Consider the following 288,358-nt stretch of genomic DNA (forward strand, 5'->3'; position numbering starts at 1 on the left):
GTCAATCTTTTTTGATATATAAATACCTCCACTTGAGGTATTTATGTTACAGCAGCACTAGATAACTAAGACAGTGCCTCTTTCCTAGCTTCCGGTGGTTGACAACAACCCTTGGCATTCCACAGCTTGTAGACACATCACCCCGATCTCTGCCTCTATCTTCATGCAGTGTTCTTCTCTGGGTTTCTTTCTGTGTGTTTAAACTTTGCTCCCCTTCCTCTTATAAAGACATCAGTCATTGGATTTAAGGACCCCCCTAAATCTTAGATGATCTCATCTCAAGATCCTTTAGCTAATTAAATCTGCAAAGACCTCATTTCAGAATAAAGTCACATCCTAATTTAAGGTTCCAGTCAGGCATGGCTTTTCAGGAACCACTACTAAACTCACTAAAACAGATCAAAAACAAAATGAGGTTTATATTCCACCAATGATTTATTAGGTGATTTTGACAGAGAAATCTGTAAATTAGATTCATTTTAGATTTAATGGATAAAAGCAAATGTTTATGTGTGTGTATAATGTTTGCATGTCAATATCCCTAGTTTGGAAGGATATACATAAAAGTCGAAATTTTATATCGTTAGTGCTATTTTTTGCAGTTAGCTGTTTAGGACATAAGCATATGCTTATAAAAATATGTGAGTCATTTTCTCCGATTGAGGAGTTTCTCTGTTTAGTGAGAAATCTAGTTATTTAAAAATTGTGGACAAAAACGGACACAAAAGAGAGAGTGGAGGGAGAGAGCGCGGGAGATAATTGGGCGTGTGTAGCAAGGTGTATATGGGTTTTTGTGTGAGACACTGACTTGATTTGTAAACTTTCACTTAAAGCACAATAAAAATTATTACCAAAAATTGTGGACAAATTCTGAATAGTGTATGCCTATAAATTTTTTATTATAACTAGGTCTGTGAAAGTGCATTTATTTCATGAAATATCTTAAGCATTGTTATCAATATAATCAATGTGGCTACTAGGTGAGATCCATGATTGGAAAAATCACACACACGTACAAATGTGCATTCATAATATACAGCTAAATACAAATTTAGTATTAATAAGTAAATATTTTTACTTAAAGTACTATCTCAATGTAACAATGCATTCCTTTTATTTATCGCAAACATTCTAGAGTGATGCACTTAGACTAATTACAGATGCCAGAGGGTTTGAAGGACATTAGGGAGCTGATATGGCTTTAATTCCTATGTGAGGATTTCTTTTATTTAGTATTGTGCTGCTTTTCCATGCTTTATATTATATTTTAGCTTTACGAGTTCAAAAGTTATGTAATTTGCATATCTGCAGTGGTATCAGGAAATCAGTGCTTGAATCTTCAAATTAATCAGAAAAAAATGTCAGTGTTCTTCTTTGAAATTAATAAACATTAACATGCATTGCCTAATAGTACAAATAAATCTTGATTACTCAGGTGTTGATTAACAAGGCTGTGGAGTTTTTCAATTCCTTTATTCCCCTTATGCCTATTGTTTTCATTTGTTTATCTGTTTCTCATTTCCCCGCTGCTTCTAAGCTCATCGCAAGGTGGGACTGTATAAGTGGAAATAGTGTATGTCTATATTTGTGCATTTCAATACATAAGAATGGAGCAATTATTGATGCTCACTGAATGCCTGTTCAGGTTGAATTGTCATGGCTACTTCTCATAAATTATACCTATTATTTTATTGCAAATGATTCATTCCCATCAGAGCCAGTATTATGCCTAAAATGAAAGACTCATCTTTTCAAATTAAGAACTTTAAGATTTCTCTGGCATGTGGTCCTCCGAGGCACTGTACTCAATTACAGGTTCTTTCTAAAGATAAAGGCATGCTTATGATTTTTCTCAGCCAGAGATGTGATAGTTATTCTCAGTGAATCCCAATTTTCATTTTATGGAAAAATATGAAGGGACTAATGATAATCTTAGGAAAACAAAAACAAACCATTTACCATTAGCAACTCTTAACTTCACCTGCCTAAACCTACTAATACTTGGAAGAAAAAAAGATCAAGTGATGATTACCTTCTTACCTTTATGGTAGAGAATACTGAAGAATATCAATAAATATGTCTCCAAATAAGAATACCCATGTTATCTTTCAGCCTCATGCTGTGAGTTTCTATCAACAGTGGCAATTAAGTATCAGAAATAATACATGTAAATTACTTTGATGTTTATGAACAGAGATATTGAAATAATTTAGTATCTCATCTTTCATATGGTAATTATCATCAGATTGTATTTTTGTAAGCATCTCCTTTTATACTTTCTACAGTGAACTTAGAAGCAGAATAAAGAATTACATATTTCCTGCTTAAGAGCATGGCCTTCTGTGTAGGTAGAAAAACATAAAAGTTCTTAGCACCCTATCGGAAATAGCATAGACATGTTTATTATAGGAAATTTGAGCAAAGGTGATCTGAATATGTTAAATCAGAGCTTGGTTTTAATCTAACTGCATAGGCTGAAAATGTTTTGCCCTGGGGTTAAGAGGATACTGATGGTGTTTTACACCTGCAACTGAATAAGGGCGCATTACAAATAGGCTTTTACCGGAACCACTTGTGGCCCAGGTCTCTGGAAAATAAAGGTATAGTGTTTTTTTGAGAAAATGAACAAAATATCTGTGGGTGAAGAATTTTGGGTCCCAGTAGCGGTCTTCCAGAATATGTAAATAATGACTGACCAGCAGACATAGGTAAATTTCTTTGTTTTGTTTTCACAGATGAAGAAGACGGTAATTGTATAAAGGAAAAAAATGTTTATTATTTTCTCTCTATTCTTAAGCACATCTTCTCTGAATTTGGTCGTGAGATGGATTATAGAAAAAAAAAAAAAAGAAACTCATTGCCATCAAGTCGATTCTGACTCATAGCGATCTTATAGTACAGAGCAGAACTGCCTCATAGGGTTTTCAAGGCTGCAATCTGTACGGCAGCAGATGCCACATCTTTCTCCAGAAGAGCAGCTGGTGGGTGTGAACTATAGACATTTTGGTTAGCAGCTGAGTGCTTAACAGTTGTGCCACTGTGCTCCTCTGAAATGTGTTATGCACAGCACTAAATGTAAGAATGAGCAAAGCATTCATTTTTTCTAGCAAAAGCCCTAAGCAGAAACCAACAAATCATGGAGAAGGAATTTTTCAGCTAAGTAAGAGGCGAGGCAGTTCACGTTATGTTTGTTTGAAGTCTTAGCTTCTTATTCCCCCCAGTGAACTGAGTACTTGCATTGGAATTACAGAAACAGATATGCTGCCATTTCTTTTCAAGATGAATGCTAATGTATTCTGCCTGCTAGAGCAATATTCAAAACAACTCATAAGATAAGCTTTCTGTCCATTTCAAAAACAATTTGGAATCTACTTTGAATTTTTCTCTATGAAATATAAATTCAAAATCGTACAGGAGCCAGGAAATTCCAAAGGTCATCTAACTTCACAGCTTTCATATTTTCTGAACATTTTTCATTAGGTTTTTCAATAGTCTTTCCAAATATCTGCTATGTGCTGGGCACTGTGTTAGGTGTTCGGTATAACGATGAATAAAATTCCTTTTGGCTATAACGTTATTTAGTCTAGTGAGTCAGGCAGAATGACAAAATTGATTATTCATTTGAATTTTTTTTTTTATTTAATGTGATAAGATAAATTCAAACTTTGAAATCACTACAAAGTACAATGAGACCAGTTTGGAAGGGACTCTGATTCTACCTGGGAATTGGAAGAAGTGTTATGAACATTTTCACTGGATCTTGGCAAGTTTGGTATTTATTTGAAGAGGGGAACTTGCAAAAAGGAGAAATAACTTAATTAAAGACTCTGAAACAGTAAATCATGTTCCAAGTAGAATTACAAGAGTAGAATTATAAGAATTATAAAATTTCAGTGTTGTTGGAGTGAGTAGAGGATTTCAGTCATAAATAATCATAGTTATTTAAATGCTATTCTTTAAACTTCTTTGAACAACTCTTTAAGATCTAACACTTTTCGTGGTGGTAAGGTTATACCTATATAACTCTATATCTCTATGTATAAGGAAATAGATATAATTTTGTTATTTCTTTCTCTTTGGACAGAAATACCTCAGAGGGGTGCCAAGGCACTCTCTAAAATACGGTATTTCAGTATTAAAGTAAGTGTTTTATAAGTGTTCTGATACTCGGTCTAGTTACACTCATGTAGTTGAGCATTACATCCTAGCATCCGCTAATCCACTATTTCCTCAGTTCACCCGGAGGACTAGGCAATTACTTCATATTTAGACCTCTCTATTTTTTGTCTCCCTTCCAACACTTTCTCCACAATTCAAATTCACAATTTCATTTTCTATTTTGTAGAGAAAAGATCAGCACTTAGAGGATAATGTAGATTTGCTTGTACCACTATATCTACCCACCTCCCCACATCTGTTTTTATATGTTCTACATTTTCTCCTACTCCAGATATATTACCAGTCCATGTTCCTAGCTAAGGCCACTCTTTCCTTGTTCACAAGGTCACATTCTTGCTAATTCTTCAAGGACATTTATCCAAGAGCTCTCTTATATAACTATTTTTCCCTTTCTACTCAATCATTCTCTTTAAAATACAAAGATTATATAGCCATCTTATAAATGCTTTTATTTTTCTCCCTTAAAGATGAATGAACCTCATGATTTCACTTATTCATGTACCATTCAATTTCCCTCCCCTTTACAATAAAAAGACCTAGAAAAAGTTGTCTCTAATAACCTTCTCCAGTTTCTTTCTTCCCTGTTTCTCTTGAACCCACTCTGATTAGAATTTCACACCTACTACGGCATTAAAACGGCATTTCTCAATGTCATTAATAATCCCATTGGACATTTCTCTTCCTTACCTAACTGGTTTTAGCAGCATTTAACCCAGTTAATTCCTCTCTCCTTTTTGAACCACTTTCTTCTGTTGAATTGAAAACACTGCCTTTAGCTGATTTTCCCACCTTTCTAGCAACTCTCTCTCAGATTCTTTTGGTGGGTCATTGTCATCTACATTCTGGAGTACCTATGTAAGGAGCCCTGGTGGATCAATGGTTAAGTGCCTGGCTGCAAACAGAAAGGTCAGTTGTTTGGACGCACCAGTTTCCCTGCCTGAAAAAGATTTGGTAGTCTATTTCTGAAAAGATTTACAGCCTTGGAAACCATATGGGGCTGTTCTACCCTGTCCTATAGGGTCACTATGAGCCAGAATTGACTCAACAGCAAAGAGTTTGATTTTTTTTTTTTTTGAACATAGGGTTGAGAATATGGTGACATGAGGCAATCAACTCGAGTACAAAATTTAAGAGATACCAAAAATTTCAGTGTTCAAGATAAATAAAATTATTTAAATATTTTAGAAAATAAAATTCCATGGGGGGAAGAAACTCCATAATGAACAAAATATCAAATCACAAATACAGACTTTTTTTTATATATATATGCTAGGTAAAGCACTAGTGTTTGACCTAGTCTTTGACCTCTACTATTTTCTAAATATATACACACTCCATAAGTAATGTCACCTATTGTGATGATTTTAAAAATCATCTATCTTAGTGACTTTCAAGAGTATATCACCAGCCTGAATTTTCTCACTGTATGCTGAAATATCTAATTTCATACTCAACATCTCAACTTGGATGTTTAATGCATGTTTCAAATTCAGTATGTCCAGCATACTGAAAGTCTGATATTCTGCCCCAATCACAAAACTAATGATTTTCTCTATATCAGCAAAAAACAACACCGTTCTTCCAGTTGCTCAGGGAAAACCCTGTGATGTCATCCTTGATTTCTTATTTCTCCTATATCGGAGCCTGGTCCATCAGCAAATTTTTGTAGGCTATACTTTAAATCAGCAACCACCAGACTATCAATGGTGCATTTCTTGTTTCTATGATGCTGATGATATTTCAACTGAGTTTCCAGACTCAGACAGATTAGGAAGAAAGGCCTGATAATCTACTTTAGAAAAAATTAAAAACCTATGGAGCACAGTTCTACTCTGATACACAAGGGATTGCCATGAGTCAGAATCAATATTAGTTTTTAACTTCAGTATCTTTCACGTTACCATATTCTCTTTTTTTTTTAATTGTTTTTTTCTTTTTGGTTTTAATTATATAATCATATAATCCTGAAATACAGTTTTATATTTTTCTTTCATATTAAACTATCAATTAATTTGTATTATGATAAATTTTCTTAATAAGACTAAAGGTGCAGTTTTGTCAAATGCCTTTCCTGAATCAATTGAGATGATCCTATGAATTTTGTTCTTCATTCTATTAATATAATTTTATTCTCCATTTTATTTAACAGGAATAAATTTATTAACATAATAAATTATATTAATACATTTATTCTTATTAATCACTCTTACAAGTCCGAAATAAACCCTGCTAAGTAACAACGATTTTTTTTTTTATTTAAATGTGGCATTGGAATGTTTGCTAATATTTGATTTAAGGATTTTGCATTGATATTCCAATGTGAAATTCCTCTGTGGATTTCTTTTTTGGTATAATCTTTTTAAGTTTTGAATTCAATATTACACTTATTTCATTGGGAGAGTGTGTAAGTTTTTCTTCTTTTCAATGCTCTGGAAGCACTTAAGTAGCGTATTGACTATCTGATCTTAAAAGGATCCGTAGAACTCTCCTTTTGGTGTTGGCAAAGAATATAGAATACATGATGGACTGCCAAAGGAGCGAGCAAACCTATCTTGGAAGAAGTACAGCCAGAATGCTCCTTAGAAGCAAGGATATTATAAGAAGGGATCAGTCCCTAGAGAAGGGCATCATGCTTGGTAGAGGATCAGCAAAAAGGAAGAAGACCCTCAAGGGGTTGGATTAGTACAGCAGCTGCGACAACGGGCTCAAGCATAACAAGGATCGTGAGGATGGCACAGGACCAGGAAGTGTTTCATTCTGTTGTACATAGGATCACTATGAGTCAGAATCAACTGGACAGCACCTACAACTACAACATAGAACTGCCCTATGAAATGATCTGAGTCTGGAGCTTTTTCAGAGGGAATACTTTCCTTCTACGCTAATTACTTTGTTATGTTTTTTGTTGTTCTTTTAAAACTTCTGTAAGTTTCATAATTTCTTTAGTTCTATTAAAAGATTATATTGAACTTTTATCTCATTTCTGGGCATGTCTTTCTTCAATACTTTCATTATTTGTAGAACTAAAATCGTTTTCTATCATTTTTTAATCTTCTAAAAACTTTGAATGGAATTTGATTGCAGTCATTTTCTGTTGCTTATTTTTGAAGAGCAATGAGTTGTTCTGTACTTTTAGGAGAATGTAAAGGCAAGGAAAGTTTTCTAGAATGATACCTCTAGAACTGTCTACTGTTGTGTTCGCAAAGTAATTGGAAAAAAAAAAATAATGCTTTTTGACACTGCCTTCTATTAGTCTTTCCTTTTTTGTTGTTGTTTTCTTTTTTTCTAAGGGTATTCTTTTCTCATTCTCTCTCTATACTTGTCCCAGTCCATTTGAATTTACTCCAAAAAGATTCTCTTGGGTAGGACAGCACTGACTTAAAAGAAAACACAAGTTTGTTAATTCATGGAGTTTGTGTCTGGAGTGCTCCAATACCCCGAGGCCTTAACTGATCATGATCCCCTTACGCAGGCTTAAAAATTTGGTCCCAACAGAATAAGTGCTGTTTCCAGGTTGGTCCAATGCAGTTTTCAGTTAATAACACTTCTCAATTTAGAGGCTTAGTGTTAGCAGGGACATTGCAACCATCTTTCCCTTCCTTCTGCTTCAGCCCACATTGTTGCTGATACTACACTGTTTGAGTAGGTCATCAGTGGCTTTAAGTTCATAAGCATAATTTTCTATTTAGCTTTGCTGTAGAGATATGTGTGGATTTTTGGTTATCCATTCTAGTTTTTTTTTTTTTTTTTTCTGTAGGGGGAATTCTCTGAGATTCATAAAGAGGATCATGGCAAATTATTTCATGACCAGCTGTGTTATGAGCAAGTTGGGTTTATCTGAGCTAAGGCAAGAGTGATATAACATGATTAAAATGTAAAAATGGTGTGGGAGCAGTGTCTGCCCTCTTCTAACTTCACAAGGGAGAAGGAGAATCAAGATCAACAGCCCCAGGCTGATTCCCATGAAGTGGAGGTCAGACGTGCCTACTCTCTCCACCATCTTTAACAATTCTGACACCAACCATCCCTCCCACAGCACTCTCTACTTTGCTGCTGAGTTCAATAAGCCATTGCAATGGTCACACAGAACTCACAGACAATGTTCAATGATTATGATGTTTATTAGGGAAGTAACAGTTATAATTCAGGTTCAGGAACACTCAAGTATACAGTTCTTCCATCAGGACTGCCTCTTCCAAGCTGTGCCACTGGCACACCTGTCCCTGGCCCTTTAGTGTCTGTCCTGCTCAGGCAAGTGTTACAAAGCTCTTTTAGTTCTGCCAATAAGTGCCCAGAGGCACCCTACTCTTCCAGCAAGCCTCCCGCTCAAAGGCATCAAGCTTTCTCACTCCATGGGCTGGGAAGCCCACCACGCTGTCTCATGCCATTTCCTGCCATTGTTCCTCTGTCATGGTTTCTTGAGAGCCCTCTCCTTCTCTGTCTCCTGATTCCAGGAGCTTCTTAGTGTGAGGATCCAAGGTCCAAAGGATGCATTCTCCATTCCTGCCTGTTCTTCCTTAGTGGTGGTGGATTTTCCTTTTCCCAGCTCTGGGTGGTTCATTTCAAGCCCAGTGGGATGGTAAAATGACCAATCCCCTGTTTGCACAGTCCTACCTAATCACTTGGGTGGGGGTTACAAGACCATGGTGAGAAAGGCCACACAAAAGCAATCCATCATAGTGCAAATGTGCATGTGTGATATATCAGTTATGGAGATAAACAAGGATTAATTATATGGTAAAATTTAGCATAGTTTACTTGATTAAAACTCTTAGAAAATGAAGAGCAACAGGAAAATTCTTTAATTTGATAAATGGTACCAATAATACATTATCACCATATGTAATGTTAAAACATTTAAAGTTTTTCTTTTAAAGAAAAGACTAGAATGACAACTATCACCTCTGAATCAACACTGTATTACAGATCCTAGGTGGTACAATCAGATAAGAAGAATAATTACTAAACAATCCAATCTAAATTGAAATAGGTGTTATTTTTCTAACTTGTTATTTGAATACTTTCTAAAATTGGTATGAATATTGAAAGAGCCTTTAACAGTGAAGGCAAATTGAGGAAGAATTAGGTGGAGTGGGATGGACTTTGCCGGGGGCCAGCCTCAGCAATGAACAGGGTTACCAGAGGAGGGGTAGAGTTCGGCGAAAAAAGAATGAGAGGTAGTGTGTCTTATATTTTCATTCTGCAGAAAAAGAAGCCTCTCTTTATTTTTTTACATGGTCTTTTATATCATAAGCTTACAAAAGCATAACATCGCATGATCAACAAAGGGGCAGTATAACATCATTTCCCAGAGACATAATTTTCCAAGTGACACATAGTACAGTTCTGCATACGCACACAAAGACAATGAGTTTTTGTTTAGTTGATTTAAAGTAACAATTGACTTCATACTGCTTTACACTTATGCTTAATCTTGCAATACCTTCCACAATTTTTATAACAATTAATCTTTTTGCAAAACCATTGCCACATAGGCTTTGTCCATCTTGTCCAGGGTGGTCAAGTTCTTGAAGTTCAGCCACTTTGGGTTACGTCATATTGTCCACGATTATGCCAAGGACAATTAGCCCAATCTCTATACCCAAAGACCAGTCAAGCGCAGCAGTGAGTGAGGTAAACGAGAAGGTTGAGCTGTAATTGGCTGAGAAATTGGCTGAGAGAACTCACTGCCTTTTGTTTTTCCACTTTTATGGGGTCATGTGTGGGTGGTGGTTTAATCACAAAAAGGGCCTTGGTAAATACCAGGATTTCACCATCCTATTCTTATTTTCCATAGTCGAGCTATTTGTTTTTCCCCTAAGACAACTTCATGTTGATCCCCAAGTAACACACGGGCTGTCCCTACCCGGGATTTCACCAGGGGATTATGAGTAGGACGCCCCCCGTCCAAAGGTCTCTAAATCTATAATGGAATTTTATGCTTATACATTCTGCTATACACAGGCTGAAAATGAAATAGAAACATAACACAGATGACAGAGATATTCCTGACTTTTCAGGAATTCTTCGATGTTTATGCTGGGGGCAGTGGGTGCAGAGAGGCTGCCCTTGCAGCCTGGCTCTTCCTGACTTTTCAGGAATTCTTCAATGTTTATGCTGGGGGCAGTGGGTGCAGAGAGGCTGCCCTTGCAGCCTGGCTCCTCCTGACTTTTCAGGAATTCTTCAATGTTTATGCTGGGGGCAGTGGGTGCAGAGGGGCCGCCCTTGCAGCCTGGCTCCCAGCAGGACTTGCCCAATCCATAGAGGAGAAAAAAAAATGCTACTTATTTTAAAGTGATAGTAATTAACAGATTAGTTATTCACAGAGGATGAGATTAATGAATCCACGAAAGAAAATAGACAGCCCAGATATAAGTAAATGGACATTCAGCTTCTTTCAGAGCAGACATTTCAAATTATTGGGGAAAGAAGGAATCAGTAAATAAGCTGTGTAATTCAATGGTGAAATGTTTTCATTACTGACTCTCACATATCCAAAAATCAATTCCAAAAATCAGGTGTGTTAAAGATTTAATTATGAAATGAAAAACTATGAAAAATGTAGATGAATATTTGAAAAAACATTTTTCTATACTTTTTGTAGGGAAGACTTCCTCAATCAAGACACAAAAACATAAAAAGGAAGAAATTTTTATTAACTGTATTAAGAATAAGAATATCTGTTCATCAAAGACTAAAAAAAAAAAAAAAAAAGGCCATAAATTTGGAGAAAGCATTTGCAATGAATATTTCTGGCAAACAGTTAACTTAAAATACAAAAAGAAGTCCTAAAAATCAATTAAAAAATAAAATAAAATAATGAGGCAGAGATGAGACATTTAAGATGCCAAGAAATAGATAACTAGAAAGCTTAAACAGTAGTTTATTAAACTTTATGGTAAATGTATAATTAATGGCATAATTGATTAACTTTTTCAAAGGTATCAAAGTTTCCATTCCAAATTTTATATCACATTTATTTCATAAAAAATATTAGAAGTCCTTACAGTTAATAATTTTTTAGAAATGGAACAATATTATCTTTGCATTCTGTGATTCAGTGAAGCAATATTGTAATAAGAACTGTGAAAATTCTCTATCCAAAATAAATGTTCACTGTGAATAACACATAAGGCGTTGCCAGGCAATAACTCTAAATTTTGTACATAACTAATTACTCAGGATGGAAGTTGTGTAAACCAACCAAAAAACAAAAACAAATCCAGTGCCATCGAGTCTATTCTGACTCATAGTGACCCTACAGGACAGAGTAGAACTGCCCCGTAGAATTTTCAAGTGGCCCCTGGCGGATTCAAACTGCCGACCTGTTGGTTAGCAGCCATAGCACTTAACCATTACACCAGCAGGGTTTACGGAAGTTGTGTAATGTAGTATAAAATTAGTTGATGATATCCATAACATAGAAAAGAGCTGCGTATTCACTTTCATTAATTGTTTCTTCTTTTTCCTACCAGAAGGTAAGAAAAAGTGAGCTGAAATTGACTTTTTTTTTTTTTGAACTTACTGTATTTTATAAGGAAACCCCAGGGGCATAGTGGTTAAGAGCTACAGCTGCTAACCAAAAAGTTGGCAGTTCAAATCCACCAGGTGCTCCTTGTAAACACCATGGGGCAGTTCTACTATGTCTTTTAGGGTAGCTATTTTTTTTTATGGGTCGGAATCAACTCAAAGGCAACAGGTTTGGTTTGTTTTTTTGGTATTTCATAAATTTTGTGAAAAATTTGGAATTTGAAAACTATCTGCACTGCACTGAGGACACTCTAAGTAACTCACTTCAGATAAATATGAATACGGATATAGATCTAGAAGTGAACAATCTATTCACTAATTTTTGCCATATGGTTACAATTATGTTGGTACACTGTAATTATTTTTAAATTAGTAATGAGCCTAAAACCACACTAAATAGTAGCTGGACCCATACACTTGTATTTTTAACAGATACAATAGAATGTTATTTTGGATCACAAATTTGGCTTCATTTGTGTCAATAGTGTATATTACAAAATATCTCAGTAAAATGTAAGAAGGAGAATGCTTGGCCAGCTGCCAAATGAAAGCAAGAGATCTCCCTGATAGAGAGGAGTGACCTTTAGGTATAGGAATAATTAACATCTCCAGAATAGCTATAAGCACATGTGAAAGTTTAAGATGAGAATAAATGATTCCACATTCCATCCATTTGATGCTACTCTGTCTTCTTTTAAAAACTCTTCTAAACACGTTATGCTAAATATATGACTCTTCTCCAAACTTTGGCCTACCAAAGACAATGAATATATCTTACTATCCTTTACACTTGTTCTACCACCTTTATGTTGAACCACAATGAGTATGTATGTAAGTATGTGTGTATGTATGTATTGAAATTATGAATTGTGGCATGTCTGCTGCCTCTCTTGAAGCTTGAGACATCATTTTCTCTGGAAAATACACCAAAAAGTGTCAATTTTTGTATTAATTTTACATAATTGCTTTGGTTCTCAAGGTGTTTTACAACTTATGCTTACGAGATCATTTCTTTCCTTTGACTGTATTTTGTCTCTCCATGGCTTGCTAAAACCCTTGTTTTCCTGTACCTTTGGCTTCACTTAGTTGCCTAAGGACGTACATGTGCAGAAGAGGGAGTTATGAATTAAATTTACATATTTTTATTTTAGTCATTCCGTATTTTAAAGATTTTACTTTTTGCTCAATCTTGCAGTAGGTTTTAGTGAATTAAAGGGTTAAAAAAAAAGTCCAGCTAGTATTTTCATTGAACTTGGTAAAATAAATAAATAAATAAATAATTTCAGCACTGCTAATTAATTTCTTTTTTAATATTTAGTATTTAATATGATTTAGCCTTGATTTTTCACCTTTGTCACTTCATAACTTGAAAAGATGATAGATTAAAAATAATGATGCCCTATTTCATGTACTTTAAGTTACTTTATATTTGAATATAATTGCTTTTGTGAACTGCCTCCTTTTGATTTGCATAATTGCCCAAGTACTTAAAACTACAGTTTAACACTTATCTTCAGGTTTTATCAGTAGTCAATTTTAACCCTCATTTTCTTTATTATTATTTTTTTTTTCTTCTCAGTGAACTTCCTATAAATACCATCTCTGCAGGATTCTTGGGTGGTGCAAACAGTTAAGCACTGGACTAGGGTCGAAATGTTGACAGTTTGAAGCCACCCACAGGCACTTGGAAGGAAGATTTGACATCTGCTTCAGAAAGGTCAGGCACTCCTTGGAAACTCTGTGGTGCAGTTCTACTCTGTCCTATAGGGTCGCTATGAGTCAGAATCGACTCAGCAGCAGTGGGTTTGGTTTTAGTTTTCAGAGAGGTCATAGCCTTAAAAACCCCATGGAGCATTATTCTACTCTGCACACATGCAGTTGCCATGAGTCAGATCAACTTGACAGCAACTGATATTATTGTTAATTAAATCTAGTCAATATGAAGGAAAACCATTTTCCCCATGTGTGCATGGAGAAATAGCCAGTTAAAATGTGATATGGTCAGAATATCGTATGCCAAGTAGGTTATCACTTTGAAGTTATTTAGGTCTTTCTTTGCCAAGATCATGTTCCTTCATTTATGTTGAGTGTAAACAAAAAGCATGTTGATGATGTTAAATATATGTTGATTCTCTTCATCTTATTTCTCCCTAGCAAATCAAGTCCACTATCATATCTGAATCTTTATTGCAGTTGGATGGAAAAACCCTGGAGTGTTATGACTGAAAATTACGCTGCCTTCCCTCTCAAAAACTCTCAGTAACTCACCAAACCCAAGCATTCAAATTGTCACCAAGTCTTGTTGTCTTCCTAAGGATCATCCAGTTTTAAACAATATAACTAATAACACCCACTGCTTCTTGCCTGTTATTTTTCAATAGCCTCTTAAACATTTTCACTGATTTCAGATTTGATCTATTCTCCATTACCCATTGCCTTCGAGTCAATTCTGACTCATAGCGACCCTATAGGACAGAGCAGAACTGCTCCATAGGATTTCCAAGGAGCATTATCTTCCTTATAAACTCAGTTATATTAGAGAATTGCATGTAATACTAAAATTCAGCCCTTGTGGCTAAATATACAGGCTGGCCTCATTGGTAAAACATTGGTGATAGATTATTCAACCACTTTTCTCTATTTTCATTGTCTACTATCACACTAATCCAAATGATATTCATCTCTTCCCTAGACTTCTACATTAGCTTCATGATTTGTTGACCACTGTCAGCCTTGTCTCTCTGCAATACTTGTCATTCAGCAACCACAACATTCTACAGAAATGTAAATCTGATCTTATTAGATGCTTGTTTGAAAATAGCTTCTACTAGTCCTCATAGAATGTCATATTTTTTCTTCACAAATTTCTTGCACATACTTACCAGAATACTCAATCTGATTTATGTGTCTCCAGGACTAAACTATAAGCTCTACTAGGGCAAGGATTTTATCTATCATTTTGACTGATGTGTACCCAAGAACATAGCAGGTATTCAATAATGAAAAATTTGAGTGAATTTACTGAAAAACTGACTCTTAACCCCAAATATGAACAGAGTTTTAGCACACTGTCCTCTACAACATTGGGTAACTAAAATAAATCCACTTTTTTGAACACATTTATCAACAGTTCTCAGAAGCCCAATGTTTGACAGTTCTCCAGTCCATGACCACTTCACCTATGGTCAGGTTCTAGGAGGCTGCATTCAAAATTGATGCTCATCACCTAAAATTGTAGCATTGGGTGTACAGGCAGGCCTTTCTGCAACCCGTAGCCTGAATGCCTGAGTTCCTGGTCCAGGCCTAATCTAATAAAAGGGTTCGATGTCTGTTGTCAAAGTAGAAGACTATTTCTCATTCAATCATCTATTTTTGACCACCTCACCAAAAGATTGTATAGCAACATAGAGATAAATATACATATTTGCAGTTACCAATTGCTAACAATTATGGTGTTGATAAAGAATATTGAATATACCATGGACCTTTTAAAAGAACAAAGAGATCTATCTTTGAGGAAGTACAGCTGGAATGTTCCTTGGAAGCCAGGATGGATAGACTTCATCGCACATGCTTTGGACATGTTACCGGAAGGGGCCAATCCCTGGAGAAGGACGTCATGCTTGGGAAAGTAGAGGTCTGCGTAAAAGATGAAGACCCTCAATGAATGGATTGACACAGTGACTGCAATAATAGGCTTAAGCATAACAGTGATTATGAGGATGGTGCAGGACTGCACAGTGTTTCATTCTGTTGTACATAGGGTCGCTACGAGTTGGAACCAACTCAGCAGTACCTAAGAATAAGAACGATAGCTAACAAACACTGGTTTACCTTACTTTTCACAAAAGAGCAATAATTGTACTTAAGAATAATGTTTAATTTGCTACTCACACCTTTTTTCAACTTAATATCATCAACTTAATATCATCAGTTACTATATGTTATACTTAAGGTTGTGTGTTAAATTGGCTGGGCCATGATTCTCAGTGGTTTGGCAGTTACGTAATGATGCAGTTTGGCAGTTATGTAATGATGTAGTTATCCTCCCTTTTGTGATAGAATATGATCAACTCCATGATGTGATCTGATGTGATCAACCAATCAGCTGTAAGGTGAATTTCCTCAGGGGTGTGGCTTGCATCCAATATATGTGGATATGTGGCAAAGCTTGCTGGCTTTTGCTTGCTCTGAATCTTGTATCCAGTTCTTCATCCCCTGACCTCTCGTTCTTGGGATTTGAGACATCGATCTACCACATTGCCTACTGACCTTAGGATTTATCAGTCTTCACAGCTTGTGAGCCAGTAGCCTGCCATCTTACCAGCCACATACAGATTCATCAGCCTCCACAGGCTGTGAGCCAGCAGCCTATTGTATGACTTGTTGATATTGGATTCTTCAGCCCCTGCAGCTACATGAGTCAGAAAAAGCCGGCAGACTGGTACCTGATCCACAGACTAGGGACTTGCCAGCCACTAGAACCACGTGAGCTCTATCCTTGCAATAAATCTCTCTCTCTCTATATATATATACTTCGCTTCTCATTTTGCATCATGCCACATAAGCAAATGAAGGTCCCAAAAGTGTTACTCCATCCACATCATTAAGGTTGACTCTACTTTGAGGAGGCAGCTCTTCCCCAGTCATTTTTGGCTGCCTTCCAACCCGGGGGGCTCATCTTTCAGCACTATATCAGACAATGTTCTGCTGCTATTCATAAGGTTTTCACTGGCTAATGCTTTTCAGAAGTAGACTGCTGGGTCCTCCTTCCTAGTCTATCTTAGCCTGGAAGCTCAGCTGAAACCTGTCCCCATGGGTGACCATACTGGTATTTGAATACTGGTGGCATTGCTTCCAACATCACAGCAACACACAAGCCCCCATAGTACAACAGACTGAAAGAAAGAATTAGTCGATGTTCAGCCATTTCAAGAGGTGTCATATGATCAGGAACCGATGGTATTGAAGGAAGAAATCCAAGCTGCTCTGAAGGTATTGGCAAAAAACAAGGCTCCAGGAATTGATGGAATACCAATTGAGATGTTTCAACAAACAGATGCAGCACTGGAGGTGCTCACTCGTCTATGCCAAGAAATATGGAAGACAGCTTCCTGGCCAACTGACTGGAAAAGATCCATATTTATGCCTATTCCCAAGAAAGATGATCCAACCAAATGTGGAAATTATAGAACAGTATCATTAATATCACATGCAAGCAAAATATTGCTGAAGATCATTCAAAAATGGCTGCAGCCTTATGAATATCGACAGGGAACTGCCAGAAATTCAGGCCAGTTTCAGAAGAGATTGTGGAACCAGGGATATCATTGCTGATGTCAGATGGATCCTGGCTGAAAGCAGAGACTACCGGAAGGATGTTTACCTGTGTTTTATTGATTATGCAAAAGTATTCCACTGTGTGGATCATAACAAATTATGGATAACATTGTGAAGAATGGGAATTCCAGAACACTTAGTTGTGCTCATGAGGAAACTTTACATAGATTAAGAGGCAGTTGTTCGGACAGAACAAGTGGACACGGATTGGTTTAAAGTCAGGAAAGGTGTGCGTCAGGGTTGTATTCTTGCACCATACCTATTCAATCTGTATGCTCAACAAATAATATGAGAAACTGGACTATATGAAGAAGAACGGGGCATCAGGATTGGAGGAAGACTCATTACCAACCTGTGTTATGCAGATGACACAACCTTGCTTGCTGAAAGTGAAGAGTTGAAGCCTTTACCAATGAAGATCAAAGACCACAGCCTTTAGTATGGAACATAAAGAAAACAAAAATCCTCACAACAGGACCAATGAGCAACATCATGATAAACAGAGAAAAGATTGAAGTTGTCAAGGATTTTGTTTCACTTGGATCCACAATCAACAGCCATGGAAGTAGCAGTCAAGAAATCAAAAGACGCATTGCATTGGGTAAATCTGCTGCAAAGGACCTCTTTAAAGTTTTGAAGAGCAAAGACATCACCTTGAAGACTAAGGTGTGCCTGACCCAAGCCATGGTATTTTCAATCACATCATATGCATGTGAAAGCTGGACAATGAATAAGAAAGATCGAAGAAGAATTGATGCCTTTGAACTGTGGCGTTGGCGAAGGATATTGAATATACCATGGGCTGCCATAAGAACGAACAGATCTGTCTTAGAAAAGTACAACCAGAACGCTCCTTAGAAACAAGGGTGGCGAGACTGTGTCTTACATATTTTGGACATGTTGTCAGGAGGGATCAGTCCCTGGAGAAGGGCATCATGCTTGGCAGAGTACAGGATCAGCGGAAAAGAGGAAGGCCCTCAATGAGGTGGATTGACGCAGCGGCTGCAACAATGAGCTCAAGCATAACAACGACTGTAAGGATGGCTCGGGACCAGGCAGTGTTTCATTCTGTTGTGCATAGGGTCACTATGAGTTGGAACCGACTCGATGGCACGTAACAACAACAACAACAACATACACTTCACTAGTTTTGGTGCTAGGGAGCTCAGCCTAAGGCACAATATATTTAGAAGAAAAACTTAATGATGTTAATATATTAAATATCAATCATCCTTACTTAAAAGGTAAAAGAAAATAAGTAAGTTAAACAGATATTATCTCTTTTAAATTATGGCACAATTAAAAAAAAAAGAAAGATAAACTATATACAGTGCTTAACACAGTCACTGAGCCAAAATAAGTACTAGGAAAAAAATTTTAAAACTATTAAGTGCACATCATTTTCTTTGATTTAGAACGAAAAACTAGAGGGAGAAAGATAAATTAGGAAACAGAGCACAGCATTGTTAGAAAAAAAAAAAGATTAAGACAAAATTATACTCCACATATTAGAAATAATTGAGGAGCTGACTAAACAACTGAAAAAAAAAAGATTAAAAAGAAAAAAAAAAAAACCTTATATATTTAGCTTTTAAAATCATCTATGCTTTTAAATGATTGTATTAAATAATTTCTCATTGATAGAAACTCTCTACTTGGTTTCAGGGGGCATAAATTTGATGATAATCTAGGTTATTCCCAAATGCATTGTAAAAGGTTTCTGAATATATTTGGACCATCAGATTTCTCTTTTGTTATTATTAGTTGATGAAGTATATTTTGTCTTTAGTATATTACAGTCTATTGCAGAATTTAGGTAGGGATGTTGAAAGATGTGCAATTACTTCTGCCCAAAGAATTTGGTCTTTGTGCTTGGTTCCAGGGAGATATGTTTTAAACTCTTGGACTTTCCTGAGTGATTGGAATGTCTTCTTTATACTAACAGGGTGACTTCAGGATGTGGGGCTCATAAGACCCACCACATGATATCAACCTGACTTCTGTGAAGAGAAGGGTGGTTGGAGATTGAGTTCAATCATGTGAACAATGAGTCAATTAACCACGTCTACCTAACAAAGCCATAATAAAACTCTGGAAACTGAAGATTGAGTGAACTTCCAATTGATAATAGACATCACAGAAGGACAATGCTTCCATTGGGTCATAAAAACTTCCAATTTGGGATCCTCCCAAACCTCAAACTATGTATCCTTTTTTCATGTTGATTCCAATTTGTATCTTTATAATAACCATAAATATTGCACTTTTCTGAGTTCTGGAAGTCATTCTAGTGAATTCTTGAACCCAAGAGGAAACTCTGAATTTGTAGCCAACAGGTCAGAAGTAAGGGTGGCAGGGGCCCCCAAGCTTGCAGCTGATGCCCTGAGAAGGTAGGGGGAATTGTAGCCAGAAGATCAGAAGTGAAGATGTCATGGGGACCCCTGAACATATGACTAGTGTCCGAAGTCTTGGACAGACTTGGAAATCAGGATAATTGAACCCCTAATTCAGGAGGCTAAGGCCAAAAGAACTGCATTTCCAGGTGGTGTCAGAGAAGATATGTAGACTTGGCATCAGAAGACGCAGAGGCACCTTAAATATGGGGCTACTCATTTGTTCTCTACTCCAAAGTTCTATTACTCATCCCTATTTCTTTTCTCACTGGTACCAGCCAGCAATTGTTGAAACAAAGCACACCCTGTATTCTACATTTCCAGCCCTACAATCTCTCTTTCCCCAATCTACATAACTTTGTGCAAAGAAATCAGGATTTGTAGTCAAACAACACTAAACAGCCATGTTTCAAACCAGGCCCTGGCATGTTCAGAGTTACCTTGAAAAATTGTCTTAGTTAACTAGTGCTGATGTAATAGAAATACAAGTAGATGGTTTTATGAAAAAGAAATTTATTCACAGTTTAGGAGGCTGTTGTTTTTGGTAGTGCCATCGAGTTGGTTCCAACTCATAGAGACCCTATGAAAAACAGAATGAAAGACTGCCCAATCCTGAGCCATCCTCACAATTGTTGCTATACTTGAGACCATTTTTACAGACTCTGTGTTAATCCATATTGTTGAGGGCCATCCTCTTTTTCACTGACTCTCTTCAGAGCATGATGTTCTTCTCCAGGAACTGATCTCTCCTGACATTTCCAAAGTATGTGAGATGCCATCCTTGCTTCCAAGGAGCATTCTGGTTTTACTTCTTCTAAGACAGATACATTCATTCTTTTGGCAGTCCATAGCATGTTCAGTAATCCTCACCAACACCACAATTCAAAAGTGTCGATTCTTCAGTCTTCCTTGTTCATTGTCCAGCTTTCACATGCATATGAGGTGATCGAGGACACCATGGCTTAGGTCAGATGCACCTCAGTCCTTAAGGTGACATCTTTGCTTTTCCACACTTCACAGAGGCCTTTTGCAGCAGATTTGTGCAATGCAGTGCATCTTTTGGTTTCTTGACTATTGGTTCCACGTGTACTGATTGTGGATCCAAGGAAAACGAAATCCTTGACGGCCTCAATTTTTTCTGCGTTTATCATGATGTTGTTCATTGGTCCAGTTGTGAAGATTTTTGTTTTCTCTGGGGTGAGGTGTAACCCATACTGAAGGCTGTGCCCTTTGATCTTCATTAGTAAGAGCTTCAAGTCCTCTTCACTCTAGCAAGAAGGCTGTGTCATCTGCATAATGCAGGTTGTTAATAAATCTTCCTCCAATCCTGATGCCCCATTCTTCATAGAGTCCAACTTCTTGGATTATTTGTTCAGCATACAGATTGAATAGGTATGGTGAAAGGATACAACCCTGACACACACCTTTCCTTACTTTAAACTATGCAGTATCCTCTTGTTCTGTCCAAACAACTGCCTCTTGATTTATGTACAGGTCCCTCATGAGCACAATGAAGTGTTCTGGAATTCCCATTTTTTGCAACGCTACCCATAATTTGTTATGATGCACACAGTTGAATGCCTTAGCATAGTAGATAAAACACAGATAAATATCTTGCTGGTATTCTCTGCTTTCAGCCAGGATACATCTGACATTATACAACTGCCAAAACACTGAAAATCATCATCCAGCCAAGTTGACACATAATCTTATCCATCAAGGATTCCTCATGAGCACAATTCAGTGTTCTGGAATTCCCATTCTTCACAATGTTATGCAATGTTATGCATAATTTGTTATGATCTTCCTCCAATCCTGATGCCCCATTCTTCATAGAGTCCAACTTCTTGGATTATTTGTTCAGCATTATTTGTTTAGCATTCTCCACTTTCAGCCAGGATTCATTTGATATCAGCAATGATATCCCTGGTTCCATGTCCTCTTCTAAATCCAGCTTCAATTTCTGGCAGTTTCCTGTCAATATACTGCTGCAGCCACTTTTGAATGATCTTCAGCAAAATTTTTCTTGCATGTGATATTAACGATATTGTTCAATAATTTCTGCATTTGCTTGGATCACTGTTCTTAGAAATAGGCATATGGATCTCTTCCAGTCGGTGGGCCAGGTGGCAGTTTTCCAAATTTCTTGGCATAGACAAGCGAGCACTTCCAGTGTTGCATCCGTTTGTTGAAACATCTCAGTTCGTATTCCATCAGTTCCCATCTTGGGCTTCCCTTTGAAATCTTTTGTTCGGCTCTTTTACTTCATCATTTTTTCCTTTTGCTTTAGTTACTTGACATTCAAGAGCAAGTTTTAGAGTTTCTTCTGACATCCTTTTAGTTCTTTTGTTTCTCTCATTTTTTTAATGACCTCTTGCTTTCTTGGTGTATAATGTTCTTGATGTCATTCCACAATTTGTCTGGTCTTCTGTCATTAGTGTTCAACACATCAAATCTATTCGTGAGATGGTCTCTAAATTCAGGTGGGATATACTCAGGGTTGTACTTTGGCTCCCATGGTCTTGTTCTAATTTCCTTCAGTTTTAACTTGAACCTGCATATGAGTAATTTATGGTTTAACCTGCAGTCAGCCCCTGGCCTCGTTCTGACTGAAGATATTGAGCTTTTCCATCTCTTTCCACAGATGTAGTTGGTTTGATTCCTATACATTCCATCTGGCAAGGTCTATGTGTATCGTTGCCATTTATGTTGGTGAAAAAAGGTATTTGCAATGAAGAAGGCATTGGTCTTGTAAAATTCAATCATGCAATCTTTGGCATCGTTTCTATCACCAACTCCATATTTTCCAACTGCTGATCCTTCTTTGTTTCCAACTTTCCCATCCCAATCACCAGTAGTTATTAGCACATCCTGATTGCATGTTTGATGAATTTCAGACTGCAGAAGTTGGCAAAAATCTTCAATTTCTTCATATTTGGCCTTAGTGGTTGGTGCATAAATTTGAAAAATAGTCGAATTAACTGGCCTTCCTTGTAGGCATATGAATATTATCCTATCACTGACAGCTTTGTACTTCAGGATGAATCTTGAAATGTTCTTTTTGATGAAGAATGCAATGCCATTCCTCTTCAAGTTGTCACTCCCGGCATAGTTGAACATATGATTATCTGATTCAAAATGGCCAATACCAGTCCATTTCAGCTCACTAATGCCTAGCATATCAGTATTTATGTGCTCCATTTCATTTTTAACGAGTTTCAATTTTTCTAGATTCATACTTCGTACATTCCAGGTTCTGATTATTAATGGATGTTTGCAGCCGTTTCTTTTCATTTTGAGTCATGCCATATCAGCAAATGAAGGTTCTGAAAGCTTGCCTCCATCCACATCATTAAAGTCAACTTTACTTTGAGGAGACAGCCCTTCTCAGTCATATTTTGAGTGCCTTCCAGACTGAGGGGCTCATCTTCTGGCACTGTATCAGACAATGTTCTGCTGCTATTCATAAGGTTTTCACTGGCTAATTCTTCCCAGAAGTATACCTCCAGGTCCTTCTTCCTAGTTGGTCTTAGTCTGGAAGCTCAGCTGAAATCTGTCCGCCATGGGTGACCCTGCTGGTATTTGGATACTGGTGGCATAACAGCATCACAGCAACACACAAGCCCCCATGGTTTGACAACCTGACAGACCTGTGGGGGTTAGGGGGCTAGAAATATGAATTCTGGATGCCAGATCCAGGGGAAGTCTTTCTCTCTGTGTCAGTTCTGGGTGAAGGTTCTTGTCATCAATCTTCCCCTGGGTCTAGGAGATTCTCAGCTCAAGAAATCCAAGTTCAAAAGATGCACTCTGCTCATAGCTCTGTTTTCCTGGTGGTAGGAGGTCCATCTGTCTCTCTGTTTGCCTCCCTCTTTTATATCTCAAAGGAGATTGACACATGATGCAACCTAATTATGTAGATTTTGTCCTGCGTTATTAACATTGTAGAGATCAGGTTTACAACACATAGGAAAATCATATCAGATGGCAAAATATTGGACAACCATACAATACTAGAAATCATGGCCTAGTCAAGTTGACACACATTTTTGAGGGACACAATTCAATCCATAAAAACTGTATTATAGGTACATCTGTGTTCTCTTTCTAAGTAGGAATAATGATATTTACCTGTCATGGATTGAATTATGTCCCCCAAAAAATGTGTATCAATTTAGCTGGACCTTGATTCCCAGTATTATGTGATTTTTCTATATGTTGTAAATGCCTCTATGATGTTAATGGGGAGTACAGGTGGCAGCTGTATTAGTGAGGCAGGACTCAGTCTGTAAGATTGGATTGTGTCTTGAGACATAAAAGAAAGAAACAAGCAGAGAGACAGGGGGACCTCGTACCACCAAGAAAGCAGTGCCAGGAGCAGAGTGCATCCTTTGGACCCAGGGCCCCTGTGCAGAGAAGCTCTTAGCCTCTGGGAAGATTGATGAGAAAGCCAACAGAAATAGAAAGCCTTCCCCTGGAGCTGACATCCTGAGTTTGGACTTTTAGTCTACTTTACTATGAGAAAATAAACTTCTCTTTGTTAAAGCCGTCTGCTTGTGGTATTTCTGTTATAGCAGCACTAGATGACTACGACACTACCCAATAGGATTTTTGTCAGTTTTAAATGATACCAAAACATACCTGTTGGTCTCAAGTCAATTCCACCTCATAGTGACCATATAGGACAGAGTAGAGCTGCCCCATAGGTTTCCAAGGAACAGATGGTGGATTCAAACTGCCAGCCTTTTGGTTAGCAGCAGAACACTTAACCAGTGTACCACCAGGGCTCCCTTTAAGTGATAGTAGATGTAAATCTACAAATAAAAAAACTACCACATATATCACATACTACTATTAGTGCTACTGTCAGTGCTGTTGAGGTGATCCTGGCTCATGGTGATCTCATGTGTGTCAGAGTAGAGTTGTGCTACACAGGATTGTCATCGGCTGATTTTTCGGAAGTAGATCACTATGCCTTTCTTTAATGGTGCGCATGAGTGACTTGAACCTCCAGCCTTTTGGTCAGCAACCAAGTACATTAAGAGTTCGCACAACCCAGGGACTCCATATGCCGCATACCAGTCGCTATGGAGTCAATTCTAACTTACAGGAGCCCCATGTTTTGTAGAATACAACTGTGCTTCATGGAGTTTTCAAGGTCTGTGACCTCTCAGAAGAAGATCACCAGGAATTCTTCTTAGGTACCCCAGGGAGAGTTGGAACTGCCAGCCTTTTGGTTAACAGTCAACTGCTTAGCCATTCGTGACATTTGGAAATCCATATATCATATAGTAGGTGCTTGAAAAATAGCAACCTTTTGATTACTTACTTTTTTAATGTAAAAAAAAATTGAGAGTATTGTATAAAGTTTACATAATCTCAGTATTAAATCTACTCTGAGGCCTTAACTAATTTTTCACCATTACTCCTTGTTGGGTCTTCCAAAACAGCCTCCGGCAAGGCCATTTAAGTTCAAATGGATTGTTTGCTCTAGAATCTGATACTCCATCCAGTAAGTTAACTCCATCTCTAAGACACTAGCTTTTTTTTTCTCTTCTTTTTAATTATTGATGTCCTCATCATTCTATTTTACAACTCACACACACCATCTTTTATCTTGTAATATCATTTAACATAATTCCAGGTATTTGCTTTTTACATTTTTACATAAACACTTTGAATTACACATTTGAAAATCAAAGACAAGCAAGAAGACCTACTAATTACCACAAAAGAAAACTGAAGTTTTATTCACGGTGCTATTTTGTTTCTTTTCTATGCAGCAGAAAGTGTGAAATAAAAGAAATTGTTCATAAAATTAAAAAAAAAATTAGTTATAATAGTGTTTGGCTTTTAAATCTAGGGGAATAGCAATGAAGAATCACAGTAATCAAATCTGGCCTGAATAGAGCTCTGTGTAATTAGCACATTACACACAATGATAATGTTCTTGTATTTTATTTAATTTTATCTATTTATTTATAAATGCCTGCCATATTGTACCTGGATACTTTGCAATAATTAAAATAATTTAAAAAAATACAAAATGAGACTTAAATTAAAAAGACTCACCAATTTCCCAGCCTGATAAAATAAACACGACTAATTAAAAGCCAGAGCTCTTATTTTCAGCTTGTACTGTGTTAGGAATCTTGGCATATCTATTTATTTGTAAGTTAGAGTGCTGTCCAAATACATAGGGATTTCACCAGTAATTCTATCTAAAGAGCCAAAATTCTAAGTGGTAGCAAATTTTAGCTATGAGGATGTGATTACAGGAAAAATAAATATAAAGTAATGTAAGCCTAAGGGGTTGTTTTCTATAACTTAGTTAATCAAATATGTATCAAGAACTGTTATATATAACACCATGTTCTCTGGAATAGTGAAGTGTTTATACATCAGACATATTTTTCCTGTCCTCATTGTACTTTTTGTACTCTTTTAAGCAAGATATGTAAAAATAAAAAAAAATAAGAAAATCTGATGTGTTACATGTCAGAATAGCACAAGTAGCATTAACATGCTATCAGAGTCACAAAATGACAACATATTTAAAATTTAAAAAGTTATTACATTTGGTTGGGCATAAGAGATTAAAAGTTTTAATTTCTTAATAAAAATGAAGTAAATCTTAGTGTCTAGGATTCCAAAAGTCATATATACAAGAAAATGTGTGTTGGTTACAGGCAAAAACGGGGAGACTGCAATTCAGGAGAGATAAACACGTACAAACCGGGATGATGTTTACGTTAATAAGATACATTTATGCCAGTACTCATTTTCTTACTCAAATCGTCTTATAATAATAATTCAAAATTTTTATTCTAGGTGAATGTGATTTCACATTTGTAATGTGTGACAGAAAGATAGACTAAATGAGATAAAGTGACCTAAAAAATACATTTCCAAAGACTTTGGAGTCCACACTCCCATCGTCACAATAAGAAAAAAAGATAAAAACCAGAACATCCTAGAGGCATCAGAGAACTGAGGTCACAGGACAAACTACCAGAAAATATCCCTCTCCAGCACCCTTAATTTTCCGTTTCGTCTTGTTCTTGTTATTGTTGTTATCTGATACGGAACCTGCCTATGTCTTATGACTACCCCATGCACAAGAGAACAAAATTTTGCCCAGTCCTGTGCTGTCTCTGCAATAGATTACAAATCAAACCATTTTGATCCATTGGTTTTTGTTGGCTGATTTTTGGAAGTAACTCACCAAGTGTTTCTTCCTAGTCCAAAGGACATCCCAAACTTATGGCCATAGATTTGGAGCTGGTTTCCCATTGTGCCTTTAAGATGCCAGCTACAGTCTTGGGAGTTCGCATGACACTTCTACTTTTGGACCCGCTGGTTCCTATGGTCCTTTGGGTTTGATAATTCCCCAGACTAACTCACAGACAGTATACCATACTTACAACTATGGCTTTATTGTGGCCAAAAGGGCACAAAAGAAGAGAAGCATAGCAAGAGGTCTCGGATGTCTCCAAATGTTAAACTTCTATGTCCTCAGGGGACACGCTACCGTACAGAAAAAAGTTCACAACAACCGGGAACGCTCCACCAACCAGGAAGCTCTTTAAGCCTCCATTTTCAGGCTTCACCACGTGGTCATGGAAAATTACATCATGCCTCTTGAAACAGTCAACTTTAGGCCACCTGGCAGTCTCTCTTGGTCTGGTCAGCCTCCCACTCACTAGCCTGAGGTATGGTTCAGGTTGAAAGAACTGAGAATAAAGGCCAAACTGCTCTCTGTAAGGTGATTTCACACCTCACAGTCACAATAGCCAGGAACTTTAAGAATATGTTTGTGGTTCATGTTCTTGTTTTCCTCTGCTTCTGTGAACAGCAATTTCAGATGGGGAGGATCTCTAAGACTGGGCTTTGGTATGGGGATGGTGTGGAGGAAAGCCACAGAGGATCCACAGTACACATTTAGCAGGAGTGGGGAATAAATCTTTGTTATTGTAAGCCACGGAGAGTGTTGGATTACTTCAGTCAGATAACTGTCAAGAGATAGAAACCACATGGTGATTTGGACAGGAATTTTTTTTTTTTTTTTTGTGTGCATGGAGTGAGGTATGGGTCTTGTTTCATTTTTTTGCAGATGGATATCCAGTTATGCCAGCGGCGTTTGTTAAAAAGACTGTCTTTTCCCCAGTTAACTGTTTGGGGGCCTTTGTCAAATATCAACTGCTCATATGTGGATGGATTTATGTCTGGATTATCAATTCTGTTCCATTGGTCCATGTATCTTTTGTCGTACCAGTACCAGGCTGTTTTGACTACTGTGGCGGTATAATAGTTTCTAAAATCAGGTAAAGTAAGGCCTCCCACTTTCTTCTCCTTTTTCAGTAATGCCTTATTTATCTGGGGCCTTTTTCCCTTCCATATGAAGTTGGTGATTTGTTTCTCCATCTCATTAAAGAATGTCGTTGGGATTTGGATTGGAATTGCACTAAATGTATAGATCACTTCTGGTAGAAGGTATGTTCTTCCACTTATGTAAGTCTCTTTTGGTTTCTTGCAGAAGTGTACAGTAGTTTTCTTTGTATAAGTCTTATATATCTCTGGTAAGATTTATTCCTAAGTATTTTATCTTCTTGGAGGCTACTGTAAGTGGCATTGATTTGGTGATTTCCTCTTCGATGTTCTTTTTGTTGGTGTAGAGGAATCCAACTGATTTTTGTATGTTTATCTTGTATCCCGATACACTGCTGAACTCTTCTATTAGTTTCAGTAGTTTTCTGGAAAACTCCTTAGGGTTTTCTGTGTATAAGATCATGTCATCTGCAAATAGAGATACTTTTACTTCTTCCTTGCAAATCTGGATGCCTTATATCTGTATCTAGCCTAATTGCTCTGGCTAGAACTTCCAGCACAATACTGAATAAGAGCAGTGATAATGGGCATCCTTGTCTGGTTCCCGATCTCAATGGGAATGTTTTCAGGCTCTCTCCATTTAGGGTGATGTTGGCTCTTGGCTTTTTATAAATGCCCTTTATTAAGTTGAGGAATTTTCCTTCTATTCCTATTTTGCTGAGAGTTTTTATCATGAATGAGTGTTGAACTTTGTCAAATGCCTTTTCTGCATCAATTGATAAAATCATGTGATTCTTGTCTTTTGTTTTATTTATGTGGTGGATTACATTAATTGTTTTTCTAATGTTGAACCATCCCTGTATACCTGGTATGAATCCCACTTGGTCATGCTGAATTATTATTATTTTTTTTTTTTTGATATGTTGTTGAATTCTATTGGCTAGAATTTTGTTGAGGATTTTTGCATCTACATTCATGCTTGTGATGTCTTTAGCTGGTTTTGATATCACGGATATGCTGGCTTCATAGAATGAGTTTGGTAGTATTCCGTCTATTTCTATGCTCTGAAATACCTTTATTAGTAGTGGTGTTAACACTTCTCTGAAAGTTTGGTAGAACTCTGCAGTGAAGCTGTCTAGACTAGGGCTTTTTTTTTTGTTGGGAGTTTTGTGAATACCTTTTCAATCTCGTCTTTTGTTATGGGTCTATTTAGTTGTTCTACCTCTGTTTGTTAGTTTAGGTAGGTAGTGTGTTTCTAGGAATTCATCCATTTTTCTAGGTTTTCAAATTTGTTTGAGTATAGTTTTTCATAGTAATCTGATATGATTCTTTTAATTTCAGCTGGGTGTGTTGTGATATCTCCCCTCTCATTTCTTATTTGGGTTATTTGCTTCCTCTCCTGTTTTTCTTTTGTCAGTTTGGCCAGTAGTTTATCAGTTTTGTTGATTTTGTCAAAAAACCAACTTTTGGTCTTGTTAATTCTTTCAATTGTTTTTCTGTTTTGTATTTCATTTAGTTCGGCTCTAACTTTTATTATTTGTTTTCTTCTGTGCCTGTGGGTTTCTTTTGTTGCTCTCTTTCTATTTGTTCAAGTTGTAGGGATAATTCTTTGATTTGGGCTCTTTCTTCTTTTTAGATGTGTGCATTTATTGACATAAATTTGGCCTCTGAGCACCACTTTTTCTGTGTCCCAAAGATTCTGGTAGGAAGTGTTTTCATTCTCATTGGATTCTCTGAATTTCTTTATTCCATCCTTAATGTCTTCTCTAATGTCCAGTCTTTTCTGAGCAGGGTATTGTTCAGTTTCCAAGTGTTTGATTTGTTTTCCCTGCTTTTCCTGTTATTGATTTCCACTTCTATGGCTTTATGGTCAGAGAAGATGCTTTGTAATATTTCAATGTTTTGGATTCTATTAAGGCTTGCTTTATGACTAATATGTGGTCAATTCTAGAGAATGTTCCATGTGCACTAGAAAAGAAAGTGTTTTTGGTTGCTGTTGCGTGGAGTGTTCTGTATATGTCTTTGAGGTCAAGTTGGTTGATTGTGGCATTTAGATCTTCCGTGTCTTTATTGAGCTTCTTTCTGGATGTCCTGTCCTTCATCGAAAGTGGTGTGTTGAAGTCTCCTACTATTATTGTGGAGCTGTCTATGTCACATTCCAATGCTGATAAAGTATGTTTTATGTACCTTGCAGCCCTGTCATTGGGTGCATAAATACTTAATATGGTTATATCTTCTTGGTGCATTGTCCCTTTCATCATTATATAGTGTCCTTCCTTATCCTTTCTGAGGGATTTAACTTTAAGGCCTATTTTGTCAGAAATTAATATTGCCACCCCTGCTCTTTTTTTATTGTTTGCTTGATATTTTTTTTCCATGCTTTGAGTTTTAGTTTGTTTGTGTATCTAAGTGTAAAGTGTGTTTCTTGTAGGCAGCGTATACACGGATCTTGTTTTCTAACCCATTCTGCAACTCTCTGTCTCTTTATTGGTGCATTTAGTCCATTTACATTCAGGGTAATTAAGGGTAGGTAAAAGTTTTTTTTTATGAATTTAGTGTTATCATTTTGATGTCTTTTTTTGCATGTTGACAGTTTCTTTTTCCCACTTGATTGTATGTACTGAGTAGATTTTCTTTATATATTGTTTTTTCCTCATATTTGTTCTTGTTGGTTTTGTTTCTGCTGAGTCTGTATTTTTCCCTTGTATTTTATTTTGATGAATAGGATAGTTTGTCTCCTTTGTGGTTACCTTATTATTTACCCCTATTTTTCTAAACTTAAACTTGTTTCTAAACTTAAACTCTTTCTAAACTTGTATCGTCATATCTTCCTGTCCACATGGAAGGTGTATGATTACATTTCTTAGTCCCTATTTATTATTTTAATGTTGTCTTCTTTTATATAATAACATTGCTTTTACCTTGTTTTGGGCTTTTTTTTTATAATCTTGCTTTTTGTTTTTTATTTCCCTGTCTGGGTTGACTTCTGGTTGCTCTGCCCAGTGGTCTAGTCTTGGGTTGTTACCTGAAATTATTGATTTTATAACCAAAGAACTCCTTTTAGTATTTCTTGTAGGTTTGGTTTGGTTTTTACAAAATCCCTCAACTTGTGTTTACCTGGAAATGTCTTAATTTCACCTTCATATTTAAGAGACAGTTTTGATGGATATATGATTCTTGCCAGGCATTTTTTTTTCCTTCAATTTTTTAAATATGTTATCCCATTGCCTTCTTACCTTCATGGTTTCTGCCGAGTAGTCCGAGCTTATTCTTATTGGCTCTCCTTTGTAGGTGACTTTTCATTTATCCCTCACTGTTCTTATAATTCTTTGGTTTTGGCAAGTTTGATTATAACATGTCTTGGTGACTTTCTTTTAACATCTACCTTATGTGGAGTTTGATGAGCATCTTGGATAGATATCTTCTCATCGTTCATAATATCACGGAAGTTTTCTGCCAACAAATCTTCAACAATTTTCTCTGTATTTTCTGTTACCCCTCGCTGTTCTGGTAATCCAATCACTCATACATTATTTCTCTTGATAGAGTCCCACATGATTCTTAAGGTTTCTCCATTTTTTTTAATTCTTTTATTTGATTTTTCTTCAAATATATTAGTGCCAAGTGATTTATCCTTGAGTTCAGAAATTCTAGCTTCTACTTGCTCAGTTCTGCTCCTCTGACCTTCTTTTGAGTTTTCTAATTCTGTAATTTTATTGTTAACCTTCTGAATTTCTGATTGCTGTCTGACTATGGATTTTTCGAGTTTATTAAACTTTTCATTATGTTCCTGAATAATCTTTCTAATTTCTTTAGTTGCTTTATCTGTGTGTTCTTTGGCTTGTTCTGTGTATTGCCTCATTCCCTCCCTGATGTCTTGAAGGGTTCTGTATATTAAACTTTTGTATTCTGCATCTGTTAATTCCAGGAATGCCCTTTCATCTAAAAGATCCCTGGATTCTTTGTTTTGGGAGCCTGTTAAGGTTATCATGGTCTGTTTCTTTATGTGACTTGATATTGACTGTTGTCTCTGAGCCATCTATAAGTTATTATATTTGTTTATGCTTGCTTACTGTGTCATAGCTGCTTGTTTTTTTTTTGTTTTGTTTTGGTATACCCCTATGGGTTGTTTGAGTGAGCTAACTTGATTATTTTCACCTTTGGAGCTCTGGTGTCCTGTCCCCAGCTGGCTAGAGCTATTATCAGGTATATCAGTCTAGGAGTCCATTCAGTTTTCTTGTATGAATTCAGCTCAGGTTTCCATGTAGCTGATCATCAAGTCTGTGGTACATGCTCTGTCCTACATTCTTAGAGGGGCAGGGGTGATTGGCATATATACCAGTATCTGATTGCAGCAGGAGACCTCAATCTGAACAAGGCAGGCGGCTGAGAACTGACCTCCAAGTGTCTCTGAGGAAAACACGTCTCTGTTCCCTACAGCATGCTGGTGGGTGGGTTCTGTAGAGGGACCATGGGCACCCAAAGCTTTTGGTTGTAAGGACTGGGAGGTACCAGTTTTTTTTGGACCCCTGTCGAGGGTGGCTGGATGACCTGAGTGGAGCTACCAGTCCTTAGGTCCCTGACGTGGGTAGGTGAGGACCTTGTTTAATAGGCAAAGCAATGTCAGACATCAAACGCCCACCTCTCCACTGCACAGCTAAAATGGTTAGAGTTTACCAGCACAGGACGTATTCTTCCAAAATAGGCCCACACACGGCCATGCGGAAAGGAAAGGTGCTCAAGGTCCATGGATGGTTTATGCCTGTACAGGAGCCGTTTCTGTCCTGAGCTCCCCTAGTTAATGAAGCTAGCAAATTATCTTTTTCTCCCAATTACAAATTTTTTTCCTTCCCCAAGGCCAGGAGGATGGCTCTGAGTTGCTCCCCAGGGTCTATCTCAGACCCAGGGATTCAGCCTCTGAAGCCAGCTTGGGGTTGGGGGGATGCACAGTAAAATATACACAAGTACTTAGCTTTTGCCTAGATCGCCATTCTCGTCAGGTTCCAGAGGTGTGAGTAGGCTGTGTGGCTGGCTGCTTCTCCCCGAGGAAACTGTGGCTGAATGCTAGTACCAGCCCGCTGCCACCGCCGTCACTGCTCCAGGAATGGTGCCTGAGGGCTCTCTGCGATTCAGGTCTGGTAACTCTTCTCCAGTTCTGAACAGGCTCTTCCTCCCCCTGCCCCTCAGTTAGTTGTTTAAGCTTACCTTTGATGCTCAGGGCTCCCAGCTTTGGACAGAAACATTTTAATATGAACGATTTAATATGAAAGAGTTAAATATAATTGTAATTATTTGTGCTCAATCAATCACATAAATTCACACACTATTCTCAGAAGGATACATTTCGCTTCTTTTTTATTTTTCAGAAATGAAGGAACTGCAACATGTAATGTGACATGTCATTGTTGTTGTTAGGTGCCATGAAGTCAGTCCTGACTCATAAGCACCCTATAGGACACAGTAGAACTGCCCCATAGGGTTTCATATAATGGCTACAATTCTTGTTCTATGTTGTTATTGTGTTGTTGTTAGGCATCATCCAGTCAGTTCTGACTCATAGTGACTCTATGAACAACAGAAAGAAAAGCTGCACCGTCAGGGGCCATCCTTACAATTCCATGATTTTTTTTTTTTTTAACATTTTATTGTCATTTAGGTGAAAGTTTAGAGAGCAAATTAGTTTCTCATTCAAAAATTTACATAAAAATTGTTTCAAGGTGTTGGTTGCAATCCCCACACTTCATCAGTGCTCCTGCCTTTTCCACCCTGGGTTCCTCGTGTCCATTCTTCCTTGTTTTCCTGCTTCTTCTTGCCTTCTCATCTTTGCTTTTGAGCATCTTTGCCCAAATGGTCTTGTGCATGTATTTTTTATTGTATTTTAGTTGAAGGCTTACAGAACAAACTATTTTCTCATCAAACAGCACACACATTGTTCTATGACATTGGTTAACAACCCCATGACATGTCAACACTCTCCCTTCTCAAGTTCCCAAATACCAGCTTCCTTTTCCCTCCTGTTCCTATCCCTGCCACAGGGCTGGTGCACTCCTTTAGTCTTGTTTTGAAGACTGAGCTGAAAGGGTGTTCAGGGGCCATACTCTCAGGGTTTCTCCAGCCTCTGTCAGGCCGGCAAGTCTAGTCTTTCCTTTTGAGTCATAATTTTGTTCTACAATTTTCTCTAGCTCTGTCTAGGACCCTCTATTGTGATCTTTGTCAGAGCAGTCGGTGGTGGTAGTTGTACTGGACTCAGCCTGGTGGAGGCCATGATAGATGTGGTCCATTAATCCTTTGGACTAACCTTTCCCTTGTGTCTTTAGTTTTCTTCACTCTTCCTTGCTCCTGAAGAAGTGAGACCAGTGGAGTATCATAAATGGCTGCTCACAGACTTTTGAAGCCCCAAGTTCTACTTATCAAAGTAGAATGTAGAACATTTTCTTTATAAACTATGTTATGCCAAATGAGCTAGACGTTACCCACCACCATGGTCCCCACAGCCCTCAGCCCAGCAATTCAGTTTCTCAGGGGGTTTGGATGTGTCTATGGAGCTACACTGACCTTGCCTTGTATAGGTTCTGCTGGCTTCCCCAGTATTGTGTACTGTCTTGCCCTTCACCAAAACTACCACTTATCTACTGTCTATTGTTTTTCCATCCCCATCCCTCCCCTCTCTCCTAACCATCAAAGATTATTTCTTTTTGTTTGTAAACATTTTCATGAGTTTTTACAGTACAGTCTCATACAATATATGTTCTTTCATGATTTATTAATTTCACTCAGCATAATGTCCTCCAGATTCATCCATGTTATGAGATGCTTTACAGATTCATCATCGTTCTTTATCATTGTGTGCATGTATCATAGTTTGTTTATCCATTCATCTGTTGAAGGGAATCTAGATCATTTCCAACTTTTTGCTATTGTGAAGAATGCTGCAAAGAACATGGGTGTGCATATGTATATTTGAATGATGACTCATTTCTCTAGTCTAAATTCCTAGAAGTGGGTTTGCTGGATCATATGGTATTTCTACTTCTAGCTTTCCAAGGAAGCGCCATACCATTTTCCAAAATGGTTGTATCATTTTACATTCCCACCAGCTGTGCATAAGAGTTCCGATCTCCCCACAGCCTCTCCAACATTTGTTATTTTCTGTTTTATTCATTCTTGCCAGTAATGCCTGGGTGAGATTGTATCTCATTGTGGTTTTGATTTGCATTTATCTGGTGGCTACAGATCGTGAGCATTTCGTCATGTGTCTGTTAGCCAGTGGAATATCTTCCTTGGTGAAGTGTCTGTTCATTTCTTTTGCCCATTTTTTAATTTGATTATTTGTCTTTTTGTTATACATGTGTTAGATTTTCTTGTAGATTTTAGGGATTAGACCTTTGTCTGATTTGTAATAGACAAAAATTTTTTTCTCAGTCTGTAGTTTCTCTTTTTACTCTTTTGGTGAAATCTTTTGATGAGCATTAAGTGTTTAATTTTTGGAAGATCCCAGTTATCTAGCTTATCCTCTGAAGCTTGTGTGTTGTTGGTTATCATTTGCATCTTGTTAATGCCATGTATTAGGACCTCTAGCATTGATCCTATTTTTTCTTCTATGAACCTCATGATTTTTGGCTTTATATTTAGGTCTTTGATCCATTTTGAGTTAGTTTTTGTATATGATGTGAGGTATGGGTCCTGTTTCATTTTTTTTGCATATGGACGTCCAGTTTTGCCAGCACCATTTGTTAAAAAGACTGTCTTTTCCCTATTTGATGGACTTTGGGCCCTTGTCAAAGATCAGGTGCCCACAGGTGGATGGATTTACATCTGGGTTCTCAATTCTGTTCCATTTTTCAGTGTGTCTGTTGTACCAGTACCAGGCCGTTCTAACTATAGTAGCTATATAGTAGGTTCAGCAGTCAGGTAGTGTGAGCCCTCCTACTTTATTCTTCTTCTTCAATAGTGCTTTACTTATCCGAGGCGTCTTCTCTTTTCATATAAAGTTAATGATAAGTTAGTGCATCTCTTTAAAGAAAGGTATTGGTATTTGGATCAGAATTGCATTGTATTTGTAAATCGCTTTGAGTAGAATTGCCATTTTAACAAAGTTGAGTCTACCTATCCATGAGCATGGTATTTTTTTTCATTTTTTGTAGATCTCTTTTGGTTTCTTGCAGTAGTGTTTCATAGTTTTCTTTGTTTAGGTCTTTTACATCCCTGGTTAAATTTGTTCTCAAGTATTTTATTTTTTTTAGGGGCTATTATAAATGGTATTGTTTTCCAGATTTCCTTTTCATTTTTCTTTTTATTGGTATATAGGAAGCCAAGTGATTTTTTTGTGTTTATATTGTATCCTGCTACTCTGCTGAATCTATTATTTCCAGTAGTTTTCTCATGGAGTCTTTCAGGTTTTCTATGTATAGTACCATATCATCTGCAAATAGGGACAGTTTAACTTCTTCATTACCAATTTGGGTGCCCTTTATTTCTTTTTCTTGCCTTATTACTCTAGCTATGAATTTCAACACAATGTTAAATAGGAGTGGTGATAAAGGGCATCTTTGTCCTGCTTCCATATTGTTATTTAATAGCACTTCTAAAAACAAGGACAAAATATTGATGTCTCCAATAATGACACAATATTGTTTTCTGATTGTAGTATTACAATTCATTTATGCCAAGTGAATAAAAATAGGATAAGAGTACCTTATTTTTTCTTTTTTCTGGTTGTAAGAAAATCCATCTCTACCCATTAACACAAAATATGGGATGGTCAAATGCAAACATTTGAAGGAATTTATCCTATTACCAGCAGGCAGAAATGACAAAAAGAGAGAATGGAGGCCAATTTGGTAATAGCTACATAGCAATAGCAAACACATTTATTAAGTCTCTTTGTGCCTTGAAACTCCTTCCAAATGATTATTTTAAAATTTATAGCTAACCTAGATAAGGAAGTCAATCATCTCAATTTTGACAATTGTTTCTCTTTAGGCATAAAGGACCATGATAATAAAAAGTAGAAAACAGGTCCTTTACATCTACAATTTTTGTTTTTTGTTCTGTAGGGAGCTATAGATATAACTGTTATAATCTGGCAGAAAAAAATTCTGATCTTGGAATAACTAATAGAATTCTGTTCTAATCCTAGCTGTAGCATTTGCTACCTATGAAAGTTTGGAACATGAAGTAACTTCTGTAAGGTTTCATTTCCTTCTCATAAAATAGGGAATTATAGCATATTCTATAAAAAGGAGTAATACATGTAAATAATAAGTACTTCTAATTATTATTTTTTTAAAATCGGAGCACTCTAAAATAAAATGTGGTTTATTTTATAATAATTTTATTTGAAGGCAGGGCCAAGATGGTGGATTAGCCTGACACTTCCAGTGGTCCCTCTTACAACAAATGTCTGAAAAAAACAAGTGAATTGATTATATATATGACAAGCTAGGAAACCTGAGCCTCAAAAGCAAAGTTAAGAAATCAAACTGAGTGATGGGGGAGGGAAGGATGGTACAGTGTGGTGTTGCCTAGTCGATGGTAACACCTCAGCCCCAATGCCTTGGCATGACTGCAGCAGGGCTGATGGTAGTTTTCAGGGAAGCAGCTGCATCAACAAAAGAAGTGCCACACTCCTGACCCCCTGGTGTTATTGCGGCTGGGCTGGGGGTGGAGTTTAGGATGTGACTGCTTCAGAGAAAGATGGCAAGCCTGGGGGATGCAGCCCTGATCCCCTGGGGCTGTCAAGGTGGGGACCCAGCCGGTACACAAGATCTACACAGGCCTCTGGAATCTGAGATAAAACAGTGCTCTAGGCACAAGATAAGTGATTTTACTGCCTGGATCTAATAGCTCCTCGTTTTGAAAGAACTCACTTCTCTCTACCTGATTCCTCCTCACTCTGCCCCAGCTGGCTTCATTAACAGTTGATTTCCGTGAGCCTGAGATAGGTCCTGCTGCACTCCTTGAGTCATCCTCCTGGCTTTGGAGAAGGAACAAACTAACAAATAGGGGAAAAATTCTCTGCCAACTCCCCTAATCTGGAAACTCAGAGTAGAAATGCTTCAATCCAGGCATAAGTGATCCACAGACATTGCCCTGCATGGATCCAGATGGCTCCATTACACCAGATAGGATCTGGTTTTTATATTGCAAGGGCAAATCTGTTTGACGTCTGACTAACTGTTTCAGTGGTGCGATGGAGAGGCAGGTTTTTGATGTTTGATACTGTCCTGCCTATTAAACAGGGCCCTCACCTACCCACAGAAGGGGCCTGAGAACTGGAGGCTCCAACCATGCCACCTAGCTACCTGTGACAGGGGTCCAAGGATAAGGGGTGCCTACCAGGCCTTACAATTAAAAGTGTTGGGTGCCTATGGTACAACTTGAGGCCACCAACCAGAGCGCTCTAGAGAACATGGATGCACCTTCCTCACAGACACTCGGGGAAAGGTTGTCAGCCCCCTGGCTTCCTCAGAGTGTGACTCTCTGCTTCTACCAGAAATCTGTGCATACACCAGTCACCACTGTTCCTCTAAGATCATAGGTGAGAGCCTGCACCACACACTAGATGACCAACTATTGGGATACCTGAGCTGAATCTACAAAGAATTGTGAGTGAAATCTTAGGTTCATATACTCCTCGTACTCCTGGTTAAAGCTCTAGTGATCTGGTAAAAGGATATTAGTGCTTCAAAAGCTAATAATCATTTTAGCTCACTCTAGTATTTTTTTTTTTTTTAGTAGCCTATTTGGGTATATCAAAACAAAACAAAGCAAGAATATAGGACACAGTGAACAAACATTAAAAAAATACAATAACTTATATATGGCTCAGAGTCAACAGTCAATATCAAATCACATGAAGAAGCAGACTGTGATTACCTCAATAAACTGCCAAAACAAAGAATCAAGGACTCCCCCAGATGAGTATGTATTCCTGGAATTACCAGATGCAGAATACAAAAGATTAATATACAAAACTTTTCAAGACATCAGGAAGGAGATCAAGCAAAATGTAAAAGAAGCCAAGGAGCACACAGATAAAGCAGTCGAGGAAATTAAGAAGATTATTCAAGAACATAATGAAAAATTTAATAGACTGCAAGAATCCATAGAGAGACAGCATTTAGAAATTCAAAAGATTAACAATAACATTACAGAATTAGACAATTCAGTAGAAAGTCAGTGGAGCACATTCAAGGAAATGGAAGTCAGAATTACAGAGATTGAAGATAAAACACATGACAACAATATATTCAAAGAAAAAGCAGATAAAAGAATTAAAAAAAAAATGAAGAAACTGGAAGAATCATGTGGGGCTCTGTGAAGAATAACTTAAGAGTGATTGGAGTACCAGATTGGGGAGGGATAACAGAAAATACAGAGAAAATTGTTGAAGATTTGTTGGCAGAAAACTTCCCTGACATCGTGAAAGATGAGAGGGTATCTATCCAAAATGCTCATCGAAACCCATACAAGATAGATCCCAAAAGAAAGTCATCAAGACATATTATAATCAAACTTGCCAAAACAAAGATAAAGAGAAAATTTTAAGAGCAGCTAGGAATAAGAGAAAAGTCACCTACAAAGGAGAATCAATAAAAATAAGTTTGGACTACTCAGCAGAAACCATGTAGGCAAGAGGCAATGGGATGACATATATAAAGCATTGAAGGAGAAAAATTGACAGCCAAGAATCATATATCCAGCAAAACTGTCTCTCAAATATGAAGGCAAAATTAGGACATTTCCAGATAAATGGAAACTTAGGGAATTTGCAAAAACCAAACAAAAACTGCAGGAAATACTGAAGCGATATCTCTGGATAGAAAATCAATACTATGAGATATCAACCCAACACTAGAACAAAGGACAGAGCAACCAGATATCAACCCAGACAGGGAAATCACAAAAATAAATCAAGATAAAAAAGATGCTCAAAACAGTGAGTCAGTGATGTCATTATGTAAAAGATGACAACATTAAATCAATAAAAAGGAGCGAAATAAAGTAGTCGTAGATCTTCCATATGGAGAGGAAATCAAGGTGATATACGGAGATAACAGTTAAGTTTTAAACTTTGAAAAATAGGGGCAAATATTAAGGTAACAACAAAGAAGACTAACAATTCAGCACATCAAAAAAAAAAAAAAAAGAAAGAAAGAAAGCCTCAGTAAAAGCAAAATCAACTACAATGAAAAAGAGGAACACACAATTTACAAAAACAACTACTCAGCACAAAAAATAAGTGGAAAAATGAAACTGTCAACAACACACAAAAAAAGATGACAAAATGGCAGCATTAAACTCATACAGAAGAGCTAAATGCCACAATTAACCAACTTGATCTCATAGACATATACAGAATACTCCACCCAACAGCATCCAAGTATGCTTTCTTTTTCCAATGCACATGGAACATTCTCTGGAATAGACCACACATTAGGCCATAAAGAAAGCCTTAGCAGAACCCAAAACATCAAATATTACAAAGTGTCTCCTGTGACCATAAAGCCATAAAACTAGAAGTCAATAACAGAAAAATCAAGAAAAAAAATCAAACGTATGGAAACTGAATAACACTTTGCTCAAAAAAGATTGGATTATAGAAGAAACTAAGGACAGAATAAAGAGATTCATAGAATCCAAAGAGAATAAAAACACTTCCTATTAGAACATTTGGGACACTGCTAAAGCAGTGCTCAGATGTCAATTTGTATCAATAAGTGCACACATACAAAAAATAAGAATTGGCCAAAATCAAAAGAATTATCTCTACAACTTGAACAAATAGAAAGAGAGCAACAAAAGGAATCTCCAGTCACCAGAAGAAATTGAATAATAAAAATCAGAGCAGAATTAAATGAAACAAAGAACAGAAAAACAACTGAAAGAGTTAATGAGACCAAGGGCTGGTTCTTTGAAAAAATTAACAAAATTGATAAACCACTGGCCAAACTGACAAAAGAAAAACAGGAGAGGCAGCAAATAACCCAAATAAAGATTGAGATGAGAGATATCAGAACAAACCCAACTGAAATTAAAAGAATCATAACAGAGTATTGTGAAAAATTGTACTCTAACAAATTTGAAAATCTAGTGGAAACGGGCAAATTTCTAGAAGCACACTACCCACCTAAACTAACACAGAGGTAGAACAACTAAATAACCCATAGTAAAAGAAAAGACTGAAAAAGTTATTAAAAAAAAAAAAAACTTCCTACAAAGAAAAGCCCCGGCCCTGATGGCTTCACTGGAAAACTCTACCAAACTTTCAGAGAAGTGTTACCACCACTACTAAAGATCTTTCAGAACATAGAAAAGGATGGCATACTCCCAAACTCACTCTATGAAGCCAGCGTAACCCAGATACCAAAATCAGGAAAGACTCCACAAAAAAAGAAAATTATAGACCAATATCCCTCATGAGTGTAGATGCAAAAATCTTCAACAAAACTCTGGCCAATAGAATTCAACAACATATCCATAAATAGTTCACCACAACCAAGTGGGATTCATACCAGGGGTTCAACATTACAAAAATAATCAATGTAATCCATCACATAAATAAAACAAAAGAAAGAACCACACGATCAATTGATGCAGAAAAGGCATTTGACAAAGTTCAACACATATTCATGATAAAAACTTTCAGCAAAATAGGAATAGAAGGAAAAGCCCTAAACATGTCAGGAGCATTTATACACAGCCAACAGACAACATCATTCTAAACAGAGAGAGGCTGAAAGCATTCCTCTTGAGAATGGGAACCAGGCAAGGATGCCCTTTATCATCACCACTCTTATTCAGCATTGTGCTGGAGGTCCTAGCCAGACCTATTAGGCTAGATAAAGAAAGGGCATCTAAATTGGCAAAAAGAAGAAGTAAAATTGTCTCTTTTTGCAGAAGACGTGATCTTATACACAGAAAAACCTAAAGAATCCTCAAGAAAACTACTGAAACTAATAGAAGAGTTTAGCAGAGTATCAGGATACAAGATAAACACACATAAATCAGTTGGATTCCTCTACACCAACAAAGAGAACTTCAAAGAGGAAATCTCCAAATCAATATCATTTACAATAGCCCCCAAGAAGACAAAATACTTAGGAATAAATCTTACCAGAGATGTAAAATACCTATACAAACAAAACTGTAAGACAGTACTGCAAGAAACCAAAAGAGACCTACATAAGTGGAAAAACATACCTTGCTTGTGGATAGGAAGACCCAATATGGTAAAAATGTCTATTCTGCCCAAAGTGATCTATAGATACAATGCAATCCTGATCCAAATACCAGTGACATTTTTTAATGAAATGTAGAAACAAATCACCAATTTCATACAGAAGGGAAAGAGGCCCCAGATAAGTAAAGCATTACTGAAAGAAAAAAAGTACAAAGTGAGAGGCCTCACACTACCTGATTTTAGAATGTATTATACTGCCACAGTAATCAAAACAGCCTGATACTGGTACAACACAGATACATAGACCAATGGAATGGAATTGAGAATCCAGACATAAATCCATCCAAATATGAACAGCTGGTATTTGACGAAGGCCCAAATCTGTTAAATGAGGAAAAGACAGTCTCTTTGTTAAATGGTGCTGGCATAACTGGATATCAACCTGCAAAAAAATGAAACAAGACCCATACCTCACACCATGCACAAATACTAACTCAAAATTGATCAAAGACCTAAATATAAAACCAAAAATGATAAAGATCATGGAAAAAAAATAGGGACTGTGCTAGAAGCCCTAATACATGGCATAAATAATATACGAAACATTACTAACAACACACAAGCACCAGAAGAGACCCTAGATAACTAGGAGCTTCTAAAATCTAACACCTATACTCATCCAAAGACATCGCCAAAAGGGTAAAAACATTACCTACAGACTGGGAAAAAGTTTTTGGCTCTAACAATTCCAATCAGCGTCTGATCTCTAAAATCTACATGATACTGCAAACGCTCAACAACAAAAAGACAAATAGCCCAATTAAAAAATGGGCAAAGATATGAGCAGGCACTTCACCAAAAAGATATTTAGTCAGCAAAGAGATACATGAGGAAATGCTCACAATCACTAGCCATTAGAGAAATGCAAACCAAAACTGCAATAAGATACCATCTCACACCAACAAGACTAGCATTAATCCAAAAAACACAAAATAATAAATTTTGGAGAGGTTGTGGAGAGACCGGAACATTTATACACTGCTGGTGGGAATGTAAAATGGTACAACTACTTTGGAAACCGATTTCCTGCTTCCTTAAAAAGCTAGAAATAAAACTACCATAGCATCCTGCAATTCCACTCCTTGAAATATATCCTAAAGAAATAAGAGCCTCCACACAAACAGATATATGCACACCCATGTTCACTGCAGCACTGTTTATGATAATAAAAAGATGGGAGCAGCCAAGGTGCCCATCAATGGATGAATGGATAAGTAAATTATGGTATATTCACACAATGGAATACTATGCAACGATTAAGAACAACTATGAATCTGTGAAACATTTCATAACATGGAGGAATCTGGAAGGCATTATGCTGAGTGAAATTAGTCAGTTGCAAAAGGACAAATATTGTATAAGACCACTATTATAAGAAATCTAGATAAAGTTTAAACACAGATGAAAATATTCTTTGATGGTTATGAGGGTGGGGAGGGAGGGAGATGGATATTCACTAACTAGATAGTAGACTATATATATATATATATATTTTTTATGTGAAGGGAAGGGCAACACATAACACAGGGATAGTTAGTACCACTGGATAAACCAAAAGCAAAGATGTTTCCTGAATACAACCAAAAGCTTCAAAGGCCAGAGTAGCAGGGACGGGGTTCTGGGGACCATGGTTTCATGCTATTAAGAAAACGTTCTGCATTCCACTATGGTGAGAGGCGTCTAGGGTCTTAAACGCTAGCAAGGAGCCATCTAAAATGCATCAGTTCGTCTCAGCCCACCTGGCGCAAAGGAGAATGAAGAACACCAAAGACACAAGGTAAATACGAGCTCAGGAGACAGAAAGGGCCACATAAACCAAAGACTCCATCAGCCTGAGACCGGAAGACCTAGATGGTGCACAGCTACCACTGATCCTTGCCCCAACAGAGAACACAACAGAGAATCCCTGATGCAGCAGGAGAATAGTGGGATGCAGATCTTAAATTCTTATAAAAAGACCAGGCTTAATGGTCTGAGACTGGAGGGATGCCAACAGTCATGGTCCCCAGACCCTTTGATAACCCAAGGTTGGAATCATGCCCCAAACCAACTCTAGAGACAGGTATTGGCCTGACTATAACATAGACAGTGATGGTGATCAGGAGTGAACTTCATGGCTCAAGTAGACACATGGGTCTATGTGGGCGACTCCTGCCAGGCGGTGAGATGAGGAGGAAAAGGGGGACAGGAGCTGGTTGAATGGACAAAGGGAATACAGGGTGGAGAGGAGGAATGTGCTGTCTCATTAAGGGGAGAGCAGCTGAGAGTGCATGGTGGGGTGTGTATGGCTTTTTGTATGAAAGACTGACTTTATTTGTAAACTTTCACCCAAAGCACAATAAGTGAAAAAAAAAGAGAGAGAATTTTATTCTATAGAATAAAAGATGTTTGGTGACAGGGTCATATTTATGTCATTTATCTTCTGTATTTCCATTCTACCTCATTGATAGTTAGCAAATGAGCAATTATTCAAACGTGACACAAACTATTTTAAATGGATGTCATCATTTTACTTTGATCCAAATAAGTTAGGAATTAACTACTTTCTTGATCTGCATAATATGAATGGCATTACAACAGCAAGAAACACTACTCTCTCACTCTTAACATTGAGAACATAGTTGATATCAACTATCACAGTAGCTGGCTTGGATGTGTACAGCCCAAACAGAAAAAAAAAAACAGTGAGAATGTAATTCTTCAACCACATTCATTTATGTAGCATGCCCGTTAAAAGTCACTAACAACTGTACAGTGTTTTTTATTACTTTAAAAAATGCTTCTGGTAATATTTTTATTTATCCATTTCTTAAGTAGGTCTTATGATCATTAGACAGATGAGGAAATTGAGACTGAGAAGTTTCAATTGTTTCATTTCCCAAAATTAACAAATGGCTAGAACTGGAATTCAAACCCAAACCTTCTAAACCTTTATTCTTTAAAAAACAAAACAGAACAAAAACTTGTCCCTTTTACAAAACTGTTCAATTCACTTATTTTTAAGTATTAATAAAAAATATTAGTTTAATGTAATTTTTTTAAAAAAGATAAAATCTCTACTTGTGAATTAGCAGGCAGCAAAAACTACATTGTTCAGACAGATTAAAGCTCTTGAACAAATGACCTCTAAATACGTACTAGTTCTAATTTTCTAAATCCGTCTTAAATGCCAAAATCTTAATTTCATAGTTATGTCCCATCTTTGAAGGATTAATAAGCATTTGAGGAATGAAAAATGTGCAAGCAACGCCTTTTCCCTCCCAAGATTAGGAAACACAGGCCTGTACTTCTTAAAGATTTGTCTGATTTAGAAATCAGGTCAGGCCTCTGCACCTATATAATCTCTTTTAACTTGCAATATGAATGAAGCTCTATATGACTTGAAATTTACCAACCAAATGGATAACAGTGGACTGGTGTTTGGTCAGGGAGAAGCATTAAGGAGTGGACATCAAAACTATCTCAAGTGCCCCTGACTCACTCCCTACTGGAGATCCTGGAGCACTCACATATACATCAGAAAAATGAAAGTTGTTACCTTAGGGAAGGAGCATTTGGAACACATTTCTTAGGATGAGCCTCGAATCTTCATCTCACGTCATCCCCCTTCCTATGTACAGCCTTTGAGAGCAATTGGAATATAAAGAATAGAATGGAACATGATCCTACTTCTGGGATCTATTCTATAAACTTGTGTCTCAATCCCATCTCCAGCACCAATCACACACGGAACAGCTGGTTGAATACAAAATATATTTTAAGGGGATGAGTGAGTTTTAACTGTGAGAAGAAACAGCTCTTTATTTTTCCTCTTTGTTTTGAGAAAGGGATCTGAGAGAAATTATGTAGGGAAGTAACCAATTGATGCATATATTAACTCTATATTATTTTTTAATTCACATATAATGGTTTTTTTTTTTTATGGATTGACCAATAAAAGTTGAAGTGGACTATTTAGAAATAGTGGCAATACAATTATTGGCCAATGTCTTAATTACCTGGTGCTGCCACAACCCAAAATGCCACAGGTGGATGGTTTTGAAGAACAGAAATTTATTTTCTCACACCCCAGCAGGCAAAAGTCCACATTGAGGTTATGGCTCTAGGAGGAGATCCGTCTTTGTCTATTCCAGCTTCTAGTCGGTGATGATTGGAGTTCCTGTGCTTGCAGGTATGTCTGCCCTGTATGTCTGTCTGCCCTGTATGTCTGTCTACAGATGGTGTCTTCCCCTGTGTCTGTTCTGCTCTCTGTGCCTATTTTGCTCTCTTTATAACTCAAATATGATTAGATTTATGACCCAAGCTGCCTAGTATTACCTCATTAACATAACAAAAGAACTCCTATTTCCAAATAGTGTCACATTTGCAGGTATAGGGGTTAGGATTTCAACACATATTTTTGGGGAACTAAATTCAATCCCCAACAGCCAAATATAAATAAAAGACATTTGAAGTTAGACCTACATATGGGGAGAAGCAGATGTTTTGCTTTGTTTTCAAGTTCGTATTTCTAGAACATTTGGTTGTGTGTTAGTTGTGCATACTTAATGGAAGTGGTATTTCTAAAGAAAAAAATATAAAAGATTACAAATCAAAAATATGAAAATCCAGGAGCTATACAAAAAACTAGAGAGTAGTATAAGTCATAAATGCAAATGACAGAAAATGCCTCTCTGGCGATGGGAGGATAAGCTAGTCTAATTGAGAGCCAAAAATTATAGAAAAAATCAGTGTCAATTTGTGTGGAAATCAGAAGCCATTATTCAGATGGGTTAATGGTTTCTTCATATGATTTTTTCCAAATGATTTTTGTCAGTTGACAATAGGATAAAAAAAACTATATATTCCTGAGAAGATCTACTCTTCTTCTCCCTCCTTCCCACTCTTCCGCATATTCCTTTCTAGATAATGTAGTAGAAGCCCTTGAGAACAGTCCGATGGGGAGGATGTGTAGTAAATGGCTTAATTATAATACAGGATAAATGCTTTTATAATTCACAGAGGGAGTGTAACAAGCTCTTCCTGAAGAAGTCATGAAATGCTTCATCTAGGTGGTGATCATGTTTACCCACTGGCAGAATTTACGTAAATCACACTGAGAATATTTTACACTCTCATACTCCATTGCCCTTTTCCAACGTCTATTTGTATATACTGTGTATGAGATCCTTACAGAACCAAATAAGGAAATTGAGGCCCAGACAAATTTAAGTCCAAGGCCATGTGAATGGTGTGTAAAGGCACTAAAGCCAGACATCATCCCTCAGTTTTAGTTCACCAGCTATATATCACAGCATAAATGACAGCTTATCACAGGGACAAAAGAGTGATTGTATGCACCTTCAACATAACTTATACCGAAGGTTTTCAATTAGGAGCAATTAGCAATGATTATGTGATATGCATTTTTAAGCACAAAGCAAGTATGTGGAAAAGGTTGATGTTAATCCAAGTTTATTGCATTTTCCATTTAACAGTGTGTTTTCCTTGTATGTAGGTGATATTTGTTTATTAGTAGGAGCTGCACTTCTGTTGAGCAAGATGTCAGAAAGTCATTATCATAGCAGCTGGAAATTCACTTGAATTGGAGTTTATTCAGAGTAAATAGTATATTAAATAACCACCTAATCTTTTCCACACAAACGTAGTATAATAGGATAGTGAAATGATTATTTCCAACATGATGATGAAGGGAAAACTTGAATTTTATAAATGCAGTGAATGAATTAATCTAGTGCAGTGTTTTGTTTTTCAACTTTTTTTTTTTTTTTTAAGAGATGGAAGAAGAGTAGAGTTAGATAGATAGATATTGGTCATGTAATTTGCTTTTTTATTAGTAGAAAATAGTATTCCTAATCCATAAGTGATATTCACTTATATTCAAACTAAAACGAGTTTCAGAAAGATTATATAATAATTGCTTTATAACAGTAAAGGTGATGTTACTTCAAAACGTGTCGTATATTTACTTATTCACAACAGCTAATGTTGTAAGGGAGCCCTGATGGTGCAGCACATTAACAGTGGTAACTACTCATCGTTCCCCTTAGCGCTATCCAATAGTATAAAATCATGGCAAGTTTCTGACTACAGTAGACAAAAAATATTTCAACACATTTGTTAGGATTAATACCTACCATGTGACAATCTTGATTTTAAAAATGTGTAAAAACACATTCTGATGAATTTAAAGCTTGTTGTACAGTATTTCATGAGAAAAAAAAAGTGAAAGTAAAGAAGCCCAGAAATCTCAATTTTCTTATTGTCTTACTATAGAATTCAATAGAACCAGGAGTGTATGTATGTTGTGATTTGTGTTATGATTTCAATTTGGAGGAAGATATTTCCCGGCTCCACAAAAACCTATTCAATTTCACTTCTATTCCTTTCTCAATTTCCTTACATCTGTATTGTATTGTTACTTTGGCTTAAGCCAGATATTCCGAGAGTTGTAGCTATGTTATCCACTCCCTTCTTCCTCACTTCTAGGTGCACTGATAGTCTTAGCTCATCTCTGATTATCATTGCATGAGGTCTTCAGTCCCGGAAACACATAGCTGTCATGGGGCCTGGTTTGCAGTGTCTTCGGAAATAATGGAGCTGCAAAATACTCATCGCAGAGTGGTATAACAGTCCTAAATAAACTGAAAACTAACTATACTATCATGGTAATTTTTTAAAGCATTTCCTTTATTAGTCTCCACGAAGATCCATGTCCTTGGCCATGATCAGCGAAGAAGATTGGGTCTTCATGAGTTATAAATTGGAGCTTCAGCCACAATCGCTTCTTTCTTTTTTGGGAAATTTCAATAAATAAAGTTGACGGAAAAAGATAGGTGTCAAAATTATCAATGTGATGCAATTTATCAACCCCCCCACAGCTAAATATTAAATTGGACACATAAATCTGCAATAAAATTAATAAATGCATAGGCAGAGTACACACCAACTAGAAGAAGAGTGCTCATTCTCTTAGACAATGAAGGGAGAGTTATCTCACAGAGTGTATCCCAAAGATGATTTCAACACACCTATAATGTAGTTTGAAGAGCTGAAATAAATGTAACAACATAGGAATATTTTTTGAAGTAGAATCTTGGACATCAGGAGCACTATATTAACATATATATTTTTCTTTACGTCTGAAATATAATAAAATTATCAAAGAAAAATAAATTTTAGACTTTCAACACATCTGAAATCTGGGCCTTTTTTTTCAGTGTCTTGACACTGCATGTTTCCTGAGCTTCTGGAAGAGTTTTGGCTTTTTTGAATCAAAAAAAGTAATTTCAAATATTCAGCTTACATTAGTCCAAATTTCAAATTTCAAGTTCACATTAGCATGCTGTAGTTCATGCCTGTTCTTTCACCATGGGATTTCCTATTCCAATGTTTCCGCTGGTAAAATTATTTTTGACTTATTTGATCAACTTCTACTCTAAACTCTACCTTAGTACAAAAATAATCATCTTACCCTGTCTCAGGTTTGTGATTTTTGCCTTAGTTTATTATATTTGTGAAACTTGTTTCTGTATTTGAAATTTTACCTCTTTCCATTACTATATTAACAAACAATTGTAAACTAGAAGCAAGAAGAGTATTTTTCCTTTTTTAATACAGAGAGTACCTTGCTGAAGAAGAATATAAAAAAAAAAAAAAAGATGATTTGCAACACTGAATTAAAGAGATTAGGGATCACTGTGATACAATTTACTTGACACAAAAATACCTTGTCAGGGTATTTAGACAAACTTTGGAAGAAGCAATTACATTTCAACGCTTCATACATCTACATGGTCGTGAGCACAAATGTACATGGAAGCCGAGATGGATTAATTTTAGGGGCATGCTTAAATCCTATTAGAACATTTACTGCAAATTCTATTAAAATTTTTACTGTAATCTAATTTTTGATCAAACTTAGGTTTATATTTAAATTCTATTGAAATGCTTGGTTGCAATAAAATGCAGATTTTTTTCAGAATGATTACCATATTTATTGAATATAAGACATACATTATTTCACATTTTAACAGTTCTGATATTAGAATATGTTTTAACATCAATGGCATATCATAATTTAATTCACGCTGTTTTTTTTTTTCTTTTTTATTGTAATTCAGATAAAGGTTTACAGAGCAAACAACTTTCTCATGAAACAATTAATACACTTATTGTTTTGTGACATTGGTTGCTAACCCCACTACATGTCAACACACTAACCTTCTCGACCTTGGGTTCCCAATTACCAGCTTTCCTCTTTCCTCCTGCCTTCTCGTCCTTGCCCCTGGGCTAATGTACCCATTTAGTCTCCTTTTTTTTTATGGAACTGTCTAATCTTTGGCTGAGGGGTGACCTTTAGGAGTGACTTCATTACTGCTTTGAAAGGGTGTTCGGGGGCTATATTCTTGGTGTTTCCCCAGTCACCGTCAGGCCAGTAAGTCTGGCATTTTTTGGTGAGTTAGAATTTTGTTCAACATTTTTCTCCAGCTCTGTCTAGGACCCTCTGTTGTGATCCCTGTCAGAGCAGTCAGTGATGGTAGCCAGGTACCATCTAGTTGTGCTGGACTCAGTCTGGTGGAGCTGTAATACTGTGGTCCATTAGTCCTTTAGACTAATCTTTCCCTTGTGTCTTTGATTTTCTTCATTCTCCCTTGCTCCAGATGGGGTAAGACCATTAGAGTATCTTAGATGGGCACTCACAGGCTTTTAAGACCCCAGATGCTACTCACCAAAGTAGAATGTAGAACATTTTCCTTATAAACTATGTTATACCAATGGAGCTAGATGTTCCCCAAGACCATGGTCCCCACAGCCCTCACCCCAGTACTTTGATCCTTCAGGGAGTTTGGATGTGTTTATGGAGCTTCCATAACCTTGCTTTGGACAAGGTGTGCTGGCTTCCCCAGTGTTGCGTATTGTTTTACCCTTCACCAAAGTTACCACTATCTGCTGTCTATTTAGTGTTTTTTCATGCCCACCCATCACCTCCCTCATAACCATCAAAGATTATTTATTTTTGTATATAAATCTTTTCATGAGTTTTTATAATAGAGGTCTCATACAATATTTTGTGAATGTCTTATTTCACTCATCATAATGCTCTTCAGATTCACCTGTGTTGTGAGATGCTTTGCAGATTCATCATTATTCTTTATGGTTTTGTACTATTCAGTTGAGTATATGTACCATAGTTTGTTCCTCCATTCATCTGTTGATGGGCAAGTAAGGTGGTTCCATCTTTTTGCTATCATAAACAATGCTGCAACGAACATGGGTGTGCATACGTCCATTCATGTGATGACTCACATTTCTCTAAAAAAAAAACACATTTCTCTAGGATATATATATTCCTAGGAGCGGGATTGCTGGATCATATGGTATTTCTATTTCTAGCTTTTTAAGGAAGCACCATATTGTTTTTTAAAATGGTTGCATACCATTTTGCATTCCCACCAGCAATGCGTAAGAGTTCTGATCTCCCCACAGCCTCTCTAACATTTGTTATTTTCTGTTTTTTTTTTTTTTTTTTTTAAATTGGTGTCAGTAACATCAGGGTGAGATGATATCTCATAATAGTTTTGATTTTCATTTCTCTAATGGCTATTGTTTGTGAGCATTTCCTCATGTGTCTTTTACACAATCTATTTCTTCCGTTACACGTTTCTTCTAAACCTAGCAGCTTCTCTTGTAGGCATCCAAAGGCCATCATTGCAAACATTTTGCATTAATATTGAAACACCTCTTCTATCCTCGTATGCATGTCTACAGTAAATTCATCAAAATGGATTATCACAAGACTGTTTCAGAGTAAAGCGTCTTCAATGCCTTACATTTGGTTTCTCACTTGAAGAGACCCAGATAACTCTATATTTACTATATTACAGTATGATTTTTAAAAATCTATTGTGTATCCTGGCACAGATAAAAAACATAGTTTTTTTTTTTTTCATTTATTTCTAAATGTGATTGAGATTTTTAAGTAGTAACTTGAGGTTTGAAATAGAAGATGAGAATAAAAAACAGGAGAAAAATGAAACTATTTATTTTTCTAACTCAATGTTGTCTAGGACCAGTCCTGGGGTTGTCAGGTTAATTCTGACTCATAGCAACCCTATATTACAGAGTAGACCTGCCTCATAAGGTTTCCAAGGCTGTGAATTTTTAAGGGAGCAGAATTCACTTCTTTCTCCCGTGGAGCAGCTGGTGGGTTCGAAACGCTGACTTTACAGTTAGCAGCCAAGGGCTTTAACCACTGTACAACCAACACTCCTTCTAAAACATATAGGTTTTTTATTAAGGACTTTGAAGACAAATTCTCCTTCATTTTTTTATGTGTTTATCCAATAAAAATTATAGAACTTTTTTATGTGTCAGTTACTATATTCCATGCTACTGATTCAAAGACATGAAATCCTTGTTTTTGTTCTGAAAGGAGTCATGATAACTGTAATGGGTTGTATTCATTGAATATTTAATATTCTTAAGGGAATATTTATTAACTCATAATTCTCAGAAAAACATTATACCTTACAGATGAGGAAACTGAACCATTGGAGTAGAATAATTTGTCTTGATCACATAAAAGGCCCAGAACGAGAATCCCAACCCATGTAGCCTGTTCCAGAGCCTTGCAGTTAACTATTACGTGACACTAGTGTACACGATTGTTGTGGTGTACAGTAGGGTGTGGTTTAGATAGAAGGAGCACCTAAGCAAAATGAAGGAGTATTGGAAAACATTTCCCATAATCAGGGCATACTGACTTAACTGAGATTTGAAGGTTGAAATAAATTAATCCAACAATCTAATGAGAGACATAGACATAATTTATGTGACTCTTGAGATGGCTTATTATTCTGGTGACATGGGATATAGAAAAAGAACTACCATGTAGACTTTGTTGGGTTTTGTTGTTGTTCTGTTTGTTTTGTTTCATCGGTTTTTTAAACCAGAAAAACTATTGCCATCGAGTTGATTACTACTCATCCAGACCCTGTAGTGCGGAAAAGCTATCTAAAATCCAGAAAGGTTTTCTATGAGATTGTTATGTTTAGTTTAGTCTGTGGCAAACATTAACACTGTTCACATTAAATAACATACATTTCCTTTCTACTTTGGGATCACAGGAAGATGAATTTACCACCACCTACTTGAGAGTAAGCATGACAATATGAATTGCTTTGGCCAACAAAATATATTCTGGAATGATGTGTGTCTTTCCCAGGTGGAAGCATATAATTACCAGTGCCCAACTTTCCCTTGTTTCAGCAATGGTCAAGTAACATTTTGATGTAGAGGTTCACTGCTGCATCATGATGTGTAGGACTTTTGAACCCTCTGTGGGCTTTGTGTGAATAAGACATAAACTTTATTTATTTTTACCCACCAAGATCATACAATTGTTTGAGCAAGAATTTGCCTCTTCTTACTGCCATCATTCTATTTAAAATCAACTGCCAACATTGGACTTTCCTCAGAGTACTGACTTGTAGTTTGGGTCAGAGTCCCCATGACTGTAGCTTCCCCAAAGCATCTAAGCATAAATTCTACACAGATCATTACAAATATTGGTAATAGTTTACATGTGTTCCATTGATAAGAACAGCTTATCTTGTCCTTCATAACCTACACTATGGATTATTTTAATTAACTATTATTAAGTCTGAAGTCCCCTTGTAGTGCAAACATTTAAGTGCTTGCTACTAACTGAAAGTTTGGTGGCTCAAATACATTCAGAGAAACCTCAGAAGAAAGGATTGGGAGTCCTTGTATAAAAAATTAGCTATTGAAAACCTTATGTAACAGTTCTGCTCTGACACAGGGAGTCAACCATGAGACTTGACCATAACTTTTTTTTAACGTTTTATTTTGAAAGCTATTGAAGAAGAATCAAGAATCTAATTTATTTGAGGTGCAGAGCTCAAAAAGGAGGAAGCATAGCATATAATTTTCAACCCATTATACTATCTCTCTCTCTTTAATGTGGACACTATTTTATAGTCCAGACATCTACAGTAATGCAAAAATACATGGAATGCTTAAAAAAAATGATCTTTTTATCAGGTAGATTGTAACCACCTGCCCATGCTGAATCAAAGAGAAACTGTGAAAAATAGTGTTTTGTCTCAATTATGCCTCCAGAATGGTAGAAACAGTACAGAATTTCAACCCCAAAAGACAGACCTGGAACGAGAGCTTTTGTATTTTGAGTTGTCCTATAGAATTGTCCTATAATAATAAAAAAAAAACCAGTGCCTATAATAGGCCTGTCCTATTCTAGTTTGCTACTTGCCCAGTTTATATCAAGATGTGGTGATGGTCTCAGATTTTTCAGCCTTTTCAAAATTTATTATCTATTTGTTTTTCTTTTTTGTCTTATAAATCTTATGTCATATTAAATGTTTTCCAAGATAAATTAATACCTTTTAATTATTTTCTCATGTGCATTTGATCCTAAAAGTTGTTTTTAAGGCCTAACTATTCAATAATGTTCAAACTCAATATAACTTCCAAAACATATCTCCATTTAAAATATATTTAATACTAATAGCAGATTTCCATAAAAATAGAAGTGAAGTATAATTGAAAGGTGAGTAAGTTCTAATAATGATAAAAATAATAAAATGTTAGCAGCATTTACCAAGGCCTCTTTTGTAAGATGCACATTTTATTATGCCTTTTACATCCATTCTCTCATTTCTACCTCACAGTAACTCCATGAGTTTGCCACTCTTATTATTTAGACTGTAAAATACAGAAAAGTGGTGCTAAAGGGTATTAAGTATTGTGCTGGCAGTTACACAGCTAATACGTTTGTGTATGATATGCAACACTCATTTCTAACCCTCACTAATTATAAATCCCATGCTTTTATCCCATTACATCAGGCAGAGAGATAAAGTTCCTAGGAGGGGGTATGGCAGCTGTCCCTTCTAAGTCTTTTGGATGGTTATTTCCCCAGTCTGAAGTAGTTTCTTCATACATATGAGCTGGTCAATCCTGAATATTCAAAGGGAGCCATCTTTCAAATCTCTGAGATTTCGACTGGGCAGCTCTTATCTCTTCAGTACTCTGTCCTGAGAACTCTGTCTTCCCTGGTTCCCCTAGACTCTCTGCTCCATGTTTTCAATGTAAGGAGTGCAACCTTCAGTGTAAGGAGTCTTGACCTTGACTTCCCTTTCTGCACTCTAGCCTAGAAACCCTCTCAAAATAGTAAAGTGGAGCACTCATAGGGCACACATTGTATTTTTCCAGTTTCTCAGAATTGCTGTCTTCTATCATCTGAAGTCCAGTATGTTGAAAACCATTGTTACATACATTTTTTTTGGGGGGGGGTCATCTCTGACAAGTAGGTCTAGTCCTTGTTGCTCTATTTCCACCATAAACAAGCAACTGAACCACATAATAAAATAACTTTATCACTTTACAATTTTAAGTAAATATGTTTATTCTTTACTTTCTTATTTTGTTTGTTTTATGTAATTCAAATATAATTGGAAAATATTTAAGAATTTCAATAATCTGAAAATTCCCCACTACTATCTCCATTAATGTATTTTTGGCCATCAATGTATACGTTAAGTGTGTGCGTGTATGTATGTGAGAGTGCATGTGTGTGCAAGTACACATTACATAAGTGAGGTTTCCATTAATTTTTTATTTATAGAAATGAAATTAATCTTCTATACTTTTCTGAACTGTGTTTCTCTCTTACAAAATGCACATGAAGACCCTCAGAGATACAGTTCCAAATCATTTTGAATGGCTACATGAAGCATAATTATACAAAACAATTATTCACTCATTTTTCTTACTGATGGACATTCATTTTTTAAAATCTTTGGTTCAAACTAAAGATCAAGAAATAATCATCATTTTAAGCACACTCTTTCCAAAGGAAAATTTTTAAAAGATGAGGTCAGAGAAGTAGCCATGGGCCAGACTATTTATCAAGCTGTTTTAAAGATTTTGCTTTTATTCTGATTCTAATGAAACACTACTGGCAGAAAATCTATGAGCTTGGAGTAAAAGGTTTTTGCTCTGTGGATGGGTTGTTTAAAAGGAAATATTCACTCAAAGGAGTGACTAGATCCTATACTTAATAAATAATTCTGAAAAAATTATCCCATCTAAAACCAGTTATTTATAACAAAATTATACAAACAAAATGTATTAAGGTGCAAATAATTAACGACATTCAGGTAGGACCTAGAGGTGCTTTAACTCCATGATTTTGGTGGCACAAAAGCAATTCTGAATAAATAATGTAGCTGTAGATTATAATGCATCTTCTTGAGCTGAAAGATGCACTGATCAGGGTTATGAACTCTTTGGAAATGCTGGTGTATTAAGCCATCCAACTCTGTTGTGGGAAAGGGATATTAGAAAGTATGACAGGTGACATTTAGATTGCTAGGTTGCCCTAAGGAACTCAGTTTGAAACTGTCAGCTGACAAGTACAAGTTTTACAGCACTTCAGCATATTACCAAAACTACAATAAACCAAAAAAAAAAAAAAAAAAAGAGAGAGAGAGAGAGAAAAAACTAAACTCTTTGCTATCATGTTGATTCTGACTCATATTGACCCTACAGGACAGAGTAGAAGTACCCCATAGGGTTTCCAAGGAATGGCTGATGGATTGTAACTGCCGAACTTTTTGTTAGCAACCAAGCTCTTAACTACTATGCCACCAGGGCTCCAATATGGGACAGTGATTTTCCAGCAGAAGTTGAGTTTCCTGCCTTTTTCTACTTGCTCTACCCTACAAACTTCAGGGAATTAAATATATTTGGTGTCTTAGGACATATTGTAAGCAGTTTTTCAATGACTCATCCAGTACTGTCAAGACTCTCTGCAATTTTACTAAAACCTTCCACCAGCAATATCATGACCACATCCTACAGTGCCGAAAATGACTCAAGGACCATGACTTACTCGTTTGCTCAAGAATGGTGATATGGATCCTATATGTAAACTTGAAGAGTATTGATGGTCTTCCAACTCAATATTACTCTTTTTTAAATTTTTCCCTGATTTAATTTTATCTTCCAAAATAAGGCAGAAAATATAACTAAATGTATTATGTTAGTTAGTGTTATACTTGAGAAACTTCCTAGAAAAAAAAATCTAGTAATTCACTATGCCATGGCTATCTGACAGTGAGGCTGCTCTCGTTACTATTGATGTATAAAAAATTACTCCAAAAACTTAGTGCTTAAAACGATCATTTTATATTACTCATAATGTTGTAGGTCAGGAATTTGGAAAGGACTCAGCAGAGTTTCTAGCCATTTAGAAGCTCTACTGTACTGGATATCCATGATGGCTCTCATGGTTGACAGTTGAAAATGGCTGCTGACTGTTCTACGTGGCATATCAATCATTGTGATCTCAGGGGAGTGAAACTTTCTACATGGCAGCTAGATGCCCCCAGTGAAATCATCCTAAAAGAACCAGATGGAAGTAGCAGTGGCCTTCTCTGAGGTAATGTTGGTAGTCTCATAGCATCACTCCTGCCATCTTGTAATTTGAAGAAGTCACAAGGCCTGTCAAATTAAAAGAATAATTTGGTATTAACTTTTGATGGAGGAAAGGAAACACAATATTACAGAACAGCATGTGAGATGGGGCATAGCATTGTAGCTATCTTTGTGGCTGAAGTGAGCTAGATTTGGAATTGTAGCAAAAATGTCAGAAATTATCATTCAAAGTACCAAAAGTGCACTGACAATGAATCAGCTTCAACTCACAGCTACCCTACAGTGTCCCATAAAGAGCTTGTACATCAGATAGCAATGTTTTAAGAATGCCAACACATAGCTCCCTATATAGTGTTTGATAAATATGGCATAGAAAAAAAAAATGTTAGAACTGATAAGGGTATAATTTTTCTGGTTCAAGTTATTACTATATAGTCAAAGAAAATAAAACCTGATACTTGTGTCTAAAGCATACAGTAGCAAATATTACACCCATAACCAAAAAATAGCTTAGATTTATTTATTTATTCATAGTCTCTAGGTTTAGAATAACAGGATCTTTGAAACATACTGATGGTTTCAGACCATTTGACTTGGTGAATATAGGCATATCTCAATTGAAATACAAGTTCTCCATTGTAGAAAAGGTGACACGGGGAATGTTACAGTCTATTTTTGGATTGCCTTTCAGGAACTGTTCCTATTAAGGGAACATTTTTGAGATTTCCTTAATGAGGGAAATATGTTAAGAATTTAAAGTGCCTTGAGCCACTCCCTTTCATCTGCAAAGGGGTTCCACCTTTACTAATTGAAAAGAAATTTTAAGCATAATGGAAATTCTTTGTCAGAAGTAGAAAAGTCAGAAAAGTGAGTACTGGGTTTACTAACACGTGCATAAACACTTCCAAGGACAGATTGGTCTATCTCCTTGGTAGTCTCCTACCAACTGGATCAATAAGCAACTTCATGATAAATGAAGAAAATTTTGAAGTTGTCAAGGATTTCATTTTACTTGGATCCACAATCGACACCCATGGAAGCAGCAATCAAGAAACCAAAGCATCATTTCTTTTTTGCTCTCCCTTATTCATAACCCAGCTTTCATATCATATAAGGCAATTGAAATTCCCACTGTTTGGGTCAGGCACACCTTAGTCCTCAAAGTGACATCCTTGCTTTCTAACACTTAAAAAAAAATCTTTTGCAGCAGATTTGTCCAAGGCAATATGTCATTTGATTTCTTGACTGTTGTTTCCATGGGCATTGACTGTGGATCCAAGTAAAACGAAATCCTTGAAAACTTCCATATTTTCTCCATTTATCATGAAGTTGTTTATTAGTCCAGTTGGGAGGATTTTTGTTTTCTTTATGTTGAGGTGTAATTCGTATTGAAGACTGTAGTCTTTGATCTTCATCAGTAAGTGCTTCAAGTCCTTTGCTTTCAGCAAGCAAGGTTGTGTCATCTGTATGTCACAGGGTCGTTAATGAGTCTTCTTCCAATCCTGATGCCACATTCTCCTTCATACAGCTCAGCTTCTTGGATTATTTTCCTGCATACAAATTGTACTTTACCTCTTTTTATAAAGTTAGCCACCAGTTTCTCAGTTTCTAATTCACTGAATCATAGTGATACAGGAAAAAAAATATTTATGTTTGGGAACATATTACAGCAAAGGAATTTGCCTTGCACTGTGTAGGCACATGTGAAAACTCTATATTTTATTGTAGTTCTTAATGTAAAATATACTGCAAAATATTATAAATGATTATAATTTAGATGTAATATTTGGACTTATGGGATGTGTAATCTAAGAAAGACATATTTCCGTATTATTTTACCCTATATTTATCCTGGAGACTTATTCTGGGTACATACTCCAATGACTTGATTGATAAAAGAACATACAGAATACATTGGAGTAGATGTAAGAAGACTTTATATATTTATTAGCAGGTCTCTGGATACTAGGATTAACCACCAAATGGAGGGGCAATAAAACTGCCTTTTCATAATTGGGGACTGTCACATGTTGGATTCAATTGTAAGCAGTTCCTGAAACAGTAACATATAAGATGTTTATTAGAGAGTGCTCTTGGGATCAATATCTGTGACAAAATGAAGCAGAATTGGGCAGAGGAAAAGTTAAGTTGTGCTGCTGTATCAATGAAAGCTGCAAGTGACCCAGCCTGGAGCTCTGAAGCTGGAATAACCCTTAAAGCTCCCAGAGTTGAGGCAGGGGTGGAAGCCTTTATAACCATGCTCACTCCTAATCTCCTGAAGTCCCTCAGTCATTGAATTGGGCTCAATTGTCTTTGGTTTTAGGGAGTGTGATTATGATATGCCTTGGTGATTTTCTTTTGAGATCTATCTTATATGGGGTTTGTCAAGCTTTTTGGATGGTCAGCTTTTCATCTTGCATGATATTAGGGAAGTTTTCTTTCAGCAATTATTCAGTGGTCCTCTCCATGTTTTCTCCCCCTGTTGTGGAGTTCCTATCTCTTCCAAATTTTTGCTTTTGATTGCATCTCACATAATTCTCAGGGCTTCTTCATTCTTTTTCTTTCCTTTTTTCTGATTTTTTTCTCAGAGTTGTACAGAAGTGTTTGTCTTCCACTTCGCTGATCCTGTCTTTCATTGTTTCAAACCTGATCCTCAGATATGACCCTGTCCATAACTGAAATCTTGTTGTTTATCTTTTGTATCTCTAAATGTTGTTTTGTATGATTTCTAGCTGTGAATTTATTTTGGCATTTTGTTCCTGTATTATTTTCTTGAATTATTCCATTTTTTTTGTCTGTATTTTCTATGAATTTGTCTGTATTTTCTATGAATTTGTCTGCCTTTTCCATTGATTTGCCTATTTTTTTCTCATTTTTGTCAGCTTTTTGCTTCAACTCTTGGATAGCTCTGATTTTAGAGATTTGAATTCTCTGTCAGGTAGTTCCAGTGCTTTTTTTCTACCTGAAAGTCATCTGGTGTTATTTTGGATGCCTACTGGAACCATCCTGTTCTGTTTTCTTATATGTTTTGATATTGTCTTCTGTCTTTGGGACATTCAGTAATTATTTTCTTCATCTATTGCTTGTAAATTTGTTTGTTTCATCTTGCTTTTTTGTTTTATTTTGTTATGTCTCAGCAGGTGGATTGTGCATTCCTTGTTGTCTGTGGGCTAGTCTTTTCACCTCCTTGTCCAACAGGCAGTGCAAGTTGCTCAGCAATGGTGCAGCAGGGCAAGTCCAGCTGAAGGGGGGGGGCTGGGGTGGGTTGTTTGTGGCATGTACTAGGACCAACAGGGCAGGCCAGGAATCAGTGCAGGGTAGGTTACAATAGGCTGTGCTATGCTGCTTGGGGTTGTGATGTTCAGACACAGTGCAGGTGTGCAGAAAGCAGAAGGGTGGTATTGATGTGTGAAGCTAAGATAGGTATGGGAAAGAGGAGAGAGAAGACAGAGAGAAACAGAAGCCAAAAGCAAGCAAACAAAAAAAAAAAGTGCCAAGGGAGCTTGCTGTTGGAGTGGAAAGATGAGAAACTGAGATATGGAGAGAAACAAAAAAGAAAAAAATAACAAATAAATAAAAATTAGAAAAAAAACATGAAAAAAGAAAGAAAAAGTTCCAGGGATCCCACCAGTGTGGCTGTGCAGACTGGAGAAGTAACTCCCAAGACATGCAGGACAGCCCACCTAGAACAGACTCCCAAGCCATGAAAAGAAAAAGGAAACGAACAAAATAAAACAAAGCAAAAAAATAAAAATTAAAAAGCCCTGGGATCCCACCAACATGGTGGTGCAGGCCTGGGAGACAGTTCCCCAGTTAAGTGGTGCTTCACAGCTTTCCAAGAAGAAGCAAAGATTGAACACAGAACCAGGTATTCCAGAGAAAGGAAGGAGAGGTGGTTAGTGGCACGAAAGAATCCAAGCGAAGCATAAAAAAGAAACACCAGCAACAAAAAAAGGGTACTCTGGGTTTGGGCAGGGCAAATCCAAGCAGCAAGAGGGTAAAGCAAGTGCATCCCAGCCAAGAGACTGTGGCCGGTGGGAAGCTTAGGAAGCTGAGCAGCAGGGGGGGAAGGATGGGGGATGGGAAAGTGTATATCACTGGTTACCGGGTGCTCTGTCTCCTGCTGGGAGCCCTTTTAAACTGCTTTCCCATACCCCCTCTCTGCTGATCTCCAATGTGGGTGGGACAAATCCAAGTGACACGGACCCTGCATTTTATGGCTAGCTGAGCAACAGCAGCCAGCTATGAAGCTGGGGAGGTTGAGCAGGGAAGAGAAGGATAGGATGTGGAAAAGTGTATATGGCTGGTTTCCAAGTGTTCTGTCTCCTGCTGGGAAATCCCTGAAGCTGCTTTTCTGTACTCCCTGTCTGCCAATCTCCGACAGGAGTCCAAGATGGCAAATCTGTGCTCTGTTAGCTGATAGGGTACCTCCACACATAACTCTCCTCACTGTCTGTTCTCTGTCAGTTTCTTATTCCATTCAGTGCTGGCTGAGTTCTTTATCTCTTCATTTGATGTTCAGAGTTCCAGTATTGATGTTTGTCTCTGTTTTACTTAGTTTTTGGGTCTTTGCTGTGGAGGGACAGCATGTTGCTTCCATTTATAGTGACATGTTGGCTGGAAGTCCCTTATCTCTATCATTAAACCAAAAAAAAATTTTCCCTCAAGCCAATTCTGACTCATAGCAACCCTAAAGGACAGAGTAGAGCTGCTCCACAGAATTTCCAAAGAGCAACTGGTAGATTCAAACTGCCGACCTTTTGGTTAGCAGCCATAGCACTTAACCACTATGCCATCAGCGTTTCCATTTCTATATTTAAAGATTAAAAAAAAAAGTTCAAAAAATGAAAAATTCTAGATGAATGTCTCCTGACTCCAGGCCAATGGCCCACATTGTAGCATTTCTCTGCATATTTAATTATAGTACATAACAATGAAAAACGTTATTCATCATAATTTAAATAAATGTGTCAATTTTATAAAACAGACATTTTAAATTTAACTTTATAATAATAGCTATTCTTGGTATGTTTCTAGGGTAACCAATCAACCAGCTGATGTTGTGTCCATTTTGACTTACAAAGATTCCAGGTATACAGAGTAGAACTGAGTTCCATACAGTTTTCAAGGCTGTGACCTTTCAAAAGCAGATTGCCAGACCTTTATTCCCCACTACTTCTGAGTGATTTCGAACCACCAACTTTTTGGTTATTAGTTAGTTGAGGACTCAACCATTTTCACCACCTAGGGACTGCTTATCTAAAGTAATGGCACTAGTTAACTGCATAATTCATAAGGTAAAAAAGTCCTGAGAGTTCTAAAAGCATTGCAGTTTGGCCATTGTCTTCTTTCTCTTATTGCTATATTTGTCATAAACTTTTGTAAGACAATGTAAAAGTCTGAAAGAGAAGAAGGGTCTTAGGCCTCTAAAAGATTGAGTCATTCAAACTTAAAATACTTGACATATGTTCTGACCTCTCACTGGTTTCATTTTAAGGATATTTACCTGCATTTTTGTAGTGTTGCATTTTTCTAGAAAAACCCTATGTAGTACATTGATCCTATTTAAAGTTTATAATACCCAGAGGTATATACATCTATACCTTCTATATATATTTATTTTTGAAAGATTCTGTTAGGTGTCATAAATATGGTCTTGTAGGAAAATCAGATGTTGTGACTTTGTGGGGAGGCAAGCAGAACTTCCCAAAAAGGACTCTGAATATATTCTGGATTGCCTACTTACTCATTGAATTAGAGATTCATTTCTTCTACTTATGAAGAGATTACAATTGAACTTTCATGGAACTTAAGGCTTCACTCCCACCCCTGTCTAGTGGAAATACCGCTATCTATGGACCCAATATTCCCAAATGATGAGCACATGATTTCCAATACAGCTTCTATATACAGTTAGTATTTATACCCCAAATTCCTGGTACCCAAGAAGTCTTTGTTTCTCCTACTGACCAGATTGCATTCATGTCTGCCCTCTAAGAAAAGAGAGTTACAAGAAGAGGGCATCCATCCACGGGAATGGAAATTTCAACCACAACTCGAAGAATATATGCCTAGTACATTGCTCACAGGTTGCCATACCACTTGATGGGATAATAAAAGAGCTGAATAGCATATACTTCTTTTCTTCATGTTGATTTGTCAATGCTAAGTGCATTCCTTAATTCGTATTCATTGACATGGTTGAATTCACCCGAAAATTTGTTCTCAGGCAATTGCCTATACAAAGGAATAATTCTTATTGGAGAGGTATGTTTACCTTTCTTGTTCTTTAATACAAGATTCCAAATGGAAACTCTCTTTCCTCTTGAATTCATTTGTCAACTCCCCATCTTTTCCAATGCAGCAAGTTATTTTAAACTCTACAATCAGATTTTCTTTTTTATTTGGCCTTTACGAAATGCAGTACTTTTCCATCAGAAAAATTTAATTCATATTAATATGCTAAAAAAATTACAGCAATTCAGATTTAAATCAGACACCAAGGATGCTTCTCCTCTGCCAAGACTATGTTGACTCAGAATGGGAGTGGGGTTAGGACTGGTCCTTCAGATCTGTGAGTGGGGAAGAAGTCTACTGCTCTTTGTCTGGCAGTGAGAAAAGCAGTTTCATTAATTCGTGACTTCCTTATAATAATTTCTTAAGAATGAAGGGCACCTTACACCACTGATCATCAAATTTTCACCAAAGATTATAAAAGCATCCTTTTTTTCCCCTGAATTAATTCTGTTGACTTTGAATTCTGTGCTATCAATGCTTAATTTTCATTGTAAATTCCCAATATTGCAAATAAATTCTACTGCCTATTCTTTAAACAAGTTGGATAGCTGGACTTTTTGAGGCAGTAATAAACAAGTGGTAGATGACAATTGTTTTAACTCTTGTGAGTCTGCAGTGAATAACTTTGCAAACTCTGGCCTTAATCATCTCTATTTCCATTAGCTTCACTGGACACAAGCCAAAAAAAAACAATTTTCTTTCATATTTATAAACGAGGAACAATTCAGTATATCAATTAAGTCCCACTCAGGTCTTCAGAAATAATCAAAATCAGGGGGCTTTCCAAGGTCCACACACCTATATATGGGGTGGCCCTTCTTAGAGGGTTTTTTTTGTGAATCTCCTTGACATCCAAGACCAAGAAGTTCTGTCTCAGTTCTATGATTCAAATTGACAGAAATCTTCTTGTTGATCTCTTTGAATACCACAGAAAACAGAATTCTGATTGTCCTTATCCTCTCCAGGAATTTGGGTGACTTAACAACCTCCATTGCATCCTCTAAAATTCAGAAGTTATACAATATTTATATCATTTTACTGTTTCAAATAATTTAAGCCATATAATATTGTTAGAATTAGAACATTTGTTTGCAATCATGGTATCTTAGCCACTGATTACACATGTTACCTCTGTGAAATCACCGAGTACCTCCGACATCTGTAAAATGAGAGAATTGACATTATCATGTCATGGAGCTCTGGGGTCACAGTGGTTAAGGCAATAGCTGCTAACCAAAAGGTCAGGGGTTCAAACCCACCAGCTGCTCTGTGGGAAAAAGATGTGGCAGTCTTCTTCTGCAACAATTTACAGCCTTGGAAACCCTATGGGGCAGTTCTATTCTGTCCTGTTGGGTTTTTATGAGTTGGAATCAACTCATTAGCAGTAGGGTCTTTTTTTTAGGGGGAAGTTTAATCATGTCATTTGTCTTTTAAATACTGTAAACTTTATTGCTATACATTTCAATCTCCAGGTGTAATAAAATACAATCCTTTCTTGACTTAACTCCTGATTACACAACCCGCTATAGTTTTTTTTTTAATTACTTCCGAAATCACACACAAATACTGAATTGCAACACATTGCTTCAATTTTGTCCCTTTTGCCCATAGTCTTTGAAGAGGCTGCTGATTATGTTCAGAAACTCTTTGTCTTTCACACATTGTTTGCTCAGCTTTTTCACTTTCTTCTGGATTCTGGTCAATGATTATCGTTTGTCAAGAGAACCAGACTTCTCTAACCCCCTCCACCCAAGTTGGAGCTTGATTATTTTGTTATGTGATCATATAGTACTTTAAACTTACCTCAGTTGAAACATTTATCAATATTGTACTTTTTCAATTACTTTCTACTTCAACTACAAAAACGATTTTTTAAGATTAGGTATTGTATCTTATTTATCTTTAATCTCAGTAGTTTAGTACTAATACCTGACTCAGAAGACCCACACATAAACGTTTCTTGAATAAACACTCAATTAATGTGTGGATAATGTTTAAGTATTTCTCAAATAATATAATTTGCATAATAAGTATCCTATATTATTACCAGTTACTATTTTTTAGGGGACCAGAAATGTTGGTAAGTAATTTATATATAAATTCTTGTTTAATTACATCAAAAATTCTTTGAGGACTGTTTTATAATTATACTTATTTTATAAATGAAAAATATATGTATAGGCATTAAGAGATCATGTAAATTGCCAAGATCATATAATTCAGAAATAGTCGATCTCATTTTCTGAATTCAAGAAGCAACTTAAAAGTGTATGCTGTCATGTATGTTGACCTGTAATCCGGTTTGCTTAGTCAAATCAAACATAAAAAGCTAATAAGTAATAATAATTTTGAGATGCACCAAAATTAGATTCACAGTATTATTTAAAAAAAAAAAAAATGCCTTCAAGAACTTCTTCAGTAGAACTTACACAATTACCTATAAAATAACAGATCCAGATATGAAAAAACTTTACCTTACCAAGGGCCAAATGTTCATTGTAACTTCATCTCTCTGATTCAAAATAATTTCAGGATAAGTAGTTCAATGTTGCCTGGTATTAATTACAGTTCCAAATATGGTCTACACTGATTCTCAGCATTAACTCTATAATAGTTCATCCAACATGACAACAAGAAGCAAACACATTTTAAAGAATTCCGTCATTTGGAGAAGAGGTCAAATCCAGTTACAGGTAAACTCACGTTCATTCTTAAAATAATTCTTAAAGTTATTCTAAAAGTAGTTAAATCACATAGTAGAAATTGAGATTTAAAAAACAAAAAATGTTAACTGTCATCAGTAATCAGCTGCTCCACATGAAGTATAAGGAGAATCATCTATTACACCAATAAGTAACATATTGAAGGGTGACGTTCTAATAATACTCACTTATACATATCATTGAAATCCATAGATCATGATTTGACAAATTAGGCCATTTGTAAGGTTAGAAAATGTTAAGACAATTCTTATTTTTTGATAAAGTGTGGTAATTTGTACTATATGCAGACTTTCTTTGAAGATTTTCTAAATAATGTTTCTACCTTGAAAAAAAATTTATTTTTAGGCAATGGTTTCTAATTCATTCCAATACAAGCAACAGTGATTTCCATCATCTAGGTCAAACATTAAAAGTAGACACTATGTGGAAAATATTCCCATTTAACTTATTTTTAATCAAAGGAAGTTTTGCTAGAAGGTGATGGGATGCCATTCTACTATACTTTAACCACTGCTAAGGTTCATGAAAACGTTTACACACAAAAAGAAACAATTTTTCATGGTTACATGGGAGGGGAGAGGTGTTAAGGAAAAAACACTAAATAGACAATAGATAAGTGGTAACTTTGGCGAAGGGTAAGACAGTACACAATATTGGGAAAGGTAGCACAACTTGACCAAGGCAAGGTCATGGAAGCTCCGTAGACACATCCAAACTCTCTGAGGGACCAAATTAATAGGCTAGGAGCTGTGGGGACCATGGTCCTAGGGAACATCTAGCTCAACTGGCATAACATAGTTTATAAAGAATACGTTCTACATTCTACTTTGGTGAGTAGCATCTGGTGTCTTAAAAGCCTGAGCGCCATCTAGGATACTCAACTCGTGTCACCCCTTCGGGAGCTAGGAATAATGAAGAAAACCGAAGGCACAAGAGAAAGGTTAGTTCAAAGGACTAATGGACCACAAGTACCACAGCCTCTAACAGACTGAGTCCAGCACAACTAGATGGTACCTGGCTACCACCACCGACTGCTCTGACAGGAATCACAGTAGAGAGCCCCAGACAGAGCTGGAGAAAAATGTAGAACAAAATTCTCACTCTCAAAAGAAGGACCAGACTTGCTGGTCTGACAGAGACTGGAGAAACCCCAAGAGTATGGCTCGCGGACATCCTTTTAACTCAGTACTGAAGTCACTCCTGCGGTTCACCCTTCAGCCAAAGATTAGTCAGGCGCATAAAACAAAACGAGATTAAATGGGCACACAAACCCAGGGGCTAGGATAAGAAGGCAGGAAGGGACAGGAAAGCTGTTTTTTTTTTTTTTTTTTTTTTTTTTTTAAGGTTCAGTGGCATAGTGGTTAAGAGCTACGGCTGCTAACCAAAAAGTGGGCAGTTTGAATCCACCAGGTGCTCCTTGGAAGCCCTATGGTCAGTTTTACTTTGTCCTATAAGGTCGCTATGAGTCAGAATCGACTCAATGGCAACAGGTTTGGTTTTGGTTTGAAAGGTTCAGTTAAAAGTGTGAAGACTGTAAGGTCAAATAGTCATGGCTTTGATTATTTCTAGTACTTACTCTCCATATGAATTTAGGCAAATTGATTCTTTTCTCTAAGCGTCCATCTCATCCTTTCAAAAAAGTAAGAGGCTTAACAATGCAATTGAGATTATTAAGGTATATAATGTATGAATAGACCTAGCATTTAGTAGCAGCTCTTCAAATGTTAGCTTATTATCAGTATGTTCATACTGGATGACCCTGTGGAGGATTTTCTTTTAAAATCAGTTAAGAAATACTCAGGTTTGTCATGCTTAAACTCATTTCGTTTATTTCAAGGTAGTAATGGCAAGGCACACAAATAAGACCTCACGGCATTCTTTGTAAAGCCAGAGATTCAGAATTAACAATTACAATGTTTGTTAAATGGTTAGAGTCCAAATGTTTAGACTTGATGCATTTGTCTTTACTAGAGGTCTTGAAAGGAAGGCATGGCCACAACTCAGGCTCAGTGGAAATCCTTTGTAGATAGGGTTCTAGGTTGCCAGTTGTGCACAGGGTATCACCCTACACTTCTCTTCAGAGAGAGTCAGAATCTAGAGTGAGGTTCCGTCTATGCCTTCTTTTAGTGACTGAAAAGAAATTCCGGGTTTATATGTGAATTTTTTACCTTGGCCAGTGGAACATCAGACTAGTATGCTATGACTTCTGTCTAGGTTTATAGATTAGCTGAATGTCACATCTTTTCAACAAGATTAGACATTAGGGAGGTGGTTTAGACTTTTATGTCTCAAGGCTAGTTTACAAAGATTAACTATGTTATGTTTTCTTTTGTGACACCATGCAGGGACAAGGTCAGCTTAAATGTTGTTTGCCACATTCTTCACTTAAGTCACATACTTCTATTTTTCTTTGTCTGAATTCAGACATTTTCTTCTAAGTCACATTTTAAGTAATTTACGCATCTGTGGTTTAAGGTCATTACATAAGCAACATTAGAGAGTCATACATTATTTAAGAGCATTACAGAATCATGTGATTTGAGACCATTACAAAAAGGTTATGAAACTGGTGAGGATTTTTAGCCACTCTGCTCCTGTTTCTGACTGCTCAGAAGAGATTTCTGAGAATTTGAGTAGCTAAATAGTACTTTTGATAGGATCATGGGGTAAGGAAAAACATATTAGATAAGTAAATATATATTGTCTCTGGAGTGAAACTTCCTTTTAAGACTCAATTTATACACTTTTATTTTTATTTTTTTGCATTTAGTATCATAGCTCATTAAAATCTAACTAGCTAAAAATGAAAATAAAAACAATTTAAAAATAAGAAACAAGAGACAAAACTGGATAGATAAAATTAAAAAAATAAATGTATTCTCTTCTATTTTCAGATCAATTAACTTCAGATCCATGAGCTCTTCAGACAGTGATAAATCACAGTAAAACACAAAATATGATAGTAAAATATGAAAGTTTGGGAATTATTCCCTTTGGGAAGATGATTAAGTGGAAGTCAGAGGATATCGATTTACAAATTGTCAATTTTTTGGTGGTAAAAGAATTCAACATGGCTTTGTCTTTTTGGTTCTCAGCTCCCTCAACTATATGGAGTTGCAATAATAATGTTCATAAGATTAATATGATAATCTAATATATGCTAATGTGATTGGACAGGTAAATAGATACGAGTGAGCATTAAACATATCAATTTTTATTTAAAGACTCATTTAGGTTTAATTAAGGGATACAAAAGTGATAAAAAAAAACACTTGTTTCAATGAGTACTCTCATTCGTATCTTACATTTCACTTAAAAGCACTTAATCCATTGTCACTGAGTCAATTTTGACTCATAGCAACCTTATAGGACAGAGTAGAAGTGTCCCATAGGGTTTCTAAGGAGTGGTTAGTGGATTTGAACTGCTGCCTTTTTGGTTAGCAGCTGAGCTCTTAACCACTGTGCCAACTGGTTCCTAAATCCTGGACTTTCTTTTCAGTTGAAAAAATTTAGAACTGAATTTATTTCTAGGCTGGAATCTCATTTTACCTCTACCCTTCAATATTGGCATATTTTTTGCCTTGTTATAAAGGTCAATAGATTCCACAAAGTAAAAAAGAAATTAACGGATTTTGATTCAGGGGGAAAAAAAAACCAAAAACTGAACTTTACGCAGAATTCTATAGTGGCCCTCTTCAGTGTAGTGTTTCAGAGAAAAACTTGCCAGTGAAATTTGCCGAAGAACTTATGTAAACAGGGTGAAGTACTTTTATGAAGTGGGTTTCAAACATTAGCTTTCTCTTCTCTCTGGCATATCGAGATAATAATCGAGATAATAGCTATTAGCATACACTCTCTCTCTGTCTCTCTCTCACAAAACATGCATTCATATGCAAACAGGTATAAAAAAACACACACATATATAATTTATGTATGATATTATACATATATATGTATATATACCTATGTATATGAATACATATTTTTTAGTCTATTATTTACTACATTTAGGAAAAAGGTGACTTTTCTCAGTTATATTTCTCAGTGAAATAAGTGCTTAGGTTGTGTTGCTAGGTGCCTTCTAGTTGTTTCTGACTCACAATTATCCCATATACGACAGAATGAAACATTGTCTTACTTGAGTCCATTGTTACAGTCACCTTGCCAATCCATCTCTTTGAGGGTCTTCCTCTTTTTCACTGACCTTCTACTTTACCAAGTATAATGTACCTTCTCCAGGGACTGGTCCCTCCTAACATTTCCAAAGTACCTGAGATGAAGTCTCACCATTCTTGCCTCTAAGGAGCATTCTGACTGTCCTTCCAAAAGAGATTTTGTTTGTTCTTCTGACAGTCCACGGGATATTCGATATTCTTCCCTAACACTGTAATTCAAACCATCAAATCTTCTTCGACATCTCTCATTCATTTTCCAGCTTTCACATGCATAACAGGTGATTGAAAATAACATGGCTTGGTTTCAGCGTGCCTTAGTCCTCAAAGTGACGTCTTTGCTTTTTAACACTTAAAAGAGGTCTTTTGCAGCAGATTTTCCTGATGCAATACGTCCTTTGACTTTTTGATTGCTACCTCCATGGGCATTGACTGTAGATCCAAGTAAAACAGAATCTTCAATATTTTCTTTGTTTATCATGATGTTGCTTGTTGGTTGAGTTGTGAAGATTTTTGTTTTCTCTATGTTGATGTGGAATCTATACTGATGGCTGTGGTCTTTGATCTTCATCAGTAAGTGCTTCAACTCCTTTTCACTTTCAACAAGCAAAATTGTTTAATCTGCATATCACAGGTTGTTAGTGAGTCTTCCTTCAATCCTGATGCTGCATTCTTTTTCATATAGCCCAGCTTTGGATTATTTGCTAAGCATACAGATTGAATAAGTATTGTGAAAGGATACAACCCTAACACATACCTTTCCTGAGTTTAAACCATGCAATATCCCTTCATTCTGTTCAAATGACTGCCTCTTTGTCTATATACAGGTTCCACATGAGAACAATCAAGTGCTCTGGAATTCCAATTCTTCACAATGTTATCCATAATTTATTATGATCCACACAGTCAAATGTCTTTGCATTGACAATAAAACACTGGTAAGTAACTTTATGATATTCTCTGCTTTCAACCAAGATCCATCTGACATCAACAATGGTATTCCTCATTCTACATCCTCTTCTGAATCTGGCTTCAACTTCTGGCAATCCCGTCTATGTACTACTGCAACTACTTTTGAATGATCTTCAGCAAAATTTTACTTGTGTGTGATATTAATGATATTATTCAACAATTTCCACATTCTTTTGGATCACCTTCAGCATTGCAACTGTCTGCTTGAATTTTTCTTCAGCTCTTTCAGCTTGAGAAATGCCAAGCGTGTTCTTCCCTTTTGATTTTCTAACTACAGCTTTTTGCTCATCTCATCATAACACATTACTTTGTCTTCTCAGGCTGCTGCTCTTTGAAACCTTCTGTTCAGCTCTTTTACTTCATTTTTCTCTTCTCTTTATCTACTCAACATTCAAGAGCAAGGCTCAGAGTCTCTTCTAACATCCATTTCAGTCCTTTCTTTTCCTGTCTTTTTAATGACATTTTGTTTTCTTCATGTGCTTCCTTTATTTGGCTGCATTCACAGGGGTGGGTGGGATCAGGAGGGGACTGCTGTCCTTCCAGCAGGAGTGGGAAGCAGGATGGTGGTGAGGAGGAGAGACCTGTGATGGAAATATCACATTGATGAAGGATAGAATAGCACAGTCGATTATTATACTTGCTGTCAGTAAGTTGCACACTTGTAAAATTGAACTGGCAAAAGTTGTGTGATACATATATTTACATCAATAACAAAATAGCTGCTGAGGCTGCTTATGTCAACCAAAAACCTCATTGGATTTGGAGTTTTAGGGTCTTGGTTTCATGGGACATCCCAGTTAACTAGCCTATTAACATGTTTACTGGTTCTTCTCTACCTCCCAGTTTGTTACGTGATGCCTAGGCTCTTAAAACTTGCAAGTGGCCATTGAAGGCACAATAATTCGTCTGTATTCACCTGGAACAACAGAGGAAGAAGGAGCATCAGGAATAGAAGGAGAATATGGGATTTGTTGGTATTTGCCTCCATGAACAACTGCTTCCTTTGCCATGAGACCAGAAGAACTAAATGGTGCCTGGCTACCTTTACTGAACACTTTGATCAAAGATCTTATAGAAGTATCCTGATCAAAAGAGGGAAAATACAGCACAGAATTTCAAGTTCTCATGAACTTCAGACTTCCTGGAGCCATGAAGGTTGGATAAGTTCCTGAAACTATTACTCTGAGATAATCTTTAAATCTTAAACCAAATCTTTTTAAAAAATGAATACAGTTTAGCTCAGCTAGTAAAGACTGTCTGCCTTGAGCATTGTGGTCTTTCAAGATGTAACTATATGGGATCGAACTGACAACAGCAACTTGAAAGATTAGATAGGAATCTTAAAAAAATCTTAGGTGGCAGTAAATTTATGTTAATGGGGAGGAACAACCCATAAAGGGAGGGTGATAATGATTGCACGACTCGAAGAATGTAATAAATGTCCCTATATGGTACATGCAGAAACTGTTGAATTGTTGCATGTTATACTGTGTGTATTCTCAGCAACACCAACAAAATAAATAAAATTAATAAGGAAATAAAGTACATTTTCAGTCATTATTTCAACTGTTTTGAAAAGAATATAGGTTAATTATGTAATGCTGATTGACTCTGATCTTTTTCTTATCTTCCCAGTTTGAATCTCTTTTAATATTATGAGCTGTTTTATACCATGTGCTCCTCTTTGGAAAACCCTGGTGGCGTAGTGGTTAAGTGCTATGCCTGCTAACCAAAAGGTTGACAGTTCGAATCTGCCAACTGCTCCTTGGAAACTCTATGGGGCGGTTCTACTCTGTCCTATAGGGTTGTTATGAGTTGGAATCGACTCGATGGCAGTGCGTTTGGTTTTTGAGTTTGGCTCCTCTTTGTTCAATCTTTCTCTTTTCATATTAATACATTTGTGAAGTCCTCTAATATTTTCATAATGGCTCATTAATACTGACTTCCTCTACTCCTTTCTTCTGTATGGTAGTCACATTTCTACAAAAGGGAAATTCATAGAAAAATGCAACTCAAAGGTACGTGTACCTATTGTTTATCTTCTAAAAATATGACATGTTTAATGTACCAGAAAGAAGTATAGACTATCTTACTAAATATAGATTTGCCATTTTTTCTCTAAAACAAATACAGAATTGCAAATATTCTATTGTTGTGAACTGTAAAGCTTATATAGTGTAAATTTGAAAACGATTTTATGTTTAAAACTCCTACACATATTTTGAAAAGGAATATTTTTGTCCAATATAAATATATAATAAAGCATGTTAAAAAAAATACCTGGAATTATTGCTCAAGAAGTGGACCTCAGGTGGAGCCAATGTGGTGGCTTAGTCACATGCAACATAACAACCCCTTGCACCAAAGACCCAGAAAAACAAGCACAACAGAAGCAGATTACAATCCCAGAAGCTTCACCATCAAAAAAGAAAGTCTAAGAACTGAATCAAACAGTAATTGGAAGTAAAAAGGAAAGCAGCAAAAGAGGAGTAACTCAGACCACCACAGCTAACTTAGGGCAAAGCCAGTAGTGAGCTTGAGAGAAGAAAACTGCAAGGCAACTTCAAGATTTTCCAAAATTGGATAGAGAGCCTCTACAGATGCACATGGAAAGAAGAAGAGACAGGGAGGGTGCCAGATCCAGAACTGGAGATACTCAGGAGTGGCAGCTCTTGACCTCAGGAGTTAGTGCATGCACAAGGCAGTGGACTCACAGAGCATCGGAGGAAGCTTGCCCATCAACTGGTCCCAGTTGCCTCCCTGTTACTTGACTCAAGAGAGGACAGGTCCCACTTTCTGGCTGCAGTGGACACAAGGAGCCCTACCACCCATGTATTCTAGCTGGAGGAAGACACTCCTTCATACTCCATCCTCCTGATCAGAGGAGGCAGAGGGCCCCATACCCCGATTGTCTGGTCTTACTGGGGGACAATAACACCAGCCTATATATCCTTTTCCCCTGAGCACATTCAAACCCATCCACTTCTATTCCTTGCCCACCCAACAAACAAGGTAGGCTCCCATGCTTGTGCCCATTTGGCACCACTCCTCCCTCCAAGGGCCTGATGGAGGGCAGCAGAAGTGGGACACTGAGAGAGCTCACCCACCACTGCTTTTCTCCCCCGCATCTGATGCAAGGCAGCACTTCTGTGTGTGCATCCTCCAGGCATGACTCTCTGCCTTAACCCACCCAGAAAGGGGCAGAAGAAATGTGACTACTTGCACATCCCGCAGCGGTTCCTTTCCTCCCTCCCCTTTTCTGAGATGAGGAAGCACCTCTGTATGTATACTCACCAGACATGACTCCATTTCTTAACCCAGGCAGCAAGGAGCAAAGAGCTGTGATTGTGCACACATCTTCCCATAGTCCCTTTCTCCCTCCCCACACCTGATATGAAGTGTTACTACTGTGCACACATTTTCCAGGAGTGACTCCATCCCTTAATCCTCTCAGTGAGGGGCAGAGGAGATGAGACTATGCACACATATCACTTGCAGTCCCTTCCTTCCTCCCTTCACCTATCCTGAGCCAACACCACTGGATGTGTATCCACCAGGCTCAAAAACATCCCTTATCCTGGCCAGCAAGGGCCAGAGGGTCTATGTCTACATGCACTTCTACTCTGAGGCCCTTTTCTCCTTCCCTTCATCCAGAACACAGAGGGAAAACAGTGAGTTCACAGATACCCACTGGCTGCGCCTTCCTCCCTCTTTCTACCACTGACAGATGCAGCAAGATTGAAGGAACATCTGCCTGCTGTTCCTTCCTTCCTCCCCCTGCACAGGAAGAGGTGGAGGTAGAACAACTTTGTGTACATCCCCCCCCACCTTCTCTCTACCACCTAAACTTCTTCCCCCACAACCAGAGAGAACAGACAAGCATGTCCTCACTTGCCCACCACACCCGCTGCAACAAAAACTCCACATGCATGGAAAGCATCATTCCCCACTCCTGAGCCACCAAACTGAAGATAAAAGGAGGCCAAAGCCAAACCAACCCACCCTCAGCTGCCCCACAAGTCCAATAAACAGAGACTTGAAAAAAAAAAATTTTTTTTTTGAGTTCCCACACCTACCTGCCACTTGACTTTCCCAAAGTAAGGAGGGATCACTCCACCATGGCCAGTCCAGCGACCAGAGCACCACCGGAGCCACATCTGCCAGGAATCACCAAAAGAAAACAAGAAAAATGGGACCCAACAAATGATTGTACAAATAAAAATAAATACAATGGTCCCTTATGTCCCAGAGACAAAAAGACAAAATCAAATCACCTAAAGAAGCAGGGCAAGATGTCCCCAGTAGGTGACCATAACAAAGAAACAGAAAACTGCCCTGAGGAAAGAAAGGTAATGCAGCTTCCTGATAAGGAATTCAATAGGCTTATGTATAGGGTCCTCAAAGAATCAAGAAAAATACAGATACAACTGTGGAGAACACAGACAAACCAAGAAAAGCATAGACAAAACAAAGAAGAATCCAGGAAAACATTACAAGAACAAAATGACAAAATAAATAGACAATTGTGAACAATACAGAAGCAGCAACCAGAAATCTCAAAGCTTAACAATAAAATTGCAGAAATTGACAAATCAGTGGAAAGTCATAGGAGTAGCATTGAAACAATGGAAGACAAAATCAGCAGAATAGAAGGAGTAGCATTGAAACAATGGAAGACAAAATCAGCAGAATAGAAGACAATCCCTTGACACTAATCTGTTTGAGGAACAAAAAAAAAAAAAAAAGAGGAAAAATGAAGAAAGCCTAAGAGTTATGTGGGACACCATTAAGAATAATTATTTCCTGTGTTTGGAATACCAAAAGGGAGGAGTCAACAAAAAGCACAGAGAGAATTGTTGAAGGTATGCTGACAGAAAACCTTCTGAAAAGTATGAAAGATGAGAAAATAACCATATAAGAAGCATAACGAACCCCATACAGGCTATATCCCAATAGAACACTGAGACATATCATAATCAAACTTTTCAAAACAAAAGACAAAGAAAGAATCCCGAAAGCAGCTCAGGAAAAAAAACAAAATCTTGTCTACAAAGGGGTATCAATAAGACTAAGTACAGATTACTTTGCAAAAACCATGCAGGCGAGAAAACAATGGGATAATATATATAAAACCTTGACAGAAGAAGGGAACCAGTGATGTCAATCTGTAATTGACAAACATTTCAAAACATAAAGGGGGAGTAAGAGTATAGGTTTAGAACTTCCATATGGAGAGGAATTCAAGGTGGTATCAAGAAATAAATTACTGATTTAGACTTAGGAAGATAAAGGTAAATTTCACAATAACCACAAAGAAATTCAACAAACCTACTCATCAAAATGTAAAAGAACATCATAAAGATTCAGCAATTAAAAAAAAAAACAGGAAATTAAGTGGAATGAAGAAACAGTCAACAACATTCACACACACACACATAAAAGCATAAGAAAATGACATCAATAAATTCATACTTACTGATAATCACTATAAAATGTAAATGGCCTAAAAGTACCAGTAAAGAGACAGAGAGTGATAAAATGGATTTAAAAAAAATGACCCATCAATATGCTGTCTGCAACAGACACACCTTAGACACAAAGATATAAATAAACTAAAACTATGGAAAAAGATATAACAAGCAAACAACCAAAAAAGAGCAGAAGTGGCAATATTAATCTCTGATAAAATAAATTTTAAAGCAAAATCTACTATATAAATGATTAAAGGGTCAATCCACCAAGAGAACATAACAATAATAGACACATATGCACCCAATGATTGAGCTCCAAAATACATAAAACAAACTTTAATAACACTGAGAAAAGAAATAAACACTTCCACAATACTACTAGGAGATTTTAACACACCACTCAGTGAAGGACAGAACAACTACAACAAAACTCAACAAAGAAACAGAAGATCTAAACACCACAATCAACCAACTTGACCTCATAGATATATACAGAGCACATCACCCAGTAGTGGCAAAGTACACATTCTTCTCCAATGCTACTGGATCATTCTCCAGAGTAGACCATATTTTAGGCAACAAAGCAAGCCTCAACAAATTTAAAAACACAGGAAAACAATACAAAGCATCTTCCCTGACCACAATCCTATAAAAACGGAAATCAATAATAGGAAGAGCAAGAAAAAAAAAATCTAATAACTGGAAACTAAAGAACATTCTGCTTAAAGACTACTGAATGGAACAAATCAAAGATGAAATTAAAAAATTCCTAGAATCAAATGAGAATGGAAATACAATACACTAAAACCTTTGGGACACAGAAAAAAGTAAACCTCAGAGGTCAGTTTATAGCAATAAATGCACACTCTAAAAGAAAAAAAATCAAAGCATTAACCTTACAACTTGAACAATGGAATAATAGATACAAAACTTTGATAGAAAAAACAAACAAACAAACAAACAAAAAAAACTGCCAACCAAGAATTATATATCCATTTTATTTTTTGAGAGTTCTTTATCTGGGTTGATATCTGTCTAATATTGTCATATATTTTAATCTCAAGCTGCTGCCTGGTTATCAGTTTTCTTTCCAAAGGACTTCCTGTAATATTTCTTGTAGAGTTAATCCGGCTTTTACAAATTCCTTTAATTGCTGTTTTTCTGGAAATGTCCAAATTTCACATCAGATTTGAGGGATAATTTTGTTGGACATATAATTCTTGGTTGGGATTTTTTTTTTTCCTGAACAATTAAAAAGAGAGCATCAAAAAAAGCCCATGGTCACTAGAAGAAATGAAATAATAAAATTAGAGCAGAAATAAATAAGAGGACAGAAAAACAATAGAAAGAATCAATAAGATCAAAAGCTGTTTATTTGAAAGGATTAATAAAATTAACAAACCACTGGCCAAACTGACAAAAGAAAAACAGGAGAAGATGTAAAAAACTCAAATAAGATATGAGATGGGTGACATTACAAAAGAACCAACTGAAATAAAAAAGGATCATAACAGAATGCTACAAAAATTTGTATTCCAACAGATTTGAAAACCTAGAGGAAATTGCCAGATTCCTAAAAACACAACACCTGCCTAAACTAACACAAACTGAGATACAAAAGTTGAACAGACTGATAACAAAGAAGAAATCAAAGGGGCCATAAAAAACTTTCCTCCTCCTCCTCAAAAAAAAAAAAAGCCCTAGTCCAGACAGCTTCAGTGGAGAACTATACCAAACATTCAGAGAAGAGTTGACACCAATTCTGCTGAAATTATTCTAGCACATAGAAAAGGAAGGAATACTCCCAAACTCATTCTGTGAAGCCATAACAACCCTAATACCAAAGCCAGGCAATACCAAAGCCAGGCAAGGACACCACTAAAAAAGAAAACTACAGACAAATATCCCTCATGAATATAGATGGAAACTTCTTAACAAAATCCTAGCCAAAAGAATAAAACAGCACATGAAAAAAAAATATGACTATCTTAGTTTGGGTTCTCTATAGAAGCAAAACCAGTAAAGCACATAAATATATATAGTGAGAGATTTGTATTAAGGAAATGGCTCACACATTTTAAGAGGCTGTAGAGTCCGAAGTCCATGGGTCAGGCAGGAGGCTTCTCCTCATTCACATAGCTGGAATGGCTGGTGAACCTAAGATTAGCAAGTCCGACAGCAGGGCTCACAGGTTGCAAAGAACAATGAATCCCAAGATCAGTGGGCAAGATAGCAGGTAAGCTACTAGCTCAAGTCCCAAGAACTGAAGGTCAGACCAACAGGAGCCAGCTGCAGGATCTAGACCGAGCAAAACCCATGAAACTTGCCAGAAAGTCCACCTATCCTGAATGCAAGCCACACCCCCAGGGAAACTCTCTTTCAACTGATTGGCTACTCACAGCAGATTCCATCAAGCAGGTGATCACATTATATCAAATCTCATCATGGAAGTGATCGCATCATTATCCAACGGCCAAACTACATCATACCTGCCAAACCACTGAGAATCATGGCCCAGACAAGTCGACACACAACCTTAATGATAACAGTGATGAAATGGGATTCATACCAGGTGTGCAAGTTTGGTTCAACATTAGAAAAAGAATCAATGTTATCTACCACATAAATCAAACAAAGGAAAAGAATCACATGATCATATCCATTGATGCAGAGAAAAAAAAAGAGAAGGCATTTAATAAAGCCGAACACCCATTCTTTGTAAAAAAAAAAAAAAAAAGGAACAGAAGGGAAATTCCTCAACAGAATAAAGGGAATATACAAAACCAACAGCCAACATTATCTTCTACAGGGAGAAACTCAAAGCATTCCCTCTGAGAATGGAAACCAGGCAAGGATGCCCATTATCACCACTCTTACTCAATATTGAATTGGAAGTCTCAGTGAAAGCAATAAGGCAAGAAAAGGAAATAAAGGGCTGCCACATTGGTAAGGAAGAAATAAAACTATCCCTCTTCGTAGATGATATAATTCTAGACATAGAAAATCCTAAGAACTCCACAAGAAAACTATTGGAACTAATAGAAGTATTCAGAAAAATGACAGGATACAGGATTAAGATTCAAAAATCAGTTGGATTCCTCTACATCAACAAAGAGAACTGTGAAAAGGAAATCAGGAAAACAATACCATTTACAATACAGAAAAAAAAAAATTTTTTTTTCCTTTTTTTTTTCTGTATTGTAGCTCCCAAAAAGATAACATACTTAAGAATAAAACTAACCAGGGACGTAAAAGGCTTATACAAAGAAAACTACAAAACATTACTGCAGGAAACCAAAAAAGACCTACATAAATGGAAAAACATACCAAGCTGTTTTATAGGAAGACTTAACATTGTAAAAATGTCAATACTACCCCCCAAAATATATAGATATAATGCAATCCTGATCCAAATCCCAGCAGAATTCTTCATTGAGATGGAAAAACTAGTCACTAATTTATATGGAAGGGGGAGAGGCCCCAAAATAAGTAAAGCCTTGTTAAAAAAAAAAAAGAACAAATTCGGAAGTCTCACATTACCTCTTCTCAGAACCTACTATACAGCTATAGCAGTCAAAACAGCCTGGTACTGGTGTAACAGACACATAGACCAATGGAACGGACCTGAGAACCCAGACGTAAATCCGTTGACCTGTGGACAGCTGATCTTCGACAAAGGACCAAAGGGTTTTGAATAAGGAGGAGACAGTCACTGCAGCAAACTGTGCTTGCAAAATTGGATATGTATCTCTGGAAAAATGAAATAGGATCCATACCTCATACCCCACACAAAAACTATCTCAAAATGAATCAAAGACCTGAATATAAAACCTAAAACTCTAAAGATAATGGAGGAAAAATTAGGAACAATGGTAGGGGCCCTAATATACGGCTTAAATAGATAACCAAACATAACTAAAAATACACAGACAGAAGAAAACAAAGTAGATGAATGAGACCTCCTAAAAAATAAACACTTATATTCGAGAAAAGAATTCTCCAAAAGAGTAAAAAGAGAACCTAAATACTGAGAAAAAAATTTGGCTACTGAGTACCTGACAAAGTTCTAATCTCTAAATTTTTTAAAATTATAATTTAGATGAAGCTTTACAGAACAAACTAGCTTCTCATAAAACAATTAGTACACATATTGTTTTGTGATTTTGGTTACCAACCCCAGGACATGTCAACACTCTCCCTTCTCAGCCCTGGGTTCCCTATTACCAGCTTTCCTGTCTGCTCCTGCTATCTAGTCCTTGTCCCTGGGCTGGTGTACCCACTTGGTTTCCTTTGTTTTATGGGCCTGTCTAATCTTTGGCTTAAGAATGAACTCCAGGAGTGACTTCACTACTGAGCTAAAAGTTCATCCAGGTGCCACTCTTGGAGTTTCTCCAGCTTCTGTCAAGCCAGTAAGTCTGTTTTTTTTTTTTTTTTTTGTGAGTTAGAATTTTGTTCTACATTTTTCTCCACCTCTGTCCGGGACCTTCTATTATGATACCTGTCGAAGTAGGTAGTGGTGGTAGCCAGGCACCACCTAGTTATGCTGAACTCAGTCTGGTGGAGGCTGTGGTAGACGTGGTCCATTAGTCCTTTGGACTAATCTTTCCCTTGTGTCTTTAGTTTTCTTCATTCTGCCTTGCTCCAGATGGGATGAAACCAGGGGAGTATTTTAGATGGCCACTCACAAGCTTTTAAGACCTCAGACAGTATTCACCAAAGTAGAATATAGAACATTTTCTTTATAAATAATATTATGCCAATTGAGCTAGATGTTCCTCAGGACCATGGTTCCCACAGCCCTCAGCCCAGTAATTTGGTCCCTCAGGGAGTTCAGATGTGTCAGTGGAGCTTTCATGACCTTGCCTTGGGAAAGTAGTGCTGACTTCCCTAGTATTGTGCACTGTCTTACCTTTCATCAAAGTTACCGCTTTTATCTCCACCCCTCCACTCCCTGGTAGCCATCAAAGATTGTTTCTTTTTGTGTATAAACCTTTTCATGAGTTTTTATAATAGTGGTCTCATACGGTATTTGTCCTTTTGTGATTGACTTATTTCACTCACCGTAATTCACCCATGTTGTGAGATGCTTTGAAGATTCATCATTGTTCTTTATCTTTGTATATTAACTCCACTGTGTGTATGTACCATAATTTATCCATTCATCTGTTGATAGGCATCTAGGTAGTTTCCATCTTTATGGTATTGTTAACTATGTTGCAATCAACATGGTTATGCATATGTCTATTTGTGTGACAGCTCTTATTTCTCTAGGATATATTCTTAGGAGTGGGACTGCTGGATCATATGGTATTTCTATTTCCAGCTATCTAAGGAAGCTCAATATCGATTTCCAAAATGTCTGTACCATTTTGCATGCCCACCAGCAGTGCATAAGAGTTCCACGGCCTCTCCAATATTTGTTATTGTCTTTTTTTTTTTTTTTTCGATTCATGCCAGTAATGCTGGGGTGAGATAGTATCTCATTGTAGTTTTGTTTGCATTTCTCTAACGGCTAGTGATAGCGAGCAATTCCTCATGTTTCTGTTAGCCACTTGAATATCTTCTTTGGTAAAGTGTCTTTTCATTTCCTTTGCCCATTTTTAATTAGATTACTTGTCTTTTTGTTGCAGCAGTGTTGGATTTTCCTGTAGACTTTAGAGATTAGAGCTTTGTCTGATTTGTCATAGCCAAAATTTTTTTTTCCAGTCTGTAGTTTCTCTTTTTACTCTTGGTGAACTCTTTTGATGAGCATAAGTGTTTAATTTTTGGAAGATCCCAGTTATCTAGCTTATCTTCTGGAGTTTGTGTATTGTTAGTTATGGTTTTTATCTTGTTAATGACTTGTATTAGTGTCTCTAGTGTTCATCCTATTTTTTCTTCTATGGTCTTTATAATGTTTGGCTTTATATTTAGGTCTTTGATCTATTTTGAATTAGTTTATTTATTCATTCATTCATTCATTCATTTATTGCAGATGGACAACCAGTTCTGACAGCACCATTCTTTGAAAAGACTGTCTTTTCCCCATTTGATGGACTTTGGGGCCTTGTTGAAGATCAGGTGACCATAAGTGAATGGGTTTACATCTGGGTTCTCAATTCTGTTCCATTGGTCAATGTATCTCTCCTTGTACCAGTACCAGGCTGTTCTGACTACTGTAGCTATGTAGTAGGTTCTCAGATCAGGTAATGCGAGTCCTCCTACTTTATTCTTCTTCAGTAGTGCTTTACTTATTTGGGGGTTTCTTCCCTTTCCATATAAAGTTAATGATTAGTTTTTCCATCTCTTTAAAGAATGCTATTGGTGTTTGGATCTGGATTGCATTGTACTTGTAGATTGCTTTGGGTAGAAATTTCCCAGTGTTGATCCTCTCCATAAGAATGGTATGTTTTTCCATTTATGTAGATCTGTTTTGTTTTCTTGCAGTAGTGTTTCTTAGTTTTCTTTGCATAGGTATCTTATATCTCTGGTTAGATTTATTCCTGTGTATTTTTTTTTTTAGGGGCTGTTATAAATGGTATTGTTTTCCTAATTTCCTTTTCATTGTTCTTTTTATTGTTATAGGCCTCCAAGTGAGTTTTGTTTATCTTATATCCTGCTTCTCTGCTGAATCTATTAGTTCTAGTAGTTTGCTTTTGGAGTCTTTTCGGTTTTCAAGTATACTATCATATCCACAACTAGATACAGTTTTTCTTCTTCATTACCAATTTGGACGCTCTTTATTTCTTTTTCTTGCCTTATTGCCCTAGCTAGGACTTCCAGCACTATGTTAAATAGGAATGGTGATAAAGGGCTTCACCATCTCGTTACTGTTCTCCAGGGGAATGTTTTCAACCTCTCTCCGTTAAGAATGATGTCGGCTGTTGGTTTTGTATAGATGCACTTTATTATGTTGAGGAATTTTCCTTCTATACCTATTTTATTGACAGTTTTTGTCAGATATGGATTTTCAACTTTGTTGAATGCCTTTTCTGCATCAGTAGAGATGATCATGTGATTCTTTTATTTATGTGGTGGATTACATTGATTGATTTTCTAATGTTGAACCATTCTTGCATACCTGGTAAGAATCCCACTTGGTTTTGGCATATTATTATTATTATTATTTTGACCTGATACTTAATTCTATTGGCTAGAATTTTGTTGAGAATTTTTGCATCTATATTCATGAGAGATAGTGTTCTGTAATTTTCTTTTTTTGTGGTGTCTCTGCCTGGTTTTGGTATCAGGATTATGCTCTTTCAAAGAATGAACTTGGAAGTATCCCTTCTTTTTCTATGTTCTGAAATAGTTTGAGTATTACTGGTGTAAGCGCTTCTCTGAAATGTTTGGTGGAATTGTTCAGTGAAGCCATTTGGGCCAGGGCTTTTTTTAGCTTGGAGTTTTTTTGTTTTTTTTTTTACTTTTTCAATCTCTTGTTATGAGCCTGTTCATGTTTTCAACATCATTTTGTATTAATTTGGGCAGGTAGTGTGTTTCTAGAAATTTGTCCATTTTTTCTAGGTTTTCAAGTTTGTTGGAGTATAGTTTTTTATAATCCTGTGTTATGATCCTTTTTATTTCAGTTGGGTCTGTTGTAATGCTCCCTGTTTCATTTCTCCTTTGGGTTATTTGTGTCTCTCCTGGTTTTCTTTTTGTCAGTTTGGCCAGTTGTTTGCCAGTTTGGTTGATCCTTTCAAAGAACCGACTTTTGGTTTTGTTGATTCTTTCTATCGTTTTTCTATTCTCTGTTTCATTTGTTTTTGCTCTGATCTTCGTTAATTCCTTTCTTCTGGTGGCTGTGGTTTTCTTTTTCTGTTCTTTTTCTATTTGTTGCAGTTGTATGGCTAATGTTTTGATTTTATCCCTTTCTTCTTTTTTGATGTGTACATCTACTGCTATAAATTGACCTCTGACCACTGCCTTTGCTGTGTCCCAAAGGTTTTGGTATGGTGTGTTTTCATTCTCGTTTGATTCTTGGAATTTTTTTATTCCATTTCTGATTTCTTCTATTACTTAGTGATTTTTAAGCAGGGTTTTATTCAGTTTCCACGTAATTGATTTTTTTTTTTTTTTCCTTGCTCTTCCTGTTGTTTCTACCTTGATGGTGTTGTGGTCAGAGAAGGGACTTTGTATCATCTCATTGTTTTGGATTTTGTTAAGGGTGGCTCTGTGGCCTAAGATGGGTCTATTAAAGGGAATGCTTGATGTTCATTGGAAAAGAATGTGTACTTTGCAGCTGTTGGGTGGAGTATTCTATGTATATGAGGTCAAGTTGGCTGATTGTTCCCCTTAGATCTTCTGTATCTTTGTTGAGTTTCCTTCTAGATGTTCTGTCCTTTACTGAGAGTGATGAGTTGAAGTCTCTTACTATTACTGTGGAACTGTCAATTTCTCTTTTTAGTTCCGTTAGAGCTTGTTTTATATATTTTGAAGTCCAGTCATTAGGTTCATAGATATTTATTATGCTTATGTCTTCATGATGGATCATCCCTTTAATCATTATATAGTTCCTTTCTTTTATGGTCTTTTGTGGTGGAGTTTGTTTTAAAGTCTATTTTAACTGAGATCAGTATGGCCACACCTGTTCTTTTCCTTTGATTTTTCATAAATTTATGCCTTTCTTTCTAAGGTGTGTCTCTTGTAGACAGCTTACTGATGGATCTAATTTTTTAACCCTTTTGTCACTCTCTGTCTCTTTATAAGTGCATTTAGGCCATTTATGTTCAGTGTAATTATTGATAGGTGTGAGTTTATTGCTGTCATTTTGTTGTGATTTTTTTTGTGGTACTGAAATTTTCTTTGTTCCTCTTACTCTTCTATGCTGAATTCCATTTTTTTTTTTTCGTCTCTTGTTTTTAGTGAGACTTTATGTTTTTCTTGTCTATTTTGATGGGTAGGTTTGATAACTTTCTTTGTGATTACCTTGAAATTTATCTTCCTAGGTTTGAACCAATCCATTATTACTTCGTATCACCTTGCCTTCCTCTCCATTAGAAAGATCTATAACAAACCATTTATTTCTTCTTTTATTGTTGTGACATTGTTGTCATTTACAGATTAACCTCTCTGGTTCCCTGTCATAAATCTTTTGGTTTTGAATACTTTTCAAGAGTTCATTTCCTAGGCTGGTTTCTAGTTGGTGCAATACTGTGCCCTAGATTCAAGCTGATGTTTTTTGTTGTCAAACTGAAGGACTCTTTTTAATAATTCTTGTCAGTTTGTTTTTTGTACATTCCCTTAATTTCTATTTATCTGGAAATGTCCTAACTTCACCATTATGTTTGATGGAGAGTTTCATAAGATATATTATTCTCAGCTGGCTATTTTTTTTTCTTTTTCTTTCAAGGTTTTATATGTGTCTTCCCACTGCCTTTTTTTCTGCATGGTTTCTGCCAAGTAATCAGAGGTTAGTCTTATTGTTCCCTCTCTGTATGTGACTCTTTGTTTTTCTCAAGCTGCTCTCAGGATTCTTTCTTTGTGATTGTGATATGCCTTGGTGATTTTCTTATGGGGCCTATCCCGTATGGTGTTCATTGAGCTTCTCGGGTGGTCAGAGTTTCATCTTTCATGGTATTATGAAAATTCTCTGTCAGCAATTCTTCAATGATCCTGTCTGTGTTTTCCGTTTTCTCCCCCTGTTCCAGAACTCCTGTCACTCACAAATATTTGCTTTTGATTGTATTCCACATAATGCTCAGGGTTCTTTCATTCTTTTTTCTGGTTTTTCCTCAAACAAAATTGTATCCAAGTGTTTGTCTTCCATTTCTCTGATCCTGTCTTCCATTGTCTCATACCTGCTCCTCAGATGTTCTATGATACCTTCCATTTCTGAGATTTGGTTGTTTATCTTTTGTATTTCTAATTATTGTTTTGTATGGTTTCTAGCTGTGAATTTATTTTGGCATTTTGTTCCTGTATTATTTTGCTGAATTCTTCCTCTTTTTTGTTTGTAATTTCCGTGAATTTATCCTCTTTTTCCATGAGTTTGTCTATTTTTCTTCATTTTTGTCAGCTTTTTGCTTCAACTCTTGGATAGCTCTGAATATTAGAGGTTTGAATTCCCCATCAGGTAGTTCTAGTGCCTTTTCTTCTACTGGAAAGTCATTTGGTGTCTTATTTTGGATGCCTACAGGAACCATTCTGTCCTGTTTTTTTTTTTTTTTTTTTTAATATGTTTTAATATTGTCCACTCTCTTTGGGACATTCAGTAGTTATTTTCTTTGTTTGTTGATTATAGATTTGTTTGTTTCTTACTGCTTTTTTCTTATTACGTATGACAGGCAAGCTGTGTATTGTTTATTGTTTGCTGTTCTGTGCACATGATACTTTTCACCTACTTGTTCAATGGGCAGGGCCATCACTCAGCTATGGTTCAGCAAGGAAATTTCAGGTGAAGGGAAGGCGCTGGGATGGGTTGTTTGTGGTGCATACTGGGGTCAAGAAGGAAGGCCTGGGGTCCGTGCAGGATAGGTTCTGTTAGGTAGTGCCTGTGCTGCTAAAGGGTATGATGTTCAATGCATAGTGCAGGTAGGCAGAAGGGAGGGGGGATGTTGTGATGTGTGGAGCTAAGAAGGGTATGGGAAAGGAGGAAGAATGGAGAAACAGGAGCCAAAAAAAGAAACAAACAAGAAGTGCTCAGGGTGCTTACCTTTGGAGTGGAGAGATGAGAAAATGAGAAATGGAGAAAAGCAAAAGGGAAAAAAGCAAAAGGGAAACAAATAAATATTAAGAAAAGAAAAAAATAAATACCCCATGGATCCCACCAGCAAGTGTCCCCCAGGCCTCAGGGCACAGACTGTCTAGAAGAGACTGACATGGCACACAGCACCAGGTACTCAGGAGACAGGAAGGGAAAGAAAGAAGAGAAAGATAAGAAACTGAGAAATGAAGAAAAGCAAAAAGGAAAAGAGAAAAGGAGAAAGAAAGAAGGAAACAACAACAAAAAAGAAAGCCTCCAGGTATCCCACTGGCACAGTTGCACAGAATTTGGAAGTGGCTCCTAAGCTGTGCAGTACAGCCCAGGTAGAAGAGGCAGAGATGGCACACGGTGACGGTTATTCAGGAAAAGAAGGTAAACACAATGAGATGAGAAGCAGAGAAATGAGGAAAGACAAAAAGGAAAAAAGAAAAAAAAGAAATGCCCCTAGGGATCCCATTGACTTGACTGTGAGGATTGAGTAAGTGGCTCCCAAGCCATGCAGTACAGCCCAGCTAGGAGGGGCTCCCATGCCTTGAAACGAAAACAAACAAACAAAGCAAAACAAAAGTCCCCTGGGTTATTTTTACCAGCTTGGCAGTGTGGACTGGGGAAGCAGTTCCCCAGCAGAGTGGTGCTCCACAGCCTGTCGAGAAGAAGCTAAGTTGGCAAGCTGAGCCAGGTGTTCGAGAGAAAGGAGAGTGAGGAGGTGAGAGGCAGGGAAGAAACCAAAAGAAGCAAAAATAAAGCAACACCAGCAACAAAGAAATTGCACTGAAGGAGCCAGCCAGTGCAGATGGGGCAAATCCAAGTGGCACAGAGCTGATGCCTTCCTTCCATTGTGCAACCACGGACAGCTAAGAAGCAGCAGAAGCTGAGCAGGGGGAGAAGAGTGGGGGTGGGAAAGTGTATATTGCTGGTTACCAGGTGTTCTGTCTCTTGCTGGGAGCTCCGTGAAGCTGCTTTCCCATACTCCCTGTCCACTGATCTCTGACAGGAGATCAAGATGGCAAATCCATGCTGTGTTAGCTGATAGAGGCCCTCTGCTCCTATCTCTGTTCTCTGTCAGTTTCTTTTTCCATTAGGTGCTTAGCTGAGTTCTTTATCTCTTCATTTGATGCTTAGGGTTCTAGGATTGACATTTATCTCTGTTTTACTTAGTTTTGTGAATCTTTGCTATGGTGCCCTGTTGACTGTGTCTCTAAAGGCAATCTTTAAAAAAAGAAAGGAAGAAAAAAAAAAAGAAGTGGGCCTCAGATAGTTATCTACTTTTTTTTAAAATAATTTCAAAAATTGTTCACATCCATCAATATATAAAGGTCTGAATGCTGATCTCATACTAAATTTTCAATTAAAATAAAATTTATTGTCAGTTAAGCATTACTTGACCCTTCAGACTTATTTTAAATAAATGCACACATATAAAATCACCTATACCCTTTGTGTAGATCATTACTTCTAAAGTAGATACCCAAAGGGGCACTAAATTTCCTAAGGGCCTAAGCTTAGCTTCATTTGCTAATTATTTCTTGTTTATTTTTTAAACAGTTAAATATGAATTCCATGGATATAATTAAAAGAAAATGTAAATTTTCTTCCATAGATGTTTTATATTATTTCTATGCTTTCACTAATGCAAAGTGTGTATTGCAATACCAATTTCTCCATCATTGGCACAATATAGCTGTATGTACTCAAAATATTTATCTGTGGCATAGATGAAAAATATGTCTTTAAATGTGTGCTTGGTTTATGTTATGAGATTTACTAACTTTAGTGACACACATAGACAGAGTGAGGCCTCCCACTTTCTTCTTCTTTTTCAGTAATGCTTTACTTATCTGAGGCTTCTTTCCCTTCCGTATGAAGTTGGTGATTTGTTTCTCCATCACATTAAAAAATGTCATTGGAATTTGGATCGGAAGTGCGTTGTATGGTATTGATTTGGTGATTTCCTCTTCGGTGTTCTTTTTGTTGGTGTAGATGAATCCAAGTGATTTTTGTATGTTTATCTTGTAACCTGAGACTCTGCCGAACTCTTCTATTAGTTTCAGTAGTTTTCTTGAGTATTCCTTAGGGTTTTCTGTGTATAAGGTCATGTCATCTGCAAATAGAGATAATTTTACTTCTTCCTTGCCAATCCGAATGCCTTTTATTTCTTTGTCTAGCCTAATTGCTCTGGCTAGAGCCTCTAGAACAATGTTGAATAAGAGCAGTGATAAAGGGTACTTGTCTGGTTCCCGTTCTCAAGAGAAATGCTTTCAGGCTCTCTCCATTTAACATGATGTTGGCTGTTGGCTTTGTATAAATGCCTTTTATTATGTTGAGGAATTTTCCTTCTATTCCTATTTTGGTGAGAGTTTTTATCATGAATGCGCATTGGACTTTGTCAAATGCCTTTTTTGCATCAATTGATAAGATCATGTGGTTTTTGTCTTTTGTTTTATTTATATGGTGCATTACATTAATTGTTTTTCTAATATTGAACCAACCTTGCATATCTGGTATAAATCCCACTTGGTCGTGGTAGATTAATTTTTTCGATATGTTATTGAATCGAATTGGCTAGAATTTTGCTGCGGATTTTTACGTATATGTTCATGAGGGATATAGATCTGTAATTTTCTTTTTTTTGTGTGCTGTCTTTACCTGGTTTTGGTATCAGGGATATGCTGACTTCATAGAATGAGTTAGGGAGTATTCCGTCCTTTTCTATGCTTTGAAATACTTTTAGCAGTAGTGGTGTTAACTCTTCTCTGAAAGTTTGGTAGGACTCTGCGGTGAAGCCATCTCGGCCAGGGCTTTTTTTTGTTGTTGTTGGGAATTTTTCGATTACCTTTTCAATCTGTTTTTTTTTGTTATGGGTCTATTTAGTTTTTCTACTTCTGATTGTGTTACTTTAGGTAGGTAGTGTGTTTCTAGGAATTCATCCATTTCTTCTAGGTTTGCAAATTTATTAGAGTATAATTTTTCATAGTAACCTGATATGATTCTTTTAATTTCACTTGGGTCTGTTGTGATATGGCCCATCTCATCTCTTATTTGGGTTATTTGTTTCCTTTCCTGTATTTCTTTTGTCAATGGTTTATCAATTTTGTTAATTTTTTCAAAGAACCAGCTTTTGGCTTTGTTAATTCTATCAATTGTTTTTCTGTTCTCTAATTCTTTTAATTCTGCTCTAATTTTTATTATTTGTTTTCTTCTGGTGCCTGATGGATTCTTTTTTTGCTCATTTTCTATTTGTTCAAGCTGTAGGGATAGTTCTGCTTTTGGCTCTTTCTTCCTTATGTACATGTGCATTTATCAATATAAATTGATCTCTGAGCACTGCTTTGGCTGGGCCCAGAGGTTTTGATAGGAAGAGTTTTCAGTCTCGTTGCATTCTATGAATTTCTTTATTCCCTGTTTAATGTCTTCTCTAACCCAGTCTTTTTAGAGCAGGGTATTGTTCAGTTTCCAAGTATTTGATTTCTTTTCCCTGATTTTTCTGTTATTGATTTCTACTTTTATGGCCTTATGATCTGAGAAGACGCTTTGTAATATTTCAATGTTTTGGATTCTGCAAAGGTTTGTTTTATGACCTAATATGTGATCTATTCTAGATAGCATTCCCTGTGCACTAGAAAAAAAAGTAAAGTTTGCAGCTGTTGGGTGGAGTGTTCTGTATAAGTCTGTGAGGTCAAGTTGGTTGATTGTAGCAATTAAATCTTCTGTGTCTCTATTGAGCTTCTTACTGGAAGTCCTATCCTTCTCCGAAAGTAGTGTGTTGAAGTCTCCTACTATAATTGTGGATGAGTCTATCTCACTTTTCAGTTCTGTTAAAGTTTGTTTTATGTATCTTACAGCCCTGTCATTGGGTGCATAAATATTTAATATGGTTATGTCTTCCTGGTAAGTTGTTCCTTTAATCATTATGTAGTGTCCTTCTTTATCCTTTGTGGTGAATTTAATTTTAAAGCCTATTTTGTCAGAAATTAATATTGCCACTCCTGTTCTTTTTTGATTCTTGTTTGCTTGATATATTTTTTTTCCATCCTTTGAGTTTAGTGTGTTTGTGTCTCTAAGTCTAAGGTGTGTCTCTTGTAGGCAGTATATAGATGGATCGTGTTTCTTTGTCCAGTCTGAGACTCTCTGTCTCTTTATTGGTGCATTTAGTCCATTTACATTCAGAGTAATTATAGATAAGTTTAGTGCTGTCATTTTGATGCCTTTTTGTGTGTGTTTTTGACAATTTCATTTTTCCACTTACTTTTTTGTGCTGAGTTTTTCTTTGTAAATTGTGTGTTCCTCATTTTCATAGTAGTTGAATTTATTTTTGCTGAGTCATTATGTTTTTTTTTTTATTATGTTAGACCTATTTGTGGTTACCTTAATATTTACCCCTATTTTTCTAAGTAAAAACCTAACTTTGATCGCCCTATATTGCCTTGTTTTCCTCTCCATATGGAAGATCTATGCCTCGTGTATTTACTCCCTCTTTTTTTTGGTTATTTTAATCTTTTACGTAATGACTTCAATGATTCCCTGTTTTGAGGATTTTTTTCTTTTTTCAATTAATCTTATATTTTTTTTGTGATTTCCCTATTTGGGTTGATATCAGGATGTTCTGTTCTGTGACTTTGTGTTGTGCTGGTATCTGATATTATTGATTTTCTGATCAAAGAATTTTCTTTAGTAATTCTTGTAGCTTAGGTTTGGTTTTTGCAAATTCTCTAAGCTTGTGTTTATCCGTAAATGTTTTAATATCACCTTCATATTTGAGAGAGAGTTTTTCTGGATATATGATTCTTGGCTGGCAGTTTTTCTCCTTCACTGCTCTATATATGTCATCCCATTGCCTTCTTGCCTGCATGGTTTCTGCTAAGTAGTCTGAACTTATTCTTATTGATTCTCCTTTTTTTTTTTTTTTTGTAGGTGACTTTTCTTTTATCCCTGGCTGCTTTTAAAATTTTCTCTTTATCTTTGGTTTGGCAAGTTTGATGCTAATATGTCTTGGTGATTTTCTTTTTGGATCAATCTTAAATGGGGTTTGATGAGCATCTTGGATAGATATCCTTTCATCTTTCACGATGCCAGGGAAGTTTTCTGCCACAGATCTTCAACTATTCTCTCTGTATTTTCTGTTATCCCTCCCTGTTCTAGAACTCCAATCACATGCAAGTTATTCTTCTTGATAGAGTCCCACATGATTCTTAGAGTTTCTTAATCTTTTTAATTCTTTTACCTGATTTCTCTTCAACTATATTGGTGTCAATTGCCTTATCCTCCCCCTCCCCCTCTCTGCATTCCAATTGCTCAATTCTGCTCCTCTGACTTCCTACTGAGGTGTCTAATTCTGTAATTTTACTGTTAATCTTTCGGATTTCTGAATGCTGTCTCTCTATGGATTCTCACAGCTTGTAATTTTTCCACTATGTTCTTGAATAATCTTTTTGATATCTTCAACTGCTTCATTAGTGGGTTCCTTGGCTTTTTCGGTTGATTGTCTTATTTGATTTCTCAGGTCATCCCCAATGTCTTGAAGCATTCTGTATATTAGTTTTTTATATTCTGCATCTGAAAATTCCAGGATTGTATCTTCATTTGGGAAAGATTTTGATTCTTTAATTTGGAGATTTGTGGAAGCAATCATGGTCTTTTTGTGTCTTTAGGTGATTTGGTATCGATTGCTGTGTCCGAGCCATCTATAACACATTGTAATGATTTATTTTATATTTGCTTACTGAGTCTTATCTTCTTGTTTTGTTTTGTTTCAATATACCCAGATGGGCTACTAGATTGCACTGTCTTGATTGTTGTAGCCTTTGAATCGCTTATGTCCTATTACCAGCTGGTTTGAGCTGTTACCAGATATATAAGCCTAAGCGTCCATTCACTATTGTTGAATAGAATCAGGTTATGTGTTCTGATTTTGGGTCACCAAGTGTGTGGTGTAGGCTGTCAGCTATTAACTTGGAGGAGTAGTGGTGATAGTTGTATGCACGAGATTCTAGTAGCGGCAGGGGGTCACACTCCAAGAAGGGCAGGATGCTGACAGCCTTTCCCCATATGCCAGTGAGGTAGGTGTGTCTCTATTCCTAGAGCACTTTGGTGGGTGGGCTCTGCAGCTGTACCTTAGACACCCAATGCTTGTACCTCTAAAGATTGGTAGGCATCACTATCCTTAGACCCCTTTAGCAGGTGGCTAGGTGGTTTGGGTGGAGCTTTAGCCCTCAGTTCCTTGCTGTGGATCAGTGAGGGGTCTGTTTAACATGTTAGAGAGGTATCAGACCTCCAAAACTTGTCTTTCCACTGCTCCACTAAAACAATTACAGTCAGATCTCTATCAGAATTTCCCTTGTATTATAATAGCCACCTTGTTCCCTGTAGGGATGAAAGCCAAAGTCTGTGGATCTCATATGCTTGGCTGGAGCTGGTTCTGTATTTTTATTTCAGTTTACGGCAGTCAGGGAAGGATTTTCCGCCTTGGGTTGTTAGTTATTGCTTCTCTCAGGCCAGAAGAATGGGTTAGGAAAAAAAAAAGGCGCGGAGCAGTTCACTCCCTGATCCAGGAAATTCGAGTGTTAATGAAGCCTCCTGGGGCAGGGAGGGGAGGGATCAGATAGATAGGAAAGAGTAGCTCGAGCAGCAATATAGACAAAGTGCTTATCTTGCGTGGTGGTGACTGTTTTATCTGAGATTCCAGAGGGGCGTGTAGTCTGTGTGTTCTGGCTGGGTTGAGATTGCCCCCAAGGGTCAGGCCTGCATTCTGTGCTTGCGCCGTCTCAGGAAGCCGTGATCAGCTCTTCCATTCCTAGTCCAAAGCCCAGCACCAAGGTTTTCTGACTGGGATGCTTGGTTCAGGCTCCAAAAACAGTCGCTGCTTCCCCATGGTTGCTCGTTGTCTTGTCAGCCGCGACAGTGTGCAGCCTGCTTGCACTGGCTGAGTCTCTACCGAGGTTACTCCAGGGGGCTAGGGGTTAATGCTGTGTCCTGTGCTTGCCTTGTCTCAGTAAGCCACAATCAGCCCCACCACTCTGGCACCAGGGAACACCAAGGGCTCAAGGCTGTGTCACGGGATGCCAGTTCCAGAAGCAGTTGCTGCTTCAGGGCTCAGCTTTTCAGTCCCCTGTCACTCAGGTCAACTCTTTAGTTCTGTGTTTGATGGTCAGGGTTCATAGATTGTCATGTATGTAACTGATTCACTTGTTTTTCTGAGTCTTTGTTGCAAGAGGCATCGCGGTAGCTTCTACCTAGTCAGCCATCTTGGCCCTGCCTCCCCAGATCATATTTTGGCTCTTGTGGACTTGCTCTACTTTTCATCAGCTTCAATTTGAACTTGCTCATAAGCAGTGGATGATCTGTTTCACATTCGGTCTCTGGCCTTGTTCTGGCTGATGATGTTAAGCTACTCCATCCTCTCTTTCCACGTATGTCATCTGTTTGATTCCTATGTATTCCATCTGGCAAGGCCCACTTGTATATAAAAAAAAAAGTCAGTGTTAATGTTGAAAAAACATATCTGCAATGAAATAGTCCTTGATATTGCAAAATTCTGTCACAAGATCCCCTGCTTTTTTTCTATCATCGAGGCCATACTTTTTAACCACTGATTTTTTTTCTCTGTTTGCTATTTTCCCATTCTAATCACTAAAAAAAAAAAAAAAAAAAAAAAAACACTAGTAGCTATCAATGTATTTAGACTGCATGGTGATCAATTTCAGACTGCAGAAGGTGGTAAAAATCTTCAGTTTCTTCATCTTTAGGTTTAGTGGTTGGTGAGTAAATCTGAATAAGAGTTGTATTAACTGGTCTTCCTTCTAAGCATATGAATGTTATTCTAGCACTGACAGTGTTGTTCAGGATAGATCTTGAAATGTTCTTTTTGATGATGGATGTGACACCATTCCTCTTCAATTTGTCATTCCTGGCATAGTAGATCACATGATTGTTCAATTCAGTATGGCCAATACCAGTCCATATCAGCTCACTACTCCCTAGGATATCAATCTTCATGTGGTCCGTTTAATTTTTGATGACTTCCAATTTTCCTAGATTCATACTTCATATATTCCATGTTCTGATTATTAATAGATTCATTTTGAATCCCAAAAGCTTGACTCCATCCACGTCATTAAGGTCAACTCTACTTTGAGGAAGCAGCTCTTTGCCAGGGGTATTTTGGGTGCCTTCCATCCTGAGGGACTCATTTTCCAGCACTACATCAAGCAATACCCTACTACTATTTATAAGGTTTGCACTGGCCTTTTTTTTTCAGAATTAGACCACCAGATCCTTCTTCCTAGTCTTTTTGAGTCTGAAAGCTCCGCTGAAACCTGTTCACCATGGGTGACCCTGATGGTATTTGACATACCAGCTGCATAGTTTCCAACATCATAGCAACATGCAAGCCACCATTGTATGAAAAACTGACAGATGTGTGGTGAGAAAAATTTGTACAAATTATGAAACTCATCTGCCTGGAGAAACTGGATTTCCAAGTGCTATCTTTGAAAAATGGAGTCCCCAGTTGGTGCAAACCTAACTCCGACTTGGGTTGTAGTGCACCAAGAGGCATCTTAGAAGGAAGGCCTGGCAATCTACTTCTGATATATCAGCCACTGGAAACACTATGTAACACACTTCTTCTCTGACACACAGTGTTTAACCATGAGTTGGAATCAATTCAAAATCAACTGCATTTTTTATCTTTAAAATATAATGTGGGTCTGTATAGATTTGCCTTTTTTTATGTAAGTGAAGTCATGGAATATTTTTCCTTTGTCATTGATTTATTTCACTCAGCATAATGTCTTCCAGCTGCATCAAGATTATACCATGTATCAAGACTTCATTTCTCCTACCAGTTATGTAGTATCCCGTTGTACATATGTACAACATTTTGTTTATCCATTAATCTCTTGATGTGCATTTAGATTGTTCACATTTTGGCTAGGCGAATAGTGCTGCTATGAATATACAAGTACAAGTCTCTGTTTGAATTTGTGCTTTCAAGTTTTTGGGACTATGCCTAGGAGTGGAATTGCTGGGTCATGGGCAGGAAGGAGGGGGAAAGGGGATCTTAATGGTGATAAAAATTGCATTGATTAAGGCTAGGGTTGCAAGTCAATTATTGCAATTCCTATCAATAAGTTGTACACCTGTAAAAAGTTGATTTGGCAAAAGTTATATGAAAGATATACCTAAACAATGACAAAAATACACAACAACAACAGCAAAAAAAAAAAAAAAGAACAAAAAAACTAGCTGGTGAAGGTACTTATGTACAACCCAAAACCCTATGGGATTCGGTTCCTTGGTTTGGAGGTTTACAGTCATGGTTTTGAGGAACTTCCCAATTAATTAGCCTAATAACATGTTTAGTGCTTCTGTTCTACCACCTCTTTTGTTGCATAGTGCCTGGGGTATTAAAAGATTGCAAGTGGACATCCAAGGCACAACAAGTGGTTTCTAGTCATCTGCAGCAACAGGAAGAAGAAGAGTAAAAAAATAGGATGAATGTATGCAATTTGTGGTTAACTGCCTCCTCGAACAACTGCCTCCTTTGCCAGGAGACACAAAGAACTGGATGGTGTCCTGCTACCTTTACTGAGTATTTTGATCTAAGATTCTAAAGAAGAACTGTGATCAAAAGGGGTAAAATATTGAAAGAATTTCAAATTCTCTAAGACTCCAGACTTTCTGGAGCCATGGAGGCTAGACAAATTCCTGAAACTATTGCCCTGAGCTGAGATAATCTTTAAAGCTTATATCAGCATTATCCTCTTAAATCTTCTTAAAACCAAACGATAGTTTAGCTTAACTAGTAAAGAATGGCTGTCTTGAACATTGTGCTCTTTGAAGGTCTATCTATATAGGATCAAACTGACAATAGCAACTAGAACATTTGGATGTGAAAGAAGGGGGCAATATGTTTATGTTTATGAGGGAGAAGCAACTGACAAAAGGAAGGTGAGAATTTTTGCACAACTCTAAGAAAGTAAATGATGTCACTTAATTTACAATCATGTGGTCTACTGTGCCAGGAATGATAAATTGAAGAGGAATGGTATAGTATTCATGGTCAAAAAGAACATTTCAAGGTCTATCCTGAAGTACAATGCCGCCAGTGATAGGATACTAACCATATGCCTTCAAGGAACACGAGTAAATACGACAATTATTCAAAGTTGAGCACCAATCACTAAGGCCAAAGATAAAGAAATTGAAAACTTTTACCAACTTCTGCAGTCTGAAATTGATCAAACATTGATCAGGATGTTCTGGTAATTACTGGTGGTTGGAATCTGCAAGTTGAAAACAAAGAAAAGGAAACAAAGAAGGATTGGTAGTTAGAAAATACGGCCTTGGTGATAGAAGCTATGCCAGAGATTGCACAATTGAATTTTCCAAGACCAACGACTTCTTCACTGAATTTACTTTTTTTCACCAACATAAACGACTATTCGTGTAGACCTCACCAGACAGAATGCACAGGAACCAAATCGACTACATCTGTGAAAAGAGACAATGGAAAAGCTCAATAGCATCAGTCATACCAAGGCCTGGGTAGACTGCAGATAAGACCATCAATTAGTCATATGCAAGTTCAAGTTGAAAGTGAAAAAAATTAGAAAAAGTCGACAAAAGCCAAAGCATGACCTTGAGTATATCCCACCTGAATTTAGGGACTATGTCAAAAATAGATTTGACGCATTGAACACTAATGACCAAAGACCAGATGAGTCATGGAGTAACATAAAGGACATCATACATGAAGAAAGCAAGAGGTCATGAAAAAGGAGAGAAAGAAAAGACCTGTATGGATCTCTGAAGAGACTCTGAATCTTGCTCTTGAATGTCGGGTAACTAAAGCAAAAGGAAAAAATGGTGAAGTAAAAGAGCTGAACAGAAGACTTCGAAGGGCAGCTTGAGAAGACAAAGTATTATGATGACATGTGCAAAGAGCTGGAGATAGAAAACCAAAGGGGAAGAACATGCTCAGCATTTCTCAAGCTGAAAGAACTGAAAAAAAAAAATTCAAGCCTTGAGGTGCAATACTAAAAGATTCTACAGGGAGAATATTAAACGATGCAGGAAGCATCAAAAGAAGATGAAAGGAATACACAGAGTCCCTGTGCCAAAAAGAAGCGGTTGACGTTCAACTGTTTCAGAAGGAAAAGGAAACAATAGTACTGAAGGACAAAGTCCAAGCTACACTAAAGGCACTGGTGAAAAACGAAGTGCTGGGAATTGATGGAATACCAATTGAGTTGTTTCAACAATCAGATGCAGCATTGGAAGTGCTCACTAGCCTATTTCAAGTAAAATGGAAGACAGTTACCCAGCCAACCAACTAGAAGAGATCCATATTTATTTCTATTCCCAAGGAAGGTAATCCAACTGAATGAGAAAATTATCGAACAATATCATTAACATCAATGGCACTGGGTTGTGTTATCATTAATATCACATAAAAGCAAAATTTTGCTGAAGATCATTCAAAAGCTGCTGCAGCAGTATATCTGTTACCGCTGAGGGCACTGAGGCCCTCTGGACTCATCAGGTCCTTGCCTGTCTCTTGTAAGAATACACAGATGAGACAATTTTGGATTTAACTCTGACAGGTTTATTTTACTTGTGACAAGTAAAAGGAGTCAGAGAGGGCTCATAGGCTGCTCCAAAAGTCTGACTCAGAAAGGTGGGGCAAAGCTAGGGCTTATATGGGTTCAGTGAAAACAATAGAGTAATGAATATTTAGTTTGTTTCTTTGCATACTAATTAGGTTGCGGGAGTATCTGGAACCCCGCTGATACTCAAGGTGGAGTACTCTTTGCACTACATTGTCCTGTCCTCTTTTGTGGGCAAAAGAAGGTCAAACAGTGGTCACACTTTGTTCCTCTGTTATGTGGAGCCTGTAAAAATGGAGAAGGGACTAGAAGAACATTAAGGAGGGGGTAGTATTTCAAGGGTTGTTTTAACCTTATTTCATGTTGGTAAGGTATGACTCCTGTTTATTCAACTTCTAGACAATCTTTTAACAGCTCTTCTGTTCTGCCAGCACAGTTAACACTATCTGTTTCATATTAACAGGGAACTGCCAGAAATTAATGCTGGATTCAGAAGAGGACTTGAAACCAGGGATATCATTGCTGATGTCAGATGGATCCTGGCTGAAATCAGAGAATACCAGAAAGATGTTTACCTGTGTTTTATTGACTATACTAAGGCATTCGACTGTGTGAACCATAACAAATTGTGGATAACATTGTGGAGAATGGGACTTCCTGAATACTTAATTGTGTTCATGAGAAATCTTTATGTGGATTGAGAGGCAGTCATTCAAAGAGAACAAGGTGATACTACATGGTTTAAAGTCAGGAAAGGTGTGGGTCAGGGTTGTATTGTTTCACCATACCTATGCAAACTGTATGCTGAGCAAGTAATTCAAGAAGCTGGACTATATGAAGAAGAATAGGACATCAGGATTCGGGGAAAACTCTTTAACACCTGCATTATGCTGATGGCACAACCTTGCTTGCTGAAAGTGAAGACTGAATTGAAGCACTTACTGATGAAGATCAAAGATCACAGCCTTCAGTATGGATTACACCTCAACATAAAGAAAACAAAAATCCTCACAACTGGACCAAAAAGCCACTTCATGATAAATGGAGAAAAAATTGAGGTTGTCAAGGATTTCATCTTACTTGGATACTTGGATCCACAATTAGCACCCATGGAAAAGAAATCAAAAGACTCATTCTATTGGGCAAATTGGCTGCAAAAGACCTTTTTAAGTTGTTGAAAAGCAAAGATGTCATCTTGAGGACTAAGGTGCACCTGACCCAAGCCACGGTGTTTTCAATTGCCTGATATGCACGTGAAAAGCTGGACAATGGATATTGAAGACTGAAGAATTGACGCCTTTGAATTGTGGTGTTAGTGAAGAATATTGAATATACCATGGACTGCCAAAAGAGTGAACAAACCTGCCTTGGAAGAAGTACAACCAGAATGCTCTTGAGTAGCAAGGATGGCGAGACTGTGTCTTACATACTTTGGTTACTTTGTCAAGAAGGATTAGTCACGAGAGAAGGATATCATGCTTGGCAAAGTAAAGGGTCAGCAAAAAAGAGGAAGACTCTCAATGAGATGGATTGACACAGTGGCTGCAACAATGGGCACAAGCATAACAACGATTGTGAGGATGGTGCAGGACTGGGCAGTGTTTCGTTCTATTGTGCACAGTGTCACTATGAGTAGGAATTGACTCAATGGCACCTAACAATAACAACGATTTACATATTGAAACTGTTGAATCCCTTACATGGGGTCAGAGCTGTGACCACCGTAAGGGTGTTGCATCCTACCCTAATCCTCATCAACATGACCCACTCCTGCATCATTAGCATAACAGACAACTCACTTGCAAATGGGACCATAATCACAGCCACAGAGGCTAGGATTTACAAGACATCACAAAATGAAAGATAATCAGATCACAAAATGGAGCATGATCACACAACACTGGGAATTGTGGCCTAGTCAAGTTGACACATATTTTTTTGAGACACAATTCCATCCATAACAGGGATTTTGCATAGGTAAGCTGCAAAATGCACAGTGTGATAGCAAGGGATATCAAACCGTAAACCAAACCCATTGCTATCAAATCGATTCTGACTCACAGTGACCCTATAGCAACCCTATAACCAGGGTGTAAATAATTTGGAAAAAAAAAAAAAGAACGTTGGCTAATGATATGAACATATAACTTTTTACTAGTCCTATGTTGTCTTCTATTGCGCTATATTTTAAATTTAAACTATGTTGAATCTATTTCAAATTTAGGATTCATTCTATGAAAAGAACACTTGCTATTGCACTATATTTTAAATTTAAACTATGTTGAATCTGTTTCAAATTTAGGATTCATTCTATGAAAAGAACACTCATTGCATAACATTTAAATTAATTTTATAAATATGGATTTGTATTTTTGGAATTCATTAAATTAAGATTGGAAATATATATATATATATGAAATTGATTGTTATTCTAGCACAAGGATGCGTTTTCAAGAGTAGAGTGACCAAAAGGATCCAAAATACTAAATAAAGCCTAAAATGTGAGTGATACACTACACAGCAAAAGGTTAGAATACCTTATTTTGAATGAAAGTAAAATAAGGACTTCAAATTATATTGAAAACAATTCTAAGAAGATTGTCAAAGGAAACTCAGGCTGCTCTTAATGAACTGTCAGCATCATTTTCTTCATATTGGTTAATTAAGGACAGGTTAATTAAAAAATGCAAATCAGTTTTATAAGTTATATAAAGAAAATGATACTTTAGATATATGATAAAAGCATTTCCAAGATAATAGTATTTAGATTTGCTATCTCTGAAAGGGAAACATTTGTTCCAAGGACTCTGAAAACAAATGCATTTGCAGTCAACAAGATAATCAAAGAAGAGTTGGTGTTGTCTGTATTGATCAATTCTGTCCTTCACAGCTTATCAATTCAGTTGTGAAAAGGGAAATAGTATGAAGATATACTCTTATCTCAACATGTATCATTAAAGTGTAAAGGAGAGGCTGAATGCAGAATGAAACCTATGGAACAAAATCATCAATCTTATGGACCTACAGGTTAGTGTAGATGGTACTTTATCTCATCAGGAAAAAGAGAGCTTCAGGTGGCTGTCGGAGAGCAGAAGAAAAATTCAGATTTCAGACTAAGGATCTGAGTGAATTAAAAAGAAAGGGAAGAAAAAACCTTACAGGAAGACTGTCAGTTATCTGAGATTTTCTATTTCCATTCTGCGAAACTAAAAAAGATAGAAATTTGAACCCATATGTATTGAATGCTAAGTAAATAAGATGTTGCATTAGTAATATTTCTTATTGATGATTTACATAAATAAATAATTTGTTGCTATTTTACAACAATTCACCACAAATCTAATATAATTTGATATATCATGTTAATATAAATTAATGTTTTTTTCTAAAAAGACAACATATATTATTTCCATTTTACACCAAGTAGTGTTGTGTTTTACTTGTTTCAGCATGAAATTGCCCATCCAAATTTAGTTATCACTACAATCTACTTTAAAATCTAAGGAAGTCAGTAGTTAAATGTATAAAAACTCTTGTGCATCTTTATCAGGAATAAATATACCATCTACTGTAATTTAATTCTGAATATCTTTCACTTAACATCTTTTCTTGGTGTCTTAGTTATCTAATGCTGCTATAACAGAAATACCACAAATGGATTAGTTTAACAAGAAGAAATTTATTTTCTTGCAATTTAGGAGGCTAGAAGTCTGAATTCAGGGTGCTGGTTCTTGGGGAAGACTTTTTCTTTTTGTTGGTTCTGGAGGAAGGACCTTATCTCTTCAGCTTCTGCCTCCCGGCTCTTTGGAGATCTCCATGTGTCTTTGGCATCTATCTTACTCCATCTTTCTCTCTTCTCCTTTGTTTAATCTTTTATATCTCAAAAGAAATAGCCCTACACTAATACTGCCTCGTTAACATAACGAAGACTACCATTCCCAAATGAGATTATAACCACGGGCATAGAGGTTAGTATTTACAATAAGTATTTGGGGGAAATATATTTCAATTCAAAACACTTGACTATGTGCCAAATCTAGTAATATATGTTATCTTGGATCATGAAGAAAAATGACTGTAGATTTAATTGAAAACATCTTCTTCTCCCAGTGCTATAGAATATGATGTGTATTTTATGGATTGAACTGTGACCTACAAAAATATATCTTGAAGTCCTAACCCCCATCCATGTTTTAGTCATCCAGTGCTGCTATAACAGAAATACCACAAGTGGATGGCTTTAACAAAGAAAAATTATTCACTCACAGTCTAGAAGCTAGAAGCTCAAATTCAGAGTGCCAGCTCCAGGGGAAGGTTTTTTTTCTCTCTGTGAGCTCTGGGTGAAGGTCCTTGTCATCAATCTTCCTGGTCAAGAAGCCAGCTTTTCAGCTCAGGGACCCCAGCTCCAAAAGACACGTTATTCTCCTGGCTCTGGTTTCTTTGTGGTTAAGAGGTCCCATATCTCTCTGCTCACTTCTTTCTTTTATACCTCAAAAGAGATTGACTTAAAACATAACACAATCTTGTGGACTGAGTTCTGCCTCATTAAATAACTGCCTTTAACCCTGCCTTATTAATGTCATAGAGGTAGGATTCAAAACGCATAGGAAAATCACATCAGATGACAAAATGGTGGACAATCACACAATCCTCGGAATCATGGCCTAAGCAAGTTGACACACATTTGGGGGGACATAATTCAATCCATAATATCCCAGAACCTATAAATGTGACCTTCTCTTCAAATAGGGTCCTCAAAGATGTTATCAATTAAATTAACATGGGGCCAAGGTGAAGTAGAATGGATTCTAATCTGATATGGCTCATGCCCTCATAGAAACGGAAAAGGGACACAGAGAGAGAGGGAAGAATGCATGTGATTATAGAGGCCAAGGAATGTCTGGCAGTACCGGAAGCTGGGAGGGACAAGAGATGGCCTTCCCCCTATAACCTTGTGTGAGAGCATGGCTCTGCCAAAACCCTGAATTAGAACTTCTAGCTTCCAGAGCAGTCAGATAATAATTTTTTGTTTGTTTGTTTTAAGCAACCTGCTGTGCGATACTTTGTTGTCACAGTCCTAGAAAACAAATGCAATGCAATATAAAAGTCTTATCATGAATATTTTATTTATGTTGTTTTACTCAAGGTATAATTAATGGACTTCTTCTTATAGCTTCTGTCTCACTGTTGCCATGGTATTAGAAACCCGGGAGATACCATATTATTTCTCCCTTATCTCTATATCAATTGCATATTAATGATTGCCTCCATACATACTCGATCTACTATTAGGGACTCGAAGATGCAAATATGGGAGCTGCCCTTTTTGGTCACCATTTACTTGTGAAGAATTGTGAAACCTATTTCACACATCAGTATTTTTCCCTAGCTACAAAACTGATTAGAGACACAGACTTCATTAGAGAAAACTTGAGGAAAGCATCCTAAAGCATTGCCTCTAATATTAAGACTGCACAAGTACCTGTTTTGTTAAACATGCACACACGTGTATTGAGGAAAAACATCATCAGAAAAGAAAAAGTTTACACAAATTCACAGGGAAATTCTTTTTCATAATATAGCTAATTAAGTAAACCAAATTGTCAAAATTATCTGCTAATTGCAATCAAGTAAATGTGTTTCTCTTCATCAAGAAAAAAGGCAAAATAAGCAAAGAAAAGCTAGAAATAAAAAACAGAGCAATGGAATTTGATAATCAATTATAACATTCCCATTGCTATTGAGTCAGTTCTGACTCATAGTGACCCTGTAGGACAGAGTAGAACTCCATCATGGAGCTTCCAAAGAGCCCCTGGTGGATTCAAACTGCACCCTTTTCATAGCAGCTGTAGCACTTAACCACTGCATCACCAGGGTTTCCAACTATAACACTAACCTGTTGCCATAGAATCAATTCTGCCTCAAAACGACCCTATAAGACAGAGTAGAACTGCCCCACAGGGTTTCTGAGGAGTGCCTCGTGGATTTGAAGTGCCGACCTTTACGGTTAACAGCCATAGCTCTTAACCACTACCCCACCAGGGTTTCCAACTATAACACGAGAGGTACTAAAATCCTCTTTGGTATTTCAGAATAGATGAAAACACTTAAACTTGAAGGCAAAACATAATGATAATACTGAAACCTAAAATTTGTGATTATTGCATGCCAGGCAATATACTAATACACTTCCTATGTGTATATTAACCCATTTAATATTTAAAACAATCATGTGGCATTATTATTATTACCCTCTTCAATTCCCAAGTGAGGACAAAGAACAATACTTTGAGATTTACAAGTTTACACAAAAGATTGTCCAACTCCAGATGAACAGTACCTCTTCCTCAGTCATCTAAGTTCAAATTGTAAAGATGGCTCTTCTAAATTTCTGAATTTTAATAATTTTATCCTCTTACCTTTCCTTCTTTAGCCCTAGGAATGGTGGGTTTTAAATGCCACAGTCATAATTTCCTACTTAGTTAAAAATGCATTACAATAAATCCTGTCCATTCTAATTGTTGGTCTGACTTCTTTCTCCTTTTGATTGATATAGGTGTTTTCTAGGAAATCATATTGATAAATGACCTTTTTTTCCCTCTTCACATTCTTAAATTCTATGAACACATCTCAATTGCTGTTCTTGTACCTGTTGGCCAGTCTTTACTGTACTTTTCACAATGAGAGATGACTTCACCAATCCCTAATTAACTGCTTATTCTTAATCTCCATTTCTTTAACCATGCTTTGAAAGGTATTTAAAATGACAGTAAGATTTGCATATTATCATGAAGACTTATAATTTTCCTTTGTCCTTTTTTGAGTGTCAGCATTGTCACTATAATGTCTTTCACTATTATAAGTGAAAACTCTTTGTCGAAACACTCAAAATAAGTTGGAGGAAAAAAGACAGCAGTGAAGTAAGCAGGCTAAAGTACAGAATACCCTCAACTCAGAAGGGAATAGCACTTATATAACCACTATGCCACCAGGGTTTCCATGTATAAACAAATAAAATTATTTCAGACGATGATGAAATCAATTTAATGGGCAGCAGAGTCAAGCTTAAGTAAAAGTAGGAGCAGAAAGGGATTGGGGAGTCATGGATAAAAATCAGCATAAATCAGATCCGTGGAATGTGAGGAATAATCAATTATTCCTCGTTACTGACACCATCTGCCCACACAAGACACTTTCTCTCTCTGACCATAGCCACCTGGCATAAGGGCAGACCTCAAAAGTTTCAAAGACACTGTTCTTCAGACTACCATATAGGCAGACATCAGCTGCAAGTTTGGGGCATCCATATGACACCCTTACTTCTGACCTACTGGCCACAGTTTTGGTTTTCCCACTACCTCTTCAGAATGCCAGTTGCAAGCTTAAGGACCTCCCCTGGTTTCCATAACTTTTACCTGCTGGCTCCCCCTACTCCTTTGGGTTTGAGAATTCTTTGGAACTACTCATGGAACTCACAGAAAGTACTATACTTAGGACTGTAAATTTATTATAGCAACAGGATATAAATCAGGATTGTCACATTAAAGAGACAGATGAGTGAGGTTTGGGAAGATTTCCAATGCAAATCTCCCATAAACCAAAAAGAAGGTATGTACCACACACTCTTCACCAACTAGGAACCTCTCTGAGCCTCCCTGTACAGAGCTCTTCTCAACAAATCATGATTGAGCTCTCATTGAATAAGCATGATAGGCTAAATCACGCCTCCTGAGGCTAGTTTACATAGGTCTACTATTTTTTTTTTTTTACTAGCTGTACCTTCCTTGGTCTGGTCAGCCCTCACTTATTAACACAAATCCTCAGGTGTGGTCTGGAGGTTTCAGATAAAGACTTCTCAAATACTTTCATGGTTACGTCACTAGAACCAAAGACAAAGACCAAAATTGTTTTCCATTACCACACATGGAGGAGATTTGTCATTATATACACCTAGTATGACATTGTTACCTGGGTTTTAGCTGCAGTAAAAGCAGGGTTTTATAACCAAGAAAATGACCAAGAATTCTGCTTGAAATAGTTATGTGTGAGACACATACTGAGCATTCAAATAGAGATGCTAGTTTTACATTTAAGCAATGGTTTCCAGAGCAAAAGTCAGGGGTCAAGATTTTAAATAAATATAGGTATACGTTTCATCAAGTACTTGACTAAGCACAGTAATACAAAATCACTATAGATAATATATAGTGTGTTTCTAGTATTGATTTCCAATGTCTTGCCAAAAAGGAACTGTTAGATTGGATCTGCTGTGGTGCAGTCTGAACTTGTCTTTCATTGCTTACACTTGACTGCTTTCCTCCTAGGTATCCCACAGTGTTTGCAACTAAATCAGTCTGATGTGGATTGTTGTTTCCTTGAAGCTGAACCCCTTCCATCTAAAAAAAGAAAAAAAAAGAAGTAGTTTCAATTTTTGGATCATTGTTAATAGTATTACCAAAGAGGCATTTCTTTCCTCCAATACTCTATGATTTAAGTGTTCATTACTAGGATTTTAGATTCCTTTTTTTTTGTAGGATAAACTTGGCTATGTAACTGTTTCCATTATGCTTCTAGGTTTTCCTTATGCTGAAATACTGAGTAAGATTTTGAGCATCTCCTGTGTGTGAGAAAGTTAACTTCCAGGCTGAATTCTGACTGAACACAGATTTCTGTTATTTTACCAGAAACATGAAGTCATGGCACTTATCTTTTTTTTTTTTAATTGAAATGCCTTTAGTGAAGCAAGAAAGCACTTTGCTATGTGATCACATCACGTAATACTGTGTGAGTGCTATTCTTCACAAGTCCAGGGCCAATGAGGATAGTAGTAGTTAGATAAATTTACACAGCGATGGTAATGTCTGTGGAACACATCAATCATTAAAACTGACAATAGTTTATAAATTCTCATAAAATCTCATAGCCTGTTTTAATTAAAAGTACTGGAAGAGAAAATAAAGAAAAAAAAAATGTGAAAATGTAGGTGAAAGTGATAGGTTGAAAAATGGCCTCCTAAAGATATTGTTGTTAGGTACTGACGAGTCGGTTCTGTCTCACAGCTACGTTATGTATAACGTAATGAAACACTGCCTGGTCCCACACCATCCTCACAATTGTTGTTGTGTTTGAGCCAATTGTAGCAGCCTCTGTGTCAATCCATCTCACTGAGGGTCTCTCTCATTTTTTTGCCGAGCCTCTACCAAGTATCATGTCCTTCTCCAGGGACTGGTCCCTCCCAGTAACATGTCCAAATTCCTGCTATCCTCACTTCTAAAAAACATTGTAGTTGTACTTCTTCCAAGTACAGATTTGTTTGTTCTTCTGACAGTCCATGATATATTCAATATTCTTCTTCACCACCATAATTCAAAGGCAACAGTTCTTCTTTGGTCTTCTTTTATTCATTGTCCAGGTTTCCCATGCATATGAAGCGATGGAAAATACCATGGCTTGGGTCAGACTCACCTTAGTCCTCAAAGTGACATCTTTGCTCTTTAATATTATGATGGGGTCTTTTTCAGTAGATTTTCCCAATCCAACATGTCATTTGATTTCTTGACAGCCACTTCTATGGCATTGATTGTGGATGCAATTAAAATGAAATCCTTAACAACTTCAATATTTTCTCCACTTATCATGATGTTGCTTAACCTGGAACCTGTGAATATCACTGTATATGGCAAAAGAGTGACTAATACCTTATATGAACAAAGATGTGATCATGTTAAGAATCCAAAGAGGAGGAGTTTATCCTGGATTATCTGAGTAGGCCTTAACTACATGTACCCTTTCAAAACAGAGTCAAAGGGAATTTTCATACAAAAGAGAAGGTGATGTCAAGATGAAGGCAGAGCGAGATGCAGCCAAATGCCTCGGAGTGTTGGTGGCTACCAGAAGCTGGAAGAGGTAAGGAATGGATTCTCCCTTAGAGCCTCCAGACTGAGGGCAGAGCCAACAACAGCTTGATTTTAGACTTCTGGCCTCCAGAACTATAAGAGAATAATTCTGTGCTGCTTTAAGCTACCAAGTTTTTAGTGATTTGTTTACAGCAGTCACAGAAAATTAACACAGAGAGTTAATAGTCTCTGAGGTAGAAAAAGTGATTATATCTTTATAACAGTTTTCTGAAAAGGGTCAATAGTTTTCTTTTATCTACTCCTTAAAAAAAAAAATTTTTTTTCAGTTGAAATTTCTCTTAATTACAAATTAAATATCTTAGTTATACCTAAGAAGAGCGCACGCGCGCACACACACACACACACACACACACACAAACACTTTTGGAGATATCTATTCAATGACCTGTTATAGATTAAATTGTGTCTCCCTAAAAGATATGTTGAGACGCTAACCCCATGTACCTGTGAATACGAACTCTTTGGGAAATAGGGTCTTTGAAGATGTTATCATTTTGGGTATCATACCATATAATAAGAGGTGATACTGGAGTAGAGTGAGTCCTAATCCAACCTGAGTGTTGTCCTTATGAAAGAGCAGAGACACAGAGAGAAAGAGGAAGAAGGGCCATGTGAAGATGAATCTAAAGCAAGGAATGCTTGTTCCTCCCAGAAGCTGGATGAGACAGGAAATAACGTTCCCCTAAAGAGCTACTAACCAAAAGGCCAGCAGTTCAAATCCACCAGGTACTTCTTGGAAACTGTATAGAGCAGTTCTACTGTGTCCTGTGGGGTCACTATGACTGGAATTGACTCGACGGCAAAAGGTTGTTCTTTTTAGAGACTTTGGAAGGAGCACGGCCAGGCCAACATGTTGATTTGGACTTCTAGCCTCCCTAACTGTGACACAATATATTTCCTTTGTTTTAAGTCAACCAGTTTGTGTGTGTTTTTTTTTTTTTTTTAATGGCATCCCTAGAAAACTAGTACATTACCATGAGATAGTAAAAAAAGAAAAAAAAAACTTTCTACCTTTGGATTTTTATTGATAAGGGCAGGAAAAATAAGATTAGACCATAATGTTTATTATTTCTAATATAATACTCCTTGCAAAGTAAGATAGTCTGTATCCAGGAGATGCTACATTCAAAAGATTGATCTGCAGCTGCAAATATGTTTGGAGTTTTTTAAAGAGGTCTTTGTATTTGTTGATAGGAAAGAAGGAAAATCATATGTACTCTGCTTGCATTTATTATTATAGTTCATGACAAGAAATAAAAATGTAAGGACTGTGAATTAGGTTATATCATTTTCATTTTAAAATCAAATAAATATAAATCAAGTAAACTATTAACAAAGTACACTTAATTTGCATGCAGTAACAGATGTTACAGTAGGACAAGAATAATCTTTAATGAGACACTATTCATGTATGTGTGTGTAAGTATATGTGACTCAAATAAAAATCTTTTCATGATTTCAGTATAAAGGATGTTAAAGCTCCAATGTGTATATATCCCTGGATAAAATAGATAGAGCACATTTATATTTTTCAGCTTTTTTTTTCCACTCTCAAATCTAAATTATCTTGCAATATCTTCAGTTATTTGATTTCTTTCAGATTTTGAATGACTACTCATTGCAAAATTCTGTTGAAAACAATGAGAGGCTTTTAAATCTCCAGACTATCCTTATGACAGGAAGGATAACCTTTCTTTCCTCTTAAATTATTATTCTCTCTTATTTGATATAATTTATATGCTCTGTCCAGTGTTCTGACAAGTCTGGCATTCTGCCACATTCATTTTACTTTTGAACAAGGGTAAAAAAAAAGAGTAACATTTTCCTAGCTTTGTTTAATAAAATATATATGTATAATTTTTCAGAATATATTTTTAATTCTGAGGTATATACCTAGAATGAGAAGCTAAAAAATTAACTTAGTGTCAAGAACTAAAAAGCATGTTTTTAAAATAGTGTATAAACTTAAGGGAGCCCTGGTGGTGCAGTGGTTAAGAGTTCAGCTGCTAACCAAAAGGTCAGTAGTTTGAGTCCACCAACCACTCCTTGGAAACCCTATAGGGCAGTTCTACTCTGTCCAATAGGGTCACTATGAGTCAGAATTGACTCAACAGCAAAGGGTTTCATTTTTTGGTTTTATAAGCTTATAATTTCTTTGGAAATCATTTAAAGAAAAAATATTACATTTAAATAGCTTCTTCTTTTTTTTTTTTATGAGACCAACACAGACATTCATTTTTATTTTAATTATAAGATATTGGTTATAGAAACTTTGCTTAATGTAAAGATGATGCATTAGAATATTATACTCTATCTTGTCTTCACACAATGTAAAAATATTTTAAGTTATTGTTTAAATTTGATTTTTATAATTAAATGATAAAATGAGCAAATAAACTCTTTTATTTCCTAACTCTCCAATAATCACTTTCCTGTGCTTTGCCTTTGTAAATTATTATAGCTACTTCTAAAATTATTTTTAACTGATTTAAGCTAAAATATCAATAATCTCCTGGTTTATAGAAGCCAGCTACAGTCCAGAATGCTCAATTTTGAAGTTTTCAGTTGAAAGACTAAGGCAAAGATGAATCCCACTGGGTAAATTTCAAGGTAACTGAAAAGAAAGATAACAAACCTACTCATCAAAATAAAGAAGGAAAACATAAAGTCTCAGTAAACACAAAAATGAAAGAAATGAAAAAAAATACACAAACAAAAGGAATTCAGCACATAAGAGTAAGAGGAATGAAGAAAACATCAACGCCATTAAAAAAAAAAAGCGCTAAATAAAGGCAGCAATAAACTCACACTGGTCAATAATCATACTGAATGTAAGTGGCTTAAATGCACCCATAAAGAGACAGAGAGTGACAGAATGGATAAAAAAACAGGACCCATCAATATGCTGTCTAGAGACACACCTTAGAAACAAAAACATAAACTTATTAAAAATCAAAGGATGGAAAAAATATATATCAAGCAAATAGCTACCAAAAAAGATCAGGATTGGCAAAACTAATCTCAGATAAAATAGACTTTAAAACAAAATCCAAAATAAAAGAAAAAGAAAGGCATTACATAATGATTACAGGGACAATCCACCATGAAAAATAATAATTAATATCTGCACACCCAATGATAGGGCTCCAAAAAAACATAAAATAAACTCTAACAGCACCGAAAAGAGGAACTGATAGTTCTACAATAATAGTAGGATACTTCAACACACCACTCTCTGTAAAGGACAGAACATCTAGAAAGAAACTCAACAAAGATGCAGAAGATCTAAAGGCCACATTCAACCAACTTGAACTCATAGATATATATAAAACATTCCACCCATAGAAGTAGAGTATACATTCTTTCTAAAATACTTGGAACTTTCTTGGACTAGACCACATCTTAGGCCACAAAGCAACACTCAGCAAAATCGAAAACACTGAGATAATACAAAGTGTCTTCTCTGATCACAATACCATCAAAGTAGAAATTAACAACAGGAACAACAATGAAAAATTCAAATACATGGAAACTAAATAACACCCTGCTTTTTTTAAAAAAAAAAAACCACTGGGTAATAGAAGAAATCAAAGATGAAAAAAAAAATTCCTAGAATCAAACAAGAATGAAAAGACATAGTACCAAAAACTTTGGGAAACAGCAAAGGCGGTGCTCAGAGGTCAATTTATAGCAATAGATGCACACATCAAAAAAGAAAGGGACAAAATCAGAACATTAGCCAAACAACCGGAACAAATAGAAAGAGAACAGCAAAAGAACCCCATAGACACCAGAAAAAAGGGAATAATAAAAATCAGAGCAGAAGTAAATGAAATTGAGAATGGAAAAACAATAGAAAGGATCAACAAGACAAAAAGTTGGCTTTTTGAACAGATCAACAAGATTGACAAACTATTGTCCAAACTGACAAAAGAAAAACATGAGAGGACTCAATCCAAATAAGAAATGAAATTGGTTACACTACAACAGACCCATCTGAAATAAAAAGGATCATAACAGAGTATGATGAAAACTATACTCCAGCATATTTGAAAACCTAGAGGAAATGGGCAGATTTCTAGAAACACACTACCCACCCAAACTAACACAATGATGTTGAAAATCAGAACAAACTCGTAATAAGAGAAGAGATTGAAAGGTAATAATAAAAAAAAAAACTCCCAAAAACAACAACAAAAAAGCCCTGGTGCAGATGGCTTCACTGGAGAATCCTGCAAAACTCAGAGAAGAGCTAACACCAGTACTAACCAAACTATTTCAGAACACAGAAAAATAAGGATAGTGCCAAGTTCATTCTACGATGCCAGCATAACCACAATACCAAAACCAGAGAAAGACTCCACAAAAAAAACAGAATTACAGACCAATATCTCTTATGAATATATATGTAAAAATTCCCCACAAACTTCTAGCTAATAGAATTCAGCACCATATAAGAAAAATAACACACCATGACTAAGTAGAATTATACCAAGTATTCAAGGATGTTTCAACATTAGAAAATCAATCAAAGTTATCCACCACATAAGTAATAGAATCACATGATCTTCTCAATCAACACAGAAAAGGCATTTGACAAAGTCCAACACCCATTCCCAATAAAAACTCTGAATAAAATATATATAGAAGGGAAATTGCTCAGCTTAATAAAGGGCATCTATACAAAACCAATAGCCAACATCATTCTTAATGGAGAGAGGCTAAAATCATTCCGCTTGAAAACAGGAACAAGACTAGTATGCCGTTCATCACCACTCCAATTTAACTTTGTGCTGGAAGTCCTAGCTAGAGCAATAAGGCAAGAAAAATAAATAAAGGGAATCCAAATTGGCAATGAAGAAGTAAAACTGTCCCTATTTGTTGATATGAACTGTACGTAGAAAACCCAAAGGCTCCACAAGAATACTACTGGAACTGATAGAAAGATTCAGCAGACTAGCAGGATATAAGATAAACATACAAAATCTGTTGGATTCCTATACACCGATAAAGAGAAGAACAAAAAGAAAATCAGGAAAACAATATCATTTATACTAAAATGAAAACTAAACCCATTACTGTCAAGTCGATTTCAACTCATAACGACCATAGAGGACAGAATACAAATGCCCCACAAGGTTTCCGAGGAGTGTCCAGTGGATTCAAACTACTGACCTTTTGGTTAGCAGCTATAGCTCTTAACCACTACACCACCAGCGTTTCCATACCATTTATAATAACTTCTAAAACAAACAAAAAACCAAAAAAACTCAGAAATAAATCTAACCAGGGATGTAAAAGACCTATACAAAGAAAACCACAAAACACTGATGCAAGAAACCAAAAGAGAGCTACATAAATGGAAAAACATACCATGCTCATGGATAGGTAGACTCAACATTGTGAAAATATTAATTGTACCCCCCAAAAAACCCAGACATTGTGAAATATTAATTATACCCCACAAAAACCGAAACCTGTTGTCATCAATTCTGACTCGTAGAGACCCTAAACAATCTACAAATATAATGCAATCCCAATCCAAATATCAATACCATTCTTTAAAGAGATGGAAAAAATAATTATTAACTTTATATGGAAGGGCAAGGGACCCCAGATAAATAAAGCCTATTGAAGAAGAATAAAGTAGCAGGACTCACACTACCTTACCTAAGAACCTACTATATAGCCACGGTAATCAAAACAGCCTGGTACTGGTACAATAACGGACACACTGAACAATGGAACAGAACTTAGAACCCAGATGTAAATCCATCCGTCTGTGGTCACTTGATCTTCAACAAAGCCCCAAAGCCCATCAGATGGGGAAAGGAGAGTCTCATGGTGCTGGTGAAACTGGATGTCCATCAAAAAAAAAAAAAGAAAGAAACAGGACCCATAACTCATGCCATACATGAAAACTAATTCAAAATGGATCAAAGATCTAAATATAAAACAAAAGAAAAACTATAAAGATCACAGAATTAAAAAATAGGATCAATGCTAAGAGACCCTAATACACAGTCTTAACAGGATACAAACCGCAATTAACAATACACAAACACCAGGAAATAAGCTTGATAACCAGTATCTTCTAAATATTAAACACTTATATTCATCAAAAGACTTCACCAAAGGAGTAAAAAGAGAAACTACAGACTGGGAAAAAATTTTTGGCTATGTCTAATCTGACAAAGGCCTAATCAGTAAAATATACAGGAAAATGCAACACCTCTACAACAAAAAGACAATTAATCCTATTAAAAAAATGTACAAAGGGTATGAACAGATACCTCACCAAAGAAAATGTTCAAATGGCTAACAGACACATGAGGAAATGCTCATGATCACTAGCCAGAAATGCAAATCAAAACCACAATGAGATACCATCCCACCCTGATACTACTAGCAAGAAGACTGGAGATTGGTAGTCTTATGCATTGCTGGTGGGAATGCAACCATTTTGAAAAACGATATGGTGCTTTCTTAAAAAACTGAAAATGGAAATACCATATGATCCAGCAATCTCACGCCTAGGAATATATCCTAGAGAAATAAGAGCTGTTACACGAATAGACATATACACACCCATGTTCATTGCAGCATCTTTACAATAGCCAAAAGATGGAAACAGCCTAGGTGCCCATCAAGAGATGAATTGATAAACAAACTATGCTACATACACACAATGGAGTACTATGCAAGGATAAAGAACAACGATGAACTTGGGAAGCATCTCACAATACGGACAGACCTGGAGTGAATTAAGCTGAGGGAAATAAGTCAATCACAAAAGGACAAATATTGATTGAGATCCTTACTGTAAAAACTCATGAAAAGGTTTACACACAAATAGAAACAACCTTTGATGGTTATGAGGGAGGGGAAGGGTGGATGGGATAAACACTAAATAGACAATAGATAAGTGGTAACTTTGGTAAAGGATGACAGTACACAACACTGGGAGAGCCAACACAACTTGTACAAGGCAAGATCATGGAAGCTCCACAGACACATCTAAGCTCCCTGAGGGACAAAATTATTGGGCTGAGGACTGTGGGGATCATGGTCTCTGGGTACACCTACCTCCATTGGCATAACATAGTTTATGAAGAAAATGTTACTACATTCTACTTTGGTAAGTAGTGTCTGGGGTCTTAAAAGCTAGTGAATGGTCATCTAAGATACTGCAATGGTGTCACTCCATCTAGAGCAAGGGAGAAAGAAGAAAACCAAAGATGCAAGGGAAAGATTAATCCAAAGGTCTAATGGAGCACAACTACCACAGCCTCCACCAGCCTAAGTCCAGCGCAAATAGATGGCGCCTGGCTACCATCACTGATTGCTCTGACAGAGATCACAAAAGAGTATCCCAGACAGAGGCAGAGAAAAATATAGAAAAAAATTCTAACTCTTACACACACACAAAGAGCAGACTTACTGGGCTGACAGAGACTGGAGAAAATCTGAGACTATGGCCTCTGGACACCCTTATAGCTCAGTAATGAAGTGACTCCTGGGATTCATCATCCAGCCAAAGATTAGACAGGTTCCTAAAACAAAACAAAACTAAATGGGCACACCAGCTCAGGGGTAAGGACTAGAAGCAGGAGGAGACAGGAAAGCTGGTAACCGGGAGCCAAAGGTGAGAAGGGGAGAGTGTTGACACATTGTGTGGATGGCAACCAATGTCACAAAACGTTTAATTGTTTAATGAGAAACTTGTCTGCTCTGTAAACAAATTAAAGAAAAAAAAAAAGATGAGCCCTATCGTCTGAGTTTGCTGATAGTTTAATCAGGGGAGCACATATGGGTCACACGATTATAGGAAACTGGCATATTGAAAAAAGTTTGGAAAAGCTGGAATTAAATATTTTAATGATTATTATAAAAGCGACTTAAACATATTTTCGAAATTTGAAAAATAAAAAGGTAGAAATACAGGAAAAAACAATATACTCATGACAGCAATAATCATTTGTTGATATGTTTAAAGATCAATTATATTGATATAATTGTGTTGGAAAAATGTTAACGTGTTATTCTCTGCATGGCTTTATCCAATCCATTACGTTACTTTGCTGTGGTAGAACAGGCACAGATAGAGAACAGACTTATTTGACACAAAGCCTGTTTATCAATGCTTGAATTATCGGCATTGTAAATTATCTACAGATATTGAGAGTTCTTCTCCAGTAGCCAGACACTCAGTTACACACATCATATATTTTTATAAGATTTAATTATAGGAGACTGTGGTAGGCAGAATTCTAAAATGACCCCCAGTGAGTCACAGCCTTGTATAATCTCCTTCACTTTGAGTATGGATGGAGCCTGGAATTATGATGAGATACCACTCCTGTGATTATGTTAAATTCTACTACATGGTTGATTTAAGAAAAGGAGATTAAATGAGTAGACCTAACGTAATAACGCAAGTCCTCTAGGAGCACAGCGTTTTCTCCAACAGGTGACAAAAGAGGAAGTCAGATTTGAAGCAGGAGAGGAGTTTTATATGTTACTGCTGGTCTAAAGATGGAGGGAGGCCATGTGGAAAGTCCTTGATAGTGGCCTCTGTTGTTGTTGCTTGCTGTTCAGTCAGTCTCGACTTATGGAGACTCCATGAGTCCAAAGTAGAACTGCTCTGCTGGGTTTTCAAGGCTGTGACTTTCTGGAAGCAAATTGCCAGCTCCTCTCGATAGTGTCTTCTAGGAGCTGAAAATAACCTCCAGTCTGCAGTCAGCAAGGGAACAAGACATCTGTCCTAGAAACTACAAGCTGAATGAGCTTGGAAGCAGATTCTATCCCAGAACCTTCCGAAAAGTGCCTAGTTTAACTGGAACCTTGATTCTGAATTTTATAACCTTAAGTAAGAAACTCTCCCAAGACTTCAAATTGCAGAAATGTAAGATAAGAAATGAATGCTGTTTTATGACACTATGTTTATGGTAATTTGTTATGCATCAATAGAAAACTAATGCAGACTATTCATATGTATATATATATGTCTCTAAATAATCACTCTCTGGCTAATAATAACACTATAATTTGTGGATAATAATTCGAACATTACAAAATTAAGTAGAAAAAGTTTTAAAGTGTTTTTTGTTAACTGGAAACCCTGGTGGCGTAGTGGTTAAGTGCTATGGCTGCTAATCAAAGGGTCGGCAGTTCAAATCCACCAGGCGCTCCTTGGAAACTCTATGGGGGCAGTTCTCTTCTGTCCTATAGAGTCGCTATGAGTCGGAATCGACTCTACGGGACTGGGTTCTGGTCTTTTATTAATTATTATCTTGTGGAAAAGATGATATTTTGAAGTTATTTGATTTATTTTACCTCGTTTAACTATTACAGCTCAGGTTAACTGCACAGGGGATTCTGTCATGTATAGTATACAGCTATAGTATCATAGCTCATGTTTATAATACCTAATTTGTATTCCCCAGAGACCTAGTAAAAAATCTACGAAAGTAACTGCTTATAAAGTATTTACATCAAGTTTTTATGAGATGCCACAGATCTTAATTTCAAATGTGAAAAGTCATAGATAATATGGATGTAAGCACTTACAGAATATTCATGATAATTTTTAAAAAATTAAGATTAGCTTAAAATAATTAATATTACATGCAAGATAAGATAAACACATTATATATATGTATATATATGGGTTTGTGTGTGTGTGTGAAAGTATTTAGACTTAAAAAAAAATTTATACTTATATATGTCTAATTTACAGATTTTTTTTCCTACCTAGTGCCATCGAGTCGATTCCGACTCAGCGACACTATAGGACGGAGTATAATGTCACCTAAATGTGCTCACTTCGAAACAATTGAGCCAACTCCTACTCCCAACAAATTCTTCATCACAATCATCTTCGCTTGCTGCACATGCAGTCTGAAATCATTGAAAAGTCCGTGAGCCTTTTCTTGGACTAAAAAAATAAAACAATTGCAGTTGAATTAATTCCAACTCAGAGCAACCCTCCAGGGCAGGGTAGAACTGCCCACAGGGCTTCCAAGGAGCAGCTGGTGGATATGAGCTGCCAACCTTTCGATTAGCAGCCAAACTCTCAACCACTGCGCCACCAGGGCTCCTTGCGCTAAGATAAGGCTAAACGGTAACCATATGAGCCTGTTGCTACTTATCTACAAATTCTTAAAACAGGAAGTGATTGCATTCTTACGCTGGGAACTGCCTGTATCTATATCTCTATTTCTATCTTCTTTAATTAACTTTACCAACTTATCTGCCCACAATTTCCTGTTAGAAATTTATGTTCCTGTCCCTCACTAAATACTGGTAGTTTGACAGCCAGCTGCTTTGCTGCCTTTCTTTCAATATGATATACAGTGACATTCACTAGCTTATATTACCACAAGATTGATGACACTGTTATTCAGAATTTTCTGGAAACTTTTAGGATAAAGATAGATGAGAAGGACAAATCTACCCAGTCTATTACCTTAGTACATGTTTTTGTAACTATAAAAAGTTATCTTGCTGTCCAAAAGCACATGTTTTTATGGAGGTTGATTTGTCAAGCCGCGGAGAATTTTCTTTCAAGCATGGATAAAACCAATCTAATTCTAAACAGTTTTGATTTTATGATGCTACTCCACAGCGAATATTTCTTTAATAGGGCAGATTCTTAGTATTTTTCTATGTATATATATGTTTAGTATAACGGTTTATAACAATTATACTTGTGTTACTTTCTCTGTCTGATAAACTTTGCCTTAATATATCGATACTGATAGAAGACTTGAGATTCCCTGAGATCACCTGTGTCTCCTCCTACATTCAAAAAGATGTTTAATATACTGAAATATTTGATGAACAATTGTACTGTTAAAAATATTGTTCTATACATCTGTTGGAAACCCTGGTGGTGTAGTAGCTAGGTGCTATGGCTGCTAACCAAAAGGTCAGCAATTCAAATCCACCTGGCGCTCCTTGGAAACTCTATGGGGCAGTTCTATGCTGTCCTATAGGGTTGTTAGGAGTTGGAATCCACATTATGGCAACGGGTTTTCTTTTTTTTTATACATATGCTGATTATAATTTATATTTGTAAATAAACATAATGCTTTTTTTTTTTTTTAATTTCCTTCTATATTTCTTCCAGGAACTGTCTTTCTTCTTAGAGTTCCAATTTATTTTCAGTAAACCATTTTAACCTTTTCTATCATTTTTTTAAGTCTCATTTACTGGTTCATTTACTGTTTTAGATCCTACTTTTTTCTCCTGCTTTCACTGTCCAGTGTCAACAATGACCCAAATCATCTTTATATCTGGATTAGCTTAATCATACTGATATTTAAACTTCTTGACTGTCATTTCTCTTATTAATCATACACGTTTTAGGAATTGGTTCAAAAATCTTTTCCTTACATGGTATCAAAGCAGAACAAAGGCCAAATTTATTATTATTACTGTTACTATTTTTAACATCCAGAGTTCTCTACAATTAACCTGTCTTATTTATCTAACAGAAACCGTGGTGGAGTAGTGGTTAAGTGCTATGGCTGCTATCCAAGAGGTCGGCAATTCGATCTGCCAGGCCCTCCTTGGAAACTCTATGGGGCAGTTCTACTCTGTCCCATAGTGTCCCTATGAGTCGGAATCGACTCTGTGGCAGTGGGTTTGGTTTTTTTTCTTTTTTTTTTTTTAATTTATCTAATGGAGCCCTGATGGTAGAGTGGTTAAGAGCTCAGCTCCTAACCAAAGGGTTGGCTGTTCAAATCCACCAACTGCTCCTTGGAAATCCTATGGAGTAATTCCATCCTGTCCTATAGGATCACTGTAAGTTGGAATAAGCTCAAGGACAATAGGGTTTTTTTTTTTTTTTAATCTTGTCCAATTTCCTTTTTTAATTCTCCAGCAAGAAAGCTCTCTTCTAGTTTTGTTACCTACCTCCTAAACAAATGCAAATTATTTATTTGTTGTTGCCTTGATTCATACTATTTCTAGCCCTATTCCTTGAATGCTCTCTCCCCTTTTGTACACTTTATCCATCCGGCTACCCAACTAGTCAGCAACCTAGCATCATAATTTAAATAGTATCTCACCTCTTCTGGAATTGTTCCTGCACCAAAATTTATTAAATATTCCATTTTAATACTTGAAATCATACTTGGCCTTGATGCATTACATAGTATTATGGATTGAATTGCATTCCCACAAAATATGTGGTAGAATCCTAATACCCATATTTGTGGATGTAGTCCCATTTGATAATAGGGTTTCCTTTGTTATTTTAATGAGACTATATCAGTGCAGGATGTGTCCTAAATCTAATCACTTCTGTGTTATTAAAAGAGCAGGTTAGACTCGGGAGCGAGCATAAACAGAGGAAGACAGATATCACCTAAAGATCACCAAGAAACCCATAGGGCTACAGAAGCTGAGACAAGGATATTCCCACATGCAGACAGAGAGCCTTCTCCTATAGTCAGTGCTCTGAATTCAGATCTCTAACTTCAAAAACTGTAAGAAAATAAGTTTATGTTCCTTAAAGCCACCCACTTGTGGTATTTCTATTACAGCAGCATTAAGAAACTAAGATAGTAGTTATTCCATTTAATAGATTTTATCCCTTGCTTCTGCTGTTCCCTCCCCTGAGCTCATGAAAATCTTGTATTTTTTTTTTTTTTTTTATCCCTTGCTTCTGCTGTTCCCTCCCCTGAGCTCATGAAAATCTTGTATACTTTATGTGTGTGTGTGTGTGTTTGTGCGTGTATCTGTCCCCAGGACAAAGCAAAGGGAAAATCCATTCATTCTGAAACAAATATAAAATATATTAATGCCTGAATAGAGTTGCTTCTTTAATAATAATATATCGATCTTTCCATCTAAAATTTGTCAGCTGAGACCATTTCTGATTTTTCAGTTGAAATTAGGCTAAAATCTTGTAGCAAGTCGAAGGTCTTTCACTCTATATTAGAAACTTTGCTAACACTAGAAGCTAATGTAAAGAGCTTAATTATTAAGATAAAAACAGTTATTACTAATGAATCTGTCATTTGGGTATTAGAACTCACATGTATCATGGAGCAAGATTAATCATACTTTAGAAAGAAACTAATATTTATTATATAAAGGTATAGTGATGTTTAGTGAAAAAGTGAAATCAATCACTTTTAAAACTCTTTTAAATATTTGTATGTATATATTTGAATGTCTATAAAGTCTATACTGTGCTGGCATTTTTAAAAAGTTTATTAGAAATTAAAATATAAGTAAATCAAACTGGCCCTTGATGTTTATCCAAATAAATGCAAATGTTGACATTAAAAAAATCGCCAATTTGTTTTTTTATGTTGACATAGTTAGAAGCATTTTTGAAAAATTATTTTGTTTGAAAACAAATTAAAGTAATATGTCAAAATCATTTTTAAAATCTTTTTTTTTCAGAAACAATCATGAAAACTATAAGTTGGAAAATAAGATATAACAGGTTCTCAAGCTTAAAAGTAACACATCTTTTATAAATACTATCACAAATAATATATGAAGTGGGTTGGAACATCGTAATTTTTTTTTTCCTATTTCACTTTGTCATTATTCCAGCTATCTGTGTAAATTCTTTGAGTTTTTTTTTAACAAAAGGATATTATTTTCCTTTAGAACATGAATAAATATTTTAAGTTGTATCATAAAAACAATAATTTATTTTTTAATACCTCCTTTTTTTTTTTTTTTTTTAAAGTTACTAAGAATCATCCGATAAGGAGGATAATGGTTTAGCTTAGTCTGGTGGGTAATTGCTGTGTCCTAAATCTTATTGCAACCACTTGTCTATCGGTTTGTCATACTGTGGTGGCTTGTATATTGCTGTGATGTTGGAAGCTATCACACCATATTTCAAATACCAGCAAGGTCACCCATTGCAGACAGGTTTCATTGGAACTTCCAGACTAAGATAGGCTAGGAAGAAGGGCCTGGCAGTCTACTTCCAAAAAGATAGGCCAGTGAAAAACTTGTGAATAGCAGCAGAACAATGTGTGATACAGTGCCAGAAGATGAGCATTGAATGCTAATGACTGAAGACCAGATGAGTTGTGCAATGACATCATACATGAAGAAAGCGAAAGTTCATTAAAGAGGTAGCAAAGAAAGAAAAGACCAAAAAGGACGTCAGAAGAGACTATGAAAATTGCTACTGAACAGAGTAGCTAAAGCCAATGAAGAAACGATGAAGTAAAAGAGCTGAACAGAAGATTTCAAAGGGTGTCTCAAGAAGACAAAGTAAAGTATTATAATGAAATGTGCAAAACCTGGAGTTAGAAAACCGAAAGGGAAGAACACACTTGGCATTCAACAAGATGAAAGAACTGATGAAAAACTTTAAGCCTTGATTTGCATTCTGTGGGCAAAATATTGAATGATGCAGGAAGAATCAAAGGAAGGTGGAGGAAACACACTGAGTCTGTGTACCAAAAAAAAATTGGTTGATGTTCAGCCATTTAAGGTGGTAGTATGCAACCAAGAATCTATGATACTAAAGGAAGAAGTACAAGTTGCATTGAAGGCACTGGTGAAAAACAAGGCTCCAGGAATTGACAGAATAACTGTAAATTTGAGATGTTTCAACAAATGGATGGAATATAATATGGAAATTATCAAACAATATCATTACTATCACACGCAAGTAAAATTTTGCTCAAAATAATTCAAGAGTGGTTACAATGGTACATTGATAGGAAACTGCCAGAAATTCAAGCTGGATTCAGAGGAGGATCTGGAATGAGGGTTATCTTTGCTGATGTCAGATGGATCTTGGCTGAAAACAGAGAATACCAGAAAGGTTACTTGTGTTTTATTGATTATGCAAAGGAATTCAACTGTGTGGATCATAACAAATTAAGAATAGCATTGTGAATAATGGGAATTCCAGAACACTTAATTGTGCTCATGTGGAACCTGTACATAGGCCAAGAGGCAGTTGTTCAAACAGAACGAGGGGATAGTGCAGGGTTTAAAATCAGGGAAGATGAGGGTCTAGATCGTATCCTTTGACCATACTTATTCAATCTTTATGTTGAGCAAATAATCCAAGAAACCGGATTATATGACAGCGAAAGTGCCATCAGGATAGGAGGAAGACTCATAAACAATCTCGATATACAGATGACACAGCCTTGCTTGTTGAAAGTGAAGAAGACTTGCAGCACTTACTGGTGAAGATCAAATAATACAGCCTTCAGTGTGGATTTTGCCTCTATGTAATGAAAATAAAGTTCCTCACAACTGGACCAATAAGCAACATTGTGATAAACAGAAAATATGGAAGTTGTCAAGAATTTCATTTTACTGGGATCCACAATCAATACCCATGGAAGCAGCAGTCAAGAAATCAAAAAGACTTATTGTATTGGAGAAATCTGCTGTAAAAGACCTCTTTAAAGCGTTATAGAGCAAAGATGTCACTTTAAGGACTAAGGTGCCCCTGACCCAAACCATGGTGTTTTCAATTGCTTCATTTGCATGTGAAAGCAGGACAATGAATAAGGAAGACTGAAGAAGAATTGATGCCTTTGAATTGTGGTGTTGGCAGAGAGTATAGATGAAGGAACAAATCTGTCTTGGAAGAAGTACAGCAAGAATGCTCCTTAGAAGTGAGGATGGCAAGACTTCATCTCACATACTTTGGACACGTTATCAGGAGGGACCAGTCCCTGGAGAAGGACATCATTCTTGGTAATGTAGAGGATCAGAGAAAAAGAGGGAGACCCATGTTGAGATGGATTGACACAGTGGCTGCAACAATGGGTTCAAACATAGCAACAATTTTGTGGCTGGTGTAGGACTGGGCAGTGTTTCCTCCTGTTGAGCTAGGGTTGCTATGAGTTGGAAACAACTCAACACATTTACCAATAACAACACCAACAAAAAATCTTAATGAAAAACTGCGTGTGGCTCCACACAAAAATGCAATATTTCAGTTTATGAGCACTAATTTAATTTGTGATTTAAAGTACAAAGACCAAAGTTATTAAGAAAACAAAAGGTATTAAGAAAGGTGTAGTTAACTTGGTCACAGCATGTAAGTAGCTCTACCTTAGAAGGGATAATGTAAGATATTCAGTTCCACTAACTTTCAGAATATTAATTGCTCATAAATGTTCATGAATTTATGTGTCACATAATGGACTTGTTTGAACATACACAAATTATTCATAATTCAACTGCCAGTAATTATGCTGCAGATTTTTCATTCTATACTTTTACACATTATATAAACTAAACAATTTGTGGTCTTGTCATTGATTCAGAATTCAGTATTTAAATATCAGGAAATTAGTTACTATAGTAATTGCAATTCATCATTCCTTTTTTTTGAAAGACAGGAAGAATGCAAAATATATTAGAAAATTTGCATACAAACAGTGAAATATGAATATACAGGCAGTCCCCGTGTTACGAGGGGGATCTGTTCCCAAGTCTGTCTTTAAGTCAAATTTGTCGGTAAGTCAGAACAGGTGCATAAGGTTCTTATTTAGCGACAGTTAATCAAATGTTTATATTGGTGTATAGTACGTATTTTACCTTCATGTATATAGAACACAAGAAACACTTCCAAATGGCAAAGTGTTTTCATGAGCTTCACAAAGTAGTGTGTGAGTTCATTATTATGAACAATAGCATTTACCTCAAATTTTTACTATAATAGGCTTTATGACAACCTGTTCTTAAGTACCGGTTGTCTCTAAGTCAGGCATTTGTAACCTGGGGACTATCTGTATCTCAAAGTTTTCCTATGAATATAAAAATTGTTTAAGACTTGTATTGTGTCCTCTCCAATAAAGTTTACATGACTACTATGAATGTTTAAAGGAAAATTTTTGGGGGGAAAAAAAGCATATTAATTTAAACTTTCTTCCTGAACCAATTACATGTCAGATATCTGTGCTATGTTTTTAAACTTGTTTGGGAAGCAGCAAAAGATGAATATGCAGTCTCTCTGTATACACGGTAGATCAACAATTGTGGTCTTTGTCTCCTACCATTGAATCCTCTTACAATACTGGGTCCTGGAACCCAGTCACCACACTGTTAGGAAGCCCACTCAACACTGTGGAGAGATACAGATAGAGAAGGACAGAGGCCCATGGCTAGCTATCCAGTCTAAGCTTCTTCCTGACCACCAACACCAATTGCTAGCCATCTTGCAAGTGGCTATTTTAGTCTCAGCTGAGTTATCTCAGCTGATGTTGCATAAAGCAGAGACAAGACACCATTCAGGGCCCTGCCCAAACTGAAGATTTGTGAACAAAATAAATGTTGTTGTTTTAAGCCACCACGCTTTGGACTTACACAGCAATAGATTCCATTTTCTTCAGTGCTGTCACCTGATAAATGGCTGCAGGTACTTTGGAGGAAGACTTGGGAGTCTGAGTATAGACTGTGGCAGAATTGTAGGAGAACCCATCTTTTCCTTTAACTGATAGGGCAGTTCTACTCTGCCCTATAAAGTTGCTGTGAGCCAGAATTGGCTCAATGGCAAAGGGTTTGATTTTTGGTTTGGGGATGTAAACAGGTTTTGATTTGGAACAGATTAAGAAGTCATAAATACCTTCTATGTCAATTCGTGTTTAGTATCTGTTCATCAAGCCTAGAATTTATCCAAACCATTCTATGTCAAATTTCTTAGAAGGCTGCTCACCCATTTATTCCTGGAGTTCTGATTACTAATTAACCTGTACATCTAAACGTTCTATTGGGTCTCTTTTCCTTGGTTTGCTTTGGTAGTGAACCTACCACTGGCCACAATTATATTTGAATCCTATTAATCATATCAAGGCAAGAAAACCATCTCCACATCAGCAACTGCTGCCATAATCTCCTGCCTACAAAAGCCGGATGTCACAGAACATTCTAAGGATGGTTGTGACCCCTAATCTACACATTTATTAATGCTCTGATAAAGAAGTATACTTCTAGATGTCTCAGAGTATAGTTAAGAAATGGCTGAGCAGTCAGAAAATTCTGTATTCATCTTCTGAATCATTGGACATTATCTAAAGGAGCCTTAACATTTCAATCTTATAGACTGTAGGTGACCATTGAGTCCAGGCTTTATAGCAAAATAGGCAAAACATTAATGCCACTCCAAAATGCTCAAGCCAATACACTAATATTAATCTTGTATGGACAATCCATATTGTACTAGTTTTCAGTGTTGTAAAACAAATTGCCAAAAACTCAGTGGCTTAAAATCATACATTTATTGTCTCAATGTTTCAAGAGTTCAGGTATGGCTTAATTAGGTCCCCTGCTCAGTGTTTCTGAAGACTGTAATCAAGGTGTCCATCCACTGGGTTGTATTTACATCTTGAGGCTCTCCTTCTAAACTTATAGAGAATGTTGGCAAAATTAATTTCCTTTCAGCTGTTTGACTGAGGGACCCAAGTTGTTACATGCTATGGGTGGAGGCTACTCTCAGATCTAGAGGCAGACTGCAGTCCAATGTTGCATGGCCCTCATTACCCTCTCCTTAGCACATTCATAAAATGGCACTTTGCTTCTTCAGGGTCAGCAAGGAGACTTTCTTGTGCTCCAGGATGCTAAAATGGAGTTTCACGTAACACAACTTAACCAAAGGAGTGACATCCCATCATCTTTGTCATGTTCTTCATCCTAATGTAGGTAGCGACTTCCTACTAACTCTATGATATTCTACTGATTGGAAAGAAGTCAGAGACTTCCTACCTCCCCACTACCAACAACAACAACATTCAAGGAGAGGGATTTTACTAAGGCATGATTCACTGGGGTGAGTGCCATAGATACTAATCAGTTAAAGTCTTTCTTCATAACAAGAGTATAAACCACATGGAAGAAGGGAACTGATTTGTTGAATTAATGAAGCCAATAAATAAAATATATATATATATATATATATATATATACACATATACATATATTTGGCCAGGATGCTTCTAAGGAGCTGGAATACTCCCAAGAAACAAAGATGGTGAGATTTTTGTCTCACTTACTTTGGATGTATTTTCACGAGGGATCAATAGCTCGAGATGGACATCATTCTTGGTAATGCAGAGGGTCAGAAAAAAAGGGAAAGACACTCAACAAAATGGATTGACACAGTATCTGTAACAATGGGTTCAAACATAGTAACAATTGTAAGGGTGATCCAGGACTGGGCAGCGTTTCGTTCTGTTATATATATGGTCACTATGAGTCAAAACTGACTAGATGGGACCTAACAACAGCAACAACAATCTATACATACACACATATATATATACATACACACACACACATGTGTGAGTGCCTATGCTTTCTATATATTTGAACACTAAAAATTTTAATTGTATCCTCACATTTTAGGAAAATAAAAGTCTGTGACTTTCTATGAGATAATCTTATGGAGTTTTAATTGTTTTTTATTTGTATCAATCTATATCCATGATAAAACATGAGAACAAAAAAGAAAATCTGATTCAATCAGCAGTTACTGCTTCTGTCATATTGTCTTGGCGTGTACCCCAACAGTGTATTTCTTTCTGGCTGCTGATATATACTTTCTTTCTTTCGTAAGACATCACATATTTTAGTAGAAGTTTAAAATAGTAATCCTCCAGTTAAGATGCAGGTGGTGATGGATGCCAGTTGTTTCCCGGGGGACCTTGTTAGAGAAAATCACTCATATGTTCAGTGAGCATTTGAACAAATGGACCTGCTGTTCTACCTAATGCTAGTGTAATTCCTTGATATATGGTCATTGTGGGTGACAACTGATACTGTCACTTAGCTCATAAGCATAGCATTTCTAAACTCAAGTCATAAAAGCTAGCTATTAATACTTCTCAAAGAGATTATCTTAAACTAGACAAAAAATTAAAAATTCCTGTTCAGGCAGTTACTCAAAAGTATATGTCTTGTGTTGTTTTGTTTTATATGTCTGTACTTGAAAAAACTGAGGCCATAATATCCCATTTATTCATATATGTATGTACATATGAATGGAATATTATGGTCTTAATTATATATATATGTGTGTGTATATATATATACACATACATACACATATATATACGTACATATGTGTGTATACATATACATATGCTTATTGCCAATGAGTTGATTCCAACTCATAATGACCCCATAGGATGGAGTATAACTGCCCCATAGGGTTTCCAATGCTGTAATTTATGGAAGCTGATTTCCACATCTTTCACCTGTGTAGCAGCTGGTAGATTCGAACCGCTGACCTTTCAATTAGCAGCTGAGTGCTTAACCACTATGTTACCGGTGCTCCTTTTCATATACATATATGTATATGTATGCACGTGCATATACATATGTTGTTGCTGTTATTGGGTACCATGTGACAGATAAAAACTACCTTATATGGTTTTCTTGGCTGTAATATTTACAAAAGTAGATGGGTAGGTCTTTCTCCCCTTGAGATGCTGGGTGGGTTTGAACTGCCAACCTTTTGGTTAGCAGCTAAGCACCAGAGATACAAATACACGTACATATATGTAAACATATGAGTACATATATATGAAGGAGACTTGGTAGTGTAAGAAGTTTTAGATCAGCTGCTAATCAAAATGTTGGCAGTTCAAATCCACTCAACTGATTCTCAGAAGAAAGGCGTAGTACTCTTCTTCTGAAAGTTTATAACCAATAAAAATGCTGTGGGGAAGTTCTATTCTGTAACACATGAGGATACCATGAGTTGGAATTGACTCAGAGGCAACTGCTGCAACAACAATACACATATTAATATATTAGGTCATTGATGAAATCCTAGTCGAGCATGCTTCCTGGATATATTTTATTTTCCAGTGTTTCATTAGAGGCTTTCCTGCTGAAGTTAAAATTGCCTGAACACAGAGGAGAATGAAATCTATTTATGATTTGGATAAAACTGCCAAAGATAACCTTAATCTGGCCTTCATTACCTAAAATAAAATATTTAGATTGATTTCCATAAAGAAAATGATACTAAAGATTCCAGAAGACACCTTTGTGGTTTAAGTTAATATGATTTCAAGAAAGCAATGTTTTTCTAAAACATATTTTGAAGACATTATCTGGCTATTTAATGCTACATTCAATATTCAACTAAGGGATCATAAAATAATCTAATTTTATCCACACTAATAAAAGGGAATAATAATAAAAAAAAGGAATAGCAACTGAATAAGCCAGAAATTTAAATAATCCAAAAAACAATGGTTTTTGATATTGAAGCTTGATTTATTCACTTAATTTAAATGTGTTGCTTGAATTCTAGGAATGGACTTATATTACCATAGGTTGAAGTTAAAGTCTAATGAAGAACTTGTCTCTCTATTAACTGATTAGCTGTTTTCCCCTTTACAATAAGCACATTATAGTTTTTATTCACAAACGGACTCTCCAGTGCCTTCACCCTGATTTTAAAAATCTCCTCTTCTAAATGTTGGGGAATTAAATGCATTCACCCTAAAAATTTCAGTAATCTGTAGTAATAAATGCATAATTATCTGTATAATAAAATTAATAAGTAAGTTATAAAATAATTATGAGGCAAAAATAAACATATAACTAATATAATTTAGAATATGTTGAGCAGAAACCATGCAGGCAAGAAGGCAATGGGATGACATATATAAAGCCTTGAAGGAAAAAAAAAAATTGCTGGCCAAGAATCATATATCCAGCAAAACTGTCTCTCAAATATGAAGGCAAAACTCAGACCTTTCCAGATAAAGAGAAGTTTAGGGAATTTGCAGAAACCAAATCCAAACTGCAAGAAATACTAAAGCGAGTCCTCTGGTTAGAAAATCAATAACATCAAATAACAACTCAAGACTAGAATACAGGACAGAGCAAACTGATTATCAACCCAGGTAGGGAAATCACGAAAATAAATCAAGATAGAATATGTTGAATAGTAAATGTACTTTTAAACCCTAATTTCTTTAGATTCCTTATTTAATAAACAAGTAAAGTTGTGGAATGGTAAAACTAAAAAAGTTTTATTCAAATATTTCAACAGTCTGTGTGTGTTGCTAATTGTTGTTAGTTGCCTTTAAGTCGATTCCTACTCATGGTAACCCCATCTGTGTAGAGTGGAACTGCTCAACATGGTTTTCAAGGCTGTAACCTTTCAGAGGCAGATCACCAGGCCCACCTTCCAAGGTACCTCTGGATGGGTTCAAACTACCAACCTTTTGAATAGTAGTTGAGCACTTAACCATTTGCACCACCCTTGGACTGTATGTGTATGTATATACATTATATATATTTAAAATAGTATGAATAGAGTTCTTTCAGCTCCAGTTGCCTTTTGTTTATATTATTGTCATTATTATGTTGTTTCTAATACTAACTTGGAAACCCTGGTGGCGTAGTGATTAAGTGCTACGGCTGCTAACGAAAAGGTCCTCAGTTCAAAACCACCAGGCACTCCTTGGAAACTCTATGGGGCTGATCTACTCTGCCTTATAGGGTTACTGTGAGTCAGAATAGACTCGATGGCAACGGGTAATAGTAGTAGTAATACTAACTTCCATTACAATTTAAAACTTTTAACCTGCAATGAGGTTAGAGGCATGCTTCTCACGTTTATTCATATTCCCTCTTTCTTCCTTATTCAATGTATATACACATATATTCAGAATAAATAATTTTTACTGTGACAGCTTCATGCAGTTATAACAAATATTCCAGGAGAGGTAGACCAGAAGTCATATTTATGGTCCATTTTCATAGGAAAGGCATGGCCCTTTAGGTATAATATAGATACACAGGGCTTAAGTTTAAGAAAAAATTAAATAATGTTTCATTAAAAAAAAAATTAGTAAAAATTCTAAAATGATCAATTGTCAGCTCTTGAAGACAAGTTCAGAGGACCAGTTTCTGGTGAAGGTGTAGCAGACTCAGCAGGATAGTGGATGGCTCAGACTGGACAGAGAGGGAACCCGTGAGAATTTACTGATAGAAGAAGAGCAAGTCAAAATTTGCAAGAATGGCACAAGTTTGAGGTTGAGATTTAATGGAGCATTTATGGCCCACAGAAGCAAAGATTGTGCTCATTTAAGTCAAATGTTTAGAATGAAAAATGGTTATCACATAAATTACTTTTTTAAAACATTGAAGTTATAGAATATATGTAAGTGTTATAACTAATGAAATAACGCAAGATGTATAAATTAGGATGTAAAACTCTAACCCCATCTACTACCCTACTACTTTCCTGAAGTAAGCAATGTTAACAAAATGGTATATACCCTTTTATGTTATTCTCAGTTTTTGCATATGTAAGACAGGAACAGTGGTGGTTCAATGGTAGAATTCTTGCCATCCATGCAAGGGACTCAGGTTCAATTATCACGCAATACACCTCACGCACAGTCATCTTCCATCTTTCAGAAGAGGCTTTCTTGTTGCTAAGATGCTGAGGAACTTCCAGACTAAGAAGAAAGACCTGACAATATACTTCCAAAAATATGAGACAGTGAGAATTCTGTGAATCACAATGGTCTGAACCCTTTGTGCATGAGGTCTTCACGAAAGAGGGAATGAGTGGAGGGCAGCTACCATACCACGACATGTATAAGATATTTGAAAGTACATACTTTTTCAATTGGTGTTTGTTTTGTTTTATGAAAATGGAATCATGTTTCTGGTCCAGATGCACATATCTGAGAACCTTGCTTCTGGAGCTGTTAAAAGACTAAGATTTTTTTTTTTTTTTTTTTAGATTTAAGAAGGGTGATGTGGTAGAATTACCCTGGCAAGGTTCGGGAAGTGTCTCTTAATCAAACACATTAAGATGTCTCCAGTGAAGCATATGAAAACTCATACTAAGTAATTTTTTATCAGTTTAGGTTAGGTTTTATTACCTAAAATAAATATACGACAAGTTACATGATTGGAAAAAGATCTTTTAGGTTTTAGATCTTCATGGGTTAGAAGTTCTGAAGTCTAAGAAAAGCATTGTGGGTCTCAAGATACATTATTCTACATCTTTCTTTTCTCGTTTAACAATGCATTAGGAAACTTTTATCAGTCTATTGAGTGTAGATAAAATTGGTGTTAAACATTATTTGGGTAGCATTACAGAGGTTATTTAAAACATAGTTTATTTAACAGTTTCTCCATTGAAGGGCATTTAGGGCATTGGTTGTTCTTTTGCCATTATTGACAAGGATGCAATATTAGTTTTAATTTAAAAATAATATTTATTTTGAAAATATTCTTCCAACTTTACATCACTAAACAAGTACTTTGGACAATTCTTTATTTTAAGTAACTAAAATGATTAATGAAAAATCATTTGTATAATTTTATCCCTGTTCTGGAATTGCCATTCTTTGAAAGCATCCTTTAGTCTCTACGGAATGCCCATTTACACTTCACCTTTAATCTCATGGTGAGGACCTTTGGGCTTCCAACCCCGTGTGTAGAGATTACCTGGAATTCCCTCCTGGAAGGCCGAGGTTCTGACTTTGGCCACCAAGCCCCGGTCAGTGTGGTATGCGTGGAGTTTCTGTGGTGCCTGCACTCTTCTGGTTTTTAACATTTTGGGTGGTTATATGGGTGTTCACTTTTTAATAACTGATTTTTTGTGTATTTGTTTTTAAAGCTTTTTCTTTTTTTTTTTTTCCCTCTGAGTGGGCAGAATTTGTGAACTTAAAAAAAAAAACACTGAAAAACATATACCTATGTGAGTTTTTAACTCTAATTATATATGAGAGGTTTAAGGTGTATTTTTTTTCTTTTTCTAATTTAGCTCTAATTAAATTTGTGCAGTAAAATTTTAGAGTATTTAAACATCTTAATGAAGACATTAGATTTGGTATAAATTCCCTATCATTTACAGTTTTTAAAATGAATCATATTAAATAAGCAAAGGTGATAGAACCTCTACTTAGAATTATTCTATATTAAAATTAATACATCAAGCTAATATGATAATCCAAAAATTAATAGCTACAAATTTTTATGCTGTTGTTAAAAAAAAAAAAAAAAAAAACCTGTTGCCGTCAAGTCAATTCCGACTCATAGCGACCCTATAGGACAGGGTAGAACTGCCCCATACTGTTTCCAAGGAATGCCTGGTGGATTCAAACCGCTGACCTTTTAGTTAGCAGCTCTAGCTCTTAACCACTATGCTATCAGGGTTTCCATTAAAAAAAATTAGGTACCCACAAATAGGTTCTGACTCACAGCAACCTTAAGTACAACCCCATGTCCTGCTCCATCCTCACAATTGTTCCTGTGCTTGAGTCCGTCATTGCAGCCTCTACGTCAATCCATCTCATTGAGTGTTTCCTCTCTTCCGATGACCCTCTCCTTTACCAAGCACGATATCCTTCTCCAGGCTCTGGTCCCTCCTAATAACATGTCCAAATTATGTGAGGCAAAGTCTCGCCATACTTGTTTCTAAGGAGCAGTCTGGCTGTACTTCTTCCAAGACAGGTCCTTGTGTTACCTTAATATAAACAATAATAAAATAGAAAATACTTCTATTTGTGAATCCATTTTATAAACCAAGAGACAATATTAATGTACTAATTATCTTTAGAGAAACTGTGGCTAGGAAATATGATTGAAGCTTTCTGGTTATTATGCCAGGGCTTTGCTGAGAGAGAGAAAAGAAATATACAAACTTCTTTAAAGAATATGTTAGGCATTTTAAGGGGAACTTGCTTTGCTAAACCAAGGTCACTTGAGTATCAAGGTTACTACTACTGAATAGTTTATTTGAAAAACACTGTATTTTCTCTCCAATTTTGTTGCTCTAAATACTTTATTAAACAATACCAGGTAACAATAACTATATTTTTAATATGTTGAAAGACAATGAGTATGTAGTCATGTTTTTTCTAGTTAAGTTTCATATGGTGCTTTAGAAGGAGTGTGAGCAGCGAAGCTGCAACTATACTGAAAAGCAAATCGGATTTCTTAAATATTTTTTTTTCCCAAGTGAAGTACAGGCAGCACATTTCACCTTATGACCAAATGAGATTTTAAACCATCATAAGTGTCTCAATTCAAGTAAGTTTCAAAAATGACTAAGAGATCATTCCTTTTCTTTCTTTCTGTTTTTTAAGATGTTTTTGCCCCAAATCTCAACAAAACAAAGCTAAATTTATATAAGAACATGAGTTGTTTTAAGTTAATTGTTGGATTACATTATACAACTATCCTCCAGTATTTCCACTAGAGTATTAATCAAAGGAGATCCTGCTGACTATAATAAGCAAGACAATTTATTTGATATTTAATGGCAAAAATATAAACCCTTATAATGACAGAATAATACCCTCAATGTTCACTATTTCTAGTGAATCACCTGGTACAGTGCATTGGGATTTCAGTAAGATCCATTAAAATATATTGTGCTAAATTCAGTATATTAGCCTTCTTAACGAGGTGATGGCAATTATAAAAATTTAATAGCAACTTTTTAAAATTGGGAATGTGTATCATTTTTAATAATTCTTAATAACAATATTAATTAAATAGTTACTATATAACAAAGACATTTCATGGAACTTTAATAACTTTCTTCCATGTCCAAGGATTTGTAAGTTCTCAAGTGAGTGGTTAATATTTTTTTAGAAGATTCAACTCTAAACCACAAGATAAAGCAAATCATCTTCTTGTCTGTGCTATTATTCTCTTATGTAATGTAAGTTTATGTGAAAAGCAAAGATATGATTTACAAAAGAAATCACTGTTGCTATGTCTCAGATGATATGATAAATTAACACAAAATTAAATGCCATTAATAAAACTTGGAATAATTTAAAATTGCTTTTCTACTATCTGGAGACCCAGTTGCTCAATTTCATTTAACAAAATGGCATTAATCTTCAAGCATAGAATATAAACTTTTTTTTTTTTATAGCAGTGAAATTCTTAAAGACATTTCAACCTCAAAGTTGATTTTTCTGAGTTCCTAGAGAGTCAACAGTCTTGATATCCAGGCTTACTTAGATTTCGAATTTTTTTTTTTAACTTTTCCACAGTCAGCAAAAGTCGAAGGTTTGGGCCAAGAGTTTAACATAACCAAGATGTCGGTAAATGGAAGAAGGAGTGCAGGAAACATTCTTATCAGCCTAAAAGGGAATTTACAGCCTACAGGGTTGACTGTGGAGTAGAGAAGGGAGAGTCATCTATTCCCCCATCTCTGTGTTTATTGGATTTGAAACATGGTTAGGAAGGGGAATAAAAGATTCCAGATGATACGATTTTAAAGTTAAAGAGAAAAGAAAAACTGTGCCTGTTTGCCCTCTTATAATTCTGGGATATCAGTTTACAGCGACCTCCTTAATCTAGAAGAAGCAGAGCAAAATTGGTGACTTCTTCAGTTAAAAGACTTGAGCCAGCACACCAAGTCTCAGTTGCATCCATTGCAACAAAAAACCGAAGGACCCAGAATTTCCCAGGTGTTCCCCAGTACTAGGGTACAGAATATGACTGATATATACATGTCAATCTGTCTGCCGTGGGGTTTCTGGAATAAGGAGAAAGGTGGTCACACAATGCGGATTATGAGATATAAAATCTAGAGCAGACATCAAAAGGAGGATCGGACTTAAATTGAGATCGTAGTGAATATATTCATTTCAGCTGAGTATTACATTGGGACATAATAGATGAGAGGGACAATCAGGGCTTTATAGTGCTATAAAGACTGGATGTAAATTAGACTAGCCTTAGAACTTCAGAAAAAGTAAGTGAGAACAGAGGTTGCCACCTAGTAAGGAAGTGAGATGAGTTAGGCACAATTGGAAGACGTTATGTGATATGAACACTAAAAAAAAAAAAAAGAAAAAGCCAACCTGTTTTCCTGGAGTCAATTCCAACTCATGACAACCGCATATGTTACATAGTAGAACTATTCCGGAGGGTTTTCCTGACTGTAATCTTTATGGAACAGATTTTCAGGCCTTTTTTTTTTTTTTTTTGTGATAACAGCTAGTTGGGTTTGAGCCTCCAAACTTTAGGTTAGCAGCCAATCACAAAGTGCTTTCACTACCCCCAAATACTTACATATACATAATGCTTACTAACATCCACTTGGAGCCCTACTGGCATAGTGGGTAAGAGTTAGCTGTTAACCAGGCTGTTAACCAAAAGCTTAGCAGTGTGAATCTACCACCTGCTTCTTGGAAACCCTATGGGGCAATTCCACACTGTTCTATAGGGTTGCTATGAGTTGGAATTGACTCAATGGCAATGCATTTCTTTTTTTTTTTTTTTTTTGGTTTAGCATCCAAATGAGCACAGATCACCCAAATACATTGTAAGCATTTATCTATTTTTTTCTATTAAATTATTTTTTATTATTTTTTATGCATGTCATTTATAATTCATTCATGTACTTTCAGTAAACAGTAATTATTTAATTGCTTATTAAAAAGTACACTCCATATATAATTTTTCACATATGGATGTAGCATTGATTTCACAGCTTGTGTCTAATTGCAAGAAAAAGAATTATGTAGCATGTTTATATCATTGATGAAGATGAAGTAATGTTAGACAGTTCTACTCTAAGAAATCCTTCCTATAACATGTCCAAAGAATATAGAAATTATGCTAACTTTCAGATATACGAAGTACCAACTGCTTCTTTGAAATTGAATACAATATATATGTAGGGATTCTTGAAATATTCTAAACTGCACAGAGATGCATTTAAATCAATTCTTATACATGTCATTGAATATAACCAATGTGATCAATTCAATTATTTAAGTCTTCATTTATAACCATGGGTGAAGATATGGTGTTGGAAGAAAAATCTCTATGGGTCTACAGAATTTCTGAACATCTTGTGATCAGATGCAATAACAACTTTATGCGCTGGACTACTTTTTCAAGGATGCTTGTAGAGGAAACATCCTTGGGATACAGTGTCTCCCTGAACAACAGGGAACAAGTTTGTTTGCTGTGCTATGAAGCAAAGATTACATCTCTCTTCAGGGCAAAGTTTGGGAATATATGGTTGAAGTCAATTATGAAAAAACTATTGTCCCTAAGCTTGTAATTTCTCAGCCGGGACTCAAAATCTTTGTATGAACAACATCATTCTAGGTCTCCTATCATCCCCAGTGGGAATGAGGGGGCATGTGGATCAGAGTGGACAAGAATCTCTTGCAGCCTGCTGTGCTACCTGCAATGAAGGTCTTGGTCTCTGATCCAATTTTTTCTCATGTATTCTACCTGCATCAGTGAAATTATGGCAAGCTATCTTGTTAGCATGCAAACACAGTAATGTCACAGCCCTTCAATTTCCTGACCAGGCAGTGTTCTTGGAACTGGATAAACAGAATTTGAAACAGAAGTGCATGATCATAGAGATCCATAAGTTTACCATGAAATTAGGAAAAAAAAAAAAAAAGACAAATATATATGTTGTATGGATCGGATCATGCAAGAGACACACATCTACAAAACTGCATGAGAAATGTGGCATGTCTGGTGAACTACGCTGTATTTTACATAAACTCATTTCTAAGGGGACCCTGAAATGTGGGCTGACAATGGTGATATGAGCAGAAAATCAATAGTCATATTCTCAGACATAAAAGAGAATAAAGATCATTAGGTATCCAGGACATATTTGAATGTATACAGGATTGGTTTTAATGTAAGGAGATTTGCTGGATTTACCTTCTGTATAGAAGGCACTGGTTAGTTGTTGCCAGGTGAATAATGTGAGTTTTGGTATACTACGTTACTTGCCAAGGGTCCCAGGTATCCTAGGCCTCAGTGAGCTGATATGGACTAGTATTGGCTATTTGGAATCAGACAATCATACGGTCTGCTACACCGGAAATAACAAATTGAAGAGAATGGTGTCACATTCATTGTCAAAAAGAACATTTCATGATCCGTTCTGAAGTATAATGCTCTCAGTAATAGGATAATATCCATATGACTATAAGGAAGACCAGTTAATATGACTATTATTCAAATTTACCCACCAACCATTAAAGCCAAAGATGAAGAAATTGAACATTTTTTACCAATTTCTGCAGTCTGAATTGATCTAACATGCAATCAAGATGCATTGATAATTATTGGTAATTGGAATGTGAAAATTGGAAACAAGGAAGGATCAGTAGTTGGAAAATATGGCCTCGATGAGAGAAATGATGCCCGAGATTGCATGACAGGATTTTGCAAGACCAACTACCTATTCATTGGAAATAACCTTTTCTCAAGAACATACATGGTGAAAATCTATGTGAACCTCACCAGATGGAATACACAGGAATCCAGGTGATTACATCCGTGGAAAGATGGAGAAAGTCAGTATCATCAGCCAGAACAAGTCCAGGAACCTATTATGGAAAAGACCATAAACCACTCATATGCAAGTTCAATTTGATCATAAGAACATTAACTCAAGTCCAAAAGAGTCAAAAATATTACCTTGAGTATATTCCACCTGAATTTAGGGACCATGTCTAGAAAAGATTTGATGCATTTAACAACCAGACGAGTTGTGAGATAACATCAAAACATCACACGGGAAAAAAGAAAAAGTCATTAATTAAAACCACAGGAAAGAAAGAAAATACCAAAATGGGTGTCAGAAAAGAGACAAATTTGCTTTGAACGTAGAGTAGCTAAAGTGAAAGGAAGAAATAATGAAGTAAGAAAGCTGAACAGAAATTTCAAAGGGCAGCTCCAGAAGAGAAAGTAAAATATTATAATGAATTGTGCAAAGACCTAGAGTTAGAAAACCAGATGGGAAGAATATGCTCAGCATTTCTCATGCTCAAACAACTGAAAAAAATATTCAAGCCCCAAGTTGCAATTTTGAAGGATTCTATGGGCAAATTACTGAACAATGCTGGAAACATTCAAAGCAGATGGAAGGAATACAGAGAATCATTGTACCAAAAATAAATGGTCAATATTCTATCATCTCAGGAGGTAGCATATGATAAGAATCGATGGTACTGAAAGAAGAAGTCCAAGTTGCTCTGTAGGTTTTGGTGAGAAGCAAGAATCCAGGAATTGACAGAATATCAATTGAGATGTTTCAACAAATGAATGCAATGCTGGAAGCTATACTTGTCTATGGCAAGAAATTTGGAAGACAGCTATCTGGCCAAACAACTGGAAGAGATTCATATTTGGGCCCATTCCAAAGAAAGGTGATCCAACAGAATGGGAAAACTATTGAACAATATCATTAATATTACCCATTACCCATTGCCTTCAAGTCAATTCCCACTCATAGCAACCCTTTAGGACACATTAGAACTGCCCCATAGGTATTCCAAAGCTGTAATCTTTATGGAAGCAACTGCCTCATCTATATTCCATGGAGCCACTGCTGGGCTCTAATCACTGACGTTTAAGTTTGCAGCCAAGAGCTTAACTAACCACTGCAGCACTAGTATACCACAAAAATAAAACACAAAACCCATTGTCAACAAATCAATTTCTACTTTTAGAGACCCTGTAGGACAGAGCATAACTGCCCCATAGTATTTCCAAGAAGTGGCTGGTGGATTCAAACTGCCAATCTTTTGGTTAACAGCCTGAGCTCTTAGCCAATGCACCACCAGAGCTCCCGTTAGTATCACACACAAGTAAAATATTTTCTGAAGATAACTCAGAAGAGTTTTCAGCAGTACATTTATAGGTAACTATTCAGGCCTGGTAAAGTAAAACAATGTGGAATGAGGGATATCATCGCTGTTGTCCGATAGATCTTGGCTGAAAGCAAAGAATACCAGAAAGACATTTAACTATGCGAAGGTATTCAGTTTCATGGATCATAGCAAATTACAGATAACATTAAGAAGAGTGGGAATTCCAGAACACTTAACTGTGTTCATGCAGAACCTGTACACAGATGAAGAGGCAGTCATTCAAACAGAATGAGGGGATACTGTCTGGTTTACAATCAGGTAAGGTGTGCATCAGGATTATATCCTTTTGAAATACTTATTCCATATGAATGCCGAGAAAATAATTCTAGAAGCTGGACTATATGAAAAAAAATGGGGCATCAGGATTGGAGGACGACTCATTAATAATCTGCGATATGCAGATGACACAACATCACTTGCTGAAAGTGAAGGGGATTTGAAACATTTAGTGATGAAAACCAAGGACTATAGCCTTCAGTATGGATTACACCTCAACGTAAAGAAAACAAGAATCCTCACAACTGGACCAATAAGCAACATCATTGTAAGTGGAGAAAAGATTGAAGTTGTCAAGAATTTCATTTTACTTGGATCCACAATGACACCCATAGAAGCAGCAGTCAAGAAATCAAAAGAAGTATTCCATTGGGAAAATCTGTTGCAAAAGACTTCTTTAACGTGTGTTTAAAAAGCAAAGATGCCATTTTCAGGACTAAGGCATGCCTGACCCAAGCCATCATATTTTCAATCACCTCATATACATGCAAAATCTGGACAATGAATAAGAGAAGACTGAAAAAGAATTATGCCTTTGAATTATGGTGTTGGTGAAAAATATCGAACATACTTTGGACTTGCAGAAGAACAAAAAAATCTGGGTTGTAAGAAGTGTAGCCAGAATGCTCCTTAGAAGTGAGGAACGCAAGACTTTGGACACGTTATCAGGAGGGATCAAAACCTGGAGAAAGACACCATGCTTTAGTAAAGTACAGGATTAACAAAAAAGAAGTCTCTCAACAAGATGGCTTGACAGTGGCTGCAACAATGGGTTTAAACTTCATGAAGATTGTGAAAATATAACTTTATATTTAATAAAAGATAAAATAACTACATTTAAGTTTAAAATTATTTACTCCTATTTTTGAATCTACTATAATTACTCTTTTCCACTATGTGCTATTCAAGAGTCTTAATATTCTTGCAAAATAAAAGGCATATATCCATTTTAGAGCATATATGAAAAAATTCACAAAAGCATATGAAGAAATAAAATAAAAATTCCTTTACCAGAAAAAAATATGTACAATATGTTAAATATCTGACCATTACTTTTCTCAATTTTCACATAATTGAGATGATAAAGTATATAATAGAGATTGATATAATTTTACATGAAAAAACAAATATTTTTCAACCTCATTTAAAACAAGACATGCTATTATTTTTAATGGCCAGATAGTATTACCTTAATAGGGCATTAAATAATTTGTTTAACTTGGTATTTATAGTTTTGTTATTACAGCAATGTTACAATTAATGCCTGTATAACGTCTTTTTAAAATGCTATTATATATACTACAAGTGCTATAATTGCTGGATTAAAAGATGAGAAGTATAATACACTCCTAATGCACATTGCATGGTTTTTTCAAAGAAGCTTTAACAATTTACAATGCTCCAAACATTTTATATAATGCGTGCTTATTTAAATATATAATCTCTAACATTGTATATTATTTTATTAAAAATGATCTTTCAAGTATTTAAATAAAGTATATCTCTTCTTAAATTTTATTCATCTGATTATCTGTTAGCTTTTAGTATTAAAATATGTGTTGGAGATTCATGTATTTTATATATTTTTAGCTTACTGTAGTGCTTGAGGGGGCTTAACAGGAAAATTGTAAGTTGCCAAAAATGAAATGGAATACCTGAAGATAGATATCCTAGGCGTTAGTGAGCTGAAATGGACTGATACTGGCCATTTTGAATAGGACAATTATATGGTCTTTGATGTGGGGAATGACACATTAAAGAGGAACAGCATCACGTTCACGGTCAAAAAGAACATTTCGAGATCTATCCTGAAGTACAACACTGTAAACGATAGGATAATATCCATATCCCTACAAGAAAGGCCAGTTAATAAGACTATTATTCAAGTATACACACAAAGTTGAAGAAATAGACCATTTTTAGCAACCTCTGCATTCTGAAATTGATCAAACAGGCAATCAAGATGTATTGATAATTACTGGTAATTGGAATGTGAAACTTGACAACAAAGAAGAAGGATCAGTACTTGGAAACTATGGCCTTGGTAATAGAAATAATGTTGGAAATTGCGTGATAGAATTTTGCCAGTTCAATGACCTGTTCAATGCAAGTACATTTTTCACCAACATAAATGGCGACTATACCCATGGGCCTCACCAGATGGCATAGACAAGAATCAAATTGACTACATCTGTGGAAAGAGAAGACGGAGAAGCTCAAAAATATCAGTCAGAACCAGTTCAGGGGTCAACTGTGGAAAAGACCATATGCTCATATGCAAGTTCAAGTAGAAGCTGATGAACATTAAAATGAGACTCTGAGAGCCAAAGAACAAATTTGAGTATATCCCACTTGACTTTAGAGACCGTCTCTAGAATAGATTTGAGTAGACCAGAGGAGTTTGTGGGATGACATCAAAGATGTCATATATGAAACAAAGCAAAATGTCATTAAAAAGACAGGAGGAATGAAACGAGAAAAAATGAATGTCAGAAAAGACTCTGAATGTTGCTCTTGAATGTAGAATTGCTAAAGCAAATGGAAGAAATGAGGACTTAAAAGAGCTGAGCAGAAGATTACAAAGGGTCTCTACAGAAGACAAAGTTAAGAATCATGATGAAATATGCAAAGACCTGGAGTTAGCAAACAAAAGGGAAGAACTGAAGAAAAAAATCCAAGCCTCGAGTTGCAATTTTGAAGGATTCTGTGGCCAAAACGTTGAACAACACAGAAAGAATCAGAAGATGGAAGAAATACACAGTCACTGAACCAAAAAGATTTAGTCAAAATTCAGCCATTTCAGGAGGGAGTATATGATCAAGAACTTATAGTACTGAAGGAAGAAGTCCAAACTGCACAGAAGGCATCGGCAAAAAACAAGGCTAGAGGGATTGACAGAATACCAATGGCAATATTTCACCAAAGGGATGCAATGCTGTAAGCACTCACCTGTCTGTGCCAATAAATTTGGAAGGCAGCTACTTGGCCAACCCACTGGAAGAGGACCATATTTGTGCCCATTCAAATGAAAGTGATCCAACAGAGTCTGGAAATTATAAAACAATATCATTAATACCTCACATTGGTAAAATTTTACTGAAGATAATTCAAAAACCTTTGCAGCCTTATATCAACAGAGAACTGCCAGAAAATCAAGAGGGATTCAGAAGAGTATGTGGAAGGGTAGACGTCAGATAGATCTTGGCCGGAAGCAGAGAATACCAGAAAGATGTTTGCTATAATTATTAACCATGCACATGTATTCAACTCCGTGGATAATTACAAATTATAGATAACATTGCTGAGAATGAGAATTCCAGAGTACTTTATGGTGGTTATGAGGAACCCGTACATAGACCATGAGGCAGTCATTTGAACAGAACAAGACGAAACTGTGTGGTTCAAAATCAGGAAAGGTGTGCGTAACTGTTGTATCTTTTCATTGTACTTATTCAATCTGTATGCTGAGCAAATAATCTGAAAAGCTGGACTATATGAAGCAGAAGGGGCATCAGAATTGGAGGAAGCCTCTTTAACAACCTGTGTTATAGAGATGACATAACCTTGCTTGCTGAAAGTGGAGAGAACTTGAAGCTCTTACTGATGAAGTTCAAAGACCACAGCCTTCAGTATGGATTACACCTCAACATAAAGAAAACAAAAATCCCCACAACTGAACCAACAAACAACATCATGATAAGTGGGAGAAGACTGAAGTTGTCAAGGATTTCATTTAACTTGGATCCACAATCAGCACCCATGGAAGCAGCAGTCAAGAAATCAAACAATGCATTTCATTGGGCAAATCTGCTGCCAAAGACCTTGTTAAAGTGTTAAAAAGCAAAGGTGTCACTTTGAAGACTAAGGTGCCCCTGACCCAAGCCATGGTGTTTTTAATTGTCTCATATGCATGTGAAAGCTGAATAATGAATAAGGAAGACAGAAGAAGAATTGATAGCCTTTTAATTAAGGTGTTGGTGAAGAACATTGGATGTACATACCATGGCCTGCCAGAATAAGGAACAGGTCTGCCTGGGAAGAAGTATGTTACATCCAGAATGTTCCTTAGATGCAAGGATGGCAAGGCTTCATCTCACATACTTTCATTTTTCAGGAGGGACCAGTCCCTGGAGAAGGACATCGTGATGGTAAAGTAGAATGTTAGCAAAAAAGAGGAAGACTCTCAAAGAGATGGATTGACACAGTGGCTGCAACAATGGGCTTAAACATTGCAAAGATTGTGAGAATGGCGCAGGACTGGGCAATGTTTTGTTCTGTTGTACATAAAATCGCTGAGAGTCATAACCAACTTGAAGGCACCTAACAACAAACAACAAGAACATAAAGGTTTTGAGTTTGCTTTTGTAGTCAAATAGTTGTAGGTGCTATGCAAGTACTCACTAACTGTGTCACCTTAGGCAACTTACTTAGCTTTTATAAATCTCATCTACGTAATTAGAGGTGGTGCAATAGGGTGGTTTGTAATTTCAGAGTTAGAGTTTTTTGTGACAATTATTTCATGCAACGAATGTATAACTGAATCTTGCATTAAAGTTTCTATATTGTTCTAGGATGGGTCCAAGGCCTATAACTAAAGTCACCAGGCGGGAATTTAAAACAGATACCAAGCATTGTAATGAGGACCCTTCCAACCTCATGGAATAACAAAATGGAGGGCAAACCTGTAATGCTTGCTGGCAAAACCCCTTTTCTTCACAATGCTCATAGTCAATGCCACATGGGGATTGTGAGAAAGGATGAAAATCATGGGGGAAATGCTTTTCTGTCCTGCCTTCACTCTCATTGCATGGATGGTAGTTCCTTATTACCACCCTTACTGCTATCTTAGGGGACTCTAAGCAAACATTTCTGTAGATTGACAACGACTTTACTTTAAATTCCAACTGGAATCTTTCTGAAACTAATCAACCAAATAGTCTCAACCTTTTGCCACCTGAGATCAGAGTTCAGGAAGACAACTATCAGGGGAATCTGGGGTTTTGTCCCTGGAAACGTGTGGCATATGAGAAAGAGACAATAGCATCTGTGTCTTATATGATTCCTGAATGCCAGGGAGGCCTCTACACATCAGGGAGGTGTTATGGGGCATGTGTGTAGATTGCCAAGGAGACAGCTGATGGAACCATATCTCAATTCCTTGCTGATTCAAAGGGCACAGAGGATGGCCTCAGTGGTGACTGCCACACCTCATGAGGAGGTAACTATCATCGGACAATTAGGTTAGCTGCAGGGTTAAGTGAGACTTCTATCCACTTAGGAGAGATATTAAAGCACAGAGTATTCTTAGTGATGGAAAAGACTGGGGTAAGTAAGGAACTAAGGCAACCACGCTTATGAGGTTGCAGACAGACTATGAAAACAGAGTCAGAGCTAGATTAAAAATGCTTCATTAGTTTATAACACTGGAACAGTTACATCACCCTCCTCTCTGCTGATGGCCCACTTTCAGCCTCCTGACACCAGAAGAGTTAGACATAGGAAGTGGAAAGGCAAAGAGATACTCTAAACCAAGCCTCTCCCTCCCACTCTATTTCATGTTGGAAATGAAGTGTGAAGAGGAGTCCAGGTTACTCTTTACACTTCAAGTCCCTGGGGACAGAAGTTTGGCCTAATCTTGGAGATGGGAGGAAATATGACTCAAATCATCAAGTGAAATAAATTATATGAAAGTTGAAAGCATAAAACCCAAAAAACATCTAGAACCAATGTGTGAACTTACAAGGTACTGGAGTAGAATGGACAATGACTATCACTTTAATGCCTTTTTTCAAAAAATTTTTGGCTTCAGGTAATATCACTAGACATATGACATGTTCCTTATGCCTATTTAATTGTTACATGTCACATATCTTGCTTATTAAGATTTTTACAGTTTTTGGTGTCAGCAGAATATGAAAATAGTTATGCATCGATGCACTACTAAATGTTATGTGCCAGAAACATTGAAAAGATGGTTAGAATATACCCTTATCATGATATTTGTTTAAAGAAGAAATGTTCTGGAATCAACCACAATAAGGGACATGTCACAGTTTGATGTCATTAATATTCAGAAAAATCTAAGCAAGAATGTTCTTGAAACTGAGTAAAGATGCTTACTCTACACAGATGGCATAGCTTACTTCAGCATTTGGGCACTTCAATGATAATGTTGCTTTTTTTTTCCCTAATAAAATGAATTTTGAAGTGTACCTCAAGGTACACGCTAGAATCAGAACTAGCCTGTGTGTGATTATTATTGTCTCTCTAACACACATACCACACACACACAAACTTAAATTGGTTGCACTGGTTTCAGACAAGATAGTTTTACCCCATCTTTTGGCTCTACTAGATGGTCAATTCCAACTTACTACGACCCCTGGAAAAAGAAAGTATTTAAAAATGCAAGAAATTACAAACCATGACTGACAGCAGTGCTATCAATAGAAATATAAGAGATAATTTAAAACGATCAGAACTCTCTGAGATGAAACTACAATTATTAGTAATAAAATAAAGTTTAAATTTTTGCTGTGTTGCAGTTCCAACTCATAGTGATCCTATGTACAACAGAACAAGCCACCGCTCAGTCCTGTGCCATCCTTGCACTTGAGCCCATTGTTACAGCCACTGTGCCATTCCACCTGGTTGAAGGTCTTCTTATTTTTTATTGACTCTCTACCTTACCAAGCATGATGTCCTTCTCCAGGCACTGGTTCCTTCTGATAACAAGTCCAAAGTACATGAAACGAAGTCTCACCATCCTCGCCTTCTAAGGAGTATTCTGGCTATACTTCTTCCAAGACAGGTTTGTTCTTTCTTTTGGCTCTCCATTCAACATTCTTCACCAACACCGTAATAGAAAGGTGTCAATTCTTCTTTGGCCTTCCTTATTTATTGCTCAGCTTTTGCATGCATATGAGGTGATTGAAAACACCATGGCTCAGGTCAGGCTCACCTTAGCCTTTAAAGTGACATCTATGCTTTTACAGATTTAAAGAAGTCTTAGCAACAGATTTGTCCCAACTGCAAAGAATCTTTTGATTTCTTGACTGCTGCTTCCATGGACATTGTGTATCCATGTAAAATGAAATTCTTGACAAGGTCAATCTGTTCTTCATTTATCATGATGTTGCTTAATGGTCCAGTTGTGAGAATTTTTTGTTTTCTTTATGTTATGGTATAATCCATACTGAAGGCTGTAGTCTTTGATCTTTGTCAGTAAGTGCTTCAAGTTCTCTTCACTTTCAGCAAGCAAGATTGTGCCATCTGCATATTGCAGGTTGTTAGTGAGTCTTCCTCCAGTCCTGATTTTCTTCAGCTTCAACTTGAACTTGCATATGAACAATTAAGTGTCTGTTCAGCAGTCATTCCCTCGCCTTGTTCTGACTGATGATACTGAGCTTTTCCAGTGTGTTTCCACAGACTGTCGTCAATTTTATTCCTATGTATTCCATCTGTCAAGGTCCAAGTGTACAGTCTCTGTTTATGTGATTGAAAAAAGATATATCCAATGAAGAAGTTTTTGGTCTTGCAAAATTTTATCATGTGATCTCTGGCATCGTTTCTATCACCAAGGCCATGTTTTCCAACTATTGATCATTCTTACTTGTTTCCAACTTTTGAGTTTGAATCACCGATAATTATCAATGCATCCTGATTCCAGGTTCGATCAATTTCAGACAGCAGAAGCTGGCAAAAATCTTTGATTTCTTCCTCTTTGGCCTTAGTAGTTGGTGCATAAATTTGAATAATACTTGTATCAACTGGTCTTCATTGTAGGATAGGATATTATTTTATATCTAACAGCATTTTACTTCAGAGTAGGTCTTGAAATGTTCTTTTCAATGACGAATGCAATGCCATTCCCTCAAGTTGTCTTTCTCGGCATAGTAGGCCATAAGATTGTCGGATTCAAAATGGCCAATTAGTGCATTTCAGCTCACATATTGATGTTTTTTGCATTTCATCTATGTTATATTTCTATGTATATGAAATTTATTAGTTGAATTATGTAAATTTTTTTGTTAATCAGTGCAAATACTAGATGACCTGTTATATTTATATATTTTCTTTTTATTTTGAATTTAAAAAATTACATTCAACTCACTGTATCATAATTTAATGGGGAAGTGTGTTGACTGTCAAATAAGGCTTCCTGGGATTGATTTAACTCTTATCTGATGGATATCCTTAAATTTATTACCCAAACTCTCAACACCTCAGTTCTTTCAATATAAAATTAGAGATAATGGTACATATATCTCATAGGAATGTCAAGAGGATTGAATAAGCTAATATATGTAAAGTGCTTAGAACTGTTCCTGGTACAGTGTATACATATTAGCTGTAATTATGGGTCTTGCTTTGCTTGCTGTGTGCTGTCCAGTCGATTTTGAGTCTCAGTGACACCACAGGACAGAGTAGAACTGCACATAGGATTGTCATGTTTGTAATCTTTACGGAAGCAGACTGCCACATTTTCTTCTGATGAGCTGCTGGTGGGTTTGAATTTCTAACTTTCAGTTAGTAGCTGAGGACTTAATTAACCACTGTGCCATCAGGACTCCTTATTGCATCACCAGGGTTCATTTATTGGGTCTAGAGAAGGCATTTCATGTTCTTTCTAGGGAATATAACGCCTAAACAGCATTATTCAAACTATGATCATGTGAATATTTTTATAACATGTTTATGGATTAATTGTTGCTGCTGTTATTTGCCTTCCAGTCAATTATGACTCATGGAGACCCCACATGTGCAGAGCATAACTATTCCATACAATTTTCAAGGCTGTGGCCTTTTGAAAGTAGATCCCCAGGCCTGTGTTCCGAGGTCCCTCAGGGTTGGTTCCAACTCCAATTTGTTACCTAGCAGTCAAGTGCTTCACTATTTGCACACTCAGGGGTTCACATGTGGATTCATAATCAAGACCTTTAGTAACATACTATATGAAAGAGCCATGGTGGCACAATGGTTAAGTGCTTGGCTGCTACCCGAAAAGTTAGAAGTTCCAATCACCAGCTGCCCCTTGGGAGAGAGATGTGGCAGTCTCTTTCCTTAAATATTACAGCCTTGGAAACCCTATGGGATAGTTTCACTCTGTCCTATATGGTTGCTATGATTCGGAATTGACGTGATGGCAATGGGTTTGATTTGGTTTTGGTAGCCAGGTTCAGATTAGAACAGTGGATAAATTTATCAACTCTATTAATGCATTTGGACCCATGAATCATAATTTCCCTAAATCTATTCAAGATTAATTATGTAAAGCTTCATTTCAGAGTAATGGTTCAATAACATTTGGTGGGTATTTTAACTGCTCATATTCACTTTTTTTTTTTTTTTAGCTGTTAAGCATATGCTATTCAAACTCAATTGAAACAAAGAACTTGCCAAATGTAATAAAACATTAAATATGGAAACATATAAAGTTTTAAAAGAATAGGTACTGGCCAGTATTAATAAAACTAAATTAATAAACCACTCAATTTTGAACAATTCTGCCTTGCTTAAGGACAGTTTTATAGTTAAGTTTTTATTTGCGGCATGTCTAAAACCTATCTTTGAACTGGTATTTAGCATTAATAAGATTCTGTACATTTTTAAAAATTTACACTCAAAAGTCTGAGTGGCAACAGTAAGAACTGGAGAAGAAATGCAGTCATTAATAGATTGAAATAATTTGAGTTCTAACTAGATAATTTTAAAAATTACTCAATATATACAAATTTTTTTGGAAGGGATGTTCTCATACAAAATGGAGTGATCTGCTATTAATAAAAAATCAATCATCTGCTAATGTGTGCATACACAACTCATTTTTAATATCTTCTTCCTCAAAATGTTGAATTGCATGGTTTAATGTAGTTTTTGTTTTGTTTTGCTTTCTTGCTTATTATATTTTGCTGTCTATTATGTTTTCATAATGGTATTATCAAGAAAAATAATTTTAATATAATACTAAGTGTTTAGGGTAGTTTTGAGAATGGTTTGTTACAGCTGTTGAACAATTTTTGTTTGTGTTGATATTGTCTTGTTTGCTATTTATGACAACACATTTTGAAATCTGATGTCATTTGGGATATAGGTAGATGTTGTATTTGCATTAAGAGTATGTACTCTTTCTAAAGGAAAAACTTATTTATTATAGAAATATTCTCTTAGCCATCAATAACATCAATACATCAATACTAAACAGCAATGCATCCAAGAATCAATACCTCCAAGAAAACCTGATCTTCCCTGCTCAGTGGGTTCACATTTCTTTAAATCCATTTCTTGTGAGGAACAACAGCCCCTTTCATACTTATTATAAGAAGTATGGACTGACATTACCTTGGGATCCAGGAGTAAGACTTATGACTTAGCTTGGCCAATCGGAACACCATATGCCCCAGCCACCGGCTTGTTTGTGACTAAACAGGATACAAAAGACTTGCTAAATATACAAAGCCCTACCCAGGGCTTTTATTGAAAGTATTTGAAGAGAGAAAATGTTCTCTTGTGGCACAGCAGAGCTGGAGCTCTTGGTGGTCACTACATGAGGAGAGCTTGTTTGAGACAAAAGCCAGTTCAGAGAAAAGTAAGGCTAGAAGTTGAAGAGGGTATAAGTATTTTGATGTCACCCTTGATCTGGATCTATCAGTGTCAAATTTTGGAGCACACCTTTTCAACTCTGTTACCTTTTCAGTTATGTAAACCAATTAATTCGCCGTGGGCTTTATCCAATTTCAGCAAGACTTTTAAAATGTAAAATCAAATTAATCTTAATAAATTATCTATTTGCATGCTTTAAAAATTATTTGTAATTAAATATTAAATAATTCCAGAGAACATTAAAATCTCTTGTAAGGATATTCAGAGTGCATATCAAATACATGGACAAATTAACATAATCCTTTTCTCCTCTCTATATAAAAGTCTATCTTAATTTAAATCATAAAATACAGTTGAACCACTACTACTAAAGGTATTTCAGAGCATAGAAAAGGATGGAATACTACCAAACTCATTCTAAGAAGCCACCATATCCTTAATACCAAAACCAGGTAAAGATACCACAAAAAAAAAAGAAAATTATAGACCTATATCCCTCAGGAATGTAGATGCAAAAATCCTCAACAAAATTCAGGCAATAGAATTCAACAACATATCAAAAAAATAATTCACCATGGCCAAGTGGGATTCATACCAGGTATGCAGGGATGGTTCAACATTAGAAAAACAATTAAAGTAATCCACCACATAAATAACAAAAGACAAGAATCCCATGATTTTATCAATTGATGCAGAAAAGGCATTTGACAAAGTTCAATGCTCATTCATGATAAAAACTCTGAGCAAAACAAGAATAGAAGGGAAATTCCTCAACTTAATAAAGGGTATTCACACAAAGCCAACAACCAACATCACCCTAAATGGAGAGAGCCTGAAATCATTCCCACTGAGATCAGGAAACCAGACAAGGATGCTCTTTATCACCGCTCTTATTCACCATTGTGTTGAAGGTCGTAGCCAGAGCAATTCTGCTAAGATAAAGAAATAAAGTGCATCCAGATTGGCAAGGAAGGAGTAAAATTACCTCTATTTGCAGATGACATGATCTTATACACAGAAAACCCTAAGGAATCCTCCAGAAAACTACTCAAACTAATAGGAGAGTTCAGCATTGTATTGGGATACAAGATAAACATACAAAAATCAGTTGGATTCCTCTGGACCAACAAAAAGAACATCGAACAAGAAATTACCAAATCAATGCCATTTACAGTAGCCTCCACAAAGATAAAACACTTCGGAATAAATCTTACCAGAGATGTAAAAGACTTATACAAAGAAAACTACAATACACTTCTGCAAGAAACCAAAAAGGATTTACATAAGTGAAAAAACATACCTTGCTCATGGATAGGAAGACTTAACACTATAAAAATGTCTATTCTACCAAAAGCGATCAATACACTTAATGCAATTCTGATCCAAATCCCAATGACATTCTTTAATGAGTTGGAGAAACAAATCACCAACTTCATATGGAAGGGAAAGAGGCCCCGGAAAGTAAGGCATTACTGAAAAAGAAGAACAAAGTGTGAGGCATTACTTTACCTGATTTTAGAACCTATTATACCGCCACAGTAGTCAAAACAGCCTGGTACTGATACAACAACAGATAGATGGACCAATGGAACAGAATTGAGAATCCAGACATAAATCCTTCCACATAAGAGCAGTTGATATTTGACAAATGCCCCAAAACAGTTAAATGGGGTTGGACTTGTCAAATTGCTTTTCTGCATCAATTGATAAAATCGTACGATTCTTGTCTTTTGTTTTATTTTGTGATGGATTACATTAATTGGTTTTCTAATGTTGAACCAACCCTGCATGCCTGGTATGAATCCCACTTGGTCATGATGAATTATTTTTTTGATATGTTGTTGAATTCTATTGGCTAGAATTTTGTTGAAGATTTTTGCATCTAAGTTCACGAGGGATATAGGTCTGTGATTTTCTTTTTTTATGGTGTCTTAAAAAAAAATTTTTTTTTTTTTTTTACCTGGTTTTGGTATCAGGGATATGCTGGCTTCATCGAATGAGTTTGGGAGTATTCTGTCCTTTGTTCTGAAATACCTTTAGTAGTAGTGGTGTTAACTCTTCTCTGAAACTTTGGTAGAACTCGGAAGTGAAGCCATCTGGGCCAGGGCTTTTTTTGTTGGGAGTTTTTTGATTTTACAATCTCTTGTTGTGGGTTTATTTGGTTGTTCTACCTCTGTGTTAGTTTATGTAGATAGTGTGCTTCTAGGAATTCATCCATTTCTTCTAGGTTTTCAAATTTTTAGAGTACAATTTTTCATAGTAATCTGATACGATTCTTTTAACTTCATTTAGGTCTGTTGTAATATCGTCCATCTCATTTCTTATTTGTGTTAATTGCTTCCTCTCCTGTTTTTATTTTGTCAGTTTGGCCAATGGTTCATCAATTTTATTGATTTTTTCAAAGAACCAGCTTTTGGTCTTGTTATTTCTTTCAATTGTTTTTCTGTTTCATTTAGTTCAGCTCTGATTTTTATTATTTGTTTTCTTCTGGTGCCCGAGGGTTTCTTTTGTTGCTTTCTTTCTATTTGTTCAAGTTGTAGGGATAAATCTTTGATTTTGGCCCTTTCTTCTTTTTGTATGTGTGCTTTTATTGATACAAATTGACCTCTGAGCACTGCTTTCTCTGTGTCCCAAAGTTCTGAAAGGAAATGTTTTCATTCTCATTTCATTCTATGAATTTCTTTATTCCATCCTTAATGTCTTCTATAATCCAATCTTTTTTGAGCAGGGTATTGCTCAGTTTCCAAGTGTTTGATTTCTTTTACTGTTTTTTCTGTTATTGATTTCCACTTTTATGGCCTTATGGTCAGAGAAGATGTTTTGTAATATTTCAGTGTTTTACATTCTGCTAAGGCTCCTCCCTATTACTGTGGACCCATCTACCTCACTTTTCTATGCTGACAGAGTTTGTTTTATGTATCTTGCAGCCCTGTCATTGGGTGCATAAGTGTTTAATATGGTTATATCTTCTTGGTATATTGTCCATTTAATCATTATATAGTGTTCTTCTTTATCCTTTATGATGGATTTAACTTTAAATCTATTTTTTCAGAAACTCATATTACCCCTTCTGCTCTTTTTTGATTGTTGTTTGCTTGATTTTTTTTTTTCCATCCTTTGAGTGTTACTTTGTTTGTGTCTCTCAGTCTAAGGTATGTCTCTTGTTGATTTTCTAACCAAAGAACTCACTTTAGTATTTCTTGTAATTTTGGTTTGGCTTTTACGAATTCCCTCAACTTGTGTTTATCTGGAAATGTCTTAACTTCACCTTCATGCTCAAGAGACAGTTTTGATGGATATATGATTCTTGGCTGGCAATTTTTTTTCCTCCAATTTTTTAAATAAGTCATCCCATTGCCTTCTTGCCTGCATGGTTTCTGCCAAGTAGTCTGAGCTTATTATTATTGACTCTTCTTTGTAGGTGTCTTTTCGTTTATCCCTAGCTGCTCTTAAAATTCTCTCCTTATCTTTGGTTTTGGCAAGTTTGATTATAATATGTCTTGGTGACTTTCTTTTAACATCTACCTTAAGCGGAGTTCGATGAGCATCTTGGATAGATATCTTCTCATCTTTCACAATATCAGGGAAGTTTTCTGCCAACAAATCTTGAACAATTCTCTCTGCATTTTCTGTTATCAGTCCCTGCTCTGGTACTCCAGTCACTTGTAGGTTATCTCTCTTGACAGAGTTCCACATGATTCTTAAGGTTTCTTCAGTTTTTAAAATTCTTTTATCTGATTTTTCTTCAAATATATTAGTGCCAAATGATTTATCTTCAAGTTCAGATTCTGGCTTCTACTTGCTCAATTCTTCTACTCTGACTTTCTATTGAGTTGCCTACTTCTGTAATTTTACTGTTAATCTTCCAAATTTCTGATTTCTATCTATGGATTTTTCCAGGCGATTAAATTTTTCATTATGTTCCTGAATAATCTTTCTAATTTTTTCAATTGCTTTATCTTTGTGTTCCTTGGCTTGCTCTGCGTACTCCCTCATTTCCTTCCTAATGTCTTGAAGGGCTCTGTATGTTAATCTTTTGTATTCTGCTTCTGGTAATTCCAGGAATGCACTTTCATCTAGAGGATCCCTGGATTCTTTGTTTTGAGAGCTTGTTGAGGTGATCATGGTCTGTTTCTTTATGTGACTTGATGTTGACTGCTGTCTCCGAGCCATCTATAAGTTATTGTACTAGTTTATGCTTGATTACTGCATCATTGCTTCTTGCTTTGTTTTGTTTTGATATGCCCAAATTGGTTGCTTGAGTGAGTTAGCTTGATTAATTCTGTCTTTGGACCTCTGATGTCCTGTCCCCAGCTGGCTAGAGCCGTTATCAGGTGTATCAGTCTAGGAGTCCATTCACTTTTCTAGTACGAAGTCAGCTCAGGTTTCCAGGTAGCTGATCATGAAGTGTGTGGTACAGGCTCTGTCCTACAGTCTTAGAGGGGCAAGGGTGATTGGTGTATATACCAGTATCTGTTTGTGGCATGGGGTCACATTCTGAACAAGGTAGAGGGCTGAGAACTGACCCCCAAGTGTCTCTGAGGAAAGCGTGTCCCTGTTCCCTAGAGTGTGCAGGTGGGTGGGTTCTGCAGATTGACCATGGGCACCCAGTGTTTTTGTTTGCAAGGACTGGGAGGTACCAGTTATCCTTGGACCCCTATTGCTGTTGGCTAGGTGATCTGAGTGTAGCCACCAGTCCTTAGGCCCCTGATGTGGGTAGGTGAGGACCCTGTTTAATGGGTAAAGCAATGTCAAACATCAGACACCCACCTCTCCACCGCACAGCTGAAATGATTGGAATCTGCCAACAAAGGCTTATTCTCCTGAAATAGGTCCACACATGTCTATGCAGAGGGGAAAGGTGCTCAAAGTCCATGGATGGTTTATGCCTGGACTGGAGCTGCTTCTGTCCTGTGCTCCCCTGGTTAGTGGAGCTGGCAAATTATCTTTTCCCCCAACTGCAAATTTTTTCCTTCTGCAAGACCAGAAAGATGGCTCTAGGCCCTCAACAGTGCCTGTCTCAGGCCCAGGGAATTCAACCGCTGAAGCTGGCTTGGGGGTGGGGAGGCATGGTAAAATATACACAAGTGCTTAGCTTTTGCCGATAGCGCCGGTCTTGTCTGGTTCCAGAGGTGTGAGGAGGCTGTGTGTCTGGCCGCTTCTCCTTGAGGAAACTATGGCCAAACACTAGTACCAGTCCACCACTGCAGCTCCGGGAATGGTTCCTGAGAGCCCCCTGTAATTCAGGTCTGGTAAATCCTCTCCACTTCTGAAGTGTGTCTTCCTCCTCCTGCCCCTCTATGCATTTTCTCAGCTTGCCTTTGATGCTCAGGGCTCCTAGCTTTTCATAAAGATACTAGTTTCATTTGTTTTTATGGGTCTTTGTTATTAAGAGGGCTCACCGGAAGCATCTGCCTATTCTGCCATCTTGACTCCATCTCGGCTTCCAGCTTTCTTAAAGGGACTTTTCACTTTATTATTCTTAAAGACATCTTTTTGAGAATTTGCAGACCCATCCATGAAATAAGATGCTCCAAAGTTCTCAGGTAAACTATTATGTTTACAAATCAATCTATGTAATCCAACATAGAAATAAAAGAAAAGAATCACGTGATCATCTGAATCGATTCACAGAAGCCCAACACTGATTCCTGATCAAAATCCTCAATAAAACAGATATAGAAGGGAATTTCTACAACATAATAAAGGGCATCTATACAAAACCAACAGCCAACATCATTCTTAATGGAGAGAGGCTGCAAATATTCCCCTTGAGAACAGGAATAAGACAAGGATGCTGTTTATCACCACTCCTACTTAGCATTTCCTGGAAATCCTAACTAGAGCAATAAGGAAGAAAAAGAAATAAAGGGCATCTAAACTGGTAAGGAAGAAGTAAAACTGTCCCTATTTGATGATATGATACTCTCAAAAGATTCCACAAGAAAACTACTGGAACCAATAGAAAGATTCATCACAGTAAAAAAAAAAAAAAAATTACAGTAGCACTATGTATATATATTAAAAATATATATATACAGTGCAAAATGTCATGGCTGCCGTGGAAAACAGATTGGTGGCTCCTCAAGAAGTTAAACATAGAACTACCATATGACCCAGCAATTCCTCTCCTAGTTACAAAAAAAATATATCCCCCAAAATTAAAAGCAAGGCCTTAAACAGATACTTGTATATCAGCGTTCATTGAAGCATTATTCATAGTAGTCTAAATGTGGAAACAATATGCGTCCATCAACAGATGAATGGATAAACAAAACGTGGTGTATGCAAAAAATGAAATATTACTCAGTCATGAAAATATATACAATCCTAATACATGTGATGACACGGATGAACCTTAAAAACTATGCTAAGTGAAATGAAGTCAAAAAGGACAAATATTTTATGATTCTCTTACATGAAATATCTATAATATGTCAATTCATAAAAGCAGTATGTAGACTAAAGATTAACAATGGTTGAGGGGAGGGGGAAAAGGAAAGGGAAAGGGTATAGAGTTTCTGTTTGGGGTGATAAAAAGTTTTAGAAGTAGATGGTGATGATAGTTGCACAACACTGTGAATGTAATTAATGCCACTGAATTACACTTCATATATATGGATGTATTGTCCACAATAAAATAAAATAAATTAAAAAGAAGACTACTTGTATTGGAGTTGGAATTTTTTTTTTAAGACTAACAAATGTACATGACAGTATTGGGTTATTTTATACTATTATAGTATTGCTAAAAAGCTAAAATTTGTTTTTTTGTATTTTGCCAAACATAATTTTAACTATCATACAATTTATCCCTTTTTCTAAATTCAGTGTTTTAGTAATCAATAAAAACAGTTAATAATAACTGACTGATAGATGAAATAACCATCATATGTTTCCTAAGATTAACTATTTTCTCATAGGTTTTGGCCACAAATCTAGTCATTAAAGAATCTTGGCACATAAAACCCGTTGCTATCGAGTTGATTCTGACTCTTAGTAACCCCATAGGACCAAGTAGAACTTCCCATAGGGTTTTCAAGGAGTTCTTGGTAAATTCAAACTGCTGATTTCTTGGTTAGCAGCTGAGTTCCTAACCACTGCACCACCAGGGCTCTTAGCACATTTACACTAAAAAAGTACTATAAGCATAAATTTATCTACATACCAGAGTATACTTAGTTATTGCTACCCTTTCCCAGGACACTGAGTAATTAACACTTCACATAAATCTTAAATTTAATGTTTGGGGTTTATCTTCAAGTAGTTAATAGGTCTTCAGTTTTTCTCCAAAAGATCCCAGATATATTTTCCCCCTCTTTTTTTTTTTTTTTTACCTTTTGTAGAAGTAGATTGTGAACATGCAATAAGAATGCACTCTTTGTATGGCAAAGCCACACATCAAAGTTTTTAACCAGTAATTAATCAAATCCAATCCAACAGAATGCTGGCAGTAAATAAATACATAAATGAATACACACATACCTACATAAATAAGAAACAATAAATAAATACATAATGGAATGAGTAAATACTGGTAAATAATGGTCTTCTCTTTCTTAAAAGTTATACTTCTTTAATATGCCTCTAAAAGGTCAGATTAAGTGGAGGCTTAAACTTAATAATATTATATAAATTAATTTGTAATGGTGCATTTTTGTATGTAAACAGAAAATCTTAGGTATAACAGGAAACTTCAATTAATCAATTTAAATATTTACCTTTAAAAACATATGGATAAAATATATGTTTATTATACTAACTTATAAAAGGTACACATATAATATACACACTTATTAATTTAAGATGGTATTCTCAGTTACTTGTTTGGATGTTGGAGTATCAAGCAGTGTCAAAGGGCTTGTGGGCAGCGCAAGATGAAGTTTGTACCAGTGTTACTATTAGGAATAAACTTGTATAGAATTCCTGCCAGAAATTCCTAAAAGGAAATATCTTGGAAGGAAGGTCAGTGCAGTAAAATAGTCACATGTTTTATTCTAGCATTCCACCAAGTGTGGAGATGTACACATTACAAATGTTTTTTCTCTCTACCTCTGCATGGACACCACTCATCTGTCGCTTTGACATTCCATGGTGGCTTGCATGTTGCTGTGATGCTAGAAGCTATGCCACCAGTATTTCAAATACCAACAGTGCCACCCATGGTGGACAGGTGTCAGTGAGGGTTCCAGACTAAGACAGACTAGGAAGAGGGACCTGGCTGTCTACTTAAAAAAAAAAAAAATTGGCCAATGAAAACCTTATGAACAGCAGTAAAACACTATATGTTATAGTGCTAGAAGTTGAGCTCCTGAGGTTGGAAAACACTGAAAATATGACTGGGGAAGAGCTGCTTCCTCAAAGTAGAATCAACCTCAGTGATGTGGATGGGGAAAAGCTTTCGGGACCTTTATTTGGTAGTGATGTGACATGACTCTAAATGAGAAGAAACAGCTACAAACAACCATTAGGAACGTGGCATCAGTATTGGAGGAAGACTCATTAACAACAGATGATACAACCTTGCTTGCTGAAAGCTAAGAGGACTTGAAGTCCTCACTGATGAAGATAAAAGTCTACAGTCTTCCGTATGAATTGTACCTCAACATAAAGAAAACAAAAATCCTCACAACTGAATCAATGAGAAACATCACGAAAAATAGAGAAAATATTAAAGTAGTCAAGGATTTCATTTTACTTGGATCCACAATCAATGTCCATGAAAGGATCAGTCAACAAATCAAAGGACTTATTGAATTGGGCAAATCTGCTGCAAAAGACCTCTTTAAAGTGTTAAAAAGCAATGATGTCACCTTGAACACTAAGGTGACCCAAACCATGGTGTTTTCCATCTCCTCATATGCATGTGAAAGGTGGACATTGAATAAGGAAGACGGAGGAAGAATTGATGCCTTTGAATTGTGGTGTTGGTGAAGAATACTGACTATAGCAGAGACTGCTAGAAGAACAAACAAACCTGCCTTGAAAGAAGTATAGCCATAATGCTCCTTGGAAGTGAGGATGGTGGGACTTTGTCTCAAGTACTTTGGAATGTTATCAGGAGGGTAAAGTAGAGGGTCAGCAGACAAGATAAAGACACTCAATGAGATGGATTGACACAGTGGCTGCAACAAGGGGTTCAAACATAGCAACTATTGTGAGGATGGCACAGGATCAGGCAGTGTTTTGGTCTGTTGTACATACGGTCACTATAAGTCGGAACTGACTTCAGGGCCCCAGCAACAACAACAACCGCTATTTACTGTCTTCATATAGAAACAAAAATATTCTATATGTGGAAAATAAGAAAAAATTTATAGAGTGAGTGTTTATATAAAAAGGGTTTAATTATTACTACATGTGTGATCTTCATTTCAGAGAAGAGACCCAAATTTGTATGTGAAAACTAGTATAATGATATCTTGAAGCAAAGAGCTATTTTCATAGCACATTACATAATAGACTAGGTGTGAAATTAGTTTTATGGTGAATGGATACCCTGGAGGCTGTTAGCTTTTTATTATGTACAGCTTTTTGTAGACCAATGTACTAGCATTTCTTTTACAGATACCAAAATTAATCTATTTAAATGAATGAATAACTCTTAAAGTGCACTCAGCATTCCCTGTGTACCTACATACTTATTCCATTTTATCTTGTGAAAATAGCTTAAAGCGAATTTTGCTTTAGGTTTCAGCCACATACTTACTTTGCTTAATTTAATGTATAAGGAGAAAATAAGAAAGGCTACATTTTTTCCAAGTGAATTATTTTGAGAAAAGCAAATTATCATATGCAAAATTATATAAATATTTTGTGGCTTGATTCTAGTTAACTTTTTGAAGACTCTTAAGTTATGGATCGAATCCTGTATGATCATCTCTAAACTGCAATGGCATAAAATTTACCAAGTGTTTTATTCTATAGCAGCAAACAACTCAGGGCCACATGTGTTTCTTCTTCAAACTGAGTTGTTAATATAGTATATGGCAAAAAGGATTAACAAGAAGGAATAATATGGTAGAAAAACTATGCATTTCTTTTACTCATGGATCTTTATGTTTTTCTAACAGTACCTACATAACAAAGAAGTAATAAATTATTTAAAATTATAATTATGACCAATCCAATATTTCCTATTTGTGGATTTTAATATTTACCACACATGTGTAAAATTTAAACAATTTAAATTTTATAATTACCTACATTATTTTACTGTGGAATGTGATTATATTACCACATTTTATTTTTATTTATTTTTTAAATAATATTTTATTGTGTTTTCAATGAAAGTTCACACAACAAATTAAGTTCTCACTTAACAATTTCTACAGAAATTCTTCAGTGACATTGGTTGCATTTTTCCCAATGTGTCAACATCCTCATTAATTCCTTTCTGGTTGTTTTGTGTCCAGTCATCAAGTTTCCCTGCTCCCTTACCTTCTTATCTTTGCTTTAGAGAAATTGTTGAACATTTAGTCTTATATAGATGACTTTTTAAAGGAGTGTAGTATTCAAAGTTGATATTCTTTATTTTATGAGACAATCTGTTGTTTGGCTAAAAGGCGAACTCACAGGAGAGTTTCGGTTCAAGTTTTAAAGAGTATCTCAGGGCCATAGTCTCAGGGAGTCGTCTAGTCTCAAATGGTCTGGGAAGTCTTGATTTTTTAAGAATTTGAGTTCTATCCTACATTCTTTCCCCTTCTGTCAAGATCCATCTATTTTGTCCCTGGTCAGAATGGTTGGTAGTACTGGCTGGGCACCATCTAGTTTAGTTTTAGTGTAGATGAGGCCATGTCTATGTAGATTATTAGTGCTATAAAGACTAGTTTTTTTTTCTATGAGTCTTTGATTTCCTTCATTATCTTTTGTTCTCAATGAGTAGAGACCAGTAGTTGTATCTTAGATGACCACTTGTAAGCTTTTAAGACCCCAGACACTACTCTCTAAAATAAGATGTCAAACAAACTTTATGAACTATAGTATGACAGTTGAGTGAGTTGTACCATGAGACTATTCCTAAGCCCTCAAACCCAGAAAACCAATCCTGCAATTGGTTATGTCTAAGAAATATTCATAACTGTGCCTTTTATTTTTTTAATACATATGAATATACATGCAGGAATACACATACATGTTTATACACATACACATATGTGCACACATATATGCCCACACACAAAGGTAGTCCCTGAATTATGACATATTTGAGTTATGACAAATTACACTTACGACAATACTTTTTTTTTTTTTTGGAACATATGTCTTCCCAGGAGGAAGTTATGGGAACATGTATGCAGGGGATATGGAAAAATTTGGTGAGTTATATGAACACACTCCAGGATAATGTGATGGAAGAGATCATTGAAAAAATTGTCCATGTCACAAGAATACTGAATTTGAACTTGATATCACTGATGTGGAACAGCTCATTCCCTTCAACAAATCATGAAGAATGGGAATTGACACATCAAGACTTAACTGATTTTGAAAAGGAAAGGAATGCTCAAGAAGAAAGAAACAACAAGAAAGAGGAAGGAGAGAAGATGACGAAAATTTAACAGAGAAAGAATTAGCTGAAGTTTTTCCTAAGCTAAACCAGGGGCTTCAGTTTCTTGAAAACATGGCCCCAAGTGTTGATTGCTTTGCTAAAGTCAATAGGCAGATTCAGGAAGCAATGAGCTGTTACCGCAAAATATATGAAGAAAATAAATGAAGTGAAAAAAAAAAAAGGACCAAACAGACAACTCTTGCTAATTTTCTAACTAGAAATGCCATCCCCATTCCCAGGGATAATCAAGATGATTCAGAACTTTCCACAAGTGGACTTATTACCGCAACTGACAACATCAAAAAGTCAACATCTTCCAACTCTTCTTCATTGTTGGAGTAAATTTTATGCTTTTTTTTTTAGTATGTATGTGTTAAAATATATCTGTAACTTTTTATGCAATGTTTCCAACCCCAAAAAACAAATAAATATTGGATTTATAAAAATAAAATAAAGTAAACTGGTAATAAAAGGTAATAATAATGAAAACAACAAAAAATGAAGTATTCGACTTATGTCTGAATGATTTACGACAGAGTGGTTGGAACGGAACCCTGTTGTTAAGTCAGGGACTACATGTACATACCCATACACATAGATGCATACATATGTAACTACACACACAGTTTTTGGTCTTTGTTGATGTTGTTGCAAAATTATATTAGTAATATCCTTTAAGAAAAAAAGTCCTTTTCTCTTGTGCACATCTTAGTGACATCATTTACCTTGGCCAAGTGCACTTTTCTCACTTTTGGTTCTACCTTTCCTATTGCCAAAATAATAAGTGTCTATTATCTAGAGAGTGAGTCCCCTTCTTCCCCATCCATCCCTGGTGACTACCTAGTCTTGTCTTTTTATGAATGTGAGATCATACAATATTTGTCTTTTTGTGATTGACTTATTTCACTCAGCATAATGGCTTCTAGATTCATCCACAATATAATATGTTTCAAGAACTCATCATTACTCTTTATGGCTACATAATATTCCATTGTATGTATGTATCACCTTTTGTTTATTCATTCATTTGCTCATGGGCAATTAGGTTGTTTCCATCTTTTTGTTATTGTGAATAATGCTGCAAGGAACATAGGTGTACATATGTTTCTTCGGTGAATTTTATTTTTTAAAACAGTCCATTTAGAAAGAAAAAAATATTCAAACTTTCATTGGAAAGAAAGGGATCAGTAAAGAGATTACTTAGATGTGTTATATCATGAATATACATATACATGCTATTGCAAAATGTGGCATTAAATTAGATTCAGTTCTCGGTTTTCCTGAAGATCATACATATAAAATTTTCAATAAACATGTCACAAATATGGTTAGGAAAAATACTTTCTTAAGAAGTTTTTTTCCAATGTAATATGTAACCTTTCCTATCTTTTCAATTACCTTACTGGGAGATTTAAAAAAATTCTGAGTACTCAAAGTATGTTCTATCCCAACCTGGATAACCAGAAAATTAATCCACTCCCCGATAACACTGTTTCCATTCATTTAAAACCATTGCTTAGTAGAGTTAATATCATCCCAAAACTCCACAGAAGAGGAATAACTAAGGTTTACTGAATTCTTAATTAGTATCATTCGGTTTATGTAAATCGTTTAATTTTGCCATCAGAATTAGAAACAAGCACTGTAAGCATTTACATATTACAAGTCAGTCAACTGAGGCTTACTAAGCTTTAGTAAATTGCCAAAAATCACATGACAAGTATGTGATAGAGCAAAGATAGTAAAGCTCTTAAAGACTGTTTTAAACTGATATGCGTACAAACCCACAGTGAAGAATTGCAAAAGTCAGAGAATAGTAAAAGAACAAATAGGAAAATTTTTAGAAAGGTAAAAGGAAAACTCATTGTACTTCTTGGAAATGAACTTTCTTTCTGCTTGAAAGAATTCACTTTCATAAAAATATGATAAAATAGAAAAACAATTTTACTATTTAAAATTTAGTAAAAGATTTAATAGTGTTAAACACTGCATATGCAACCAATCTTGTACAATTTGAGAACTATGTTAATAACCTCAAAAAAGCATAAATTTAATTAATTATCATATTTTTATGCAGATAATGCACACCTTTTACGATTGTTTGCCAAGCACATCCTGCCCCCTGCAAGATACTTTCATAAGTGCTGTATGTTTTTTTGCAACAACATGCAAAAATAATTTCCATAGCAGCACTTACGAAAATATCTTGTGGAGGGAGGGTGCAGTTGGTAGACAAACGTAGAAGGTGTGCGTCATTTGCATAAAAAATACGGCATTTGTATTGGTCTAAAATGTATTTTGTATACACAGTTTTCACCAGTAATATGTCAGGATTATCATTAAGTGCTGTAAAGTATAATCATATGAGCAATTCATCTCTATTTGAAAAGTTTGAAAAAATAACAGTGAAATCAATATAGAATATGATACATTTTTAACGCACTTTGACTTTCAAGTGTGCCTATCAACAGAAATAAACTGCCATATGAATTTTATGAGGATCATACTTTTTCCCCTCAATCATTTTTTCTAAATTTTCAATTGTGTCAATTTTGTTTGCAAGCCACATAACCAGATTTGGCTAATTGAAGCCAAATGAGATTCACTGGAAAGATATGGGAAACACGTTAATTAAGAAAACGGCAGGCTCTAATGCAGAATTATGCATATTAGCAACAAGAGCTCGGAGAGTTCCTGCCCTGGGTGTTTCTGATGGAATTGACACTCTCCAGTGGGGGAGAAATGGTAAGGCTATTGGTTAAAGTTTCAAAAACAGTAAGCACCACAAAGAAGAGGTGTTCCTCAAAGAAAATCAAGATAATATTAAAAAAAAAAAAGAAAACTTAGTATATGTAATGACCACGTATAAGCTAGTCAATACACCTTTCATCAAATAATAGTTAATTATTTTCAGAATAGTTTCCTACTTAAAACTAGCACAGTGTATGTAGCTACGAAGTATGTAAAAATATGTCTTTGTTAAATATGTTGGGAACTAACTGAATATGTGTATAGATATCTTTCTCTATATGTAATATATTACATATGATATATAGTATACACATATGAAAAAATTTACATATTTTTGCTGCTAAAATAATATATGTATATGCTATAACCCATTGTGTTGAGTCAATTCTGACTCACAGTGACCCAGTAGGACATAGTAGAACTGCCCCATAGAGTTTCCAAGGCTGTAATGCTTACAGAAGCAGACTGTCACATCTTTCTCCTGTCCAGTGGCTGATAAGTTCAAACTATCGTCTTTTCAGTTAGCAGCCGAGCTCTTAACCACTGTACCACCGGTATAGCTATATCACATACCAGTACATATTCAATCGATTCACCTATAAAAGGTGAATCAAATTGCATGGCACATTGATTAATAAATATACCAATATAAATAGCTTTTTCTTTGTAGTAAACTGAAATTGCAAAACATATACTTTTTTTTTTCTTTACACAGTTCCTATAAATTATATTTAACTTTTAGAGACTAAAAAAAGACCAGTTGTTAGAAATATTTTATGATTTAACAAATTTCTGTGTCTATCTGTGAGAAGAAAAACTAAACTTGAAATTTTGTATTGTTCCTAGCCAAATTCTTAAGATTAACAAGCAGTGTTCAGGGTGCAGTATATTTCAGGACTGTAAAGATAATAAACTTGTATTTGGAATTTCTATATCTGTAATGAAATATTTTAAATAATGCAAAGTTTCATCTTTATTTACTCATAAATCACTTAAGGCAACAAGCTCCATATTGCTACTGTATTTCAGCTTCCATTTTTATGAGAGAAACAGAGTGAATAAAGAAAGAAACTTTTGATGCTGAAACAGAAGAAAAAAAAACTATTATAAATTTTCATCTACTAAGTTGGGAATATTTATCTGAAATTAATACAATAATTCTACTTCATTTACCTGGCATCATTGAAGAATGAACAATTTCACAAACACAAATTATCTAAATAAATGAAATTCTCCCATTAACTAACTGAAACTTGCATTATAACTGCTCTGTTAGAAATATTTTAATAACTTAGGACATACTTTTCTGACTCATTTTATAGTAGAGTGAATGTAATTGAGCCTTTTCTTGTTGATTCAATTGATCATCTTAAATGTTACTCATTTATTCATCAAATATTTACTGAATGACCACTAAATTCAATATCCGGAAAGTACTGAGGATATAATGATGAGTCTCAAGCATTAACCACCTGTTGATATCCATTGGGTTAGTACCTAGCTTTTATCCTTCTTTCATAAGTGACCCAGTTACAAGGAGAGGTTTAAATACCTCCTGCTTCCTTCAAAGACCTTGCTCCAAAATCTTACCAGTAACAAAAGTACCGCCTTATCATATCTGTGCTGCAGCACCGTTTTCATGAGAGCTGAAACTCCATGTTGACCCCAAACCTCAGATTCCTTTGCAATTTACATATCCTTCTTGATTATGGAAATCCACTTTGTAAATGCTGCTATGAATTGAAAATGTTAAGAGGTACAAGTTTCCCTAACCTTAGATTTTCCATTTACTTTTAATCTGGGGATGTTGTGTTTCTAGGGAAACTCTCACATGACTTAACAAGTTATTATTGTTAATGTTCCCAAAACTGTATGATTAATCCTCATTTTATATACCGTGTAGGATGTAGTTGTTAGGCATTTGGCAGGTGACAGTATCACCTTCTCATTTGCCTCTTTATTTTGGAGAGAAAAGAAAGCTAAACATTTCCAACACTCCCTCGCATCTAGCATCCAGTGCTGTGCATAAAGATCGGGTTCAAATATTTGCATGCGTCAGAGAAAGCTGTGGAGACCCTGCTGTTTCCTTTGTTTTTGTGTTTTACCCTGAGGTCCAAATCCAGTGTCTGATCTCTGATTTCTCTGTTGTCAACAGAGGTAGTTGTGGCAGTGATGACAGCTTGATTTTATACAGTTACAATTAGCCATTTTCCTGACTCCAGCTTTCTGAATAGGATAAAATAGTCCGTGTTTAATATCCCTATTTTACATGCTGCCCATGATTCCTCACAGCCTGACTTTTGCAGAGCTGGGCGGGTTCAGCAACACGCTGGGAGTCACTCAGGAATGTCCAGATTAGAGGCTGTTTCCTTCAGCCCCTGCAATGGTTTTGCTAGCAATCAATTCACTTTCTGCTTCAAATTATCCTATGTTTAAATTTTCTGTACTGAGCCCTGATTAACTTTCATAAAGTAGCAGGCCTCTTAGTATGGGTGCATAAGATTTTCGACAAACTACTTTTCTCCTAAGCCTAGTATGCTTATTTTTATTTATGTATGGATTTATGTATGTCTTTATTCTGTTATGGATGACTCTTTACTAGATAGAAAAATTAACTGGAATGCAACTTTAACTCAAAACCGGTAGATAGTAAAGAGTAAAATTGAAAAAAAAAGAGGGGGGATTAGGGAACAAATCCCAGGAAAAAGGTAGCTTTTTTGGTGCTGATTGATACAAGGGGTAAAAACTAAAGCTTTGAAATTCATAATGGAAAATTTCAGGATAAATATCAATTCATCATGTCATTTACAATTCCGTAGAGTTCCAACCTGTGTTTTCTGTAAAACTGGAAGCTCTATCCTAGTAGAAGAGAAAAATAAAATCCAGAAACATTGAGCCAATGACCATGACAACACTCCAGAACTGTAGAAAATGAGAAACAAAACAACCCAACTAAAAAACTATATTTGAAGTGCATTTGGAGACATGCTGAAATGGTGACATAAGTTTTGTTATCTCCATTGTTAAAAAAAGAAAAAGAAGAAAGAAGAGTTAATTCATCTCCAGTTGAAACTTGACCAGAATTGATAATATCACATCAATTCTGTGTGTCCCTTAATATAACTGGCAGCAGAGATTAAATTCTTGGTTCTATAAAAAGACCAAGTTCACTATAAGAATCAATTACAACCATAATGGACTCATCAAAACCTGTAATAAAAATCCATGAAAACAAACCAGTTTGAAATTAAAAGAAAAAAAAAAAAAAAAGCTTGCAAATTCATCAGAGATAAGGACCTTAATGGAACCTGAGGGAGAATGGAGACCACTGAGAAATGTAATATTTGGGACAGCCCTCAGGCTTCCTGGGAACTGTTCCTTTTCAACTTTTAAGGTTAAACCACTAAAGTAATAGAAATACTTAGAGGAGGGTTTTGTTTTGTTTCTGTCCAGTTTAAGTTTCTCCTTAGTACTTTAATGAAATGAGCTAAATAGCCTAAACTCTTTTTTTTTTTTTAATGTTTTTATGGGAAACCCTGGTGACATAGTGGTTAAAAGCAATAGCTGCTAACCAAAAGGTCAGCCAGTTTGAATTCATCAGGCGCTCCGTGGAAACCCTAGGGTGCAGTTCCACTCTGTCCTTCAGGGTCACGGTAAGTTGGAACTGACTCGATGGCATTAGGTTTATTTTTTTTTTTTAATACAATTAACAATAAAACACCTAGGCAAATGTGATATGTGGTGGAAATGTAAATATACTACAAAAAAAAAATACTACAGAGATGGTTAAATTTAAATCTGCTCAAATTTTGAATTTCAGTCAAATAATCCTCTTCGTTTAAATCATTTAGCTTTTAGCCTTAAATCGGACAATGTATTGGGTTCATTAGGACCTTTGAGCAACCTCAACTTCAATGAAATACAGTCTTCAGACCTAAACCATAATTTAATTCAAGTTTAGACTAAAATATTTTGGCTTTAGTCACACAAGAATACAGGCTTTAGCATATAGACTTTCGGTTAAGAAATTTGTATTTTGATATTCTTTTCAAAGATCCTCCTCTTGCCAATTTTTCTTCCATAATTGTTTCAATTAAATGGCATAATTGAGGAAATGATCTATACAATTCTTTCTTGGGGAATAATATCTAATAAGAGACTCTGAACTCTGTACTCCAGCGTTTGCACTGATTCATTGCTTTTGCTTATAATTCTACTCTCATTTGACTGGAGTAAAGCCTCAGTGTGAATTCAGGAAGATTGCATTGAAAATGTATGACTGGAAATAAAAGCACAGAGTTTAATTAAACTCATAGATTAGGGATGAGAACCAGGTTATTAAACAAATGTGAATGTGTTACCGAATGTCTCTTTGAATTTGGCTCAATCAGTGAGCTTATTTTCAAAGATGTTTTACTGTAATTGGTGATAGAGACTTGGAAAAAGCTGTGTTAAAGTCGGAAAATAAATACAAAACAATCTAAAAAAGATCCAAAAGCGAATACTCAATATGGTAGTTCAGGATAAGTGAAAAAATAAAAGGACCTGTTGAAAATTTAATTTCAGAAAGTGCTACTTTTTCTGTGTAGGGAAAAGAACATTTCCATTTTGCTCAAAGTAGTGTATTAGTATGCAAAGAAGCTTAGGGGTGAAGTCTCATCTCAGTGTCCTGGGATTTATGCCACAGATGAGGTGTAGATATTTGAAGACGTGCCAGCAATTTAAGTAGTATGAAAGGATAGACATAAAAACCATATATTCAAGTATAGATTTTTACTGACATTTAATTCAGAGGGCAAGAGAAAATAGAAGATATAGGTTATAAATAAAGTGATACTCTATTACCCTACACAAATATTTTTGTGTGTTTTACTAAACAGTTTATATATCTACGTCTTATTTGGGAAAAGATTTTTAAAAATCTTTCATAGACGTTTGAAAATTCATCAGAATTAAGAGGATAAAATGTTTTTTACAAATTAATTCTAAAAGTTTTATGGTTTATAAAACATATTTAGGAAAGGCACTACCTACTGACTTTGTAGAAGTACCACAGTCTTATACTATCAAAATGTTTTCTTATCAATATGATTAACTTTACAAATTATATTTCGTCTGGGATCAAGAGCACTCCTTTTTAAAACAACCAACAACTAGCTTTTGAAAACTACATTAATTATATTCCACGTATGTCCTAGAGTTGCAAATATTTTGGATTCCTTTACAACTCATATTCTGAATCTGTCTACTCTGCAGTACAGGCTTGGAAAATGAGTAAATTACAATCCAAATCTAGAGGTATATACACAAAGATGTGTGGCCTGATTCTGAGGCTCACGAGAGCCTTAAATCGGACAATGTATTGGGTTCATTAGGACCTTTGAGCAACCTCAACTTCAATGAAATACAGTCTTCAGACCTAAACCATAATTTAATTCAATTTTAGGCTAAAATATTTTGGCTTTAATCACACAAGAATACTAAAGATTGTTCTATATATATATATTTCATTTATTGCGTTAGAATTTTCCAAACTGAGTTAGGTTGTCTAAGCAATCTTTTGCTTCTACATTAAGAAAAAAAAAGGTGGATTCCCTGGTACCCATCATCATTCAGTGGACTGGTATCTCACCCTGTCACTGGATTGGAAGGATAAAATTTATTCACCCATTAAAACACATCAGACAAATATGTATTGACCTGAAGTTGTAAAGAAATAAATTAACCACTTAAGCCAAGCTTTTGTTTTTATGCATCTCTGATAATTGAAAGGATGGAAAATGCTGTCAACTCATAACTGCATTGCTAGATTTTACATGTATCCAGATATACTTTAGATTGTATCATACTCTCTAAAAGAATAACACTGTAAAGTAGACAAGTGATGTAGTTGACAAACATTTATTCTTTGTCATCAAAAAAAAAAAAAAATTTTTTTCTTTTTATCAACTAAGACATGTATATGTGTGTGTGACAGATGGAGAGATCATGTGTGTATGTGTATCCCTCCAACATATATGACTCTCATGACTCTTCACATGCTAAGCAGTCTTTTCCATTGAGCAGCTTGTATTTTAATACAGAAGAAAGACAAATAGATAATTGTATAAAGATGAGATCAAAGCTATGATGCAGGAAAGCAGAGGGTATGGATTTTTGACAGGTGTGGATAGGGAAACTTAACTGAAGCAGTTATAATTGTATCGAGCACTCAAAGATAAGTAGCTAGATGAAGGCTGGGAGAGAAAAAGGGTAATTTGAGATGTAATGGCTTTTTGAAAACCTTTCAAATTACATGTTTTGATGGACACAAACATGATAGTAGCTTTGTTACATGAAAATAAAAGGTATAAAGCACATGTTTAATATGTCAGTACAGAAAGTTTTGCAGTTCGAATTCACCCAGAAGCTCCACAGAGGTCAAGTCCTGGAGATCTGCTTCTGTAAAGCTTCGTTGTTAGCTGCCTGTGATTTGGCTCCGACTCATGGCAACCTCAAGAGTGCAGGGTAGAACTGCACTCCATAGGGCTTTCAAGGCTGTAACCTTTTGGAAGTAGGTGAAAGTAGATTTTATTTTTCCTTTTTTAAAAGTTCTCTGAAGTCAGAAAGAGAGATTTGTATAAATAGTGAAACATAATCCCTATTGTCTATCAGTATGAAGTTGTGCAAACAACAGCTACTGGGTTTTTTTTGGACTTGTAGAGAATATGTTTCCTAGACAAACTGGTATTCAGACCTCAGGTTCACCACTGTTCAGCAGTGTGCCTTTGAGAAAGTGCTTAAATACTATGATGTTAAATGTCTTTATTTGGAAGCATTTCCTCATGTGTCTCTTAGCTGCCTGAATTTCTTCTTTGGTGGTATCTGTTCATATCCTTTGCCAATTTTTTAACTGGGTTATTCGTCTTTTTGTTTTTAAGGTTTTGAGGTATTCTATAGATTTTAGATATGAGACCCTTGTTGGGTACGTCCTAGACCAATTTTTTTTTTTTTTTTTTTCCTGGTCTGTAGGTTCTCTTTTTTACTCTTCTGGCGAAGTCTTTTGATGAGCATTAAGTGTTTAATTTTTAGGAGCACCCAGTTATCTACTCTATCTTCTAGTGTTTGTGTATTGTTAGTTATGGTTTATATTCACTTTATGCCATGTATTAGGGCCCCTAGTGTTGTCCTTATTTTTTTTCCCATGATCTTTATCTTTATAGGTTTTTTTATTTAGGTCTTTGATCTATTTTGGTTTAGTGTTTTTTTTTTTTTTTTGTACTGTGTGAGGTATATGTCCTATTTCATTTTTTTTACAGATGGGCATCCAGTTTTGCTGGCACAATTTGTTAAAAAGACTGTCTTTTCCCCCCATTTAATGAACTGTGTTCCTTTGTCAAAGATCAGCTGACCATAGGTAGATGAATTTTCATCTGGGTTCTTGATTCTGTTCTATTGGTCTATATGTCTGTTGCTGTACCTGTACCAGGATGTTTTGACTACAGTGGCTGTATAGTAGGTTCTGAAATCAGGTAGTGTGAGCTCTCCTACTTTGTTCTTTTTTCTTCAATAATGCTTTGCTTATCTGGGGCCTCTTTCCTTTCCATATAAAGTTGGTGATCTGTTTTTCCACCTCATTAAAGAATGCTGTTGGTATTTGGATCAGTATTTCGTTACATCTGTATATAGCTTCGGGTAGAATTGACATTTTCACAATGTTGAGTATTCCTATTCATGGGCAAGGTATGTTTTTCCATTTATGTAGGTCTCTTTTGGTTTCTTGCAACACCATTTTGTAGTATTTTTTGTATAGGTCCTTTGTGTCCCTGGTTAGATTTATTCCTAAGTATTTCATTTTTTTAGGGACCATATCCTTTATTTAATTATGATACTTCCCTGTATTAGCAAACCTCACAAGTGAAAATGATGACGCAGATGGAAAGAAGAAGGTAGACTACCCAAAAACAAAGACAAACTACAAAACAAACAAACCTATTACCTTGATGTCTATTCCAACTCATGATAAGCCAGGTGCTACAGAGTAGAACTGCTCAATAATGTTTGCTTGGCTGTGATCTTTATGAAAGCAGATAGTGAGGCTCTTCTGCAGCAGAGCCACTGGGTGGGTTAGAACCTCCATCCTTCAGGTTGAGCCCAAACTGTTTGTGCCATCCAGGGACCTAGACTACTGATACATAATTCCTTTTATTTTTAGTCATTCCTTCCTCTTTAGTGGCTGGATATAGACAGTTTAGGTAGAAAGTTCATGTTTCAAGAAACAAAATATAAACAGCTTAGTTTTGTACAGTGTTTCTTCTGTCCTCTTAAGAAAAAAAAAATTCATTTGCATGTACTGGCTATGAAACCTTAATTGTGTAATTTCAACAGCTCCACACACAAGTTAAATGCTGCTATATTTGTATTTATAATTGGCAATTCCCTATATAAAGATGAATGATAAAATTCAGGCTGATAATTTCAATTTTTCATTTATCTTTTCTTAGATCTTTAAACAGCAAATAAAAAAGACCAAGAACAAGTCAAGGGAGAAAAAGTGGGGAAAAGAAGAAACACTTCATATTTTAGTACATCAGCAGTACTTTTTCCTGGATTTTGAACAAGAGGTTTCACGTTTTTGTTTGCATTGGATCCCATTCATTTTGTTGCTGGACCTGCCTGGACCATGCACATGTCGTAATTACCACTGTCGACTAAACCTCAGGGGCCCTTTCTACACAAGTCCCTGAGATCCAACACAAGGCATTAGACTGGGAGGGGATTAACACTATTTGCTGAAATTTAATTTCCTTCTAAGTATGACTGGATTTCAAGCCAAGTTTTATTTAAAGTTGAGGAGAAATGTACTTTTTTTTTTCTTCTTTAAATGTTTGTATGTAGTTTTCCCAGTAGTCTTAAAGCTCCTTAAATGCTGAAGCCATATTTCACTCATCTTAAGGTACATATGAAACCATGTTGGTGCTCCAAGTATATGCCCTTGGATCTCTTTACCTTTTGTTTTTCACAACAGCTTCCAGTGGGTTTTCATTCCTGACACTCAGCTAAGGCATGCTTTGTGTGTGCTTGCGAAAAAGTGGAATACTTGGAAATATACATCTCCTTCAAGGATAGAACTTAACCAATGACTGATACTTTAAAAAAAAAAAAAAAATTACGGGACTATTTACTCTTCACTCCCTTTTCACCTGATTGAGATAATTCCCAAGAATTACTCAGATTATTTTCAGAGATTTCCTGTGGAATTGTAGCAAAGTTATTTTCTTTGTGATGCTTCTTGATTTCGCACACTTGCTTAGCTGTGTTTCCTGCCCAGTCTCACTTTCTCACATCTCTACTGGTTGTTCCTGGAAAATATTCTCTTGTTACACATTTAATTGTGTCCCTTCAAAATACATATCAACTTGACTATGCCGTGATTCTCAGTATTGTGTGTTTGTCCTCTATTTTGTGATCTGATGTAATTATCCTCCATTTTGTGATGTGTTGTAAATCCTAGACCTTGTGCCTGTGGTTATGGTCCCATTTGGATGTGAGTTGTCCATTACGTTAATGAGGCAGGACTGGGGTGGGATTTATCTTGAGTCACTGCCTTACTAGAGGGTGTGACTCAAGTTACCACCCTTACCCAATCACCATCCTTACCACCCTTATTCATGTCATGTCCTTACTTGAATCACACTTTATATCTTACGAGAGATAAAACAATAGAGAAGCAAGCAGAGAGAGAAACCTCACTACCACCAAGAAAGAAGAAGAGCTAGGAGTAGATCGTGCCTTTGTACCTGGGGTCCTTGCTCTGAGAACCTCCTAGAACAAGGAGACACAGAGAAAGAACTGTAACACCAGAGATGGTGCAAGATGGTGAGAAGCAGCAACAGAGAAACTGCGGCAGCAAAACCAGGAGACGGATGTGAGATGGCACCGGAGCTGACCGACCAACTAAGAAAGAGCTGAATATCTTCAGGCAGGAGGCTCTCTGGTGGAGTGGGATGTCTCAGGGCACTTATAGGTAGATCCAAAGAGCTTTATTACACTTCCCCAAGCAGAGCAGAGGCTGGACCTCAGGGCCAAAGGCCAGAGAAAGACCTGCCTCTGGACACGGCTGAGAAGAGGCTGTCCTGACTGACAAGGACCTTCCTCCACAATCAACAGAGAAAGAAAATCTTCCCTGTGAGCTGGCACTCTGTCTTCGAACTTCTAGCTTCCTAAACTGTGAGACAATAAATTTCTGTTTGTTAAAGCCATTCATTTATGTTAGTTCTGTTATAGCAGCACTAGATAACTAAGACACCTGTCAAATTCCTGTCACATAAATTCGTACTTCCCTCTGCTTAAGGAAAATCCCAACCTAAGACACTCAAAGAAATTAAAGTATTTCTGATTAATCATAACTGATAAAAATTTATTGAATTCAACTTAACGTAGTGTGAATACATACACTGATAGAAATTTCTATACATTTAAATACCCTAGTATTATAAGTTTTCTTATGAACACACATGAATAGCATGGAATTTAAGCATTTAAGGAGTTCATTATATGTCAGGGTTCATTGACAACGACTATCTGAATTAACAGAAAAAATAGAGAAGTCTCAGTTCTAGTCATCCCACATACAATAGATATAGCCTTACTTTTTTTTTTTTAATGTTACCAATGTGAGTGAGTCCTTTGTGTAATTCTGAATAAAATGTCAGCCTTTATTGATTCAAAGGCTTCATACATTTATTCCTATTTAGCCATGAGGAGCACAGTTTTACATTCTACTGCCATCTTTAACAGTTTTTCACTTTACATACCATAGTTTTGCCATATCTTTGAAGAAATAAATCAGGTGTTAAGACTAGCAAGTTTGTGAATACATAATGTGAGAAAATAAGTATCCTCATAAATAAGGAATGAAAATGAAGGCAATCAATCAAACTTATTTTAAAAATTAATAGTAAAAATATTTGACTCTGGGGATTTAGTAGAGTGGAGCAAACCAATAATTTTAGACAGTACTATTTTTGAGAAATTCTACCACTTAGCAAATGAATATCAGTAAAATTATCAAGATTTTTCTCAGAAACCCAAGTTACGAATGCTTAAGTAATACGTATTCAAATTTTAGATATATTTTGCTGTCATCCTATATCATCTTAGGGGATTAAAAGTGAGATCCTCCACATATCTGTCGGTTTATTGTACTGTGGTGGATTGCATGTTAATGTGTGAACAACTACTAGCCTGTTCGCCCATGGCGGACAAGTTTCAGTAGAGCTTCTGGACTAAGAAAGACTAGGAAGAAAGACCTGGCAGTCTACTTCTGAAAAAGTAGGCCAGTGGAAACCTTCCAAATATCAACAAAATATTGTCTAATATAGTGCCAGAAGATGAGCCCCTCAGGTTGGAAGGCTCTCAAATCCAACTCAGGAAGAGCTGCTTCTTCAAAGTAGAGTTGACCTAAATGATGCGGATAGAGTACAGCTTTTGGAACCTCCATATGCTGATGTGGCACACCTCAAGATGAGAAGAAACAGCTGCAAATATCCATTAATAATCAGAGTATGGTAAGAATTATGAAACTCAGAAAATTAGAAGTTGTCAAAAATGAAGTAGAATGCATAAAGATCCATATCCCAGGCATTAGTGAGCTGAAATGGACTAGTATTGGCCACTATAAATTGGATAATCCTATGGCCTACTATGCAAAGAATAGAAATTGAAGAGGAATGGTATCTTACTGACCTTCAAAAAGAACATTTCGAGATCAGTCCTGAAGTATAACGTTGTCAGTGATAGGATAATATGTATACACCTACAAGGAAGACCAGTTAACATGACTTTTGTTCAAATTTATGCGTCAAACACTAAGGCCAAAGATGAGTAAATTAAAGATTTTTACCAACTTTTGAAGTTTGAAACTGATCAAACATGCAATCAGGATGAATTGATAATTATTGGTGATTAGAATGTGAAAGATGGAAACAAAGAAGAAGGATTGGTAGTTGGAAAATATGGCCTTGGTGATAGAAACTACACTGTAGATTGTATGATAGAATTTTGAAAGACCAATGACTTATTGCAAATACCTTTATACCAACAACATCAATGGCAACTATACACATGGACTTGCTGGATGGAATACACAGGAATCAAATCAACTACATCTGTGGAAGGAGACAATGGAGAAGCTCAACATCATCAGCCAGAACAAGGCCACGGGCCAACTGCAGAACAGAACATCAATTGCTTATATACAAGTTCAAGTTGAAGCTGAAGAAAATTAGTGACCGTCCCAAGAATAGATTTGACACACTGAACACTAATGACCGAAGACCAGACAAGTTGTGCGATGACATCAAGGACATCGAATACGAAAAAAGCAAAAGATCATTAAAAAGATAGGAAAGGAAAAAAGACCAAAATGAACTTCAGAAGAGTTTCTGAAACTTGCTCTTTAGAGTAGCTAAAGCAAATGAAAGAAATGATGAATTAAAAAAGCCAAACAGGAGATTTCAAAGGGTGATTTGAGAAGACAAAGCATTATATATCGTGTGCAAAGACCTGGAGTTAGCAAACCAAAAGGGGAGAACACGGTCAGCATTTCTCAAGCTGAGAAACCTGAAGAAAAAAATTCAAGCCTCGAGTTGCAATGTTGAAGAATTCTATAGGCAAAATATTGAATGACTCAGGAAGCATCAAAAAAAGACAAAAATAATACACAGGGTCAATGTACCAAAAAAAAATTGGTCTATGTTCAACCATTTCAGGATGTAGCAAGAACCACAGATATTGATGGAAGAAGTCTAAGCAGGACTGAAAGCATTGTCAAAAAACAAGGAATTGACATAATACCAATCGAGATGTTTCAACAAATGAATGCAACACTGGAGCCCTCAAGAAATTTTGAAGACAGCTACCTGGCTAACTGACTGGAAGACATCTGTATTTGTGTCCAATTTAAAGAAAGGTGGTTCAATAGAATGTAGAAATTATCAAAGAATATCACTAATTTAATAGGCAAGTGAAGTTTTGCTGAAGATCATTCAAGAGCAGTTGCGGCAGTACATCAGTAGGGCACTGCCAGAAATTCAAGCCAGATTCAGAAGAGGGTGTGGAACAAGGGATATCACTGCTGATGTCAGATGAATCTTGGCTGAAAGAAGAGAATACCAGAAAAATATTTACCTGTGTCTTATTGACTATGCTAAGGCATCTGACTGTGTGGATCAGGAAGAATTACAGGTACCATTGCAAAGAATGGGAATTCCAGAACACTTAATTGTGCATATGTAGAACCTGTAAATAGACCAAGAGCCAGTTGTTTGAACAGAACAAGGGGATGCTGCATGGTTTAAAAGCAGGAAAGGTATTCATGAAGGTTGTATCCTTTCACCGTACTTACTCAACCTGTATGCTGAGCAAATAATTTTAGAAGCTGGACTATGTAAAGAAGAATGAGGCATCAGGATTGGAGGAAGATTCATTAACAACCTGCAATACGCATATGACACAACCTTCCTTGGTGAAAGCAAAGAGGACTTGGAGCACTTACGGATGAAGTGCTTGCAGTATGGATTTTACTTCATCATACAGAAAACAAAAAAGCTCACAACTGGACCAATAAGCAACACAATGATAAACCAAGAAAATATTGATGTCGAGTATTTCATTTTATTTGCATGCATAATCAACACCGATGGAAGAAACATTGAGAATTCAAATGACACATTGCATTGGGAAAATCTACTGCAAAAGACCTCTTTAAACTGTTAAAAAGCAAAGACATCACTTTGAGGACTAAGACACACCTGACCCAAAACATGGTATTTTCAATTGCCTCATTTACATGTGAAAGTTGGACAATGTTCAAGAAGAATTGATGTATTTGAATTACGGTGTTGGTGAAGAATATTGAATATACCATGAACTCCCATATAATGAACAAATTTGTCTTGCAATTGTAGCCAGAATACTCCTTAATAGGAAGGATGCAGAAACTTTGTCTCACATACTGTTATGGATTGAATTCTGTCACCTGAAAATGTGTGTCAACTTGGCTAGGCCATGATTCCCTGTGTTGTGAGATTATCCACCATTTTGTGATCTCCTGTGATTATACCCTGTGTTGTAAACCCTAATTCAATGATGTTAGTGGAAACCCTGGTGGCGTAGTGGCTAAGAACTATGGCTGCTAACTAAAATGTCAGCAGTTTGAATCCACCAAGTGCTCCTTGGAAACCCTATGGGGCAGTTCTACTATGTCGTATAGGGTCGCTATGAGTCAGAATCTACTTGAAGGGCGATTAGTTTTTTTTTTTTTTTTAAAGGAAGTTAATGAGACAGGATTGGAGTAAATTATGTTAATGAGGCAGGACTCAATCTACAGGATTAGTTTGTATCTTGAGTAGGACTCTTTTGAGATATGAAAGAGAGAAGAGAGCGGAGAGGATAGAGACCTCATACCACCAAGAAAGAAGAGCTGAGAGCATAGTGTGTCCTTCAGACCTGGGGTCCCTTCCCTGAGAAGTTCCTAGACCAGGGGGCGATTGATGACAAGAACCTTCTTCCAGAGCCAACAGAAAGAGAAAGCCTTCCCCTGGAGCTGGAGCTCTGAATTTGGACCTCTAGCCTCCTGGACTGTGAGAGAATAAATGTCTCTTTGTTAAAAGCATCTACTTGTAGTATTTCTGTTACAGCAGTACTAGATAACTAAGATAAGTCCTTTGGACATATTATCAGGAGGAACCAGTTCCTAGAATATGATATCATGCTCGGTAAAATAGAGGGTCAGTAAAAGAGAGGAAGACTCTCAAAGAAATGAACTGAAACAATGGCTGCAATGATGGATTCAAGCATAGCCACAATTGTGAGGATGGTGCTGTACCGGGCAGTATTTCATTCTTTTGTACATAGGGTTGCTGAGATTGAACCAAGTCAATTGCATTTAACAATAACGACAACAAAATCGAGATGCGTTGCCAACTTTTGCATTCTTATTATTTTTACCTGCTCAGATAACAGCTACTGTTGAGTACTCTTCTTGAGTACATATACACTTGTGGAAAAAGAAGAATCGAGACAACACCTACAGGGAAAGTTTCAAAAAAGCCTCCGAGAATCTCTACTTTCTATGTAAGTCTCTCCATATTTTCCTAACTCAAAAGAGACAAAAAATGTAATGTGGTCACATAAACACTTTCATAAAGCATTTTCATTTGCTTTGCTTGGATTATCTCTCTCTCTCTCGTTTCCTACTTTGATCATAAAGTTTATGCAATGGCCTATCGATATAGGTTTAATTATTGAATTAAGAGCTATTTGAGGTCTTAAGTGTCTTGCTTACTATTTGGAGTCATATCAGCGATATGTGAGGCACATATCAATATTCAGACTCAATGCCTAGAGTAGTTCCAGGAAAATACTGGGCTAATATTTCCATTCATTCATTTATTAGACAAATTTTTATGGGACACTCAGTATGTTTCAGGGGCTATTGTAGGCATTAAATCTGAATACTGAAACATTTTTGGAAAAGGTATTTCACAGATGGTATGATTGGTGTGGGATCATATAATTCTCACTAATCCCCAAAGGATTCTCTTTAATCTATAATGGAAACTAATTAAGTTTTTGTCCTTTGGCTCTAAATCTTCCCAGTTTTTAAAGAGCTGTTGCTTAAAATACTATAAATTCTTTGAAAGATAAAATGTAAAGTGTCTATCAGTTAATAAAGTGCACCACTCATTTAGCACTAAAAACCAAAACCCCTTTGCCATCAAGTCAATTCTGACTCATCGTGACTGCATAGGACAGAGTAGAACTGCCCACAGGGTTTCCTATGAGTGGCTGGTGGATTCAGAGTGCCAGCCTTTGGTTTGGCAGATAAGCTCTTAACCTCTAGCCAGCAGGTCTCCCCACTAAAGACTGCGAGGTGAAAAAGGTTACTAGGAGCTAAGTGGAATTAAAAGGTGGGTAGTAGATACCAAAGGTAAACTTTGTCCAATTGACATTTGGCCTGTGAGTAGTCCTTTCTCTGTCATAGTGGAAAAGTGTGAGTGTGTGTGTGTGTGTGTGTGTGTGTGTAGGAGGTGGGACCTTTATTCAACCCTGACTTAAAATATATACTTGATAAATGTAATTTTTTGAAGCAAGTTCTCCTTATTTGATCATTTACCAATATAAATATCAGAAATTAAGAATATTAAATAATGACCTTAATATTAGGTAACAAGTTATCTTTTCAATATCCATCTTAACGTTTTACCTATCTGTGAAGCATATTTTATATTGCACTGATAAGTAATATGGTTAGTAAACAAGTAAAATCCTATGAAAAGATGACCTTTAAGATCTTTCAACAGCTTTGATTCAGTGGCAGTACAATTTATTTAACCTTTTAAAAAGTATTCATTTCTGACAGTAACTTTACTTTTCCAAAGTTATACAACATGTATGTTTGAAAATGTTCTTTATTTTTATGCATAAGTTTGTCAGTATAGTGCAAGTTTGTGGTAGTATACGTTATTTAAAATTCCAGAATCAATTATAGGGAATTATTTAGAAATTATTTATTATTAGTTAATAATGAATTAATATTGCAGAAACACAGAAGTTATCTATATTTATATTATATTCTTTATATATATATATAGTTCATGGTACACATGCACACATACATACTCCTTCACCAGACTTCAAAGTCCCCAAGGTCAGGGACTCTATCTTATTTTTATATTCATTTCTAGAACCTAGCAGAGTAGCCAGCCTAATTTAGGAATTAAGTAAATGCTCATAAAACCCAAAGAAAACCTAAACCCATTGCTGTCGAGCTGATTCTGACTCATAGCAACCCTATAGGACAGAGTAGAACTGCCCCACAGAGTTTCCAAGGAGCATCTGGTGGATTTGAAGGGTCAACCTTTTGGTTAGCAGCTGTAGGTCTTAACCACTAGGCAACCAGGCTTTCCATAGAACGAGTAAAACTGAGACAGGTCACATCAAATGTCTTCTATGTTCCTGTAAAAGAGAAAGGGGAGCAGAGATTTAATGTGGCTAGATTGAAAATGACAAAGTTTGAAATTCCATAGTGAAAAACCTAAGGGAGATGAACAGCAGGTTTTAAAAATAATGACAAAGTTGCCACACTGCTATGTTTAGAAAATATTTTCAAAAGAATGATTTTTATTAAATATATGCATATATAAAAATAAACATAAATACATATATATAGTTATAGCTATACATATAAATAGTTATAGCTATACATATAAAAATAATTATATATTATATGTATAGCTGTAATATATATACACAAGCATTTATGTTTATTTATATATAGTGTGGAAAGATATAGGTATAGGTACAGGTACGGGTATAGATATAAAGCCCATTGCCATCCAGTAGATTCTGACTCACAGCCACCCTACAGAACAGGGTACATCTGTCCCCATACGGTTTCTAAGGAGTGGCTGGTGGATTCTAACTGCCGACCTTTGGTTTAGCAGCTGCCACCAGGGCTCATATACATATGTATGTATCTGAGTATGCACATAGGAAACCCTGGTGGCATAGTGGTTAAGTGCTATGGCTGCTAACCAAAGGGACGGCGGTTCGAATCTGCCAGGCGCTCCTTGGAAACTATGGGGCAGTTCTACTCTGTCTTATAGGGTTGCTATGAGTCGGAATCGACTCCACGGCACTGGGTTTGGTTTTGTTTTTGGATATGTACATGTACTTGTATATGTATATGTAACCCATTGCTGTTGAGTCAATTCTGACTCATAGCGACCCTATAGGACAGAATAGAACTGCCCCACAGAGTTTCCAACGAGCGCCTGGTGGTTTCGAACTGCCCATCTTTTGGTTAGCACCCGTAGCACTTAACCGCACCTGGGTTTCCATATATATACGTATACACAATTTTCTGTTTATATGGCCCAAGAATTTTCTCATATATAGACAAGATATTATTCATCTACATGCATGACACTATGATAGACATTTAAAATATTTTTTTAAGTTATGTAATATAATGGTTTTAATATTACCCGTATTAAAATATTTCATTTTTGTTATTTAAAAATATTTACCTTTAAATATTTTATAATATAAATAATATTTAAAAACAGAATTTTATATAAATTCCTGTGGAAACTTAATAGTTACTTGTGCCATTTCTATACTTCTAGTATACCATTTTTATTTTTCAAAATTGAATGCAATTTGTGAACAAACAGATATCAGAATGATTGTAAATGTGGCAGGAAGTATCTTCTCTTTGACCACCTTTATAATGATTATATTTACCATAATTTACAATTTTACATTACAATAAATATTCTACTTAAGTAGTGGCATTTCACTCGATGTTTTGTTCTGTACTCTAGAACTGCTGCACACTCTAAAGATGATTGAAACTGATTCCTTGAATGACTTTTATTGCTATTATTCTTAAACTGTACTTTCAGCTTATCATTAATTGTGTTTGAACATCTTCACTGTTTGTAAAAATTATTGATTTTTTTTTTTAATGTAGAAAATGGATGTTTTGTTCATGGGGAGAGAAAAGGATGGATCTATAACGTGCAGACTCTAACCAAAAATTTCCTCAATTGATTCTAAATACTACAGGATGATTAACATTAATCCTTTAGAACAATATGCCATTCTCTTTCTTTATTATCCTAATGGAAATAATTATTAAAATAAAATATAGAAAGTTTTAACTTTTTAAATTACTATATGATATATGGAAAACTACTATTTCAAATAGCAATCTAGCTATCAATGGGACACTGATTTTATGACATTTGCTGCTTTTTAAAAAATAAAAGTAATTTTTAAACAGTCATATTGGAAAATATTGGAGAATGAATGCCTTACTAGAAAAAATGAAATATTTTTAAAATCAAGAAAGTATTTTCTCATCATATATCACTTGCTTCACCAGCTCACCCTTTTCTCCTTTATTACTGTGGGATGTGGATTGGACTACTCTAACTTAAACTTTCCTCATCTGGTGTTTGAGGTATTAATTAGACTCAATCAGAATTAGTCATTCCTTTGCCTAGAATCCAGGTGGTTAAAAACAAAAACAAACCATCTCTGAGTTTAGATGTTATAGCTAGACAATATGGTGTGCAAGATTTTGATTAACTCATACTAAGCATCATTTCCCAAATGTTCATTGATTTAAACACTGTCACCACTATTTTTTCCCCACTGAATTAACTTTTATCTCTAAAAATCATATTGTCTTTATTATTGTAGGATTTACAAGGGGCTCCATGAATCCTGCAGAAAAAAGTCAAGTCAAATTTTAACCACGGCCAACAAAACTTTTTAATCCCTGTAGCCTCTTCTTATAAGTTCTTGTTATTTATCTTCCTTGTAATTCAGTCTACAACTTTAAAGACCCCAGAAGTGAGGTAGGTCTGACTGACTATACAGTGAGAGACTAAGTACTAAAGAGGGCCAAATATATGAAAGAGTTAAATCCATTCGCATTCACACACACATACTTACCTAACAAATTCAAAGCATGGGTGTACATAAAGATATGGTTTCAAGAGGACTTCTGACAGAGATATAGATGTAGGTGCATTTGTATTCCAAACCTCATTATATGTTTTAGTTCTTCTCCTGGCTTATTTAAGACAATGGACCAAGTGGGGAGAAACATTGTACTAGAGAGCATTCAGGAAATTCCCAGGGATTTTTTTCTTGCTAAAAAACCCATTGTGGTTCTAGCAACCCTATCGGACAGAGTAGCACTGCTCCACAGGGTTTCCAAGGCTGTAATCTTCAAGGAAGCAGACTGCCATGTCCTTCTCCCACGGAGCTGCTGGTGAGTTCAAACCACAAACTTTTCAGTAGCAGCCAAGTGCTTACCCACTGTGGCACCAGGGCTTCTTTGGTCTTGCTAGGGAAAGCAATATGACATGAGGCTGCAATGTCAGGTAGCAGTGAGATGCTAAAAATTTTCAGATCTGAACCTCCTTAGGGATCTTGAATATCACCCTAGTGGGGACCTGATAAATATGCTTTAGTTGAAATTAACAATACAAAATTTATATTTGAAAAAGATAATTTGAACCCCAATAGAGACACTGAATTTTAGTTAAGAGAGAGCCAAAGCAAGTAGGAGAACCTCACAATAGTTAAATGATTTTCAAGTGCTAAATGATTTTCATTTTGTTTTTATTTAAGTATTTTAACAATTGATATGACCAGTCAGTTTTATTACATAAACACTCTTCCAATTATGTGGAAGGATGATTTAGGTATATTAATAAAATTTCTTTCTCTTTAACAAATAACAATAGGTTTTAAATGTTTACCAATTATTTCTTCTTTTTTTTTTAAGTTTAATATGCTAATGAGCAGAATACTCAGGTGATTTGGTTCCACCCTTGATTATATAGTTATAAAACTTCAAGAAATTGGCTCCAGTTCTCAACTTGAATTCACTAACAACTACAATATGGATAATTTTACAGTATTTCAGATCAATAACATCCCATTTTCTTCTCTTAACATCTCTGGGAAGTTGATAAAACAGCTATTCTAAGTATTTTATATTGCACAGGAGAAAATTGACCATCACAGAGGTAAAGCTCTCTCGATTATTTCGTAACACAAAGGAAAGAACAAGGCTTATTTTATTACAAGGTACCTACCACTGTGTCTGGAATATCATAGTGACTGCTGCTTGTCTTTTGAGTGGAAGAAAAATAAGACACCAAGTTAATAAGTAAGAGGTACAGTTTTATCACAACTTTGGTGTCCTCTTTTCAGATCATTTCTTAAAGTGCATAGGAAAGCACCTGGTACATAACAAGCAATCTGTAAATGTTATTGATATTACTCATTCTAATAACACATATGTGCAGTTTTTGATAGTTTTTTGAGTATTATATGTATTATTTCACTTGCTCCTCTCACGTGAGTACACTGAGATCCCAAATAACTAACTACACATCTCTACAATCAGAAAAACACCTATTTTTTATCACAGCTTTATAGATGAATCAACTTAAAACAGTGACAATAGTTTTCTAACTTATTTTCGTATATCCCATCTCACAAGTTTGTTTTCTAAAATACAAATTTGAACACATCACTTCTCACCAAAGGCCTTCGATAGCTCCCAGTTGCCTGCCTGATAAAGCAAAAACTACTTAGCTTGACATTACTGATCCCCTATAATCCAGGTTATGCCTCTTTCTCTGTCTTTGGTCTCCCCAGAATTCTCCACAATTGTCAAGACTTATCCTGCCCCCATGCCTATTATCATATGCTCCCTCTGTTTGTAACATTCTCTCTATTCCCTTCTGTTTAGCCTAAATCTACCTATCTTTTAAGATTCAACTCAGGCATGACCTTCTCTAATAAGCCCTAAATGGATTGTACTTGACGTGAATTGACTACTACCTCATTATATCCTCTGGTATCCAATATTGTTATCTTAAAAACTGACAGAGTCTTTGAACTCATTTCTTCATCTATCTGACACACCTAACTAAACTCTGAGCTCCTTGAGGACTGGGGTCAAGCCTTCTTCTACATCTTTGATTCCTATGTCCCTAAGAGTGTCTATATAATAAGAGGCAAAAACATAAATGATTATCCATGTGAACTAAGGTTATTTAGATTGCAGATACTCGGGGAGATTGTAATTAAAAAAAACAAGGACGTAACACTTGGAGTGTTTTATTTTCAACCCTACAATAATGTTTATCAACAAAACTAAACTATACTTATATTCTGAACATAGACTGATCCTTTTTAAAAAATCTGTTTTGTTAATCGTATATGTTTACACTCGCAATAAAGATTTGACCAGAAATACTGAAATCATTGTAAAAGTAATTTATGTAGTGATCATTAAACCATATAAGAATCAACAGTTATTTCTGTTTCCATTTTGTCTTCATTTCATTGATATTTATTCATTCATAAATTTTAATGTTTAACACTTATCGATTGAAAGCCTATTATTGCCAATGCATGTATATTAAGTGCTAAAAGATATAATCTCACTTAGTCACCTGGGCACTACACACACACATGAAGACACGTGTATGTCAAACAAAACACACAGCACATGCATAAATACACTTAAGTGTGTATACACAAATACGTTTACACGAAATATGCTTTGGAACTCAAAAAAGGTAGCTGTGAAGAAATGATATTTCAGTGAGATTCAAAGAATGAGTCACACTCTGCCAGACACAGAGTCAGAAGTTTGGGAGTGAACTAGTCTACTTGTCATCTTAAGGAAACTGTGAAATTATAATACAAGTTTCAAGTGTTGGAAACCATTTCAAGAAACTATACCAATCTCTTTCCAAATGAATGAAGGCATTATTATACAAAATCGTTCTCATAAATGCTGTCAGAATAATATTAGAAACTTCAGCTTTATGTCAAGTATAAATCAATCCTTTCAACATTTTTATCTCCCAAAAATCTCCAAGGCAACAAAAACCCATCAAAAGTAATAGTGCCAGTGAATGCCTGGAGGGCAGCCATCTTATTTTGCAGTTCCAAAGAGGAAACTTCAAGTGTGCAAGAGAAGTCTGACTTATTCAGCACTGGCCAAATGAGACCAGTAAAAGTTGTGCATCTTCATGCTCTATTTCAGATGGCTAAGTTTCCCTAGCTTTAAGCTCTTAGTAGGTTTAACCAGATCTGTCACTGCTCTCATAGCCTGCTGTTTCTGGCAGACATTTTATTGCTGCTGCAGGCGTTCAATTTTGCTGGCTGTGTCCATCGCACTCACCATGTGTCTCAAAAGTCTGCATTATTTCATACTAATAACTGAGATTTGTTTGTTCGTTTGAATCCAAGGCTGTTAATTTATTTCTGCTTAAATAGAGTCTAAACATTATTCAATAACAAAAAGGAGATTTGAGAGATGAAAGTATAGAAAATTACAATTACATTGGAAGAAATGACTATTATTTCACAATCATAAGATATTAATGGTGGATGAAAATATAGAGACATTCTAACAGAAATATCCTAATTAAACATAAAGGTCTTCTGCCAGATTCGTCAAGGCGTCATATAGTAGAGGTAAGATTAAACCAAGGTTTCTTAAGTGCCAGTTTTGGGGAATTTGAAACATACTGCCACAATTGTCTGACTCTTGGGTTGGAAATCTAAGACTGGTTAAAAAAATCCAAGTTTTGCTTGTTTTAGTAATACGGTTTTAATAGAAAATATTTATGTTGGTTTGTAACTGTTCTTTTACCTCTTTACCTTTCCTTTACAGAAAAAGTTTGCTAACTCTTGCTCTAAACTAACAGTTATATAAATAATTGTGTTCATTTATGCAAAGGCAGTTTGAAATATGTTGTGTTCATAGTAATTATTTTGTATTTTGATGATTGTCATAAAAATATAAATGGTTTTGGTTGGAAAGGTCCATATAGGACATTTAGTTCAACTCCCACTCAATGAAAAATGTCCTTTATTCCATTTCTGACAGATGTTCATTTAGGTTGTGCTTGAATAACTCTACTGAAGTGAATTACAGTACTTCCTGGAGCAGTGTATTGCATGGATAGACAACACTATTAGTCAGAAAAACAAAATAAAACAAAACAAGAACTTTCATGTTTTGAATCAGGTCTGATATTAGTAAATATTTTGATCCTAGCCTAATCTCCACAGGCATCAGAGAAGAGATACACAGCCCCTCCATGCCAGACCTTCAAATGATTTAATTTTCAAACATGGAAAATCACACTCATCTTTCTATTCCCCAGGTAAACATAGTCTACTCATTCTCACTATTCACCACCTAATATTCAGGTCACTGTTCCCAGAATGCAATCTTTTTTTTTTTTTTTTTTAATAATTTTTATTGTGCTTTAAGTGAAAGTTTACAAATCAAGTCAGCCTCTCACACAAAAGCCCATATACACCTTGCTACACACTCCCAATTACTCTCCCCCTAATGAGACAGCCTGCTCTCTCCCTCCACTCTCTCTTTTCGTGTCCATTTCCCCAGCTTCTAACTCCCTCCACTCTCTCTTCTCCCCTCTAGGCAGGAGATGCCAACATAATCTCAAGTGTCCACCTGATCTAAGAAGCTCACTCCTCACCAGCATCCCTCTCCAACCCATTGTCCAGTCCAATCCATGTCTGAAGAGTTGGCTTCAGGAGTGGTTCCTGTCCTGGGCCAACAGAAGGTCTGGGGGCCATGACCACCAGGGTCCTTCTCGTCTCAGTCAGACCATTAAGCCTGGTCTTATGGGAATTTGGGGTCTGCATCCTACTGCTCTCCTGCTCCCTCAGGAGTTCTCTGTTGTGTTCCCTGTCAGGGCAGTCATGGGTTGTAGCCAGGCACCATCTAGTTCTTCTGGTCTCAGGATGATGCAGTCTCTGGTTCATGTGGCCCTTTCTCTCTCTTGGGTTCGTAATCACCTTGTGTCCTTGGTGTTCTTCACCCAGAATGCAATCTTAATATGTGAGATTTGTACTTTAAATGTGGCACCCTAGATTGGAAAAGTCACATTATTACTAATGCGCTTAAAAAAAAAAAATGAGCATACATTAGTAATATTGGACAAATGATTTAATATCTCTGTGTAATAACACATGTCACATGGTAGTAGTATAAAAATAACGTGAGTTAGTATCTAATGTGCTCCATACACTGGCAGAGACATAGTAAATACTCAGCAAATGCTAGCTCTAGCTCTAGCCTTTCTTCCTCTTTTTAGAAATTGGTTTGCATTAAAAAAAAAAAAAAATTAGCACAGTCAAGAGCCTTGTGCCAAAGAATCTTATGTTCTAATAGGGAAGATTTTTAGCTTTTATGGATTGGAATGTGTGCCAAAATGATATGTTGAAGTCTTAACCCTTAGTACCTGTGAATATGAACTTGCTTGGAAACAGGTCCTTTGAAAACATCAGTAAAGTTAACATGAGGTCATACTGAAGTGGGCTGGGTCCTAATCTGACTGATGTCCTTATGAAAGAGGTGAAGAGACACACAGAGAGAAGATGACCGTGTGATGACAGAGGCAGAGAGTGTAATAAGCAGACTTGTAAACCAAGGAACACCCAGGATTGCCAGGAGCCAATCGAAGCCAGGAAATAAGCATGGAACAGACAGGGCTCTATTCTTAGAGCCCTCAGAAGGCATCATTACAACCAATACCCTGATTTTGGGTGCTTAGCCTCCAGAACTAAGAATATAAATTTCTGTTCTTCTGAGTCCCCCAATGTGTAGTACTTTTTTATTGCAGCCACAGGAAAAAAATACAGTACATAACAAACAATTGTAATGCAACACAATAACTTCTCTATTATAAAGCCCTAGAGAACATAGCAAATAAATTTTGAATATATGAAGAATCCTGCTGAGTTTTAGGCAATGGTTTAGCTTTAACAGTTTACGGTTAAGTTTTCTTCAGTTTCTCCAAACAAGGCTGGTTAAAGATTAATTTTGTAAAATATTTCAGAGATAAAAAAAATCTGATTTTTATGTCTCACTTGATAAATATTTTGTAGCCTGTGGGGTCTGTTGAAGATTGTATGTTTTAATCATTTGTTTGATGACAGTGTGAGCACAGCCTAAGATGTAGAATGGCTTTTTGATGTAGCTTCCAGCAGTTTGTAAACTCACTTTTGCAATAATTAAATACCTTTTAATGTCAATAATAGCTCTTTCAGATTATATTCTTCAGATAAGTAGAATTATTTGCTAAGTATCCAGTACCTTCAAAAGCTAATGAGTTTTTCAAATATATTGAACATATTCCAAGACTTACGTTCTGCAGTGAACGAGGTTGTCTCAATGACAAATCACTTTCTTATTAACAACATTTCTTCCATTCAGTTTCTTTCTTTTTTTCCTAACACTTTGCATCATTATAAAAATAAACTAAAGATTACATTTGAATGTAACATCTAGTCTATTTTCAAAGACATGGCTTATGATGTTTACTGAGTGTTTTTACTAATATTTGCAACTATTGTATTTGAGCTAATGGGAGATAGTGTTTAGGAGGAAAAGAGGCAATGATTCACAGTAAAATTGGAAATGTCCAATTTTACTCCAAAATATTGTTGATTGTTTTGTATTGGTTAATAATATCTCATCAAATCACTAAGATTTGATGTCTCTCAATTTTTTGACAATGATCAATATTGTATAGATATTTCTTGAATCACTATAATAGTATATCTGTGTGTAAAATAATTTTAAAATGATATAGCACTGTAAATTATTATATCGTCAGGAACAACTTATGCTCAGATATCAACTACATAATCTTTTGTGTTTTAATGCTAAAATACCTATTTTGTTTCAGGAATTATATCATTTTATCTGAGTCTAAGAGAACAAAATGAAAAGCTCAAAAGAATTTTAGTCATTATTGTGCTAACCAAGGCACAATAGGATTAAGGCTATGGATATCTCCCACCAGACTCAAAAAGTACATTATGCTAAGTATGTATTTAAAAGAGAGACAACTTAGATTTTTAAATATTTTAACTTTTAAGAAAATGCTTCCAGTTTTATTTTATTTTATCATTAAAAAATCAATCATTATTCGTTAAGAGCCAACATTTTTCTTTGCCTGCCGTGTATACCTGCTTGTCCATGAAGTCCTACTCTTGACACCTGTGACATTCCACTTGAAAAGTTAGTTTCAATTGAATCACAAAGTTTCTCTATTATGCCCAGCACTGATATATTAGAAGCATATTCAAAGTGAATGGTGCCTATATATAAACATCAGATTCTACTAAACATCATTTTCTCTCTTCCTGGAAAAAAAGAAAAGTATGTACAAGTGTTTTTATCCCTACAGACTCCCTATTCAGCTAAGGTAACCTGCCTATGAGCAGAAGTGATAATCAGTAGATTAAACAATCTCTAAAGAATGGGAATTCAATAATTAGATTAAATGTGATTTTCCTTTCAATCGATATAAATGGATGCTGTCATAAACACCTGGTACAACCAAATTGGCTAAATACAATCACTACCTCTAGGTCTAGGAATATTTTTAAAGAATTTTGGATTAGAAGAGAGATGAAAGCCATGTGCCTTTGGCTGGGTTCTCTAAAAAAAAAAGGAAAATCAGTAAAGCATATATCACCAAGAGCCAAACCAAACTCATTGCTGTCAAGTCAATTCCAGCTCAAATGAACCCTGTCAAACAGAGTAGAACTGCCCCATAGAGCTTTCAGATATCAGCTGGGGTATTCAAACTGTCAACCTTTTGGTTAGCAGCTAACCTCTTAATCACTGCACCACCAGGGCTGCAAAATCTGCTATCGAGAGAAAGAGAAAGATTCATCTCAAATAAATGGCTCTTGTGATTGTAGAGACTGGCAATTCCCAAGTCCATGAGTCAGACATCAGGCTGCAGGCTTCTCCTGGCTCACTTAGCTGCATGTGTTGACTAAGTCAAGATCAGCACATAAGACGGCAGGCTGCTGGCTAACAGGTTAAAAAAAAAAAGAGAGAGAGGCTGACAAATCCTAAAATTGGCAGGCAGGATGGTAGGCTGCTGCTCAGCTCCAAGAACTGGAGGTCACATGATGACAAACCAGATCAGGATCGACAGCAACCAAGCTAGTTTTGCCAGAAGTCCATATGTATATTGGTTACAGTCCACACCACCGAGGAAGAAACTCCTCTTACAACTGATTGACTGATCGCATCAGATCTCATCATGGAGGATGACTAAAATGTTACATAACTGCCAGGCTACATCATTACATAACTGCCAAAATACCAAGAAGCATGGCCCAGGCAAGTTGACACACAACCTTAAGTAACCATCCAGTCCACTCCTTGTCAACTTGGCACTTGTACACATCTCCTTAAACAATACATAATCTTTATATAAAGACAAAGTCATACTTGAGCCTAAAATGAAAGAACTAACATGTATACAACTGAAAATGCATTTGCCTCATTTACATCATTTATTTTACAAGTGAACAAAAAAAAATATTTGATGCAAACATACAATGAAGAAATACTCATAACAATTACAGTCTTCATTTCTGCAGCTGGTCATGTGATTGTAATCGGTATTTAAAACTACACCACTCTTCTTCCACCTACTCTGTATTCCCTTTACTCTCAGCAATCACCTCAGCTGGTCATGGTTCTTTGCCTGATGGGATGATCAAAACCATCGTTTCTGAAGGGTCTGGGCCATTAGCAGTCATGTCGAATTTGGGTTGCTGCAGTTTTCCATCAATGCCCAAGGAAGCAGCAGTCAAGAGATCAAACAATATATTGCATTGGGAAAATCTGCTGCAAAAGACCTTTTTAAAGTGTTAAAAAACAAAGATGTTACCTTGAGGACTAAGATTCACCAGGCCCAAGCCATTGTACTTTCAATCTCCTCATATGGATGCAAGAGCTGGACAATGAATAAGGAAGACCAAAGTAGAATTGATGCCTTTGAATTATGGCGTTGTCAAAGAATAGTGCCAGAAAAATAAAGAAATCTGTCTTGGAAGGACTATAGTCAGAATGCTTTTTAAAAATGAGGATGGTGAGACTTTGTCTCACATACTTTGGACATGTCGTCAGGAGGAGCCAGTCTCTGAGAAGAACATCATTCTTGGTAAGGCAGAGCAACAACAGAAGAGAGGAAGACCTTCAATAAGATGGGTTGACAGTGGCTACAACAATGCGCTCACATATAGCAACAATTGTAAGGATGGTGCAGAACCAGGCAGTATTTCATTCTGTTGTATATAGGGTCACTATGAGTCAGCATTGACTCGACAGCGCCTAACAACAATAGCAGTTTTCTATTGACTTTAATCACAGGGGATGGTAGTACTAAGAGATGCCCTAAGGGATCTCCTCTATTCCAGTCATGCTCTTCTTTACCTCCCTTATGCAACATCCATCTGATTTCCACTTGGTAGTTAGGGTCAATCACAACAGCCAATATCGTAATTCCCTTCTTTATCTGTTGATCCAGAGGCATAACGAGCCCAAAGTGGACAGGTGGCATGCATAACTTCCAGTTCAATGACATCTGTGTTGTGTCTCCAGATGGGAGAATTCCTCCTTTTGGAAATAAGACAACTGGACTCAAAGAGCATAAGGTTGTTGGGACAGTAAACAAAAATTTTGCAAGTGTGTTACTAGGGGTAATAGTGAATGGTGCCATTCCCATTTCCAGCCCTTGATTCCTGGAATCATAAATGCTCAATATGGAAGAAACAGCACCATATATTGGATGATGGTTTATAGCATATGCAACCTCCCGGAGAACATTTCCCCAACCCTGCAAAGTATTGCCACCTGGCTGGTGCTGTAGTTGTATCTTTAGAAGGCCATTCCATCATTCTATTAAGCCAGCTGCCTCAGGATGATAGAGAATGTGGTACGACAAGTGTGTTCCATGAACAAGTACAGCTTACTGAAATAATTCATTTTCTGTGAAGTGAGTCCCTTGATCCGAGATGATACGGTTGGGATAACATCACAGTGGTGGATAAGGCATTCTGTGAGTTCACAAGCGGCAGTTTTGGCAGGAATATTGCATGCAGGTAGGGTAGATTACCCAATAAGCAATATATGCATAGGCCCAGTTGTGTCTTCCCATCACCTGTCACCCACCACATCAAAGACGTGGTAGAACCCATGGGAAATTTCTCATCACTGTTGTTGTTGCTGTTGGGTGTCGTCGAGTCGGCTCCTACTCATAGCGACCCTATGCACAACAGAACAAAACACTGCCTGGTGTTGAGCCATCCTTACAATCATGGTTATGCCCGAGCTCATTGCTGCAGCCACTGTGTCTATCTACCTCGTTGAGGGTTTTCCTCTTTTCCACTGACCCTGTACTCTGCCAAGCATGATGTCCTTCTCCAGGGACTGATCCCTCCTGACAACATGTCCAAAGTATGTAAGAAGTAGTCTTGCCATCCTTGCTTCTAAGGAGCAACTGGTTCTACTTCTTTGTTCTTTGTACTTCTTTGTTAGTTCTTTTGGGAGTCCATGGTATATTTAATATTCTTTGCCACACCACAATTCAAAGGCGTCAATTCATCTTCAGTCTTCCTTATTCATTGTCCAGCTTTCACATGCATATGATGCAACTGAAAATACCATAGCTTGGGTCAGGTGCACGTTAGTCTTCAGGGTGACATCTTTGCTCTTCAACACTTTGAACAGGTCCTTTGCAGCAGATTTGCCCAGTGCAATGCGTCTTTTGATTTCTTGACTGCTGTTTCCATGGCTGTTAATTGTGGATCCAAGTAAAATGAAATCCTTAACAACTTCAGTCTTTTCTCCATTTATCATGATGTTGCTCATTGGTCTAGTTGTGAGGATTTTTCTTTTCTTTATGTTGAGGTGTAACCCATACTGAAGGCTGTGGTCTTTGATCTTCATCAGTAATTGCTTCAAGTCCTCTTCAATATCAGCAAGCAAGGTTGTGTCATTTGCATAATGAAGGTTGTCACTGAGTCTTCCACCAATCCTGGTGCCCCATTCTTCTTCATATAGGCCAGCTTCTCATATTATTTGCTCACCATACAGATTGACTAGGTATGATGAAAGAATACAACCCTGACGCACACTGTTCCTAACTTTAAACCAATCAGTATCCCCTTGTTCTGTCTGAACAACTGCCTCTTGATCTATGTAAAGGTTTTTCATGAGCACAATTAAGTGTTCTGGAATTCTCATTCCTCAAAATGTTATCCATAGTTTGTTATGATCCACACAGTCAAATGCCTTTGCATAGTCAATAAAACACAGGTAAACAGCCTTATGGTATTCTCTGCTTTCAGTCGGGATCCAACTGACATCAGCAATGATATACCTGGTTCCATGTCCCCTTCTGAAACCGGCCTAAATTTCTGGCAGTTCCTTGTTAATATACTGCTGCAGTTTTTTTTTTTTTTTGGGTGATCTTCAGCAAAATTTTGCTTGCATGTGATATTAATGATACTGTTCTATAATTTCCACATTCAGTTGGATCACCTTTCTTGGGAATAGGCATAAGTATGGATCTCTTCCAGTCAGTTGGCCAGGAAGCTGTCTTCCATATTTCTTGGCATAGACGAGTGAGCACCTTCAGCGCTGCATCTGTTTGTTGAAACATCACAACTGATATTCCATCAATTCCTGGAGCCTTGTTTTTCACCAATGCCTTTAGAGCAGCTTAGACTTCTTCCTTCAGTACCACCGGTTCCTGATCATATGCCACCTCTTGAAATGGTTGAACATCAACTAATTCTTTTTGGTATAATGACTCTTTGTATTCCTTCCATCTTCTTTTGATGCTTCCTGCGTCATTTAATATTTTCCCCATGGAATCCTTCAGTATTGCAACTCGAGGCTTGAATTTTTTCTTCAGTTCTTTCAGCTTGAGAAACACTGAGCATGTTCTTCCCTTTTGGTTTTCCATATCCAGCTCTTTGCACACGTCATTATACTGCTTTACTTTGTCTTCTCGAGACGCCCTTTGAAATCTTCTGTTCAGTTCTTTTACGTCATCAGTTCTTCCTTTTGCTTTAGCTGCTCGACATTCGAGAGCAAGTCTCAGAGTCTCCTCTGACATCCATCTTGGTCTTTTCTTTCTTTCTGTGTTTTCAATGACCTTTTGCTTTCTTCATGGATGATGTCCTCGATGTCATTCCACAACTCATCTGGTCTTCAGTCACTAGTGTTCTATGGGTCAAATCTACTCTTCAGATGGTCTCTAAATTCAGGTGGGATGTACTCCAGGTCATATTTTGGCTCTCATGGACTTGCTCTGATTTTCTTCACTTTCAGCTTGAACTTGCATATGAGCAATTGATGGTCTGTTCCACAGTCAGCCTCTGGCCTTGTTCTGACTGATGATATTGAGCTTTTCCACCTTCTCTTTCCACAGATGTAGTCAATCTGATTTCTGTTGTTGCATCTGGCGAGGTCCATGTGTATAGTCACCGTTTACGTTGGTGAAAGAAAGTATTTGCAATGAAGAAGTCGTTAGTCTTGCAAAATTCTGTCATTCAATCTCAGGCATTGTTTCTACCACCAAGGCCATATTTTCCAACTACTGATCCTTCTTCTTTGTTTTCAACTTTTGCATTCCAATCCCCAATAATTACCAATGCATCTTGATTGCATGTTCAATCAAGTTCAGACTGCAGCAGCTGATAAAAATCTTCTATTTCTTCATCTTTGGCTCTAGTGGTTGGTGTGTAAATTTGAATAATGTTTGTATTAACTGGTCTTCCTTGTAAGCATACGGATATTATCCTATCACTGACAGCATTGTACTTCAAAATAGATCTTGAAACGTTCTTTTTGACAATGAATGCTACACCATTCCTCTTCAAGTTGTCATTTCCAGCATAGTAGACTATAGGATTGTCCAATTCAAAATGGCCAATACCAGTCCATTTCAGCTCACTAATGCCTAGGATATTGATGTTTATGTGTTCCATTTCATTTTTGACGATTTCCAATTTTCCTAGATTCATACTTCGTACATTCCAGGTTCCGATTATTAATGGATGTTTGCAGCTGTCTCTTCTCATTTTGAGTCATGCCACATTAGCAAATGAAGGTCCTGAAAGCTTTGCTCCATCCACATCATTAAGGTCGACTCTACTTTGAGGAGGCAGCTCTTCCCCAGTCATCTTTTGAGAGCCTTCCAACCTGGGTTGCTTATCTTCCAGCACTATATCAGACAGTGTTCTGCTGCTATTCATAAAGTTTTCACTGGCTAATTCTTTTCAGAAACAGACTGCCCGGTCCTTTTTCCTAGTGTGTCTTAGTTGGAACCTCAGCTGAAACCTGTCCTCCACGGGTGACCCTGCTGGTATCTGATACCTTCAAATGCCAGCAGGCCATCACCAATTAGCAAGTAAATAGAATTAAACCTATGCATACCTTGTTTATTTCAAGCTAGTGCATACTGTTCTTACAGGTTAATCCATATCTGCATGCAGGGACAGCAAATCCATTTCTAGAGTAAGTGTCTATGCCAGTATGAACGAAACACTGGAATTTCCACGATAGAAAATGTTCAATGCAATCAACCAGCCACGAGGTTGCTGGCTGGATTGCCTGAAGGAATGGTGCCATATCAGACTCAGCATTGTTGTATGCTGCTGGTAGATTGGGCCTCAGCTGTGGCATAGCCAAGTCAGCCTTATTGAGTTGAAACCCATGTTGTTGAGCCCACCCATAACCTTCATACCTGCTACCATGGCAACTTTTTTCATAAGCCCATTGGACAATGTCAAGAGTAGCTAAGGAAACAGTATGACTGGTTTCTTCAGAACATGTCACCCTATCCACTTGATAGTCAAAATCCTCCTCTGCCAAGCTCATCCATTGATGAGCATTCACATGAGACACAAATATCTTCACTTCTTTGGCTCACTCAGAGAAATCTATCCACATACTTTTTGCCCTACCTCCTTGTCACCAATTTTCCAATCACATTCCTTCTAAGTCCCTGCATATCCAGCCAAACCATTGGCCACAGCCCATGATTCCTGTATACATTAGCAAATCTGGCCATTTTGCCTTCCAATCAAGGTAACAACCTGGTGCACTGCTAGAATTCTGCCCATTGGGAGGATTTCCCTTCACCACTGCTCCTCAAGTAGGTCCCAGAAAGGGGCTGCCATGCTGCTGTCCATTTTTGAGTGGTGGATGCCTATCATGCAGAACCAGCTGTGAACCAGGCATGAGTTTTCTCTTCCTCTGTCAACAGATAGTAAGGAACTCCTCATGAGGCCATAGGTGTAGACTGGGAGAGCACAGGTACTGTGACAGGACTGGAGACCACGGGCATTTGGGCCACTTCCTCATGTAACTTTCTAGTGCCTTCAGGTCCTGTTCAGGCCCTATCTCATATATACCACTTCCATTTAATGATGGAGTGCTGCTGTGCAAGTCCAACTTTATAACTATGTGGGTCAGACAACACTCAGTTCATGATGGGCAGCTCAGGCTGCATGGTGACTTGGTGGCCCATGGCTAAGCATTCATTCTCTGCTAAGGCCCAGTAACAAGTCAAACCTTGTTTCTCAAAAGGAGAGTAATTATCTGCAGAGGATGGCAGAGCTTTGCTTCAAAATCATAAGGGTCTGTGCTGTGATTCACCCATCAGGGCCTGCCAAAGACTCCAAACAGTGTCTCTATCTGCCAATGACACATAAAGCACCGTTGGAGCAACCAGATCATATGGCCCAAGTGGCAGAGGGGCTTGCATGACAGCCTGACCTTGTTGCAGAGCCTTCTGTTTTTCTGGACCCCACTCAAAACTAGCATCTTTTCATATCACTTAATAAAAAGACTGGAGTAGTACATTCTAATGAGGGATACATGGCCTCCAAATCAAAAGAGACCCACTAGGCATTATACCTCCTTTTTAGTTGTAGGAAGGGCCAGATGTAACAACTTATCCTTCACTTTAGAAAGAATATCTCACCATCTCCACACCACTGGACCCCTAGAGTTTTTACTGAGGTTGAAGACACCTGAATTTTTGTGGACTAATTTCCTACCCTCTAACATGCAAATGTTTTTATCAATAAGTCAAGAGTCATTGGCACTTCCTCCTTAGTAGGTCCAAGCATCATAGTAGTATCAACGTAATGGACCAACGTGATGTCTTTTGGAAGAGAAAGATGATCAAGTTCTCTCTGGACTAAATTATGACATAGGGCTGGAAAGTTGATATATCTATAAAGTAGGACAGTGAAAGTATATTGCTAGCCTTGCCAGCTGAAGCCAAACTGCTTCTGGTGTTCCTTCAAAACTGGAATTGAGAAAAAGTCAGTGGCCAGACCAATAGATGCATACGAGGTACCAGGATATGTATTAATTTGCTCAAGCAAGGCAACGACATCTGGAACAGCTGAGGCAATTGGAGTCAACACATGCTTAAGCTTACAATAATCCACTGTCATTCTCCAAGATCCATCTGTTTTTGCACAGGCCAAATAGGCTAGTTGAATGGGGATGTGGTGGGAATCACCACCACCCCCACCTCCTTCAACTCCTTGCTGGAGGCAACAATCTCTGCAACTCCTCCAGGAATGTGGTACTGCTTTTCTTTTACTATTTTCCTAGACAGGGGCAGTTCTAATGGCTTCCACTTGGCTTTTCCTATCCCTTATCCCATTTGTCAGGAATCCAATTAAATATATAAACTCTATATTAAAAATAATTATATATGATGATAGGATTGAGGGTCCATAGGGTCTCTTTTATGTTTTTCTATATTTCTTTCAGGTATTCTAAGTTTTTTTTTTTTTTTTTTTGCATGGTGACTTGGTGGCCCATGATTTGTGAATCATGAAATAGTTATGAAATGTGCACAATCTGGTGTTTCTTCAACAAGGAGGCAAACTGAAAAAAAAAAGTGATTATTTCTCCAGTATTGGGCCAATAAAATATTCCTGTTCAAATAAAAAAACATATATATCCTTCATTTTTAACTAATTGTACTAAATTATATTCATGATTCTATGCTAATTGGTGAAACAAAAGATTTGAGAAGAATAAGGTTGTGAAATATACTGTGGAATTTTTGAAATTATACCTACAGTGCTTCCAAAAAATATTCTCCCTTCCATTCTTATAATAAAAATTCAAATTCAAATTTTATTTGTTCTTTCAATATCATCCTCAACTTTGCAATATTCTTTTGAAATAAGCACATTTGGAAAGAAAAGAGAAGCAAACCAAAAATGGTCTAACTTCTCATTAACTAGGCCATTATCTAATGTAAATCATAGGTTTACCAGGTGTCCTAGTTATCTAGTGCTGCTATAATGGAAATACCACAAGTGGATGACTTTAACAAAGAGAAATTTATCTCTTCACAGTAAAGTAGGCTAAAAGTCCAAATTCAGGGCATCGGCTCCAGGGGAAGACTGTCTTTTTCTGTAGGCTTTTTCATCAATCTTCCCATTGACTAGGAGCTTCTCTGCAGAGGGACCCTGGGTCCAAAGGACACACTCTGCTACTGGCACTGTTTTCTTGGTGGTATGAGGTCCCCAACTCTCTGCTTATTCTCTTTCCTTTTATCCCTTATAAGATAAAAGGTGGTGCAGGCCACACCCTAGGGAAACTCCCTTTACATTGAATGAGGGCTGTGACCTTAGTAAGGGTGTTACAATCCCACCAAAATCCTCTTTAATATAAAATTACAATCACAAAGTGGAGGACACAATACTGGGAATCATAGTCCAGCCAAACTGATGCACACATTTTTGGGGAGACACGATTCAATACATGACACGAGTTTTGTTTTTTTTTTTCTAAGTTCAGTAATTCATAGATCAGTATTCTTTATATTGTAGCATCAAGGCTCTGCACTCTCTCTCTTCTCTCTACATATAGGGAAACGCTGTTGGCATAGTGCTAAAGTGTTACTGCTACTAACCAAGAGATCGGCAGTTCAAATTCACCAGGTGCTCCTTGGAAACTCTATGGGGCAGTTCTACTCCGTCCTATATGGTCACTACCGGTCAGAATTGACTCAACAATAATGGGTTTGCTGGTTTTATATATATATATATATATATATATATATATATATAAAATCTACTACAACATTTTTAGTATATGTATAGGTATAAAGTAGTGTATATATATATATATATATATATATATATACACCTCTTTATGTATATATATAAACTAAAAATGTAGTAGGTATATATATGATCTCACATTGTTAACTTAAATTATATCTATAAACTTATACCTTCATATTAATAAGTTTATTAGGAATAGATTTTGCACAGCCTTGATGCTACAATATAGAGAATAATGATCTATGAATTATTAAACTCAAAAAAAAAATTGGTGCCATAGATCCATAGATTGAATTGTGTCCCCTAAGAAATGTGTGCATCAATTTGGCAACAGGTTTGGTTTTGTATATATACATATATATATATATTTCTCTTTCCATCTAATCATCGTATCCAAATCCAAATTGTGATTGTTAAGGTCATGTGTCAACTTGTCAACTTGGTTGAGCCATGACCCTCAGTGGTTTGGCAGTTATGATATAATGTGGTCACCTCTATGATGGGATCTGCTGTGAGTAGCCAAGCAGTTTAAAGGGAGTTTCCTTAGAGGGTCGGCCTGCATCCAATATAGGTGGACTTTCTGGCAATTCCTGTGGGTTCCTGTTCATCTGACTTCTTGTTCTTGGGTCTTGAGGTATCAGCTTACCTGCTCATCTTGGGATTTATCAGCCTCAGCAGACTCTGAGCCAGAAGCCTATTGTCTGACCTGCCAATCTTGGGTTCACAAGCCTCCGCAGGTACATGAATCAGGAGAAGCCTCCAGCCTGACCCACAGACTTGTGCCTTTCCAGCTTCTACAACTGCAGGAACATTTCCTTGACATAAATCTCTCCCTCCCTCTCTCTGAATATATATATATAGACACTTCACTGGTTTTGCTTCTCTAGAGAACCTAGCCTAAGACACAAGTCAATTTCTAATTTTCTAATTTTCAACTTTCCACATTAAAATAAGTACAATTCTTTTTTTTTCTTTTGAGAAAAAAAAGATTGTCAGTTTTAGAAGCAAGTATTTTACTATAGAGATATGTTACATATTTGGTCTTTTATGAGTGACTATGTCAACAAAATAATTTTTAAAATATATCTTCAGGCTATTTCTTTGGTCTTGACCTTATGGATTTTTTTTGAGCTAAGCTGTTTATTCTCACAATAAACTTCTAGTTTCTAAATGCGTAAGTTCATTACAACCTGTAATATTGGCAGAGAAGTCATACTGATCACTTTCATCTCTTAAATAATGAGGTCAGATGAGGGGCCAAGGTGGCAGAGTAGCCAGATGCTTCCGGTGATCCCTTTTACAACAAGGCCCTAAAAAAGAAGTCAAACTATTATATTTATGACAAGCTAGAAGTCCTGAACATCACAGCCAAGTTAGAAAATGGACGCAGTGGTAGCAGGAGGGAGAAATGGTTCAGAAGTGGAGAGAAGTTGCCAGATCGGAATTGCCGGGATTCCCCAGGCACCACTCCTGGGAGCAACTGAGGTGGGCTCATAGTAGCTTTCGGCCACAGTTTCCTCAGAGAGAAACAGCCAGTTGCACAACGTACTCACACCTTAGGAACCAGAGAAGAACAGTGCTCTCAGCAAAAGCTAAGTACCTGTGTATATTTTACTTTGCCCCTCCCACCCCCAAGCCAGCTACAGTGGCTGTTGATTTCCCTGGGCATGAGATAGGCCCTACAGAGTGCTCCGAGCCATTCTCCCAGCCTTGGAGAAGAAATAAATTAGCAACTGGGGGAAAAGATAATTTTCCAGCTCCAATAACCGGAGGAGCTCAGGACAGAAGTGGGTCCTGCCCAGGCACAAACACTTCATGGACATTGAATACCTTTCCCCGCTACAGGAACCTGTGCGGGCCTATTTCAGGAGAATAGGCCCTTGTTGGCAGACTGCAACTGTATCAGTTGTGTGGTGGAAAGGTGGGTGTTTGATGTTTGACACCTCTTTGCCTATTAAACAGGGTCCTCACCTACCCCCATCAGGGACCTAAACACTAGTGCCTCCACTCAGGTCACCAAGCCACCTGTGACAGGGGTCCAAGGATAACTGGTACCTCCCAGACTTTACAAACAAAAGCATTGTATTCCCATGGTCCATTTGCAGAACCCAACCACCCATGCACTATAGGGAACAAGGACACGCTTTCCTCACAGACACTCAAGGGACAGTTGTCAACCCCCTGGCTTGTTCAGAGAGTGACCCCCGACTGCAACCAGATACCAGAGCCTACACCAATCATCCCTGTCCCTCTAAGTCTGTAGGACAGCGCCTGTACCACACACTTGATGACCTACTTCCTGGAACCTGAGCTGAATACATTCAAGAAAAGTGAATGGACTCATAGGTTGATACACATGATAACAGCTCAAGCCACCTGGTAACAGGACATTAGAGCTTCAAAGGCAAAAATGATCAAGCTAGATCACTCAAGCAACCTATCTGGGCATATCGAAACAAAACAAAGCTAGAAGTTAGGATATAGTAAGCAAACATAAAATAAACTAAAAGAATAACTTACTGATGGCTCAGAGACAACAGTCAATAACAAATCACATAAAGAAGCAGGCCATGATTGCTTCAACAAGCTCTTAAAACAAAGAATCAAGGGATATTCTGGAGAAGGTGCCTTCCTGGAATTGCCAGATGTGGAATACAAAAGATTAATATACAGAACTCTTCAAGACAACAGGAATGAGATCAGGCAATACCCCGAACAAGCCAAGGAACACACAGATAAAATAGTTGAAGAAATTAAAAATGTTATTCAAGAACACAATGAAAAATTTAATAAGCTACAAGAATCCATAGGGAGACAGAATTCAGAAATTCAGAAGATTAACAATAAAATTACAGAATTAGACAACTTGCTACAAAGTCAGTGGAACAAAATTGAGCAAGTGGTAGACAAAATTGGTGAGATTGAAGATAAAGCAGTTGACACCAACATATTTGAAGAAAAACCAGACAAACGAATTTAAAAAAATGAAGACTACCTAAGAATCACATGAGATTCTATCACAAGAAATAACCTACGAGTGATTGGAGTACCGGAACAGTGAGGAATAGTAGAAAATACAGAGAGAATTGCAGAGGATTTGTTGGTAGAAAATTTGTTGGTTATAGAAGAAACCAAGGTTGGAATGAAGAAATTCATAGAATCAAATGAGAGTAAAAACACTTCCTATCAGTACCTTTGGGACACAGCAAGAGCAGTGCTCAGATGTCAATTTATATCAATAACCGCACACATGTGAAAAGAAGAAAAGGCCAGAATCAAAGAATTATCCCTACAACCTGAATAAATAGAAAGAGAACAACAAAAGAAACTCTCATGCACCAGAAGGAAGCAAAAAATAAAAATTAGAGCAGAATTAAATGAAATAGGAAACAGAAAAACAACTGAAAGAATTAACAAGACCAGAAGCTGGTTCTTTGAAAAAATCAACAAAATTGATAAACCACTGGCCAAACTGACAAAAGAAAAACAGGAGAGGACGCAAATAACCCGAATAAGAAATGAGATGGGCGATATTACAACGGACCCAACTGAAATTAAAAGAATCGTATCAGATCACTATGAAAAACTATACTCAAACAAATTTGAAAATCTAGAAGAAATGGAAGATTTCCTAGAAACACACTGCCTACCTAAACTAACACCAACAGAGGTAGAACAACTAAATAGACCCATACAAAAGAAGAGATTGAAAAGGTAATCACAAAACTCCCCCCCAGAAAAAGCTCTGGTCCCTAGGGCTTCACTGCAGACTTCTGCCAAACTTTCAGAGAAGAGTTAACACCACTATTACTGAAGGTATTTCAGAGCACAGAAAAGGATGGAATACTACCAGACTCATTCTATGAAGCCACCATATCCCTAATACCAAAACCAGATAAAGACACCAAAAAGAAAAAAAGGAAAATTACAGACCTATACCCCTCATGAACATCAACAAAATTCTAGCCAATAAAATTCAACAACAGATCAAAAAATAGTTCACAATGACCCAGTGGGATTCATACCAGATATGCAGGGATGGTTTAACATTAGAAAAACAATTAAGGTAATCCATCAGACAAATAAAACAAAAGACAAGAACTACATGATCTTATCAATTGATGCAGAAAAGGCATTTGACAAAGTTCAACAGGCATTCATGATAAAAACTCTCAGCAAAACAGGAATAAAAGGAGAATTCCTCAAATTAATAAAGAGCATTTATACAAAGCCAACAGCCATCCTCACCCTAAATGGAGAGTCTGAAAGCATTCTCCCTTGAGATTGGGAACCAGACAAGGATGCCCTTTATCACCACTCTTATTCAAAATTGAGCTGGAGATCCTAGCCAGAGCAATTAGGCTAGATAAAGAAATAAAGTGGATCCAGATTGGTAAGGAAGATGTGAAAGTATTCTTATTTGCAGATGACATGCTCTTTTTTTTTTAAATAATTTTTATTGTGCTTTAAGTGAAAGTTTACAAATCAAGTCAGTCTCTCATACAAAAACCCATATACACCTTGCTACACACTCCCAATTACTCTCCCTCTAATGAGACAAAAAAAAAAAAAATTTTTTTTTTTAATGAGACAGCCCGCTCTCTCCCTCCACTCTCTCTTTTCCTGTCCATTTCACCAGCTTCTAATCCACTCCACCCTCTCATCTCCCCTCCAGGCAGGAGATGCCAACATAGTCCAAAGTGGTCGTACCGTTTGACATTCCCACCAGCAGTGTAGAAGTGTTCCAATCTCTCCACAGCCTCTCCAACATTTATTCTTTTGTGTGTTTTGGATTAATGCCAGCCTTGTTGGAGCAAGATTAAATCTCGTTGTAGTTTTGATCTGCATTTCTCTAATGGTTAATGATCGTGAACATTTCCTCATGTATCTGTTAGCTACCTGAATGTCCTCTTTAGTGAAGTGTCTATTCATATCTTTTGCCCATTTTTTAATTGGGTTATTTGTCTTTCTGCAGTTCAGTTTTTGCAGTATCATGTAGATTTTAGAGATCAGGGGCTGATCGGAAATGTCATAGCTAAAAACTTTTTCCCAGTCTGTAGGTAGTCTTTTTATTCTTTTGGTGAAGTCTTTGGATGAGCATAGGTGTTTGATTTTTAGGAGCTCCCAGTTATCTAGTTTTTCTTCTACATTCTTCATAATGTTTTGTACACTGTTTATGCCATGTATTAGGGCTCCTAATGTTGTCTCTCTTTTTTCTTGCATTGTCTCTATTTTTCTTGCATTATCTGTATCGTTTTAGATTTTATATTTAGGTCTTTGATCCATTTTGAGTTAGTTTTTGTGCATGGAGCAAGGCATCTTGGCAAAATGTGGTGCCAGTTCTTCAATGTTGCATTTTTCACTATGAAATAGAACAGGTGAGGGAAGGGAGAATTGGTGCATATGGAGAAGCTGTCTCAGTGACAGGAGCCCTAAACAAAAAAACTGTCACCTCTTTACAGACCCATGGACTAAAAGAGAGAAATGGGAAAAGGATAGAAGTGAAAAAAAATACTGAGTCAAAGTAGAGAACAATGTGTCAGCCAAGGCCCCTGATAAAGAGGTCTCAGTGGAGGTGCAGAACTTTCGATGCCTCAGTGGAGATGCAATAAGGAGTCCTCTGAATGGAGAAGCCTGGAATGTGAATGTAGGAGATGCACACAGGCATTGATGGGGGTGTCCTTGTGCACTGTAGGATGTTCAGCAACGTCCTTGGCTTTTACTTACTACATACCATTAGAACATCCACTAGTCATGGTAAGCAAATATTTTCAAATGTCTCCAGATATTTTCAAATGTCTATGGACTATATTTGAGAGAGAAAAAAAAAAATCCCTCCTGGTTGAGAAGCAGTGATGTAGGCTATCATGTATCCAGATAAACCACGTGTACTGGGTTGAACAGTATTCCCCCAAACTTCACATCCACTTACAATCTGTGAATGTGACCTTATTTAAAAAGAGGGGCTTTGCAAGTGTAATCAAGTTAAAATGAGGTCATACTGGTTGGGGATGGGCCCTAATCTGACAGGTGCTCTTGTAAGAAGAGGGGAATTTGGACACAGGCACACACAGAGGGAAAATGGTCATAGGAAGATGGAGGCGGAATTGGAGTTATGCTGCCACAAACCGAGGAATGCCAAGGATTTCCAGCAACCACCAGAAGCTGGAAGAAGCAAGGAAGAATTCTTCCCTAGAACATTTGAAGGGAGCATTGCCCTGCAAACACATGGATGTTGACCTTCTAGCCTGGAGAACTGTGAGAGAATAATTTTTCTTTTTTTTAGGCTATCCATTTTGTGTGAATTTCTTACAGCAGCCTCAGAAATTAATATACCACATAACTAAAAATACCATATGTTTTTCTTCTAAGATTTGTAAGCCCAGATATACATTTTTACTACCTCTGTAAAACCAATGCGTTGTTACTGCTTTTATTTTAAACATATGTGTGTATGTGTGTGTTTGGTGTGCCATCGAGTCGATTTCACTCATAGTCATCCTATAGGAGAGAGTACAATTGCCCAGTTGGGTTTCCTAAGCTGTAATCTGTAATGGAATAGAGCAAATTATTAGGCCTTTTCTCTTGGGCAGTGTCTGGTGAGCTTGAGTTGCTGACCTTTCAGTTAGCAGTCAGGAGTTAAACATTGTGACACCAGGGTGCTCTCTCTACACACACACGCACAAACACACATACACATAAATATAGAGAAAGAGATAGAGTTAAAGCTATATTAACTCTTAATTACCTTTGTTTAGATCCAAATTTCTATTTGGTACCATATTCCTTCTACCAGAAGAACCTATCAGAAGGCAGATTATTTTGGTTCCTACCCAGCGTCTAGAATTTCTAAGTTTCCTAAGATGTGTTGGTTAAGACTTTGATACAATATGGCAACAGTTTGCACAATGAGATGATGTATTAGATAGCATTTGTCTAGAGTAACCAAAACCTTTGCTCCCATATGTATCACCTATATCTAAGAAATCGTAAGTATTTTCTACCACCATCTATATGTCACTTTGTCATTCTATGGTGGTCTTCATGTTGCTATGATGCTGAAAGCTATGACACTAGTGTTTCAAACACCAGCAGGGCCATCCATGGTAAATAATCTTACCAGGGCTTCCAGATTAATACAGACGAAGAAGAAAGACCTGACAATTTACTTCTGAACATTAGCCAATGAAAACTTATGAATCACAACAGAATATTGTCTGATATAATGCTGGAAGATGAGCCCCCTAGATTGTAAGGGGGTGCACAGTAGCCATAATAATGGGCTTCAACCATATCAAGTATTGTGAAGACGGTGCAGGACCAGGGAATATTTTGTACTTCTGTACATTAGGTTCCATGAGGCACAGCTGAGTTGACAGCATCTAACAACGTTTTCTAGAGGAGTTGCATACTTAAATGTTATACACATAAATAGGTAGAATTATTATAATAGAGGTAGCTTTCTTTGCTCTTCTTTTAGTAATGGGAAAGAAGGGAAAGCTCTTTTAAAGAACATCTGATTTCACTTTTTATGGTGATTCTTGAATATGCTGGACACAATCAAATTAGAACTTTAGTCACAAGAAAGCTTTCTGCATTCATAGCCTCAGTGGAAAGTGGACCTTCACTCCAGCCAGCACATGAAAAGTAGCCTTATTACTTACAACAAGAAGCAGACAGCACGCCAGAACATATGCTGATCTGTTTTGGAGCTGGTCTCCCAAGACTCAAAAAGTCTGCCCAGGCGGAGGTATCAACTCTTCTATGTGTATACCACTTTGTATCATATGTGAGGGATGCAAAGGGCCTTCCTTAAGCCAATCCCCCCACTAGGTAGGCTAGTTAAGTGGACCAGAAACTATTCTATGTGTGTGCTCACCTGGCACCATAGGTGAGAGATCTTGAAGTTCCTCCTCTAGTCATTTTCATACCCCAAAGCCTACATGACTCACTACACAAACCACAAAGCATATTTTCACACCTGACTACCTGAGGGGGGGGGGTGTTAGACACATGGGCATCAGCCAGGAATTGTATCTTTTTGCCCTGCTGAAAGATGGTAGTGGGGGGAGGAGTGGGGAGACCATAGACTGGCTTGTAAGAAGGGCTGCCTCCTCACAGTGGGGTTTCCAAGGCTATAACAAATGTGGTTGTTTCAAGACCCAACTACAAGAGACTAAGGCTTTTGGATGTGGGTTTCTGGCTTTCTCAAAATGATGAAGTTTAATTAGGACTTACATTTGTCCTGCATATGCTTTCTATGTCTCTGGAGGAATCATGGAAGAAGATATCAACTAGGTATGAAATCATTCCTATAACAGTAAGGATGAGAACTCAGAAACTTTCTATTTAAATGAAGTAGAAGTAATAGCCATATTTTATCATTTGTGGGTTTTCTTTCTATATGGATTTCAGTTAATATCCACATACCCTTGTGAAAAAACTAGAATAGATACAGATAACTAATACACAATTAATAGATTAATTTTTGCACTTTATTCCATCAGGAGAAAAAAATCAGTCAAATTTCATCATGATCTGGATAACATATGCTTATGTTGAGATATGTTAAGATATTTTCAACTGCCATTTTCTGGATCTCAAAAAAAAGGTGAACAGGAGAAGCTGGCAATATGTCTTCATCGATTCACTGATAACTTTATCATATCTCCTTTTTAGAAAGATTGTATTGAGGAGAAATTGCATCATTCTCCAGAGTAATTGAATATGATCTCTAGATACGGGAGAAGAATAAAAAGAAAAGTTATAATTTTTCTCCTATGCTTCTTTTAATGTAAAACAATCGTATTTGTTTTTTGTCGTGTATAAGGTTACACTGAGGGACATGCTGAAAATACAGTCTCAAGTCCATCCCATGAGCCTTACTGTGTAGGACCAGAAATGTTTATTTGCACTGTTGTCTTGGAAATCCTATGGAGCAGTGCAGGGTTTCTCCTACACTATGCACACACTTACCCCATAGCATAGAAAAGAGTCAGCCAAACTAACATCTCCCTATCCCATCTTGATCTCACTTGTTCTGCAAGGTTCTCCAACCAGTATAAGATGTCAGTCTCCTTTTAAACACAGAAGGTAAGACAGTGATAATTTTCCATAGCTGGTGTAATATGTGTTGTTTGGTGTAAGGTACTCATTGCAGTATTTTGTTGAACACATGGATGAGTTACACATAAAATTTAGGTTAACAAGAAAAGTTCAATAAATGGTAATAATTTTGAATGGCTAACATTTCAGGGTTTAAAATTCTTATAAAAAGTAATATCCATGAATCAATTTTTCCCCTGAAAGAGAAAAGCTGAAGAGTTAAATATTCTGGAATCTGTGGTACTATTTGCTTTATTAAATTTGGTAATTTTACACTGGTAATTTACATTTTGAATAAAAATACTTTTCTCTACTAATATAGAAATATCACTCTGACTTTCTCTGATTGATCTATGCATTGTATCTTGCATTTAGGAGATAATTAGTTGTATTTACGATCATCTACTTTAACTTGGAAGAAATACACAGCTAAGGCTTATAAGCAGGTGTTGAATCCATGACAGGAATTCAGACATACACTTGGTGCTCTTAGACAGGCACAAGCACACCAAAGCAAATTATAATCCTATGGAATAAAGGAAGAAAAGAAACAAACAGTTTAAATCAATATTACTCCCCACAAAAAAAAAAACTATATGTGAATAAAACACTCAGATTTTATCCCCTGAATTCCAAAAAAATTGTGCGATATGTTACCTCTAGCTCATAATCTATCAACATTGCCTAGAAACCTAAATTTTAGCTACTTTCATATTCAGTTTGTCTCATTATTATTAATATGCATTTTCTGGGTTTATAGATCAAAGAAATATTAGCTATAAATGTAAAACCTTTTGCTCCTTCCTGGAATATAATTCGTTGTTTCCTTTGCACTTCCTGTTTTCTGATCTAATGCTCAATTTATAATTCAGTTTACAAGAGACTCTATATTCAATCTGCTACAATTCAGGGGCACATCAAGGTCAATTTTTGCAAGCTAGGATTAGTTGTATGTTTCAATAACTCTTGCAGAAGCGATAAGCTGTCTGCTACAGTACACTTGTGGGTTCTCCAATCAGATGTGGCACTGAAAGAACACCCTTTTGCTACAGATATGGCAGGCCTCTGAGGACATGGTGCATTAAGCCCTCCAGTTATTTGGTAACAGAGTTTTTCAAAGTCAAGGAAGAGCAGAAAAAGTGAGGAAAATATTGCTGTTATATTTACATATGCGCTAAAAGAAAGTTTGCCAAAAGTTTTTTTTTTTCTTTTTTTTGTGTAAGGATTATTGTCGGTCAATAAAAAAGTAATACCGTTGAATCATGGTTTTTAAATATGATGTTTTTTTAAAAAGTGTAATAAAAGTACTGCAAGTATAAAAATATTCTTCACCACTGCAGACTTTTCAGCTTATTCCGAGATGAGTAATGTTATATTATGCATCCTTATATAGCAGAACACTCATCTGGGCCTTGTAATGTGGAGTATGGCGAGACATTAGAGAGAAGAAAGAAGTGAGCACTTGTCTGATCTTTAAAATAGTTCTGAGTTCAGAAAGCATATGTATATATATATATATATATATACACAAGTCTTCAAAAATCATCTTTTGCTTTCCACACACTTATATCTCACGTTGTACATTGCCTTCTGATTCCTTCTTTTCCTGTTCAATTCTGTCAAGCACAAGAATTTTACCAGGAATTCTTAACTCCAGAATCTAAGATTTGCACAGGGCCTTCCATTTCATTTCTTACAACTCTACTATTGGTGGTTGCATTGGCACTAAAAAACTCTTGTGATGTACTTGTCCAAGGTGCATGGTCATCTTTTAAAGAGAAAGGGCTACTAGTTTAGTGTCAGTGTACACAAATTTGAGACATCTATAATTGTTCTAGCATTAATGTTTAAACTGAATCTAAGTTTACACTATTGTAACTTCTAAGAATTTCTGTGTTTCAATAGAAGAAAGTAATTTCTCTTCCATATGACATTCATAGATATCTTGGCATATTTAAAGCCAAGGTCACCATATATCCTTGAGCATTTCTCCAACCAAACATTCAGATTTCCAATCCCTTTCTCTTTATGTAACACTTTTGAAACCTGTTTATCCTGCTATACCAAATTCTAGGCTTTGGATTATTGTCAAATTCCTTTAAAGCTAAAATAACAAAAATACAAAATAAGCTTGAGAGAGAGAGAGAGAGACTGCCATTTCATTGTCTTGATTACCAAGTTTCTTATATTCTGTCACGGACCAGTTTGTGTATCCTCAAAGATGTGCTAGAATCTGGTACCTATGAAATGGGGAAACAGGTACAATGAAAATAGATGAGATAAAACATCAGGTAGTAAAATAAGAAAGTTATTCAAGGACATCAAAAATGAAAGATAAAAAAAATTCCTGTAAGTATGACAACCAACATTTTTTTGTATTTATATAAAGATAAAAAAATCGTTCATTTCCTCCATAAGACTGATATCAGACTCAGGAATCCCAGAAGACTGTTTTGATATAGTATAAAATGATTAAACTGGTTGGGTTACAGACTAAGTATTATAAAAAAAAAGTATCATATGCTGCAGCAATTCGTAATTTACATGCAAGTGCACAAATTCAGGAATTGTTGGCATTTTTGAGAGCTTGGCAGTTCAAATCCACTTGCCACTCCTTGGAAACCCTATAGGGCAGTTCTACTTTGTTTTGTAGGGCCACTATAAGTTGTAATCTACTTGACAGAAACAGGTTTGATTTTTGGTTTATTTACCCTTCCTAAAATATTTTATGACCAATAAACAACATAATGATAAATGGATAAAAAATTTTTAAATTATCAATGATTTCATTCTGCTTGGACCAACAATCAATATCCGTGGAAGCAGTAGTCAAGAAATCACACATGTTGCATTGGACAAATCTGCAAAAGATCTATTTAAAAGTTTTAAAAAGTAAATATGTCACTTTGATGACAAAGCTGTGCCTGACCTAAGATATGACCTTTTCCATTGCCTCAGATACAAACATAAGCTGGACAATGTAAAATGAAGACAGAAAAATTTATGCATTCGAATTGTAGTTTTAGCAAAGAATATTGGATACAATGGGAGTGCCAGAAGAATGAACAAATAACTCTTAAGATAAATACAGCCAGAATGATTCTTAGAAGTTATGATGGCAAGGCTTCAGCTTGCTTACATGGTACACATCATTAAGAATGACCAATCACTAGAAAAGGACATTATGGTTGGTAAAGTGAAGTTGAGGGAAGCCCTCACTGAGATGGATTGACCCAGTAGCCAAAACAATCAACTTGTATCGATAATCATGAAGATGGCACAAGAACAGGCATGTTTTGTTTTCTTATACAAGAGGTGTGATTCTGAGCTGACCTGACAGCAATTAACAATTAACAACAATGAAATATTCTAAGTAATTGAGACAAAAATTAAAATGCACCTATCAAAAGATGCATCTACTGTTTCAAAATCTGCCTTCATTATTAGAAAGCATTATTGAAATAGATATCACAGTGAGGTCCCACATATGTGTGGTAAGACCCTTCTTGGTGTGTTCATTAAACAATAGGAAGATACATGACCAGAGTATTTAAGGGGCTGTGTGAAACTTACCTGCTTGACTAAAAGGGGCATCACCTTCTGCTCATCCATTTTATCATTTTACGTTCCTCACTAAAGGTACATCCTGTATCAGGGACACTCTATGATTAGGCAATAGTAGTTTGACTATGTAACTGAATACCTCATCCTTTTATAGCTCAAATGATGTTCTTAATGATTAAAACTATAAAAATCCTATTTAAGAAGATATACACATAATTAGAATGCTTAACAACTTTAAGAATTAAGAATATAGTTTTTATAAAAATAAAGCTGTTTTCACTAATCAGTGAAGTAAATAATAGCAAAGTGTTTAAAAAATAGATTGACATTACTGGCAGGCAATACAAATAAGGCATCTTTCTCTTCTCATAGAAGAATCTTTAAATATAATGAATTCAGATTTAAAAATTAAGTAATTTTCTATAGTTTATCTGTAATCCATCACAAGTGAGTAATTGCACTTCTAACTCCATTCAAGTTTTGACAATAATATCATTTGGTAAACAGGCTGTCTTAATTATCTAGTGCTGCTGTAACAGAAATACCACAAGTGGATGTCTTTAACAAAAAGAAATGTATTTTCTCACAGTCTAGTAGGTTGGAAGTACAAATTCAGGGCATCAGCTAGAGAGGAAGGTTTTTTCTCTCTGTGTGCTCTGGAGGAAGGTCCTTCTTATCAATCTTCCCCTGGACTAGCAGCTTCTCTGTGCAGGAGCCCTGGTCCGAAGTATGTGCTCTGCTCCCGGTACTTCTTTCTTGGTGGTAGGAGGTCCCCCCCCCCGCTCACTTGCTTTTCTTTTTACCTCTTGTAAGATAAAAGTTGGTGCAGGGCACACCCCAGGGAAACTCCTTTTGCATTAGATCAGGGATGTGACCTTAGTAAGACTGTTACAATCCCACCCTAAGCCTCTTTAACATAAAATTACAATCACAAAATGGAGGACAACCACACAATACTGGAAATCATGGCCTAACCAAGTGGACATACATTTTTGAAGGGCACAATTCAATCCATGACACAAGCAAATGATTATTTTTCTTTGCCCAATAGCTGTTATCTTTAAACACAAGCTATTTACAATGACTAAATAAACATACTTTAATTTAAAATTTTACTAAATCTTTAATTTAACAAACAATGTCAGATGAACATTAAAATTTTCAATGCATGCTTTTTAGTCTAGTCAAAAATTAAGGTCACAGAAAGTAAATAAGTCTTCATATAGAAGTTGAAACAGATTCCTGGTACAATCAGTTCCAGTTTTCAGATTATGCCTCAATCACATGATTAGTTTACCAAGAATGAAAGTTCACATGCTGCTTGTTTTAGGGTCATGGATACACATCATGTATTTAGTGTTAATTGTAAATCTATGATTCAACAGATGATTGAAATTTTACATCATGTTGTCAATTTTATGATAAATCAGATGTTAAAAAAAATTAAATTCCATACTCTAACTTAAGAAATCTTGTGGTATCATACATATTTTAAGGTGAGTCTAAATTGAGGTTGCAATATGTCAATATTTGACAAATGGCAACCTCCACCAAAAATCCACATGCTCTCATCTGTTCTAACGCACTTCCTCTTGTTAGTCAAGATCTTAACTAAGATTTTTGTATCACAATTCTCTTTAGGTTCTGCTTATATTTTTCAACATAGTCTAAAAACTTCTTTTGATGGATGATTTCAGGCACGCACAATTCCTTTTCTAAAACTGAATTGTTATAATAGGGAAATCTCTATCATCAATGTGTTTCCATGAAACTCAGGTTTACATTAGCTCTCCTTGTGTTGGTTAAATTCTGAAACTTTCCATAGAAGACTGGAATCATAAGGAGACATTTGCCTATTCATTATCTAGCACCTTCCCAGGGTATAGCATAGTCATTATGATTAACTCAGATGGGTCTGTTGAAACCTTGATTTATCTTTTCAAGACATAGTGTTCTCAGTTTTCCCAGATATTTATATTGCTCTCACAACACTCTAATACAGGGTGAATCAATTGCCTAGGTCTACTAGGATCAGTTAAACAAACAAACAAAAGAAAAACAGTCGATGTCCAGTAGATTTAGGCTCATGTCAACCCCATGTGTGTCAGCGTAAAACAGTGCTCCAAGGGTTTTCAATGGTTGGTTTTTCAGAAGTAGATTGGTAGGCTTTTTTCCAGAGGCACAACTGGAAGGACTGGAATCTTCGACTTTTCTGTTAACAGCTGAGCATTTAACAGTGCTTCCAAACTGTGCATTGTGACTCATTAATGGTGATGAAATCCATTTAATGAGGTTTTTGAGAGTGTGACAATTAGACTTTATATATATATATAAATATATATATAATATATAAGAAATCAAAAGACACATTGCATTAGGCAAGTTTTCTGCAAAAGACCTCTTTGAAGTGTTGAAAAGCAAAGACAGTCACCTTGAAGACTAAGGTGTGCCAGGCCCAAGCCGTGATGTTTTCAATCACCTCATATGCATGTAAAATCTAGACAATGAATAAAGAAGACCAAAGAAGAGTTAACTCCTTTGAATTATGGTGCTGGCAAAGAACATTGAATATACCATGGACTGCCAAAATAATGAACAAATTTGTCTTGGAAGAAGTACAACCAGAATGCTCCTTAGAAGCAAGGATGGTGAGACTACGTCTCATATACTTTGGACATGTTATCAGGAGGAATCAGTACTTGGAGAAGGACATCGTTCTTAGTAGAGGGTCAGCGAAAGAGAGGAAGACCCTCAATGAGAAAGATTGACAGAGTGACTGCAACAACACGTTCAAGCTTAACAACAATTGTGAGAAAGGCACAGGACTGTGCAGTGTTTTGTCCTGTTGTACACAGGGTCACTATGAGTCAGAACTGACTCAATGGCACCTAGCAACAACAACTCCCTCCGTATTTTACACAAATAACACATGCTTTCTGTGTTTGTTTGCCGGCCACACCCTCCCCCTGTGAGGTATTTTCATAAGCACGATATGCTGTTTTTTTTTTTTTTTTTATAGCAACACGTAGAAGAGGAATGCCATGGCTACACTTGTGAAAGTGCCTCACAGGGGAAGGGTACGACTGGTAAACAAGCACAGAAGGTGTGCATTATTTGTGTAAAAACAGGATATATATATGTATTTATATAGAGACTAGATTACCCAAAGTAGTAGGTATTCTTTCATGAGTACTGGATACTAATATAAAGTATATTTTGCTGTGATCAGTTATAAAAATGAGAAACAAGTAGTCACCAGTCTAGAACATGTATTAAAAAATTTAGGACGTGCTGAAAAATACTGCTCACCACAATCCAGGGTGTACACACAAACGCATAAACACAAATATATACAAAAACACTGTATTAGTTTCCTAGGGCTATAGTAATAAACTAGCGCAAACCAGGTAGTTTATAGCAATGGAAATTTGTTGTTTCACAGTTCTGGTTGCTAGAAATAGAAATGAATCTGCTGGCCAGGCCATGTTCTTCTGAAGTCTCTAGGGGAAGATCCTTTCATGTGTCTCTCAGCTTCTGGTAGTCCCAGTCATTCCTCGGCTTGAAGATGCATCTGCACATGTCCATTTTATCTCTTTTTGTCTCTTCTCCTCTTCTATAAGGAAATCATTCAGATTGTATTAGGACTCACCCGACTCCAGTAGAGCCTGGTGGCAAAGTGGTTAAGAGCTTGGCTGCTAACCAAAAGGTCGGCAGTTCAAATTCATCAGCTGCTCCTTGAAAACCCTGTGGGGAAGTTTTACTCTGCCCTGCAGGGCTGCTATCAGTCAGAATCGACTCTACAGCACTATGTTTTTTTGTTTGTTTGTTTTTGTTTTCTACTCCAGTATGACCTCAGTTTCACCGATAACATCTTCAAAGACCCTTTTTCCAAACAAGGTCATATTCACAGATACCAGTAATTAGGACTTCATCATATCCTTTTGGAGGACACAATTGAATCCATAACACTGTCAAACGTAAACATTCAAATAAAAGTGTGAAATTAACTTTCAGTCAGTGTCTAATGTTCTAGAGACTATACTAGATGTTTTCAGATATTTAGTCATCACAGTTATCTAAAATGTCTTACTCTTCCAGTATTTTAAAAAGGGTCAGAGGGATTCAGACATATGTCATTTATAGCAAGTCACAGATTTAATAATTTTCAAAGTTTGAATTTGTAGCCAGGTATGAGTCCATTGCCATTACTATGCATATCTCACATCCGAGGCATTTATTCCTCTGCCAAGAACTCTACTTTCTTGTCAATTCTAAGCCCATCACCACTCTTTTCAATCACTGCTTAAGATGGCGGTGGCCACAAGGTCCACCTCTATAGAAACGATGCCTTGCCTCTCACAACATGCCTCTGCTTTACTAAAACTGAAAGCTTGCACTTATAATATTTTATTTCTAAGAACTCAGACATAATTTTACAGTGTTAATGATTAACTATATATATATATATATATACTTTTAAATCAAACACCACCACTACCAGTGAAGCCAATAATAAAAATATGCTTAAAGAATTGCCTGGTGCATAGGTTAACATTAAAAATTAGCTTCGTTATAACCTCAGACAGCAATCTATCTGTAATAAACTCATGTAAAAAATAATTATTTGTCTACCCTTTAACTGTACTGAACCACAGGTAAGCAAAGGGAATTATTACTGCTTCCAAATTCAGACAATATTATGATATGGAGAGTATGCACGTTTCTTTAGATTATCCCAACAGCTACTGTATTTACATACTTGCTGTTTTATAGTGGCTTAACATGTATGTCTCAAATTAGAGATGTAATTAGACTTTAATTAAGAAAGAGAAAAATCTGAGTGGAATCTGAAATTAAACCCAACCCAAAGTTCACACTGAACTCAGAGTTGTCCCTTTTATTATGACTGGGAATTCATATTTGGACCATATTTTTAGATTATCTCTTATGTCTTAGTCATCTAGTGCTGCCATAACAGAAATACCATAAATAGATAGCTTTAACAGCAAAAGGCCTTTTGTTCTCATTTTTATCTCATTCTCCAGCTTCATCAATGACCAATTATTTTTATATATTATTGTGTCTCCTAATCTCATCATGCTTGCCATCTCCAGTACACACTGACTTTTCTTCACTCCTGTTTTTGTGCATTTTCCTTCACTATTCATCTCAGCTATCACTTCTTCCTGAAAAGCACAAGGCTTTTTTTTCAGTTAAAAATAACCCTAGATCCCCTTACTGTTTACTATAATCACAGAATACACAGCACCATATCTGTTTACCTAAATCCCCATAGTCACTGGAGATTTTTGAGCACAAAGACTGTTTCTTATCATCCACTATAGTCAAAACCTAAATATACACACATATAAACATATATATTTTATTAAAAAAATACATAATTTATTGGGGGACTAGTAAATAATATATCTGACTTCACAAAAATTTTGTAATCATAAATTATATCTCTTGTCAATTTAACTTTCTTTTATAGGAAAATCAGATATGGTGAAATCAATAGATTTTTTTTAGATGCATCACTTTAAAAATCACACGTGTATGTATATATACACATGTATGTATTTTTGTATGTCTATATACAGACATGAACATATACAGACATATATACATACATACATTTATACACACACACATATACGCTCCCATGAAATCTGATTTAATTTTATCTAGACACAATGGTAATCAAAGTATAGCCATCACTATAGATGGGCACATCAAGGTCATTGCTTTGGATCTATGCTATTAAAGGAGAAGGCACCTGTACTATCCAAGAGAAGTATCAGGTAGGAGGAGAAGAAAGGGAAATCATCAGGTTGTAGTAATTAGAATCTAAGTAAGGCTATCATATGCCCAGTCAAACGTAGACTGTCTCCTAACCACAGAAAGACTAAGTGCAGAGCAGCGCTGCCCACCTCCCCACTTCTAGATTCAGTTCCCATTATCCTGATTATTTACACCTAAAAGGGTTATTTTCATTTTAATTGAATCTCTCATGTATAGAAAGAGTACAGGTAAAATAGCAACTCAGAGCATAATTTATATCTAAGAGAAATTCTTGAAAATTAAACTGAGCTTTAAAAATCAGTTCAATTTAACTCTTAAGTGTAGCTCTCTTGCTATTTATTCTCCATGATTCTGATCGCTCTTGAAGATCATATAACTACAAAATTTTATTTTTTATTTCCTATCATCTTCCTTGACAACTTCAGTGAAGACATCAGGGAATATGACTGTCTTGGGAGCTCATAATTTTTGCTTTTTGTTCTTTTCGCTTTACTTCTTGCCCACAGATGCTTTGGCATAAGAGTAATCTTAAGTCTCTTTTTCTTATATTCATAGTCCCTTTTATTCCAGTCTGTGGTTATTTTGGAAGTGCAATTCTCACAAAAATATGGTCAATTTCTTTTCTACTTAATTCAAATGAACATCTTGTGATGATAATCATATTTATAGGTCCTTTATAGACATAATTCTCACATTTTCTAAATTTTTTATTGCAACCATATTCTACTCACTCCTTTCAACTCAACTATAGGCACCCTCAGCATATGAGATTTCATGAAAAAGCCACACAATTTAAGCATTTTCCCAATGCATGTTTTTAAATGAAAAAAAAATTCACTAGCTGTTCCAACTGTAACGAAATATTTAATCTGTTCAGAGTTGTTATCTGTCAGACTCCCTGGGAAACAGGCCCAAGGGTCTGATAATTGCATGCAGGATTTTTGAGTAATATCCTAGGGAATAGCAAAAATATGAGTTAAAAGAAGCAGGGTTGGTGAAAGATAAAAGTTGAAATATGCACAGAGGCCTCATCCAATTCTCCCTGAAGTTCTTGCACTGGGAAAATCCATTAAAATTTCCCTTCCTTGAGTCATGGGACGAAGACCTTCATACTATAGCATGAGCACTCATTATTTGTGGGCTGTCCACAGGGAGGAGTGTGAATTTGGGTTACTTTACATGAGACAATTCTCTTTAGCTGGGGAAAAATCCTACAAAGAGGTTCAGCTGAGAGCTGAGTCAATATGGCCATCCAAAGGATGGAAATTGTGCTGCACACAGCATCCTCTACAAAATTCTTGAAAACGGTTTTTACAAACCTTTTCAAATCTTTTCAAAAGGGATTTTTTTCAAACCCCTTTGAAAAGGGATTTATTATTTGAAGAGGATAAATTTAATTTATCATTACTGAAGTGTTTTGGTGTTGCATATCATCAAGCTGATTCCAACTCAGAGTGATCCTTTATACAGAGTAGAACTGCCCCATAGTGTTTCCTAGGCTGTCATCTTTATGGGAGCAGATCACCACGTATTTTCTCCTACAGAGCATCTGGGGGGGTTCAAACTGCTGACTTTCCAGTTAACAGCTGAGCACTTAGCCATCCTGTCTCCAGTGCTCCTTTATGAAACTAAAAATTATTTTAGATTATAAAGATGTGGTTCTAAGACCACACGTAATACAAAAGGATCATGCAGAAAAAACTTGAACCAAATACAGCAGTAGATAAGAATGTCAGCATAGAAGTTTTGATCTAAAATCTCAATGTGCAAGAACAGAATTTCTGCATGTAAAATCAGTGTTTTTTGCAACCTTCTAAAGTAGCACAGTAGATGAATCAAAGAGAGGCATTCATTTATTTATTTATTTTTATTTTTTCCATTTTTGAAGTAGTCTGGATAATAAGTCAATTTGTTAGAGGAACTATTTCCTGCCTTCATACTCAGATGGCAGGGTTTCCTCTGAAAGTTCAGTCTTGATTTCTCCTCTCATTTAGTAAGGAGTGATGCCTCTGCTAGGTAAGACTGGAAGAAACAATTGAGAGTCTACACTCAAATCTCTTCTTTTTCTGTGTTTTGAATATTTCTGCTTGGGGGACAGTTGTGTGCCATGCTCAGAACCAAAGGTCAAGCTCAGACGTGGAAGCCCATCCTTTTGTGAAGTTAACACTGGAACTCAATGTGATTTGAAGCAATGATTCTAAGTAAATATAACTGACATACAGACCAAAACTTTCCCTCAAATGGATCTTTCCAGGATGTAGAATGAGTGAAAAGGATTGGAAGTCTGGTTGTGGCAATACATTTAGGCTATATTTTATAATCTAACTTTACCAGAAATAATGATAATATTTTAGTCACAATCTATCTAAAAATTTTGCTAACTTATAAGTTGGTTCATATCAGAGGTGATTTAAGGGACAGTACAATGAGAACTCCCATATCACAATTTTGATTTTGGTGCACTGAATTTCTGCAGAATTGGGTTACCTTATGGGAGATCAGGAAGCCATGGTGGTGTAGTGGTTAAGAGCTACACCTGCTAACTAAAAGGTTAGCCATTCGAATCCAACAGGCACCCCTTGGAAACTCTATGGAGCAGTTATACTCTGTCCTATAGGGTCGCTATGGGTCAGATTTGACTCAATGGCAATCGGATGGGAGGTCTGGGTCACTCTACATTTATCTTGAGATGGTAACAGTCTGGCAATGACCCTTGGTGAAAAGAAGGATGAGATGTGCTAAACAGTGATTTATAATCTGATGTTTAATGTTTGAAATTCTTCTTGAGGCACTCTGTGTTAGCTTGCCTATATAGTGTATAGAGGTATAGACTGATGATTTCCACCTAGTTTAACCAGTTACATAGCCTGGCTTTAAGTCACATGACCAGTGAGGAATTAAATGCCTTTTTTAGGTAAACTTATTACTCCTTGGCTCACTTGAAACCTCAGTAAAACAAATTGTGTCCTCTACCACTGAGACAGGCCCCTGGTAACTATGCCTGGAGATTTTCTGATAGTCTGTACTCATTCCTGCTGGCCATGTCTATTCCTTTCATTAAAGGCATGCTTGAGTACATTTTGTGGAGTCTTAAAAATCCTTTCAATTATTCAAACTTTGTAATTGATGGAAATTTTTATGTAAAACATCAGATAATATTTCATACAAAATTTAGGAAAATGTTTTTTTATTTTAGAGAAAGATTAAAAGTAAATTGAAAAATAGTGTACATTATGAATAGAAAAGATAATTCCTACTAAGAACTCATTATAAATCCTACTGGAATACTGTAATAGCTTCATCTAGTAATTTACTGTACTTGACAAACAAAAAAATGATGAGATAATCCCTCATCTTTTAGGAGATGAAACTTACCATATTCTTGTTGTTGCTAGGTGCCATAAAAAAAAAAAAAGGTTCCAACTCATAGCAACGCTATGTACAACAACAGAATGAAATACTGCCTAGTCCTGCACCAAGCTCACAATCATTGTTATGTTTGAGCCTATTGTGGCAGCCACTGTGTCAATTCACCTTGTCAAGGGTCTTCTATTTTTTTTGCTGACCCTCTACTTTACCAAGAATGATATCCTTTTCCAAGGACGGGTCCCTCCTGATACAATGTCCAAAGTACGTGAGATTAAGTCTCTCCATCCTTGCTTCCAAGGAGCACTGTGGCTGTATTTCTTCCAGGATAGACTTGTTCGTTCTTCTTGCGATCCATGGTATATTCAGTATTCTTCAGCAGCACTGTAATTCAAAGGCATCAATTCTTCTTCAGTCTTCCTTATTCATTGTCCAGCTTTCAAAAGCATATGCGGACAGGCGGGGCCAAGATGGCTGACTAGGTGGAAGCTACCTCGGATCCCTCTTGCAACAAAGCCTCAGAAAAACAAGTGAATCGATCACATACATGACAATCTACAAAACCTGACGCTCAAACACAGATCTAAAGAGTTGACTGGAGTGACAGAGACTCAGCCAGTGCAAGCAGGCTGCACACTGACACAGCTAACGAGAGAACGAGCAACCACGGGGAAGCAGCGACTGTTTTCGGAGCCTAAAGCCAGCGTCCCAGTCAGAAAACCTTGGTGCCGGGCTTTGGACTGGGCACAGTGGACCTGAGCACGGCATCCTGAGACGGCGCAAACACAGGACACAGCCCTAGCCCCCAGAAGTGACCTCAGGGGAAGCCCAGCCAGTGCACGCAGGCAGTGCAGCAACGCGGCTGACAGGAGGAGAAGTCACCAGGAGGCAGCGACTGGTTTGGAGCCTGGAGTGCAGCATGCCAGCCAGGGAAACTTGGCACTGGGCTTTGGACTGGGAGCAGAGGAACTGACCACAGCTTCTGAGACAGCACAAGCACAAGATGGGGCCTGGCCCTCAGGGACAATCTCGACCCAGCCAGCCAACAGCACACAGGCCACACACCCCTCAGCAATCTCAGATAACACAGTCATCACCAAGCAAGATAAGTAACTTTGTCTATATTCCTGGGTGCTACTATCTCCTATCTATCTTATCCCTCCCCTCCCCTTCCCAGGTGGCTTCATTAACATTGGAATTTCCTGGGCCAGAGAGTGAAGTGCTCTCCAGTTTTTTTTTTTTTTTTTTTTGTCCTTTCCTAACCCATTCTCCTGGCCTGACAGAAGCAACTACAAAAAACCCAGGGACCAAAAATCCTTCCCTGACTTCCCGAAATTGAACTAAAAATACAGAACCAGCTCTAGCCAAGCATATGAGATCCACAGTCTAGGGCTTTCATCCCTACAGGGAACAAGGTGGCTATTATAATGCAAAGGCAATTATGACAGTGATCTGACTGTAATTGTTTTAGCAGATTACTGGAAAAAAAAGTTTCCCAAGTCTGATATCTCTACCTATTAAACAGAACCCTTACTGACCCACAACGGGGAACTGAGGGCTGAAGCTCCACCCAAACCACCTAGTCTTCTACCATAGGGGTCTGAGGATAGTGACACCTACCAATCTGTAGAGGTACATGCATTCGGTGCCTAAGGTACAGCTGCAGAGCCCACCCACCAAAGCACTTTAGGAACAGAAACATACCTACCTCACTGGCACTCGGGGGAAGCCTGTCAGCATCCTGCCTCCCCTGGAGTGTGACCCTATGCTGCTACTAAAATCTGGTGCACACAACTATCAGCACTACTCCTCTAAGTAAATAGGTGACAGTCTACACCACACACTTGGTAACCCAAAATCAGATTCTACTCAAGAATAGTGAATGGACTCTTAGGCTTATATATCTGGTAACAGCCCAAACCAGCTGGTAAGAGGACATAAGTGATTCAAAGGCTACAACAGTCAATACAGTGCAATCTAGTAGCCCATCGATGTATATTGAAAGAAAACAAAACAAGATAAGACTCAGTGAGCAAATATAAAATAAATCATTACCATATCTTATAGATGGCCCAGAGACAGCAGTTGATATCAAACCACATAAAGAATCAGACCCTGATTGCTTCTACAACTCCCCAGATTAAAGAATCAAAATCTTTCCCAAATGAAGATACAATCCTGGAATTGCCAGATGCAGAGTATCAAAAAAACTAATTTATAGAATGCTTCAAGACATCAGGGATGACCTCAAAAATGAAATAAGGCAATCTACAGAAAAAGCCAAGGAACACACTGATAAAGCAGTTGAAGATATCAAAAAGATTATTCAAGAACATAGTGGAAAAATTAATAAGTTGCAAGAATCCATAGAGAGACAGCATTCAGAAATTCAAAAGATTAACAGTAAAATTACAGAATTAGACAACTCGATAGGAAGTCAGAGAAGCAGAATTGATCAATTGGAATGCAGAGTGGGGGAGATGGGGGATAAGGAAATTGACACCAATATAGCTGAAAAAAATCAGATAAAAGAATTAAAAAAAATGAAGAAACTCTAGGAATCATGTGGGACTCTATAGAGAAGAATAACTTGCGTGTGATTGGAGTTCCAGAACAGGGAGGGATAACAGAAAATACAGAGAGAATAGTTGAAGATCTGTGGCAGAAAACTTCCCTGACATCGTGAAAGATGAAAGGATATCTACCCAAGATGCTCATCGAACCCCATTTAAGATTGATCCAAAAAGAAAATCACCAAGACATATTAGCATCAAACTTGCCAAAACCAAAGATAAAGAGAAAATTTTAAAAGCAGCCAGGGATAAAAGAAGGGTCTCCTACAAAGGAGAATCAATAAGAATAAGTTCAGACTACTCAGCAGAAACCATGCAGTCAAGAAGGCAATGGGATGACATATATAGAGCACTGAAGGAGAAAAACTGCCAGCCGAGGTTCATATATCCAGCAAAACTCTCTCTCAAATATGAAGATGAAATAAAAATATTTACAGATAAACACAAGCTTAGAGAATTTTCAAAAGCCGAACCAAAGCTATAAGAAATACTAAAGGAAATTGGTCAGAAAATCAATAATATCAGATACCAACACAACAAAAGGTCACAGAACAAAACATGCTGATATCAACTCAAATAGGAAAATCACAAAAACAAATTAAGATTAATTTTAAAAAGAAAAAAAATGCTCAAAACAAGGAGTCATTGCAGTCATTGTGTAAAAGATCACAATAATCAAAAAGAGGGACTGAATACAGTAGGCATAGAACTGCCATATGGAGAGGAAAACAAGGTGATATAGGACGATACAAGTTAGGTTTTACTTAGAAAAATAGGGGTAAATATTAAGGTAACCACAAAGAGGTCTAACAATTCCATAACTCAAAATGAAAACCAAGAAAAACATAACAACTCAGCAAACATAAATTCGACTACTATGAAAATGAGGAACACATGATTTACAAAGAAAAATGTCTCAGCACAAAAAACTAAATGGAAAAATGAAATTGTCAACAACACACACATAAAGGCATCAAAATGACAACACTAAACATATACTTATCTATAATTATGTTGAATATAAATGGACTAAATGCACCAATAAAAAGAGAGAGTCTCAGACTGGATAAAGAAAAACAATCCGTCTATATGCTGCCTACAAGAGACACACGTTAGACTTAGAGACAGAAACAAACTAAAACTCAAAGGATGGAAAAAATATATCAAGCAAACAACAGTCAAAAAAGAGCAGGAGTAGCAATATTGATCTCTGACAAAATAGACTTTAAAGTTAAATCCACCACAAAGGATAAAGAAGGACACTACGTAATGATTAAAGGGACAATTGACCAGGAAGATATAACCATATTAAATATTTATGCATCCAATGACAGGGCTGCAAGATACATAAAACAAATTTTAACAGAACTGAAAAGTGAGATAGACACCTCCACAATTATAGTAGGAGACTTCAACACACCACTTTTAGAGAATGATAGGACTTCCAGTAAGAAGCTCAATAGAGACACGGAAGACCTAATTGCTATAATCAACCAAATTGACCTTATAGACTTATACAGAACACTCCATCCAACAGCTGCAAAGTATACTTTTTTTTCAGTGCACATGGAACATTCTCTAGAATAGATCACATATTAGGTCATAAAACAAACCTTTGCAGAATCAAAAACATTGAAATATTAAAAAGCATCTTCTCAGACCACAAGGCCATAAAAATGGAAATCAATAACAAAAATCAGGGAAAAGAAATCAAATACTTGGAAACTGAACAATACTCTGCTCCAAAAGGACTGGGTTATAGAAGACATTAAGGAGGGAATAAAGAAATTCATAGAATGCAATGAGAATGAAAACACTTCGTATCAAAACCTCTGTGACCCAGCAAAAGCAGTGCTCAGAGGTCAATGTATGTCAATAAATGCACACATGCATAAAGAAGAAAGAGCCAAAATCAGAGAACTGTCCCTACAACTTGAACAAATAGAAAGTGAGCAACAAAAGAACCCATCAGGCACCAGAAGAAAACAAATAATAAAAATCAGAGCTGAACTAAATGAATTAGAGAACAGAAAAACAATTGAAAGAATTGACAAACCCAAAAGCTGGTTCTTCGAAAAAATTAACAAAATTGATAAACCATTGGCCAGACTGATTAAAGAAATACAGGAAAGGAAACAAACAACCCAAATAAGAAACGAGATAGGCCATATCACAACAGACCCAAATGAAATTAAAAGAATCATATCAGATTAATACGGAAAATTGTACTCTAACAAATTTGCAAACCTAGAAGAAATGGATGAATTCCTAGGAAAACACCACCTACCTAAACTAACACAATCAGAAGTAGAACAACTAAATAGACCTATAACAAAAAAAGAGATTGAAAAGGTAATCAGAAAACTCCCAACAAAAAAAAGCCCTGGCCCAGACAGCTTCACTGCAGAGTTCTACCAAACTTTCAGAGAAGAGTTAACACCACTACTACTAAAGGTATTTCAAAGCATAGAAAAGGATGGAATACTACCTAACTCATTCTATGAAGCCACCATATCCCTGATACCAAAACCAGGTAAAGACACCACAAAAAAAGAAAATTACAGACCTATACCCCTAATGAACGCAGATGCAAAAACCCTCAACAAAATTCTAGCCAATAGAATTCAACAACATATCAAAAAAATAATCCACCATGTATGCAAGGTTGGTTTAATATTAGAAAAAAACATTAGTGTAATCCACCATATAAATAAAACAAAAGACTAAAACTACATGATCTTATCAATTGATGCAGAAAAGGCATTTGACAAAGTCCAACACCCACCAGGAAAACAGGAATTGAAGGAAAATTCCTCAACATAATAAAGGGTGTCTTTTTTTTTTTTTTTTTTTTTATGTACAAAGCCAACAGCCAACATCATTCTGAATGGAGAGAGCCTGAAAGCATTTCCCTTGAGAACGGGAACCAGACAAGCATGCCCTTTATCACCGCTCTTACTCAACACTGTGCTAGAGGTCCTACCCAGAGGAATTAGGCTAGACAAAGAAATAAAGGGCATTTGGATTGGCAAGGGAGAAGTAAAATTATCTCTATTTGCAGATGACATGATCTTATACACAGAAAACCCTAAGGAATCCTCCAGAAAACTACTGAAACTAATAGAAGAGTTCGGCAGAGTCTCAAGTTATAAGATAAACATACAAAAATCACTTGGATTCCTCTGCATCAACAAAAAGAACATCGAAGAGGAAATCACCAAATCAATATCATTCACAGTAGCCCCCAAAAAGATAAAATGCTTAGGAATAAATCTTACCAAAAATGTAAAAGACCTATACAAAGATAACTACAAAGTACTAGTGCAAGAAACTATAAAGAGACCTACATAAGTGGAAAAACATACCTTGCTCATGGATAGGAAGACTTAACATAGTAAAAATGTCTATTCTACCAAAAGCCATCTATACATACAATGCACTTCCGATCCAAATTCCAGTGACATTTTTTAATGTGATGGAGAAACAAATCAACTTTATATGGAAGGGAAAGAAGCCCCAGATAAGTAAAGCATTACTGAAAAAGAAGAAGAAAGTGGGAGGCCTCATTCTACCTGATTTTAGAACCTATTATACAGCCACGGTAGTCAAAACAGCCTGGTACTGGTACAACAACAGACACATAGACCAATGGAACAGAATTGAGAACCCAGATATAAATCCATCCATGTAAGAGCAGCTGATATTTGACAAAGGACCAGTGTCAGTTAATTGGGGAAAAGATAGTCTTTTTAACAAATGGTGCTGGCATAACTGGATATCCATTTGCAAAAGAATGAAACAAGACCCATACCTCACACCATGCACAAAAACTAACTCCAAGTGGATCAAAGACCTAAACATAAAGACTAAAACGATAAAGATCATGGAAGAAAAAATAGGGACAACGTTAAGAGCCTTAGTACAAGGCATAAACAGAATACAAAACATTACTAAAAATGATGAAGAGAAACCAGATAACTGGGAGCTCCTAAAAATCAAACAACTATGCTCATCTAAAGACCACCAAAAGAGTAAAAAGACCACCTACAGATTGGGAAGAATATTCAGCTATGACATCTCTGACCAGCGCCCGATCTCTAAAATCTATATGCTTCTATTAAAACTCAACCACAAAAAGACAAACAACCCAATCAAGAAGTGGGCAAAGGATATGAATACGCACTTCACTAAAGAATATATTCAGGCAGCTAACAGATACAGGAGAAAATGCTCTCCATCATTAGCCATTAGAGAAATGCAAATTAAAACTACAATGAGATTCCATCTCACTGCAACAAAGCTGGCATTAATCCAAAAAACACAAAAGAATAAATGTTGGAGAGGCTGCGGAGAGATTGGAACTCTTATACACTGCTAGTGGGAATGTAAAATGGTACAACCACTTTGGAAATCTATCTGGCTTTTTCTTAAAAAGTTAGAACTAGAACTACCATACAACCTAGAAATCCCACTCCTCGGAATACACCCTAGAGAAATACGAGCCTTTACACGAAAAGATATATGCACACCCATGTTTATTGCAGCACTGTTTACAATAGCAAAAAGATGGACGCAACCATGGTGTCCATCAAAGAATGAATGGTTAAATAAATTATGGTATATTCACACAATGGAATACTACGCATCGATAAAGGACAGTGATGAATCTGTGCAGCATTTCATAACATTGAGGAACCTTGAAGGCATTATGCTGAGTGAAATTAGTCAGATGCAAAAGGACAAATATTGTTTAAGACCACTACTATAAGATCTTGAGAAATAGTATAAACTGAGAAAAACACATTCTTTTGTTGTTACGAGAGAGGGGAGGGAGGGAGGGCTGGGAGAGGGTTATTTAGTGATTAGTTAGTAGATAAGAACTACTTTAGGTGAAGGGAAGGACAATACTCAATACAGGGAAGGTCACCTCAACTGGACTGGACTAAAAGCAAAGAAGTTTCCGGGATAAACTGAATGCTTCGAAGGTCAGCGGAGCAAGGGCAGGGGTTTGGGGACTATGGCTTAAGGGGATTTCTAAGTCAATTGGCAAAATAAATTCTATTATGAAAACACTCTGCAACCCAGTTTGAAGTGTGGCATCTGGGGTCTTAAATGTTAACAAGCGGCCATCTAAGATGCATCAATAGGTCTCAACCCACCTGGATCAAAGGAGAACGAAGAACACCAAGGTCACATGATAACTATGAGCCCAAGAGACTGACAGGGCCACATGAACCAGAGACTTATATCATCCTGAGACCAGAAGAACTAGATGGTGCCCGGCCACAACCGATAACTGCCCTGACAGGGAGCACAACAGAGAACCCCTGAGGGAGCAGAAGAACAATGGGATGCAGACCCCGAATTCTCATAAAAAGACCAGACTTAAAGGTCTGACTGATACTAAAAGAATCCCGGCTGTCATGGTCCCCAAACCTTCTGTTGGCCCAGGACAGGAACCATTCCCGAAGACAATTCATCAGAAATGGAAGGGAGTGGACAATGGGTTGGAGAGAGATGCTGATAAAGAGTTAGCTACTTGTATCAGGTGCACACTTGCGACTGTGTTGTCATCTCCTGTCTGGAGGGGAGATGGGAGGCTAGAGAGGGTTAGAAACTGGCAAGGAGAGACTGGAAGGAGGGAGCGGGCTGATTCGTTAGGGGGAGAGTAAATGGGAGTATGGAGTAAGGTGTATATAAGCTTATATGTGACAGACTGACTTGATTTGTAAACTTTCACTTAAAGCACAATAAAAATCATTTAAAAAAAAAGCATATGAGACGATTGAAAATATCATGGCTTGGGCCTTTTTTTGGGGGGGCCAGACACACCCTTACTATAGACCTCAACAAATATTTAATGCTTCCTTATTATATTCCAGGAGTTTTTATCTGCACTGAGGATTCAACGAAGTGCAAGATCTACATGGCTTCTTTTATCTGAAATATTTACAGGCTAGCATAATTATTTAATATGCTATATAATAGTAGCATTATGTATTGCTATACTGCAAATACCAGTATATATCTATATATGATATACATATATATAGTTGTTTTTGTAATATGCTGCATATAATTTTTTTTTAACTTTCATAAACTCTCCATTTCACTTCCTTGTACTTATCATAAGAAAATAATCAGAGGGGTAAGCTAAGATTTATGCATAGTGATATTCAACACAGCTTTATTAAAATGAAATAAATCTAAATATAAATTAAAAATAAACTTGTTAAATCATATTAGATTTATATAATGAAATAATAAGTAACCATTTAAAAAATGGCATACCAAGTTAATGAGCTATGAAATTTCCATAATAAGTGAGAAAGTAAATTGAAGAAAGGCAAGTGATATCAGACTATTTAAAAAGTGTATGCATTTCATTTAAACAGGCAGAATAATTGTACAAAAATATAATATTTATGTCTGGTATAGTGATTATATTATTTTGTTCCTTCTCTATAAAATTCTATATATTTTAAATTTTATGTACTATGCATATATGGGAACCCTGGTGACATAGTGATTAAGAGCTATAGCTGCTAACCAAAAGGTTGTCAGTTCGAATCTACCAGCCACTCCTTGGACACCCTATGGGGCTGTTCTATTCTGTTGTATAGGGTCGCTATGAGTCGGAATTGACTGGACTGCAAGGGGTTTGGTTTTGGTTTTATGCATACATTGCTTTTACAAATTGAAATTTAACATTTCTCAGCACACAAAAAAATGAAATTACAAAGCTTTTCCTTTAAACATTATCATACCATTGGAACTATTGGAAAAGCTTAAGCACCAAAGTTATAATAGGACATTAAAAAAAAAAAAATGAGGACTATACTGTTGTAAATTTTTATTTTTTTAGGTTTTTTTTTTTAAAAATAATTTTTATTGTGCTTTAAGTGAAAGTTTACCAGTCAAGTCAGTCTCTCACACAAAAACTTATATACACCTTCCTACACACTCCCAATTACTCTCCCCCTAATGAAACAGCCGGCTCCCTCCCTCCACTCTCTCTTCTGTCCATTTTGCCAACTTCTAACTGCCCCCCGCCACCTTCTCATGTCCCCTTCAGGGAGGAGATGCCAACCTAGTCTCAAGTGTCCACCTGATCCAAGAAGCTCACTCCTCGCCAGCATCCCTCTCCAACCCATTGTCCAGTCCAATCCATGTCTGAAGAGTTGGCTTCGGGAATGGTTCCTGTCCTGGGCCAACAGAAGGTCTGTAAATTATAAAAGATATGCTGTTTAGATTGACCTTCCAAACGTGTATTGATATATCTGAAGAAACAAACAACAAGCAAATAAAATCAAAATTTGAAAAAATGCACTTCATTATGAACAAACATTTCTGCAAATATTCGGCATATGTTCTGAATAATCATCAAGTTGTGGCAAAAGGTAGCATTTGCAGTAGCTGTTTCATCTGAGTCGAGAAATGCATCTGAAATCCTGAGCTGCTCAGGATGCCAGATTTTTTTCTGGGAATAATGCAAGTCTGTATTCATATGGTTTTAACTGTATTCCAGATTAAGCTTGCTTAAATTGAGAGTTGTAGCCTTTTAGGAGATACACAAAACTTAAAGGCACTACTGATTTGAAGCATGTATTTTTTTTTTAATTTTTATTTTGTTTTAAGTGAAAGATTACAAATCAAGTCAGTCTCTCACACAAAATCTTACACATATCTTGCTACATACTCTTAATTGCTCTTCCCCAAATGGGACAGCCCGCTCCCTGCCTCCACTCTCTCTTTTCCTGTCCGTTTCACCAACTTCTAACACCCTCTACCCTCTCATCTCCTCTCCAGGGAGGGGATGCCAACATAGTCTCAAGTGTCCACCTGATCTAAGAAGCTCACTCCTCACCAGCATCCCTCTCCAACCCATTGTCTAGTCCAATCTCTGTCTAAAGAGATGGTTTTGGGAATGGTTCCTGTCCTGGGCCAACAGAAGGTCTGGGTGCCATGACCATCAGGTTCCTTCTAGTCTCAGTCAGACCATTAAGTCTGGTCTTTTGATGAGAATTTGGGGTCTGCGTCCCACTGCTCTCCTGCTCCCTCAGGGGTTCTCTGTTGTGTTCCCTGTCAGGGCAGTCACCGGTTGTAGCCGGGCACCATCTAGTTCTTCTGGTCTCAGGATGATGTAGTCTCTGGTTCATGTGGCCCTTTCTTTCTGTTGGGATCCTAATTACCTTGTGTCCTTGGTGTTCTTCATTCTCCTTTGATGTGGGTGGGTTGAGACTCATTGATACATCTTAGATCGCTGCTTGCTGATGTTAAAGACCCCAGATGCCACTCTTCAAGGTGGATCCAGAATGTTTTCTTAATAGATTTTATTATGCCAATTCACTTAGATGTACCCTGAAACCATGGTCCCCAAACCCCTGCCCCTATTACACTGGCCTTCGAAGCATTCAGTTCATTCAGGAAACTGCTTTTGGTTTAGTACAGTTGTGCTGACCTCCCCTGTATTGTGTGTTGTCTTTCCCTTCACATAAAGTAGTTTTTATGCACTATCTAATTAGTGAATACCCCTCTACCACCCTACCTCCCTCCCCCCTCTTGTAACCACAAAAGAATGTTTTCTTTTCAGTTTAAACTGTTTCTCCAGTCCTTATAATAGTGGTCTTATACAATATTTGTCCTTTTGCAACTGACTAATTTCACTCAGCATAATGCCTTCCAGGTTCCTCCATGTTATGAAATGTTTCTCAGATTTGTCACTGTTCTTTATTGATGTGTAGTATTCCACTGTGTGACTATACCCTAATTTATCCATTCTTCTGTTGATGGGCACCTTGGTTGCTTCCATCTTTTTGCTATTGTAAACAGTGCTGCAATAAACATGGGTGTGCATATATCTTTTCGTGTAAAGGCTCTTATTTCTCTAGGATATATTCCAAGGAGTAGGATTGCTGGATCCTATGGTAGTTCTATTTCCAGCTCTTTAAGGAAGCACCAAATCAATTTCCAAAGTGGTTGTACCATTTCACATTCCCACCAGCAGTGTAGAAGTGTTCCAATCTCTCCACAGCCTCTCCAACATTTATTATTCTGTGTTTTTTGGATTAATGCCAGCCTTGTTGGAGTGAGATGAAATCTCATTGTAGTTTCGATCTGCATTTCTCTAATGGCTAATGATCATGAACATTTCCTCATGTATCTGTTAGCTACCTGAATGTCTTCTTTAGTGAAGTGTTTATGCATATCTTTGCCCATTTTTTAATAGGGTTATTTGTTTTTTGTAGTTGAGTTTTTGCAGGATCATGTAGATTTTAAACAGCAGGTGCTGATCAGAAATGTCATAGCTAAAAACATTTTTCCAGTCTGTAGGTAGTCTTTTTACTCTTTTGGTGAAGTCTTTGGAAGAGCATCAGTGTTTGATTTTTAGGAGCTCCCAGTTATCTACTTTTTCTTCCGCATTCTTAATAACGTTTTGTATACTGTTTATGCCATGTATTAGGGCTTCTAACGTTGTCCCTATTTTCTCTTCCACGATCTGTATTGTTTTAGATTTTATATTTAGGCCTTTGATCCATTTTGAGCTCATTTCTGTGCATGGAGTGAGGTATGGGTCTTATTTCATTTTTTTGCAGATGGGTATCCAGTTATGCCAGCACCATTTGTTAAAAAGACTGTCTTTTCCCCAGTTAACTGTTTTGGGGTCTTTGTCAAATATCAACTGCTCATATGTGGATAGATTTATGTCTGGATTCTCAATTCTGTTACATTGGTCCATGTATCTGTTGTTGTACCATTACCAGGCTGTTTTGACGACTGTGGTGGCATAATAGGTTCTAAAATCAGGTAAAGTAAGGCCTCCCAGTTTGTTTTTTTTTTTTTCAGTAATGCCTTATTTATCCGGAGCCTTTTTCCCTTCCATATGAAGTTGGTGATTTGTTTCCCCATCTCATTAAAGAACGTCTTTGGGATTTCCATTAGAATTGCGTTAAATGTACAGATCACTTTTAGTAGAATAGACATTTTTACCATGTTAAGTCTTCCTATCCATGAGCAAGGTACGTTTTTCCCCTTACCTAAGTCTCTTTTGGTTTCTTGCAGAAGTGTATTGTAGTTTTCTTTGTACAAGTCTTTTACATCTCTGGTAAGATTTATTCCTAAGTATTTTATCTTCATGGAGGCTACTGCAAATAGCATTGATTTGGTGATTTCCTGTTCAATGTTCTTTTTGTTGGTCCAGAGGAATCCAACTGATTTTTGTATGTTTATCTTGTATCCCAATACAATGCTGAACTCTTCTATTAGTTTCAGTAGTTTTCTGGAGGATTCCTTAGGGTTTTCTGTGTATAAGATCATGTCATCTGCAAATAGAGATAATTTTACTTCTTCCTTGCCAATCTGGATGCCCTTTATTTCTTTATCTAGCCTAATTGCTCTGGCTAGGACTTCCAGCCCAAGGTTAAAAAGAGCGGTGATAAAGAGCATCCTTGTCTGGTTCCCGATCTCAATGGGAATGCTTTCAGGCTCTCTCCATTTAGGGTGATGTTGGCTGTTGGCTTTGTATAAATGCCCTTTATTATGTTGAGGAATTTTCCTTCTATTCCTATTTTGCTGAGAGTTTTTATCATGAATGGGTGTCGAACTTTGTCAAATGTCTTTTTTGTATCAATTGATAAAATCATGTGATTCTTGTCTTTTTTTTTATTTATGTGGTGGATTACATTAATTGTATTTCTAGTGTTGAACCATCCCTGCATATCTGGTATGAATCCCACTTGGTCATGGTGAATTATTTTTTGATATGTTGTTGAATTCTATTGGCTAGAATTTTGTTGAGGGTTTTTGCATCTGCATTCATGAGGGATATAGGTCTAAAATTTCCTTTTTTTTTTTTGTGGTGTCTTTACCTGGTTTTGGTATCAAGGATATGGTGGCCTCACAGAATGTGTGTGGTAATATTCCGTCCTTTTCTATGCTCTGAAATACCTTTAGTAGTAGTGGTGTTAACTCTTCTCTGAAAGTTTGGTAGAACTCTGCAGTGAAGCCGCCTGGACCAGGGCTTTTTTTTTGTTGGTAGTTTTTTGATTACCTTTTCAATCTCTTCTTTTGTTATGGGTCTATTTAATTGTTCTACCTCTGTTTGTGTTAGTTCAGGTAGGTAGTGTGTTTCTAGGAATTCATCTATTTCTTCTAGGTTTCAAATTTTTTAGAGTACAATTTTTCATAGTAATCTGTCTTGATTCTTTTAATTTCAGTTGGTTCTGTTGTAATATTGCCCATCTCATTTCTTATTTGTGTTACTTGCTTCCTCTCCTGTTTTTCTTTTGTCAGTTTGGCCAGTGGTTTATCAATTTTGTTGATTTTTTCAAAGAACCAGCTTTTGGTCTTGTTAATTTTTTCGATGGTTTTTCTGTTTTCTATTTCATTTAGTTCAGCTCTAATTTTTATTTCTTTTCCTCTGGCTCCTGTATGTTTCTTTTATTGCTCCCTTTTTATTTGTTCAAGTTGTGGGGAAAATTATGTGATTTTGACCCTTTCTTCTTTTTGGATGTGTGCCTTTATTGATATACATTGGCCTCTGAGCACTGCTTTTGCTGTGTCCCAAAGGTTCTGATAGGAAGTGTTTTCATTCTCACTGGATTCTGTGAATTCGTTTATTCCATTCATAATGTCTTCTAAAAGTCAGTCTTTTTTAGGCAGGGTATTGTTCAGTTTCCAAGTGTTTTATTTCTTTTCCCTGCTTTTTCTGGTTTTGATTTCTACTTTTATGGCCTTATGGTCATAGAAGATGCTTTGTAATATTTCAATGTTTTGGATTCTGCTAAGGCATGTTTTATTACCTAATACGTGGTCTATTCTAGAGAATGTTCCATGTGCACTAGAAAAGAAAGTATACTTGGTTGCTGTTGGGTGGAGTGTTCTGTATGTATCTATGAGGTCAAGTTGGTTGATTATGTCATTTAGGTCTTCCGTGTCTTTATTGAGCTTCTTTCTGGATGTCCGGTCCTTCAACGAAAGTGGTGTGTTGTAGCATCCTACTATTATTGTGGAGCTGTCTATCTCACTTTTCAATGCTGATAGAGGCTGTTTCATGTATCTTGCAGCCCTGTCATTACGTGCATAACTATTTAATATGGTTATATCTTCTTGGTGTATTATCCCTTTAACCATCATATTGTGCCCTTCCTTATCCTTTATGATGGATTTAACTTTAAAGTCTGTTTTGTCAGAAATTAATATTGCCACTCCTGCTCTTTTTTGATTGTTGTTTGCTTGATATATTTTTCCCATTCTTTGGGTTTTAGTTTGTTTTTCTCTAAGTCTAAGGTGTGTCTCTTGTAAGCAGCATATAAACGAATCATGTTTTTTAATCCATTCTGCCACTCTCTGTCTCTTTATTGATGCATTTAGTCCGTTTACATTCAGGGTAATTATGGATAGGTATGAATTTAGTGCTATTATTTTGATATCTTTTTTTGTGTCTTGTGGACAGTTTCTTTTCCCCACTTAATTTTATGTGCTGAGTAGATTATCTTTATATATTGTCCTTTCCTCATATTTGTTGTTCTTGATTTTGTTTCTGCTGAGTCTCCATTTTTGCCTTGTATTTTATTTTGATGTGTAGGATAATTTGTGTCCTTTGTAGTCACCTTATTATTTACCCCTATATTTCTAAATTTAATCCTAACTTTTATTTTTTTGTATTGCCGTTATCTTCTTCTCCATATGGAAGGTCTATGATTACATTTCTTAGTCCCTCTTTATTATTTTAATGTTGTCTTCTTTTATATAATAACATCAGTGTTACCCTGTTTTGAGCTGTTTTTTTTTTTTAATCTTGCTTTGTTTTTTTGGATTACCCTGTTTGGGTTGACTTCTGGTTGCTCTGCCCAGTGTTCTAGTCTTGGGTTGATACCTGAAATTATTGATTTTCTAGCCAAAGAACTCCCTTTAGTATTTCTTGTAGTTTTGGTTTGGTTTTTATGAATTTCATAAACTTGTATTTATCTGGAAATGTCTTAATTTCACCTTTATGTTTAAGAGACAGTTTTGATGGATATATGATTCTTGGAGGGAATTTTTTTCCTTCAATTTTTTAAATATGTCATCCCATTGCCTTCTTGCCTGCATGGTTTCTGCCAAGTAATCTGAGCTTATTCTTATTGGCTCTCCTTTGTAGGTGACTTTTCCTTTATCCCTCGCTGTTCTTATACTTCTCTCTTTATCTTTGGTTTTGGCAAGTTTGATTATAATACATCTTGGTGAGTTTCATTTAACATCTACCTTAAGTGGAGTTCAATGAGCATCTTGAATAGATATCTTCTCATCTTTCATGATATCAGGGAAGTTTTGTGCCAACAAATCTTCAACAATTTTCTCTGTGTTTTCTGCTATCCCTCCCTGTTCTGGTACTCCAATCACTTGTAGGTAATTTCTCTTGATAGAGTCTCACATGATTCTTAAGGTTTCTTCATTTTTTTTTTTTTAAATCTTTTATCTGATTTTTCTTCAAATATATTAGTGCCAAGTGATTTATTTCTGAGTTCAGAAATTCTGGCTTCTACTTGCTCAATTGTGCTCCTCTGACTTTCTATTGAGTTGTCTACTTCTGTAATTTTATTGTTAATCTTCTCAATTTCTGATTGCTGTCTGTCTATGGATTTTTCTAGCTTATTAAACTTTTCATTATGTTCCTGGATAATCTCTCTAATTTCTTCAATTGCTTTATCTGTGTGTTCCTTGGCTCGTTCTGCGTATTGCCTCATTTCCTTCCTGATGTCTTGAAGGGTTCTGTACATTAAACTTTTGTACTCTGCATCTGGTAATTCCAGGAATGCACTTTCATCTAGAAGATCCCTGGATTCATTGTTCTGAGAGCCTGTTGAGGTGATCATGGTCTGTTTCTTTATGTGACTTGTTAGTGACTGTTGTCTCTGAGCCATCTATATGTTATTGTATTAGTTTATGCTTGCTTACTGTGTCGTGGCTTCTTGCTTTTTTTTTTTTTTTTTTTTTGGTATACCCATATGGGTTGCTTGAGTGAGCTAGCTTGATTATTTTCTCCTTTGGAGCTCTGATGTCCTGTCCCCAAATGGCTAGAGCTGTTATCAGGTAAATCAGTCTAGGAGTCCATTCATTCTTCTTGTATGAATTCAGTTCAGGTTTCCTGGTAGCTGATCATCAAGTGTGTGGTACAGGCTCTGTCCTACAGCCTTAGAGGGGTAGGGGTGTTTGGTGTATATACCAGTATCTGATTGCAGCAAGGGGTCACACTCTGAACAAGGCAGAGGGCTGAGAACCAACCCCCAACTGTCTCTGAGGAAAGTGTGTCCCTATACCCTAGAGCATGGAGGTGGTTGGGTTCCACAGACGGACCATGGGCACTGAAAGTTTTTGGTTGTAAGGACTGGGATGTACCAGTTATCCTTGGACCCCTGTCATGGGTGGCTGTGTGACCTGAACGGAGTTACCAGTCCTTAGGTCCCTGATGTGGGTAGGTGACGACCTTGTTTAATAGGCAAAGTAATGTCAAACGTCAAACACCCACCTCTCCACCACACAGGTGAAATGATTGGAGTCTGCCAACAAGGGCCTATTCTCCTGAAATAGGCCCTCACAGGTCTATGCAGAAGGGAAAGGTGCTCATAGTCCATGGACCGTTTATGCCTGGACAGGAGCCGCTTCTGTCCTAAGCTCTCCTGGTTAGTGAAGTTAGCAAATTATCTTTTTCCCCAACTGCAATTTTTTTTTCCTTCCCTAAGGCTGGGAGGATGGCTCTAGTTGCTTAGCAGGGCCTATCTCAGACCCAGGGAATTTAGCTGCTAAAGCCGGCTTGGGGGTTGAGGGGTGCAGTAAAATATACGCAAATGCTTAACTTTTGTTGAAAGCGCTGTTATTCTCTGGTTCTGGAGGTGTGAATAGGCTGTGTGGCTGGCTGCTTCTCCCTTAGGAAAGTGCATCCAAATGCTAGTACCAGCCTGCCGCTCTGGCTCCGGGAATGGTGCCTGAGGGCTCCCCGCAATTCAGGTCCAGTAACTCCACTCCGCTTCTGAACCGCATCTTCATCACCTGTCCCTCCATTCGTTTTCTAAGCTTGCCTTTGAAGCTCAGGGCTCCCAGCTTGTCACAAATACACTTGTTTTACTTGTTTTTTTCAGGTCTTTGTTGTAAAGAGGGCTCGCTAGAAGTGTCTGTCTATTCTGCCATCTTGGCTCGGACTCCAGTTGTAAATTTCAATTACTGTATACTTATAAAGCCAGGAAATGTGTGTGTCAGGGTTGTATTCTCTCACCATACCTATTCAATTTGTATGCTGAGCAAATAATACGAGAAGCTGGACTATATGAAGAACAGGGCATCAGAATTGGAGGAAGACTCGTTAACAACCTGCATTATGCAGATGACACAACCTTGCTTGCTAAAAGTGAAGAGGAGTTGAAGCACTTACTAATGAAGATCAAAGACCACAGCCTTCAGTATGGATTGCAACTGAGCATAAAGAAAACAAAAATCCTCACAACTGGACCAATGAACAACATCATGATAAATGGAGAAAAGATTGAAGTTGTCAAGGATTTCATTTTACTTGGATCCACAATCAACAGCCATGGAAGCAGCAGTCAAGAAATCAAAAGACACATTGCATTGGGTAAATCCGCTGCAAAGGACCTCTTCAAAGTGTTGAAGAGCAAAGATGTCACCCTGAAGACTGAGGTGCGCCTGACCCAAACCATGGTGTTTTCAATCGCATCATATGCATGTGGAAGCTGGAAAACGAATAAGGAAGACCGAAGAAGAATTGATGCCTTTGAATTGCTGTGTTGGCGAAGAATATTGACTATACCATGGACTGTCAAAAGAACGAACAAGTCTGTCTTAGAAGAGGTACAGTCAGAGTGCTCCTTATAGGCAAGGATGGCGAGACTGCATCTTACATACTTTGGACATGTTGTCAGGAGGGATCAGTCCCTGGAGAAGGACATCATGCTTAGCAGAGTACAGGGTCAACGGAAAAGAGAAAGCCTGTCAACGAGGTGGATTGACACAGTGGCTGCAACAATGATCTCAAGCAGAACAACGATTGTAAGGATGGTTCAGGACTGGGCAGTGTTTCATTCTGTTGTACATAGGGTGGCTATGAGTCAGAACCGACTCGATGGCACTTAACAACAACAACAACATGGAGCCCTAGTGGCTCAGTGTTTAAGAGCTCAGGCTACTAACGCAAAGGTTCACAGTTCAAATCCACCAGCTGCTCCTTGCAAACCCTATAGGGCAGTTCTACTCTGTCTTATAGGGTCTGCACAAGTCAGAATCAACTTGATGGAAATGGGTTTTGTTTAACGGAAATCCTGTAAGCATAGTGGTTAAATGCTACGGCTGCTAACCAAAAGGTCGGAAGTTTGAATCCATCACGTGTTCCTTGAAAACCCTATGGGGCAGTTCTACTCTACCCTATATGTTCTCTGCAAGTAGGAATCGACTCTACGGCCACGGGTTTGGTTTTGGGTTAGAGCTTAATATAAAATATTGATCAATTTCTCAATTTTTTGCATGTGTTATTATATGATTTACTGTGTGCATAGAGACATTTCATGACTGTTATATTTTTTCAGAAAAAAATATAATTGCTTGACAGGCTCATGATTCTTTTTCTCTAAGGTATGATTGAAAAGTGTGTAGAGAGAGCTTTTTACTAATTAAAATATGAGTCACTCTAACTAATTTAAAGATTAAAGAAAAATTTGAAAAACTTAAAATTATGATGTGATATATATACTACGCACTGTAAATTAGTTTGTATAAGCAAAGACTTTGTTGAATACTTCCATTGAGATCTTCTGAACAATTGCACACAGAAAATTACTGGTGCCAAGAAAAGAACTGAATTGTATTGGACCTTCCTTAGTTCCCCTGTGACTCTGAAAGAACCAATATAAAGTAAACATCTAAAACTCTTTTATATGTAAATACGAAGTAAAGATGTTGTTTTGCTTTTGTAATTTGATGCCTTTACAAGGTACTATTATATTATCTATATTATCCCACTCAAGGATAAACGAGACACAGAAGTTATCTTCTTTCTATTTGAAGCTGAAAAAATGAAAATTCTGCAAAAAGAGGACGCTACTAAAAAAAGAGTCTATTCATCTCATAACCTAACAGAGGTTTTCCTTTGCTAATATTTATTTTTTGCGGATACACTCTTAATGTTAAGTCACCTTTCAGTAGGTTTGTAAGTTTTCAGCCTAAGGATCATTAGACACACTAGATAGATACGTAATGAGAATACATAATACTTAGTCTAATATTCTATGAACAAAACTGATATGTTGCTTTTATCCAGATTATAATAATATGCCAAACAATATAATAAGGACCGTTTCTACCTGTACAATTCAGTGCCATTAATTGCATCCTTTGTACTGTGCAACCATTTTCACCCTCCTTTTCTGAGTTGTTCCTCCCCCATTAACGTTAACTCACTGCTTCCTAAGGTTCCTTCTAACCTTTTGTGTTGCTATTGTCAATTTGATCCAGTATAGATAGATCTTGAAAGAGCACAATGCTTAAGGAAGACATTATTTACTAGTTAAGCTCAATCATTGTTTGATTTTAAGAAGACTTCAGGGGATATTTTGGGTTTAAGGTTAAAGGATTATGTCGGGGCAATAGTTTTAGGAGTTCTTCAAGTCTCCATGACTCCAGAATGCCTCGATCTTTTTTTTTTTTTTAACCATTCTGGCACCTCTGCCTTTTGTTTGGAACATTTAGTCTATTTTTAGTCAAGATAATTGTTAGTAATGAAGGACTTATTTCTGCCATTTTATTATCTGTTTGTGTGTGTGTGTGTGTAGGCCTTCTTTGTCCCTCCTTTCCTATAATATAACCAACCCTTGAATTTTGTTGATTTTTTGTAGTTAACCATTTTGTTTCCCTCTCCTTTCCTTTGTGTTTATTTTTTAGCCTGATTCTCAAGATAATTACATTTATAACAATTTGGCTTAAATTAACACCAACTTAATTTTGGTAACAAAAAATATATACAGACGTCATTCCCCCATTTATGTTGTTATCACCAATTACATCTTTATACATCATCTGCTCTGTAACATAAATTTATACTTACATTTTATGTATTTGTCCTCATAAAACCTGAAGTACATGACAATTAGAATTACCGATAATAAATACTTTAAAACTTCCCTTTATACTTGCCCATGCAATTACCTTTACTGGAGATCGTTCTTTTGATAAACAACTTCGAGTTATGTTTTACTGTCTTTTCCTTCCTATATTTAACATTTCTTGTAAGGCAGTTGTTCTTTTGTAGGTGTCTCTTGCTCTTCTCTTGCTGCCTTCAATATTTTTTCTTTCCCTTTAGTTTTTGAGAGTCTGATTATATTCTGCCTCATTGTGGATCTCTTTAGGTTAATCCTTATTGGAGTTTTTTGAACTTCATGGATTTGTAGAAGCACAGCCTTTGTGAGATTAGGTAAGTTTTCTTCTTTTTATTTCCTTCTGTGGTTCCCATTATGTATGTGTTAGTTCATTTGATGGTGTCCCACATTTCCATTAGGCTGTGCTCATCAGTCTTGAGCCTTCTCTTTTGTTGCTTCTCAGTACCCATAATTTTGTTTATGTTATTGTCTATTTTTATTTCAGTTATTATTTCTTTCAGTTTCAGTGTTTCTCTTTGGGTTCTTTTTATAGCATCTACCTTTTTATTTATATTCCGGTTTTGTGCATGTATAATTTTCCTGACTTTGTTTTTGTGTGTGTGTGCATGTTTTCCTTTATCTCTTTGAGCTATTTTAATGTTGTGTATTATATTCCAATCTGTTCAATATTTGAGCTTCCATAAATACTATTTCTCTGTCTTCTTCTTGTTCACTTGAATGCTCCATCATTTCCTGATTCTTGGTGTGACATGTGACTTTTGTTGAGCCCAGGACCTTAGGATTTTAGAACATGTTAGTTTTCTCAATTCCTTTGAATATATGGTGCTCCCAAGAGTGCTGATTTCCAGAAGAAATTCTTAGGCAGGCACAATCTTCAGACTTTGTTTATTTCTCTGTCTCCTTCCCTGTGATATCCTCAGTTCAGTCCAGACCCAGGTTTCTGCCCTAAAGTAGATTCCAGATAAAAAATAATGTGAAATGAAACCTCAAGCTGATCAGTCTATCTATAGGTGGACACAACCTTTTGCCTTGGTTACTGCTGCATCCCTTTGTTCTGTGATGGCTTCAATTTCAGTTGCACCAATGTTTTAGTCTTTCAAAGCTCTCAAACCTATCAGAAAGCACACACTGATTAAACTACACTTAGGCAGGTATACCCCTTAGTCCTTGGTCACAGCTCCTCCCTCCATTCTGTGAGGGCTCTGTTTCTGGCCCAAACACAGTTTCAATCTTTCAGGCAGACCCCAGACTTGTTAAAAAAGACACCCTAAATAATCTTATAGAAAGACATGTCATATTTATTTCAAAGCCAGAGATGAGGGCTCTTCCCAGTGCACAGGAGAGCAATGCGTTTTTTTTTTTTTTTTTAAGGGGGTATGGGTATGTCTTTGGCTCTTTTGCAGCCCTTTGTCTGCCATGCCAGGTGGGAGAGGAGTGGAGAGGCTTCAAGCTGTTCTTCAGGGAGATGGATTCTATTTATTTCAAAGCCAGAGGTCAGGGCCCTTCGCAATGTGCAGTAGAGACGTGCATTGGCTGAGGGTGAGGTGAAGCTGTGGCTCTGCTACAGCTGTCTGGCATGCCAAGAGGGAGAGGGGCAGGGACAGTGGAAGAGGTGCTTTTCTTACCATAAGATATTTGTCTTTGTTTTGATTCAGTTTGCGGGTTCTTGCTATGACCCTTTGCCCACTATTTCAGAGTTCTCATAGGGCTGATCATTGGCTTCTAGTTGCTTTCCTTGGTGTTCAGGTGGGAAGAGTTGGGCTCTTAGATCTGCTCATGAAGACAACTTCCCAGATTCCAAAACTTTTAGGGAATTTGATTTTAATTTCACCATTGTTGAGCTTTATTATCTGTGCTCCCAAGTGAGTTTTCATTCTGTTTTGGATTGAATTTTGACCAGTGAAGAGCTATGATGCTGTCTTAACCTGTGGTACTTGTAAACATAACCTGGTTTGTAAATAGGGTCTTTGAAGAGGTTATCAGTTAACATAAGGTCATATTGGACCATGGTGGATTCTCCTATGACACAAGCAGTGCCTTATAAAAGAGAAGAAGAAACAAAGACAAAGGCAAAGAAAAGATGTCCATGTGCAGATACATATACAAGCCAAGGAATAACTGGAGCTATGAAATGCAAGGAGAGGCAAAAAAAAAAAAAAAAAAATTCTGCTGGAGAGTTTGGAAGGAGCATGCCCTGGCCAATGTGTTGATTAGGACTTCTAGCCTAAAAAACTGAAAAATAATAAATTTCTGTTGCTATAAGCGGCACCAAGTTTGTGGTATTTTGTTACAGCAGTCTTGGGAAATTAATGCATATTCATATATTACTAAAGGAAAAAAAAGTAAGAAAATATAGTAGTATTTCAATGAATGGCTAAATAAATTGACTTTCATTTTATGTAATAAATTAGGCAAATGAGAATAACGTCTTTATCAATGTCCTATAAATATAGACATATATTCCACTTGGAACATATCTAAAGTGGAAAGAAAATGTTTTAGACCTCCAATCAGTTGTTTGTTTTATTATAGGATAAATACAATATTTCAATGGATAAATTGTAAATATATTTTTTCAAAATGATGCTTGAAAATAATTGTCTTTACAATCACTATTGTCGTTATAAAATAATTATAAATAAAAGTGCAATGCAATGAGTTTCTTTATATGGCTTTTCTGGCCCTGAGTTTCATATTCTTCTAAAATGATTGGTAGGGCTGTAATCTTGTAAGTGAGGGTTAGTTTACTACCTGTATACAGCTTGCATGTGATTGGTCAGTTTACAAAGCACACTTTAGTTGACCTGTATCAGAATTGACAGAGGACCCTGCCCCGTCTAATCTTACTCGGGTTGGTTTTGGAGGCTTCCTTATAATTAACAAAAAGAAAATGAGCTAGACTATAAAAATCCAAGAACACTGTGCCTCAGGTGGGGTTTCTTGATTGAAAAGAAACAGGAAAGAAATATGTTCTTTGGTCGAGGGGCCTGCTCTATGGCCCCCCCAAACTAAGTAAACCTGTAATGGTGATGGAGGCAATGGCTGCAGTGGTACCAGAAGAAGCAGAACCAGTGAGCAAACCCAAATAGTGGCAGAAGTGTGTAAAGACTGAACCCTAGCCAAGAGCTGAGGGGAGCTACCAGTAGCCAAGACCATTAAGTGACTTATTGAATTTTCTATTTGAACATTTCCTGACTGGTGAGAATGAACATTGCTGTTTGGGAAGGGTAAGTAGGTCTCCTTTGAGATATAAGCAAGTCTTTTTTTGGACATTGAGGCCCAGTGCATAAACCACTCCTGAACTTTACCTTTTGTGTATCTTCATTTCTGTTTATTCCCTTTGTTTATATCATTCTCTTCTATTAAAGTTGTTAGTGTATTTATTTTGTTTCCATGAATTCTGTGTGACCATATCAATGAATTATTGAGCCCAATAAAGAAAGAGTACTGTGAGAGAAACAGCTGGTATCAGAAATGGTGGAAAAGTTGGAGAATGGGGTATATTTGACCTCCATCTTATAAGAATCAGCTTGGTGCTGATTCTTGTAGTCAGATTTATACAAAAAGCAAGACAAAGGACACCCTCAGATAATCAAATGACGTTCATATATTGTTCTTAACTGAGATTAAAGTAACTCACCCATAGACACTAAAAAGGAAAAAAAAAAGTAAAATTTATAACTAATAAATTAGGAAATCAGGTAGCCTTAGAAAAACAAGGAACAGAAAGTGATCAGAGATCTGTACCATTCCCAGTAGGTGTCTTGTTTTTTGCCAGTCCTCCCATGGAGTTCTAGTACTGAAACGCATCTTGAGATTTTTTAAAAAATAGATCTCTGTATGTTATCAGGAGCACAAAATTGAGACTACATAAACATTTCACCAAATTAAGAGTTTAACCAGAGTTCAAAGAATTTAAGCAGTTCCTATGGCAGAACACTTGTAGCTATACAAAAGTTGGGAGGAATAAATTAAAAATTACCTCTCCTCCAAAGACTACCTTCTCTCTGGGCAATTCATAATGCTGAAATAATAGTGAAAACACATGCCTTACCATGTTTAGAAGTTGATTTCCCCTGAGTACCTTCTAATGAGTACTAAGTATATTTTGAGTATATGGTAATATTCTGACATGATGTTTGTTAATTCCACATTAAAAATTAGAACAAGCAGTATGAAGTAAGACCTTGTGATGCATATAGAAGGTAGCAAGGGTTTATACTGTCTTTACACATAGCCAATATGTTCTTGACCTGTTGTTAGAACATGACATTTCCCTTCACCTCCAATTCCCTTAAGGAAAAGCTAACCTTTTCTCATTTCAGTAATTCTAGTGCCTAGAGCACATAGAAAACATTAAATAAATGTTTGGCAAATTAGACAGATCATAATAAGTTTAAATAGTTCAGGGAAGTACTCAGAGGCTAGCCAATTAAATGATTTAATATAAAGAAAAATCCTGTGTGAACTGTGGAGAAAAATATGAATTTAAGGCTATTATGGCCATTTTCAAACAAATTTCAAACAACAAAAACTGAACACTGGAAAAGCTTCTCTTTTGTGATAACTGAAGGATTTTCTGTAAACATGGGGGTGTTAGTAAAGACCCTTAATGTCACTGAGGTATCTAAAAAGGAGTCAATATTATCAATAAAATGTCAAAAAATGCCATATAAATTGAAAAATGTCTGGCTTTGTCTCATCATGGTCTTGTAATCCCTAAACAGTAAATCACTATTGGGTTGAAGTGTGTCGATAAACCTCTTTTATGATGCTGGGAGAGCTTCTCTACCTATATACAAATTCAGGAAAAACTTTTCAAACTTCTATGTGGTACTTCATAATATGTTTTCGTTTTTAATCTATATTATAAAATATTTTATTTTAGAGCAACTAAATACTTTGCTTTTGTAAAGATGTGTGCTTTCAATATTCACCAAATAAAAATAAGCTAGATAAATTAGAGAACAAAATACTTGTAGTAGCTTTTTCCTTTTTGAAGTATAATTTATGTAAAATAAAGTCACAGATATTAGGTGCAGAATTCCATAGGTTTTAACCATTTTAAAACTTATGTAAATTCAGGTTTTGGGTGGAATTAAATATTTACTCTAATTAAAATAGCCACTGCATCCTTTTTTTTCCCCCATGTTCTTTCATTTCAGCTAATATATTTGAGTACTGACTTGAAAAAGTTTATAAAGTACTGCAACAAAGGTGGGTATTTGAACATGAGAATTAATTTAAGTTCAAATGTTGCACAATATTTTTTTTAAATAAAATTAAATGAGCCAAATGTAAACTATTGCTCAACAAGGAGAAGGCAACCTAAATTATTTCATTGTGGATTTGACTCAGTGACTTCAAAAGTGGAAATCTGTACTTTGTCCTACTTAAATCCATTTTACTGAGCTTCGAATTTTACAACTTTCATTTTAATGTATGATTTGAATATTTCTATGTCTTTTCAAGGATGGCAATGTGTGAACAGCACATTATACAGTAAGGAAGTCATACAAGAAAAAATAATATAAATACTGATATAAACATTTTATGTATGTGTAAAATATACTACTTTAACACTAAATATAAAACAAAATATTCTACGAGTAATAAAAATCACTGATTAGTTTGAATTTTGACAGGAAGTTAATATTTTTACAAATATTTTTGTTCACATGTTTCTCACATGTTGTATTTTTTTAAAGCATTCTGTACACATAGCTTAAGTTTACTACTGACAGACAATGGCAAAGAAGTCTGGAGACATCAATGCATGTAAATATAAAGCTACATAAAAATCCGTGTAGATAGACCCAAGAAACACAGTATGGCTAAGTTTTTATTTTGAGAGTGTTAATCTAATCATAACTGTTACCGTGAACAGGGGCATAAACTTTATACTGTGTAGTTTAAGGAAATTATGATTCAATCGTGATCTGTATTCATTAACCTAACTCTATTAAAGAACGTTGTAATGCTTATAAACTCTGTTTTAAAACATCACTTTAATTTTCTTCATCCAGGAAATTTATTATTCACAGAACATGATTTGGAGCTGCTGCTTGTGGTATTTACAAAAGAGTTAGTACATATTTGAAGTATGTTGTTAAATTTCTTATTCTAATCCCGACAAAGATTGCGGAGATATATGTGTGTGTGTGTATATATATATATAAAATATGTTCTATGTTCTATTTGTATGTAACTTTCTCAAAGCCTTCTGTTAATTGGAGATAATTTAGGGCAATGAATGTTTTTAAAACAGCTAAATGCAGTTGGAGGGGAGATGAAATATGTCAATCATTCATATGCTAATGTGAATGCATTTAATTAAAAGTAAAAATATTAATAATAATAAAATGTCTATTCCCAAGCTGCAGAAGCCCTAAACAGTGATGCCGGTTAATTACAGAAAGTAGAATAACATGCAGTACACAGTTATTCTTAAGTTGCTTTCCACAATGGCCTTATGAGGATGTGGCAAATTGGCAGTCAGCATCCCTTTTAGCATTGGTGTAGTGAACATTCATTTTACTGCAGATGCCAGGGACTCACAGGTCCTGGGTTCCAAACAGGTTCGCAAATTAGATGCTCTTGCAAAGGATTTGGAAGGTGTACATGCGGCAGAGGCACCCTCCTTTTGTATTGTCTGCATCCTGCTGATGGGTAAGACATGTATCTGAATATAAACCACCTCAGGGAAGAATTTCATGTTGGTGTGTGTTTGTGTGTGTCTGTTTCCTCTTGTTTACTTCTTTATCTTTAGAACCCACAAGAGAGTGTGCTATAAAATAAGTATTCAGATATTAGTTGAGTAAAAGGAGGAACCAATGACAATTTGGTAACATTCTCTTTGAGCACTGTTATTCTGTAAAGCAATTTCTAAGAATGCTGCCAACTCAGAAATAAATAAAACAGTTTTTGCTAAACAAGGAGTATTCTAGGCACTGCATATCTGATAAAATCAGAACATTTGGGCTTGGGTCTTAGAAAGCCATATACAAAAAAGTTACAGTCTGAATATTTATAGCTGCAATAAAAAATCTTTTCACTACCATACTCTTCCTCTTTTTTTAAAAAAAATAAAATTCTCTAATAATCAATTTCTATCACTTCCCATGATTTTGCAAAAACCTTACTTCACTTGTGTTTCACATAGTTAGGGTTAGGGAGCTGACATCCTTAATTTCTTCATTTATAGCCTACTTTAGTCTTGGCGTTAGCTCCTTTTGCCCATGAAACTTTTAGCACTTAACCATTAAGCCACCAGGGTTTCCTGATCCTGTATAGATATACTTAAGAGAATATAATATTAAAGGCAGACTTTTTTTTTTTTTAACTGCTGTTAGGTGCCCTCAAGTCTGTTCCTACTCATAGCAACCCTACATACAACAGAATGAAACACTGCCCAGTTCTGTGCCATCCTATAATTGTTGTGATGCCTGAGCACATTGTTTCAGCCACTGTGTCAGTCCATCTCATTAACAGTCTTCCTTTTTTTGCTGACCCTCTATTTTACCAAGCATGATGTCGTTCTTCAGGGACTGGTCCCTCCTAAAATATGTCCAAAGCATGCGAGATATAATCTCACCATCCTTGCTTCTAAGGAGCATTCTGCTGTACTTCTTCTTAGACAGATTTGTTGGTTCTTTTGGCAGTTCATGGTATATTCAATATTCTTCTCCAATACCACAATTCAAAGGCATCGGTTCTTCTTCTGTCTTAGTTATTCATCAACCAGCTTTCGCAGGCATATGAGGCAACTGGAAACACCATACGCTTGGGTCAGGCACACCTTAGTCTTCAAGGTGACTTCTTTGCTTTTTAACACTTTTTGCAGCAGATTTGCCCAATGCAATGCATCTTTTGATTTCTTTACTGCCCCCTCCATGGGTGTTGACTATAGATCCAAGTAAAATGAAATCCTTGACAATTTCAATTGTTTCTGCATTTATCATGATGTTGCTTATTGGTCTAGTTGTGAGGATTTTTGTTTCCTTTGTGTTGAAGATCATACTGAAGGCTATGGACCTTGACCTTCATCAGTAAGTAATTCAAGTACTCTTCACTTAGAGCAAGCAAGGTTGTGTTATCTGCATAACGCAAGTTATTAATGAGTCTTCCTCCAATCCTGATGTCCCATTCTTCTTTATATAATCCAGCTTCTCAGATTATTTGCTCAGCATACAGATTGAAAGGATGGTGAAAGGATACAACCCTGATGCAAACCTTTCCTGACTTAAAACCATGCAGTATCCCCTCGTTCTGTTCGAATGATTGCCTCTTGATCTACGTTCAGGTTGGCCAGGCATCTGTCTTCCAAATTTCTTGGTATAAAGAAATAAGCAATGCATCTGTTTGTTGAAACATCTCGATTGATATTCCATCAATTCCTGAAGCCTGGTTTTTCACCAACGTCTTCAGTGCAGCTTGGACTTTTTCATTCAGTACCATCCATCGGTTCTTGATCATACGCTACCTCCTGAAATCTACGAACATCATCCAATTCTTTTTGGTATTATGACTCTGTGTATTCCTCCCCTCTTCTTTTAATGCTTCCTTAGTCCTTTAGTATTTTCCTTGTGGAATCTTTCAATATTGTAACACGAGTTTTTTTTCTTTATTTTTTTTACCTTGAGAAGTGGCAAGTGTGCTCTTCACTTTTGGTTTTCTATCTCTTGATCTTTGCCCATGTCATTATAATGCTTTACTTTGTCTTCTTCAGCTGCCCTTTGAAATCTTCCGTTCAGCTTTTTTCCTGCATCATTTTTTTCATTTCACTTTAGCTACTTGATGTTCAACAGCTAGTTTCAGAGTCTCTTCTGACATCAATTTTGGTCTCTTCTTTCTTTCCTCTCTTTTTGATGACTTTTTGCTTTCTGTGTGTATGATGTCCTTCCACAGCTTCTGGGATCTTCAGTCTTTAGTGTTCAACCTGTCAGATCTCTTCTTGAGATGGTCTCTAAATTCAGGTGGGATATACTTACGGCTGTACTTTGGCTTTGGTGGATTTGTTCTAATTTTCTTCAGTTTCAATTTGAATTTGCATATAAGCAATTGATGGCCTTGTTCTGGCTGATGATATTGAGCTTTTCCATCATCTCTTTCCACATATGTAGTTTATTTGATTCCTGTGTATTCCATCTGGCAAGATCCACATGTATAGTTCGCATTTATGTTGTTGAAAAAAAGCATCTGCAATGAGGAGGTCGGTCTTGCAAATTCTATCTTGAGATATCCGGCGTGGTTACTCTCACCACATCCAACTACTGACCCTTCTTCTTTTTTTCCAACTTTGACATTACAATTACCAGTAATTATCAAGATATCCTGATTCGATCAATTTCATACTGCAGAAGTCGGTAAAAATCTTCAATTTCTTCATCCTTGGCCATAGTGATTGGTGCATAAATTTGAATAATAGTTGCATTATCTAGTCTTCCTTGTAGGCATATAGATATTATCCTATCACTGACAGCTTTGTACTTCAGGATAGATCTTGAAATGTCCTTTTTAATGATGAATGCAAAGCCATTCCTTTTCAAGTTGTGATTCCCTGCATAGTAGATCATGTCATCGTCTGATTCAAAATGGCCAATACCAGTCTATTTCAATTCGTCAATGCCTGGGATATTGATGTTTATGCATTCCATTTCATTTTTAACAATTTCCAATTTTCCTAGATTCATACTTCATATATTTCATGTTCCAGTTATTAATGGATGTTTACAACAGTTTCTTTTCATTTTGAGCTATGCCACATCAGCAAATGAAGGTCCTGAAAACTTAACTCCTTCCACATCATTATGGTCAACTCTACTTTGAGGATACAGCTCTTGCCCGGTCAAATTTTGAGTGCCTCCAACCTGAGTGGCTCATTTTCCAGCACTATATCAGACCATGTTTTGCTACTATTCATGAAGCTTTCACTGGGTGATTCTTTTCAGAAGTAGAAGGCAGTGTTTTGTTTTGTTGTGCACAGGGTTGTTATGAGTAGGAACAGACTTGAGGGCATAAGAGTAAAAAAAAAAGTCTGCCTTTAATGTTATATTCTCTTAGGTATATCTATACAGGATCAGGAAACGCTGGTGGCTTAATGGTTAAGTGCTATGGCTGCTAACCAAAAGGTCGGCCATTTGAACCTACCAGGTGCTCGCTGGAAATTATACTATGCTATACTATGTCCTACAGGATCACTATGAGTCAGAATCGACTCACCAGCAATGGGTTTGTTTTTCTGGTTTGGTTATATGGGATTAAATTGACAACAGTAACTCAAAAGATTAGACAGGAACCTTAGGGTGCAGTGAGTTTATGTTAATGGTGAGGAACAACTCAGAAAAGGAGGGTGAGAATGTTTACACAACTTGAAGAATGATATCAAGGTCACCGAATTGTAGATGTACAAACTGTTGAATAGGTTTATGTTTTGCTTTGTATATCTCAATAAAATCAACAACAAAATAAATAAAATTTAAAAAACACATGTTCTGCTACTCTTGGACTGTAATGATCATAAAAGCATTATAACTATCGGTAAATTTGGTCAAAATACCTGCTTCAAGAGAGGCAGAGCCAAGATGGCAGAATAGACAGATGCTTCCGGTGAGCCCTCTTTATAACAAAGACCTGAAAAAACAAGTGAAACGAGTATATTTATGACAAGCTAGGAGCCCTGAGCATAAAAGGCAAGCTTAGAAAAGGAACTGAAGGGCAGGGGAAAGAAGAGACGGTTCAGAAGCTGAGAGGTGTTACTGGACCTGAATTGCGGGGAGCCCTTAGGCACCATTCCTGGAGTGGCAGCAGCGGGCTGTACTAACCTTCGGTAGCAGTTTATTCACAAAGAAGGAGCCAGGCACACATCCTATTCACACCTCCGGAACCAGAGAAGAGCGGCGCTCTCAGCAAAAGCTAAGTACTTGCATATATTTTATTCCCTGGGCCTGAGATAGGCCCTGTTGAGCACCTACAGCCATCCTTCCGGCCTTGGAGAAGGAAAAAATTTGGAATTGGGGGAAAAGATAATTTGCCAGCTCCACCAACCAGGGGAGCTCAGGACAGGAGAGGCTCCTGCCCAGAAATAACAGTCCATGGACTTTGGGTACCTTTCCTCTTTTCATAGACCTGTGTGGGCCTATTCTCCTGAAGACTCCAACTGTTTCAGCTGTGCGGTGGCGAGGTGGGTGTTTGATGTTTGACATTGCTTGCTTATTAAACAGGGTCCTCACCTACCCACATTGGGGGCTTAAGGACTGGAAGCTTCACTCAGGACACCTAGCCACCCACGGTGACAGGGATCCAAGAATAACAGATACCTCCCAGTACTTACAACCAAAAACATTGGGTGACCATGGTCCATCTGCAGAGCCCACCCACCTGTATGCTCTAGGGAGCAGGGACACACTTTCCTCAGAGACATGTGGGGGATGATTCTCAATTCCTGCCTTGTTCAGAGTGTGACCTCCTGCTGCAACCAGATACCAGTACCTACAACAATCACCCCTGCCTCTTTAAGACTGTAGGACAAAGCCTGTACCACACACTTGATGATCAGCTACCTGGACACCTGAGCTGAATTCATGCAAGAAAAGTGAATGGAATCCTAGGCTGATATGCCTGATAACTGCTCTAGCCATCTGGGGACAGGACATCAGAGCTCCAAAGGTGAAAATAATCAAGCTAGCTCCCTCAAGCAACCCATTTGGGCATATCAAAACAAAACAAAGCAAGAAGTTATGACACAGTAAGCAAACATAAAATAAACTAAGATGATAACTTGTAGATGGCTTAGAGCCAACAGTCAATATCAATTCACATAAAGAAACAGACCATGATCTCCTCAACAAGCTCTCAAAACAAAGAATCAAGGGATCATCTACACGAAAGTGCATTCCTGGCATTACCAGAGGCAGAATACAAAAGATTAATATACAGAACCTTTCAAGCCATCAGGAAGGAAATGAGGTAATACGCAGAACAAGCCAAGGAACACACAGATGAGGAAATAAGCAGAACGAGCCAAGGAACACACAGATAAAGCAATTGAAGAAATTAAAAAGATTATTCAGGAACATGATGAAAAAATTTAATAAGCTGGAAAAATACATAGACAAAGAACAATCAGAAATTCAGAAAACTGACAATAAAATTACAGAAGTAGACAACCCAAAAGAAGATCAGAGGAGCAGAATTGAGCAAGTGGAAGGCAGAATTTCTGAACTTAAAGATAAATGACTTAGCACTAATATATTTGATGAAAAATCAGATAAAAGAATTTTAAAAAATGAAGGAAACTTGAGAATCATGTGGGTCTCTAACAAGAGAAATAACCCACAAGTGATTGGAGCACCAGAACAGGACAGGATAACAGAAAATACAGAGACAATTGTTGAAGATTTGTTGGCAGAAAACTTCCCTGATATCGTGAAAGATGAGAAGATATCTTTCCAAGATGCTCATTGAACTCCCCATAAGTAGGTGTTAAACGAAAGTCACCAAGACATATTATAATTAAAAGTTGCCAAAACCAAAGATAAAGGGAGAACTTTAAGAGCATCCAGGGATAAACAAAAAGTCACCTACAAAGGAGAGCCAATAAGAATAAGCTCAGAATACTCAGCAGAAACCATCCAGGTAAGAAGGCAATGGGATGACTTATTTAAAAAATCGAAGGAAAAAAATAGACAGCCAAGAATCATATATGCAGCAAAACTGTCTCTTAAATATGAATGTGTAATTACAATATTTCCAGATAAACAGAAGTTTAGGGGATTCATAAAAACCAAACCAAAACTGCAGGAAATACTAATGGGAAATTTTTGGTTAGAAAATCAATAATGTCAGGTATCAAACCAAGAGTAGACTTCTGGGCAGAGCTATCAGAAGTCAACCCAGACAGGAAAATCAAAAAACCAAAAAAAGATTAAAAAAAAAAAAGCTCAAAACAGAGTAACAGCAATGTTGTTATGTAAAAAAAAGACAACATTAAAACAATAAAGAGGGACTAAGAAATATAGTCAGAGATCTTACATACGGAGAGAAAGATAAGGCAATACAAAGAAATAAATGTTAGGTTTAAACATAGAAAAATAGGGGTAAATAATATGTTAACCACAGAGGACCAAAACTATCCTACTCATCAAAATAAAATACAAGAAAAAAATAGAGACTCAGCAGAAACAAAATCAACAACAACAAATATGAGGAAAGGACAATATATAAAAATAATCAACTCGGCACGTAAAAGTAAGTGGGAAAAAGAAACTGTCAACAACGCACAAAAAAAGACATTAAAATGATAGCACTAAATTCATACCTATCCATAATTACCCTGAATGTAAATGGACTAAATGCAACAATAAAGAGACAGAGAGCTGCAGAATGGATTAAAAAACATTATTCGATTATATGCAGCCTACAAGAAACACGCCTTAGACTCAGAGAAACAAACAAACTAAAACTCAAAGAATGGGAAAAAATATACCAAGCAAAAAACAAAAAAAGAGCAGGAGTGGGAATATTAAATTCTGACAAAACAGACTTTAAAGTTAAATCCATCATAGAGGATAAGGAAGGACACTATATAATGATTAAAGGGACAATACACCAAGAAGATATAACCATATTAAATATTTATGCACCCAATGACAGGGCTGCAAGATACATAAAACTAACTCTTTCAGCTTTGAAAAGTGAGATAGATAACTCCACAATAATAGTAAGAGACTTCAACACACCACTTTTGGTGTGTTGAAAGAAAGAAAGAAGCTCAATAAAGGCACAGAAGATCTAAATGCCACAATAAACCAACCTGACATCACAGACATATACAGAACACTATATCCAACAGCAACCAAGTATACTTTATTTTCTAGTGCACATGGAACATTCCCTAGACTAGACCACATATTAGGCCATAAAGCAAGCCTTAGTGGAATCCAAAACACTGAAATATTACAAAGCATCTTCTCTGACCATAAGGCCATAAAAATGGAAATCAATAACAGAAAAAGCAGGGAAAAGAAACACTTGGAAACTGAACAATACTCTGCTTAAAAAAGACTGGATTATAGAAGATACTAAGGTTGGAATAAAGAAATTCATAGAATCCAATGAGAACGAAAACACTTCCTATCAGAACTTTTGGGACACAGGGAAAGCAGTACTCAGGGTCAATTTATATCAATAAATGCACACATCCAAAGAGAAGAAAGGGCCAAAATCAAAGAATTATCCCTACAACTTGAACAAATAGAAAGATAGCAACAAAAGAAACCCTCAGGCGCCAGAAGAAAACAAATAATAAAAATTAGAGCAGAACTAAATGAAACAGAAAAACAATTGAAAGAATTAAGAAGGCCAAAAGCTGTTTCTTTGAAAAAATCAGCAAAACTGATCCCATTGGTCAAAGTGACAAAAGAAAAACAGGAGAGGAAGCAAATAGCCCGAATAAGAAATTAGATATGCAATATTACAACAGACCCAGTTGAAATTAAAAGAATCATACTATGAAAAATTGTACTCTAAAAAATTTGAAAAGCTAGAAGAAATGGATGAATTCCTGGAAAAATACTGCCTACCTAAGCTAACACAAACAGAAGTAGAACAACTAAATAGACCCATAACAAAAGAAGAGTTGAAAGGTGATCAAAAAACTCCCAACAAAAAAAAAGCCATGGCTCAGACATTTTCACCACAGAGTTCTACCAAATTTTCAGAGAAGAGTTTACACTGCTACTACTAAAGGTATTTCAGAGCATAGAAAAAGATGAAATACTCCCAAGATCATTCTATGAAGCCACCATATCCCTGATACCAAATCCAGGTAAAGGCACCACAAAAAAGAAAATTACAGACCTATATCCCTCATGAACTTAGATGCAAAAATCCTCAATAAAATTCTAGCCAATAGAATTCAACAACATATCAAAAATTAATTCACCGTGACCAACTGGGATTCATACCAGGTATGCAGGGATGGTTCAGAATCAGAAAAACAATTAATGTAATCCATCATATACAAAAACAAACAAACAACAAGAATCACAGGATTTTATCAATGGGTGCAGAAAAGGCATTTGACAAAGTTCAACACCCATTCATGATAAAAAGTCTCAGCAAAATAGGAATAAAAGGAAAATTCCTCAACACAATAATGGGCATTTATACAAAGCCAATAGCCAACATCATCCTAAATGGAGAGAGCCTGAAAGCATTCCCCTTGAGACTGGGAACCAGACAAGGATGCCCTTTATCACCACCCTTATTCAACATTGTGCTGGAAGTCCTAGCCAGAGCATTTAGGCTAGATAAAGAAATAAAGGGCATCCAGATTGGCAAGGAAGAAGTAATATTATCTCTATTTGCAGATGACATGATCTTATACACAGAAAACCCTAAGGGATCCTCAAGAAAACTACTGAAACTAATAAAAGAGCTCAGCAAAGTTTTGGGATACAAGGTAACCATACAAAAATCAGTTGGATCTGTCTGTACCAACAAAAAGAACATCTAAGAGGAAATCACCAAATCAGTGCTATTTGCAGTAGCCCCCATGAAGATAAAATACTTAGGAATAAATCTTACCAGAGATGTAAAAGACTTATACAAAGAAAACTACAAAACTCTTCTACAAGTTACCAAAAGAGACATAAGTGGAAGAACATACCTTGCTCGTGAATAGAAAGACTTAACATTATAAAAATTACTATTCTATCAAAGGCGATCCATAAATTTATTGCAATTCTGATCCAATTTCCAACGACATTCTTTAATCTGTTGGAGAAAAAAATCACCAACTTCACATGGAAGGGAACGAGGCCCCCTATAAGTAAAGCACTACTGAAAAAGAAGAACAAAGTGGAAGCCTTACTTTACCTAATTTTAGAATCTATTATACTGCCACAGTAGTCAAAACAACCTGGTACTGGTACAACAATAGATACATATACCAATGGAACAGAATTGAGAATCTAGACATAAATCCAACTACATATGAGCAGCTGATATTTGACAAAGGCCCCAAACAGTTAAATGGGGAAAAGACCATCTTTTTAACAAATGATGCTGGCGTAACTGCAGATCTATTTGCAAAAAAATGAAACAAGACCCATACCTCACTCCATGCACAAAAACGAGATCGAAATTGATCAAAGACCTAAATATAAAATTTAAAATGATAAAGATTATGGAAGAAAAAATAGGGACAACAATAGGAACCGTAATACATGGCATAAACAGTACACAAAACATTACCAAATAGGAGAGAGATGCTGATGAAGAGTGAGCTATTCGTATCAGGTAGACACTTGAGACTGTGTTGGCATCTCCTGTCTGGAGGGGGGATGGGAGGATAGAGAGAGTTGGAAGCTGGCAAAATTGTCACTAAAGGAGAGACTGGAAGGCCTGACTCATTAGGGGGAGAGCAAGTGGGAGTACGGAGTAAGGTGTATATAAACTTATATGTGACAGTTTGACTTGATTTGTAAACGTTCACTTGAAGCTCAATAAAAGTTAATAAAAAAAAAGTGAAAAAAAATTACCAAAAATGCAGAAGAAAAGCAGATAACTGGGAGCTCCTAAAAATCAAACACCTACGCTCATCCAAAGACTTCACCAAAAGAGTAAAAAGATTACATACAGACTGGGAAAAAGTTTTTAGCTATGACATTTCCGATCACCCCCTAATCTTAAAATCTACATGATACTGCAAAAACTCAACTATAAAAATGACAAATAACCCAATTAAAAATGGGCAAAAGATAAGAACAGACACTTCACTAAAGAAGACTTTCAGGTAGCTAACAGATACATGAGGAAATGCTCATGATCATGAGCCATTAGAGAGACGCAAATCAAAACTACAATGAGATTTCATCTCACTCCAACAAGGCCGGCATTAATCCAAAAAACACAAAATAATGTTGGAGAGGCTGTGGAGAGATTGGAACACTTATACACTGCTGGTGGGAACGTAAAATGGTACAACCACTTTGGAAATCGATTTGGTACTTCCTTAGAAAGCTAGAAATAGAACTACCATACAATCCAGCAATCCCACTCCTTGGAATATATCCTAGAGAAATAAAAGCCTTTACAGGAAGAGATATATGCACACCCATGTTCATTGTAGCACTGTTTACAATAGCAAAAAGATGGGAGCAACCACGGTGCCCATTAATGGATGAACGGATAAATAAATTATGGTATATTCACACAATGGAATACTATGCATTGATAAAGAACAGTGCTGAAACTGTGAAACATATCTTACAATGGAGGACTTCAGAAGGATGAGTGAAATTAGTCAGTTGCAAAAGGACAAATATTGTAGAAGACCACTATTATAAGAACTGGAGAAATAGTTTAAACGAGAAGAAAACATTCTTTGATGGTTACGAGAGGGGGAGAGAGGGAGGGTTGGAGAGGGGTATTCACTAATTAGATAGTAGGTAAGAACTACTTCAGGTGAGGTGAAAGACAACACGCAATACAGGCAAGGTCAGCACAACTGGACTAAACAAAAGCAAAACATTTTCCTGAATAAAGTGAATGCTTCAAAGGCCAGTGTTGCAGGGGTGGGGGTTTGGGGACCATGGTTTCAGGGGTCATCTAAGCCAACTGGTGTAATAAAATCTATTAAGAAAACATTCTGCATCTCACTTTGGAGAGTGGCATCTGAGGTCTTAAATGCTAGCAAGCAGCCATCTAAGATGCATCAATTGGCCTCAACCCACCTGGATCAAAGGAGAATGAAGAACACCAAGGGCACAAGGTAAGTCGAGCTCAAGAGACAGAAAAGGCCACATGAACCAGAGACTACATCATCCTGAGACCAGAAGTGCTATTTGGTGCCCGGCCACAACTGATGACTTCCCTAACAGGGAACACAACAGAGAACCCCTGAGGGAGCAGGAGAGCAGTGGGATGCAAACCCCAAATTCTCATCAAAAGACCAGACTTAACGGTCTGACTGAGACTAGAAGGACCCTGATGGTCATGGCACCCAGACCATCTGTTGCCCCAGGACAGGAACCATTCCCAAAGCCATCTCTTCAGACAGGGATTGGACTAGACAATGGGTTGGAGAGGGATGCTGGTGAGGAGTGAGCTTCTTGGATCAGGTGGACATTTAAGACTATGTTGGCATCTCCTCCCTGGAGAGGAGATGAAAAGATAGAGGGGGGTAGAAGTTCGCGAAATGGACAGGAAAAGACAGTGGAAGGAGGGAGCGGGCTGTCTCATTTGGGGAAAAGCAATTGGGAGTACGTAGCAAGATGTGTATAAGTTTTTGTGTGAGAGACTGACTTGATTTGTAATCTTTCACTTAAAACAAAATAAAAATTAAAAAAAAATACATGCTTCAAATCAGTAGTGCCTTTAAGTTTTGTGTATCTCCTAAAAGGCTACAACTCTCAATTTAAGCATGCTTAATCTGGAATGCAGTTAAAACCATATGAATACAGACTTGCATTATTCCCAGAAAAAAATCTGGCATCCTGAGCAGCTCAGGATTTCAGATGCATTTCTCGACTCAGATGAAACAGCTACTGCAGATGCTACCTTTTGCCACAACTTGATGATTATTCAGAACATATGCCGAATATTTGCAGAAATGTTTGTTCATAATGAAGTGCATTTTTTCAAATTTTGATTTTATTTGCTTGTTGTTTGTTTCTTTAGATATATCAATACACGTTTGGAAGGTCAATTTAAACAGCATATCTTTTATAATTTACTGAATTTTCTTTGCCACTCAAAAAAAAGAAAATAAATTGTTGAAAAACAAGTGAGAACATAACACATGTAATTATTCTACATAAAAAGCAAATTACTCTCACACATCTGGACAAAATGGAATGACAGGGACCAGATTTATGCTCCCTTCTGCACCAACTAGAAAGCTGATAAAATGTCCGACAGCAGGCATGGTATTAGACACAGGCAGTGAAGGGCATTGATCCCAGTGAGACATGAAACTAACAAGGTAAGTCTCACGATTGACCACGTTTGGAAAATACTGCCTGGGTAAATTACATAAGACATGGCACAGGAAAAAACAAAAACAATAAATAAGCAGAACCTGGTAGTCTTCTTGGAATGAAGAAAGTGGCTGGGAGACTGAGTAGCCAAGGTGAATAGATCAGAGTACAAAAAAAGAGAGACCTGCACACAGAAAGAACTCCAGAGATATGCTGGGTGTCCCCCTAAGGTACTCGGTTGAATATTCACCAATGTATTTACGTGAGGACACTAAGCATGCCAGAAAAATAGTCATCCTAACAGATTAGAATGAGCAAAGCATGAAGCTCACAAAGGGCTGATTTTAAAATTTAGGTGGACATGCAAAGGTCTTAGCCAATAATAATAAATAATATTTTAGTCAATAGTAATGTTTTTAAAGAATGATAAAGCCAAGATCCTGTTTCCCTATCATAGTTAAAACATTACTTGTATTTAGAGGTAAAACTTACTTGAAGCATAGACAAGAATGAAAATGTTGATACAATGTTAAGAATGTGACCAGTACATACATACAGTACAATACATACAGAAATTGTTGAGTGGCAACCTGTTTTGCTGTGCATACTGTCATTAAAAATACAATAAAATATTATTTAAAAAAAACTTAGAAATAAAAAATTTCAATAATAGAACTTGTTCTAAAACCATCAATATTTCCAACATTTGTTCTTTTACACGTCATGTCTATTTTTCTTATTTCTCAGCAATACAAATTTTATATCCATTCAGTAAATTTAAGACAGTTTTAATCTAATTAAAGGTGATGTTTAATAGTTATAAAACACTGATATAACATATTCAATTTTTTAATCTAATTAAAACTGGCTTGTGAAAGATACATTTAAAAATCTATTTTCCCACAATTACAGGGTAATTTGTTTTAATCACGGAATTAAATTTCATGATTAACTTCATCTTAACTAAATTCTTAATAGTTGTAAAGATGATTGCATTACTAGGTGCCTGCATTTAGGTCTGAAGTTTATATTAAGTCGCCTATGTTAAAGAAGTTAGCATGTAACTTTCAAAGGCAAAAAATTACACGCTAGTCCTTGGGTGGTGCAAATGGCTAAGCTGTCAACTACTAGCCAAAAGGATGGGAGTTCAAACTCACCCAGAAGCACCTCGGAAGACAGGCCTGGTGATATGTTTCTGAAAAGTCACAGCCTTGAACACCCTGTGGAGAAGTTCTGCTCTGTACACATGGGATCAGAATTGGCGGGACAGCAATTAACAACACCAACAATTTTTCAGCAATCACAAAAGCAAAATGTCACATGAAAGACCAAGTTTGAAACAAGTCAGTCACTTTGGAAAGAATAACTAATGTTACTGTTTTGGGGCTTGAGAGAAGATAAATTATACAGTACTTGGCTAAACAGATGTGGATCTATTGTATTTCCATTAGTAATAGTATTAGCATTATTTTTATCATTTCTAATATCTCCGTCCTCTTTTTCCATTTCTTTTTTCCGTTATTCCATGTTATATTTTGAAATACACATACAACCTATATATAAATAATACATTAATTACCTAATTTATAATGCATGTTCTGTAAAGAGAATTTATACAATGCATTATAACATTAGATCATATTACAATGTACCTTAAAATAAAACTTCCTTGGCTATTAAAAAGAATACTGTAATGCAACATTCTGAATATAGTGGTCGTTTTAAATATTAACTGAGCTAAGTTTATGTTCATACAGTGTTGGAAAAAATGAATCTTTGCTATGTGTATAGGAAAATGCCATTTGAAAAGCATAATTCAAAGGTAATATAGGTTTATTCCGGGATGGTCACTGGTATGACTAAAAAACCTGTGCTACTTACACCTCATTAGAATGAAGGTTTTAAAAGAAATATGGTATCTTATGATCTTGTCAAAACAAATATTTAAAAATTGGCATAATCAAATTAATTAAAATCAAGACAGAATAAGCATAGAAAACATGTTCTTCCAAAGGAGATCATTTACATTCCCTTGGACTATAATTGTGGTCCTATACCTGAGAACAAATTTGGTGCCTAAACTCCAGGGAAAAAATAAAGTTTAAAGTTAGAAAAATGGCATCAGTAAAAAGCCATATAGTATCATACAGAGTTAAGTGAATTTGAAGCTAGACAGACTTAAGTTCAATAATAACATGCCTAGATATGCTAGGAACTACTACTCTGAGTTTCCTATTTCCTAACTAGAAATGAATATATAAATTTAGTTTCTGTGATGATCAAGTTAAAGAGTATAAGTAAAATATCCAGTAAAACACCTGATATATTACATAAGTTGATCTTTGTTTTCATTGAACTACAGAGTTTTAAACCATTCATTTAAAAATAATAATAAAAAAAACATTGCTCTAACTTAATAAAGCATTAGGGTTAGTGAATACACAATTGAACAGGAAGCATAAGAGTTAAGACATATACATTTCTCTTTTGTTTTGCAAATTTTTAGTGAAAATATGCACTTGGGGAAATACAGGCTTGGCAATTGTGATAAATAGAAAAGATTCCGATACTTAATATACTATAAGGAAGATAAGGAAGACAAGGTTAGCATCAATAAATATGGAATTTGCAAAATATTTTCTACCAATCACTGTTAATTCCACAAAACGTATTTCAAAATGATTTCCTTGAATGGGCAATGCATATGGTGTGCTCTGAATAAGCGGCAGCCAATTATAAGAATATGATTATGTATTGATTTAACTTCTAGAAAGAGGCAAACCGAATAGAAAAAATAATAGACTTGATTTCTATAATTATTTCAATGCATATTCAGGGTGAAAATAAAATCTGGAAATATAGATATGATAGCTTCATCACGTAATGTAATGTCAATTGTCCATTTTTTATGTATTTACCTATGTTTCCAGTCTTTGGCATATAATATCAAATATACTACCTGGAAGAGCACTAGTTAATTACATATTAAAGGAAACATGTACAAGGTGAACACTAGTACAACTTGTATGAAATTATCTAAAACGTAGTATATGATGGACTTTCACCCTCTTGCTTGGTTTCATGTACAGATCTCGTGCTGATTGTAGAGGAACTTATATAGTGAATACAAAGATCATTGTCCATACAATGGGATATTTAAATAACTTTCCCTTTTAAATGTAAATTTGTCCAATTTTTGAAAAGTTAGACTTTGAAACATATAAATCTAGTCATTCATTTTTAAAGTTCCTACAAAATTGGTCTCACAACTGTAGAAAAATAAAACATCGTGCACTGTACGCTCACTGTGTGAGAAGATGGAGCCCTGGTGGTGCAGTGGTTAAGAGCTTGGCTACTAGACAAAAGATAGGCAGTTTGAATCCACCAGCCCCTCGTTGGAAACCCTATGGGGCAGTTCTACTCTGTCCTGTAGGGTTGCTATGAGTTGGAATCGACTCAAAAGCAATGGGTTTTTGTGAGATGATGGAGTAGGTAAAAAATGTAATGTCGAGCATATAATACAACAGAACAAAACTCGTAAAAACCTAGAATCTAATGATTTACTCTCTGGTATGTTTCAAATTTATTATCTTCTCAAAAAAATATATGACTGTCATAAGGAAGGACAATGAAGAACCTCACATAATGTCAGATCTCTAACTGAGTCACCTTGGTTCTAAGTCAAAAGCCATTTTTATCTGAGCGATAGAAAAAGTAAGCACACGGCACTGCAACAACAGCTACCAAGTTCTGTAGTTTAACAAGATTTCCATTCTCAATTTTGCCTGCATTGCTTATTTTTCTAGTATTGAGGATTTCAACAATATGGTGAATTCTCCCCTACTAGTAATGACAGTGCATGATAACTAACATCACTGATGCTTTTACATTAAAAAACTCAGGTGACTACATCTGTAATTTTTCTGTAACTGGCTTGTATAAGTTATTAGGTTAAAAATGGTTGATCAAGAAAATATGTAGATTTTTTTGCAAAGATGAAAAATAGCTCAGAAAATCATTTTCAAAGTGAGAACACGTTCAGAGATTGAATGAAGTATGATCAGATTCAGGGCGGTAAAATGTAGCTTATTCAATAGGCCATGTGCATGTTCTTCAAGTTTTGATATTATTTAAGCCAGCTGGTTATAATTCTACAATTTCTACCCTTGCAAACTAAAAACTATACTGTTTTCCTTTGCTTCAAAGAGTGCTGGTCCACACATTTTTTCTACACACTTTGGCTCCTGAGGTTGATAATACTCTAGAGAAAGCAGAGCTATAGGTTTGGCAGTTTGAATGGCCTGGTGTGAAATAATGGAAGCTGGCAAGGAGGCATCGCCAAAAGCCCTGCTACCTGAAGGCGGAGACATTGCAATAATTTGGCTCTGCTGTCATTCTGGGCAATAATGTTTTCCCAAAAGCCATTATTTCTACAACTTTCTGAGGAATGTATCACAGGTTTCTCTGGATGAATTTCTCCTGGAAGTCTTGAGAACAGCTAGTCCCAGTCGTACATCCTGACTAAAGCAGCGTGATCTCTGGCAGAGGATACCTGGACATGCATGGATTCTGTAAGTGGTCATTTCAACCAAATTTAACTCAATATAAGAAGAAATCTGACAGCCAATTTTCAGTGTTCTAAAGGAAATATATCCAATTAAACAAGTGTATGTATTTCCTCTTTAAAGTCTTTGTTAAAATATATGCACATATCTCTAAACTTTAAAGATTTGCCAAAATAAATAAATACATAAAACTCTTGCTGTCGAGTTGCTTCTGACTAATAGCAACCTTATAGAAAGGGTAGAACTGCTCCCTAAGTTTTCCAAGGAGCACCTGGTGATTCGAACTGATTGGTTAGCAGCCGCAGCTTTTAGCCACTACGCCATCAAGTTTTCCAAAGATTTGCCAGTTGTTACTTAGTATGAAAGTAATTTGTGTTGACCAAATTATACATTTTTAAATAACCAATATTTGAAAAAAATTTCAAAACTAGGATTAAAGAACCTAGTTAATTATCATTTTGAATATTGTGTTTAAATAAGAAAATGAATGCCTTCAGTAGATTCAAATGTCTTTATACTCCCAATACTTGTTACTTCCTACATAATGTGAAAATAAGCTTTACTATATATTAGGAAATCTATTTTAACATTACTATTATTCACATCAAGATTCCAAAAAGTTACCCTTTCTCTAGACATTCCAGCTATAGAATAATGGTGATGGCAATAATAGAAGGACAATTAACTTTATGAAGTAGGAAATAAGAGGTAAGAATAATTTGTTTCTTATTTTATTGTGTTCAAAAGTTTTATTCTAGGATAAATTTTCATCTATAAGGTAATTTTAAAAAAATAATAAAAAAACTGATAAAACTCATATCTTACACCATATGTTATCACAAAACAAAATATAATTGGTGCCCAAGCCTTACAAATAGAATTGCACGGGCAAATGACTTATCATATAACATGGAAATTTTAAAGTTAAAAATAATGTGCTTCCTAAATTGAGGTCAACTTATAACTGGCAACTGACTATTCACACCCTCGTTCCAAATATATGTGTGCTCAACTCACAACAGTTTCTGTCAAAATTTAAAATTAGAAGTGGTAAATAACACATGAATTCATAAAAAGATAGTGTTGTTGGAAGGGGAAATTGTTACCCAAAACTAAAAGACAGCAGAGGGTTTTTCTTTATTAGCAGCACATTTTTAAACTGAGGATATATCATTTTTAAATTAATACCATAGAATATATTATGGCATGGCGGACACTTTGATATTTTGATTCATAGACTTGGCAGAGTGCATTAATTCCTTTTTCTCTTTCTCTATGAAACTAGACAAGTGAAATAGGATCTAAAATTGGGTACTAAAAATGTGCTTATCTTTTTTTTTTAATTGAACTAATTTGAAAAAATAGAAAAGTAAGGCTCTTAGGTGAATAAGTTTCAACTAAATTGAATTAAATACCATTACATACTTGTTGGAGATTGAAATTACTCAATTTGTTTTAGCAGTAATAGAACACTCTTGAAAAAATAGTTCTAATAATTTTCATCATTTAAAACAGCTTTAGCATGCTTTGCTCAACATCTTGTCATTTATTTAAAAAATGTTCAGTAAATTTTTCATAAGGGTTTAGCTGTTTACAAGATTATAGATTTTTTTTTAACAGTGTGAAAGAATACATATGGGCATTTCAACATCTATTTTAGAAACTACAGATAAAATTTCATGTTTAACTTCCTGTAAGAATCACACATGCCATGAAGCAATTAAAGGGCACTTACTCTCTTAACATTCCTTACAACAAAATACATAATAGATTATCTTAAACCTTTTTTTAACTGTATCCATTTATACTCCATTGCTTTTTAATTCTCTGTTCTAGTTGTAGCGATCTTTAGTTCCTCCAATGCAATGAGCTAATGAGCTACCTCCAGCCTTGGGCTATCTTCACGTAGGGCTGTCCCTAGTTTGAGCCAGGTCCAGGAAAAATATTTTTATGAGACTGTTATGGGTTAAATTGTGTCCCCCTTAAAAGATATGTTCAAGTCATAAGCCCTGTACCTGTGAATGTGGCCTTGTTTTTAATAATATGGTTTTTCTTTTGCTATCAATTAAGTTTTTCAATTAAGTTAAAGGAGGCCATATAGGAGTTGGGTGGGGTTTAACCCTAATCTTTTCTGACTGGCATATTTTAAAAACTCAGTGCCTTTCAGTTGATCCCAAGTCGTAGGATGCTATAAGAAAGAGTAGAACCATCCCATACATAGGGTTTCCAAGGCTGTGATCTCCACCAAAGGAGACTGTCACAGCTTTCTCCTGCAGAGCTGCTAATAGGTTCAAACCACCAGCCTTTCGGTTAGCAGCCAAGCACTTAACCACTGCCTACCAAGGTACTGCAATTATCCAGATCAGAGAGGTGGTGATGGTTTTGTCCAGGGTGTTAACTTCCCAAGAAGAAAACTTTAGCCACGTACACAGGAACTCAAGCTATGTGGGGAGAAAGTAGGAGAGAGCTGAGGTTTGCCAGCCCTTATTTAATTCTAAATGCCCTAATTTATACTGTGCAATTTGTGTTTCCTCTTCTCATTATTCTTCCTTTATCAATGAACAGAGTTCATAATATAAATCTATGCTTTTATTTATCCAATTTTTTTTGGTAAAGTATCGTATACTACACATGAAATGATGACCATAAATGGGAGAATGACTCTTATAAAAGATACAGGGGGCAGGAAAAGGGAGGAATGTATCCTCAGAAATGTAATTTTAAAAAGGGGCATTCAGATTGTACAGAGCGCCTATTGTATCACTGAAGAGAAGGAAATTATTTCAGGAGTTTCATGTTCTAAACAAAGGAGAGACATACTGCTACATTTTTGAAATGGTCATACTTCTGTAAGTTTCATCTAAATTCAGACTGTAATGTTAAATATTATAGTCAGAAATAAAATATGAAACAAGTCAGTGAAGCTTTCTTTTTAGGGAAATTTGCGGTGCTAACTTATGAAATTTATACTTAAGATTGCATTGACTTCATTTCCCTTCCAATATACAGTGCTAATAAACTTTTCCAAGTCTTTCAAATTATTGCTTGGTTTTAAAGCATATTAATTTCTGTTTGCCGCTCTGAAATTGTGAAGAATTATCTACGGACCGTCGTTTATTCTGGGAACCAAATAGTTCACTAGTTCACGTTTGAATACTTAGCTGGATTCAGTCTCGTACTAGAATGTATTTCTGTATAACTATTAAAAATGACAATACATCTTTTCTCTAAATCTCATTATTTCAATAGATTTCACATTAAATTGAAACTCACTGGAACCAAAAAGACTAAAACCAAGATAAATTTGAAAAGAAATAAAAAACTTTAATGATTTTCCAACTTTTATTCATTTACCTCTCATTTGTGAATTTGTTATCTTCTATTTGCTACTTAAGTTTGGCATTTCATTATTAGTAGTACTAAATTGGTATCTAGAAGCATCAATATACTGCAAAAATTGTGCTACTGAGTAAAAATGAAATAAATCAGTTTACTCTATTTGGTTTCATATTGGAATTGTGAATCCAAGAAAAAAATCATTTTCCATCAGTTCAAGAAAAATTGAAGGTAGACTAACGTAATATAAAAAATCAAAGATGCGTGTTATGTTACAAAACTAGTTTTCTTTAACAGAATTTTTTCCCTACCTTTTTGGAGGTAAATTATTTTTTCAAGTTATAAAGATATCAATCAATGATAAACTAATGAGATGATTCACCTTAAAAATAGACTCTTTTCTCTGCATAGTCATTAATATATATTATATGTATCCATTATCTACTTTTACTCAAATCTTTCAAGTAATATATACTGTACACCATATAGTACATAAGTTACACACTATATAAAGTATAATTTTTGGCCTTATAATAATCTAGGTAAAAATAAATCACAGAGATTATTAATTCAGTGACTCTATTGATGATAACTTGATAGTTTCAGGAAAAAAGTTATCTAAATCCTTAGAATTATTTTTTCCTAAGCTCTAAGTACTTAAATATTTCTGTTTACAAAGAACGATAAGAATATGATTTTTTATTTATGTGCCAAGGCATTGATACAATAATGTTTATTTAATGGGTCCGATTTCCATAATATTGCATATAAAATTTGTATTAAGTGTACCCAAAATACTATGTACTTCTAGCTAAGAAAGTCACTGCCCCAATGCAGGGCTTGACTATGAATTTTTATGTTGTTTTATGTTTCATTCTCATCCCCGTAAACATGAGCTCAAATCTCAGGCTTCTCCTCTTCACTATCTTGTCAACTTGATAGACATTGTGGTGGGGTTTGTTGCCCAGATCTACTGCTCAGGCACCACAAGGCTAATCTCTCAAGTGAGTCATGTGCAGTATCCAGATAAGATGTAAAACACTAGTGTTCATAATTGAGGCACATATTGACCCAAGATGCAAAGGGTTTCAGGTAAAATAAAATGGAAGCACATACCTTAACTTGAAACCAAAAAAAAAAAAAAGCCTCCTAATTTCTTTTCCTTAAAATCCACTGTATTCTACATATGATTTTTCACAAAACATCTCCTGTGTTCAGTTTTATAATTCCATAGAACTAAGAGTTACTCTTCACTTCCTCGACGGGTATGAGAATACATAATGAACTAAGTAACCAAACAATCAACATGCTCTCCCTGGACATAAACCTCTTAGTCCTGTATATACACCAAAATCAAAACCAAATCTATTTCCACTGAGTCGATTAGACTCATGGTGACCCTATAAGACAGAGTAGAACCGTCCCCTAGGGTTTCCAAGGAGCAGCTAGCGGACTCAAACTGCGGACCTACTGGTTAGCACCATAGCTTTCAACACCTGTGCCTCCAGGGCTCCTCGTCCTGGATATAAGAGGATAAATCAGAGAAAATGTATTTATAGAATAATGTAAAAATTGTACTACCCCTTACAAACACATGTGGTGCGTGGTACATAGAATCCCTCAAATTTCAAATACTAGAATACATTGTCTTTTACTACCTGATAACCCGTTGCCGTCCGGTCAATTCCGACTCAGAGTGACCCTGTAGATAAAAAAAAAAAAAAAATTTTTTTTTTTTTTTTTAGATGGTAAACCTAAAACACAGAGCTTCACTTTGCTTAAGAATCTAAAACCCAGGATTAGTATAGCTCCTCTGAGTTTTAACACCCTTAATATCTGGCACCAAGGTGAGCCAGGAATGTGATACTTGTCTGACTTCCTATCCAGGTTCTTGCTGACTCAGCTTAAGTCTCAGAAATAGTGCCTTGATCCCAAAGAGATAATAAAAAAGGCAAATTTAAGGGATATATAAAATATTCTCCCTATTGGGCCCTGGTTGAAGGCACCCTGGTGGCACAGTTGTTAAGCACTTTGCTGCTAACCAAAGGTCAGCAGTTCAAACCCACCAGCTGCTCCTAAGAAGAAAGAAGTGGCAGTCTGCTTCAGTAATGATTACAGCCTTGGAGACCCTATGGGGCAGTTCTACTCTGTCCTACTGGGTCGCCACGAGTCAGAATCACCTGAATGGCAATGGATTCAGTTTCGTCTGAGGCCCTGGCTGAAATACTACAGGTATGCTTTAGTAAAGCTGAACTAGTAATGTCTTGGGAATGATTTTTAGATAATTTTTAAGGATAAAAAATGGATTTATCAAAGCCCTTATTTTGGCTAGTGCAATCTGATAATACTCAGAATGAATGTGCAGGGATACAAGGGCTCCTGGTGGCCTGCCTGTCCCAACAAGTCTACCTCTGTTACTGTAGTACATGCTCGATATATAGATATGTTTCCGGAAAGTTTCCTTCTAGGAGGATTTTTGGTTTGCTTCTAAATTAAATTCTTACCTTGAAGTTTTTCAAACCACCTAGATTTTGTGATGTGGGAATGTTTGTAGCCCCAAAATCTCACCAAATTGCCTCATTCCCTACTCTCTACCAAAGTCTATGATAATTGATTTTTCTTATGCTCCTTTTACATAAGGAGCAATTTCTGTTTTATTATACATTGATAGTAAGTTTGTTTGGAATCTAAGATTAACTAGAGGTAAGACTTCTATTAAACTTTCCATCTAGGCCCTAAATTTTATGTCCTATGCTTCATTTCTTGTGAAACTTAAACATGGAATTTCAATTTTACTGATTTTGCAAATGACCTCATAGTCAAAGTCAGATGGTTATCTTTCTGAGTTATCTTCATTGTTTTGTTTGTTTATTTACTTTGCCTGAGAATTACTTAATACCTTGCCAGCTCATCATTTAAATATATATATTTATAAAAATTATGTCACAAGATACTTAATTATATCATCACTAAGTAATATTATAAACACACACACATATTATATATAAGGAAACCTGGTTGTACAAATGGTTAAGCACATGGTTGCTAACTCAGAGTTTGGTGGTTCAAACTCACCTAGCCAGTCTGTGGAAGAAAGACTAGGTATTCCACACCCGTGAAGACTGCAGCCAAGAAAACTCTGTGGGTATAGTTCTACTCTGTCAGATGACATCTCTATGAGTTGAAATCTACTCCATTGCACAGAGCAATGATATATAATACGTATAAACTAATCCAAACTTATTGCCATACAGTCAGCGCTTTGCACAGCAGCACTGTCTGTTACAACACACAACAGTTCCAGAGGGTTTTCTAGGCTGTAATCTTTATGGGAGTATTTTTCCAGGCCTTTCTTCTTCTCTGGCTTCTCTGGGTTGGTTCAACCTGCCAACCTTTAGGTTAGTAGACAAGCACAAACCGTATGTGTCACCCAGATTTTATTCAAAATTTTAGTTGTTTTCAAAGGGAGGCTCATCCCAAGTCCGGAGACTCTCATAACAATTGGAAATGCAAGTCCCTCCTTTATTTATTTTTATAAGATATTAAAAAATAGAAAGCCTGAAAGAATTTCTCATGACAAAATGTGAGATTTAAAACTGGAGAAGATTTCATGGTTTGTTCACTTTTCTAGTCATAACTCACAGCAGTGATCTCAGGGGAATGGAGCAATATTAGCTTTGTTTTATCAGGCTCTCCCAGTGACAGTTTCACAAGACCATATGTTTATACATTCAGGAAGCATTGTAACTTGGCAAAAGGCCAACAATTTTCCTGTACTGCTTGTACCATCCATAATTCAAGATAATTCCACTTGAATTATCTGATAATTTATCTTTTATTGAACTGACTGATTAGCAGTTAGAAAGTGTGCCTCAGTACTTTCAGGAAACTAAGATACCAGGATTACGGCCAAAAAAAAAAATTATTTATTTAAATCTTAAAACAAATTCAGTAAAGATTTTGTTCAAATTCTTTGTTACCTGTGACAGTTATTGCAGTGTTATAGACTGAATTGGGTCCCCAGAAAAGATATTTTGGAGTCCCAACCCCTATACCTGTGAACGTAACCTTTTTTTGTGGAAAGAGTCTTTCTTTGAAAACGTTATCAGTTACATTAGGAATAGCAGAGTAGTTAGATTGGTAATTACCAGAATAGGATTGGCCCCAATCCCTTCTGAGCATTGTCTTATAAAAGGGGGAACAGGTAGCTGAAATAGAGCCATACGGGGCGATAATATCATGTGAAGGTACCTATACAAGCAGTAAAGGAATGCCAAGGATTGCTGGCAGAAACCAGAAGCTAGGAGAGAAGCATGGAATAGTTCCTCTCCCAGAGACTTCAGAAAGAATCAACATGACCCACAACTTGGTTTGGACTTCTACACTCCAGACTGTGAGATAATAAACTTCTGTTCTTTAAAGCTACCCACTTTGTGGTATTTTGTTATTGCAGCACTAGGAAACTAAGATACTAGGGTAATTTTTTAAAAAAAGAAAGAAACAATATTTTTAAATGCATCTTTTAGCTAGTTGGTGTAGACCATGTGAGTCCATGGCTTCAGACACTGGAGACGAGGTGATATGTGTGGATATCTATATTCTCAGAATGACTGAATAATTTACTGCTTCTTACCTTTGGAAAGCTTCACATCATGTTCAGCATTGAATACCTGCAAAGTTAAAAATGCTTGATAGTGAACTGAGAAACATCTAAGTAGATCACACAGTCTACTCTTGTTATCTCAATGCTTTTCCACACATACAGAAGATTAAAAACTTCAATCCATTTTGAACACAGAACTTAGCAAAAGACATTGTTATTGCCAATGACAACTATAATGGTGGGAAATAGTCTCTGGCATAACCACTATCGTTACTACAAAATAAGGCAAGTGGGATCTCAAGCAGCTATGAAAAACAATAAAATAAAATAAGTGGTCCTAAAACTTTGGACAAACAAATGTTGGGTAGAGACTTCTCCCATGTCAAGATTAGTAGACTAAGATTATTCAAAATGTATCCTTGGGGAAAATATAGAAAATTTAGGTAAAATGTAATTGTGGTAATTTTTTAAAATGGAAAAAAATAGTTGACAAGGGAGAAAGGAAAGCTTTTGGGATCCTTGTACAAAAAGAGAAAATTGAACAATAGTGTGGTAATGGTCAAAGCTTGTGGATATGTTGTTATCAATCCTAGAAGCCTAGAGGCTGATAGAAAATATAATTTCTTCCCTCAGAAGAGAAGGAGTCGAATGAAATGATACCCCTTCTCTTCTTTCTTTCTGCTTTGGATGTCTTGTATGAGATCCAAACTGCATTTTACTTCAGCAGGACAGGAAAATAAAGACTTGAAAGTTCACAAACACAACAAAATGCTGTCTTTTTAAAAGGCAAAAATGGTATTTTATACGTTGTTTCCTCTATCTTATGACAAAGTCTTTAGTGCTTACGGGTACTTATAAAGGCCCCCAAATATTGATTTTTTTAAATAAGTGTTGATACAAAGAGATGAATCAAAATATTTTTCTCATATTCAAATAATATTCACATGCTGCCTTTCAGTAGTTTATTAGTTTTGCTTTTCAGTGATATATAAGAATCAATTATTTTCATTTCTCTATAAACTATATTTAATCACCATATATGGAGGGACAGTATTAGTCCTGACTCTCTAACTCTGTCCAGCTGTTCAATCTTGAACAAGACACTTCACCTGATTTTTTTAAGCACACATATTGCTTAAGGTGGGGTGCTGGAGGTCCAAACTGAAAGGTGCCTTACCAGCTGAGTTATATTTGATAAAAACTGCCTGAGACAGTTTTCTCACCTGTAGCATGTAGATAATAATGCATGCCTAGTAGGTTTGTTGTAAGGATTTCCTGTCATAATTCATGTTTACATAGTAAAGTTGAACATAATCAGTGCTCAGTAGAACAGCTGAGATATGTTTTAATATTTTAATTATTATTATCAATATCTATTGTATAGTATTTGCAAATATTATATACATTGCTTAAGCACCTTTCATGTTTTCTAAAAAAGAAAAAGATCAGTGATTAGTTTACTTTTCTTCTGTTGTCTCATATTTGGTTAAATGTATCAGTAGGAATACATCACCATCTTCATTTAGAAATAAACAACAGACAAAAAATTGGAATAAAATGGAAAGAGAACAACATATAAATAAAGGTACTAAGTTTGTTTTAGGATTGGATTTTAACTTATTACGTTTGGATCAATTTTATTGATCCATTATCTGCTGTACAGAATTTAGGTAACTTGCATAAATGTACATAATTAATATGTGAAAGATGTGGGACACAACTCCAAAAAGACTGTTGACAGAGCTTGTACTATTAAACCTAAATGCCGTTGCGCTCTTGGCTTACCAACACCCAAATTGAGAATGTAAATTATATTGAATTCCCTAGTAGTCAGAACTAATCATTAGCATGTTCATGTCAACCTGGCTTAAAAAAAGCTTTTTAATGTATTTGCATATCCTTGTCTGGTCCAGAATGTTGTCAGTTGTTCTAATTATTCTTGCACAATTTCTTGACTGGAAAAACTTTTAAATTGTCTTAATATCACAGTTTTAAAGGCAAAGTTTTCAAAATAAACATTTCCTAATGGCACTGGGGAATTCCACAAGGTAAAATATATAATAATTTAAAAATATTTTCAGATGAGCTATAGATTCATATTATTAATTCTAGATGAATTGTGGAAAATAATCCATGTAATGTTTATCCATAAAATAATTATTTAAGTTGATTTTGGTGTAAAAGTCTGCAAGTTCAATTCCCTTTTTGTGAATAGTATCTTTGAGAACAACTATTAAATAAAATTAATGGACATTGCATATGTTATATATGATTATCAAGCATATTCTTAATTCCTTAAATAATATTAATATAGTCATGTGTTAGGAATAATTGGTTTCACAGAAACTCATGGAAATAAATCCCCGATAGGTTAAATTTTTCCCTGATAATTATTATCACTCCTTTGATAACGTATTGAATCATAGTTTTACTGTTTGACCATTGTTGTTGAATTTTTCTAAGTAGAACAGGTATTATTTCCACAAGCTTAGAGGCACTTCAGTAGACCATGGTAGACTAAGGGAAGCATATTGTTTCTGAAAATGCTTGCCGGTGGTTACTGAATGCAACTTCAGGGGGTTCTTTAACTTCTGCAAGCACTTAAAAAAAAAACCCAGTGCCGTCGAGTCGATCCTTATATGCTACACCATTGAGACACACTGGCTGAGGATGCAAGGATCGAAAAGAGAGAAACATAAGTTTCTAGGGAAATGCAGGGGATTGTGATTTTTTTTTTTTTCATTTTTACACTTTTATCATTTTCTCCAATTTGATATTGGTATGAAACATTTTGTCATCTTTATTTTTAAAGTAATACAGCCTATTTTTTGCACCATTCCAGGCCAGTCCTGATTAGTCTCTCTCATCAGAACATAAAGCGTCTATAATATTTTTATGACCATAATTGATGAAATTTAAAATATATTTCAAAAACTAGCCAGTGGTATTTTTTTCTTTTTGTTAGTTTGTTGTTGTCACTTGTTTAAATTTAAAAACCTTTACTTCTGAGATGTGTATTTTGTATATATGCGTATTTTGTTCCCATTATTCAGAATAATTTCATTCTTTGTATAAGTGCTGGAATATTCCTTTGGGGATCAGAATTAATATTTCCAACTTTGACAAGCCTCCTTTGGGTTTTAGGCCAGGGTATTTGTTTCCTAGAAGCTGAGAGTCGGAATCAACTCGAAGGCAGTAGGTTTTTGGTTTTATGTGGAAGACCCAAGTCTGATTCTGAACTAATGGATCTCATGCACAACTACCGCCTACCCATTAGTGGAGGCTTGTGTTTGCTATGGTGCTAAACAGGTTTCGCCAGAGCTTCCAGATGAATATAGACTAGGAAAAAGACCTAGGGATCTACTCCCAAAAATCAGCCAAAGAAAAGCCTGTGGATCCCAGTGGTTTTGTTCTATTGTTCATGGGGTCCTCCTGAGTTGGGGACCAAGCTGATGCAAGCTAACAACTAAGACTTGTTTCCTAACTTACTCAGAAGAAGAAATACACAAAGATTTCCATTAGATACACAGAAGTTTTTTGAAAAGTGTGGGAGAGATGAAAAGGAAGTTATTTTCATACAATAGTGTACACAGTGGTGTGTGCGTGTGCGTTTCCTTTTTTGTGTGTGTTTTAAGTGGTGGTATTTTTTAATGCAAATCCCAAGAATTTCCAAGTTGGGGATAGGATATTACTTTTAAATAAAAAAAAGAAAGAAAAACCTTTCAATGTAAAATTTTCAAGAGTTACTTGTTTTTTAAAATTATTTTGAGTGAAAAATAATTCATTTGTTTAATTTTTGCTATTTAACCTAAGCAGTGTAATCATTATCAATAAAAAGAAACATATTGTATAATCATATGCATTATATTAAAATAAAAAATATTACTGGGCTTATTCTTGAGCTGTAAAGGACATGGGAGCTATTCTGGGATTGATTTTCTTAGGTGAAAGAAATAGAGCATTGAAGTCATAAAGAATACTTTAATGATTACAAACAATTTGATTTAAGATACAAATGAGTTAACTCTCAAGTTTTCCTTTTGTTTCTTTAGTTCCTGTGTGGCTATCATAGGCTTGGTAAATTTCCATCTGTGAGCAAGTACAATCTATTGGGAGATGCACGCTCATGAAACAAAGAATAACAGGAGAACTGAGTCATTATAGATTTAGATAGATTTCCCCTCAGGTGAAATTATTAGTAAATTACAAAATTATCTGATATATAGAACAAATATTATTTGATATCTGATATTTTTAAATAATTTTACAAATTATTCTTATTTAATTTAATAGAGCAGCTTGAAAAATAATATTCAAATCATTTTTATTTAGCCTTAAAACTTAGATCAGAACATCCTAATGTCAGAAGGTAACACGACCTGCTTTTACTGTTTATTTTGGATGAAACCATCCTTGAATATCTCCAAATTAATCTTGAATTCAATGAATGTTCATTCCGTTTACCTAATTCAGAAACTTTTAAGTATAGATTTTGCTGCCTGAAGCTTTAAAATCAGGTGAGGAAACAGTGCCAGTGTGTGCGGAAAAAAAAAACAAAAAACAGAGCTAAACTATATCTTCCTGTCCATGTGTATTCTAAAGTCAGCAAATGGAGTTGTGAAGATATGCAAAACACTTTTTGTATGCCACACTTCCTTTAACTTTTGAACCCAACTTAAATTAATATTCCATGGACACTCAAAAGAAAGAGTATCCTCTATTTTTAAAATTATGAATTTATATGGAAACTGTCACATCTACCTCAAAAACTCTTTTGTAGGTATATCTTTCTTTTTTGTTTTTCCTCTTGACCTGTCATTGCCTGAAGAAGTGAGTTAAAATCTTTTATTATCCTTTTGTTTACTGATATTTGTTTTTTAAAGGTAATTATAATTTATTATTATAGGTGATAATTATTTGATTCGTATTATACATTCATAACTTAAACCTATTGCTATCAGGGCCGCTCTGACTCATAGCAACCCTGTAGGACAGAGTCGAACTGCCCCATGGGATTTACAAGGCTGTAATCTTTACAGAAGCAGACTGCCACATATTTTCCCCATGGCATCTTGAATTTCACCTCACTTGAGGGACAATAGATATATAATAGTGGTGCATCAATATTAACTTACTAATATTGTTAATTGTTCTGTGGTTATAGAAGAGAATGCCCTTGTTCTTAGAAATTGTACATTGAAGTATCTGAGGATAAAGGGTCACATTGTCTACAACTTACTCTCAATAATATGTGCATACATGTACATGTAAGCACACAGATTATTTCTGTATGTACACACGTTTAAATACATATGATGGGGGTGTGTGTGTGAGATGACAGGTATATCATATATGAAGAGTTAAGTGATACAGTTGTTTGTGAATCTATTCAAAGGGTAAAAGAGAATTCTTTGTAATATTCTTGCAACTTTTCTCTAAGTTTAAAATTACATCTGAAAAAAAAATTATGAAAACAAAAAAAGCTGTAAGCTACCAGGGATTGTCAGTAACTGTGGTTTACTTGCATTTCTGAACACAAGCTTTCTTATCATCACCAAATTCTGATCCTTTCTTTTACTTTCTTGCCCACTGTCTGTATATTTTCCCTGCCATACCACTAGAATATGAATTTAAGTGTTTCACGTATAATAGTGACCACTGAAACTACTAAGTATAAACGAAGTGTTGAATACATATAATTTAGTAATCAAATAATAGCTCAGTGCACCTTGTAACATGCTATGCACTGTAGGCAGCCTTCAGCTCCCTCGTAAATCACATGAAAGGTGAGAGGGACAGGAAGCAGGATAAAAGTTAAAGGCAGGGCGAGACACCGGGGAGAAACATACAGCCACAACTATGCAGCCAGTTGTATTTGAAAGCATTTCTTAACGTCAGCAAATTCCCTGGAATAATTTCTTACTTATAAATATTGTGGGAGTAAACCATAAAAAGAGATACTTAACAATGAAAGGATAATAATGGAATCAATATCAAAATATTTGTTCATTATGAAATGACATGCAGAGCTAGAATGTACTTATTTGTATAGATTTAACTTAAATCTTCAATTATTGTAATATTTTTCTATGACTACAGGGAATTATGAAGATGTACATCTACTGAAGAAATAAATTTACATCATTAGTTGTAATTTCCTGTCTATGTTTGAGAGTAAAGACAAAGTAATTCACGTTGTCCCGTACCTAAGTTCTCTGTCTTACGCAATTAATCATAAAAATAAATCACATGATTGATAGGGAATTTGTATATTTTTCAAACACATTTTTACAGAAAACTATTTTTAAATAAAACACATATTATAATTGTATGTTTCCAATTGTAAACACTTTATCAAAAGTCACGGGGCCATCAGTGTTTTGATGATAAAATCATTAAGATCAAAATGAGTTGGAGACTTCCAAATATTATCTGGTTATAATGTCTATTTAAATATGCAAATTCTGATCATAAAGTCAATTTAAATATTGAAATTCTGATTTTAAAGTATAGCTTAAATGTTATAAACATACACAATCTGGAAAATTATTTTTTAAAAAACAAAGTTTTTAAAGGTCTAAAATGATTTCATGAAAATGAAATGATTGAGATGTTTCATTTAAAACAAACACTCAACGGCTAATAAAACCTTTGATGTATAGAATTGCAATGGCTATTTTATTGTTTCTTTTTCTAAAGTGATATTCAAATATATTTTTATATATTGACTATTGCTTGCCTGACTTGTTCGGAGAGTCTTATGAACTGGAAATTACAGTACATGTTGTGAACAAAAAAAGCAACCTGCGCAAATTCTTTTTTTCTATCAAATGAGGTATTCACAGTACTCCCAAAGAACAGGGAGAAGCACTTCTTTTGAAAGAAACTGAAGTTAACATTGCCTTTGAAAGACTAGAGGGACATTCTTTCCAATAACACAGGTGGATAATAAAATACAAATAGAAAAATCACTCCAGGCTGTAACAAAATATACCAGCATGGAGTTATGTTGCTCTTATGTACAGCTTATAAAAAATCAACATCACACTTGTTTCAATTTTTTTGAGAAGTGTTAGTAAAAGCCAACAAAGTCTCTTCAAGATTATTATTTTCTCCTCTGCATCACACTTCTCTCCAACTTCTTTACAGCCTGTAATTTTCTAGACTCTAGCTTTGAATAGAACCCCATAACTATATGTTTAGAAACAAAATATATCAGTTGACAATTCACATTCTATCTACAGAGTCTGATCAAAACCTGCTAGTGTTTCTACATTTTACATTAATATATAATGAATAAAACCCACTGCCGCCAAGTGGATTTCAACTCAGAGCAACCCTATAGGACAGAGTAGAACTGCCCCATAGAGTTTCCAAGGAGCGCATGCTGGATTCAAACTGGTGAACTTTTGGTTGGCAGCTATAGCACTTGACCACTAAGCTGCTAGGGTTTCCAAGTTATAAGGAATGTATAAGTTATAATGAATATATATATATCTATATATATATTCTTTTCAATGTTTATTGCATATCTTCTGTATTTTGAAGACATATTGTATATGCATAATATGTGTGCATTATGTTTAAAAAAAAACCCATTGCCATCAAGCTGATTCCAAATCTTAGTAACCTATAGGATGGAGTAGAACTGTCCCATAGGGTTTCCAAGGAGTGGCTGGTTGATCTCAACTACCCATCTTTTGGTTAGCAGCCATATTTCTTAATTGTATATGTACATGCTTAAGCATAGAAATATATGTCTCACCAGAAAATATGTCTACATAAATGCAAAAATATGTCCTTAAGGAGTCTTGCTCATGCAAGTCTTAATAATATCAACAACAACAACAAAATAACTAAAGAAAAAAAAAAACTGACCTCATCGAACAAATCGAACATAATTGTACAGAAACAGAATGGCTTATTTAAAAAAAATAGAAATATTTAATGTAAGGCTCCTATCTCCAAAGAAATAGTTGAAGTTAAAATAACCTCATAGGTACCTGGTGGGCTAATATATCAAGGTGTTTTCTACTAAGAAGTAGGAACTCAACGTTTCATGTTGAGAAGAGAAGAGAAGACAAGAAAGTGGAATATAAAGGAGATGGCAAAGCCCAAAATAAGACTAATGCAAAAGTAATATCAATAAGGGACAATTTTATACACTGAAGAAAGGTTATACAGATTAGAATCAATCCTGCATAAAACTTTGTATAAAATTTGGAGAACTAATTTTAGAATTTCACACAGAAATCATGGGAAATTATGAAGAAATGGAAGCAAGTTTAAAGGAAGATAGCACAAATGAAATATGGACAACAGTATCCAATTACAGATAACTGCTATCCCTTTAATATGAAGTAAAACAAGAAGAGAAGATCATATATAAAATAAACAGAAACAATAACTACAAAAAGAAACACACAAAACTAATAAAAAATAACTCTGACATTAAAGCAAATTCTGAAAATCAAAGATTCATCATTTCCAGGAAATATTAATATAGAATCAGAAAACTTGAAGATATTCCGAATGGTACTTAGGCTGAATGAATAAGGAAAGAAACATTTACGTATTCGGGATCAGGCATGAGTGTCAAGTCATTAATGTGCCATAAACCAAAAAAAAACCAAACTCATTGCTGTCGAGTTGATTTCGACTAATTGTGACCCTATAGGACAGAGTAGAACTGCCCCATAGACTTTCCAAGGAGAGCATGGTGGATTCAAACCCTATCCATTGGATCAGGAATGTGAACTGGGTAAGGGCGTTACAATCGCACCCGAATCTTCTTTAACATAAAATTACAATCACAAAATGGAGGACAACCACACAATACTGGAAATCGTGGCCCAGCTAAATTGATACGCACACTTTTTGGGGCACATGATTCAACCCATGACACTACCCTATAGAGAAACAAAATTATATTATACTACTTGAAAATTAACAGAGATTTGAAGAAACAAAGCAAAAGAGAATAAAACACGCATACACAAACACATAGCACAGAGAACAGTTAAAAAGGCAACAATACTAAAAGCATTAAATTCAGGAAAAAAAAAAAAGCCCCAGGTGAAAAACTTTTTGATACGTGACTTTAATATATATGTAGAGAAAATTTGTCATATAAATTTACAATTTAAAAAAGTCTGTAATATTTTTCATAGCATGTGAATCTATAAAAACGCAATAAAAATATCAATTAAGTTTACAAATACCATAAACCAAGTATTACACTATTGGGTATTTATTTCAGAGAAATAAAAACTGGCATTTACCCAAAAACCTGTGCATAATGTTCATAACAGCTTTGTTTATAACAAAGTAGGAAATTGGAAACTTCTCTGATGTCTGTCATCAGGTGAATGTTAAACAAACTAGTACTTCTGTACCACAGAATACTACGCAGCAATAAGAGGCAACATAACTAATAATATATACAACTTGAATAAATCTTCAAGGAATTACGCTGAGTGAAAAGGCCCATTCCAAATGGCTACAAACTCTATGACTCTATTTATGCAGCATTTTTTAAATGACTAAATTTTAGAAATAGAGAACACACAGTGGTTGCCAGGGGTTTAGAATGGGATGGCTGTACGGAGAAGGGGTCAGAGGTAGGATTGATTATAAAAGACAACATGAGAGGTGGGGCCAAGATGGCGGACTAGGTGGATGCTACCACGAATCCCTCTTGCAACAAAGACTCGGAAAAACAAAGGAATCGATCACATACATAACAATCCACGAACTCTGAACAACAAACACAGACTTAGAGACGGAAAATGAACAAATACAGGCAGACAGCAATCGTTTTCAAAACTAGGAGCCAACGTACCAGGCAGGTGACCTTCGGAGCCCGATCTGGGGCAGAGCCCAGGGGGACAGACAGCACAGAGAAGGCGCCCAGCCCTACCCCCCTGAACCCATCCCAGGAGGGAGTCTAGCTGGTTGGCGCGGGCGGCGTAGCGGCGCAGCCGGTGGGAGAAGCACCCGGCAGGCAGTGACTGATCTTGGAGAGGGGAGAGCAGTGTCCCAGCCGGGGAGCCGTCCCGCGGGGAGTTTGGCGGGGAGCGGGCATGGCGCGAGCGTGGGGATCAGCTATATTTCCCTAAAGCGACCCCGGGGCGGGGTCCAGAAGTTCTTGCGGGGGACGCCCACCCAGTTCGCACGTGCAGCGTGGCGCACCGGAGGGAGAAGTCCCTGGGAGGAAGTGACAGGTCTTGGAGCAGGGAGAGCAGCGTCCCAGCTGGGGAGCTGTCCTGCTGGGATTTTGGCGAAAGAGGGCGGCGTGTGAGCGCGGGGATCAGTTATATTCCCCTGAATTGACCCAAGGGGCAGGCCCACCTGGTCGTGCAGGCGACGCCCACCCAGTTCGTGCGAGCGGTGTGATGCACCGGAGGGAGAAGTCCCCGGGAGGAAGTGACAGGTCTCGGAGTGGGGAAAGCAGCGTCCCAGGCGGGGAGCCGTCCCGCTGGGATTTGGGCGCGCGGGGGCGGGGCGTGAGCGCGGGGTCTGATAATATTCCCCTGAATAGACCCCGGGGGCCGGCCCAACCATTCGTGCACGTCCACCAAGTTCGCGCGAGCAGTGCAGCGCACCGGAGGGAGAAGTCGCCGGGAGGAAGTGACTGGTCTCGGAGCAGGGAGAGTAGCGTCCCAGCTGGGAAGCCGTCCCGCCGGGATTTTGGCAGACGGGGCGGAGCGTGAACGTGGGGATCAGCTCTATATTCTGTGGTGCTACACTCCTAGCTCTCTGATCCCTCCCCCACCCTCCCCAGGCGGCCCCATTAACATCCAAATACCCGGAGCCAGAGGGAGAATTCAGATAGGGATCTGACTGCATTTTTTTTTAGCTGATTACCTGGAAAATCTAGTTTCCCAGTGATGGCTCGGAGACAGCAGTCCATATCAAACCACATAAAGAAACAGACTATGACAGCTTCTCCAACTCCTCAAAATCTTTCCCAAATGAAGATACAATCCTGGAATTATCAGATACAGAATATAAAAAACTAATTTACAGAATGCTTAAAGATATCACAAATGAAATTAGGATAAATGCAGAAAAAGCCAAGGAACACACTGATAAAACTGTTGAAGAACTCAAAAAGATTATTCAAGAACATAGTGGAAAAATTAATAAGTTGCAAGAATCCATAGAGAGACAGCATGTAGAAATCCAAAAGATTAACAATAAAATTACAGAATTAGACAACGCAATAGAAAGTCAGAGGAGCAGACTCGAGCAATTAGAATGTAGACTGGGACTTCTGGAGGACCAGGGAATCAACACCAACATAGCTGAAAAAAAATCAGATAAAAGAATTAAAAAAAAATGAAGAAACCCTAAGAATCATGTGGGACTCTATCAAGAAGGATAACTTGCAGGTGATTGGAGTCCCAGAACAGGGAGGGGGGACAGAAAACACAGAGAAAATAGTTGAAGAACTCCTGACACAAAACTTCCCTGACATCATGAAAGACGAAAGGACATCTATCCAAGATGCTCATCGAACCCCATTTAAGATTGATCCAAAAAGAAAAACACCAAGACAAATTATCATCAAACTTGCCAAAACCAAAGAT

This window comes from Elephas maximus, chromosome 5, assembly GCF_024166365.1.
Source record: "Elephas maximus indicus isolate mEleMax1 chromosome 5, mEleMax1 primary haplotype, whole genome shotgun sequence".
Classification (NCBI taxonomy): domain Eukaryota; kingdom Metazoa; phylum Chordata; class Mammalia; order Proboscidea; family Elephantidae; genus Elephas; species Elephas maximus.